This window comes from Bicyclus anynana, chromosome 26, assembly GCF_947172395.1.
Source record: "Bicyclus anynana chromosome 26, ilBicAnyn1.1, whole genome shotgun sequence".
Lineage (NCBI taxonomy): Eukaryota > Metazoa > Arthropoda > Insecta > Lepidoptera > Nymphalidae > Bicyclus > Bicyclus anynana.
The window spans coordinates 858,828-1,147,185 of NC_069108.1; the positions used below are offsets into that span (position 1 = coordinate 858,828).

At 37.1% G+C, this 288,358-nt stretch overlaps 9 protein-coding genes across 12 annotated transcripts in view; 4 read left to right on the forward strand and 5 right to left on the reverse strand.

Annotated features, from left to right (window-relative positions):
* The first annotated feature begins 215 nt into the window (after window positions 1-215).
* LOC112045691 (putative pre-mRNA-splicing factor ATP-dependent RNA helicase PRP1) lies at window positions 216-18,465 on the forward strand. Its single transcript, XM_024081974.2, has 10 exons — window positions 216-383; window positions 3,185-3,300; window positions 3,860-5,012; window positions 6,594-6,730; window positions 8,425-8,562; window positions 9,334-9,456; window positions 9,842-9,941; window positions 10,559-10,649; window positions 11,639-11,801; window positions 12,839-18,465. Exons 1-10 carry the CDS (start codon window positions 334-336, stop codon window positions 12,964-12,966), a joined length of 2,199 nt encoding a protein of 732 aa, XP_023937742.2. The 5' UTR covers window positions 216-333; the 3' UTR covers window positions 12,967-18,465.
* A 6,684-nt stretch (window positions 18,466-25,149) lies between these two features.
* On the reverse strand, window positions 25,150-33,636 carry LOC112045681 (grpE protein homolog, mitochondrial). Of its 2 annotated transcripts, XM_052889567.1 has the most exons (8): window positions 33,494-33,636; window positions 32,470-32,682; window positions 32,288-32,369; window positions 30,371-30,521; window positions 29,679-29,792; window positions 28,724-28,846; window positions 27,503-27,586; window positions 25,150-26,702 (listed from the first exon to the last, which is right to left on the reverse strand). In XM_052889567.1, the coding sequence occupies exons 1-8, from the start codon at window positions 33,528-33,530 to the stop codon at window positions 26,589-26,591; spliced, it is 918 nt and encodes a 305-aa protein (XP_052745527.1). In that variant the 5' UTR covers window positions 33,531-33,636; the 3' UTR covers window positions 25,150-26,588. The 2 variants fall into 2 exon arrangements, with proteins under 2 accessions (XP_052745527.1, XP_023937730.2); XM_024081962.2 differs by lacking the exons at window positions 32,288-32,369; window positions 32,470-32,682; window positions 33,494-33,636 and adding an exon at window positions 31,267-31,461.
* Window positions 33,637-34,275: 639 nt separating this feature from the next.
* On the forward strand, window positions 34,276-44,205 carry LOC112045680 (phosphoethanolamine/phosphocholine phosphatase). The gene is made up of 4 exons (XM_024081961.2): window positions 34,276-34,634; window positions 37,608-37,796; window positions 39,868-40,086; window positions 41,869-44,205. The coding sequence occupies exons 1-4, from the start codon at window positions 34,482-34,484 to the stop codon at window positions 42,016-42,018; spliced, it is 711 nt and encodes a 236-aa protein (XP_023937729.2). The 5' UTR covers window positions 34,276-34,481; the 3' UTR covers window positions 42,019-44,205.
* A 521-nt stretch (window positions 44,206-44,726) lies between these two features.
* LOC112045682 (sorting nexin-7) lies at window positions 44,727-61,620 on the reverse strand. The gene is made up of 10 exons (XM_024081963.2): window positions 61,488-61,620; window positions 56,110-56,284; window positions 55,126-55,245; window positions 53,677-53,818; window positions 53,052-53,134; window positions 52,586-52,677; window positions 51,451-51,579; window positions 49,323-49,522; window positions 48,680-48,725; window positions 44,727-48,191 (listed from the first exon to the last, which is right to left on the reverse strand). The coding sequence occupies exons 2-10, from the start codon at window positions 56,278-56,280 to the stop codon at window positions 47,666-47,668; spliced, it is 1,509 nt and encodes a 502-aa protein (XP_023937731.2). The 5' UTR covers window positions 56,281-56,284; window positions 61,488-61,620; the 3' UTR covers window positions 44,727-47,665.
* A 148-nt stretch (window positions 61,621-61,768) lies between these two features.
* Window positions 61,769-70,329, forward strand: LOC112045686 (cyclin-dependent kinase 9). Of its 2 annotated transcripts, XM_024081968.2 has the most exons (5): window positions 61,772-62,656; window positions 63,263-63,348; window positions 63,706-63,843; window positions 65,312-65,391; window positions 66,256-70,329. In XM_024081968.2, the coding sequence occupies exons 1-5, from the start codon at window positions 61,963-61,965 to the stop codon at window positions 66,473-66,475; spliced, it is 1,218 nt and encodes a 405-aa protein (XP_023937736.1). In that variant the 5' UTR covers window positions 61,772-61,962; the 3' UTR covers window positions 66,476-70,329. The 2 variants fall into 2 exon arrangements, with proteins under 2 accessions (XP_023937737.2, XP_023937736.1); XM_024081969.2 differs by lacking the exon at window positions 65,312-65,391 and having other exon boundaries at window positions 61,769-62,656.
* A 1,775-nt stretch (window positions 70,330-72,104) lies between these two features.
* LOC112045710 (uncharacterized) lies at window positions 72,105-82,209 on the forward strand. Its single transcript, XM_052889838.1, has 8 exons — window positions 72,105-72,301; window positions 74,694-74,778; window positions 75,309-75,480; window positions 76,470-76,681; window positions 77,347-77,618; window positions 79,201-79,381; window positions 79,565-79,708; window positions 80,279-82,209. Exons 2-8 carry the CDS (start codon window positions 74,717-74,719, stop codon window positions 80,964-80,966), a joined length of 1,731 nt encoding a protein of 576 aa, XP_052745798.1. The 5' UTR covers window positions 72,105-72,301; window positions 74,694-74,716; the 3' UTR covers window positions 80,967-82,209.
* An 8,244-nt stretch (window positions 82,210-90,453) lies between these two features.
* Window positions 90,454-113,728, reverse strand: LOC112045707 (GILT-like protein 1). Of its 2 annotated transcripts, none has more exons than XM_052889503.1 (7): window positions 113,654-113,728; window positions 95,552-95,631; window positions 94,772-94,903; window positions 93,218-93,286; window positions 91,845-91,949; window positions 91,183-91,335; window positions 90,454-90,620 (listed from the first exon to the last, which is right to left on the reverse strand). In XM_052889503.1, the coding sequence occupies exons 2-7, from the start codon at window positions 95,624-95,626 to the stop codon at window positions 90,531-90,533; spliced, it is 624 nt and encodes a 207-aa protein (XP_052745463.1). In that variant the 5' UTR covers window positions 95,627-95,631; window positions 113,654-113,728; the 3' UTR covers window positions 90,454-90,530. The 2 variants fall into 2 exon arrangements, with proteins under 2 accessions (XP_052745463.1, XP_023937760.1); XM_024081992.2 differs by lacking the exon at window positions 113,654-113,728 and adding an exon at window positions 104,107-104,172 and having other exon boundaries at window positions 95,552-95,632.
* Window positions 113,729-118,094: 4,366 nt separating this feature from the next.
* LOC112045692 (probable proline--tRNA ligase, mitochondrial) lies at window positions 118,095-134,445 on the reverse strand. The gene is made up of 10 exons (XM_052889504.1): window positions 134,236-134,445; window positions 132,775-132,891; window positions 131,151-131,285; window positions 130,787-130,867; window positions 130,358-130,538; window positions 129,353-129,528; window positions 125,635-125,753; window positions 124,469-124,565; window positions 119,973-120,118; window positions 118,095-118,297 (listed from the first exon to the last, which is right to left on the reverse strand). Exons 1-10 carry the CDS (start codon window positions 134,326-134,328, stop codon window positions 118,108-118,110), a joined length of 1,335 nt encoding a protein of 444 aa, XP_052745464.1. The 5' UTR covers window positions 134,329-134,445; the 3' UTR covers window positions 118,095-118,107.
* A 27,032-nt stretch (window positions 134,446-161,477) lies between these two features.
* LOC112045689 (RNA-binding protein Musashi homolog Rbp6-like) overlaps window positions 161,478-288,358 on the reverse strand; it is a 159,744-nt gene continuing 32,863 nt past the window's right edge. Inside the window, exons 2-4 of the mRNA XM_052889502.1 lie at window positions 189,994-190,142; window positions 186,864-187,048; window positions 161,478-181,701 (exon numbers count right to left, since the gene is read on the reverse strand). Of these exons, the coding sequence (XP_052745462.1) occupies window positions 181,036-181,701; window positions 186,864-187,048; window positions 189,994-190,142 (1,000 nt within the window). The 3' untranslated portion in view covers window positions 161,478-181,035. The remainder of the gene's footprint in view (window positions 181,702-186,863; window positions 187,049-189,993; window positions 190,143-288,358) is intronic.

The following is a 288,358-nucleotide window of genomic DNA, read 5'->3' on the forward strand; positions in this document are numbered from 1 at the left end:
AGGAACCAATATTCGCCATGTCCGTCTGTTTGCGGTTTAGACTAATAATAGTAGAAAGCTGTACATTAGCATGACTGTACATTAAAAATGTAAACAAAGTCACAAAATAAAATCGTATTTCCGTAATAATATTTTGCAATCAAATACCAGATATAAGAACCTGGTTCAATAAATACACACATAATTAATGATCTGTGGCCTACATTCACATCCCTTTGCCTAGCAAAACCGCGGTCGCCATTTTGTAGCCTGCGTTTAGCCTCGTTATTTTACGGAAAAATAACAAAATTGTCTCGCGTGTGATTACATTTTGTTGTATGGTTCCAAATAAGTATGTCTAAAAGAAGGATTGAAGTGATGGACCCGTTCATCAAGAAAAAGAGGTATTTGAAACGTTTTATATGTTTGTTTATCGATTTTCGAATCTTCCATGCCTTTGTTTTCTTCAGAAAATCTTCAATTTATGAAAATTATTGTGAAAATCTATCTCACTGATTAATAACTATAGTAACTATAACTTGGGCTGTAATACATTTTTGTAAACAAATTTCTATTTAAATGACCTGTAGAAATGCATTAAATAATGCATGATTTCGATTAACCATTACGTCCAGATAGTATTGGTACCTCATTGTAATAAACAAATTACTCGAACTCAGCTCATTTATGCAACCATGTATCTATCTATCAATATATTATCTAAATATAATTATTCCTATTTTTGTAGTTAACTTTATGGGTTATGTACGCATGGTACACCCTAAAATTGTAAACTCAGCTAATAATCCACAAATACATTTTTACAAACTTATAATGAGAAAAGAATTTTCAGTTGTGTCTATACTGTATGTGTAGTGCCTACCCTAGTTGTATACCTTATGCACATTGCACGTCACTATTTGGATTAATACAACTGTCCAGTGTTAGCTTGCAAATTAATACACAAAGTTCTCTGAATTTCTATGTTTATTTGTGTATGGCATGTTAATTACATCCCACATTTTCGTTCCTGTGTGGATACCGGGATTAAGTATATCCTATGTTACTAGTTGATAATGCAGTTTTCCTTTATACTACAGCCCAATTCCATATGTACAGTTTATTAAACCCAGGATCTCCGCCTTGTAAATCCACTGTGCACACCACTGTGCTATGGAGGCTGCCAAAATCACTGTCATATGCTGGACCTACACAATAAAGGAAGAGGTTGAACTCAGATCAATGAGCTATAAAAAACGAATTTCATAGATAATAATCTATGAAAACAAACTTGCCCTATTGCTCTCTACTTACTGCCCTCAGTATCCCAATGGATGTTCGAAGGCTAAAGTGCGCTTACATATGGGATTTCCTAAAAAAAAAAATAACAAATTAATGAATAACAAAGTAAATTGGCCAGCATCACTACTCTAGCAATTTGCTTATACCTGATGCAGCTGATTGCACAATACAAATTAAATATATAAAAAAAAAATATGCTGGACTTGGTATCTTTTCTGTGAATCCATGGAATGGTACGATATTTGTCTAAAGTTTCTGCTACATAAGTAAACCCAGGGCAAGCTGTTAGTGTAGATTATTTCAACACTTCTTGAAATTAACTTTTGCACAATATATATTGTTCAACTATTTGCACAATATATCAAAATATTGTTTAAATATTGTGCATTGTTGTGAAAGCTCTAAGCAGTTTGTAGTATTACATGTTGGTTGTTGGTAGTACAACACATAAAAATTGTGTTAAATCTGGTGATGGAAGTGTCACGTCTGTGTCATAGGTGAGGATTTTTATTAATTTTTTTATTTGTTGACTGTTGACATATAAACCTTTTAACATTCTATGGAATGGGACAAATATCTTAGCATTCCATGGATTCTTGTGCAGGTGCCGGGTCAATCGCGTGGTACAGGGAAAAACTCAGAGCAGTCTTGGACTTGTGACCAAAGAACATAGGGTTAAGGAATTCCTTGACAATCGATTAACATACCCCCTGTATAATTGACCATTCGACACTGTGTAACGATTATTTTAAATTTAGTTTAGCAATGTGCCGATAAATGGCAGTGTAAGTATAGTTTTTAACTCTGCATTGCAATATCAAGTGGTTCTTACGAAGGGTAAATATTGTGAAGATTTTTACAATAAACAAGATTCGCATTGGCCTAGTGCCTTGGTTGCTTTATTTCTCTCTGGTGCAGATCCCGAACACTCCCCTTGTGCTGTTCTTCCTGCCTAGCCATTTTAGCATTCTATGGAAGCCGAGTCCATTGCGAGGAAGATATAAAAACTGCCTGCTTCTTATGATCTTAGGTTGCGTAGGCTTAAGGAATTTCTTTAAAACCGGTTAACACTTCTGCTCGTGTTGTTCTCCCTGCCTAGCCAAAGTGGAATGGCCACTGGCCCCTACAACTACAACAAATTAGATTTGGCTAGGCAGGGAGAAAAACATGAGCGAAAAAGGGGAGTGTTAATTGACCCGGCATCTAAACAGTGAATCCATGGATTGCTATGCTAAGATATTTATCTCATATGTTGATCATTGGAAGGGTTAAGGCATAGGCAGGATAAAAATAATTTTTACTTCATTAAAATTCATTCTGATTGTCAAACAATAAGAATCTGATAACATAGGTTACTCAAGTGTCAGGGCTGTTTAATATTTAAGCTCTTTGTGCACAACGAGTATCGAGATCTGTACTAATATTATAAAGGAAATATTTCATTGTTTGTTTGCATTATAACATAACACTGCTTTGAAAGTAGACCTATTTGAAAAATTATTTCACCAATTTTTTTTTCTGAGCCATTCTGTTGTGTATATATTTTTCTTGTGATGTGAGAGCTGGCGGCTCGAGACTGTTGTGCTTGGTAGTCTATTGGCAGCACTGGACGTCTATCGGCTGATAATGATGATTGATGATGATGAGCAGAGCAGTTCCCTCCATTAAGAGAGTAGCTGATCTCTTTTGCTTTCAAATTTAACAGCCAATAATGGGTCACTGTACCTTTTCAGTCTCTCATGGGTGACACTGCCTGTGCTTAATAGTATTAATGCCGGCTCGTTGACGTGATTGGATATTCTCAACTGATACACATTGCTATATCTAGTAGTCTTCCTTTTGGGGGGTAAGGTACCCTTAAAAATGACTACAAAAACTGATGATGATGTTCGCTTGTCCCCAGGGAGGAGAAGGCAGCGGCCGCGGCGCGCGCCGGCGAGTCTTCGGACTCCGTGGCCACGCTGGGGACTGCGCCGCCGCCCACCGCCACCAGCACGCCTGGAGTCAACCCCTACACAGGTTCCCATTCATCTAAACTCCATTTAGCAGACTCCTTGAGCTATGTCGGTGACTTAGGTTCTTTTGCGGATCTCATCATTTCTAATTCGATCATGCAGAGATACTCTTAGCATAGCGCGTTGCATGACTGAGCCTTCTTATGAAACCCATAGTTAATTACCAAGACTCGGAATTATAGGTCACAACTGACACGCACTTTCTTCAGACAATTTTGGCAATGGGACGTTGGGGTCCCAAGGTGCTGGAATGGCGACCCCACAAGAGAAAGCGCAGTGTTGCTTGACCAGGTGGACTGACGACATCAAGCGACATCAGTCGCAGGGCTTCGCTTGATGCAGGCGGCTCTGGATTGTGATGTTTGGAAGTTCCTACAAAAGGCCTGTGTCCTGCAGTGGACGTCTATCAGCTGATATGATGATGATGATGAACCAGCATAATTACCAACGCTCCTTGCTACATCAAAAATGATTGCTTGCATGATAAACTAAGATATAAAATGATTTTATATTGTCAAACTTTTTTCTCTAAAGATAAATAATACAAATAAAAAAATCCGCAGGTCTTCCTCACTCAACGCGTTACCACGACCTCCTGCGACGTCGCCTCGGCCTTCCGGTGTGGGAGTATAAGAACGACTTCATGAGACTCCTCAACACACACCAGTGTGTTGTGTTGGTCGGCGAAACAGGCTCTGGGAAAACAACACAAATACCACAGTGGTGCGTCGAGTTCTCTGCTGTTACAGCGGGGAAGTCCCATGGAGTCGCTTGCACGCAGCCCAGAAGAGTAGCAGCCATGTCAGTGGCACAACGAGTGGCAGAAGAAATGGACGTCGCTTTGGGACAGCAAGTCGGTTACAGCATCCGTTTTGAAGACTGTTCCGGACCACAGACAGTGTTAAAATACATGACAGACGGTATGTTACTCCGTGAAGCCATGTCTGATCCGATGCTAGAACAATACCGAGTGATACTGCTCGACGAGGCTCACGAAAGGACTCTAGCGACAGACATCCTCATGGGAGTGTTGAAAGAGGTTATAAAACAACGCACAGATTTAAAATTAGTCATCATGTCAGCCACATTAGACGCTGGGAAGTTCCAACAGTATTTCGACAATGCTCCGCTAATGAATGTACCTGGTAGAACTCATCCCGTAGAAATTTTTTACACCCCCCAACCAGAAAGGGACTACCTAGAAGCAGCGATACGCACAGTCATACAAATACACATATGCGAAGAAATAACCGGTGATATACTGCTGTTTTTGACGGGGCAAGAGGAAATAGAGGATGCTTGTAAGCGGATAAAACGAGAAATAGACAATTTGGGTCCAGACGTTGGTGAACTGAAATGTATACCTTTATACTCGACATTGCCACCAAATCTTCAGCAACGTATATTTGAGCCGGCACCACCAAATAGAGCAAACGGTGCTATTGGAAGGAAAGTTGTCGTATCAACCAATATAGCAGAAACTTCGTTGACTATAGACGGAGTTGTGTTCGTAATAGATACAGGTTTCTCCAAACAGAAGGTGTATAACCCCAGGATCCGTGTGGAGTCCTTGTTAGTGTCCCCCATAAGCAAAGCATCGGCTCAACAAAGAGCTGGTAGAGCCGGGAGAACGAGACCTGGGAAATGCTTCAGGCTGTACACGGAGAAGGCTTACAAGAATGAAATGCAAGATAACACTTACCCGGAAATTTTGAGGTGACTTTTGTAAAGTATTTTCTTTTAATTATTTCTTTTCTAGAGCATAATTACATTTTCAAAATTAATGGTAATAATTTTTGTAGACATTTAGATTTTACAAGGCTTTAGCAAACAGAGGAATATACTGTTGTAGAAACACCCACTTTTAGGATAGTAAACCACAAATAAATTCGTAATTAAAAAAATATTTGTCCAAAAAATCATAACTGTTTTCTAAATTACGAAAATGGACTGTATGAAAATGGGTCTAAAGTAATATTTTTCAATATTCTCAAATCCAAATAAAATGTGTTCTTTTTTTTTCAGAGAAAATGATTTTTTCGATAAGATAGAACTTAGATTATCAGTGATAAAGTCTATATCGGCGCTTAGCTAAAATACTTACTCCTTGAGTAACATCTAATAGTGTTCATTACAGAATCAAATATCTCTGTAAGCCCACCAACCCACATTAGAGCAGCATGATGGATCGAAACTCCTATAAGAATAAGGCTCTGTACTGTAGTGGGTTAATAAAGTATGACAATGATCCAATATTCATGGTTTAGAAGTTTTAACTTTGTTATATCAACTATTCCGTAGATTTCTCAGTTGGAGATCTTATTTAATTAATATTATAAAGCTGAAGTTTGTTTGTTTTGTTCAATATGCTAATCTTAACAACTACTGGTCTAAACTTTAAAAACATTTTGTCTTGGGTAGTCAATTTTTTGAGGACGGCTAAATATTATGCTACAATCAATAGGGGGTGTAGCATTATTGAAAAAAGTGTCAATAACGTATTTTACGTTATTCACCTTTTAACAAAAAAATTTAACCGACTTCAAAATCACAAAAACAAATTAAAAAGCGTAAAATAACATCGCATGTGCTACCTTCTGATCACTTCGAAAGCGGTGCCAAGCCAGTGACGTATTAATCAGAGACGGCTTTAATTAATACGTCACTGACTTGGCACCACCTTCAAAGTGATCGGTAGCATATACGATGTTATTTTTCGCTTTTTAGTTTATTTTTGTGATTTTGAAGTGGTTTCAATTTTTTTGGTAAAAAGATTTTATTTTCTGTTTTTAATGTGTTAGCATTTAATTTTCATAATATTAAAAAATCGCTTCGAGTTGAGAACCTCCTCCTTTTTTTGAAGTCAGTTAAAAATTACATTTAATTTTCATTATATTTAAAAAAACGCTTCGAGTTGAGAACCTCCTCCTTTATTTGAAGTCAGTTAAAAATTACATTTAATTCTCATTATATTTAAAAAAAAAACGCTTCGAGATGAGAACCTTCTCCTTTTTTTGAAGTCAATTAAAAATTACATTTTATTTTCATTATATTTAAAAAAACACGCTTCGAGATGAGAACCTCCTCCCTTTTTTTGAAGTCGGTTAGAAATGATTCCATTGGAGTGCTTCCTTCACAAGCGCTGCGTAAACAGTTAAAGTTACGCATGAATCATGTATGACGGAGTTGTCCCAAAGAGGTTTCCACGCGGACGAAGTCGCGGGCGTTTGCTAGTTTTGTTTTACATGTGTATAGTGTGAGCTGCGCCCTAATGCCGTGCCGCGTTGCGTTTTGCAGATCAAACTTAGGATCTGTAGTTTTGCAGTTGAAAAAGCTGGGTATCGACGACCTGGTGCACTTTGACTTCATGGACCCGCCCGCGCCCGAGACGCTGATGCGCGCGCTCGAGCTGCTCAACTATCTGGCCGCGCTCGGTGAGTCCCACTGGCTATTTGGTTTGATCAACCAACCAGATCAATTGGCTCATTGCTGAGCTCGAGTCTCCTCTCAGAATGGGAGGGGTTAGGCCAATAGTCCACCACGCTGGCCCAATGCGGATTGGCAGACAGAAACCGTGCCATATCGCATGTGTCGCATTGGTTCACTGTTAACAATTTACTTTTAAATGCAAAGAAAACTAAATGTGTTGAGTTTTCATTACCAAATGTTATTAAATTAGATAAGTCTATAATGATCGATGGTGAAACACTGGAAATGGAGAATTCCACAGTTTTCCTGGGAGTGACCTTGGATTGTAAACTTCAGTGGGGTGCTCATATAGAATTTACTGATGTTGACACAGCTAGACTTGTTTATTTTGCGTACTTTCACAGCGTAATGTCTTACGGTATTTTGTTGTGGGGCAAGGCTGCTGATATACATTCCATATTTATACTTCAGAAAATATATATATATATATAACAGCATAATCTATGTAAGACAAAATATTAATTTGTACAAACGAAAAAGAGATTTAAATCCACGTCTTACTTAACACGGGCATAAATTAGTTATTTCTGCATATTGTCTCTGAAGAGTAAAAAAATCTTTTGTACGTTTGGGTGTGCTCTTTTATAATAAGATCCCCAAGACTATGCTGGAACTGTCAATGCCAAAGAAAAATATAGTCAAGGTTACTACATCATTGATGAGTTCCTTAAAGATAAAGATGCTTGGAGGCCATTGGATCAGCTTCCACCTTCACACAGGAAGTAAAACTAAGAAATTGTAATTTGGTCATTAATTATAATACTGTATGATTTATTTTTAAAAGAGCAACTGTTGAGTTTCTTGCCAGTTTCTTCTCAGCAGAACCTGCCTCCCGAACCGGTAGTAGAATCTTTACAAAATTTTCCTACTTTGAATTTTTTGGCTTTGCTATAATATACCCCCTTCTACGAAAAAAAAATAAATGTGCCACAAAAACGTGTGGAGGAAATCAGCTATAGAAAGAGTGGACTGTATCAATAGGCTAGGAGACTGATTTTAGGAAACAGAACTTACCTTTGTTTTTGCTTTAATTTGCTTTCTGGTTTTAGCTGGATTATTCCGATATAATGCGGTTTTTACAGAGGTTTTGCGCACATGCGATTAGGACAGCGGGTTAGTTCACCCACATATTATTAGTCAGGTATAAAATTCGCATTAGGATGAGTAAATAAATCCCAACACGAGGTAGCTGCTGTAAACCGTCGAGGAGTTCCCTTGTATATCTTCCACCTCCATTATACACTCGATTGCAGTCGTAACCTATAAATATCTATATATATTTGTTGTAAACTTTTAAGGAGTTCCCTTGACTGTCTTCTATCTTCCAGCATTAGATCAGTTTCAGATTGTCTCTCATAGTGTGTTCAAAGACAGTTCTCCTCGATTCATTTCAAACACGTTAAATTCAGATGACATGGACAACTAAGTCTGAATTCTCAAAAATGGTTGACCTGTTATAAATAGTAGCACCCAAAATATCTTTATCAAATAACCTTTTCATTTAGAAGGTCCTTTAAAGTCATTGTAATTTTGGGAAAAAAAAATTATAACCTGTTTGTAATGCAACAAATAAAAATACATTCTTTAAAAGCTTGTTTTAAGAAAAATATTATTGATTGTATATTTTGTGGTTTTCCAGATGACGACGGCAACCTGACTGACCTGGGCGCCGTGATGGCAGAGTTCCCGCTGGACCCGCAGCTCGCCAAGATGCTGATCGCCAGCTGCAACCACAACTGCTCCAACGAGATCCTCTCCATCACTGCCATGTTGTCTGGTCAGTGACTTTGTTGAGCTTGAGATGACAACCTTAAAGGTCTGGGCGCAGTGATGGCGAAGTTCCCGCTAGACCCGCAGCTCCTATATGATGAGCACTAGCAGAAACCACAACTGGTCTAACAAGATCCCCTCCAAAATTTCATAATAATTTTAATCAAAATATAATTATTAACAACCCTGACGAGTTTTGTGTTTCAATAGGTCGTAATACGACAGACGCTGATTGTATAAATGCCGTCATTTTTTTTTTTTGATTTCTCTAAAGCATTTGGTTTTGTCAACCATGAAACATTGTTGTTGAAACTAAATTATCACAGTGCTCTTTATTTTCTTTACCCTAGTAATAAAACTCAATCATCATCATCATCATTATCAACCCATATTCGGCTCACTGTTGAGCTCGAGTCTCCTCTCAGAATGAAAAGGTTTAGGCATTAGTCCACCACGCGGGCCCAATGTGGATTAGCAGACTTCACACACGCAGAGAATTCTCTGGGATGCAGGTTTCCTTACAATGTTTTCCTCCAACATTTGAGACATGTGATATTTAAAAACATGAAAACTCAATGGATGAGCATAATTTCTCAAGTGTTATTAGGTTAGAAGACCTAACCATCAATGAGTAATATCAATGAGTGTCCCACAGGGTTTATTTGTAGGACCCTTTTTATTTTTAGTCTATATCAATGATCTGCGGATTGCGGATATTGATTAATTAAATTTTGTTTTATTTTTGAAAATGTTCCAACTTGTCACACTTTGCTTACAGTCCCGCAATGCTTCGTGCGGCCGAACGAAGCGCGCAAGGCGGCGGACGAAGCGAAGATGCGCTTCGCTCACATAGACGGCGATCACTTGACGCTTCTCAACGTGTATCACGCCTTCAAACAGAGTGAGTTCTCATGAAATGTTCAGTAATATTATGAATCTATATCTGAATCTACTTATTAAAGTGACTTTGTGTTATATTGTAATATAATTGTAGCTCTATCATAGTCTCATTGTTTAAAAAAGATCAACTGACACGAAATAGTGATATATAACATCATACTTAAGTTCTATCTACTGATCAATTTGCAAACAGTGATTTAAGTCTTAATATTTTAAGATTAATAATTTAAGATTTATTAGGCAGTGCTCCTTTAGTTTTATTATATTTTTTGGCACCACCTTCAAATCAATCTGTAGGTAGAAGTCTTCTAGATGACGTATCGGTTGACATATTATATTGGTCGACGTTAGCTTAGGTTGATGTGACGTATCGGTTGATGTTTCAGACATGGAGGACCCGCACTGGTGCTACGACAACTTCATCAACTACCGCTCGCTCAAGTCGGGCGACAACGTGCGCCAGCAGCTCAGTCGCATCATGGACAGGTAGCGTACTCGCACCGCCTTTGGCTAATGAAATCCTAGACCGATAGATTTTACCCCTCTGTCAATAAGATCAACGATCTAACGCGTTTCAATGTCTATTACTATAGAATCAATGTCTCATTGTTACGTTTTCCTCTCATTCAAGTGGAAATAGGGTGATAAAATATAGACTATGTATAGTCCTTTTCATGATAGAAGTTCCCTTAGACGCGGCGCTAATGTCTTAATGGCGCTCATTGTCATTTGATAATGGCGTTCTAATTAGTCCAAAAGCTAGTAACGGTCCTGTAAGGTTAGAAATTTGTACACTTATGAATCATGGGATTTATAGCATGCTAAGGGCAATAGCCACAACCTGGCAGGCAGGTCAGCCCTGCATTGGTCCCTTTATTTTTTTTATTGTAAAATAAATTGAAAAAATAAATCCCATGATTCATATGTGTACAAATTTCTAACCTTACAGGAAGACCGTTACTCGCAAGGTTCACTAGCTTTCCAGCTATATTGTCATTTGTGATAATGTAGCTTTCTATTGGTGAAAAAATTTACAAATCTGTCCAATAGTTTTTGAATATATTCGTCACGTACAAAAATACACATATTTTATACTGTTCCAGGTTTAACCTCAAGCGGACGAGCACGGAGTTCACCAGCAAAGACTATTATATCAATATTAGGAAAGCTCTCGTCAATGGATTCTTTATGCAGGTTAATATCTTCTCTTATATCATTAATCATAAATTATGTATTTAGTAGCAGTATATATATTTGTGCTAATTTCCATCGCCAAGCAGCAATGCTGTGTCCCAGTCCCAATTGCTGGTATTTACAGGCACATGAGGCTTTACACGCACACCAGGTTGATGGACACCCATCAACACTTTGTAGGAAGTGTTCTGTTTATAGGCTATGGTTTATTCTAAAATAAAAGTTTAAGAGAGAAATAATAAAATTATTATGTTGAAATAAGAAAGTCATAAAAATAATAATAGGAACAGCTGTGAAAAAGAAAATAATAGTGTGGTGTGTTTTTGGATGTTCAACAGGCTTCTGACAAGGTCTGGCATGAAGCATTTTAAAACCAAACACACAACTATTTCACGTTACTATGTTATATGAGAATATTTCAAGTGAAAATCTATGACGCGTATTCATTCGAACTTTCATGATATTAAAGCAGGTGTTCCCCAGGGTTCCGTTTTGGGACCAACACTTTATTTATTATACACTGCTGATATTCCCGTCTCAAATAGCATACTACATTTACCGCTACATTCAATGATAATACAGTAGTATTGTAGAATAACAAAGACGCAAACATGGCTTCAAATATTGTATAAGAGCATATGAACAAGTTACATTTATGGATTAGAACATCTATAGATGATACAATAATTAATTATTAAATAGCGTTGCTTATCACACGGAGGAATGTACAAAACTGAGCGCACACATGTACACTTTTGTCTTTATTCCATTATTTATTTATGTATATATATAGTTTTTACACATCCTGAACACAAAACTCGATATTGTGGACGATATTTAGGTATTATTTGCTATATACCTAATTGCTAATATGTTGTTGACCACAACTAACATTGAGATGTGGAAATTTTCTTATTTTAGCGCCTCATTTTTCATAACACATCTAACAGTATTGAACATCATTGGTGACATGAATGTTTTCCTTGCAGGTGGCACACCTGGAGCGCACGGGCCACTACCTGACAGTGAAGGACAACCAGGTGGTGCAGCTGCACCCCTCCACCTGCCTCGACCACAAGCCCGACTGGGTCATCTACAACGAGTTCGTGCTCACCACCAAGAACTACATCCGCACCGTCACCGACATCAAACGTGAGTCATTTTACTTAATTTCTTTTTTAACCGACTTCCAAAAAGGAGGAGGTTCTACGTTCGACTGTATGTATTTTTTTTTTTTTTTATGTATGTCCAGCGATAATTCCGTCATTTATCGACCGACCGATTTTGAAAATTCTTTTTGTGTTTTGAAGAGTTTGATTCCAGGGTGGTCCCATTTTTTAAATGTATGTTATATTGGTGAAATCGTTCATTTTATAATGTACGACTTGCTCATAATTCGATGAACTATTAATTAAACTGAAATTGAAACCAGTCTAAAACTGATATTATTATTTAATTAATCACAGTAAATTGGACATTGTAAAAGTTTATTTAACAAATCTGGCCCAGTAATGTATGAAGTAGTGTGTCTGTCATTCATGTATAGTATGAACAGCGTAGGGCCATGTGTGTTACCTTGCGGAACACCATAGTTGTTCTGTGTGTTGCCTACATCTTAACTTAGGCCGGACAAACAGACCGACAGACGATAATTCTAATGACAGATTGTGTTTTAGTATCGTATAGATAAATGTACGAAAGTGAGAAAAAAATCTACTAAAATCTTTCTTTCTTTCATAAAAATTTATAAATTTTATGGTTCCGTACATTAAACGTAACGTTTTTTAATATTTGAATTATAATCATAAACGCACAAATGACAAAGATATTAGTTACGTCATTATTTCGTTCCATTTTGTATGGGGCGTTTTTCAGGGATCCGCGGCAGCGCCGCAAATCTGACCCTTTAAATCCCTGTAGCTCCGAAAGTAATGATCGCAGATACTCTGTTACTTTTACAAAATTGCTTTACTATTAGCATACTCTTAATTTATATACAATTTAAAAATCTGTCATCCCTATTATAATAATAACCATACTGCTTTTTTACTGACATTTCATATTATTCTGACATTTTACCTATACTATTTCGACTTTTTAATTTTATTTTTGATTTTTTTTTTTATTTGATATGAGTATGTCTGAAATAAATCATTTTTTTTTATAATCATGATTGTTGTATGTTCCAGCGGAGTGGCTGCTTCGGATCGCGCCGCAGTACTACGAGCTGAACAACTTCCCGCAGTGCGAGGCGCGGCGCCAGCTCGAGCTGCTGCAGACGAGGCTCGACTCCAAGGCCTACCAGGAGGGCTTCTAGACGTGCAGCTGGGTTACATCGATGCCACATCGTTAATACAACGTTGTATCACAATCGCACCGTTGGTTCATCGGCAGTACACGTGGATGTCACATCGTTGGTACATCAATGTCACAACATTGGTTCATTGATGTCACATCGTTGGTACATCAATATCACTAGATTGATACATTGATGTCACATCGTTGGTACATCAATATCAATACATTGATACATTGATGTCACATCGTTGGTACATCAATATCAATACATTGGTTCATTGATGTTACATCGCTGGTACATCAATATCACAACATTGGTACATCAATGTCACAACATTGGTTCATTGATGTCACATCGTTGGTACATCAATATCACTAGATTGATACATTGATGTCACATCGTTGGTACATCAATATCAATACATTGATACATTGATGTCACATCGCTGGTAACTCAATATCACAACATTGGTACATTGATGTCACATCGTTGGTACATCAATGTCACAACATTGGTACATTGATGTCACATCGTTCTTGCCTCATTGTTGTCCAGCATAAACATTATCTCACTTCTGAATTTATATATTTATTTAACGATAATATGACTTGATTGAATAACCGTTTAAGGTGATTGAAAAATGTAGTGACTTGTATTTTTAATAAGCTACTTGCCCCTTTTGTAAACAGTGTTTAAACTGAATTATGGAAATATTACAAGATATATTTTATTTTGTCCCGTCAATAATAACCAGTAAAAAATTTAATATAAATAAAAAAATATCTTCATAAAATTTTTGCCGTCGAAAACAACACATTAGCAAGTGACGTCATTCATAGAGATAACAGCATGATTGGCGTTTGCAGTGATGTGATATATCACGTCACCGCAAGCGGCAATCACAAACCGATGCCTTGTAGCGAATGACGTCACAGTTTATAATTGGTAAAAATACAATTTTGTTTTATAAAAATATTACAATTACGATATTATTTTTACAAATAAAAATGTGATTAGAGTTTCTAGGCATCTAAACTGACTGTAGGCAAAAAATCTTCCTAGTTTTGTACAGCAGGCGAGTAGCCTATTGTACACTGAGTTACATAATTACTTTGTTAATGAATTTTGCTGTTAATTTAAATATATCTGCAATTGGTAATAGTCTGGCTCAGAAGTGGGATATATTATGCTATAAAGACTCAGACCAATTATATAATGGACTTGAATCTCACCCAAATTCATCAACAAAGATGACTGTAATTTTTTTAACGGGATGAGGTAAACTCACATCGGAAATATTTAACACTGATAAATATAATTTGTGTCTACACTACACACTATGTCGCAATACACACACGTGTAATTTTTACACAGATTAACAAACACATCGCTTGGACTATCCAAAGGTTATTCGATTACTTGATAATTCCGGCTGAAGAATCAATTATTTTTTTAGATATTGTTTTTATTACAAATTTGATTGACTATAATTAAATTAACTTAAAAATACTTACAAATGAAACGTAACTTCATCTTTTACCAAACTTTGCCGTTTTTATGCTATTTAATTAAACAAATTGGCATTTTTAAGGAGTTATTTATACTAATATATAATATAAAAATACTATATAATTTTAAACAACAAAAAAAATAAACGATTACAACAATGGGTTCATCTAAAACTAGGGGTAAACAGTGGCGTGCACAAGGTTTTTAACTAGGGTATGCACTATAGGTATAAATTGTACAAAATGGGAAATTTCTCCTCCAATACAGGGACGTAATGAACTTTCAGAGCGTGCATTGTGTTTATGCATCTATGAAGTGCACGCCACTGCGTGTAAATGAACCCTTAGATCATTGAATTTTGATCTTTTTTTTTTTATAAAGAATATTATGACCAATATTCCCATTCCCCTCCAACTAGTCGGGAAAGTCTGTGCTAGGAGTGGGTACGACAATAGACTAACGGGGCGGGGATCGAACCACCACCCCTCGGTGATGAGTCCGACCGCTCTTACCGTTGAGCTATTGAGTATCTGAATCTGAGGATCTTTGACAGGGTAACGTCTAGCGAGGCAGGTCCATATATAATTCGTCTGAGTACAAAGACGACAAACGAAGCAAAATAGATAACTCGAATCCTCGACCGCGCACTTTCGTTGCAATAGGACGAAAGAGAGATATGTCATTGTATTCACGTGACATGGTCCATCTATGACATTTATTCTATATACACTCAGAGGCACAATTATCCGCCCACTTTAATATGACGCGAGTATATCAAAGTGGGCGGATAATTGTGCCTCTGAGTATATACGAAAGGTCACACACGAAATTTCGAATACTGCTTTGTACATAGATGACATTTGATTGAAATGTAGTTTGTAGTTAGTAGACGTACGCTGAGAACGTATTTTGCGACAGGGCCGGATTAAGGAGGTCCAAGTCGCGGTCGTCCGCTCAATAAAGGTCACGCCAAGAGAGTATAGCTTGGCAAATTCATTCGTAACACTTGATGGTCCGCGCGGGACGGGAGTTGTTTGCGATGCTTTGCGCAGTCCTTCCCCCCGTCGCCTGCATATCATGGCAGTGTCAACAACGATTTTGCCAAGCAATATAGATGAATTTACTGAAATTCATCGACTAGACTGCGCGGTTGAGGACTCAGTTTTCTTTTAATCCTAGCTCTTTGCCTATAATGGACCAACATCTGGCAGACTTTAGAATGTATACAGAGTGAATGGAAATTTTTAGTTAATTAAAAAAAATCTTCAAAGAAAAACTATTAGATAGAAAATAGTCAGGGATCCGTAGAACATTTTGTACACCTGATAGTAACCTCTTTACATATTGGGAGGAGGGTAGAGTAACAAAGGTTGTTACTAACCAGATGTTTTTTACTGTTGCTTAATTAATAGTTAAAGATATGTAATAGCCCAGTGGATATGACCTCTGCCTCCGATTCTGGAGGGTGTAGGTTCGAATCCGGTCCGGGGCATGCACCACCAACTTTTCAGTTGTGTGCATTTTAAGAAATTAAATATCACGTGTCTCAATCGGTGAAGGAAAACATCGTGAGGAAACCTGCATATCAGAGAATATTCTTAATTCTCTGTGTGTGTGAAGTCTGCCAATCCTCATGGGGCCAGCGTGGTGGACTATTGGCCTAACCCCTCTCATTCTGAGAGGAGACTCGAGCTCAGAAGTGAGCCGAATATGGGTTGATGATGATAATTAATAGTTATACAATTTAACAGCTACTATGTCCTACAAATTGCGTGGTAAATTATGTCGTTGTGACGCTCTGAAATTTTCATTTCATTGTAACTCAGTTAGCTACCAGAATCACCAGAATCGAGAATTTTCGTATCGATATGAAGCTACTCATAAAAAATTAACTTGTTAGTAATCAAAATGTTCTAGGGATCCCTGACTAAAAAGTAAAACCTCTGAAAAAAAATTAAACTACAAAATTTTGCGAACTATAAATTATTTTCCATACGGGGTAAGAGAATTCGCCTCTTTCTGTGTATTTTTAAACTAAAGTGTTTTAAATGTTTAAATTGTCTAGTTATGTTTAAAAAAGTAGAAGTTATTTTTAAAATGAAAAAAAAAAACATTTCTAATGGTATTATGACTTTTTGTTTTAAAAAAAACAGTTGGTTATTTTAGTTAAGTGACTTATATTTTATAAGTTATTTTACTGATACATAATATCTTATGTAAAGTACATATAAAGTTATGTTTGTTTTCCGTTTATTTATAGAATATACCTGTGTCTATAATTCGTAATATAATTAATAATTAAGCGACCAATTTATAATTTTCGTTTAGTTATAATTATTAGCTTGATTAATTTTAAATGTGATATTGCACATGATTTATTCTCTATTGGTTCAATCCTTTGAACCAATCAAAATGGACCAATTCTCGTATGGTTCAAAGTTAATTATGATGATAATGTTTACACTACGAGTCAATTTGTTTATTAATGTTGAAAAATCATCATATTTATATGCTAAATCTCTCGGAATATGAAATCCAGCGTTTTTTTTGATATTTGACAGTTTTTCAAAAAAAATCAAATATTACAATTTTTTTTGCGTCACCCAATAAAGTTGTAACTTATAATGTCAAATCATTTTCGATGACTATATCCTTCACATCAGGTATATTTATACACCAATGGCACACCACGGCATATCTCGTGAAGAGGAAAAGACGTCGACCAATAGCGGTCGAACCGGAAATTTCGCTTACACTTTCGTTGCGATGGGAAGTAAGAGAATCGCTTTCACTTTCGTTGCGTTGGGAAGAAAATGATAGCAATATTTTCGATCCACTGCTATTGGTCGACAATATGTCATTTTGTCTTTACGTGATTTATGTTGTGACGCGCGTGATAGTCTTACAAGTCAGCGAATATAAATAATGTACAGGTTAAATCAATTGGTTTATTCACAGTTGGTCCAATTAGTCAATTCACTAAATTTGACAATAGTAAGCCACTTAATTTAATTAACATGAAAACCATTACGACCCTATTTTTCGTATTCCGTAAATCTCATTGTTATCAAAAACTGTTATTATTAACAATGTCAACTGGGCAGTATCTATTGCTTACTGTGATATCCACGAAAGGTTGTCAGTTGCCAACAGATGATTTTGACAAGTAAGCATAAAATAAATAGTGAAAAAAAAATCATGTGTTTTGAGAATTACTAACAATAGCTAGTTGGTACCTGTTGTATCAACTAAAGTTTCGGTTCAAAATGGACCGATTCTCATTACCGGACGTTTTGAAAGTGAATATTGACTATTATGGTTCAATTGGCCAATCACAGATTAATCAATAATAGGCGGATGGAGCGTAAGGAACACGACTGTGTCGTAGCCGCTCCAAATACAAAATTCAATAACTGATACATTCTCGAGTCAGTACGACACGAACCGTCGCATCAGTAACATTCAATATTATTCAGGAGAAATGGCGTTATGAACAGTTTTTAAATATTTTAAAAACTAATATTATAAAAACTAAAGAAATAAGATGGAGTATTTTTTCATTGGTAATTATTGATTATTATATTAATTTACATAATTGTTGTTAGTGTTAAATTTTGAAAAACAAATTATGAAAAAAATTGTATATGCGGATGTCAAGGAGACGCGTGACGTTTGTTTTTTTATGGGTTTCACCGCCTTCACTACGCTGCTTGTAAAGACTCGCTCTGTATGATCTTTACTCTGTGAGGCTAACTTTAACTTGGATTATTCTCAATTGGTCCGATTCTAAATGGACCAATTCTCACATGGTTCAAAGCTTATTGTGAAGATATTAAAGTTTCATTTTGATTAAATGAATATATTTAAGATGATCTTGTGTTTTAAGTAGTGTTTCAGCGTTTGGGTATTTCTAAGTCTGCCAAAGTGCTGCGATGTTTGTGAAGTGGACTCAAAAGGACTAAGTGATAGTGTGTGTACGTGGAATAAATAGATATATGACGTAAGGTTTATGTTGTGTTTTATTTGATAACTACGTGACGTATCGCGGTTTCACTCGTGTATTTCCCGTTCCCGTTATCTATACTTATAATAAATCTGTAGAGAGGTCAATTCTGTACATGAAATATATTTCCAAAATAACTATCAGGGGGTGATTAGTGATCGATACTGATGCCAAAAATGCAATTAGTAAAACTTTTGTCCGTCTGTCTTTATGTTCGTTATAGAAATATAAACTACTCGACGGATTATAACGAAACTTGGTACAATTGTTCTTCATACTCCTGGGCAGGTTATAGTATACTTTTCATCACGCTACGATCAATAGGAGCAGAGCAGTGAAGGGAAATGTTGAGAAAAAGGGAGAAGTTACTCTATTTTTTAAGCTTCCGTCGCCGTCGCGTGGTAGGGTAGGGTTAGGGTAGCTTAGGGGTAAGGTGGGGGTAGTAGTAGGGTTTCACGCGGACGAAGTCGCGGGCGTCCGCTAGTATGAGAATAAAATAGCCTAGCAAATGACGTGGCTTTAATCATAATAAGATTTTTTTTAAGAGATTACCTTGTCACTTTACATCTTAATATTAGTATCATTAAGAACCCATAATCGGCTCACTGTTGAGCACGAGTCTCCTCTCAGAATGAGAGGGGTTAGGCCAATAATCCACCACGCTGGCCCAATGCGGATTGGCAGACTTCAAACACGCAGAGAATTAAGAAAATTCTCGGTATGCAGGTTTCCTCACGATGTTTTTCCTTCACCGTTTGAGACCCGTCTTCAAATGTACATAGGTAACTGAAAAGTTGGAGTTGGTTGCATGCACCTCCAACTTTTCAGGACCAGACCAGACCAGATTCGAACCTACGCTCTTCGAATCGAAGGCAGAGGTCATATCCACTAGGCTATCGTGTCTCTAATATTAATAACTAAATCAATTTGGTTTACCCACTTTGCTGTTCCCGTAGGCTAATTCACTATCTTTGACGTATGATATCACACAGTAGGTCATCATCATCATCATCATATCAGCCGATGGCCGTCCACTGCAGGACGTAGGCCTTTTGTAAGGACTTCCAAACATCACGATACTGAGCCACCTGCAGCCAGCGAATGTCTGCGACTCGCTTGATGTCGTCAGTCCACCTGGTGGGGGGTCGGCCAACACGGCGCTTACTAGTGCGGGGTCGCCTTTCCAGCACTTTGGGACCCCAACGTCCATCGCCATCACTGGCAACACGCACTGTTCGACACAGTAGGTAAATGACATTTTTTATAGATTTATACTAAAGACCAAAATGGTGATTATAAGGCCAACTGCTGATCTATTCACTATTATTTATATTATATTATATTATATTTTATTATTATATTATATTATTATTCACTACTAGCGGACGCCCGCGACTTCGTCCGCGTGATTTCGTTTTAAACTTTCAACTACCCCTACCCTACCCCGACCCTACCCCATCCCAACCCTAACCCTACCCTACCACTACCCTACCCTACCCCATCCCAACCCTAACCCTACCCTACCACTACCCTACCCTACCCCTGCCCTACCCTTACCCTACCCTACCCTACCCCTACCCTACTCATTAAGGCTGCACTTCTTTATTTATTCCTCCCACCGCGAGTCGCGTCGAGCGCGACAACCGTTACACAAAAATAATCCATATAGCACGAATTGGTATTCACGCGCGATGGCTTAGCGTATTTTTTGTATAACTTTGGTGTTTCTTTACCGATTTTTATGATTCTTTTTTTATTGAATAGGTAATAATATTAACTTTCTTATTAGATGATGAGTGATGAGTATTATTATATTTGTCTACTCTTATAAACATAAGAGTAGACAAATATAATTAGAAAGCTCCGAACTGCTAAGCTATCGGGAGTTACACGTGTTATTGTGAGTCAACCATAAAAGATAGACATATATATGCTGTTGTGTTTTTATAGATAATTTTAAGGATAACATTTCCGTCATACATGATTTCTATGTAGCTTTAACCATTAAGGCTGTACACGCGACGGAAACTTAAAAAATTGAGTAACTTCTCCCGTTTTCTCAACATTTCTCTTCACTGCTCTGCTCCTATTGATCGTAGCGTAATGAAAAGTATACTATAACCTGCCCAGGAGTATGTAGAATAATTGTACCAAGTTTCGTTAAAACCCGTCCAGTAGTTTTTGTTTCTATAAAGAACATACAGACAGACAGACAGACAAAAATTTTACTGATTGCATTTTTGGCATCAGTATCGATCACCCCCTGATAGTTATTTTGGAAATATATTTCATGTACAGAATTGACCTCTCTACAGATTTATTATAAGTATAGATAGTGTCACACATCAAATCAATTGTCAAAATGTCATTAACATACTGTGATATCCACCGAGTAAGCACCGGATGACAATTTTACGTAGAATCTAGTTTCATATATGTCAACTAGCATACGTCAATAATATAGTGAATAAACCTTATCATCAAATGTGTTGATAACTTTGACTATTTAGACTAGTTGATAACGACCGATACCGACTCCTTAACGCCCTCCCCGAGGCACGGAGGAATTGGCGTGTACTTCATACGTGAAAGTTCTGCATACGCTAAGAGATGTTTTTCTTTTCCCCAGCCAGTTTGGTTAATTTTTCTTACCTGATACGCTTATCGACAACCTTATGCACGCCAGTGACTAGCGTTCATCAAATAAACGACAGATCTCGTAAAGAGAAAAACATCGACGAATAGCGGTGGAGTTAAAATATAGCTGTCTGTCGTCCCAACGCGATGTTTTCAATTCCCTGCTATTGTTCGAAATTTGTCTTTCTCACGAGACTGAATTAGCCTGTACATTATACTGATGATATGAGGTTATAAAAATAAAACAAGGCATAAACAATAATTAAGTTTATTCTGTAACAATTACATCATTTCATACTCGCAGACAACTCAAACACACATTTATATTATAAAAGTAACGACTATCACCCATTGATTGTGTACTACGTACTAGAGAAAAGACATCTTTTATCTCTACCGCGTTCCGTTAAATTGCGGCGATATCGCCGCACATCATAGCTATTCTATATGTGATCTAGCGCATATACTCCGTGCTAGTTTCACCGTCTGTAAGCCGCCCCGAAAGTTGTTAGTTCAATACAAGAAACCCTTTAACAATATTAAAAATGACCTCAATCTAATTCACACTCTAGCGAAAAGAAAAAAATAAACATGCTGTTCAATTCTGTTTCTAAAGTTATTGAACTTTGACCTAGTTTAGGCTAAAGAGACCGACAAGCCCCATATCGGCATCGCGGTGTCATAGGTAGGTGTTTGAAAATACAGGATGTTTTAAAATAATCGATTTTTGTGAAGGACATTGACCAACCGAGGATTGGTATCGGTATCAACTTTATTGAGACACAATGGAATAAAGCTTAATTGAGTGTATGATTTGAAGACTTTTAAATATAATTTACCGTCTAATGATAATAGGGATGAACACAGTTTTTTAAATTGTATATAAATTAAGAGTACTCTAATAGTAAAGCAATTTTGTAAAAGTAACAGGTAATCTGCGATCATTACTTTCGGAGCTACAGGGATTTAAAGGATCAGATTTGCGGCGCTGCCGCGGATCCCTGAAAAACGCCCCGTTCAAAATGGTATGAACTTATGACGTCGTAGGCGATTAATGATCGTTAGATTTGTATGGGCGTTTAAACAAAATTACTAATATCTTTGTTATTTCTGCGTTTATGTTTATAGTTCATATATTAAAAAATGTCACATTTAATGTAAGGAAGCTAAAACTGTATGAATTTTCATCTAATTACGATAAAATATTTCTGGTAGATTTTGAAATTTTATAATCTTATTTATTTTGCAAATATCCAGACAATCTTTGCTTTTTATGTATAAATTAGTTAACATTGACCTTATTTACCCGAATGTATCATAAAAATTAATGTATTCAAACCTAGTCATCATCCCCATTCATCGCATTTCGCGGCAATCAGCAAATGTCGAGTTATGCATTTTACAAAACGTAATGTTTAACCGAATGTCGCATGTCATGTGTAGTGTATTGTTAATATAAAGTGTTAAAAATAATGTAAAGGTACGATAATATTGAATATACTCAGTAATTGAAACAACCAGTGGCGTTTCATTAAACTTGTAAGTAAAAATTACTGTGACAACATTCGTTGAAAAAAAAAATGGCGGTCTTATTAAACACAAAGTAGTGTTTTATTTTTATTCGTTTGTGTTGACGGTGTTTTCGTGATATCTTATAAATGAAAGTAACGTTTTTAATTTAAAAAATGAGTTATTTTCATGAAAAGCTTATGTCATAACTTTGATTTACTCGGTTCAGTGATACTGCTTTTACCCATTGTCCTTTGTTACAATCATAACTCCTTGAATATTTGTTTTTTATAATAACACCAACTGATAATAGACATTATGTGATATTAGGTTTCAGACGAAGGTAACTTCACGGTGTATCATTAATATTAATTGACTCGACAAAAGTTTTAGTGCGGCAATACTTCTCTAGTACTTAGTCCATTGCAACTCAATGCTTTCACCAACTAAATTCAACTAACACATTGGAATAACAAAGAAAATATCTACAATAAAAAAAACATGGCCATATTACTTTTGACTGAAGTATATTTTTAAGTTTGATCCATTCAAACGCGGAAGAAAAACTGATATTAAATGCAACGGAATTATTTTATGTGATTTTTAATTTTTATTACGAACAATACTATTCAGTGTGGAGTTTTCAATATTTTCATACTGTTACTATCGCGTTAACGTCAACGCGAATTTATATGGAATCAGTTGTTCACTAGTGTTACTAGATGGCGCTGTTTCAAGTCCTTAGAAATTATAGTTTACGCTAACGCGATCGTCACAGTATCAAACTGCCACTAGGCCCTCTGTACTATTTTTGTTAAAATAAATTTTAGCCCCAGAGCCGTAAAACTAGGTATTAAAAAAAATTCATCTACATTCAATACTTCGATATCAATCATTCGTGGATTGCTCTGTTATTCATTGATAATTTAAGACATTATATACATAATTTGTAATAATGATTTTCATACAAAACTTCATGTGTTATACAGGATGCTCGGGAGATTTTCCCATAACTCTGGGGTTATATTCTTTTACCGAAAATTAATTTAAAATGTTCAAAGAACATGTGGTTTAAATTTCATATTTTCCGAGTAAATAATATTTCTTTTGTAAATAGATCTTAAAATGTGTCACTTATACGCATCCTTATAATTACGACGTAGTAAAACTTTAAACTTTCAAAATGCAAGGATAGATAAAGGCGAGTGTAAATAAAAACATAAAAAGTTTTTATTTATTAGTTATTAAAAATACTAGTTATGCAGTTTGGCTCCTATAAGTGGATTCGTCAACATCTTGAAGTTATGGGAAAGACTCCCCAGCACCCTGTATACAGGAAGAAAATTTTTTTAGTGCGGATATTTTTATATTTTGTACATAAACAAAATTTAATGATCACGTATTTTTTCTTTTTTTTTTTAACTCAAAAATAACAAAATTATCGTTAGCTAAAGTTATTTACTTTTGAACAGAATTTTAGGGTCACCCTATTGTGCGTTTATTTTATTTTCGTTTGATACCTAAAGAACGTCACCAGATCACTTTTAAGCTGAATATATCTTGTTTAGTAATAATATGTACATTATTTTGTTATTTTAGAGACATAAATTAAAAAAAAAATTACATAAAATGTATCGAACTGTTTGTAGATTTATATTCTATTAATGATACAGAACCACGAAAAAAAATATCCGCACTAAAGACCGAATCACCCTGTATAGGCGACTGTTAGAAAAAAAATACCTTTGGTTGTCCTTCCCAATGTAATCAATAATATTTACTTGACTGCTGAGAAAGAGTTGTGATTTTCGAGTATGTATGTCTCATTCCTTACAAACCTTTTGGCAGATTTCAACAATTTGGTAAATGCGTTACGAAAAGTGTAATCGGGCGAGGCTGCTGCCATCTACAGGAATGGTGAGACAGTGTTTGTTATTTTGAACTACCAATAGATGGCGTTTTTATAGAACTTTGAAACAATCCCTTTTTGTACACTTCAAGTACCTGTTGCAATTTAGTTATGCCTCAGGCTCATAGATGGCGCAGTTTTTTTTTTTTTTTGAAAGAAATTTTACTTCAGTTCTGAGGTCTGAAACGTTAATTTTTTATTTATTTTTATATAATTGCAAAACAATGATGAAAGTTAAATCTCGGAAAAAACATCACACGAATGTGGCTTCACAATTTAAGACACTCTTCGATTAATTACTAATCGTGAAAAGTTACGTCACTATTCGAATGGACCAATAGCAGATTAATGTTTCACGATTATTGAATTTCCCTGGGATTAACACTTTAATTTAAACTAGAACTCACAATTTAAATTGAGTAAATTAAAAAAAATTTTGTTGTAAATACATACAAATAAGGAATACAAAAAAATCGGTTGTCTGTAAGGTCGGTTTACTGACGATAGTTGAACGTGACAACGTCATAAGAAAATAATTCCATTCCATCAGGAAATGATTGCATTTTTCAAAAAAAAAGTGTTCGTTTTCTAAAATACTGTTTAATAATCTTCAGAATATACTTTATTTTTTGTAAAAAAAAGTTGGCAACCCTAGACCGAGGGAACGACGCATGACGTCATATTTTTTCGAGTGTGCAGCCGGCTCCATCGAATTATAAGACGTTGTCACGTTAAAAAAAAATAACTGGCCTTCATTCGAATCACATGAATATATCCTTTACATTGTCTCATTTGTTAAAGTCGTATTAGAAATACCATTTTCTGTATTTTCTATTAGTTTTTAGTCGGCTTTTTCATTTATTTTTTCTGTTTACAAAATAAAGTAAAACAAAATCCAACTCATACAATACAAGATATGTTAATTATTACCAACAATAAAATAATGTACAACAGTCAATGCTTAGCAAATAACCAATGTCCCTCTATGTCACTACTCTGCACCGTATCGGAACGTTGACTTGCGTACCAGTACGTTCTCATACAACTCTTTGTGCTAATCTACACTATAATAAGAGACTAGAAACTCTATGGTAGGCCAATAACTTTTATATATTTACTATTTAGTATTTTTTATTTAAAGCTTACCTCATCTGTATCCTTTTCAAGGTTAAACCGCTAACCGAATATGGATGGAAAAAACTACTTTTCTTCCTAAAAATTCTTTGTTTCTCGTGGGATTTCTAAAAACAATGTCTCACAGACGACATCAGTTTCCTAGCATTTGTATATTCGACTAGCAAACGCCCCGCGGTTTTACCTGCGTAGTTCCGTTCTACTGGAAATATCGACAAAATATAGCCCATAACACATATAATATGGCTTTCTAGAAGAAACTTCTTGTGTAGACACATCAGCGATTGATTGTATCACATCTTCAAGGATTTTGACTAATTGGAACGAATCAAATCGTTTTATACTAAATTAATTGTATCAAACTTTGAAGGTTTGATACAATTAATTTAGTATTGTGGAAAGCTTGGGTATTTTTTTGTCAATATAAACAAACTTAACATACTGTGTTTCCATTTCATGTCCTAATTAATACAGAATATTGGGTAAAATGCACCAAACTTCAGTATTTTAAGGAATTTTATATTTCACCACGTGAGTTTCGGTTTCGGTCGAAACTGAAGCCACAGCCGAATATTCGGTTTCGGTTTCAGCCTGAAAACCAGTTTCGGTTGAAATCTAATTATTGACATATCAGGGAGACAGAATCAAGACTGGGAGCCGCAGCATAAAACGCTGAAACCAAAATGGCAGAAGTATGCCTCTCTGACTGAGATTTACCTATTTATTCCTTTTACGTAGAGACCCAAGGAGGAAGGCCAAGGAGTTGCAGAACCAAAATATTAATCCAAAGGATTTCACTATGGCTGTCCAACAAACTCCTCAAGGAGTTTTTGTATCTATGAAGAGGTGCACGTCACTGATTGTACATAAGTTTCTAGTCTCATATTACAGCGCAGACGTATCAGCTGTGCTGCTGCCCCGGGTTGTCGTACCGGTACGTTAGGAGGAGCCCTTGGCGACGCCGACGAGCGCGGGGCGCACGCAGCGCTCGTGCAGCTTGTAGCCCACCTTGCTGACCGCCACCACCGTGCCGGGCTCCGCGCCTTCCACCTCCTGGGGAACACGGTACTGTTACAATGAACCTTATTGCTAAAATAATAAGGTACTGCAGGAAATCGTAGTCTGAGTCGCTCGATCTCGTGTTGCCTCATGCCGACGCTAGGTGGCGCGACTTGTTTCCGTTAAGAGTAGGGAGTTAGAGAGGGGTAGCGATCGGTGGGCGGGACCGACTTGTGACATAAGGCGCTCGCCGTACGGTCGTCCTCGTGGCGTGGCGTTTTGTTGTGTAATCCTTCACGGGTTATTTGGGATAGGCGGGGAAAGTGACTTGAATGGAAAAGGGAAGTGTTGCTGTTAGAAGGTACACATTACTGTTAGAATGAACCTTATTGCTAAATGAATAAGGTACATATTAGGTTGACTACTTATCAAATTATTGATTTTTATCAGTAAAATAAGTTAGTATTTATATGTAGCTAGTTGACCCGGCAAACGTTTTGCCTTATTGTATATACATTTGAAAAAATTGAGGTTGATGTTAGAACAATTTTTAAGCAGACTCAGAAGTGAATTACATAAAATAAGAAAACCAATGTTGAACAAAGGTTATGATTCACAACATTTGTCAGGACAACTTAATTAACAAATCACACTGTAAACAAAATAAGATCCTAGAATGGCAGAGAATGACCTTGAGTGAAGTCACGCACTTGTGAACGTTGTGTGTAGGGTTTACGGCGCCTTTGACTGTTAACAAGCACTCCCCTTTTCCACTCAAGTCACTCTCCCCGCCTATCCCAAGTAACCCACTGCAACACCACGCGGTGAGTGGTCACAACAAGAGATGTACTGACCTGTTGGAACAGCGCCTCGTGCAGGTTGGGGTCGAACTTCTCTCTGAGCGGCGACACCGCCACCAGCCCGTGCCGACTGAACACCTAAAACACCACGCGGTGAGTGATCACAGCACAAATATCTACATCATCGCAAAGCTTTGACAACCTCTTGAAGTACAATGTTGAAATTTGGCATGGAAATAGGGTATTGCTAGTATACATTAATAGTAGAAAATTCGTATTAGAAACGATCTTAACCCATCTGTTGGATGAAGTGTTTTATATAAAATTTAGTATGTATGTTAAAGATATATTAAGAGTAGGTTGTCTACAAACCTGGATGAAAGTTACTCGCAATATATTTTGTAACATAGCAAATTTTATATAAAACACTTTCCATCCATTACACAGATTGGTAAAGGTCTTTACTAATACGAATATTAGGCTATATGAACGGATTTTGAGAAAGGACCGTATTACGGAGGTCTAAGAGCAGACGACGTCGCGGGCGGCCGCTTGTATATAAATAAAAAACTCATATTACATAAAAAAAAACTAGTGTGCTCTATACCACACGACTGAAGTAAAACTTCTTTCGAAACTAAAATAACACATGAAAGAGAAACTTGAAAAACAGTAGCGGTTAGTAGCGCCATCTATTGTATGGGACTTGTGTTACTTCACAAACTCCTACTAGTTAGTTCACAATTACGCCGTTAAAAGACTAAACGAATTCGGCGCTGCGCTCACTTGTGTTGTGACGAAGTTCAGCACCGTTACTACAGATGGCGCTTTGTATGTCATTTCGATTACATTTTTCGTAACGCATTCAGCAACTTACTGCTCAATTCAGGTGTGCATAAAGAAGTTTTACTTCAACAAGTGATACCTGTTGAAGACGATAATGATGATGAAAAATGATGCTGTAACAGCCCAGTGGATATGACCTCTGCTTCCAATTCCGGAGGGCCTAGGTTCGAATCCGTCTGGGGCATGGACCTCCAACGTACGAGTTAAATGCATTTAAGAAATTAAACATCACGTGTCTCAAACGGTGAAGGAACATTGTGAGGAAACCTGCATATCAGAGAATTTTCTTAATTCTCTGCGTGTGTGAAGTCTGCCAATCTGCATTGGGCTATCTATGGTCTATTGGCCTTAACCACTCTCATTCTGAGGAAAGACTCGTGCTCAGGAGTTAGCCGAATATGGGTTGATGATGAGTGATGCCCGGCTCACCTGTGTGAGCTGTGCCCGGGTGAGGCGCAGGCCGTCCCTCAGCGAGCGCAGCGCTGCGGGCGCGTTCTCCCCCTCCACCCCCTCGGGCACGCTCTCTGCCGCTGCTGACAGCGTGTCGGCGACCTGGTACAGACCATGAGCTCAGAGGAATGTGAATGAATATATAGTTGTATATATGATCAACGCTAGCTGACGCTTCGCGGTTTCACCCGCGTGGTTCCCGAATAACAAGGTTTCTCAAAGTTGGGTACGCGAACCCATAGGGGTTCGCCATTCGACGGTAGGGGTTCGCGACAAGATATTTTTTTTATTTATTATTATTTATTCTTTACAAGTTAGCAATTGACTACAATCTCACCTGATGGTAAGTGATGATGCAGTCTAAGATGGAAGCAAGCTAACTTGTTAGGAGGAGGATGAAAATCCACACTCCTTTCGGGTTCTACACGGTATCGTACCAGAACGCTAAATCGCTTGGCAGTACGTCTTTGCCGGTAGGGTGGTAACTAGCCACGGCCAAAGCCTCCCACCAGCCAGATTACGTAATGGTGGCTTGATAACTGACTCATAACATTAATATTACAAAGACATTTGTTTTCGTACTTTATGTGCTATCTTTTATTGAAATAAAAACCTTATTTTCTTCATCAGTCAAATAAATTGTTTTCTTTAGGGGGGGGGGGTCATTAGTTAGTACCCCTTGCTAACTAATGACCCCCCCCCCCCCCCCCCGCTGTCACTTGGAAATTTTTACAGGGGTTTGTGGAGCCTAGCCATGCATATAAAAAACAAAGAAGCAAATTGCTTCGTCCAAGTTCTAAGGATGTCAATGACAAAGGCATGATGATGTCTAGCTAAAAGTATGTACTAGTAATGTAAAAGTACTAAAAACACACAATCAATAGATGACCTCTAAAGCCCTAGTTAATTTAAGACAATAGTCAATCAGGCTCACATCAAGTAAATCCTTGCAGAAGCTCTGTATCGCGAACGACTTTGCATCCTCCACTTGCTTCAGCATCCGTCTCCTTACATTTTCACCTTCGGCCAGGGCTCGCTTGTATTTGTCCTGAAAGTTAACAGTTATAGGGCATGAGATGAATATCTTAGCACTTCATGGATTCACTGTGCAGGTGCCGGGTCCATCGCGTGGTAGAGAAAAAGTCCAAGCAAAGTCCAGGACTTGTGGCTACTGGATGTAGGGTTAAGGAATTCCTTGACGATCGATCAACACTCCCCTTCCATGTGTGGCACTCCCTGCCTAGTATGCCCTGTATAAAAACTAGTTTTAGGCCCTATATGTGTGCCAAATCCCAAAAAAAATCCCCATTATTAGAAATTCAGGCATGTCCATTGTATATTTCAACATTCACACACTCAAACACAAAAAAAATTCATTACATCTTGTGTTGTAACTTTAAAAACAATCATTAAAACAAATATTTTGATACAAATTTTTCATTGTAGTCAAAGAGTTTGATGTTTTGCTAAAAAAATGCATAACTGTAGGATGTCTCTGAGCAACCCAAGGAACAAAAGATTGCTTTTTTCATTTCCGAAGCCTTTTTTTCTGGACAGCACCAGATTAAATGAGATTGTGGTTCACTTTTCTGGGTATGGAACCCTAAAAAGAAAACTAGAACTCACTTCATAATCCTTCAGCTGCTGCTTGAGTGTGCCGAGCTCACTGGTCAAGGACTCTATCTGTTTGTGACACTCCTCCACAGAACCGGGCAACTTGTCTCCGGAGTCAGACTCCGCTGTCTTCTCCTCTGTGCTGTATGAGACTGTTGATGTTCTGAAATTGATAATAAATGTCTTATAATATACACTTCCATACCGCTGGATGCTGGCAGCTTAAGACCATTGTTTGGAAGTCTATGCAAGAGGCATATGTCCAGCAATGGACATCCATCAGCTGATAGTGATGATGATGACTTAGATACTCATTCGGCTGTGCTTACTGTATGATGGAATGAGCAATACTCACAGTATCTTTGTCTCATAAAATCCAAGTGATTCCTAGAACCAAAGTTACTGAGCTAGAAAGACGTTTGACATACAAAGTTGAAATTTAATAGGGAGGTATTTAATAGATATCTGCTAAGAATGAATTTTGAGAGGGTTATATACGGTCGAATTGAGAAACCTTCTCCTTTTTTTGAAGTCGGTTAAAAAGGAGCCTTTAAACTATTCAAGTCTGTGTAATATGTATATAATTCATTTATCTGGGATTATCCAGTTGGAGTCCTTGATTAAATGAATATAAAGTAGCGTAAAGCTAGTACATATTCCGTTACAAACTATGAAAAATAAAAAAATACGTAACAAAATGATGAAATTGACAATTTATTTTTCATTTTCAATAAAAATGTTAACAATCAGAATTGATTAGATAAGTAACTCAAAGTATATTACTGTAAACCCTTTGAGTTTTAATTTAATATTAGAACACATTTTCATTTGTAAAAAAAGGGAAAATCCTCCGGAAAATATAAATTTTTAGGTTGGGATCGCGATAACACAAATTGCGCAACGGTTACCTGTACAAGTTTGCGCGTATGTTCCGTATTGATGATTCTGTTACATATCTGGCTAATCTGCCCACCGAATATACTTTTAATGAAGCCATTTTAAGTAATATTTAGTATTTTTATAGTAATTTTAAATAATCGAAACGACAAGAGGTTATTATCTTTTTTTAAACTGGCTTCTTTCGAGTTTCGGCTTTGGGTTCTTGTTGTTTTAGCACTTATTGAAAAAAAAAAACATAACACAGAGCCCGATTGTGAAAAAACCTAATATAGATAGCAATACTTAGACCATTAATAACTTATTAATGGTCTAAGTAGCAATAACATGGCATCTTAGATACATAAATATAGGTGTCAAAGCATGGCATTACGGAATTAAATAAAAATGATTAAATGTGTTTTTTTCTTTTGATATGAAGCATATTTGACAAATAATATAAAAGATTCGTTGTGACAAAATAAAATCATCCAGCGCCATTTGGCGAACGGAGTTAAATGGAACTAAAGTGCAGTATAGCTGTAAACACCGGGGGAGAAAGATCCCCGCGACACGCCCGGGCAAGGAGGCATGCCTCAAGGCCCGTACTCCCGCCCCGTGTTACACGGGTCGGAGAAGTCCCGACGACTCGGAGTGGGTGTAGGACTAGTGCGTCCAAGGCCCATGCTCGATATCCTCTCGGTTAAGGTTTATGAAAGCGTATATAGTTTATACTAACGGACGCCCGCGACTTCGTCTGCGTGGAATTCAGTTTTTTACAAATCCTGCGGGAACCATGGAATTTCCGGGCTGAAAAGTAGCTTATGTGTTAATCCAGAACAAAATCTATTTCCATTCCAAATTTCAGCCAAATCGCTTCAGTAGCCGCTGCACTGAGGAGGAACAAACACACATACACACAAATACACAAACTTTCGAATTTATTTATTAGCGTGATGTGATAGTGTGATGTGATTAGGTTATACACATCTACCAATATACTTGGGTGATAAGACGGGAATATTATAATCAAATACGAATAATATTACTAACTCAATGAGTAATTCTTCTGATGCAGTAACATTACTGACAGGTAAATTGTGTATTTCTTTGAAATACTTCTGCTCTGCTGAACCTGTAAATAAAAAAATATACACTTTAACTAAATAGAAGAAAAATACATCATTGTGTTAATTATTCAAATACGACCTCTGTGAACAAAACACAAAACTCACATGGCATGTTAATAGTTGGCACAGCTATGTTGCTGAGTCTATTATTTCGGCAATGATACTTTGTTTCAAAATGGATACGACAGACTCTTCGATTCTTATAAATGAATTCATTGCTTAAATTCAAAATTTCCCCGCCAATACTGTTAATCCACTTTACGAATCGATCCAAGTGTTTCGAAGGATTCGGAAATTCATGCAGGAAAAATTCTTTAGCTGAAATGGATACTTAGTGTTACAATCGTTAGAATGCTTACATGTTTTTAACATAAGTCATTGAAGTTTTCACATGAAAAATTTTGGTTATAATATAATAATAAAAAAAAAATTATTTCATACTTTAAAACTTTAACTAACTGATCTATCATCAACACATTGGAAGGATTCAGCTGAAGAGCATACAGATACATAATGGATAATATTCACTATTTTTAAATGTTAGCTTTCTGTATTCTCCGTTAAAAACGAAAAGTACTCGTGAAAGAATTATTTCGATACGTTAATTAATTCCCGAGATATAGAATTTTAAAGTGTGCGCGCGGTGATCAGCTCGCGTTTAACGCCGTGACATCGTCAAACAACATTTGCTCGCCCGTTATAGGCAATTTCGTACTTCTGCATTACCTACTGATGAACTAATGGTTAAAATTGAAAAAATATTTTTGTGTTGAAAAGCCCATTTAAGAAGGCTATAAGCTACATAACATCACGCTACAACCAATAGGAGCAAAGTACCGATCAAAAATGTGACCAAAACGGGGAAAATAATGTTCGGTCGCGACCGTTAAAGGGTGTCGATATTTATGCGAAGTTTGAATGCTTGGAATAACAATAATAATAATTTATTTATTTGCTTTAAACATGTAAAATCATAACTATTTGGTATTTTTAAATAAAACAAAAACTAATGTATCTGTTTAAATACAAGCTCTAATGTAACGAACTTAGAATGGTCTAAGGTAACGAAGTTTCAAATGATTTGGCGTATCTAGTCCATTATAGCTTAAACTAGTCCATTATGCCGTACTTGGGCAACCTGGAACACAGCACTTCTTGTAAGACATGTTCACTACATTAAATAACACTAATCACTATATAAAAAAATCAACTGGAGTATCAATGAACAGTGGAGTGTACGTCTCACTTCTTTGCCCCAATATAATCATGATTTCACTATACTAATAGCATTAACAACTGAGTCTTAGGGCCATAAATCATTTCTCTATATCTATCTCGCTTGCACTTATGGGTCTTATGGAGCCGTCTAGTGAAGGGTGTAACAATGAAAGACATATTATCGATAAGTAAAGTTTATTATCGTATCTTGTTCACCGACCATATTAGAAACCGACCAATCAGAATCGTCCAAATCATTATTGACTCATCATTAGCACGTGCGCAGGTAGCCGTTTATCGATAATTAGGGTGCGCAGGTAGGCGCGCTGCACATTCCTATCTTTTTTGACTTTTATGACCGGACGACTCAGATGATAATGCGCATACTATAGTTTCGAGGAGACTGCATAACTATAAACTACGAACTTATTGTGAAAATCGCTAGAACCAGCAAAACAACACGACCCGACCAGCTGAGCACCACAGATGACAAAATAGAAATAAAAACAACTGTTGACATTTGACAATTGACGCATCCGACCAATCAGACTCAATAGAAGAATCCGACCATAATAACGCCATCTGTTACTGACTGCCAATACTAACTATCTAGCCATTAAAAAAATTGTGATTGGCATCCATATCGCGGTATCAAATCAAAGTCAATGTCAAAATGATATTCCAATTTTCAATCTCAATTCTCACTATGTTTTCCATTTTTTCCAATTTATAATCTGTGTTGTAAAGCAAAACTTGGAATTCGAGTAGTCGATGCGGAAAAAGTTGCAAAAAATTCCAGCGCAGCATGCCAAATCCTGTGCATCATCAATTTCGCGTTCATCGCGTAATTTTGTCGCAGTCCATTCCCATCGGTGGTGTTGTGCGCACGCATCTTGAGAATGGCTGCAGTGCGGTCCTTGGCTGTGTTTGACTTCGACCGGACGATTGTGGAGGATGACTCCGATGCAACGATCATCAATAGGTTGCGTGAGAAGAAACCACCGCCCGAGTGGGAGGCTGGGAGTCATGACTGGACCCCATACATGAGTGATGTAAGTAATTGTTAAGCCTAGATCACAGCTGACACTCTGAAACAAAGCAAATGTCTTCTCCATACATCAAATTTAAATACATAACTTTTAATAGAACAAAAACTTAACAATTTAATAATATAATTTGGAAACACATTTTGTTCAATATATTGCATCAGTCAAGTAATAGACCCCTTGTTGTGGCAAAGAGACAAACTCCAAGCAGAGATACTCATTTACAAGTCTTGTGGTTATGACTTAGTCCCTGGACGTGTCAACATTATTTACTGCTAATGTTGTTCTCCATGTATCTACAGTAAAATTCAGTAGGATCCTAGTAATAGTAGCTTTAATTACATATTCTAATATATATATAATGTTTGTGGACCCAGTCAAGCTTTGCTTTGCATTATATGCACCTACTCCTATCCTACACTAAGCTACCCTGAAATACCCCTACTCCTACTCTAAAAAAATTGTCATACTTCGAGGAATATTCTAAGAAAAGAATTAGCCAAATTGGTTCAGCCCCTTATTAGCGCTTAGCAACATATTTAGCGATCCATTTCTATATCTATACTAATATCATAAAGCTGAAGAGTTTGTTTGTTTTATTGAAGTCACTAATTTTAGGAACTACTGCTCTGATTTAAAAAAATCTCTCAGTGTTAGATAGCCCATTTATTGAGGAAGGCTATAGGCTATATTTTCTCCCTGTATTCCTAGGGAAACAGGAACCATGCGGGTGAAGCCACGCTGCATCTACTAGTTATAGATAAAATAAAGGATTTTTGACATTTATTTCTTTTCTGTACCTTGCTGAGCCCAAAACAGTTGTCTCTCATGCTGATATTCCCTTATTTGGAACCCTCCTAAATTTAATTTTAAGTTTTCGACTAATTCTCATCATTATACAGGGTGATTCGGTCTTTAGTGCGGATATTTTTTTTCGTGGTTCTGTATCATTAATAGAATATAAATCTACAAACAGTTCGATACATTTTATGTAATTTTTTTTTTTAATTTATGTCTCTAAAATAACAAAATAATGTACATATTATTACTAAACAAGATATATTCAGCTTAAAAGTGATCTGGTGACGTCCTTTAGGTATCAAACGAAAATAAAATAAACGCACAATAGGGTGACCCTAAAATTCTGTTCAAAAGTAAATAACTTTAGCTAACGATAATTTTGTTATTTTTGAGTTTAAAAAAAAAAAGAAAAAATACGTGATCATTAAATTCTGTTTATGTACAAAATATAAAAATATCCGCACTAAAAAAAATTTCTTCCTGTATATCTATTAATACCTAACATTTTAAACATGCTTGTAAACTAAGCATAATTGAAATAAATGAATATTGACTATTGGCTATAGTAAGTAACAAGTTAGGTCATTTGTTACATTATAATAATTCCAAACCAAAATACCTAATGAAAATAGAACAACAGTATATATTTCCAATTCCTATGTTTTCGAGTAAACTATATATTATTATCTAAATTCATAAACATCTAGTCAATTAGCTAATAAGTGTAGATCTTGAGATAGTCAAGTAGTTGGCAGAGTGCCAAAAACCTTGCAAGCAACCTTGATTCTATGAGTATTGAGAATGTTACAATATATAACTGATTATAGTACCATATTTCTGAACTTTAATAGGAAAATTAAAAATGGGCAAAGAGAGTAACTACATGGCAAGGACCAGCATTCAAAAGAAAAAGAGGTAGACCAAGAGAGAAATGGGTTGTTGAAGTTACAATAAAGCCTGTGAACATTGGATCACTAAAGCTAAAGATATACAGATATGGGGGGAAATTGAAGAGGCCTTCACCTGTAGAGGGGTTCATAATGATTAAGGAAGAAAGAGATAGAAAAAAAAGAAGAAGTAAATTGTACTTTTCTAAATTCATTTATTGTTTTATGCACATGCATTCTTTATGGAAATAAAAAGGCTATTATTAAGGTTTTTTTCTCTCATTTATTTATTACTTCTTTTTTTTTTAATTTTTAACAATATAAGTATAATAAAATACAAAACATTATTAAAAATTTATAAAAAAAAATTCACCCTCCCGCTGCGGGACATTTGAGTGTCCAAGCAACCGGTGGTCAGGGCTCCAGAGTGAGGAACCTCCTCACAATACGCGCCGTCTCAAGAATCACTGCCTTTTGTATCCGACTCTTGATCCAACAGTTAAGCGAAAGCTTCTTAAGATGTTATTTTAATTAATATGGTTGAACTCTCATCATCATCTCCTTACCCTTATCCCACTTAAGTGGGGTCGGAAAAATATGTCAATCTTTTCCATTCGTTTCTATTACTCGTCAACTCATCATCCACTCCTTTTACACACAATCCAACCATCTCTTCTTTGGCCATCCTCTCCTCTTATGACCTTCCACTTGCACATTCAACATGGTTGAACTCTGTCTGTGTTTATTAAATAATTGTGTTTTCTCAAAGAATATTAATAATTTACACAATACTAAAAAAAATTGTCCGTTTTTCTAGCGTCATCTCTGGAAGAGCTTAACCAATTTTAATGGGGCTTCTAGGGGTAAAAGAATTTTTAAAATTACAGTAGATCCACAGGTTATCCCCTCCCCCCAAACTTTGCCTCTTTAAAATGTCCATTTCCTATGCAAGTTTATATCACAAGGTCCTGGGTTCAAATCCTAGTTATTTTTAGATATTTTCAATACTACCCTAAGTTGGGAAGTTGGTGGTGTCACACAGTGAGTTAAGTCATCATTGTCCCTGTTTAATTTTGTCTATTTGTCTATGCTAACATTTAGTTATCATGCCTCAGCGAGTGAGTAAGTCTACAGTCCCAGTCTAACTTTGTCTACTTGTCTATGCTAATTATTATTTTTTATTTTCTCTTTGTCTTGTTTCTTTGTCTATCGGAGATCAGTCTCTGGACTATAATCCGATCTATGTATGTCTATGCTAATTAATTAAGTTTTAATTTTTCTTGTTCCACAGGTGTTTGAGCACGCATATTCAGCCGGCTTCCATCCCTCGGACATCCTGGAGTCCATAGCATCCATGAGACCCACCCCTGGCATACTGGAGCTACTCCACACCCTGGCAGAGAAGGGCTGGGATGTGCTGGTCCTGACCGATGCCAACAGTGTCTTCGTCAACCATTGGCTCAAGACGCATGGAGTATTGGTAAGATTATTTTTTTTACTGGCAGATGTTTTTTTTTTTTGATGACTAATGGTCCCTTTGACTTGAAATTTAATTGTTCACAAATCCTGTTGTAATCATGAATTTTTTTGGGATAAAAATTTATCATTATCAACCCAAATTCGGCTCACTACTTAGTTTGAGACTCCTCTTAGAATGAGAGGGGTTAGGCCAATAGTCCACCACGCTGGCCCAATGCAGACTTCACACATGCAGAGAATTAAGAAAATTCCTTCTTTTTTCCTTTACAAAATTCAAAAATTGTTTATATGTTAGCCTTTCTACTCCGAGTCTATCTTTGAGTGAGTCCCATTAAAATCGATCCAACCGTTTCAAAGATTAGCTCAGACAATTTTTGACGGCTTCCATGGCGCAGTGAAATGCGCGGTGGATTTACAATGGCAGGATGGAGGTCCTGGGTTCGATCCCCGGCTGGGTCGATTGAGGTGTTCTTAATTGGTACAGCTCTGGCTGGTGGGAGGCTTCGGCCGTGGTTAGTTACCCTACCGGGAATGACGTACCGCCAAGCGATTTAGTGTAACGGTACGATGTCGTGTAGAAACTGAAAGGGGTGTGGATTTTCATCTTACTCCTAACAAGTTAGCCCGCTTCTACCTTAGATTGCATCATCACTTACCATCAGGTGAGATTGTAGTCAAGGGCTAACTTGTAAAGAATAAAAAAAAAGTCTTTATCTTTGTCTATGTCTTTAAAAGTTCTTTATAATTTGAAGGGCAAGGGATTGACAAAGAACGTAGTAATTATAAAGTAAACATATAGAAGTACGTAAGACACGCAATTGGTAGGAAACAATAATAATTTATAACAATTGAGTTAGAGTCGCCAGTTAGCACATCGCGTGACCACGACAGCACTACCTAACTGACTGACTAACTAATGACGTCAGTGTGTATTGTGACCCCATAAAGTGCGACCGCTCAGAGATTTGTTTCTGACACTGATATCTCATTAAGTTATGGATAAAAGTTTCAAATACCCCCGCATACGAACCATGAACCCCATTTTTTGGTCACGCCAACGTGACCAATAAATGACCCCTGTCGTCTCTCGTGGACCCTTGGGGGTCCACTTTGGGAACCAATGATCTAAACGAACATACAGCGGAAGCGACTTCATTAAACGATGTAATAATAATGAAGTATGAATTCAATGATCATTTGCTTTTGATTTGTTTGCCTTTAAAAGAATAATAATTTATTTTATTCAGCCTAGTGTTAGGTGCTATAAGTTGCAATTTAACTACTAATGTGTGGGTTCGAATCCGGTCCGGGGCATGCACCTCCAACTTTTCAGTTGTGTGCATTTTAAGAAATTAAATATCACGTGTCTATCGGTGAAGGAAAACATCGTGAGGATACCTGCATACCAGAGGATTATCTTTATTCTCTGCGTGTGTGAAGTCTGCCAATCCGCATTGGGCCAGCGTGGTGGACTATTGGCCTAACCCCTCTCATTCTGAGAGGAGACTCGAGCTCAGCAGTGAGCCGAATATGGGTTGATGACGAGGTTAGCACTATTATAATCATTATATTATGTTTAATGATGTTTTTATGAACATACATTATATTAATTGAAACTCCAATAGTCTCTGAGATTGCGCTATTAGTCAGTTAGTTAGCGAGAATGTGACGTCATAGTCTTGTGTAACGTCATGACATCATACTGACGTCAATTGATGTAAAGGCAAGCGTCCACAGATCCATATCTTACGTAGAGAGAGAGTTAAGTCTCGTCCTGCTCACACCTTAATTTTAATTACTATTTTTGTATTATTATTATTATGTTTGTTTTACACTGGGTTTTTACCTTCAAATAAACTATTATTATTATTATTATTAATAATAATAATTTCCCAATCGCGCCTTCTTACTCTTGATATTATTATTTTTTTAATAGCCCGTCTACGCATTCTTGTCTATGCAGTATGGTTACCGATCTATGCTTATCCCATGGAGAGAAAAAAAAACAAGCTGTACGGTGGCCAATCTTTGCCACTCTCACGATGACAAAAAAACTGGTCTATGGTTTCCAGGAGGCAGTGACGGATGTGGTGACCAACCGCGCGTTCTGGCGCAACGACCGCTTGTACATCGAGCCGTGCATGCGCCAGAGCGCGTGCGCGCGCTGTCCCAGCAACTTGTGCAAGTCGCTGGCGCTGGCGCGGTGGAGCAGCGCGCGGCGACACGCGACCGTCGCGTACGCCGGCGACGGTCGCAACGACTACTGTCCTGCCACTGCCCTGCCGCCACACGTGAGTGACATGATTTTTTTTTTAATGACAAATTAGGCCTTGACTCTAATTTAATAACTACTAGCGGACGCCCGCGACTACGCTCGCGTGAAATTTACACAAATCACGCGGGAACCATGGATTTTTCCGGGATATAAAGTTTAAAGAAACACATATGCATGTTTATATAATGATTTATTTATTTTGCTATCATCCGCGAAAAGTCGACGAACCCATGCGATGACGTCACCCAGGTCCGACAAAATACTCTCTACGTACGTTTCACCCCGAAACTGGAGCATCCTCAGGAGATGACTCTACAACGTGCAATTGTTCAGGAGATGTTGACTAATCACTGTATTGAACTTCCGTAAAGTAACGCCTGATTCTATCCAATACATATGCATGTGTTAATCCAAACTATAATCTGTCTACTTCAAATTTTAATTGATTCTGTTCAGAAGCCGAGGTGTGAAAGAGTAACAAACATTCATACCATCAAAATCATCGCAGTTTTCGCAAATCTCATTCATGGTTGTTTCGGGATAAAATCTATTTACATTCCAAATTTCGGCCAAATCGCTTCAGTAGTAGCAGCGTTAAAGAGTAACAAACATCCAAACATCCATACGAACTTTTGCGTTTATACCTAATATTAGTAGTATTAGTAAGATTTCATTTAGTAAGATACGGATTCCTCTTAGAATTAAAAGATTAGGCCGATAGTCCACCACGCTGGCCCAATGCGGATTGGCAGACTTCACACGCAGAGAATTAAGAAAATTCACATTTTTAAATCACACATCACATTCTTAAAATGCATTTACGTAACTGAAAAGTTGGAGGTGCATGCCCCGGACCGGATTCGAACCTGCGCCCTTTGAATTAATCAGAGAGCATATCCTCTGGGCTATCATGGCTCAACATTTGTAAACGTATCTTGTACTTTGCGCCAGGTCTTAAACGCCTTAACCTCTTATCCCAACAATATTTTATACTATATATATGTTCTGTTTAGCTACTTCAATGCACAATTACACACATGCACAATTTTGTGTTTACTTAGATTATAATATATTGTTAGGTTAGAGGGTATTCGAAGAAAAAAACCCTCCGTCACCCGTTCGTCTCTTTGTTCTTGTTTTGGATATAACGGCGATCGTGGTGCGAGCTAGAACATTCTTTACCTAGCCGTCGTAGTGTTCAGTGCTATTTCTTGTATTGTAAATTCAGTGTTCCGTATCTTTTGTGATTATTTTAAGGCTTGTTTAATTTTGGTTTCATTTTGATGAGTTTGTTGATAAATTGTCCTGATATTAGTTGTGAATTATAATTTTGTCCTATGGCTGTTGTTATTTTCAAACCCATGACTGAATAATCTAAATATATTATTAAAGGACTCAAAAGGTGATTACAAATATAAGAAAACTAATGTCGAACAAAGGTTATGATTCACAACACTTGCCAGGACAACTTAATTAACAAATCAAACTGTTACCAAAGTCACAGACTACTATTTCCAACACTAAACGGCGATAACAGTATCAATATAGTTTTTACACTACCTCAACACACAATAATACCTAAATATTGTCTACCTAATTGTAGACAATATTTAGGTATTATTTGTTTAAATAAAATAATCGTTGTTTATTATACGACTAATTAAAATTAAGACAATTAGCCACCTTTCCTCGCCCCTCAGTTTCGTAACATATATAAAATCTTTGTCCCAACCCCATCCCCAGTTATTTAATTGCGATTTTAGTTTGTATATAACAGTACCTTCTGTTTATCCCGCAGGCGGTGGTGTTTCCCAGGAGAGGATTCCCCATGCACGACCTGATCAAGAAGACACTCTCGTCTCCCACACCACAGGTGCGCTGTCGCGTGGTGCCCTGGGACACCGCTGTGGACATCGCGCGCGAGCTGTTCCCGGAACAGCATAGCTAGGAGACAACCCTGCACCCCAGCTTACACCTGCGAGTCAGTCATATTACAACGCGACAGTCGCCCGCACTGCATATCATCTGCAACTTTTTCTCCAACACCAATCCACGGAAAATTGCTAGAGGACTAAACCACCCACTTGCTTCTTCCTACCGAGATGTCTGCAATGCATTACAACGCGACTGTCGCACGCACTGCATATCTACTCATTCGCTAACACCAATCCACGGAACTTTGCTAGAGGACTCACCCACACCACTTGCCTCCTCCTTCCGAGATGTCGGCAATGAATTACAACGCGACTGTCGCGCGCACGGATCCATATCATCCGCAAGTCTTTCCCCAACATCAATCCACGGAACATTGCTAAAGGCCTAACCCACACCCTTGTTTCCTCCTTCCAAGCTGTCGGCGATGCGTTACAACGCGACAGTCGCGTGCACGCATGCATATCATCCGGAAATCTTTTTCAATCACCAACCACAACCATCAACCAATAGGGGACTACCACACCCACGTTTGTCGCCCGACAAATTGCGACAGTCGCATACGCCCTTGCAAACCGCCTTACAAATATCACACCAAGGAGCTTAACAGGGGAATTATCACTTCTTCTAAACCAATATTGTCGCGCTATATAACTTGACAGTTTTACAAGTTGGCCCTTGACTACAATCTCACCTGATGGTAAGTGATGATGCATTCTAAGATAAAAGATGGCGAACTTGTTAGGAAGAGGGTGAAAATCCACACCCCTTTAGATTTCTATACGACATCGCACCGGAACGCTAAATCACTTGGCGGTACTTCTTTGCCGGTAGGGTGGTAACTAGCCATGGCGGAAGCCTCCCACCAGCCAATAGTAGCATGTAGATCATGTCCAAATTCTTCCCTTAACACAATATCAAATGTACGAGTAGTTATAACCCTCTTACCCTTTTCCAATATATGAAGTAGAGACTCCATCCATATGTATAAAGTAGAGATTCGTCCGTCCGCGCGTATAACAGTGGAATTCATAGACGTTGTGGGGGCGCCCCTAGGGGATCGTTCACCCGCCGAGCGTCGAATTTAAACTCAATGCGTATGAGAATCTCTATGAATCTCTATGAATTCCACTGTAAGAGAGACAAGCGCAAGGGCGCTGCGACTGTCGCGCAAATAATTGCGACAGTCGCAGATCGCCTGCAAACTCATCACCTCAACAAATTAGTAAATAGTACAAAATGCACAGAAAAGTTACAGTATTTTAGTTGTAAACAGTCCAATAGTTCAAATTTTATTTTATGTAATTTAATGCATATTTTTGTATAATTTACATGATTGTTATATATTTTTATTGATGTAAGATGAATTAATTATTTTATTATATAGATTTTAATGTAGCAAATATTTTAGGTAGTCTTTTATCTTTATGAAATATGGAAATGCCTCTTATGGATAAAAAGTGACGTCATTTTAAATCCAATATGGCGGATCGTATATCTCCCATAATATATGTATCAAAGGTAAGGTTTTGTTAAGAAAGAAATAAAATGTTGTAAAGGAGATGGTCCAAAATTGTATTGTACCCTGGCGGAAATAAAAGAAAATATTTTTTTTAACTATTTTTGATTATACAAATCTACGAATTTACTTTAATTCTTTCGAAATAATATTCATTCTCTTCAAGAAATGCAACACTATTATGGGTATTAGTGGCGGATTGATGACGTTTTCAATGCAGTAGTCGATTTGACGTTTGCTGTCAATTGTCATGTTAAGGGCGCCATCTTGTTATAAGTCAAAAACTTAGGTTTTAATGTTATTTATTTATTTTTATTTAGTTACATTTATTCACTTATTTAGATTTTAATAAAATCCTTGTGTTTTATAAATTTTAATGATACGGGGTGCAATAGTGGATCTGAAATGGACCATCTCCTTTAAAATGTATAAGCTCTGTGATTGAGCTAGTCCAGGGATGTACTACCGAAATAGAACTGTTGTCGTCTGTCGGTGTAAGTCCGACTAATTTTGAACCCATAGTCGCACTGCAAGAATCGTGTTCTTGGATGGGTTCAGTATAAGTCGGGCATACACCGACAAAAGCGAATTGAATCGTATATTTTATTATAACTTACAATTCCTAAAGATTCTAAAAATTATAGATGGGTGTTGAATATTGTGAATTATTTATTTATTTATTTATGTAAAAATAAATTGTGAAGTTCTGTGATGTTAATAAATAGATGTCATTGTAAAGTGTGTTTTATTTACTCTCGTATCATAATTATGTATGTATACTATGAAAATCAAACCCAGGACCATAGAGGTCTCCATAACTCAAAGCCATGTCGGGTACTCGAAACTGGATCTATTTTATGATTCCCGGAATTTTCGATAGTTACAGAAAATTTCCATCGTAAGCAATTAAGTAAATAAAATAAAATTGAATTGAATTGTAGAAACTAAAATGTGAGCACTATAGTCTTATGGGAAACATCCACTTGGGAATGTTTCTTGTTCATTCATTATCAACCTATATCCAGCTCACTGCTGAGCTCGAGTCTCCTCTCAGAATGGAGATTAGAATGTTTGTTTTATTTTTATGGGTTTCATTGGCTTCACACGCTGCTTGTAAAGACTCACTCTGTTTCGATTTTAATATGTGCCTACATATAAGCTAAGTACTGGACTGGCAAATGTTAAACAGGTAATAAAACGTCATATAGATTTGAATACTGGTATAATTTAATAAAATATTACCCAAATATATACAAAATTAGTCCAATAGGATTCACCTTTGACATTGCAATTTAAAACAAAACTGACACTTCTGACAAATGTGTCACAAATAGCAGAAAGTATAATTTTCTGTCACTAATAGTAATAAATAAATACAATTATACATACACTATAGTAGATATATCTATCTCACGATAACTATGTATAGCCCGTGCACATTAACTTGACAACTTCGCCTAACCATGCAATCTTTGAGTGCACCTCACCTCAGATCAATTATAGAAGGACCTGTATCGCACTCATAGTCACGAACAAAATTGTTTGTCATTTTCTGAAGAAAACGAGCTAAGATTTGGTATATATCTTATACTAAACTAGAAGTTTTTGCACGTTTTTTAAACAATTCATTTACACAAAAAGGTATTTTTACGGAGCTCTTTAACCGACGAACACGATAACAATTTAACATCGATTCTATAGAGACAGTTTTTATAATCGAATCAGATCGTTGATCATATACTTTGAAAGAAAAGTAACATCAAGCGAGGCAGGTCCTATACAATAATCGGTCTGAGGGAGTAACGCACGCCAAAGCGTCAAACTCCTGACAAAAGCAAACTTAGTGCCAAATATGTTTTTTATTTTTTTTTCTCGCTGGTGGCTGGTGTCGCGGAAGACTCCGCGGTACCCTCGGGAGGGTGTGTGGGACTCTTCGGTTAGGACCAGAATACTAAAACCCAGCTCAAGAACAAGGGAGCCTGGGCTAAGGGAGCGAAAATGCTACATAATATTATGGGTCGACGCGTTAGAGACGAATGGGGTCGTCAGAAAGCTAATCTCGAAGCGTGATAGACCACCCCCTTCCTGAATCATGTATACTGCAGTACCAGAAAGGCTCGGAGATGAAATGAAAAAAAAAACTTGACAATTGCCTACCAAACACATCCATACAATAAACAAATAAAAAAACCCGACTGCATAAAGTATAAAAAAACTGAAAAGAAAAAAAACAAGCTCAGTCCAAAAGTGTAGAAAGCAATTAGAAAACAGTCGAAAAGCTCTTGAATTTGACACCCATATTGCAATATTAGAAAAAAAAAATGTTTTTCACCTCGAGTCTATAGCGTCTCACAGTCGTCTTGTTATTTTTTTTAGTTTCACCCATCTAAGAACACTTGGGTAATTAGACAAATCTAACGATATCCTAATTACGTTAATCCGTTCAGTGGTTCGGAAGATATGAGGTAATAAAGAATATTACATACATACACACATACAAGATACGCGCAAAAAACATAACCCTTCTTGCAGTCGTGGTAAAAAGTGTATATACATCACTCGAGCCAGGTGTCAATTTGATCTGCACGAGCTGTACTGACTACAGAGTGAGTTTTATCTCTGTTCTTAAGTCGAATTTTATCAACTTTTTTTTAATTCATATAAAACAGTTTAAAAGTGAATAAATATTATGACCTAACGAATGAACTAACTAAAAATGGCTATGTAGTTAGTCTGTACGCCGTAGAAGTAGGTGCGAGAGGATTACCAGCAAAATCTCTATAACTTGCTTAAAGACCTTGGCCTCTCTAGAAGTGCAGCTAGTTCTATATTAGAACGAGTATCCAAAGCTGCTCTAATAGGATCTTACCAAATTTGGATAGGTAGGGAGAACAACACGAGCAGAAAAGGGGAATGTTGATCGATCGTCAAGGAATTCCTTAACCCTACATCCAGTAGTCACAAGTTCAGGACTCTGCTCGGTGTTCTTCTCTCTACCACGCGATGGACCCGGCACCTGCACGGTGAATCCATGGAATGCTAAGATATTCGTCTCATAAGAAAACTGTCAAATGCAGAAATTATCAACCTTTGGTCTACTTTTACATTTTTTATCTCCCGTTGTTGGCTTTACCTAATATCACTCTAATTTCAAATCCAACATTTCTAACTTAAATTTATCAATTATAGACAGTCTAGTCTGCTACTTGTCAGTCAAAAAATTACCCTAAAGTTTATTAAAAGTTCAATTATAATGCAGATTATGTATAATTTCTAATATTTACACATGATTTTAACAAAATATACAGATATATAGCTTTGTAGCTTCACAAAAGTTGGAAATCTCGGTTTAGTCTTGACATCAAGAGGTAGTAGGTTCGGACTATTGTACCCACTCCTAAACAGTTTTACAGACTAATTGTAATGAGACTATTAGTCATATTGAAGGTATATGGCAAATATTCTTGAAAAAAGAAAGGGTTAAGTAGAATCTGGACTCAATGCTTTTTTTTTCTATATTATAAGTTTCCATGTTATTTGATTTTTAAGGATTTTTTTTATTCTTTACAAGTTATCCCTTGACTACAATCTCACCTGATGGTAAGTGATGATGCAATCTAATATGGAAGCGGGCTAACTTGTTAGGAGGCCGATGTAAATCCACACCCCTTTCGGTTTCTACACGAGATCGTACCGGAACGCTAAATCGCTTGGCGGTACGTCTTTGTCGGTAGGTAGGTAACTAGCCACGGCTGAAACCTCCCACCAGCCAAAAGTGTTAAGTGGAATTTGGTCTCAATGCTTTTTTTCTATATTATAAGTTTCCATGTTATTTCATTTTTAAGGATTTATATCTGCATATAAAATTATTAAAACCAACAGTCCCAACTTTTGTTAGACACTACATTACATTCTAATCATCCTGTATATACAAGAAAAAATATAGAAAATAAATAAATAATCATTTATTTTGCTATTTACTGCAAAAAGTATACCATATACAGCAAATCAACTCTAACTTGACCATCAGTATTCGAACAGCAAAAAAAATAATTATTTATAATCAACTTCCACTGCTTCTATTTAGGGAAAAATAATTATTTCAAAAATCCTTCATTATGCTGCAGAAGATTGAATCACAGAATCACGACAAATCCACTTCAGAGAAATTCTTCAGCGGATCCAAGAAACTGTCATCCGACGCATCCAACCTGTCACCGTTCACTTCACTTTTGACGTCACTGTTGTCATTTTTCGCATCACTTTTAACATTATCACTGTTTAAATCACTTTTAACACTTTTCTCAGCGGCATCACTTTTGAAATCATCCTGTATATTCGACATGTCCAATTGCGAAACATCCTGTATATCTGAGTCATTGCTATAGTTTTCCATGTCTATGTCATCAATGTCTCTTTCCGTCTCTGGGGTCAAGTTCCTACATTTGGTGGGAGATAGATTTTGTACGGCCGATTTTGATACAGTTTTGAACATTTCAGATATGTCCTCGGTGGAGAGTTTCAAGGCGTGCTCCCATCCCATCAGGGTCTGTGTATGGATAGCCACTTGTCTGTCAGCCAGTTCTAGGAGCAGAGTGCGGATTTCTGTTCTGGTTTTTGGAATCCAATCAGTTAATTCCGAACGTAGAGCCTCTGATGCTTGTTCTAATCTGGAACATGAAATTGTTCAGTTACAAGACATTTCACATATAAAATAAGAAAATACAAACTAATATTTATTTTCATTTGTGATTAGTAAACAGGTGTGTCATTAGCAAACTGTACAGTCTGACAAATGTCCTCCCTATAATGTGATAGATGAATGATATACTGTAACAATAGAATAGGACCCTAAATTGTGCCCTGTGGGACTCCAGTTAAGTAATTGAATTCTGCGTTTTTTTTTCTTTTATGTATCATTTTCGAGTTCTGTGACTGAGACACAACAAAATGTAGAAAAACATTTTAATTAAGCCAGAGAAGAGAGAAGATGGCTGAACTAAAGTTATAGAAGTTTATGGTCAAAACAATCGAACGCTTTGGACAAATGATAGAAAACAGAAATATTATGTAGACATGATTTCGAGTAACTTTAGTTTTTAGTTAGTTAAGAACAGTAGTTACATTTAAGAAGTGCAAATAATATAAAGTTAAATACCTGTTATGTACGTCGTCTGTAGCGTTGTTTCCCGCCACGTACGCAGCTGAAACATTAATTAATACAACTACTACTACTATACTATACTACTTCAATATTTATACCATCAAAGTTGATTCACAATTTAGAATTTGGGTCATCATTTTCATTAACAAGCCAAGTATTAAAGTGTGGCTACGCCTGAAGACGCGTTTTGTCGCTCTTTTATTCAGCTTCACCTACTCGAATTTCTTGCTTGGGAAGCGTGCGTGGAATCATTACGGCTAGATTTTAAATTCTATAGAATTCTTATGTATTATTTAATTTACCCTAATTTGTGAAATTGTGATAAATCACTGTAACCACCATCATGGCCGGTCACTTATATAGTCATCATCATCATCACCATCATCACCATCGTCATTCATCATCATCGTTATTAGCTGGGCCTCATGTCTCTAAATTTGTGGTCCTTCGAGCCGGATACTTCAACTCAAGTTATCAATTTTGTCGAATGTCCCGAGATGCACACGTTTTTTTGCATGTTATCATTATCATTATCATCATCATCATCATCATCATCATCATCATCATCGTTATTGGCCGGGCCTCATGTCTCTACATTTCTGGTCCTTCGAGCCGGATATACAAACTCAGTACTAACCGTGCAACGCGTCCCTGCTGCGTATCTTGTCGAGGTGCGCGCCCGCGTAGGCCGCCAGCAGCGGCAGCGCGGCGCGGTACCGCAGCGGGGCGCGCGCTCGCGGTGCTGCCGCGGCGGACGCGCCCGCGCCGCAGCCCGCCACTGCCGCCGCGCAGCGCCCGCCCGCCTGCACCGCCCACGCGTCGCACACACGCCGCATACTGACACACAGACGAACAACTCACTATGTGATGTGCCTATATGTATGTTGCCATAGCTGGGCATTAACTCGCTAATTCGTTAAACGTTAATAAACGAAGTTAACATTTTGATTAACGGATTAACTTTTAAAAATGTTAACGGACCCGTTAACTTCCGTTAATCGTTAATCCAATGCCTACTATTTACCGCGCGACGCGATTAACAGGTTTAGACAAGTAAAGAAATGATGAAAGATTTTTTTTTTTCAAAGAAATCAACAAATTACTATATTTATGTCAAAATTATAGATAAAATCAACTAAAAAACAAATTATGGCACTTTTCCCCAGTGCTCACCCTTATTTTTCCAATGGGGATCTCTCACAATGATATAAAAATGCAATATTTACCAGTCATATTAACGGATTAACGATTAACGTTAACTTGCGTTAATTCTTCCGGAATGTAACGCTTTAACGTTTAACGAAGCTAACTTTTTTTGTAGCAGATTAACGATTAACGAAGTTAACTATTTGATTAACGGTGCCCAGCTATGTATGTTGCATTGTATTGTTTGACTATCGCGTCGTTTTGCGATTGTCGCGTGGTGTCATTTCATTTATTGTTAGTAATATCATGAAGGTTACATCTATACTAATATTATAAAGCTGAAGAGTTTGTTTGTTTGTTTGTTTGATTGAACGCGCTAATCTCAGGAACTACTGGTCCGATTTGAAAAATTCTTTTAGTGTTAGATAGCCTATTTATCGAGGAAGGCTATTATCCCCGTATTCCCACTAGAACGGGAACCACGTGGGTGAAATCGCGCGGTGTTAGCTAGATGTATAATATAATACATGTAATACAACACATCTTTTTACACAATGCAAGATATGGATGCCCAGTTTGGGCGTAGCCATATTGACAAATGAGTGGTAGGGAGACCGAATTTATTTTTGTTTCATCATATATTCATTAGCCATCTCGCGCGTTGTAACACGCACCACGTAATGCTACAACAAACACCAGATGACTATGTATCTGTTGTATGTTGCGACTGTCGCGTCGTATCTTGCTACTTTCGCGTATTGTATTGCGATTGACAACACGCGGCATATGCTGCCACACATGGACAAACAACAATACAAGTAGAGTGCGCGCACGATAAGTTTGCGCGTGGCCAAAATTGGAACTAATCAAAAGTGCCGCCATCTTGTCGTCTATCTCTATCTATCTCTTGGCGGGTAAAAGAGATCACTAATGCCACCAGTCGCACGCAGACTTATCTTGCGCGCACTCTACTTGTATTGTTGTTTGTCCATGTGTGGCAGCATATGCCGCCGCGTTGTTTTGCGATTGTCGCAATAGACCGACAGATTTTCTTAATTAGTCCAGGTCTGATTGGTAGAGGCTTCGGCCGTGGTTAGTCACCACCCTACCGACTAAGACGTACCGCCAAGCGATTTAGCGGTCCGGTACGATGTCGTGTTGAAACCGAAAGGAGTGTGGATTTTTACCCTCCTCTTAAAAACTTAGCCCGCTTCCGTCTTGGATTGCATCATCACTTACCATCAGGTGAGATTGTAGTCAAGGGCTAACTTGTAAAAGAAAATCAAATATCAAAAAAAAAGTTACCTCATTTTAAGAGAGCTGAAACTTCGTCAGCTTATAATCTTACTACAGGAAAGGATATATAATAATGGAGATTACTATATTATGACTATGGTTGCAAGGGTCCATACCCTCAACAGTCCAAGTACAAAACATATTTTTTTTATATTTTCCGACAGAATGTGAGAAATCAGTCCCCTGTCTCCAGTCTCTTAACTTTCCGGCAACCCTTCGAAAGACACCGTTAAAGATGGGTCGCCCTCACTCACCCTTAAAGGTAGTCCTCACTCACCCTTAAAGGTAGTCCTCACTCACCCTTAAGGGTCACCCTCACTCACCCGCACAGCTCGGTGCTGAGCGCCACGGAGCCCTTGTACAGCTTGGCAGAGAGCGCGCACAGCCCGCTCAGCTTGCTCTGCAGCGACTGCAGGTACTCCGCCGCCGCGCTGAACTCCGGGTCCTTCACCCTGGAACACAATATCAACCCACATTCGACTCCCTGCTGAGCTCGAGTCTCCTCTCTGTATGAGAGGGATTAGTCCACCACGCTGGCCCAATGCGGATTGGCAGACTTCACACACGCAGAGAATTGAGATAATTCTCAGGTATGCAGGTTTCCTCACGATGTTTTCCTTCACAATATTTTCATGTAATCTCTTCTTGTGAATAATTTTAAAGTCATTTCGTGGTTGTTTATTATGAATTTTATTTAAACGGGTACATAACACGATGAAACGACGAGATTTTTAATGTCGATATTTCGACCCAGTTGCATGGATCGTGGTCACGACGGGACTGAAGTTGCGAGATGCAAAGTTGACAGCTTTTAGGGGCAGAATCGATCTACCCTCTTTCTTGTTCTTTTTCTTTTTTCAACAACCTCGCGTTGGCGGTTTGCCTAAACAGCCAAAACGCGAGGTTGTTTCTGCCCCTAACAGCTGATGAACTTCGTTAAGTTAATTATATCAAACTTGTAATAAAAACAATATTTAAAAAGAATTGATTTTTCAGCTAGCAAATTCTGTGTAAGAATGAATGTGTTTGTAAACCTGTGATACATATATAAAATACATAAATAGCTATTTAACCTCGTCCCTTTCTAAAAACCAAAAAAACCATTACTGATTCGATCACGCAAAGAAACCCCAGCTCGCTTCTTTGCCTGCTGAGTGACTTTGAGCCTTCTAATAAGGCCCACAGTGATCAAGTCTCTCATCACTTAGACACTGAATAAATGTAATGCAATGAATTTCAAAGGGACACAAAATATAATGCCCACAAGTAATTTAACTGATTAGGCAAATATAGATTTCCTTGAAAATTGGCCGAATGAATTCTCCTTAATTGCCCTAATTTATTTTCAGAGTTTGTATGGAGACTGGGTTTCTCCTGAGTGCAATACAAGTCCATAGGGATTTGGTCTGAGGCATACAACTATCTTATCTTGAAACTTGGTCATGTTAGTTGACTCACCGGGCCCCGTTGGCAGGTTTGGCCTCCCCCCCACCGTAGAGGGCGGTGCTCAACCCCCATAGATTCAGTGCACTGTTCTCGCTCTTGAATACCTGAAATTATTTTGAATATATACTTTACTATTACTACTAATACAAATCTTTACTAAAGCTACTACCATAATAATGTCTGGTAATTTTTCATGGCTACAGCCAGCACTGAAGCGATTGTGATGAATTTTGGTGAAATAGAGATACAAAGAAGCAGAAAGAAGACCAGTTTTTGTCACGAAAATCTCTTTTGTATAAGTAAAGGTCGATTATACAAAAGCGTTAAATTTCATACATCACAATTAAATATATCTCTTCCTCTTCTTTATTAGAATAGGGAAGTCATATAAGATTGACATATCTTTTATAACCTTACAACACCATAACCTTTACCTCTTTACCTCTTTATAATGCTAGTATAGATTTAGTGTAAGTACCTTGTCCAGGTCATCGTCAGGCGTGGTCAGGAACAGCCGGAAGTCTTCGCTGTGGGTCAGGATCGGGTGCTTGGCCACGCTCTCTGGACAAATTGAAGATATTTGTGATCATATATGTTCATTTTGAAACACGGCTAAATTCACGTGATATAAGGTCGGAGTATGCCCGACTAGTTTCAGTCACAGTTCAAAATCAATAAATATATATAACATTCACAATAGTTTAAATTCTTAAATATTTATGTTCCTTGTGCAAGTGAACTATGCTCCTTAATGGGACCTCAGCGGCATCACCGGGTATTTTGAGCAGAGGCATCGCCTGATGGGGCTCGAAGGCAGAAGTAGAAAATGTGGGCGAAACGACTCTAAGGGCGTCTCCATTGAGACTCGGACCTCGGCTTAGAGGGCCGTTCGGGAAGAGTGTTTTGGTGTCTCATGTCATATATCGGAAAAACATGTAAGATCCTAAACATACAGTATAACAAAAGTGCGTGGATAGTTTTTACGGAGTGTTTTGTTTTGGGTAGGGGTAGGGTACGGTTAGAGTAGGGTAGGGATTGTGTAGGGGTAGATGTGTGCTGCAGGTATATTGGTCTAGTCACATAGCATAGTCGCGCATGGTTACCGAGGAAGGCGTGCAGCGCGAGGCAGCGCACGGCGACGAAGGCGGGCGAGTAGCGGTCGAGCTGCTGGCGCGCTGAGTGCAGCGGCGGCAGCGGGGGCGCCGCCACCAGCGGGTGCGCCGCCGCCAGCCGCCGGTGCAGCAGCTGCGGAACAGTGTACCTTATTGCTGCGTGCTTACAGTTCACAATGGCTACGCCACACCCATGTTACAACAGCGAATCCACAGCGGACAATGACATTGCAATGAACCTTATTACTATGTGTTAACGCCAAATATGGCCTTATTGGTAGTGCGGTTGAGACCTATATTAGGATCAATCATCAATTTATTATCTGTGACCATTACTTGTTTTGTATAACTTATTTATATTGTCTATGACAAATCTGTACATATAGACTAAAATTAAAATTAACGGACTCCGCTGTAAAAAACCAAAATAGTCGTTTTTCTTCTCACCTTTTGTGATCCTGCAAATATTAAAAGAGATCCTGTAGTCAGGATCTCATTGTGTAGATTTCTATAATTTACACTATGTACTTAGAGTTCACAATGGCTATTGACTGTTTACGACGATTTCTTAAAACTCAGCGCGTACGCCACATCCAGGTTACAAAAGCGTGTCCACAGCTTATAATAATAATAATAGTCCACATAATAACAAAAAGCTTGAGAGGTGTCAAGGGACACCCGGATATCATCGCTAACCTTCGACCATTAATAACAGGACCTGCCTTGCTAACCGTTACCCCTCTGGTAAAGATCAAAAATCAATGATCTAGCGCGTTTATAAAAACTGTTGCTATAGAATCGATGTTTCATTGTTGTTTTCGTCGTGTAAAGAGCTCCCTAAAATGCCGGTTTGTGTAGTTGAATGGCATCAAAAACGGCCATAAACTTGTAGTTTAGTAAAAGATGGAGTAAAGTTTCACTTGTAAGTATTTCTACCTCAATTTTATCAAATTTGTATTAAAAACAATTTCTAAAAAGAATCTATTCTTTTGACGGCACACCAAAAAATCGATCAAGTAACCGAATATTCTATGTATATATTCTGTGTGTGTTCACGATAGTCTAAGCGATGTGTTTGTTAGTCTGTGTAAAAATAACGCGTGTGTGTATTGCGAGTCAAATTTATAGTCGTGTGTAGTGTATGGGCACAGAATATTTTTATTGGTGTTAAATATTTTCGATGTGTGAGTTTACCTCGTCCCTCACAAAAAACATCAGACTTTTGTTGGTGAATTTGGATGCGAAACAAGTCCATAGTCTAAATAGTCAAAGTCGCTAACGCTATCGATATCGCCTCCCATCCCATCCCACCCCTTTGGTCGGGGGATCTTTTGAGGTAGCAGTCCTTTTTGGGGTCGGGGTTCCTTTTAGGGTCGGGGGTCTTTTGTGGCCTCCATGTTAGTAGTCGCCCAGCTAGTGGGAGTGGGCTGTGGGCTGTACCTTGAAGTGGTTGTAGCGGCGGCGCACGTGCGGCGGGGTGGGCCAGCGCGCGCACACGCAGCGCACGCGGTACGTGACGAACGTCTCCAGGGTTGACAGCTGCTTCATGGGCGCGTCCACCTGACCACAGCGAGGAGACATTCATTAACAACCTCAGACTATAGAGCTTGACACGTTTGTTGATGACACACCCGTGATATGCGGGCGGCAAGGGGAAAGGTATGCGTGGGTGAAGTCATGCGCGCGGGTCATCGCTACCCTCCTCCCGGCCCGCGTGGACGATCGGGAGTGTTTCCAACGAATTTGCCAAGTTAAATAGGACCTGTTTCGCTAGACGTCTTCTCTCTGTCAAAAGTATATGATCATGAATATAGTGTGTTGAGGTCTTAGGCCTTGTCAGTTCCGATGGCCCCGCGCGGACTGGGATTATTCGCTATCCTACGCAGGGGGTCATGTCCGGTGGATGCGTCGTCCTCTTCGTCGCCGTTTGGCACTAGTCTCAATGCTTGCTTTAATACTTTTACTTGGGAATAAGACGCCCGTAGGTTATAGCATAATATATATTCCACTAATTAATGAGACTGCCAGTCTTATGTAAAGCAAACTTCTTGGCTCACCACAGCCGTGCAAGGTCGGCCACTTGAAGTCCCGAAGTGATAAGGCCCGTTTGGTGGTCTGTAGTGGTAATAATGAGACATTCATTAACAACCTCAGACCATAGAGCTTGGCAAGTTCGTTGATAACACACCCGTGAGATGCGGGCGACGGGGGGAAAGGACTGCGTGAACTGTCTGACTGGTAAGTCGTGCGCGCGGGGCAAAGGCGTAAAATTTAAATATAAAACTGAAGAGTTTGTTTTTTTGAATCTCAAGAATTACTGGTCTGATTTTAAAAATTCTTTCAGTGTCAGATAGGTCATTTATCGAGGAAGGCTATAGGTTATATAATCTTCCCGCACGGCGTCAGCTAGCAATAGATAATGACCTTGACAGCGATGTCGTATCCGTGCTCCATGATGAGCGGCGTGGTGGCGTGCGCGTCGTCTGCGCCGAGCGCGTCCGCTGCGCTGGGCGCGTCCATCACGCTGGGCGCGTCCGCGTCCGTCGCGTCCGCGTCGTTCAGTTCCAGCACCGCCGAGCTGCTCTCGCTCGCCATCGCGCTGGGAACCACAACGTCATCATTATCAGTCAAGCTACGTCCACTGCTAGACATTTTTTTTAATACAACCAATATTCCCATTCCTCTCCAACTATTCGACAAAGACTGTGCTAGGAGTGGGTACAACAGTAGACCAATGGGGCGGGGATCGAACCACCACCCCACGGTGATGAGTCCAACCGCTCTTCCCATTGAGCTTTTTGTTTTATTTTATTTATTTATTAGGTTTATTTACAATCACTTACACTAACTAAAATAATACAAAATGTAGTAAATTATAAATCAATATAAGTGTAGTGATTATTTACTAATAAACACAGCATAAAATAAAGAAGAACAATAAGTAAAATATAACTTAAATATCACAAATAAAGAACATACACACTAGTATTATTAACTGAAAAGAAGAAAAAGTGAGAGAAAGTAAGAAAATGAAATAAGGCGAGCACGTTTTAGTCCTAAGAGTGCCAAGTAAAGATGTTTTTTTTCCAACAACTGTATAATGATTCAGAGTAAATGTTAACTAATCTAGGAATAGGAAAATTGGCACCAAGTATAGTTCAATAGTTAGTGCCTCAATAGCTATTTGAGCTATTGAGGCACTAACTAACATTTCTTTTTTACTGACTTAGAGATCTGTCTACTGATTTGTCGGTATTTTGACGCATCTGCTGAAGACTGTAATCTCATTTCTTGCCTCTCTTCCATGAGTTTAAGTGTTTGGTCCGAGAACTTTTTGGTTCTTTTCGTACGCTGGGTCTTATAGAACTTAGACCCAACGGAATGGACAGTTTCCACGAACCTGTTGTTCAGATCGTCCACAGTTTCGCAATTTGCTAGGCAATCAAAGCAGTTCTGCAGTTCTAGTTGAAAGGACTCGGGGTTTTGAGTATGGGCACGAGTAGGTCGGAGCGTAGACTTCACCAGTCGATACCGTTCCAGCTGAACGTTGATATTCAACGTGCCTCTAACCATTCGGTGATCGCTACCGGTTTTCACCCTATGGATCACAGAAACATCGTTGAATATTTGCCGTCTGGTAGACAAGATGAAGTCAATCTCATTTTTCGTGGAACCATCGGGGCTTATCCAGGACCATTTCCTGTGTGGTGGCTTCTTGAAGAAGGAGTTCATCATAAAGAGGCCCTCCTTCTCCATGAAGTCAGCCAACATTTGGCCCCTGTCGTTCCGTTGCCCATATCCAAATCGTCGCACTTTCTGAACCGCTACGTTCGCCCAACTTTGCGTTAAAATCCCCCATCACAACATTGTAATAAGAGTTTGAGGCATGTATGGCTTTAGAAATATCCTCATACAATACCTCTACCTCCTCGTCAGGATGTGTCGAGGTCGGTGCGTAAACCTGTATAACCTTCAACGAATACCGTTTGGTAATTCGGAGGACCAGGAACGCTACCCTGCTCGACACACTCTCGACTTTTACAACATTGTTCACGAGGGACTTGTGAACGATAAATCCGACACCACCCTGGGACTGATGGTCGCCCTCCCGGTAGTAGAGCATATTGCCGGATTCAAGGATTATCGAGCCCTCCCCCTCTCTTCGGACTTCAGACAATCCTATGACATCCCAGTGCAACTTGCTCATAACTTCTTCCAGCTCGATGACCTTTTCGTCGGACCTCAAAGTGCGTGCGTTGTGTGTTGCCAGGTCTAGTCGTCGGGGTTGGCAGCGGAATCTCTTCCGGAGATTCTTAACACCCCTTGCCCCGCCGTTACCGTAACCGCTGCCAGAGCCAGGAATAGCGGGGCTGCCGAGGACTAGGGGCTGTGTTTCAGTTTGTTGGTCCATCTACAAAGGTTTGCCCGATACTGACCACGCTGGGCATGCGGGTTGGTCAGCGCAGGACCAGATTTCTCGCACCGGTGTAGTTGCTGCCCGACACCGGCCTGTGCCATTTGAAAATCTAGCCATTGTGAATGGATATACCGCCATTTGTCGGTCGCCAGAGCCTCGTCGGTCCATCTGCAGGGTGCACCACGAGCAGGTGAGGTTGGCAGTTGGGGAGACTGACTGGTACTAGTCTCCCCCTTACACCCCCACACATAGTTCGAAGAGCCGATGGATGTTGGGGTCCCAAAGTGCTGGAATGGCGACCCCGCACTAGTAAGCGCAGTGTTGGCCGACCCCCCACCAGGTGGACTGACGACATCAAGCGAGTCGCAGGGATTCGCTGGATGCAGGCGGCTCAGTATCGTGATGTTTGGAAGTCCCTACAAAAGACCTATGTACTGCAGTGGACGTCCATCGGCTGATATGACGATGATGATGATGATGATTCTTTATAAATTAGCCCCTGACTGCAATCTCACCTGATGGTAAGCGATGATGCAATCTTAGCTGCTATGGGAAGCAGGCTAACGTTTTATGACAATCCAAAACCCCTTTCGGTTCCTACACATTATACCGGAACGCGATGTACATCTTTGCTAGTAGGGTGGTAACTAGCCACGACCAAAGCCTCTCACCAGGCAGACCTGGACCAATTAGGAAAATTTTGGATAAATTTTTGGAATGGCAGAACCAATTACCAATTTTAAATGTCACTGGAAGACAAAAGAGGTTGTTCTATCCCGAAAAAATATATGGTTAATGCGGGATTTGTAAAATACTTAATATCATGTAAACAAAATTGTGGGCATCCTCTATTCCATACTAATATTATAAAGCTGAAGAGTTTGATTGTTTGTTTGATTGAACACGCTAATCTCAGGAACTACTGGTTCAATTTCATAAATTCTTTCTGTGTTAAGGTGGGTACAGATTGGTGCAATGCAACATGTAATGCAACATGCAATGCAAGAATTTGACGTCCACATTGCTGCAATGTATCACGAATGCTCGTGGTTTGGACGCCTCGCGCGCACGAACTGCGCCTGGGTCGCGCACGCTCCGAGCGTTACAACTCGTGCGTGGTTCGATCCGAGATTTGTCGGTTTTTGGTACGAACACAAAGGGGGCGCGCGCGGGGGGGTCACCTGGCAGCAACCAGTATTGGAGGGGAAATCTAGTCAGTGGCGATCACAATAGATCGGTAACGGTCAATGTGATACAGGACCTCAAGAAGACCTGCAGAGCCGCGACATTAAGAAGAAGAAGAAGGGGGCGCGCAGTGTGTGCAGGATTCCTATGGGGATGGGAACCATGCGGGAAAAACCGCGCGGCGTCATGTAGTGTATTGATAAAAATCTATAACAATAATACTGCTGTAGAAACAATGATATCATAGTAGGTAAAATAAAGAATAATATCCATTCATCTGTTATACTACCTGACTCATTGTTTAGTTCTCATGATAATTACTCAGCAATTTTCCTCAGGTGTCTCATAAATAACTTAACTCATGCTAGGCCTAGGCTATACATTCTTTGATATAATTATATAGCTGAAACCTATAATTTAACAATAGAATGATAACTAAGAGTCAAGACTGCTACTAAATGCAGGAATGAACCATAATTTCTTCTTGGATACATTTTTATGTTTTGACATTTTTATTAGTATTAGATATTTTTTGTTTTTATTTATTAATTAAGTATGTTTATGATTGGGCATCATAATGATTGTAATTTATATTTCAATTATTATTATTATTTGACATAAGTACCTGCACCTGCAGAGATTGTAATTCTTTTAACTTTTTATTTAATTTTATATTTTCTCATTTGCTATAGAATTGCACATTTGCTGTGTGTAGGTGAGAGGCAAGAGAAATGTGTTCATCAATTTGTTTCATATTCAACCAATTTGATTGTGGATTGAACCACTGGATTGTGGTTCAAGATGTTTGGAAGTCCCTACAAAAGGCCTATGTCCTGCAGTGGACATCCATCGGCTGATATGATGATGATTCGACTGATTTAATTTATAAAATGCTTGGGTTCAGCTCAAAATATACTTATACTTACAACTGCAACTGCAATTATCAAGTTATGGAAGCTACAAACATTTTTTTTTATTCTCTACAGGTTGGCCCTTGACTACATTCTCACCTGATGGTAAGTGATGATGCAATCTAAGATGGAAGCAGGCTAACTTGTTAGGAGGAGGATGAAGTCCACACTCCTTTCAGTTTCTACAACATCGTACCGGGACACCAAATCGCTCGGCGGTACGTCTTTGTCGGTAGGGTGATAACTGGCCCAAGCCTCCCACCAGCCAGACCTGGGCCAATTCAGAAAACCTCAATCGGCCCTGCCGGGGATCAAATCAAATCAAATCAAATCAAAAATCATTTATTTCAAGTAGGCTCAGTTTACAAGCACTTTTGACACGTCAGTTGAGTATTTGTAAAGATTCTACCACCGGTTCGGAAGGCAGGATCTGCTGAGAAGATACCGGCAAGAAACTCAACAGTTGCTCTTTTAAAAAAGTCATACAGTATTACAATATACATTTGATAACAATTAAATTACAATTTCTTATAGTTTTATTTCCTGTGTGAAGGTGGAAGCTGATCCAATGGCCTCCAAGCACCTTTGTCGTTAAGGAACTCATCAATAGTGTAGTAACCTCGACTAAGTAAATGTTTTTTAACACATTGCTTAAAGTTGTGCATTGGCAAGTCCATCACAGTCTTAGGGATCTTGTTATAGAAGAGTACACCCAAACCCACAAAAGATCGAACCCAGAGCCTGTCTTGTAAATCCACCGCCTATAACACTGCGCCATGGAGGCCGTCAAAAGATTGCATTGATTGATTGTTGTTTGGCGGCAGACATAAGCATGGTGACTACTATTCATAAGGTATATGGACCCTAGTAAAAGTAGTGTTTTTTACTAATTTAAATTTAAAAACATTACCTCTGTCTCTCCTTCTTTTGAAACTAATATCTGCTATATCTTGTTCTTTAACTGTAACACTCTAATCGCGTGATATTTGTAAGTACATATATTTTACTTCACATAGTAACTTTAACATATATTTATCACATACAAATAATTCTCAAAGCGAATATTATTTAAATATAATGTCGAGTGGGCGTTTACTTTATCGCTTTGTTGACTATGTGTAGCTCGTTATCGCAAAATAAAAATAGAGAGGTGAACGAAAGTTTCAAAACGCCTTTCCTTTAGCCCCATTCTCCTAAATAAGGATCGATAATGCATGGATGCAACACATCTAAACTATTTACTTTAAAACGTAAATTAAAACTTATATCTAAAAATTCAATCCGCTTACCTGGTCAATGCAAATAAATGAAAAAGGCTTTTTATGTAGAATTATATTTTCGCGAAATATTCAAAATAAAATTTGCTAAAATTTTGACACCTGTACCACCCCCTGACACCACAAACGTCAAATCACAGATTAAAAGATACCTTCATTTGTCGTCTGTGATAGATACTTTTTAGGGTATGACATTTGACGAAGTTTAGTGATGTTCACATTTTACAATTTCGATTCTTTCGATTTTACACTCTGCTTATTTTTAGTCACTCGTTGAAGATCTGTATTCTGTGGTGTGCGGTTGCCAAGTTTGTTGTTGACGTTTACTTTGAAGAAGAGATTTTTTTTTTTGGGGTATGAATTGTGAAAATAGTGATTTTCTCATAAAATTTTTAGAAAGAAACTGCTAATCGAAGTCTAGTACTAGATCATTTAGATCTAGTAGAAATCGCTTTCATGTTAAAATCTATACAGAAAGCCGTCTAAAATGGCTTCCAAAATCCAGAGCGTAAGCGCTCCTCGGGAGCCAGCTCCGGTCATGAGTACCAGTTCAACCATCCTCAACATGAGGGAAAAAGAGAAGTACATAGAAGATTTCGAATTCCCCTTCTGCGACGAGTCTTCCAAATACGAAAAAGTCGCCAAAATAGGCCAAGGAACCTTCGGAGAAGTGTTCAAAGCGCGAGCGAGGAATAGCAGCAAAAAGTTCGTTGCGATGAAAAAAGTTCTAATGGACAACGAAAAAGAAGGTTTTCCAATCACAGCGTTGCGTGAAATTAAGATATTGCAACTTCTCAAGCACGAAAATGTTGTGAATTTAATCGAAATTTGCAGAACAAAGGCTACTTTACATAATAAGTACCGATCGACTTTCTACTTAGTTTTTGACTTTTGCGAGCACGATTTGGCGGGGCTACTGTCTAATGTTAATGTAAAATTCAGTTTAGGAGAGATTAAAAGGGTGATGCAACAACTTTTGAATGGACTATACTATATACACAGCAATAAAATACTGCACAGGGACATGAAAGCAGCCAATGTGTTGATAACAAAGAACGGAGTGTTGAAGTTGGCTGACTTTGGTTTGGCGAGAGCATTCAGTGTGGCCAAGTCGGGACAAGCTAACAAATACACTAACAGAGTTGTCACTTTATGGTACCGGCCTCCAGAGCTATTGTTAGGTTTGTTGACTTCATAAATATACTGTTTTTGCATATATAACTAGTTTTACCTCTAACATTTATAATATTATCGGGTAATGGACATCAACTGCTAGGCATAGGCCTCTTTCAATGACTTCCAAACAACATGGTGTTAGCTGCCTGCATCCATCTATCTGTAGCCCGCTTGATATCTTCAGTCCACCTAGCTTGCCTTGCCTGTAACATTCTTTGTTAGTTATTGTCATCCAAAAGGTATTAACTACTCCTTAACTTCTAGACCACATTGATGCTTTTCATCAGACCGTTGTAATCAAGCGCAAGCCTGTATTGCATCTATACTTCTATACTAATATTATAAAGCTGAAGAGTTTGTTTGTTAGTTTGATTGAACATGCTTATCTCAGGTACTACTGGTCTGATTTGAAAAATTCTTTCATTGTTAGATAGCCCATTTATCAAGGAAGGCTATATATATTATCCCCGTTTTCCTACGGGAAAGTAAACCACACGGGTAAAACCGGGTGGCATCAACTAGTAATTAAATAAATCTACATGTATGCTGAATTTTAGCTGCTGTTAAATGTGAACTAGTTGAACTTCAGTAAAACAGTCATTTTGTTTTAGGTGATCGCAACTATGGGCCTCCAGTGGACATGTGGGGCGCAGGCTGCATCATGGCCGAGATGTGGACTCGCTCACCTATTATGCAGGTTTAGCGTTTCGTTACAATGACATAGAAACGGAAAGGGGTGTGGATTTTCATCCTCCTCCTAACAAGTTAGCACGCTTCCATCTTAGATTTCATCATCACTTATCATCAGGTGAGATTGTAATCAAGAGCTTACTTGTAAAGAATAAAAAAAACTTATTGTCTAAATATATAATATTACTAGCGGATGCCCGTAAGCTTTATCTTCAGGTGCAGATCTCTGCGATGCCTAGCAGTCCTGTGGTAAAACGTTGAAGGTGGCAAAAGATCAAACAGTTCCTGAGCGCACTCCCCAAAATATATACTATTACTATTATAGTGCTATTAGCTTTGACAAAACTTGGACTGTGATTCCCAGGGTCCCACGGAGCAGCAGCAATTGATCCTCATCTCCCAGCTGTGTGGTTCTTGCACACCGGACGTGTGGCCCGGTGTCGAGAGCTTGGATCTCTACAACAAGATGGAGCTGCCCAAGGGACAGAAGAGGAAGGTCAAGGTTAGCTATAGTCTATTTTTTTAAAGCAGAGACTGAAATGACAATTAGAAACATCAAACATAAAAATAATGTGACCAGCATATAAAGAATATGGTTGTCCTAACAATTCTGATTTGATTAAAATCAATAAAAAATATACAATGATACATAAGAAGTAAAATATTTTTTTTAAATGTGTATTTATGATACCATTCATTCATGCATAAATCATTAATCATTTATTATAATAATATTCTTTTTAAAATTATTAATACTTAGTATTTTGTATTATATTTTGTATTTTATCAACATTATTAAAAATTAAAAAAAGGATAAATAAATAAATAGGAGAAAAGACAAAACCAATGAGATTCAATTCTTCCTTTCTTATAATAATGACAGTTCTGTCACATTATGATAGCTAATGACATGATGCCATTATATGTCTGTTGTCCACATCTGACAAATCGATACTAAGCAATCATTTAATTCCTGAATATCGATTTTGTGACGTCCCTATTTACATCATATAAAAATCAGGCAACACATGAAACATCATTTTTGTCTCTGTAAAGTAAAAACACACTTTAGTCCTCAGGATCCCTCCATAGAGCAGTTTATTCTGATATCCCAGCTGTACTGTGAAAACATCATGTGAAGCTATAATCATGATCATATCAGCCGATAGACGTCTGCTGCAAGAGACATAGGCCTTTTGTAGTCCATCCAAACATCATAAATCTCCTGCATCCAGTTTCCATTCCAGCACTTGGTTGACTTGACTCCAGCGTCCATCGCCTCTTCGAACTGTCTGCCCCTCCCAATATTACAACGCTATAATATTAGTATAAATATAGATAAAGTAAAAAGTAAGTATTATCAACAACAAAATGCATATGTTTATTTAACCATTAAGTATTCTGAAGCAATTTGCTATAGCTAATGTAGCGGATTACAGAATAGAAATGACAACAAAAAAAAAATTCTCAGCTTCGACGCACAAATTGAGTTTATTCTTTTAGAATAAGAAAGAATCAGAGATAAGATATTGACAACCAATAGCACCAACTCAGGGTATCTCAAACTTTCGACTCCATTCCTGTTAAAATCTAACTCCCCCACCCCCAAAGAAAAAAAAAATTTGACTGTTAAAGAAAATAAGGATTTGAATAAAAGGTAGCATAAACTACTAAAAAAAATATCTGTGTAATCAAATCGCAAATGGATTTAACCTTAATTCTCACTTGGTATCAGTTATCAAGCCACCAATAAGTAATTCATGTCTCCCTATTGTTAAAATGCGAACCCCTAGGGGGACTCTTTTGTTCCATCACAATGAATACAATTTATATTTCTGATTGCTATTGGTTGACCTTTGTCTTGTCTCAATATATGTCGTAGTGCATATCTTAGGCCTATTTGGCACAAATCAAAAATAATTGAATTGAATATTTTTTTATTGATATACATTTTGTTTTTGTTATTATAGGAACGTCTGAAGCCCTATGTGAAGGACCCTTACGGTTGTGATTTGTTAGATAAGCTGCTGCAACTAGACCCAGCAAAGAGGTAACATTTTAAACTATTTCTTATTGTAACATCCATTTACTTTTTCATTCACTCTTTAACTCTTAATCTGATTGGACGGAGTGGAATAAAAAGATTTCAGTAGGGTTAATGGGGATGATGACTAGTTTTGAATATATTGATTTTTATGATACATTCGGGTAAATAGGGTCAATGTTAACTTAAGTTAATTTATACATAAAAAGCAGAGATTGACTGGATATTTGCAAAATAAATAAGATTATAAAATTTCAAAATGTATTAATAATCTTTTATCGTAACTAGATGAAAGTTTATACAGTTTTAGCTTCCTTACATTAAATGTGACATTTTTTAATATGTGAACTATAAACATAAACGCACAAATAACAAAGATATTAGTAATTTTGTTTGACCGCCCATACAAATCTAACGATCATTAAGTGCCTACGACGTCATTAGTTCGATTTTTATTATCAAGAGTGTTAATTTACTTTTCGGACATCTCAGAGCTACAGTGAATTTTGACGGCCTCCGTAGCGCAGTGGTATGCGCGGTGGATTTAATGACGGAGGTCCTGGGTTCGATCCCCGGCTGAGGTTTACTTAATTGGTACAGGTCTAGCTGGTGGGAGGCTTCAGCCGTGGCTAGTTACCACCCTACCGACAAAGACGTACCGCCAAGCGATTTAGCGTTCCGGTACGATGTCGTGTAGAAACCGATAGGAGCGTGGATTTCCATCCTCCTCCTAACAAGTTAGCGCGCTTCCATCTTAGATTACATCATCACTTACCATCAGGTGAGATTGTAGCCAAGGGCTAACTCGTAAAGAATAAAAAAAAAAAAAAAAAAGAATGAGTGAGATGATAAGAATTTCTCTGCACACAGGTACGATGCAGACACAGCGTTGAACCACGACTTCTTCTGGACGGACCCCATGCCGTGCGACCTGGCGAGCATGCTCGCCCAGCACACGCAGAGCATGTTCGAGTACCTGGCGCCGCCGCGCCGCCCCGGCCACCTGCGCCACCACCACCACGTGCCAGGGGTGCAGCCCAAGCCAGCTCAGCCCACGCAGGACTCGGGCTACCAGGACCGAGTGTTCTAGGATGTGATGTGACAGTGATAGTGATAGTGATGTGATGTGATAGATTGTGATGGCACTACAGAGCCAGATCCCGTAGCTATTCACATGTCGATTCTCTTTCTACAATCTCAAACGCTTCGAAAACTAGAAAAAATTAATAGGCTACTTGCCTCTTTTGTAAACAGTGTTTAAACTGAATTATGGAAGTACTATAAGATATATTTTATTTTATTCAGTCAATAATAAACAGTAAAAAATTTAATAGAAATGAAAAAATATCTACGTAAAATTTTTGCTGCCGTAACACAACACATTAGCAAGTGACGTCATTCATAGAGATAACAGCGTGATTGGCGTTTGCAGTGATGTGATATATTACGTCACCGCAAGCGCCAATCACAAACCTATGCCTTGTAGCGAATGACGTCACAGTTTATGATTGGCGTTTGCGGTGACTTGATAAAAATACAATTTTGTTTTATAAAAATATTACAATTACGAGATTATTTTCACAAATAAAAATGTTACTAGAGTTTATAGGCATCTAAACTGTCTTCTTAGTTTTGCACAGAAGGCGAGTAGCCTATTGATATGGGAATGACAGATCTTCTTCTTCTTCTATTTCTTTCCTGTGCCTTTTCCGCACTTGGCCATTAGTGGTTGGCCATTGTATGTAGGTCCATTTGGTGCTGGTCTCCGCCGGAGCTCCTCCAACCAACCGACCTCGCTCCAGAAGCTTAGCAGATAGTCCAGGTCACCAAATGCCTCTTGGATTGTTGCTGGGGATCCAATGTGTGCTGCACGTTGTTCAGATCCACCTCTGCATCTAAGCATGAGCGCCATGATAGCCCAGTGGATATGACCTCTGCCTCCAATTCCGAAAGGCGTGGGTTGGAATTCAATCTGGGGCATGCACCACCTATTTTTCAGTTGTGTGCATTTTAAGAAATTAAATATCACGCGTCACAAACGGTGAAGGAAAAACATCGTGAGGAAACCTGCATACCAGAGAATTTTCCTAATTCTCTGCGTGTGTGAAGTCTGCCAATCCGCATTGGGCCAGCATGGCGGACTATTGGCCTCATTCTGAGAGGAGACTCGAGCTCAGCAGTGAGCCGAATATGGTTTGATAATGATCTAAGCATAAGATGTATTGGGGTTTCTTCTTCCTCCGTGCATGCACTGCACAGAGGACTGTCGGTTATACCTAAAAAGGTGTTCATTTATTAACCGACTTCAAAAAGGAGGAGGTTCTCAATTCAGTCGGTATTTTTTTTTTTTTTATGTATGTACACCGATTACTCAAAGACGCCTGGACCGATTTCAAAAATTCTTTTTTTGTTTGAAACGGTATAGTCCCCATTGACCATCCCATAGCCATGAGAATATCTTATAGATTTAGACTTTGCAGACAGTGTTGTTTCATGTGGTCCTGTCAGAAATGGCTTAAATTAATACATCACCGGCTTAGCACCGCCTTCATACTGATCAGCAGGTAGAACATATTATGATGTTATTTTTCACTTTTTAGTTTAGTGGGTACGTTTTTAGGTTTTGAAGTCAGTTGTATTTTTTTTATTAAATTTTTTTTATGACAGATCTTGATCACGTCACCTGTCGTTAAAAATGTCATTCGTAGATATCATAGAAAGGGAATCAAAGTGTTAGTTGGCTGCAGGCCCAGGCTCCTGACGCCCTCTGTATGATCTGGACTTCGGCCTACACCTAGGCCAGTGCCAATACGTTCTTCATGTTGGTCAACAATGAGGCAAATATTGTGGTTGTAACCTCGTGAGTTTGAAATGATTTACTTTATTACTAATTAATTGTACAAGAAATAAAAATATAGTAAAAATATAGAGGAAATATTTGATTGTTTGTTGGGAAGCTTATATATTGTCCCCGTATTCCCATGGGAACGAGAACCACGCGGATGAAACCGCGCGGCGTCTGCTAGAATAAAATAAAAGGATTAAATTCCTTTTATTTAAATTATGTATTAATTATATTAAATATGGGATGTATTTTTATATTCAATTGGGATGTAAGTTCCTCGAACTAAAATGGATCTAATCACTACTGTTCAAAGTTCACTTTACTTCGTAGACAATGGGGATGATGACCAGGTTTGAATGTATTGATTTTTATGATACATTAGTGTAAATAGGGTCTATGTTAACTAATTTATACATAAAAATCCAGATTGTCTGGATATTATTTGCAAAATAAATAGATTAAAAAATTTCAAAATCTATTAAAAATCTTTTATCGTAATTAGATGAAAATTCATTTAGCTTCCTTACATTAAATGTGACATTTTTTAATATGTGAACTATAAAAATAACAAAGACAACAAATAACAAAGATATTAGTAATTTTGTTTGAACGCCCATACAAATCTAACGATCATTATGTACCTACGACGTCATTAATTCGTACCATTTTGTATAGGGCGTTTTTCAGGGATCCGCGGCAGCACCGCAAATCTGACCCTTTAAATCCCTGTAGCTCCGAAAGTAATGATCGCAGATACCCTGTTACTTTTACAAAATTGCTTTACTATTAGCGTACTCTTAATTTATATACAATTTAAAAAACTGTCATCATCCCTTTTGAAGTTTAAATTGTAATCCAATATGAATGTGGGAGATAATGTTTAACTGTATGAAGATCACTGTTATGTATTAAGACCCTGTGAATATTCATTCATTGATTCATTATTGTGAATAACTTTAACTTGATACCTCCACGTGTTCCTGAGATGAAGAATCTTGACTGACAACATGATAGTACAGGAGCCCGAGGTGCTAAATTTGCAGTTACTAAAGCTTAATTAGAATCGATGTGATTTGATAGATTAGATGATAGAAAGAGTAAATGGTTATATACTTTTTTTAATGGGGGTGTAATTTACACGTTTAGTACATCAAGGGTGTTAGTGACGTCACAAAATGAATGACATTTGACATCCATCATCAGAAATCCTTAACTTTTAATAATTGATATCAATATATTATTCGGACCCTTATTCTATGTATTCAATCAATCATCAAAGCCTTTATTACTTCTTAACAATAAATTACATAGTTATTTTAAGTTTATTTATCCTATACTATTTGTGTTAGTGTGTTAGTTTATTAATATTTAACAAAATTGCGTATACATTTATTTTTTTTACAATTGTTTGTTCTTAAATAAGTGTTAGAAGGTTATAATTGTTACGTATGTTAGCATAGTACTTAATAATTATGTTAAGAATCCCTCACTGGGTATTACACGAAGTTAATATTAAATTTGATATGAGTCAACTACCCTATTTTTATTACTTTGGCTCATAAGGGTTTTATTTTGTAACTTTGGAACCCTTCCATTCCATTACGTTACACCCAAATCGTAAGTTTTTCGAAAAACATGCTTAAATGCAACTCACCTTATCTTAATCTAACGTGCTGGTTAAGTATTTCTGAAGTTAGTTTTTTTTTTTTTGGTTGCCTTAAACGTGGCCACCAATATAAAGAGCTCATACTTGGTGGAGGTACTGAACAACATGCAAGGTTATAATTATAGTTATGTTCATCTGCCGCGTTTGAGTAACTGCAAAAATCCTCTCTTCGGCTCTCCAACTATGATGTTTTTGATTGTACTGTGGTTAACAACAGAGGTCCTGGGTTCGATTCCCAGAAAAGCAAACTTTTTCTTCCAATTTAAAGCTGAAATTAAAATTTTCAAAGAGCTGTGATGATTTTATTTATGCGCCATTTTTAAAAAGCACACTGTGACTTAGCGGTAATGGTTATTATGCCATTTTTAACTGTGTAAACATTAGCATTGTTAAAATGTAAAAAATGTTAATAAATAAACTTATATTATAATAATGACTTGTTTAATTTTTTCTTTCCTTTTTTATTTATTTGTTAATTAATAAACCAATTTGAAAACAAATATAACTATTAAAAACAACTTCACCAATGCGGGGATTTCCAAGATATATACTTTTATCTCAAGATATATACCTATAAATTGCTCAATTACCTCTTAATTTTTTTAGTAAAGTCTCATTAAAATTGGTTAAGCCATTCCAGAGATTAGACTGGACAAATAAAAAAAAAATTCTAGTAAATACATAATATTGGGTAAATAACTATAGGCACTTTGTAAACACACAGTTTTTTTTAAATCAAACGACTCTTCAGTTTTATTTACATGTATTGATAGCGCTATCAACCCATATTTGGCTTACTGTTGAGCTCGAGTCTCCTCTCAGAAAGAGAGGGGTTTGTGCCAATGCGGATTGGCAGATTTCACACACATAGAAAATTAAGAAAATTCTCAGATATGCAGGTTTCCTCACAATGTTTTCCTTCACCGCTTGAGACATGTGATACTTAGTTTCTTAGAATACACTTAACTTACCCAGGGCCGGATTCGAACCTATACCCTCCGAATCGAAGGCAGAGGTTATATCCACTGGGCGTCTCATTTATTACCATCGAAGAATATATTACTTTAAGGAGATTACCATAATTAAACTCCTATTTACCCTACTCCTGTCCCATTATACTCTCTATGCCAGGGTTCCTCAAAGTGGGGTACGCGAACCCCTAGGGGTAAGGGTTAGCCAGGGGAGCCGAAAGTTTGAGAAACCCTGCTCTATGCCATACCCACTATCTACCTGACTACCTACTTATTTACTGACTACCGCTCTGGCGCAATATAGTTTTTCTTTTTTTAAAAAAAGAATATTTGCCATATCTTTTAAATATGACCAATATTCCCATTCCACTCCAACTAGTCGGAAAATACTGTGCTAGGAGTGGGTACGACAAAAGACCAACGGGGCCGGGATCGAACCACCACCCCTTGGTGATGAGTCCGACCGCTCTTACCGTTGAGCTATTGAGGCTATATAATTATTGATGTTTAAAGCTAGCTCTGGGATTATTTTTCAACCAAGCTTTTGCATAATTGCTACTACATATTTATAAATTACTAGTTTTTCAGATAGCATGAGTACGGTGACAATCGCCCGTATAATGAATCGCGGCATCAAGGGTGAAACGAACTGTCACCCGCACCATCCTACATGAAACGAACTGTAAGCGGTGGAAAGATGGAAAACAAGGACGACTGATTGGATTGTATGAATGAAGGAATATTAAAATCGCGCGGGAAAAAAAGTATAAAGGCAGACAATAGACATTTTATTTTAATCGATACCATAGATAACATTCGTTTTTAAACTGGATTTGGCTTGGCTGGCGTGTGTTGACGAAGACTAGCCTTTTTTTTAGACTGTATTTGTCTTATAAAATCACTAAACAATTATAGAATAATAAGTTCAATCACTTAATAATAATAATAATAGTAATAGTTTATTTAAAGGTAAAAACCCAGTGTAAAATAAACATAATAATAATAAACTTAAATTGTTAAAAAAAAGTTATGAAATGATTCTAATTGAAAAAAATTCATTTAATTTTTTAGATCTAATAGTTTTCGATAAAAGGAATTGATTTTCAATTAGGGCCATTTAAAAACTTTATTTTTGATTCAATAGAGAAAATCGGTATTTATCGTAAAATTATAACTTGATAGCGTGGCTTAAGCTTTACACTCTGATTTGTCTATATCGGTATTGTAGCAAGGCTTGGCGTTTCGGGCCCAACACTATCAGTTGTCAAAAAAGCAATAATTTATTTTAATATTTAGTAAATAATTCCTGTTCTTATTTTTGGATTATTATTAATTAAAGTGTATCTGGCGGGCTGATTGTATTTTTGGAAAATTCTGCGTGTCTGTTAAATGCATATTTAACGGGTTAAAAGTGCACCGAAGCGATATATCAAGGTGAGTTTGAATTTTTGTTTTCGCAGTTTCTAACCTTGTTTTGGATATATTTGCGCGCGAAATAAGTTTCATTAGGCAAGCTTTAAGTCGAGTTACTGTTTTTAAATTGTTTCAAACCGTATTTTTCGACTAATTTTAAGTTATCATGAATGATTATTGGCGAATCTTACTCTGGAAATTGCTTCGTAAAACTGCGATGTACGTACGCCGCTTGATATCGTATTTTGCACCCTATTACTAAAGGCGTAAGGTCGATAAATTGATTCGATGTAGTTGCGATGTAGGATTACCAGAGTAAGGACGCGGAACAAGTTATAATAGGGAATGTAAAGGTGGTTTCACACTGGTGTTTAATTAACGAATTAATTTATCAGAAATATAATTTAATTAATTAATAAATCATTAATAAATGTAAATAAAAATAAATTAATTACTTAATAATTTATAACATTTTTCTAATTTTGTACAAATGAATTTACATCCATGTATCAAGTAATTTAATTTTGTGTTACTGTTTTATACCTATTTTTTTATCTTTTCATAAACATTTAACCATCATCATAATCAATAACGACTGATGGATCTCCCACTGCTCGACATAGGTATAGTAAGAACATCCAAATACCAGTCTTGAGCCATCTGCATCCGGCGTCTCCCTGATTAAATGTCATCAGTCCTCCAACACAGGTTCAGTAGGGGTCAACCAAACCACATACAATCCAGTGATGTATAAGATACCTTATACAAATAGGTTTAAAAAGGTATCTGAAATACAAGATAGAAAAAAAAAAAAAAAAACATACATACAGCCGAACGTAGAACCTCCTCCTTTTTGGAAGTCGGTTAAAAATACATAACTTTCAAATACTTTTTTTAACTTTTTAACTTAAGTTTATTTGTTTGAAAAAACAATTTTCACCTTCTAAGTTTGATGAAGCAATAGTTAATATTATTATCAACTAAATTTTTAAATGACGCGCTGCATTCAGTTGCATTTGGAAAGAAAATCTGCAAAGTTTTATTTTAGTAAAAGTATCTTGGGGAATAAAGTATCTTCAAATTACTAAGATGCCAGAAAAATGTATCTAAATAACTCCTTTATTTATTTCATACTAATTAGTTATAAAAAATCCCATTGTCTTGGGTATTGGCCTGCTCCAGCAGTTTCCACTTTCCTCTGTCCCGTCCTGACCTCATCCAATCCCTACCAGCCACTTGAGCAATGTCATCTGTCCAGCGCTTCTGAGGTCTGCCAACTCTCCTTTTACCTACTGGACCCTAGGGACATCTAAATATAAGATACAAAATAAAAAATAAAAAGTATTTCAAATACAAGATACATCTTGTCAATTTGTCTATTTACAAATATGTATTTTATATCTTGATAGGGACATCTCTGACAACGATCACTCACATGGCCAAGTGTGGAAACAGCCAAGAAGGAAGAAGGGGGTTGACTAACACTGCTTTCTTTGTTGGGTTTCTATTGCAGCACCTTGCGAGCTATTGTCCATCTGCTCTTCTATGTGTTGCCATTGCTAGTTCAGATCTGTGGCTTGTTGAGCTGTCAGTGACTTTGGTTCTTCTGCGAATCTACTGTTAATCTCTGATAAATCGTGCAGAGACACTCAAAAACGTTTTTATTATTAAACTATTGACGGCCTCTGTAGCACAGTGGTGTGTACAGTAGATTTACAAGAAGTAGTAGGTCCTGGGTTCGATCTTCGACTGGGCTGATTGAGGTTTTCTAAATTGGTCCAGGTCTGGCTTTCGCCATGGCTATTTACCACCCTATCGGCTATGACGTATCGCCAAGTGATTTAGAGTTCCAATATGTGAATTTTTATTCTACCCCTAACAAGTTAGCCCGCTTTAATCTTAGATTGCATCATCACTTAGCATCAGGTGAGATTGTAGTCAAGGGCTAACTTGCAAAGAATAAAAAAACATGATATATTATTTAAAATTGAATAAATAACTATTAGCTCAACGAGTTGCAAAGCTGAAGTGGCAATGGGCGGGGCACATAGTGCGAATAGCCGAAGGACGTTGGGGTCCCAAAGTGCTGGAATGGCGACCCCGCACTAGTAAGCGCAGTGTTGGCCGACCCCCCATCAGGTGGTCTGACTACATCAAGCGAGTCGCAGGGATTCGCTGGATGCAGGTGGCTCAGTATCGTGATGTTTGGAAGTCCCTACAAAAGGCCTATGTCCTGCAGTGGACGTCCATCGGCTGATATGATGATGATGATGAAATAACTATTTACAGGGTTTAGTCTCTCTCCATATAAGTGAGGCACTACAAAGTCAAAGTCCAAATTAATTTATTTCAGTTAGACTTACCAAACGTCAGGTTTAACTTAATATATTTTTATAAGTTATTTTTTTTTCAGTATAAAAGCATGTACACATAAAAATGAGTAACATATGCTGCGTAGATGGCTGCCCACCGCCAAAAGATGATGTGACGTTTTTTAGGTAAAATTTTTATTCCATTTGTTATATATTGTTTTAAATTCTTATATGAACATATTTGTGAATATATCCTAAGTTTGCCAGGTGCAGTAGTAAATTAAAAAGTAATTGCTAAGGCAATAAATCCTACTTCCTACTAATATTATAAACGCGAAAGTATGTATGAATGTTTGGATGTTTGTTACTCTTTAACGCCGCTACTACTGAAGCAATTTGGCTGAAATTTGAAATGGAAATGGATTTTACTCATAGGTTACTTTTTATCCCAGAAAAATCCATGGTTTCCCGACATTTGCGAAATCTGATGATTTTAATGATATGAATGTTTGTTACTCTTTCACGCCTCGACTACTGAACCGAATTAGCTGAAATTTGGTATTGAGATATATTATAGCATGGATTAACACATAGGCTACTTTTTATCCTGGAAAAATCCATGGTTCCCGAGGGATTTGTAAAAATCTAAAAAAATGGAATTTGCTAGTAAATCATAAAATTTACATGTCAGTAAAAACAATAAATCCTGGTTGCAGATTCCCAAACAGCAGAACCCTCAAACGCAAATGGCTGGAAGCTATACCGAGCACGGTGCGAGTGACCGTGGACACCACGGTGTGCAGCAGACACTTCCTGGCCGAACAGTATGAGGTGGTCCGGAGCAAGAGACGGCTGAAGGCCAAGGTGGTGCCCAGTGTCTTCGACACGGTGAGTAATCTATAGACTTATATATAAAATTCTCGTATCTGAGAATCAACTAACATCAATTTTTCAATCCCCTAAACCCTAGAGGCAGGTAGCGGTAGGGTAGGGGTAGGGTAATGGTAGGGTAGGGGTAAGGGTATGGATAGGGTCCCTATCCCTAGATAGGGAAAAAGTGCACATAAGTCAAAGCGAAGCTTGATTGTTTCCGCTAGTTACAATATAAAACTGTAACAGGTCATTACATTCATTACATAGTACATTGAAAATATTTTAAAAATCTTAGTTGGGGGGCAGCCAAAAAATTTCTATTTAATATTTTTGTCTGTCTGTCCGTCTTATGTTGACCAAGCATCACACTGAAACTACTGAATGAAATTAAATGAAACTTGGCACAATTTAAGACCAAAATACGAAGGGTGTTCTAGGATAGGTTTTGTCGCGAAAATTAAATTAGAATGGGGTGAAAGTTTGTATCGATAGTCTTTAATTTTTCATTTAATTTTTCTCTAGGTGTACTACCAGAAAAAAAAAGACATTCAAGTTTTTTCGAAACTGTACCCCTAAAGAGTTAAAAAAGGGTTGAACTTTTTTTTCTATATAAATCGTTCGTGTTTTGTATAAATATATATAATTTTGAGTTATAAATTTATTTATTTTGCTATCCTCCGCGAAAAGGTATTTGAGTTGTAAAATGATTAGTGGACTATTTAATATAAACTCGTATATGAAATATGCGAGTTTATATTAAATAGTTATAAATAGAAGTTAAGTTAGATAATTAGATATAAATAGAAGGGGGTAAAATAGGGGTTGAAAGTTTACAGAGGTTCCCACGTGGACGAAGCACTCGTACATAATAAATCTAAAGGACAAGGACCAAGTACAGCTTGCCTCTCATCTCAAAAATGTCCACCAGCTCTCTAACTATATAAACAGATGTGTTGTAATTAAAACTTTGCTGTTAGATAAAGTGTAATAATTTTATTTTTCAGATTGCCAAACCTACACCCAAAACAGATGATCCTAAGGCTGACATACAGACAGACAGTATTAAAGAAATAGTCAACGATGTTACCATAGACAATAACACAGATGTAGAACAAAAAACAACTTCACCGCAACACAGAATAGAAGATGATGAACCATTAAAAGGCAACAATGAAAGCAGTACGCAAAATGGGCACCAAGAAGACATAGTTAAAAGGTATATTTATTTTGCCATGTAATTTAATTTAATATTAATTTACAATATTTACCATACCATGTGTGAAGTGACGTGTAGTATTGACAGTGATTGTACCATTATTTTGTGGTAGAGGAAACATCTCAAGCAGGTCCCAGGACTTGTGACCTTGGGAGTAGGTTTAAGGGATCCCTTTCCATCAACACTCACCTTCCCTGCCCGACTAGTTCTCCATACCTACACTAAACAATTTATTATAAACAATTAATCACTAACGCAACTGGCAGCGTGACGGTGTCTACGCTGCCTAACAAACAACAAAGCTCAAGTCATCAAATACCCTCTTATTTTTACCAACATTAATACCTCCCCTCTACAATAACATTAATCATGAAAGTTAATATCACCTTTAATCGAGGACCTTGTATCACATGGCCGAAATTATTTTGAATTATATTTTAAAACTAGTTGACGCCGCGTGGTTCCCGTTCCCGTATGAATTCGGGGATTAGCCTTCCTCGATAAATGGGCTATGTAACAGTGAAAGAATTTTTCAAATCGGACCAGTAATTCCTGAGATTAGCGCGTTCAATCAAACAAACTTCAGCTTTATAATATTAGTATAGATATATAAGCAATAGTAATATTATTATTGCCCCATTCAACATGAATTGAATTTTTTACAGAACGGAACCAGATAACGTATCAATCACAGATTCCGAAATCAGCAATAAAGACATAGAGGATATAATAGCAAATTACCAAATCAAACAAACAAGGCCTTTGCACAAAGACACAGAAAGTGACCTGAATGGGGAAACAGAGAGAAACAACGCAAAAACATCAGCAGCGAGCGAACAGTTAAAGACTGTGGAAATAGAAATAGAGGGAACTAGCGAAGTGATCGATGTGGACAATGTAGCGGATCCTGTATTCATTGAAGTGTCTGTAGGGAAAGGTAATAATCCGGCTCGAAGGACCATATTATGGCCAAAGAATTTTTTGCATTAAATTGCGTTAAAACAATTTTATACTATTAGATATGTCACTAGCGCGTCGAAACTGAGGCAGACAAAGGTGACTGATTGTCTTAATTTAATTAAATTAATTAAAACGAAATTTATTTATACTAATAATACCTAAATATCCTACAATGTTGAGTTCCTCGATGTAGACAATGTAGCGGATCCTGTATTCATTGAAGTGTCTGTAGGGAAAGGTAATAATCCGGCTCGAAGGACCATTTTATGGCTTAAGGACTTTTTGCAATTAATTGCATTAATTTTATACTATTAGATATTGTAGTGTTTGCACACACTCTCTGGGTGATCGGTTGGTCACTCGGGTTATCACATCCAGTTGGTTGAACACTGTATCTACTTAGTATCTCGTGGTACGTACTGATGCAGCACCAAAGTGCAACTAACTCCCCCTCTTGTCCGAGGCTTGTATTTATAGACTCATCTATTGACAGTCTAGGCTGTTGACATATACTACAGATATGTCATTAGCGCGTCGAAACTGAGGCGGACAAAGGCGACTGATTGTCTTAATTTAATTTAGTTAATTAAAAAATTTCAACGAAAATTATTTAAAACTCATAATACCTAAATATCCTACAATGTTGAGTTCTTCAATGTAGATAATGTAGCGGATCTTGTGGTCATTGAAGTGTCTGTAGGGACAGGTAATGTCCGGCTCGAAGGACCATTTTATGGCTTAAGGACTTTTTTCATTTAATTGCATTAATTGCGATTTTATACTATTAGATATGTCACTAGCGCGTCGAAACTGAGGCGGACAAAGGTAACTGATAGTCTTAATTTAATTTAGTTAATTAAACAATTCAACGAAATTTATTTAAACTAATAATATCTAAATATTGTCTAAAATGTTGAGTTCTTTGATGTAGACAATGTAGCGGATCCTGTATTCGTCTGTAGGGAAAGGTAATGTCCGGCTCGAAGGACCATTTTATAAGGCTTAAGGACTTTTTTCATTTAATTGCGTTAAAACAAAGATTGTATACTATTATATATGTAGCGCGTCAAAACTGAGATGGACAAAGGTGGCTGATTGTCTTAATTTAATTTAGTTAATTAAACAATTCAATGAAAGTTATTTAAACAAATACCTACATATCGTCTACAATGTCGAGTTATGTGTTCAGGACGTTTAAAAACTATATAAACATAAATATATTATGTAAGTAAACACAATATTGTGCATGTTGAGTAGCCAAATTCGGATCACTTTTCCCTTGGGAACCATGGATTTTTCCGGGATGAAAATTCTTAGTCTTGCCTACGTCACACATCTACCTGCATGCCAAATTTCAGCCCGATCCGTCCAGTGGTTTGTGCGTTGACAGATCATTATGTCAGTCAGTCACTTTTGAGTTATATATACTTAGATTATGAAAAAAGTTTGTATAAGGAAGATAGCAACATTATACGGATGTCAAGGAGACGCGTGACGTTTGGTTTTCTATGGGTTGTAAAGACTCATTTTGTGTCATTCAATTAACTTCAACATTCCAGATGGTGGGGTCCAAGAGGCCAGCAACCAGGACTGCATGCTGCTGCTGGAGAGCGTGCAGTGCGAGGTGGACCCCAGCTGCCTCGTGTTCCCCGACCCCGAGCCCGAGCCGGACTCCGAGGGGGCCGACTCCGACGTCGTCGACCTGGGGGAGAGGTGGGTGCCATTGCCCCTCTGTAGATGGTGAAGTCAAGAGGCCAGCGACCAGGACTGCATGCTGCTGCTGGAGAGCGTGCAGTGCGAGGTGGACCCCAGCTGCCTCGTGTTCCCCGACCCCGAGCCCGAGCCGGACTCCGAGGGGGCCGACTCCGACGTCGTCGACCTGGGGGAGAGGTGGGTGCCATTGCCCCTCTGTAGATGGTGAAGTCAAGAGGCCAGCGACCAGGACTGCATGCTGCTGCTGGAGAGCGTGCAGTGCGAGGTGGACCCCAGCTGCCTCGTGTTCCCCGACCCCGAGCCCGAGCCGGACTCCGAGGGGGCCGACTCCGACGTCGTCGACCTGGGGGAGAGGTGGGCTATTGCCTATTGCAGCATTAGAGTCGTGATAGCCCAGTGGACATGGCCACTGCCTTCAATTCCAGAGGGTGTGGGTTCGAATCCGGTCCGGGGCATGCACCTTCAACTTTTCAGTTGTGTGCATTTTAAGATATAAAATATCACGTGTCTCAAACGGTGAAAGGAGAACATTGTGAGACTGCATACCAGAGAATTTTCTCAATTCTCTGCGTGTGTGAAGTCTGCCAATCCCCATTGGGCCAGCATGGTGGACTATTGGCCTAACCCCTCTTATTCTGAGAAGAGACTCGGTCTCAATTAATTAATTAATGCGTCCTGGTCATTATCATTAAACATCTGAAAATATTCGTTACATGGTCAAACATTATCATACTTAGCCCACCAACCCGCATCGGAGCAGCAAGGCCATATTTTCACTCCTATGAGGATTTATATCGCAAGGCGTTTCCGCCAACCGATCGCTACCCCTCTCTAACTCCCCACTCTTCACGGAAACAAGTCCACGCCACCTGACGTCATATCCGTCTCAGAATACTATTTCTTACAATATATTATTAATTACAGAAAAGAAGACCCGATAAGTCTTCTAACATCCAGCGATGAAGACGAGGTGATCGTCCAAGAGCCGGAGTACGACATGGTGGAGGTCTCCGACGAAACGGACGAGGACGACGTGCCGCTGGTGAAGCTGGTCGCCAAACCGAAGTCAAAGTCCAAAGTCAAAGCCAAGAAAACGAAGGACAAGTCCAATTTCAACAGAGACGCATTAACAAAGATACTATGGGGACAGTTGTATGAATATTTTTGTTTTGAATGCCATTTTAAGACAACGAGTCGGGCTGAGTTCAAAGCGCATTCAAAAGATCATTCAACGGTTATCCAAGTTTGCCAGCTTTGTGATTATACCACATCGAGTAACCAACAATTCATAAGGCATAAAAGAAAACACAGAGAAGAGAAGAAATACAAATGTCATCTATGCAAATATAAAGCAAGACATAACATGAGCTTGATTTATCACATGAAGTCCCACGAGGAAGTGCAAATAATTGAAGACGGTGTTTTTAAGTGTGAAAAGTGTGATTTTAAAACTAGTGTTAAAAGGGCCCTTTTACAACACATCCGGGCATGTCGGGTTAAACGGTTTTCATGTAATTCGTGTAGATACAAAACGAATAGACGGAGTGATATGAAGAGGCACAAGAGCAGGATTCATCGGGACAGTGATGATGATGACGATTATGTGCCATGATTCTGATCTGGATTGTGTTTGGACTATTCGCAGTTTTGGACTGTGACAAAATTTCCTCTATAGTTTATTATTTAAAAAAAAAAAAAAATTTTTGTCTATCAATGATTAGTTGTTTTACTATTTTTTTTTTTAATTTGGGATGTTTTCAAGTGCAGACAAGTGAATATATTTCACTTCCTACTTATAGAAGATGAAAGTTAGTCACTCCATGTTCTTACCATAGTTTAGTTACACGGTGCTCGGGAGTTTTTCATCCTCCTCCTAACAAGTTAGCCCGCTTCCATCTTAGACTGCATCATCATTTACCATCAAGTGAGATTGTAGTCAAGGGCTAACTTGTAAAGAATAAAAAAAAAAAAGTTTTCCCATAATATCAAGGTGTTGACGAGCCAAACTGCATAACTAATATTTTTTTTACTAAAAAAAAATTTTTAGTTTTCATCTGACCATAACTCTGACTCAGTAATTCAAATAATTCCGACTATCCATGTAACACTCTCCTTTATCTATCCTTGCATTTTAAAATACGTAAAACTTGATTACGTCATAGTCAAAAGCCTCAATAGCCTCAATAGCTCAACGGTAAGAAAGGGTTGGATTCATCACCGAGAGGTGGTGGTTCAATCCTCACCCCGTTGGTCTACTCCTGGCACAGTCTTTCCCGACTAGTTGGAGGGGAATGGGAATATTGGTCATATTAAAAAAAAATTTTTTGGCAAATATTCTTTTTAAAAAAAAAATTAAAAAAAAAATATATATAAGGAAAAATATATGATCTATTTACAAAAAAATATAATTTCCCCGAAAATATTAATTTTACAACACGTACCTTGAACATTTTTAATTAATTTTCAGTAAAGAATATTTTATGCTATAACCCCAGAGTCAGTGTTACCAACTCCCAAAAATATTAATCCCTAAAGTTTGTGCCAAAAAATTGTGAGATTGTAGTCAAGGGCTAATTTGTAAAGAATAAAAAAAAACTCTATAGTAGTCTATGGTGGGAGCATGTAAGAAACTATCATCTTTTATTGAATGAGGAAAGTGTGGGCATCACAGGCATTTATTCTACTTGGGTCATTTTGGGTCATTTTTTTCGATAAATTCTTATATTTTATCTTGTGGTAGACTCTGGTTAGTTACCATTACTACAAACAATCAAAACGTTTTGAAAGTATGCATTTGTAAATAAATAATGATTATTTAATAGTAATCTGTAAATATAAAATTGATTAAAAAAATGCTTTTTTTTGTATTATTTACGTTATCAACCCATATTCGGCTCACTGCTGAGCTCGAGAGTTTCTTAAAATGCACGCAACTGAAAAGTTGGAGGTGCATGCCCCGGACCGGATTCGAACCCACACCCTCCGGAATCGGAGGCAGAGGTCGTATCCACTGTGCTATCACGGCTACATAATTATTATTTATTTTTAACTAAACTTGTTATAACGTGAGGTTGTAGGAGGTAATCTCTGGAACTACTGAACCAATTTTAAAAATTCTTTTGCCACTAGTATTAGGGGTGGCGAGAAAAGAAACTCGAGGTTCACAAACACACCACTTTAATAACAACTCTTCGATTATAATCACAAAAACTGAGCCAGCCTCATCCATGAAGCCACGTTTTTATACCTTTCCAACGGAATAAACAACAAGAACCAAATATAGTCAAACATCAATCTTTTATCTATACGGATATTGACATAACTTCATTTATGAATTATGTCAATATACGTTTTTAAATCTATTTATTTATTTTAGTTTCGTTTCGTATATTTTAGTTTAATTTTAAGAACAAAGAATTACTCGTCATTATACGTCATGGTACCTACGTATATTGACAACACTACAGTTATAACCAGATTGTAACATATAATGTAGCATATCCGTTAATACAAATGCCTTCTTATTTAATTTTCTAACATTCGGCCTTCCTGACAATTAGTTTGTCCTCAAACTATTAGCTTTTCTACCAAATTTACACAAACAAACTATCATTTTGTGTTTTGCCTGGAACCTCTTTAGACAATAGCCACACCTATCGTGTACCCTGCCCGATAACATATTCGGTCAATAGGTACCCGTATCTCGTACCCTTCCCGAAACCATCGTCGGTCAATAGGTACCCGTATCTCGTACCCTTCCCGAAACCATCGTCGGTCAATAGGTACCCGTATCTCGTACCCTTCCCGAAACCATCGTCGGTCAATAGGTACCCGTATCTCGTACCCTTCCCGAAACCAATGTCGGTCAATAGGTACCCGTATCTCGTACCCTTCCCGAAACCATCGTCGGTCAATAGGTACCCGTATCTCGTACCCTTCCCGAAACCATCGTCGGTCAATAGGTACCCGTATCTCGTACCCTTCCCGAAACCATCGTCGGTCAATAGGTACCCGTATCTCGTACCCTTCCCGAAACCATCGTCGGTCAATAGGTACCCGTATCTCGTACCCTTCCCGAAACCATCGTCGGTCAATAGGTACCCGTATCTCGTACCCTTCCCGAAACCATCGTCGGTCAATAGGTACCCGTATCTCGTACCCTTCCCGAAACCATCGTCGGTCAATAGGTACCCGTATCTCGTACCCTTCCCGAAACCATCGTCGGTCAATAGGTACCCGTATCTCGTACCCTTCCCGAAACCATCGTCGGTCAATAGGTGCCCGTATCTCGTACCCTTCCCGAAACCATCGTCGGTCAATAGGTACCCGTATCTCGTACCCTTCCCGAAACCATCGTCGGTCAATAGGTACCCGTATCTCGTACCCTTCCCGAAACCATTGTCGGTCAATAGGCACCTCTATCTTTTACCCTGCCCGATAACATCGTCGGTCAATAGGCACCTCTATCTTTTACCCTGCCTGATAAAATCTTCGGTCAATTGGCACTCACATCTCGCAATTACTCAATTCAAAATATTGAAATTATTATTTTATTATTCAATAATAAACAAACAATAAAAAAAATCCAAATAATAATCCAATAATATTAGTCTCAATAATATATGATGATAATTATCCATATAATTAATTATTCACAAGAATATTTATGGCGAATAATCAATAATTTTATCTACTATTACTTTCTAATCACTATTTTCACTAATTTACATTGCAATCCAAACAATAGTACCTACTTTATTCAAACAAATCAACTATTTCTAGTTTTGTCTATTATCATGTTCAGTCAAAGAACAGACCTATTTAGCACCCTGCCCGATAACATCTTCGGTCAATAGGCACTCTTAACATCTGCAGTCAAAAAAACAGACCTATCTAGCACCCTGCCCGATAACATCTTCGGTCAATAGGCACTCTTATCATCTTCAGTCAAAGAACAGACCTATCTAGTACCCTGCCCGGTAACATCGTCGGTCAATAGGCACTCGTATCTCTCAATTGTTATATTCAATTAAAAATATTTAAATTATAATCCATCACATCCACATGTTAATTATCCATATATTAATAATAATTCATCCACAACAATACTACTACTTTTAATTCATTATTTTTACTATCGCCATCATTGATAATGAGTGTACTAATATCCATGGTTTTATCTGATCAACCGTCCATAAATTACAAGACTTCTCAAGCGCTGTGCTGCTTATTTAGCACCGCCTCTTATGCATATAATAAATTTATCTTTTCTGGAAGGTGTGTTTCCAGAAAAGCCTAAGTTGTCAATTGTAAAGCCAGTATACAAAACAATAAAATACAATAAATAAAAATGATAAAAACTACCGGCAATAAAAGTGATAAAAACTACCGTCGTAATTCGTCCTATAACTCTAATACCAGTTCTCTCGTTTTATTTTTAAAATATTGCACAAATGAACTATTCAGTTTTATTTCACACTGAAATATACTAATAGATGATCAATTTGGCTTTAGGAAGAATTGTTGTACTACACTAGCCTGCTATAATCTTAACAAAGTTATTACAGAGAACCTTAATGCAAAATTGTCTGTAGTATGTATCTTTCTTGATACTAGATCATTTGATCTAGTTTCTCATAAAACACTTCTAGATAATTTGAAAAGTATGGAATTAGAAGAAAATGTTTACGGTGAGTTTAGAAAGGCAATTTTCTGTTAACTAAACTCCCTGTTAGCCATAAGAATGCAATGTGTTGAAATTTTAAATTGTAATTGTCGTTGTAATACATATCGATCAAATTTTAAAATTCAAAATCCATATGGTGTCCTTTAAGGTAGCTAGGTCCTTTATTATTTATTTTGTATATAAATGACCTCCCGAATGGAATCAAGCTCAAATGCATTATGTATGCCGATGATACAACTATTTTCATTACTGGCAAGGATAGATCAACTGTTGAGTATGGATGTAACGACGCTTTATCTAAAGTTATCAAGCAGAAATCGAAATTTATTTAATATATGCCATATAACCATGTATTCTCAAATTTCAAAATTCGTTATAAATGGTCTTCTTTAAATGAAGTAGAAACTACAACTTTCTTAGGGATAATAACTGACAAATATTGCAATTGGAAGTCCCACACAGAACAATTATGCGCCAAGTTGGACAGGTTTGTATTTGTTCTTAGATGATTATATCAAACCAACAGTTATAAAACAGTATTGTTGGCATATAATGGATATGTTTCTTCATTACTAAGGTATGGAATCGTCTTATGGGGAAACTTCGTACTTATAAACACTATGTCCGTTAAGCAACAGGCTTATTTGGGGACCTTATGTGGCTTGCATACGCCTGACTCATGTAGACCTTTGTTTAAAAGGTCTAAAGTTCTTCCTCTACCTTTATTAAATTTAGTAGTTAAAAAAATGTTCTAAATATTTTAAAACTTACAATGAGTTAAGTGATGCCAGGCGCAGAAGAAAAGATAAGCTAATAATGCCACCAAAAAGGCTCGATATGTTCGCTAAGAGTGTACATTGTAGTGCAATTTCAATATATAACAAACTACCAGATATCTATAAGATTGACAATATAAATAGTTTTAGAATATGGTTTCTAAAATGCTTATAGATACTTTTGATAATTATTCTTACATATTTAACAGTTGATATGTTCATAATTTGAACGCATTTTAACATATTATTGGTAATGAATATTTGACATTGCACTAAATTTGACTTTAATATTATTTTATTTTATTAGTCACAGTAATTTTAAATTAGATTAGTATTGGTCATAGAATCATAAAATGACAAATTGTATGAGCTATTACGTTTTCTTTTTTTTTTAGTTTGAATAAAAATTAGGATTAGGACGACGACATCAACGACGGAAATAGTATAGACTGCATGGACGTTTTATAAAAATGGTGCACGAAATTTCTTCCCAATGCTTATTTGGGAGGAACCGTTCAATCAAAAAGAATAGGTTGTGTCACAGCGCTTCAAATTAAACAATTGCCGGGTTGTATTTTTTTTTAGTACATGCTGTATTTTATTAATTGTTCATAAATAAATTTCTTAAAATTTCGCTATAAATATCAATTTATTCAAAGAACCAGGGCCGTATTAAGAATATATTTCTATACTGAGTTTTCCTTACATTGTATTTTATTTCATAAAAAAAAACATTTATATAAAACCTCGATGAAAAGGAAATAAACTTAGATGCGTTTTTGATGTGTAAAATATATATTAACAATATGGCATTACAACTTGTAAGGTCAAAATATCCAGCAGTGATTATAATAATATTTAGAGTATTTAATTTCTTCGACTGTCAGTTGCTTTGATATATTTACGACATTTTGCGTATTTCGTATGGTATTGTTTGATACAAGTAGGTAATTAAATTAATGGTTTACAGTTCAATACTTTACAAACATATTCTCATTTTACGATTACCAAATTAAATAATTACAAGAGAAAAGTGGATACGCCTTGTTCAATTAGAATGAAATGTTGCACCGAATGATGCAATAAAAACCCCATAAAAGCTCCAAAGTTTGCTCCGCACACTTTGTCAATGACACATTTAATAACAAAAGGTATATGCTTTTTTTTTTAAAACAAGGATTTTATTTTTGTAAAATATCAAAGACCGGCCCTGGTATCATGTATCACGCCGAGACGAAATCTACCACCCTCGGGTTAAGTCGTATATTTTCGCGTAATCTTCCGTGGATCGAGCGACTGACCATCGAGTCGGGTACAAAGTCTATTTAAAATTTTCATAAGTGGAATCACTATTGGCAGAAAGTATCAGCGTCTTAATTATATCATATGCTATCTTTGTAAACCTACTTTCTGATGAATAAATAAATTATCATTATTATTATATTTGACCTTGGTATACTAGATGAATAAATAAATTATCATTATTATTATATTTGACCTTAGTATACTAGATGAAGATTATCATTTCTCATAATTTAGTTATTTTATCCAGCTGGCATTCGTTTCCTGCTTTTTAGTTTTTTTTTTTTTTTACTAAATTCTCTACAGAGTGATTAGTGGGTAAAATGTTATTTGGTGAAGGTTTCAAAATCTTGGATGTAAAAGTTGTCCCTCTGTATTTACAAATTTAATAATTGCTGTATTTTTTTTTTATTTTATTATTATGTATTTTGGTGTTAGCAAACAAATAACATCAAAAACAACCACTAAATTCTCTTTGAAGTAGTGATTATTACCAACATGAAGGAAAAACACTCGTTTTTTATTTTCTTTTTTTTTTTTAATCGGTACATCTTTGCCCGGTTTATCCAAAACGATTTTATATAAGCTATTTTAGATATTTAGATTTTATATAGCTAAAAATCACCATGTTTTAAAAGGTACGATTTTTCACTTATTCCCGATTATATCCATACTCAGCCATGTTTTTCAACATAATTAAATTTTTAATATCTCGTTGGATAGCTAATAAGCCACACTTGTTTTTAAACTGCTATGCAGATAAAGTTGCTAGGTATTTTTTTTAAATAAACTTGCATTTAGTCATGGGATAAATACGTAAGTTTCATTTTTAAATCCTGTTTGAAGTAGAGTAATTAATTCGGTTAATTTTTGCTCTTGATTTTACGACTTATTTGTTGGATCAAATTCCGTTATAATATTTTGTCATAATGTAATGTAAATATTAACACTTGCCGCGTCGTTCTTCGCTATGGCCGTCTGGCTCGTAGTTGCATTTCTTTTGATTAACCGGCTGCAACTTTGGCTGGGCGCCCGGCTGCGATGCTGTTTGAACACTCGGCTGTGACGCCGGCTGGGATGCCGGCTGCCCGCCCGGCTGTGATGCCAGCTGGGACGCCGGCTGAACGCCCGGCTGTGTCGCCGGCTGCGACGCCGGCTGGGACGCCGGCTGAACTCCCGGCTGCGACGCCGGCTGAACTCCCGGCTGCGACGCCGGCTGAACTCCCGGCTGCGACGCCGGCTGAACGCCCGACTGTGTCGCCAGCTGCGACGCTGGCTGGGACGCCGGCTGAACGCCCGGCTGAACGCCCGGCTTCGACGCCGGCTGAACGTCCGGCTGAACGCACGGCTTCGACGCCGGCTGAACGCCCGGCTTCGACGCCGGCTGAACGCCCGGCTTAGACGCCGGCCGAACGCCTGGCTGTGTCGCCGGCTGGACGTCGGCTGAACACCCGGCTTCGACGCCAGCTGAACGCCCGGCTTCGACGCCAGCTGAACGCCCGGCTTCGACTCCTGGCTTCGACGCCGGCTGAACGCCCGGCTTCGACTCCTGGCTTCGACGCCGGCTGAACGCCCGGCTTTGACGCCGGCTGAATGCATGGCAGCGACGCCGGCTGCGACGCCGGCTAGGCTCCTGTTGAGCTCTCGGCTGCGGCGCCAGCAGAGCGCCCGGCTGGACGGAGCTACATCCTCGCTTGCGCGTTGAGTTGTTAGTCCAACTTTGTTTGGTTTGCCGAGTGCCTCAATTTTTAAAGCTAAAAATAGAAATTGTGGAGGGCAGAAAAAGTATTCATCGAATAAAGAATCATTTCAGATCATACTGTTTTGTTGATTATTGATTACGATTACAAAAATTAATTATCAAGCGTAACAGATTTAATCCAATATTATTAAGTACACATTTATAATAAGATAAGAGACACATTTATAAAAAGGTGTGGGTAAGTATAAAAACCAAATCGTTAAACCAACAACACTTTTGTTGGTAAACCACTCCTAGAAATTGTATTCTAACGTAAATAATAAATAAGTCACGAATTTAAAAAAAAAAATTAAATGAAAGCCATTTCACAAATATACAAATATAAAAACCAGATGTCACCTGCGGTCAATTTACAGCGTTCAGCATACCCCGCTTCTGATATTAGGGGTGGCGAGAAAAGAAACTCGAGGTTCACAAACACACCACTTTAATAACAACTCTTCGATTATAATCACAAAAACTGAGCCAGCCTCATCCATGAAGCCACGTTTTTATACCTTTCCAACGGAATAAACAACAAGAACCAAATATAGTCAAACATCAATCTTTTATCTATACGGATATTGACATAACTTCATTTATGAATTATGTCAATATACGTTTTTAAATCTATTTATTTATTTTAGTTTAGTTTCGTATATTTTAGTTTAATTTTAAGAACAAAGAATTACTCGTCATTATACGTCATGGTACCTACGTATATTGACAACACTACAGTTATAACCAGATTGTAACATATAATGTAGCATATCCGTTAATACAAATGCCTTCTTATTTAATTTTCTAACACTAGACAGCCACGTCTTTCGAAATTTCCATTCCAAAGGAGATTGACGATATCAGGTCCACTCTTGTACCCCGTATCATTAAAATTTAAAATCTACAAGGAATTTATTAAAATCTAAATAAGTGAATAAATCTATCTCAATAAAAAGAAATAAATAAAATTAAAACCCAAGTTTTTGTATTAAAGATGGCGCCCGTAAAGCAACTATGACATGAAATTTTACAGCAATCGTCAAATTGAAAACGTCATCGATCCGCCAATTACCCGTAATAGTGCATTTCTTGGGAGAGAAAGAATATTATTTCGAAAGAATTAAAGTAAATTCGTAGATTTGTATATTCGGAAATAGTGAACATTTTATTTTCTTTTATTTCCGCCAGGGTACATTGACTGATCCTGGGCTCCATACAATTTTGTACCATCTCTTTTATAATTGTGTGTAATCTAAGGACACAGGATATATTTATTTATGTTAAATATTTTCGACTAGCTGACGCCGCGCAGTTTCACCCGCGTGGTTTTCGTTCCCGTAGAAATACGGGGATAAATATACCCTATAGCCTTCCTCGATAAATGGGCTATCTAACACTGAAAGAATTTTTCAAATCGGACCAGCAGTTCCTGAGATTAGCGCGTTCAATCAAACAAACTCTTCAGCTTTATAATATTAGTATAGATGTGTCCCCCTCAATAAATAACAGACAATTTTTTTGATGAATTTAAGCGCGATACGAGTCCATAGTTAATTTCTCTGAGGCTGATGATAATGATGAATAAAACAAGAAGAAATAAGTAAAAATTTAATTACAATTATTTATATCAAGTGTACTTATAAGTTACAAATAATAGGGTAAGTGTTCCAATTAGCAGGTGCTGGGCTTGGTCGGTGATATGCGGCAGATGACGGCCTTCAGGTTGGTCTGAGACTCGTCTTGGAGTGCTTGGTCGAATTTCTGAAACAATTTATTTAATTTACTTTAAAAATCGGTCAAGTGCGAGTTGACTCGAGAACGAAAGGTCTACCATCTAAATCTATACTTATTGTAGTGTTTGTGTATATATACACCGGTAGTGGGGCAAGGCAGGCAGTCTATCGCTGGCATCGAGAGGAGCCGGACGTGTGCCGCTGGCCATTATAGTGTATAACAGTGTAGTGGTGAGACGGTGACTTACTGCTATTACAGTAAGGACAAAGGACCTTACACTTATAACAGAACAACAGGTCAAATTCTATACATATAGAAGATATAATGTAAACTCTATAAAACGACACTTAAGGGACTGGGGTTTTTTTATAGAGAGTCTTTTCTAACGTCACGTTTGAGTCATTGATAAAACTTTTTCGTCAATACATATAATACACAAATATTTTCGTTTACTTACTCCGATACTGAATATTTATTTATTTTTTTTAAAGAAGAACAGAAGAAGATAATTGGTCTGAGATTGTTAAGGATGATGATGCTACTTGACATTGGCTAATCTGTGTAAAACCAAAGACAAGATAAAATATACCTCGTTGATGACAACCGTTGGCACGAAGTTCAACGGGCGCTGGACGGTGTCGGTCTTGTCCCCGTAGGACGCCAGCAGCGAGTCGCCTTGCTCGCCGCCGGCGCAGCGCTTCAGCTTGTCCGACTCGCCTTGCCGCTTCACTTGCTCCAAGCACTGCGAGGGAGCACGTTACATTACAGATACGGTAGATTTTGAAGGCCTCCGTGGCGCAGTGGTGTGCGCGGTGGATTTACAGGTCCTGGGTTCGATCCCCGGCTGGGCCGCTTTGATTCTTAATTGGTCCATGTCTGACTGTTGGACGCTAGTTACCACCCTACTGAAAAAGACGTACCGGCAAGCGATTTAGCGTTCCGGTACGATGTCGTGTAGAAAGCGAAAAAGGTGTGGATTTTCATCCTCCTCCTAACTATTGTTTTGTTAATTGATGGATTCCTTGTGCTGTGAGTAGATCAACAATTAATGTTGGCTGAAATAACTTTTTGCCTTTTTGTCATCCACTCACAACAGACTCTCTCACAACACTCTCGACAGAAGTGTTAACTTAAACCTGCTGCCGTAGGTATGTGCGATAGAAAGGGAAGCCAGACAGGCACTGTAACGTTACGTTATGTTACGTTACGTTACGAAGTTATTATCACTTTAAAATGACGACTTGTAGTTACCGTGTCGAGCGACTTGTCGGGCTGCGCTTGTCCCATGAGGCAGATGACCAGCTCCATCTTCTCCGTGTCCTGGAGGCTGCGGTCCTTCAGGATGCACGACTGGATCTACAACACAGACAACTCTTACATACTATCCTACTAATATTATAAACGCGAAAGTTTGTATGGATGTTTGGATGTTTGTTACTCTTTAACGCCGCTACTACTGAAGCGATTTGGCTAAAATTTGGAATAGAAATGGATTTTACTCTGGATTAACACATAGGCTACTTTTTATCCCAATTAAATCTATGGTTTCCAGAGATTTGCGAAAACTGATGATTTTGATGATATGAATGTTTGTTACTCTTTTACGCCTCGACTACTGAACCGAATTAGCTGAAATTTGGTATCGAGATATATTATAGCATGGGTTCACACATAGGCTACTTTTTCCCGGAAAAATCCATGGTTCCTGAGGGATTTGTGAAAAACTAAATTCCACGTGGACGAAGTCGCGGTAGTACTAAAATAATACATCAAGGAGCCAGTCAGAACACCTGCTCAGGCAAAAAACGTCAGCTCGACCTGATTTTGCAATATTAGGCATTTTCACGTTGCTATGCCTATTAATTTTAATGTAGCACTAGCAATATACGTGGCAAGAGCAAAGAGTAAATTAATTTATAGAGAAAAGAGTCCATTGTAACTTGCCTTACCCCAATAGCCTTCTAAGCAAATATCACAGACTAAAAAAACCATCAAAGACAGTAACAGTGATGGATCCAGAAGTTTTTAATAGGATCCTAGGTCCTAGGTCCTTTTAGGATAAATGTACCTACCTAATAGGTAAATGGTAAAACGCCAAATTAAACGTAATTACAGATGTTGATATTGAAGTGGTGATAGGGTTCAAACTGTTCATGATTAGAGTACAGTATTCAACTATAGTGGTAGAACCACTAAAACTTTTTTTAAATATAAGAAACCTAAGACGCTTGTATTTCCTTATTCTTGATGATATAGGTACCTATGCTATCATAAAACAGACACAACAAGTATTATTATCTTAAAATGTCTGATTTACAAACATCCAAGTTGTGTAAAACTTAAACGTTCATCATTTGGTGCCACTACCCTAGTCTATTAATACTAAGAGTTACTCAAGAGTACCGTCCATTTGGAAATCAGTGTTTCACAAATCCTGCGGGAACCATGGATTTTTGTCATGTTTGTTCAAGGATAATGTGTTGCTTAATTACTTCAGTGAAAGCACAGAAACCTTATGTACAAGTAGAACGTTCCATTATAAACGGTGTGGCCATTTCAAAGATTAAAATTTTCATTATAGAGATTAAAAAAAAGAATAAAGTTATTATTAAAAATACAGTTACCTTATTTCCGTAGCACTCATCGGGTCCGTGGTGACAGGTGAATTGCCATTTGCCGTTCACTTTGTCGTGCTGAAATACGAAACATATAGTGATGTTAGTTTGGAAAGTTTTTATTAAAGGTCCCAAATTGAATTCATTATCACCCTCATCAAACAACATTGTTCCGCACCGATTTCGAAGCACAAAGTGCACTTTTTTGATCTTATGAGAAGGAAATGAAATGCCTCATCGTGCTCTACCCATAAAGCACTAGTTTGACTTGGACGAGACCTTGGAAGGCATTTCGAAGTAAGGGGGCGTTCATAAATTACGTGAGATGTTTTAGGGGGGGAGGGGGTCGAGTTAAATCTCATCTAATCTTACGTTGGAGGGAGGGGGGGTCTCGGTAAATATCACGTATTTTTTTTTCTGAATGAAACAAAAAAAAATACTATTTTGGTCAATTTAATCCAGATTGTACATGTTTAAGATTTAATCTTAAGCGTAATCGTAATACGATTAAGATCATTTCCTAATTCGTTCTAAAAAAAATAATTTCATTTATACCTCGACGTTATACATTTACTGACTGTCCAATCACCATCCCTCATGAAAAAAAATGTAAAAAATATATATTTCGAAGTAATGTATTTTAAATATATTAAAAATCTTTAAAAAAATATATAAAATATGTATAGTAAATATATTTTTAATAACTAATTTTTGGCCGGTTTTCATATATATTTTATAATATGTATAATATATATAAAATATTTTTAATATATTTTAGTTATATTCAAGATATATTTTAAAATACATAAAAAATAAATGGCTAAAAATATATTTACAATACATAATTTATATATTTTTAGTATATTTAAAATATATTTTTTATATATTTCGAATTACATTTTTTTTTCATGGGGGATATTTGTTTTTGTTTTTAACTATACATATAGTTGTAAATAAAAACACGAAGCAAATTTTCTTTTCTTTTTACAATAATAATCTAACACATTTACGTAAGAAACCCATATTTTGAAAAATCTCACGTGAGATTAGGGGATGGGGGAGGGGGTTGAAAAAAATCTCACGACATCTCACCAAGGGGGGGGGGAGGGTCAGAAATTTCGAAAAAACATCTCACGTAATTTATGAACGCCCCCTAAGAGAAGTTGACAGAAAATGGACATTTTCGTGTATCGTTCTTGAGGCACAAAGTAAACTTTTCCGAGCACTTCCCGTAAGGCATCAGTTAGACTTTGTCTTGTCCACGGAAACCATGTGGACTATAAGACTTCGTCAATTTGAGTGGTATTCCATGTCAACAGATAAAGTATAATTTTGCTGACTGATTTTGAGGCACAAAGTGAACTTTTCCGATCTAATGAGAAGGAAATAAAACGCCTCACCATGCTCGTCACGTAGGGCACCAGTTTGACATAGTGTAATCCGCAGAAGTATTCTGAATCTCAAAAACTTGTCAATTTGCATGTCAACAGGTAAAGTAATTTTTTGCGCACCGATTTCAAGGCACAAAGTGAACTTTTTTGAACTAGTGATGAAATGGCTCACCGTGCTTTTCCCGTAGGGCACCAGTTTGACCTTCACCAGTCCCCGGAAGTCCCTCCAGACGGGCGCCAGCTGAGTGGTGATGAGCTTCTTGCTGTCAGGACATAGCGACTCGTAGTATATCGCTATCTTCACCTGCCGATAACACGAGCATTATAAACGCAAACTCAAAAGAGAACCGACTTTTTTTCATACATTGATTAATGAACCTTATTGGTCATTTCTGCCAGTCGAGTAGGTACTTTTAAAAAGTTGGTCATCGGTACACTTAAAAGCGATTAATAATTTTGCTATTCTATTATTTATATTATTCTATTATTTATATATTATTATTATATACTTAAATTTTTATTGTAATTGTGACATTTCTTTTTTTGTTTTTTTTTTTATTTCATTATTTTCTTTTCTTTGTATAAAAGCACTTTGTTAAATAATTTAATTTGAAAATCATTTTTATCAGCCCCATCTACATTTTGTATAATTACTCGTGGATAGAGATGTGGGTTGTGTATGTAAACTATTTGTTTTAAAAATTTACTTTAAGTTTTGTAATATATATTATTGTACACAACTGTTTTCGATCCCAAATAAATAAAATAAAATGGTAAATCTCAGGCTGTATAAACAACGATCTTAGCTTGTCTCTGTTGACGACAAGAGAGACAAATATCTTAGCATTCCATGGATTCACCGTGCGGGTGCCGGGTCCATCGCGTGGTAGAGAGAAGAACTCCGAGCAGAGAGAGAATTTTTTGACGATCTACTAACTAACCGTATACTAACCTTATCGTCTCGCTTACTCTTCGCTATAGCGGTGCAGAGGCAGGCGAATACACACAGCAGTACAAGCGACTTCATTTTGTTCTGCAAATAACAAGTATGCTGTTAATCGATAAGTATACACATATATGAGTATAGGCAATGATATTATTTTTTTTTTTTTTATATATTCTTTACAAGTTAGCCCTTGACTACAATCTTACCTGATGGTAAGTGATGATGCAGTCTAAGATGGAAGCGGGCTAACTTGTGAGGAGGAGGATGAAAACCCACACCCCTTTCGGTTTCTACGCGGCATCATACCGGAACGCTAAATCGCTTAGCGGTACGTCTTTGCTGGTAGGGTACGCGGCCGAAGCCTCCCACCAGCCAGATCTGGACAAATTAAGAAAATCTCAATCTGCCCAGCCGGGGATCGAACCCAGGGGATCAAACCTCCGTTTTGTAAATCCACCGCGCATACCACTGCGCCAAAATATCATTTATTTATCACATTTTTAACAATATTTTGACGCCGGAGGTCGTCAAAATATTGTTAAAAATGTATTACTAGCGCATGAAAAATGAGACGCTTAAAAGAGGAAAGTTATACACAACTCAATGTTAGTTGTGGTCAACAACGAACGTTATTTAAACATAAAATACCTAAATATCGTCTACAATGTCGAGTTGTGTTTAGGAAGAGTAAAAATTTACACATAAATCTATATATATAAAAGAAAGTCGTGTTAGTTACTCCACTTATAACTCAAGAACGGCTGAACCGATTTACCTGAAAAATGGCAGGGAGGTAGTTTAGAGCCAGGAGAAGGACATAGGATACTTTTTTTTTAAATACTTTTTTACGGGTAGGGTAGGGTAGGGTTAGTTTACATCGAGTTTCACGCGGACGAAGTCGCGGGCGTCGGGCGTATATAATGAAATTAAAGATAAGATTGTGCATGTGTGCACTCAGTCTATTATTATTCGGATCACTGTTTGCGGTGATTTTGTAGGAACGTAACCGATAGGAAACAAATCACAGATTACAGAATATACAGATGGAGCGTCCTGGACACGTCGTACCTGCCACAAATACAAATATTATTCAAGAAAAATGGCGTCTGTAAGTCGCGTCTATTTACAGTGTTGTTTTTCGATGACAGTCGCCTGTATGACGTTCATCATATGTAATATCGTGAATCGCGGCAAAACTTTCAAGGGGGAACGAACTGTCACCCGCACCATGCTACATGGAACAAACTGTACTGCCTAAATCTACATACGAAAAAAAGCAGTACGAAATACTTTCTATTCTTTTGTTTGTAAGAAAACTGTTGATGTATGAAGATAGATTTGTCATAGCTTTCTCTAAACAAATCTGATTTCACGTTTGCTTGACACTTTCTTCGTATTAGCAACTGAATACCGTTACCGGTACTTGATTATTTATGAAAACACAATGTTTAGTTACGTATAAATCTATTTACCCGGCATCAAAAAGTAGGTTTTTCAATTAGACGCATTTTTTAATCGATTAAGTTCGAAACATTTATGAGTTTGTAAGAATTCCTACCAATAGCGAATTCATTCAAACGCAAAATTTATAATTTTTTTGTTGTGAAATTCTATAAAATATTAATATTATATTATATACGCCAATCATAAACTGTGACGTCATTCGCTACAAGGCATCGGTTTGTGATTGGCGCTAGCGGTGACGTGATATATCACATCACTGCAAACGCCAATCACGCTTTTATCTCTATGAATGACGTCACTTGCTAATGTGTTGTGTTACGGCGGCAAAAATTTTACGTAGATATTTTTTTACCCGACTGCAAGAAGGGTTATGTTTTTCGCACGTATCTTGTATGTATGTATATATATATGTATGTAATATTCTTTATTACCTCATATTTTCCATACCACTGAACGGATTTACGTAATTAGGATATCGTTAGATTTGCCTTAATAACCCAAGTGTTCTTGGATAGGTGAAACGACTGTTTTCTAATTGCTTTCTACACTTCTGGACTGAGCTTGTTTTTTTTTTCTTTTCAGTTTTTCTATACTTTATGCAGTCGGGCTTTTTTATTTGTTTAATTAATTTATTTATTATTTATATTAAATTTTTTACTGGTTATTATTGACGGGACAAAATAAATATAGCTTATAATATTTGTAATCCATAATTCAGTTTAAACACTGTTTACAAAAGAGGCAAGTAGCCTAATGGGAATACTGCCTGCGTGATGGACACCCTACCAAGGGCGGGAAATTTTGTTAAGTATTTTAAGTATTAGTTTTAATTTATTGAATTTTATAGTTTTAGTCAATTTATATCAATGTATATTATATTATCCTAGATGTCTAGTATATGATATCTACGTAAATCCCTGACTTCAATCACACTATTGTAGGTAAAGAAAATAATTACTAAATTACAGGTTTATGAAGCATATCAAGATCTCTTGTCGGTTAAATTGTCTATGTCTATTGGACTAAGAGCCTGCAACAGTCACAACTACCTCATTTTATGTCACTACCTCAAGTTTGTCAACCCAAGACAAATTGACAAATTGACAGACAAATAGACAAATTGGAGTTGAGAATTATGGACTGTGGTTGCTTTAGAATGTCACAGTATTCAAGGGACTGGACCCTACACCGTCTAAGACCCTCCCTTGTCTAAAAACAAGCGCATTTTTAAAATATTTTCCTCGTCGTAATATTAGAAATAATTTTCCCAACTCCCCAGTCTTAAAAACAAATAATTTATCAAGATATCCCGTAGAAAATATCGAAAAAATTCGATTTATTTAAGTAATTTTACGCTAAGACATTTTTTTAAAAGAATATTTGCCATATCTTTGTTATAGCAAATACCAGTAGTCCTGTTTCCCTTCAACTAGTCGAAAAAGTCGACTGTGTGGACTATTCCTAATAGTATTTTACGACTAGTTATTAAAAAAATTACATACCCATGTACAATCTAGTTATTAAAAAAAAAATATGGCAAACACCCATGTACGAATTACGACAATAGTACAGGCGGGGATCAAATCACGACCCCTCTCCAATGAGTACCCCCTCCCCCCTTTGTATTTATGCTTTTCTGATGACTTGAGGATCTGGAACCTTAAGGTTTTAAGGTTCCAGATCCTCAAGTCATCAGCTACCTCCCAAAACTACCACGGTCCTAACATCATAATTGCGTTGGCACTCCATACAAGCAAAAATGCACTGCCTACCCCGTCGACTCATAACGAAACTGTATTAGAGAAAGAATTTTCCATTTTGATGTACGATTTTTATGTATATTGCATACCCTATTTAAAAACCTTGTGCACATAATTGACTACTGTACTTATCTATAGTAGAAACATTATATGACATTAGCTTTCAGAGGTGTGGCCGCTGCAGGCTATAGTTCTATATGAGTAAGAACTAATTGCTGTCAGGTCTGGCTTAGGTTAATTATAATTAGTAACCTAGACTTGCGATGAGTCGATGTAGGTAGGTATCAGTGGCGAAGAATGGAATTAAGATGAAGGTAAACCGTCCCAAAGAAAAGGAAATTCAAACAGTGTGATACATAATCCGGTTTCTCATATATCTAGATACAATACCAGTGGCGTAGCATGTCTTTGAGGGGCCCTGTAACAAAATTAGTTGGGAGGCCCTTGGTAAAGATTTCTCACAAAATTAATAAAAATGCTTGCTTAAAATAAATATGACAGTGACTTAACCAATGTTGCAATTTTTTTTGGGTAAAATTTTTTATCAGTTCTAAAGGGAAACTGTATAGGCAGATTTTTTTTCCGGGAAGCACCAGATGTGTCGTAGTCGATTACATTTTACCAATTTTTGCTTTCACACGTAAGGGGCCCTTGCAGTCCGGAGGCCCCGTATAATTGATACTGCTGATACGGCGATAGTTACGCCCTTGTTGCAGAGGTACATATTGGCTGGTGGGAGGCTTCGGCCGTGGCTAGTTACCCACGATTTAGCGTTCCGGTACGATGCCGTGTAGAAACCGAAAAGGGGTGTGGATTTTCATCTTCCTCCTAACCAGTTAGCCCGCTTCCATCTTAGACTGCATCATCACTTACCATCATGTGAGATTGTAGTCAAGGGCTAACTTGTAAAGAATAAAAAAAACCTACTACCTATTCCTTTAAAACTCGTAGGTATTTAGTTTGTAAGCGACGACGTGTGGGTCTTTTCTGGCCCGTGTGAACGGGGCAGGGGTACGGGCCTCGTGGCAATGGCTCCTTGCCCGGCCGTGTCGCGGGTTGCCAGGCCATAAAATGCAAAGGCCGGACTTCGCACTATATAAGGCCGGACATTTTGCCCTAAGCGCCGGACATGTTTTTTTATTGCCAAACTTATTGTTTTTACAGCTGGGCTGTGAAAAAAGTATTTATACGTGACTAGCGGACCCGGTCAAGCTTCGTTTTGACATAAGTGCACTTATTCTCTATCCCTACTCTACCCTTCTATACCTCTACCCCTACCCTACCCCTACCGCTTGACTCTTAAACGTTTGTATGGGAAATAGAAAAGGGCAGTTTTTAGGGTTTTCCCGAAAATTATTTGATTTTTTCTCACCTTTTAAACCTTCCCACGAACATTTCAAGACCAAGATGAGATAAATCCCTTCAGCCGTTCTCGAGTTTTAGCGAGACTAACGAACAGCAATTCATTTTTATATATATAGATGGACATAATATTTATAATAAAAAAACTCGTTTACGAATTTGAAATGTTTATTAAGTTAGCGAGAATCGCCACTCTGACAAAAAGCCTGACAAAAGCCGGACAGGCCGAACATGTACATATTTGGCCGGACGCGACCGCAAAAAGCCAAACATGTCCGGCTAAAGCCGGACACCTGGCAAGCCTAGTCGCGGGGGACCTTGCTCCCCCGGTGTTTTCTTCTAACCCCTTCCGGGATTGAGGATTTTCAGCCTAGAGGTTTGGGTTTGGGTCAAATCCGGTTGCCCCGCGCGGACTGCGATTCGATACGACGGGCGATAGTTTGTAAGGGTTGAGGTGTAAACTTAGTTTCAGGTCTGTCAAACTAGATGGCGCTCATGAGCTGAAATCTCAGCGCCATGTAGCTCTGTATCGCGTTAACGTTTCTTGTTTCCGGAACAGTATACGTTTTAGCGAAATAATATCTTGGATGTTAATGTTTAACGACTATTAACTATCATTATATATATCACAAATATATTTTTTTAATGCTATAGTATGATGATTCTTCATACCAAGCATCAGTTACGACTTACGAATTACGATTACGACTATATAATAGTTAATAGAATATATTAATTAAAACTAAGAATTACACAGTATATTAAATTTAAATTTATAATAAATAAAATAATATAGATACTATATACTATATAATATAGTAGGTATATACATAATACATTTATTTAAAAACTTAAATGGACCATTTACCTAAATAAAGGAGATGGTCCATTTAAGGTCCATCTTGTACCTCGTATCATTAAAATTTAATAAATACAAGGATTTTATTAATTTTATAAATAATTCTTAGTTCTACCTTATTTTTTTCATGTTTTCAGATACTTTGCAGAATTTTAATGAAGAAAATTACGAAGAATTTCGAAAATTTAACGACTGTTTTATAGGTATTTGTTATTCGAACACAGCTCAAGGGATTACTAGAAGGAGGTGGTCCATTTCTGGTCCACTTTTGTACCCCATATCATTAAAATTTAAAAAATAAAAGGATTTTATTAAAATCTGAATAAGTGAATAAATTTAACAAAATAAAAAGAAATAAATAAAATTAAAACCCAAGTTATTGAGTTATATCAAGATGGCGCCCATATAGCAACTATGACAAGGCAATTGACAGCAAACGTCAAAACGACTACTGCATTGAAAACGTCATCAATTCGCCATTATTACCCTTAATAGTGTTGCATTTCTTGGGAGATAATAAATATTATTTCGAAAGAATTAAAGTAAATTCGTAGATTTGTATAATCAAAAGTAGTCAAAAAAAATATTTTCTTTTATTTCCGCCGGGGCATCATGACTGATCCTGGGCTCCATACAATTTTGGACCATCTCCTTTCTATAGGTGAAGTTTTGGATAGAAATTTAGCAGGGGTCCACCGGAACTAGTTAAGTTAGAAAGTGGACGAGAAAAAAATGTTTGAGAACCTCTGGTTTGGCGATTTACATAAAACCATGAAAAATTGTATACCTAAACCTTTCATCTATGATACACTCACCACAAACTTACAGTAATGTTAATTACCTTGTCCTTAAGACTACAGACTTGGAGGTAGATAATTTTTAATTTTTTTAAGTTAGCTGTTAGCCCTTGACTACAATCTCACCTTATGGTAAGTGATGTTGCAATCAAAGATGGAAGAGGGCTAACTTGTTAGCAGGAAGATGAAAATGCACGTCTTTGTCAGTAGGGTGGTAACTAGCCACGGCCGAAGCCTCCCACCAGCCAGACCTGGACCAATCAAGAAAACCTCAATCGGCCCAGTCAGGGATCGAACCCAGGACCTCCGTCTCGTAAATCCACTGCGCCACGGAGGCCGTCAAAAAATTATACTTGACCGTGTATGGCTGGCTTAAGCAGCTTGCTTATGAGCTTATGAGCATTAGGGTTGCCAACATTTTTTCAGAAAAATATAGTATTTTTCAGATCTAAGTGCAAAAAATATACTCTTAGTACACATAAAGAAAATATAGTAGTTTTTTATGGAATAAGCAAAAAATAGACGAAGATAAATATAAGTAATTGTTGCTCTTTTTTATAAAAAGTATATTTATTAGCAATTAGCATCTGTTGCATCTTTCAAGAACTTTTATTTTCTTAAATAAGAGTGCCACCATGTTTTTAATTTAATTTTAATATTAATGAAAACCAACATTAATTGTACTGCACACTATTGCGTCAGTCGAAAATTAATGAAAAAATATAGTGTTTTTGCGTACTATATATTTATTCAACAGTAGTATAGTACGCAGACCCAAAATATAGTAAAATCAAAATTAATTTTTTTCAAGTAGGCTCAGTTTACAAGCACTTTTGACACGTCAGTTGACTATTTGTAAAGATTCTACCACCGGTTCGAAAGGCAGGTCTCCTGAGAAGAAACCGACAAGAAACTCAACAGTCGCTCTTTAAAAAAAAAATCATACAATTTACAATTGATGACAACGTTACAATTTCTTATAGTTTTACTTCCTGTGTGAACGTGGAAGCTGATCCAACGGCCTCCAAGCATCTTTTTCATTAATGAACTTATCAATGTTGTAGTACCCTCGACTAAGTAAATGTTTTTAACACATTGCTTAAAGCTATGCATTGGCAGGTCCATCACAGTCTTGGAGATCTTGTTATAGAAGATATGCAGTAAAATCTACACTAATATTATAAAGCTGAAGAATTTGTTTGTTTGTTTCTTTGATTGAACGCGCTAATCTCAGGAACTACTGGTCCGATTTGAAAAATTCTTTCAGTGTTAGATAGCCCATTTATCGAAAAAGGCTATAAGCTATATATTATCCCCGTATTTCTACGGGAACGGGAACCACGCGGGTGAAACCGCGCAGCGTCAGCTAGTAATATATATTAGATTACGGTTGGCAACCCTACATGACGTGCACATTCGGCGGATTGGTACAAACGATCACGTGACACGGGTCATTGCCTCAAATTAGCATGCCGAACGGTGCTCGAGGTCTGACCGACGGTACATAACTGTATTTACGACTAACTAATGCTTCGACTTTGTCCGAATTGTAATAGGGATGATGACAGTTTTTTAAATTGTATTTAAATTAGAAGTATGCTTATAGTAAAGCAATTTTGTAAAAGTAACGGGGTATCTGCGATCATTACTTTCAGAGCTACAAGGATTTAAAGGGTCAGATTTGCGGCGCTGCCGCGTATCCCTGAAAAACGCCCCATACAAAATTGCACGAATTAATGACGTCGTAGGTTATAATGATCGTTTGATTTGTATGGGCGTTCAAACAAAATTATTAATATCTTTGTTATTTGTGCGTTTATGTTTATAGTTCATGTGTATTGAAAAGTTTCATTTGAATTCATTCAGTAGTTTCAGCGTGATGCCCGAATAACAAAAAAACAATGACAGACAGACAAACAGAAAAAAAATCGAAAAAAAAAATATTTTTAGCTTCAGTATCGATTATATTATGCCTCCCAACAAAAATTTTACAGTGGTACTGATGGTACAAAATGTACAGAAGTCGTATTATAAGTATAGATTCTAGATGGCGCTGGCTTCCTTTATGCCACGCTAACGTTTGTTGTTACAAATGGTATAAGTAAAATCTCAAATCGCTAAGAAATGTATAGAAATCGACCAGTTTTAATTTTATTATATGTACCTATAGATTCGATCACTCAGAGATACTCCGAGCATAGCTCGTTCCATCACCCGCTGTGTGACTTTGACTTATGAGGCCCATGTATTTAGCGATCTAGTCTCGGATTCGTAGGCAACATGCATCGAAAACTTTACATTTAACTGAAGTAAACTTACCTTGTAAATAAATCCCAAAACAGAAATTATAAACCTTCTCACAGAAAACATTAATCAATAAAAAATTAAAAAAAAAAAACAATTTAATAAGACATATCAAAAAATAATTTCAATGCATCCAAAAGTAAAATGACACAAGTCAAAATTATATTAAAAATTGTTTTTGTAAAAAATAATTTTAACAATTTTTTTTATTATTATTATTTACAACAGCAATTATAAATAAAGATGACACGCCTTGGGCCATCGAAAGGGTACTGACTGCTTGACCCAAAGCTATTTGTATTCATCTTATCAAAGTATAGTTCTACAGTATAAACATAAACTTTCCTTATCTTTTCAATATGTTACAGTGTATTTTTAACCGACCTCTTGAAAGCGGATGATAACGCGGATGAACGAAAAAATATAAAAATCCTTGAAATCACTGACAGACACATCAATTAAATTTATATGTATTGATGTATTAATTCTCATCCTGGCAAACTGATGGCCAACATTTAATTAATTATAAATTATGTTTTTATGTTTATATTATACCAACTAGCAGTTTATGAGATTTACTTTTAAATTTCTATTGAGTAACAGTTCTACTTATTTTGTCTAATATTTTTCATGATAACGTGATATTTTTCATGACTATGAGCTAGACAGTTCGACTTAGACCAAAGTGAAAATGGACCGGTCTAAGAAAGAAAATTTCGAATGTTAGTTCTGTTCCTGCACTTGGAAAACGCGCACGAACTATTTTATTTTAGACAATCGGACGCCCGCGACTTCGTCCGCGTAAAAATCGATGTCAACTTTCAACCCCTATTTCACATTCTTCTATTTTTGCATGTTTTATAACATATACCTAATAAATAGTCCATTAATAGTAATCTAACTTAACCAACCCTACCCTACTCTACCTCTACCTTACCCCTAACGCTACCCTACCCTTACCTTACCCGTACCCTACCCCTTCCCTACCCTAACCCTATCCTACCCCTACCCTACCCCTAATGTAATGTCATGGCTGGTGACAACTCTTCGTGGATATCATGAGCAGGTACTGCACATTGCCCAGTTACTGTGATTTTCGTTAACAATGGACTTGAACGAATACGGAAAATGCGATTGTTAATTGAATTAGGTTGCTAATCCTACTAATATTATAAACGCGAAAGTTTGTATGGATGTTTGTCACTCTTTAACGCCGCAACTATTGAACCGATTTCACTGAGATTTAAAACGTAGATAGATAATACCCTGGATTGAATATGCCGACTGATGCGTCACAACTGGTCACCTAATTCCGCTGGTCATCGGCCGACCCGAGCCAGATAAACCATCGCTTCGATAATGGATGCATAAAGCAATGTACTAACCCTTGACCTGCGCTGATAAATGATAACGAACATAAATAACTTGCGTGGTCACTAAGTCGGGTATAAACACTATCCTACTAATAATATTATATAAAAATTTATAACTAAAAAAAAACTTTAGCAAATATGTTTTGATTTGATTTGTTTGAAAAATGAGTGTTCTCTAGAAAGTTAAGACCACACGACTGTAGTAAAACTTTTTTAGCTCTCCCTCTCAACGTTTGTTTGCCTGATTACATATTTCGTAACGTTCACCACCTCACTCGCCTATGTGATTGTAGTCAAGGCCTTCGTCGTCATCAACCCATATTCGGCTCACTGCTGAGCTCCGGTCTCCTCTCAGAATGAGAGGGGTAAGGCCAATAGTCCACCACGCTGGCCCAATGCGGATTGGCAGACTTCACACACGCAGAGAATTAAGATGATTCTCTGGTATGCAGGTTTCCTCACGATGTTTTCCTTCACCGTTTGAGACACGTGATATTTAATTTCTTAAAGTGCACACAACTGTAAAGTTGGTTGCATGCCCCGGACCGGATTCGAACCCACACTCTCAGAATCGGAGGCAGAGGTCATATCCACTGGGCTATCACGGCTAGTCAAGGCCTTACTTGTAAAGAATAATAAGAATATTTTTTGTATTGCAAGACTAAAACACGTTGGTGAGAAAAATAATGAGACTTCAAAAAACTGCAAAAGGAAAAAATGGAGTACTCAGTTGTGGCAACATTCCTTACCGGTGACTTGCCATATGTACTCGCATAGTACATACATGGCGAACTGCGTTGTTTAATTATAACTAGCTTACAAACACATAGTCATGGTGTTGGACATGATTTACCACTAGATATTATTAAATACTACGGATGCCCGCGACTCCGTCTGCGTGGAATTAAGTATTTCACAAATCCCGCGGGAAACATGTTATTTAAAGTTTTATTATTATTGTAATTTTTTTTAAGAGCGCGCGATTATTTTTATTGTTCGGAGCTACAGGGATTTAAAGGGTCAGATTTGCGGCGCTGCCGCGGATCCCTGAAAAACGCTCCATACAAAATGGCTCGATTTAGTGACGTCGTTGGTCATGTAATGATCGTTAGATTTGTATGCGCGTTCAAACAAAATTACTAATATCTTTGTTATTTGTGCGTTTATGTTTATGGTTCATTTATTAAAAAATGTCACATTTAATGTAAGGAAGCTAAAACAGTATGAATTTTCATCTAATTACGATAAAAGATTAATTCAATGGATTTTGAAATTTTATAATCTCATTTATTTTGCAAATATCCAGACAATCTTTGTTTTTTATGTATAAATTAGTTAACATTTACCTTATTTACCCGAACGTATCATAAAAATCAATATATTCAAACCTAGTCGTCATCCCCATTATGACCGATGTCAGATAAACGTTTGCCGAGTCAGATAGTGCTGATTTATTTAAAATACATTAAAGAATGATCTTGAAAACTAGATCAAATAACTATGCTTATTATACATTGTATGACATCATGATGAATCATAATTTATATTCCTATCATGTTTTGTGATAAATGACAAATGCTTCAATTGTTTTTACGCATCAGCTACTTATATACGCTCAGTTCCTCTTGGCTGCTACATTATAATGGCAGCGAGTAAAGAATTAAGTTTTTTATTTATATCTATAATATAATCAGTAAAAATAAAAGAATGGAATTCCAGAAATGGTATTTAGAAATTTTGCTTTAATGCCATTTTGTTACGTATTAATTAAAATAACTAATAAGGACTCTTTACATTAATATGTAGGTATGTACCAAGCCAATACCAAACTCTTGTTTGTTCCACGGAAGTTTTACACCATCATGCCGTCACACTTTCACCCCATTGGTTCAGTGATTAGCTTTAATTCTTAACAAGTTAGCCCTTGACTACAATCTGACCTGATGGTAAGTGATGATGCAGTATAAGATGGAAGCGGGCTAACTTGTTAGGAGGAGGATGAAAATCCACACCCCTTTCGGTTTCTACACGGCATCGTACCGGAACGCTAAATCGCTTGGCGGTACGTCTTTGCCGATAGGGTTGTAACTAGCCACGGGCGAAGCCTCCCACCAGCCAGATCTGGACAAATTAAGAAAATCTCAATATGTCCAGCCGGGGATCGAACCCAGGACCTCCGTCTTGTAAATCCACCGCGCATACTACTGCGCCACGGAGGCCGTCAAAGGGTTGTTACGTATTACGTAAAATAACTAACAAGTATATTTTGATATGTATTTTATTCATTATTGTAGGTATTTGTGTAATATTGTTTATGTGTTAGGATGTAAATTATTTGTATGTATGTGTATTACTAATACTATGGTTATTTTTGTTTTACGCCACCTGCTGATGTCCTTAAATTTTCCTAAACCGAAGGTTGCCTGGAAGAAATCACTACTTAGCGGTAAGGCTGCCTTTTGTATGCTGATCTCTTCTTAATATGTTTTTATTTCACTTGTATTTGTCTTTGTGGTGTGCAAATAAAGTATATCTATCTATCTATACCGCAGCCATTGTAGAAACTTTACAAACAACAATTGTGTATTTTATCACAAAAAAAGCATTCACAATACTTTGTATCTAATGTAATTAATCGATTACAACCAGTTGTATCAAGAGAGAGCGTGGATAAACGAAGATTTGTTGAAAGAGACATGACTGGTTGATGTCAATTTATTTTCTAATGGTTAATTATTTGTCTAATCCGGAAGAGTGGGGTGTTTTCGGATTTAAAGATGTATTTGGTTATTTACTTAGATAGAGTCCTTACAATTTGGCGAATTCTATCTGTTTTTCCGCGGTCTAGTTCGGAGACTATCACACTAATATTATAAAACCGAAAGTTTGTGTGTGTGATATTTGTTACCACTTAACGCCAAAACTGATTTTTCTGTTTGCAATCAAAATAGTTTATACTTTTATACGAGTCCTAGTCTATTATAGTCTTAAAATTTGGATATTTCCACCTGTTTGTCCGCGGTTTAACTTGGAGACCAACACACTAATATTATAAACACGAAAGCGTGTAAGTGTGTATATATTTGTTGCTACTTCACGCTACTACAAAACTGATTTGTCTGAAATTTCGAATCAAAATAAAAAAAATATATAGTCTAAACATATATCTACTATAGTCTACTCCTACAAGCTACTTTTTATGCCGAGAAATCCATGATTTCTGCAGATTTTTAAAAAACTAAGTTTTCAAAATACCCAAACGCTATTATTTTTTTTATATTTAATTTTTTTTTCTATTTCGTTCGTGACGAACCTGCCCTTGACTTCGATCACGTCGAAGCGCCAAAGGGAAGTAGTTAAGTAATACACGATGAGGTCTAAGCTTCGTGTTTGCCTTGAAATTGTCTGTTGAGGACGCAGCCTTCCAAAATATTAGGTACTAGCTGACGCCGCGCGATTTCACTCGCGTGGTTCCCGTTCCCGTAAATATGGAGATAATATATAGCCTATAGCCTTCCTCGATAAATGGGCTATCTAACACTGAAAGAATTTTTTAAATCGAACCAGTAGTTCCTGAGATTAGCGCGTTCAATCAAACAAACAAACAAACTCTTCAGCTTTATAATATTAGTATAGATAAGAAATCCTATAATAGTCAGATATACTTTATTTTGTAAAAGTTTGTTAGCCCATGGTTCTAAGTTCGTAAGTTCGGTTAGTAACTAAATGCTCTGGACCGTGGCTTTGCGAGGTTCAGACCCTCGATAATTTAGGTGAAAAGTGTAATTTTTCCATGTTTTCCTAGGCTTAGTATGAAAAATCATGTGTCCAATCACTACAGTAGCTAGCATTCTTCGAAAACCACTGTTTAAATCTCTAGGAGAGCGACAATGACTCTAATCTTGCCAGTTAAACTCCTATAATATATATCTGATATTTGACAGAATCAAGACCGGGAGCCGCAGCAGAAAAAGCTGAAACCGGTAAGTGGCTCAAGTATGCCTCTCTCACAGAGAGTTACATATTTGTACCTTTTGCCGTGGAGACCCTTTGGCCATGGAGTCGCAGTGCCAAAAATATTTACCGCTGCTAGTTGCCTCGACTGGTGACAGAAGGGCTGGCTCATTTTTTAGCGCGGATATTTTTGCCACCATTCCACGTGGACATGATTTGTACAGTTATTAGGATAAGTTAGATTAAATTCCTTATTGTATTCTTTCTGATATTTTATCTGATATTTCCGGTCGTTTTATGAAATTTTACACATTGTGTGCAATTTTGACCAATTTTGAGTTAGGACACTTTTGATTTTACTTTATCAGTATTTTTTTTTTGCGTAATAAAAATTAATAATTTCTGTAAATGTATAAGAAGTTAAAAAATAAATTTTAACCGTCGAACCGGGTCAGTTAGTTGGTTCCCTAATAAATATTGACTTAAATCAAGCGCGTATACATATAATATTGAAGCATCATTGATTTATATTTTTTATTAATTTGTTGTTATTTTATATTATAGGACTCAAAAGTGATTATAAATATAAGAAAACTAATGTCGAACAAATTCACAACACTTGTCAGGACAACTTAATTAACAAATCAAACTGTTACCAAAATAAGACCTCGAGAATGGCAGAGAATGACCTTGAGTGCAGTCACGTACTTGTGAACGATGTGTGTAGGGTTAAAGGATCCTTTGATAGTCGACAACACTCTCCTTTTCCACTCAAGTCACCCCCCGCCTGTCCCAAGTAACCCATAAAGAATTACACAACAAGAGATGTGGACGGCTCGAACGCCACGAGCACACTGAAGCCGTCCGTACCGCAAGTCGTTGCAACGCGGCGATAACATTTACTATTTTTGTGGCAATACTGGTAATTTTTATGTAGGTATAATATTGTACCTAAGTTAAATTAAGTTTTCAGTTACAAGATGCAGATTTTTAGTTATTTTGAATTTTTAACCATTTTAACCATTTTGTTCATTTTCCTATGGTCGTTACATAGCTCTGCGGTTATTCACTACAGCGATAATAGTGGGGAGATACGATCTGTGTTGCGTTAACAATGAAATCTAGCACATCTGATAAGTGGGCCACTCTATCCGACCATTTGTGTAGACCCTTCAGAACTGAGAGATTTATAGTCTCGTAAATGCCCTACATACAGCACTAATGAAACATAGCTTCTATCTTAGATTTTATTTACCGCAGCGCGAGACTTATCCTTAACTAGCTGACGCCGCGCGGTTTTACCCGTGGTTCCCGTTCCCGTAGGACTACGGGGATAAAATATAGCCTATAGCCTTCCTCGATAAATGGGCTATCTAACACTGAAAGAATTTTTCAAATCGGTCTAGTAGTTCCTGAGATTAGCGTGTTCAATAAAACAAACAAACTCTTCAGCTTTATAATATTAGTATAGATAGCTGACGTCGCGCGGTTTTACCCGCGTGGTTCCCGTTCCCGTAGGTATATGGGGATAAAATATAGCCTATAGCCTTCCTCGATAAATGGGCTATCTAACACTGAAAGAATTTTTCAAATCGGACAAGTAGTTTCTGAGATTAGCGCGTTCAATCAAACAAACAAACTCTTCAGCTTTATAATATTAGTATAGATAAGCTTTTGTATATCGCGCCCATACATTTAAACTGTTTCAACTAAAAAGTATAAAGACACTTTTTCTGAGAAATTAAGCTAAAGTGATTTTCATTATCTGTACCAGAAAAACAATTATACAAAAAACTATTTCGGAAAATGTTGTTCTGTAATATATCTTTAATTTTCGAATTGTGACTTCAGAACCGCTTAAATTAGATTTTTTGAGTTATTACAGTTTTGTGGTTATTGAAAAAGATAATATTGATTATTTTGAGTTAATTCAGTTTTATATAATATGTACTTTTTATCACTGACAATTTTCAATTACTATTATAACAGTTATCTTTAAGTTTCCAGCAAAACTGTTAACTTCTTATATCCTTCAACCCATTAAATATACAGGGTGTCCCGTAAATAATAGGACATACTCTATAGGGTGATAGCTGACATCAAGGTCTATAAAAATAACGCAATATATTACGTTAGCCCAAATTTTACGGTTTTTTCGGTACAAAATTCAAAAATCCCTACCTTCAGTGCAGTTTAGTCATACCATGTGCTGAAAAATTACTTAAGCGTTGATTTTATACACGGTAATTATTTTTGAATAGTTGTTTCAAGTACTTAATGAGAGCTAGTCGATACACTCGGACACCACGGTCTTTCTTGCAGTAAGAGCACTGGCCGTATTCCGCGGCACGCTAGCCTGAACGACATCATACGTCGTGCTCTTGTCACCGCCGGCGTGCCAGCCGTTTTGGAACCTAACGGTTTGGCGCGTGACGATGGTAGGAGACCAGACGGCATGTCTTTGATGCCATGGAAGATGGGTAGGCCTTTGGTGTGGGACGCGACTTGCGTAGACACCCTTGCGCCTTCACGTCTTCCTGGCACGATGGGATGTGCGGGCGCTGCTGCTGCATCAGCAGAGACCCTCAAGCGGCGCAAATATAGCAATCTCGTCGGAGATTACATATTTGAGCCGTTTGCGGTCGAAACACTAGGACCGTGGGGTCCGAGTACACGCTTTCTTTACAAAGAAATAGCAAAGCGTTTAATCGACACCTCCCGTGACCAGAAGGCTGGCCTGTATTTAGGCCAAAGAATTAGTATTGCCATACAACGTGGCAATACTGCCAGCCTTCTGGCCACTTTACCTATGATCGTCGATTCGGACGAATTCTACGACGCCTGAGCCTTTAGATATAATTTAAATTTAGTATATTTTCTTTTTAATTTTTATAATATGTAGTTATAGATTTTTAGATACGTAGTTTCTTAATGATAGTTTAATTTTTTCTACTGCAAAGTAAGTTTTTTCCAAAAAATAGGACTAATTATTTTTTTTACGTTTATCGTTTTTTTAGTACATACTTTTAACGGTTACATTGGAAAAAAATCGTACTAGGAAAAATTATACATCTCATATTAGGTTTATTTCACAGGTTAATTTTTGTTCAAGGGCTTGCAGTCTATAAGTATACGTACCTAAGTAGGTAAACGTACGTACCTACGTTGTATTCCAAACGTGATTTCATTACTTTACGCAACACTGTGATTTGTGACGTCCAATTATTGTGGCTTGAACTTACGTAACTCGACATTTTTGGTTAGTACTTACTTTAGTTAGTAGGTATAGTTGTAAGTAAATGGAACCATCAATCAATCAATCAATCAATTTTATTTCGCCAGAATATGGTACATTTACATAGGTCTTATATTATATTTTAACACATATCCTGCCATAGTTGGCAGGATATGTGTTAAAATATAATATAGTTTAACCAAAATTATAGTTTAACCAAAATGACAGTTGTCTGCGCAGGTACAATTGCAAACAAAAGTTTTGACCGTGCGCATTGCAAGAACCAGCTTATGACTAAGGGCTCCGTATGGGTTTAATACTAGTCAGGCATACTCCGACTTATCACGTGAGTTTTAGTTTGTCTTATAATCAATTCATATGTTATTAATTGTCAGTTTCAATTCTAAAGTAAAGTGGATTTATTACTCACAAATAACGTGGCTCTCTAGTGGTAGCATTTTCAACATCGGTTCAGTAGAACCAGACTTTATTCCTTTATTTCCCTCCTCCTCGCCTACTCTGAGGAGTCATTACGAACCGAAAATAGTGCATACCCTAGGTGAACATGTGCACACCACTGAATACTACAAACTTTATATCTTTATAATATTAGTATAGATAAAATATATGCACATATTATGAGCAATTACTAGTAGTAGTCAACAAAAACCGCAGCAAACAAAAAACCGGTTAACGAATGAGAAGGAAAAAAAACTTAAAAATCACACTTACATCAGTTCAACAATGGACAGCCTTGTACAAAAAGAAACATGGGAAACGCAATTCACACATTCGTCCTAACTAAAAGTTCGTTTAATTAAATTTAATGTAATAAAGCATTATTTCGTCTTACCTTCGTTGTATTCAACAAAATAAATCACAAACAAATTACTTAATTAATTAAATGTGATAGAAAACACTTTTTTTTAAAATTATCGCCAGAATACAAAGCGTCTGGTTTTAAACGTTTAAAAAATAACAATTTGAATTTGACACTTACTTTTTTTTAATTAACAGAACGCGGGAGCAACGGTTGCGAGATGGACAGCGACTGGTCGTTTACCGACTTTGCATTGAGTTCTTGGTCAATTGATCATTCGCAATGGACTTTAGATTTAATTTAAATGATATTAAGGTTTAATTTTCTTTAGTTTTATTAATACAAACGCATTGTGAATTGTAATGACCCATTTACATTTTATAGCAAAGATATTTCTTTTTAAACCGTAATGTCTTTAAAACTATTTGTTTAACTACCTGTCTAATTTATTTAAATTATATAGTTTATTTAAGCTGATTGCTTAATTCATTTAAATACAATAAGTACTTACTTATAAACATATTTTAACTTAAGCTGATTGGTGATTAAGACAGACAGGTTAATATTTTACTAGCTCAAGCTACCAATTCTGCAACAAACGAAAACTAGGTACTATTAGATTATGTATAAATATTACACTTTAGGTAATAATAATATTACAAATGCGAAAATCAGATGATTATCTGTTGCGAGTGGTTCCTCTGCAAATGTTTTGGTAAATGGGCTTTTAATTTCCAAGTTACATAATAAGTAATATCGCTCCAAATAATTTAAAAATGTATTTCTTCGGTTTTACCTCGAGTTTGTGCATTAATTGCACTTTAATGAATTACTGACGTTTTTAAATTTGCTTGTAAAGTGCCTTATTCTCAGATAAATTACAGAAATTAACGGGGTTTTTTAATAATTCGTAGACGCTACTATAGTTCGTGCGTTTTAGCATGGTGCGGGTGACAGTTGCCTGTATGACGTTCATAATACGTCCTATTATCGTGAACTGTCACCCGCACCATGCTACAGCGTACGAACGTATAGACTAGTCTATTCATTATTATCAGCCTATCTATCTGTAACGCTTCGAAAACTAGAAAAATGTATGGGAATGGCAAATCTTGATCACGTGATCTGTCGATAGCAAGTGTCATTCACATACATCTTTCTACTTTTCGAAGCGTTAGCGATTGTAGCTGCGCAGGTGCTTTAATTTACCTTACTTCGCGAAGTCTAAATTTTTGCTTAGCATATATCGTCCCGATAAAATGTAAACGGTGTTGAATGTCAGCTATTATGGAGTTCTCTTGTATGTGCGTAGCCTCATTGAGTGATTGTTGAAGTCTCGATGGCGCAGTGGGAGGATACTTACAAAGGACGTCGGTTCGAAGCGATGGGGTAGGTAAAATATAATAAGTTATCGTCTCTTAGGTATATTAGGCGGCGTCGGCCGTGTTGGAATCCCATACCATTCGAATTTAGCTCAGTAGCTCAACAGCCGCTCAAAGGGGCCGGACTCAACAATCCCCGCCCGTTGGACTATTGTCGTACCCACTCCTAACAGACTAGTTGGAGGGGAGTGGAAACATTGTAATATTTCAAAGATGTAGTAAATATTCTTAAAAAAAAACTTTACAGAGCAAACTGTCGTAAATCCCTCCTTTCCCATCTTTCAAAATATGCCGCCAGCTATAGTATACTTAAATATACTTTTTTTTACAATCCGCGTAGTTCAAAACGTTAAATAACCCGTTTATACAAAAATGTTACTTACTGATAACCTAGCATTTCATTGGTGAAAGAATTTCTCAAATCGGTTTAAGTAGTTTTTGAGTTCGTAACAAATAAACGAAAAATCATATATCTGTATAACATGGTCTTAAATTAAATTATTATTTTTTAATTAAAATAATATATAACAGGAAGTAAAAGCTGTAAATTGTTTTTCTTTAATATATATTTTAGGTGAAAGTAGTTTTTTGCATATTTTCGTAATAATTATTTAAATCAGTTTCATTTTATTGCAAAATCCAGCCGCTATAAATCAGCACGTTACACTTAACTACGAGGTGAAGTTCAATGGTTCCAGGTTCGATGCCCGTCCGTTGTACTATTGTACTTAGTAGTCTAGTATAAGTAGGTATTCGTTTCAGAGAACCACAGAACTTTTGAAATTTAAACAGCTTGAATTAAAACATTACTGCGGCTTGGCACCGCCTTGAAACTGATCAGAAGGTAGCACATAGGTAAAATGATATTTTTTGCTTTTTAGTTTAAGTTAATTTTTGAGTTGAAATCGGTTGAATTTTATTAAAAAAAAAAAAATCACTACTCTTGCTCAAAGACACTGTCATATTACTTACTCCACAGCGGGGCTAAACAAGCTTATTATAAAACGGAGGTTTTATTCGAAAATAGAGTCATTATAGGTAAGGCCCTGATTGTTTTGAAAAATAAATAAAAAACTTTAAATTGGAATGAAATGCAGCGTTCTTGTCTGTGAAATGCGTTCATTTATTTATTTAATTTTTATTGAGTTGCGAATAGAGCGAGATTTGAAGACATGGGACATCCTTTACGGTGTTATACCTTTGCCTTTTTCTCATGTGAAAAAAAATAAAATTAAAAAAGCGAGAATTTAAAAAACAATTGGCGTGAATAATACACACTTGATTTTTTTCAGAAAATAATTGTAAATTTGTGACCGTAACTTACATATTTTTCAACATTAATTGTTATTGTTGTCTTCATCTAGTAAGAATAGTGATCCTAATTTGAAGATGGATGAAATTTTCAATCTGTTACCATCAAAGTCCAGACGCATTTACTTAAATACTTACCTACGAAAAATTTAATAAGTGAAGAAAACAACAACGAATGGATTCACTTACGGAAGGAGTTTTTTAAACTATTATCTCCCACGTTTACCTCATATATTCTTTATTCATCTTTACAGTAGTCGGAAATTATGTTACTGGGTAAAAGCATCTTCCATAATACCCAAAACTGTAAACTTTGTACATTTAATTTTCAATTAAAATAAATCATTGAATATTGTACTAAACCATTTTATTTTCTCGCAATCGTAGTGAAAAGCAGAGTGTAACACGTGGGGCTAAGCCCATTATAAACTCGGTTTCTATTTAGACGGCCCTCGCCTTACGTCTCGGGCCCTAAAAATACCTCGTGTATAATGGTTCTTTTTAGCCCCTTGTATAACAATCTACTATTCCTTAACCGTTTGAGACTGCATCACTGCCGTGTTCCGTGCGCTCTATCTGCATATTATTCTTTAATCTGTGCGGTAGATATAATAAATAGAAGTGAAAAATGTAAGCAGCTTTAATTCCCACGGTACTACAACACTATAGCAGTATAGTACAAACACATGGCATTGACCGCTAGCGTAGGAGGGAGTATAGTGAAAGGCGAGTTTTTGCGCGTACGTACTAATGAGTTGCGTAGAATAAGTACTTGTTATATCCACTCAGATCTCGATGTTTATGTGCTAATTCACTGTTAATCAAACAAGTTTTGACTTCTCTGCTGCTGTTGGTAGAACTGATTCTCGAGAGAAAAGTCCTTTAAGTTCGTAGCTCATTACAGCCACCTAAGATCAGATCCACACCGCCTCGTCGCTAGGCGTTCACGTGTAGTCGACAGGTGGACCAAAGATTACAGTGTATTATTGGAAATAGATAGGCTACTCTAATTTTTTTCGGAACGCCTGTGATAGCGCCATCTAGTAACTAGCCACGGTATTTTTAGTACAGTATCCATTATTGTTATAAAAATAATAATGTATATTTTTTTGTAAAGGAGAGAGATTTTTGATTTTGTAATAGTTGAAGAAACCAATAGAGAAAAACAAAAAAAAAGACAAAAAGTTCTCCATTGATATGCTCGAACTCAGGACCATTAGATCGTGCCTTTGTTGTACACCACTAGGCCAAATGACTATGTGAAACGTCGTGGAAATTAATGTACACTTACTGTCTTTCTTAAATAATCCCTTTGCTTTAGAAATACAAACACATTCTTCCTATTACGCGTCATAATTAAAAGGATAAATAATTCTTTTTTTTCGGTTTCCGTACTTACACGGGTTTAATCTCTAAAAACATTCTAGTACGTACACATCTATGTAATTGTATTTACTATCCTGGAATCTTAAATCTAGAATGTAGATGGCGCTGCTTCATAAAGATTTCACGTTCTTCTAAGTTCCCATGGCATGAGGTGGACGCCTCGTTGTCACCAGTGTACCTCGCGTGGTCAGTGATTTTCTGAGTAGTCCACCAGCGATATCCCGCAGCGGATTTTTTTTATAAATTTTTAATAGTGTTTTGTATTTTATACTTATATTGACATTGTTAAAATTAAAAAAAAAAGAACTAACAAATAAATGAGAGATTTAGCAAGTTTTGTTAACTCTTTTATCATTGTCGTAAAAAAAGTATTGTATGCCACTGCACGTAATTAGCCATAGTGACACTCGCGATGTCTATTGTACCTAGTGTTAATTCGCCTTCGCTCTTTGCACAAAAATCACTCGTGCTACATGACAGTGCCATTAATCACTAAAACTGTCTAGTACCATATTGAAATAAAATTGAAATAAAACACAAAATATGAATCAGTTTTTATTCTCCCACTCTCGTCTCACTGTACTCCACATCTATCTCTCTGTTCTCTCTGTCCTGGCGGAGAGTATGCAGCAACTCTCCGACGGTAAGTAGCAGGGGTGCTTCGCCCCCCGCGCGGTGCAGTTCGTAGCGCGGCGGCGACTCCAGGGCACCCCGCCCGCATACTATGATGTAGGGGTAACCCATCCTGTTAAATAATATTTATATTTATTAAAAACTAGCGACTCGCCCTGACTTTGCATAGATGCTATGTAGACATTATACAAGGTGTCTGGTAAAGACCTGACTGATGTTGATACAGCTAGGCTAGACTTGTTTATTTTGCGTACTTTCACAGCGTAATGTCTTACGGTATTTTATTGTGGGGCAAGGTATACGATATACAATCTATATTTGTACTTCAAAAAAGAGCAATTCGAGCAATATATCAATCAAAATCACGCGAGTCCCTTCGTCAAAAGTTCAAAGAAATAGGTATACTAACAGTAGCCTGTCAGTATATATAAACAGTATAGTCTATGTAAGACAAAATATTAATTTGTACAAACGAAAAGGAGATTTAAACCCACGTCTTACTAGACACGGGCATAAGTTAGTTATTTCTGCATATCGTCTCCAAAGAGTAAAAAAATCTTTTGTAGGTTTGGGTGTACTCTTCTATAATAAGATCCCCAAGACTGATGGACCTGCCAATGCATAGCTTTAAGCAATGTGTTAAAAAACATTTACTTAGTCGAGGGTACTACAACATTGATGAGTTCCTTAATGATAAAGTTGCTTGGAGGCCGTTGGATCAGCTTCCACCTTCACACAGGAAATAAATGATTTTTGATTTGATTTTGATTTGATTTGACCCTTTAAAGCCGTCAGCCAGGAGTTATGGAGAAGTAATACATGCCTATAAAAAAATACGAGCTTCCTAGTCAGAATCCTGAGGAAGATATGAGAACTTTAAGAATTTGCTTAAATCCTCGAGGTGTCAACCCTAGGTAAACTTTTGACATTGGACTCTTACATTATGATTGGCAAAACTTACGAATTCTTACAATAGGTACCCAACAAGATACACGGACACTGGACACAGTTCACATTACACCGGATGCCATGAGAAAATCAGATCAGATTAAATCCACCTCAGTTGAATTTGAACCTGTACGCAAATTAAATTAAATGTAAACAACGTAAATTTCCTAATTCTCAACACAATGGACAACTTTCATTCTGACATTGATAATGACAATCCTACAAATAGGTGTTTGTGTGTGACGCCCGCCGATGACGTCATCGCACAGGTGACACTTCACGACACTCAGCTGTCGGCCATCACGAGTCGCTTGCCGATGGTGAGCGCGCGCCTGTCGTCCGCGATGACGTCATCGCACAGGTGACACTTCACGACACTTACCTGTCGGCCATCACGAGTCGCTTGCCGATGGTGAGCGCGCGCCTGTCGTCCACGATGACGTCATCGCACAGGTGACACTTCACGACACTTACCTGTCGGCCATCACGAGTCGCTTGCCGATGGTGAGCGCGCGCCTGTCGTCCACGAGACGTCATCGCACAGGTGACACTTCACGACACTCACCTGTCGGCCATCACGAGTCGCTTGCCGATGGTGAGCGCGCGCCTGTCGTCCACGAGACGTCATCGCACAGGTGACACTTCACGACACTCACCTGTCGGCCATCACGAGTCGCTTGCCGATGGTGAGCGCGCGCCTGTCGTCCACGAGACGTCATCGCACAGGTGACACTTCACGACACTCACCTGTCGGCCATCACGAGTCGCTTGCCGATGGTGAGCGCGCGCCTGTCGGCCACAGTGACGTCATCGCACAGGTGACACTTCACGACACTCACCTGTCGGCCATCACGAGTCGCTTGCCGATGGTGAGCGCGTGCCTGTCGTCCACGATGACATCATCGCGGAACCCATGCTGCTCGAGCTGTCGCGCTATCGCCTGTACTCTGTCGAAGCCGTGCCCGAGCCATTCTTTGGAGCCTTCCTGATAAAAATTCAATGGGGATGATGTCTAGCTTTGAATATACAGTGTGTTTTAAAAATACCGTCCGATACAAAATGTGCGTGTAAGCATTATAATATTACTAGTGGACGCCCGCGACTTCGTCCGCGTAAATTTTGATGTCAACTTTACTACTACCCCTACCCTTCCCTATCCCTACCCTACCACTACCCCAACCCTACCCTACCCAACCCCTACATCTACCCTACCCCAAACCTACCCCTACCCTACCCCTACCTTACCTACACCCTACCCCCATCCTACCCCTACCCTCCCCGTACCCTATCCCTTTCCTACCCCTATCCCACCCGTACCCCTATCTCACGCCTATCCTACCCCTAGCCTACCACTTCCCTATCCTACCCGTACCTCTACCCTACCACTACCCTACCTCTATCCCTACCCTACCACTACCCTAAATCCGGCCCTAAACCTACCCTACCCCTACACTACCCCTACGCTTCCCTACCCGTACCCTACCCTACCCTGTAACTTCTCTATCTTACTCCTACCCTTAGCAAAATCGGTCCAGTCCTTCGAGACCAAGAGAAATAGAGACTTCTATGCTAATAATATAAAGAGGTAAAGTTCGTGTGGTTGTAGGAGGTAATCTCTGGATCTACTGGACCGATTTGGAAAATTGTTTTACCAATAGAAAGCTATGTTATTTGCTATGTTTGATCCCCATATTCACACGGGAACGGGAACTACGTAAATGAAAGCGCCGGGCGTCATATAGTGGAATTTCTGCGTCTTTTAGAAATTTTGTATTATCTCCGAAACTATTTAAGTAATTAACATACTGTAAAGGGCAAATCTTATCTCCATAATATCCTTGTGATTATTAAATAATTTATTTTAATAAGGATTAAAGTATAGTTGTATAAATAATGACGTAAACCTAAATATATAAAATTAATATTTTTTAAAACACAAAAGGTACTATATCTGCTAATATATAGAAGATAGATATATGGTGTCGCGGACTTTTTTGTAGAACTTTTAAAGATACATAAAGTCTCCATATATTAATTTCAATTTTACACAATAGTTAAGGCAGCGCATGCGAATAAGTCTGTTTAAGAGGATTTTCAGTCCGACCTGTATGACAAAAACTGTGATAACTCGGCTAATATATATGATACCAATATAAAATAGCCTATAGCACTGCCCGATAATGTATCATTCTACTGGTGAAAGAATTTTTAAAATCGGACCAGTAGTTCCGAAGATTACCCCATTTAAAAAATGTGACAAACTTACAAACTTTACCTCTTTATAATATTAGTATAGATAAACAGAAAAAATATTTAAAAAAATATTATTCAATAATTAAGCATATATATCGTGATAATAAAGTTTCTAATTTTAAACATAAATTGTCCCAAAACTTGGAAAATTTAAAAAGTGACAACACTGTACTATCAATTATTGTACGTAATCTAGATTATTACCTCCTACCTACACACCTATGGCACAGTAAAGATATTACAAGCAGTATAATAACTCGGCCGTATTTTTGAAATAAATACCTACAGCCGCGCGGTACGTAAACATGTCATAGGGCTGCCCGCATGCAGCAATTTAATTACATTTGCTAACTTTGTGTTTCCACTTAGTTTTGTGATTGTAAATAAACTTTTTTTATATAAACAAATAAAATACTTTGTAAATTGTAGTAAAATGGGAAGTGATAAATAAAAATGCGTGTTTTTTGATTGGTTGATTTAATTAAGGCTGATACTACGTCAATGATCTTGAAGGATTGGTCGTATTCTTAAACATATTTATTTCGGTGATGCCATCTAGGTATTACCTCCACACTACGTGAACAAATAAAAAAAAAGATAAATACCTTCATGAAATTGTAGTGATTTAAAATAGATAATGAAACAATGAACAAACGCACTAATTGTCCCTACGATACGATAGTTCCCCTAGATTTCTCTAGGATGCCATTATCAGATCCTGACATGAAAAAAATGGGACTAACCTGAAAGAATATTCATCCAAACAAAAAAGAAACGGTTTACAAATGACGGAAATATCGCTGTAAATACGATACGATTCTTTTTGGAAGTCGGTTAAAATTCTTGTCACCAATGCCAAGCTGAGCAAAAGTTTTATGAGCTTGCACATTAAAGTGCATAAAATCCGCCATTTTGATTTTTTAAGAACTAAGTTACCCAGTGACACTCGGCCTATCTAGACGAGTCTAATGACATATCATTTATCAGTATGTGTGCTTGGCAAATTTGTTCGTAACACTCCCGAAGGTCGGCGCGGTCCGGGAGGGGGGTAACGATGCCCAGCGCGTACGACTTCACACCCGCGCAGTCCTTTCCTCCCGTCGCCCGCATACAACAACAAATCATAACATTCAAACACATACTCCTCCTTTGGGCTTCGCCGCAGTCGGGTAACAAAACACAAATGATCCGAGCACAGTCACACAATACATTGTACAAGCAGTCGAGGTTTTAATACAAGCTTATCGTACCTACTGTATCGTGATTCATGAACCGCGTATAGCTACATATTTCAATCGTGTCAATCACTTTCCTTTACTCTATTCACTTTATTTACTAATCCAGATACCTACCTTTATTCTGGAGATAAAAGGAAATACCTTATCCATTAAAAAATACAAGATTATGTACCTACCTACTAATAAGTAAATTTATTTTAAAGTTAACCTTTCAGAGTTTCCAGGTAACTTAAAAAAAGTTATCTCTGGATGGGATAATTTTGAATTCATGCATCCAAAAACGGCACAGTATTTCCTACTGGTCATAATTAAAAAAATCTAATACTATTAATACACTTTACTCTGTTAATACACCGTGCGTTCGTTCGTCGCCGCGGCACAGTCGCGACTGTCTTCACCCTACGATCACCCCATGTTCAAGGAGCGTAGGTATAGCTCGCGTTTCGACCTCTAGTATGAAGTCCAACTACTGGTTGTAATATCTTTTCTGTGCCTATGGCACAAAAGTCCGCAAAATAGAAAACCTTTTGACAATGCCGCGCCGCATATCGTAAAGGGTAGGTAGTAGGTAGTAGGTACCATCGTTTTCGGCGCCCACTGTGTTTGAAACACCGCGCCGCCGCCGACACGTGCAATGTCTGTAATGCTGTGTTTAGTTTGCTTGCGCCACTCGCCCAAAATGCAGACTTAAATTAGTAGTAGTAGATCTATTTGCGACAGAGCTATTACTGTGTTCCAGAGTAAAAGGGATAGTTTCTGGTGTAATGTATGTTCAAGGAGTGGAAAATGTGGAAAATGATCCACTAACCATTAATTCATCTGCCATCTGCGTAAATTAACTTTTCGTGTTTACACACATCACAACACGCCAGTTATGCAAGCACGCATGCATGCTTGTACATAGCACAAGATGATAAAGCACCTTGACAAACCCATCACCTTGTTGTGTGTACTTGTGTGTTTACTTGCCCATTCAATACCGCTTTGAATAGAAACGTGTAAACGCAGCACAAAACATAGATGGCGGCGTTTTTATTTTGTAGTAATGCCTACTAATAATTAACCTATCTCAACTTTTGTGTTGCCATGTAAGTTTTTATAATTTTGCATTTTTTTATGTTAATTTCGTGCAGGGAAAAAAATGTATTTCTTTAAAAATAAGGACTGTATAAAAATAATGTATACACGATACCTAAGTACAACCTCAAGGGCCGGACGGTATTTCCTATAACACACTGTATTTTTCAAAAAAATAAACTATCGAGAAAAGTTTTACAAATTGTGTATTTTGTATAGTCATAGCGAAGCTAACACTTTGAAATATCATTTACCCAAATATCAGGCTCCTAACTTTTCCAGAATCTGAGATCCAGAACCATTTGTAACCACCAAATTACATATTGCACACTCTTAGGATATTAAAATAAACATCAAATCAACTGAGAAATGTCATCTATACTTACTGTATGATATCCAAAAAGGGTTTTCAGATCAGTTAATTAAAGGATTTTTCGTTTTTTTGTTTCTGTAGGTTTTTTTTTTCATTCTTTACAAGTTAGCCCTTGACAACAATCTCGCCTGATGGTAAGTGATGATGCAATCAAAAGCGGCTAACTTGTTAGGAGGATGAAAATCCACACCCCTTTCGGTTCCTACATCGTACTGGAACGCTAAATCGCTTGGCGGTACGTCTTTGCCGGTAGGGTGGTAACTAGTCACGGCCGAAGCCAAAAAACAAGGTAAGATGCTGGGATTTTTTTTTTCATTTTTTATAGATACGTACGGAACCCATAGTGTGCGAGTCCGACTCGCACTTGGCGGGTTTTTCTTACAAATAGTCTTACCTTGGGGCCAATGACCAGCGCGGAGTAGGGCGCTATGGCAAGCGGCCATCTTAGCGCCTTCTCACTGGAGAGACATTCGATACTAGCCGACAAGAGCCTGCGAGCAAACTGTTCATATTTAAACTTCATTCTACAACACATATTCAGCTCACTGTTGAGCACGTGTCTCCTCTCAGAGGGGTTAAGCTGGCCCAATGCGGCAGACTTCAAACACGCCTAACCTAACTTAACCTCTCTCATTTTGAGAGCAGACTCGAGCTCAGCAATGAGCCGAATATGGGTTGATAATTACTACAATACGCCTTTCCTATAAGCTTACAACATTATCAACCCATATTCGGCTCACTGCTGAGGTCGAGTCTCCTCTCAGAATGATAGGGGTTAGGACTTAGGCCAATAGTCCACCACGCTGGCCCAACGCATTGGCAGACTTCACACACGCAGAGAATTAAGATAATTCTCTGGTATGTAGGTTTCCTCACGATGTTTTCCTTCACCGTTTGAGACGCGTGATATTTAATATCTTAAAATGCACACAACTGAAAAGTTGGAGGTGCATGCCCCGGACCGGATTCGAACCCACACCCTCCGGAATCAGAGGCAGAGGTCATATCCACTGGGCTATCACGGCTCTTCAATCGGTGAAGGAAAACATCGTGAGGAAACCTGCATACCAGAGAATTACCTTCCTTAAAGATAAAAGCGCTTGGAGGCCATTGGATCAGCTTCCACCTTCACACAGGAAATAAAACTATAAGAAATTGTAATTGTTATCAATTGTAAATTATAATACTGTATGACTTTTTCAAAAGAGCAACTGTTGAGTTTCTTGCCGGTATCTTCTCAGCAGAACCTGCCTTCCGAACCGGTGGTAGAATCTTTACAAATAGTCAACTGACGTGTCAAAAGTGCTTGTAAACTGAGCCTACTTGAAATAAATGATTTTCGATTTGATTTGATTTGATACCTTAATTCTCTGCGTGTGTGAAGTCTGCCAATCCGCATTGGGACAGTGTGGTGGACTATTGGCCTAACACTTCTCATTCTGAGAGGAGACTCGAGCTCAGCAGTGAGCCGAATATGGGTTGATGACGACGATTATTTATGGAATGCAAACTAATAGGCTTTGCCCCTGGGTCCACCATAACCCTGTAAAGGAAAGTTACCTGGTGATCCCTATCCCATAGCACGCCATGTGCACGGAGGCTGTGGCGCCATCTGCAGCTATGTAGTTGGCTTGCAGCGGCTCACTGTACCGTGAACCCAGGACAAATGTATGCCCCACCTGGGAACAAACAAAATCCCCTAAATAATCTAACTAGTATTATTAAACGCGAAAGTTTACATGGATGTTTGTTTGCAATCTTAAAACTGTATCCATAGCAGCGGCGAAGAGTCCAAGCAAACCGATTCCCGCCGAGTTACCTTTTTAAATTCCATACTTATCATCTTATTATACATTGTTGTCGTCATCAACCCATATTCGGCTCACTGCTGAGCTCGAGTCTCCTCTCAGAATGAGAAGTGTTAGGCCAATAGTCCACCACGCTGGCCCAATGCGGATTGGCAGACTTCACACACGCAGAGAATGGGGATGATGACTACGTTTGAATATATTGATTTTTATGATACATTCGGGTAAATAAGGTCAATGTTAAGTAATCTATACTAATATTATAAAGAGGTAAAGTTTGTAAGTTTGTAAGTTTGTCACATTTTTTAAATGGGGTAATCTTCGGAACTACTGGACCGATTTTAAAAATTCTTTCACCAGTAGAATGCTACATTATCGGGGAGTGCTATAGGCTATATTTTATATTGGTATCATATATATTAGCCGAGTTATCACAGTTTTTGTCATACAGGTCGGACCGAAAATCCTCTTAGGCAGACTTATTCGCATGCGCTGCCTTAACCATTGTGTAAAATTGAAATTAATGTATGGAGGCTTTATGTATCTTTAAAAGTTCTACAAAAAAGTCCGCGACACCATATACCTATCTTCTATACATTAGCAGATATAGTACCTTTTGTGTTTTAAAAATTATTAATTTTATATACTTAGGTTTGCATCATTATTTATGCTACTTAACTTAAATCCTTATCAAAATAAATTATTTAATAATCACAAGGATGTTATGGAGATAAGATTTGCCCTTTATAGTATGTTAATTAGTTAAATAGTTTCGGAGAAAATACAAAATTTCTAAAAGGCGGAATGCCGCTTATGTTTAAGCGCCAACCGCCAAATTAAGTTGAACCTTCCTCTATAGGTTTCTACGTATTTTATAGGGATCAGCATTTTTGGTTACTAAACTCTATGTAGGCGTTTTATCCATTTACCAATAGATGGCGTTGAGCAAAAACACCATATTTTTGTACGGCGCTAGGGAGATTTATGCCGACTACATTGGTGTTGGAGGTGAAAAATTTACTTAGATTTTGGCAAGTCGATGTTAATTGTTAATGATTATGTTCTACTTCTAGGCACGTACCACGTAGGTAGTTAAAGTTAGCTAGGTACTGTTTGTCTGACTCTGTCTATTTACGTATTTGCTTTTTAGATTTAGAAATAGAGATTAGAGACATATTTTAAGTTTTAATTTATAGTTTAGATACGTCGTACTTTCTTTGTTTAGGTTCACCGTTCAGGACCAGGTTCAGGTAATCAGGTTTAAACTTTAAATTCAAATAAATAATTTGTAATTTTATTTTATTCGTTTCGTTTCGTTTCGACTTTCGACTTTCGTCATACGTATTTCGTGTAATTAATTATTATTTCGTTTTATGGTATTTTTTCGATTGTTGTGTATATAAAATAATTAAAACTTAGTAAGTGTAATTATAGTGTTTTGTGTTAACTTAATTTTTTAAAGGTATACATACGTAGTCTATACTATCTATACTAATATTATAAAGAGGTAAAGTTTGTAAGTTTGTCACATTTTTTAAATGGGGTAATCTTCGGAACTACTGGTCCGATTTTAAAAATTCTTTCACCAGTAGAATGCTACATTATCGGGGAGTGCTATAGGTTATATTTTATATTGGTATCATATATATTAGCCGAGTTATCACAGTTTTTGTCATACAGGTCGGACTGAAAATCCTCTTATACAGACTTATTCGCATGCGCTGCCTTAACTGTTGTGTAAAATTGAAATTAATATATGGAGACTTTATGTATCTTTAAAAGTTCTACAAAAAAGTCCGCGACACCATATATCTATCTTCTATATATTAGCTGATATATAGAAGAAAAAAGGCCTTTTGTGTTTTAAAAATTATTAATTTTATATACTTAGGTTTACGTCATTATTTATACAACTAAACTTTAATCCTTATTAAAATAAATTATTTAATAATCACAAGGGTATTATGGAGATAAGATTTGCCCTTTACAATATGTTAATTACTTAAATAGTTTCGGAGATAATACAAAATTTCTAAAAGACGCAGAAATTCCACTATATGACGCCCGGCGCTTTCATTTACGTAGTTCCCGTTCCCGTGTGAATATGGGGATCAAACATAGCCTTGGACACTCGCAAATAACGTAGCTTTCTATTGGTAAAACAATTTTCCAAATCGGTCCAGTAGATCCAGAGATTACCTCCTACAACCACACGAACTTTACCTCTTTATATTATTAGCATAGAAGTCTCTATTTCTCTTGGTCATACCACCACTCTCGAAGGACTGGACCGATTTTGCTAAGGGTAGGAGTAAGATAGAGAAGTTACAGGGTAGGTTAGGGTACGGGTAGGGAAGCGTAGGGGTAGTGTAGGGGTAGGGTAGGTTTAGGGTAGTGGTAGGGTCGGGGTAGAGGTAGGGTAGTGGTAGGGTAGAGGTACGGGTAGGATAGGGAAGTGGCAGGGTAGGGGTAGGATAGGCGTGAGATAGGGGTACGGGTGGGATAGGGGTAGGAAAGGGATAGGGTACGGGGAGGGTACGGGTAGGATTGGGGTAGGGTATAGGTAAGGTAGGGGTAGGGTAGGGGTAGGGTTGGGGCAGTGGTAGGGTTGGGGTAGTGATAGGGTAGGGGTATGGTAGGGGTAGGGTAGGTTAGGTTAGGTTAGGGGGTAGTAGTAAAATTGACATCGAATTTTACGCAGACGAAGTCGCGGGCGTCCGCTAGTTTATACATAAAAAGCAAAGATTATCTGGATGTTAGCAAAATAAATGAGATTATAAAATTTCAAAATCTGTTAAAAATATTTTATCGTAATTAGATGAAAATTCATACAGTTTTAGCTTCATTACATTAAATGTGATATTTTTAATATATGAACTATAAACATAAACGTACAACTAACAAAGATATTAGTAATTTTGTTTGAACGCCCATACAAATCTAACGATCATTATGTACCTACGACGTCATTAGTTCGTGCCATTTTGTATGGAGCGCTTTTCAGGGATCCGCGGCAGCGCCGCAAATCTGACCCTTTAAATCCCTGTAGCTCCGAAAGTAATGATCGCAGATACCCTGTTACTTTTACAAAATTGCTTTACTTTAGCATACTAATAATTTATATACAATTTAAAAAACTGTCATCATCCCTATTGACAGCAAACGTCAAATCGACTACTCCATTGAAAACGTCATTATTCCGCCATTTCTTAAGAGAGATTGAATATTATTTCGAAAGAAATAAAGTGACTTCGTAGATTTATATAATCAAAAATACTTAAAAAAATATTTTCGTTCATCAATTTTTTTTTTTCGCTAGCGTGTGGATTCGCTTGAGCTGATTTTTAATATAGCTAAGGGATTCCTTGTATTGGACACATTCATGTCACGGTGGCTTATAGAGGCGGCCACGGACTCGGTGTATACATTTAAGTCTAAGAACTTACAACTGAGTTCCAAAAATATGATACCTCTATACTGTTAACTTCTTTCGTCTCCCTCCCGCACTGCTGGCACGTACTGCTGTCGGTACTGAGCGCGGCGTGCGAGCAGGACGGGCATACGGCGAGGGAGTCCTCGCCGACCTGCGCGGGCAGTTGCCACTCGTGGGAGAGACTCCCGCCCATGTCGCCAGATGGCGCTTGGACTGGAACAGGTATTGTATCATTTAATATTCTTAGCAGACTCGGAAATGGCTTACAAACTATAAGAAAACTAATGTCGAACAAAGGTTATTCACAACATTTGTCAGGACAACTTAATTAACAAATCGAACTGTAATCGAAATAAGACCTTAAGTAGAGTCTCGCACTTGTGAACTTTGTGTGTAGGGTTAAAGGGCCCTTTGACTGTTAACAAACACTCCCCTTTTCCACTCAAGTCACTCCCCCCGCCTATCCAAAGCAACCCATAAAGAACCAAAGAACCACAACAGGTCGATCATAGAACGAGCTTTTTATCGCAAGTCGTTCCCGCCAACCGATCGGTACCCCTCTCTAACTCCCCACACTTTACGGAAACAAGTCGCGCCATCTGACGTCATATCCGTGTCAGACTACTATTTCCTACAATATTACAATCTTTATTTTAAAAATAAATACGAAATATAAATGTGAAAGTGTGTGTCCGTCTTTCACGACAAAACAAGCGACGAATTGACATGTTTTTTTTTAAATGGAGATAGTTGAAGGGTGGATGCATGACATAGTAGCTACTTTTTGTCGCTTTGTAACTTCGTTAAATCATTTTAACGAAGTTCCACGCCCCATTTATATGGGGCGTGGAAGTTCATCATCAATCAATCAAACTTACCTCTATGAACAGGCAAGTGCAACGTGCTGAATATCTTCCTGTACGCCTCAGTGACAGTGTCGTAGGCGCGCGAGGCGCACGTGTGTGTCGCGTGCGCACTGTACGCGTCCATCATACTGCTCTGTATGAATCAATCAATCAATCAATCAATCAATCAAACTTACCTCTATGAACAGGCAAGTGCAACGTGCTGAATATCTTCCTGTACGCCTCAGTGACAGTGTCGTAGGCGCGCGAGGCGCACGTGTGTGTCGCGTGCGCACTGTACGCGTCCATCATACTGAACTCGCGTGCTCGCAGGAGGCCGTGCTTCGGTCGGTGTTCGTCGCGGTATTTGTTGCCTATCTGGAAATTTCAAAAAAAGTTGCCAAGATTGCAAAAATCTCAAATAATCTGTGACTCGCGTCAAAGAGAGCAGACACAGTTACAGGAAAATTTAAATAAAAAGTTGGCAACACTGCGAAAATCTCAAATAATCGAATCTTTTCTCGATCAAAGAAATATTTTAATCTCTAATACAATCAAAAACTTTATATTGACTAAATAATTAGTTAAATTTATGTAACGTGAAATTATTTGTTAACTGAATTTACCTGATACAAAAGAAAAGGCAGTTGCTTGTATGACAGGGGACTGATGTCTGCAAACAAATCTGCTATTGCTTCCTCGTGGGTCTGAAACATAACTATAATTTTTTAAACACATGATGAAAATTTTTCATATGTTTTTTTGGAGTAATTCAGCAGGAACCTACTCCTCAGGAAGGCTAGGATTAGCACCGGCCCGAAGTAAATTTTAAAATGGAGCGAGATCCAATTATGGCGCCTCTTCTGTTTGCTCCTAATAATATATACCTACACCAAATAATGAGTTTATAGTAAGTATGGAATGGGAAGATCTAGACCATAATCTGGAGCGACCAATTGACAATCCAATCCATCATTATAAACTACTCACCGGTGCCAGTAAATACTTCTTGCCGTGCCTGTCTTCAACCTTGATGAGCTCTGGCCCCACGTCATCCAGCCGCCCACTCTTTTCCCATAGGCGGGCCGAGGTCAGGCATGGCAGAGATAGTCTCTGTGCACCAACCTTCAACAATACGAAACCACTGTCTTAGAAACTGTGGTTTCCAAGGTTTTTTCTGCGCTTGACTAAGAATCACACCTGTTGGTAAGTGATGATGCAATCTAAGATGAAAGCAGGCTAGCTTGTTATGAGGAGAATGAAAATCTACATCCCTTTAGGTTTCTACACAACATCGTAATAAAATAATAATAAATAAAATAGCCTTTTATTTTGAACAGCTTTTGGTTACATGAGTGTTGTGTTTGATTTAATTGATTATATTATGTCCCGCTGTTCAAAGTGTCTTCTGACATAGGCCTCCTCCAGCTGCTTCCACTGCACCCTGTCAGCCGCAACTCTGGTCCAGCGTGGCCCCAGGGTTAGGCGGATGTCGTCCTCCCACCTTCTTATTGGACGTCCACGTTGTCTGGTACTGTCCCTTGGGTACCAGAGTGTCACCTGCTTGCTCCATTTATCGGTTGTGCAGCGCAACATGTGTCCCGTCCAACGCCATTTCAAGAGGTCGATTCTAATGAGAACATCAGCGAGTTTTGTCCTATGTTTTATCTCACTTGAGGTGATCCTGTCCTTTAGTCTTATACCCAAAATACTTCGTTCTATTGCCCTCTGACACTTAGCTAACTTTTCTCTATGTTTTTGTGTCAGGGACCAAGTTTCGCTTCCGTATGTTATACAAGGGAGTATAGACGTATTGAAGGTTTTCCTCTTAATGGACATATTTATTTCTTTGCTTTTCATTATTTCCTTTAGTGTTTTCTCCACCAGTATTTTCTCCACCCACTAGCAATTCTCTTATTTACTTCTTTTGACATTTGGTCTATAGGAGCAATTATCTGACCCAAATACACATACTCTTGTACATACTCGAGCTTATTTCCATCCAGAACTATATCAACCTCTTTTGAGTTAGTCATTAGTTTTGTTTTTGCAGTATTCATTAAAAGGCCTACTTCTTTACTTTTACTGGCTAAAGACTGTACCATTATTTGTATTTTATATGGGTCCTCTTCCAACAACATCGTAATGCAATGCTAAATCGTTTGGTGGTATGTCTTTGCCAGCTGGTGGTACACACAGCCAAAGCCCCCTACTTAAGAAATCATTAACTCAGCTGGGCATTGAACCCAGGACCTTTGTCTTGTAAATCCATCGCCCATACCACTGCTCAACGGACTCTGTCAAACGTTAGTTCAAAGCTTGTCCAAATATAATTCTGCACTCTTTGATTTATTTTAATGTCGGAGTCTTATTCTGATTCTCACAGCTGGATTAAATTACATACCAGCAAAGACGTACCACCAAGCGATTTAGCATTCCGGTATGATGTCTTGTAGAAACCGAAAGGGGTGTGGATTTTCAACATTCTCCTAACAAGTTAGCCAGCTTCCATCTAAGACTACATCATCACTTACCATCAGGTAAGATTGTAGTCAAGGGCTAACTTGTAAAGAATAAAAAAAAAACAAAAAGATAATACAACAATACAACATACCTCCTCTAAACAGGTGTGTATGATGTTCTCTAGCTTGGAGATGGCTCGTCTGGCGAGGGGCAGGATTGTGAACAGGCCCGCGCTTGTGGGTCGGACTAGACCACATTCCACCAGTAGCTGGAATTATATCAATAGTTTTTTATTCATCATTATAAATTTTCAGTCACTAAATGTTCTCTGTTCCTTAGGCAGGTCTCAATAGGAAGGAAGTGCTAATGACAGTAATATAGCCTAAAAGGAATACTTCCAAAATAATTTTATTCTGTGTTTTATTAATTTTATTGACAGAACCAAATTCGATGGAAATTGAACTGAACTTTACATTTAGATTTACATAAAATTGGATAGTAAACAATTTTTTAATAGAACCTTTTTTTTAAGAGTAACACATCAGCTCAGAAATATTCTTAAATTACTACATATACTTTTTTAGAATTTAAACTATCGTGAGTGTTATTCATATTAATTGATTATGAAACACGGCTAAAACTCACGTGATATTACATCGGAGTATGTATGTATGTATGAGTATGTATAATCAATTAATACTACATATACAGTAAAAGCTATAGCACGGGTTATATATACCATAAATCAATACAGAAACTGTGTATATAAAATAGTAATTTATATGAAATTATAGAAGATACTTTCGGCAGCAAAACAAAAAACTGAAAATTATGAAAAATATTATTTTTTTAACTTATAATATAATTATTTATTCAGGCCCAAAGAATTTAGTATTTAGACGCTCTTTCAATTCAGACTGGTGCACAGCAGTGATATGCAATATTTTTCCTCTAAATAAACCTTTGTTTCATAGATGGATAAGTTTAAAAAAAAAAAACAAAATTTGGTTCCAAATCTGCGATTAAAGAATGCGTGAATAAAGAGCTTATACTGAATTACAACTTGCAACCAACATTCCCAGTAAAATAAGAGTAAAAGCCTACGGCCTATCGAGAGAGGGTTCAACCAACACTCTAGTAGGTCTAGTAGCTGGTGCAATATACTTTACTATGAGCTCTGTAATTACCGATTATGTCTCCTGCTATGATCATACTAAAATACAGTTAAATGAAACTATAGAGCAGTGATTCCCAAAGTAGTCTATATCAATCCCTAGGGGTCTATGAAAAGTGCATGTCAGCGACTAAAAATTTGGGGGTCTATTAAATGAAAATGGTTTCAACGATAGTGGATCATAACACATACACTGATAGTACCTATTTATTACATCATATTATCTTATAATATCAAAACATATAAATTATTTTAAAGTGACTATGAAGTAAAAAAATTATTATATATGTTTATAAAGTTGTGTAAGTTGAAGGATACAGAAAATCATTATCGAATAAGTAGAGGGTCTACCCAACACGCAAAAACATGGCAAGGGGTCTACGACACAAAAAAGTTTGGGAAACTCTGCTATAGCGCCTCAGTTGATATGTAACTTACTTTTTGGCTTTTGCAAGTAATCTCAATGTTCTTTATCGTGGCGCCCTTGGGTATTGAGACGACCGGCTGAAATATTTGAGACACAAACCTCATTTTACACACAAAATTAATCTTTATTTAATTTTATTCAATATCTATATTTGTTGTTAAAATAATTTTAGGTTAGATTAGAAACTTCTTTCGAATTTCGCAACTCAACAGCTGATCGATACTTTGACTTTGACATTGACTTTGATAGATTGCGTTTTGTTAATGCAATACAAAAGTCAATATTGATGAATGTATTAGTACCTATTCGGAGGAATTCGTGCACCAATGACGATTCACAAAAATCTTTTTAAATCAAAATGAATCCATATATCTTATGGTCACGCCATCACGCGTGAACAGATGGACCGATTTCACCATTTCTTTTTATGTGTTTGTTATTGTCAGGAGAAGAACACACATCTCAACATTGTAGTATGTTGCACCAAAAATATTTTTAATAGCAGACACCCCGCGGTTTCACTTGCGGGCCGCGCAGTTCCCGTTCCTGTGAGAATGTACGGGGATATAACACTCACAAATAACGTGGCTCTCTAGCGGCAAAAGGATTTTCAGATTCGATTCAGTAGATCCAAAGATTACTCCCTACAATACCACAAGCTTTACCTCTTTAAATTTAAAATATTAATAAGTAAGTACTCGTATAGATCCCGGCAAGCAAGTAGCACGAGCAGTGTGCTGTGCGTCGTAGACTTTTTTGGATGGGTGAATTAATTTAGTGCTTTCCTTCACCGTCAAGCTCATAGCTGACGTTTAGTGCTGTGTATCTATGTATATAAAAGAAAGTCGTGTTAGTTTCTCCACTTATAACTCAAGAACGGCTGAACCGAATTAAGCTGAAAATTGGCAGGGAAGTAGTTTAGAGCCAGGAGAAGGACATAGGATACTTTTTATCCCGTTCGACAGCATTCCCGTGTGACTTGACATGAAACGCAAAACGCAAATGAAAGCTATGTAATTGACGTATAATGACAGATATGTAATGACGTATGGATGACAATTTGATATTTTATTATATAGTAGGGTAAGAGTAAGGTAGGAGTAGGATAGGGGTAGGGTGGGGATAGGGTAGGGGTAGGGTAGGGTAGAGTAGGGGTAGGTTAGGGTAGTGGTAGGGTAGGGGTAGTTGAAAGTTTACATCGAGTTTCACGCGGATGAAGTCGCGGGCGTCCGCTAGTTGTATATAATGAGGAGTGTATTGTATATCCCAGAGATGCTAAGAGGAATATAGGAAGGCAGGTGAAATAAGAGGATGATTTTAAAAAGGTCGCCGGTCCTGAATGGATGAGAATGGCGAGGGACAGAGAAAAGTGGAGATCTTTATGGGAGGCCTGCTGCTGTTGGCTGCTAATGAATAAGGAATTATGTATAGGTATACGTACTTAAAAAATTAAATGTAACTAACCTGCAGTAATAAAGTTTTATTTATTGTATAATTGTATACAACTAGCGGACGCCCGCGACTTCGTCCGCGTAAAAATTGATGTAAACTTCTCTACCTCTACCTTACCCTGCTCGTAAACCTACCCAACCCTACCCTACCCTATCCCTACCTTACTCTTACCCTACCGCTAACGCTAACCCTACCCTCCCCCACCTTACCCCTACCCTAACCCTACCCGTAACGTAACCTATCCATATCCTATCCTACCCTACCCCTAATCTACCCCATACCCTACCTCTACCCCTACCTCTACCCCTACCTTACCCCTACCCTAACCCTACCCTACCCTAACCCTACCCTACCCGTACCCTATCCCTACCCTACCACTATCCTACTCCTCCCCTACCCTATACGTTTCATACACTTTCCCTACCTCTACCTTGCCCCTACCCTACACTACCCCTACCTTATCCGTACCCTACCCTACCCTACCCTACACTTTCCCTAAATTACCCCTACCCTACCTCTATCCTACCCCTTCTCTACCCCTATCCTATCCCTACCCTCAGCAAAATTGGTCCAGCCTTTTGTGCGTGGTGCAATAACCAAAAGACTATAATTTCCCAAGCGACTTCTATCCTAATACTATAAAGAGGTAAAGTTTGTGTGGTTGTCGGGGGTAATCTCTGGATCTACTGGACCGATTTGGAAAATTCTTTTACCAATAGAAAGCTACATTATTTGCGAGTGTCATAGGCTATGTTTGGTCCTCATATTCACACGGGAACGGGAACCACGTAATTGAAACCGCGGAGCGTCATATAGCGGCATTTCTGCGACTTTCAGAAATTTTGTATTATCTCCGAAACTATATAACTAATTAACATACTGTAAAGGGCAAATCTTATCTCTATAATATCCTTGTGATTATTAAATAATTTATTTTGATAAGGATTTAAGTTTAGTTGTGTAAATAATGACGTAAACCTTAATTTAAAATTTAAATAATTTATTAAAGTACTAAAGGTACTATATCTGCTAAAATATAAAAGATAGATATATGGTGTCGCGGACTTTTTTGTAGAACTTTTAAAGGTTCAAAAAGCCTCCATACATTTATTTCAGTTATACGCAATGGTTGAGGCAGCGCATGCGAATAAGTAAGTTTTTCGGTTCGACCTGTAAGAGAAAACCCGCGATAACTAAGTAGTTATATATGATAGAAATATAAAATATAGCCTATAGCACTCCCCGATAACGTAGCATTCTACTGGTGAAAGAATTTTTGAAATCGGACCAGTAGTTCCGAAGATTACCGCATTTAAAAAAATTGTTACAAACTTACAAACTTTACCTCTTTATAATATTAGTATAGAATTATAGATAAATAAAACTCTATTACTGCAGGTGCATAAAAGTGAAAACTTAGAACTATATTTATTATATGTATACGGCAATTTCTATAAATGTCATTTTATTTAATTACTTACTAGCCAATCAAATGGTTTTGGGAAATGGTAGAAATTTAGCTTTAGGATTCTACCATTCAGGATTCCACCAGAAACAGTTAAAAGAAAGTGATAGAGAAACAAAAACCGGCCAAGTGCGTGTCGGGCCACGCGCAGTGTAGGGTCCGTAGATTTAGTTAGCACTTTAATTTATTAAGTAATACACTAAAATACCGATAACCATACCCCACACAATGGGATAAAAAATCGTTTCCACTTTCAAGGTTTAATTTTACGACTTTGTTCATATATTTATAATGTACATACTCAAGCTAATTTACAGCTTTTGAGTAGTAATAGTCTGCACTAAAGCTCGGTCAGATGTACAGACGGTCATGGCGAAACTATAAAAGTACCTTGTGGACGGAACCCTAAAAACCTTGGAAACCTCTGGTTTAGAATAAAGAATAATAATAGATCGGTACCTATTAGGTACTCCAAGACGTCTTTAAAAGCTACGATGCCACAAAGAGACACATAGACACGTCAAACAAAAAATAATAATTTTCTTTTTTACGTCAGGGATCTAAAATGACAATATTTTTTTTTAAGTAAGCCGACCTACTATTTGCTGCGAAAATAGTATAGAAAGTATCACTGCGTAATCCGAAACCCCTTTTTAACTGGCCGTTACAAGTACATTCGGCAAGCAAAAGACTATTAACGTTGTTAATTATCCGCTCCTTTGTATCCGGTGTCATCCTCGGGCGCCATTTTGCGCGCCGCGGTGACAAAATGGCCGCGGGAAATGAGCCGTGAACACGATAACAAGGGGCTGTGGACACTGTGACGGGGGAAGCGGATTTGTAAATCATTACCAAAGGTGTACGCGGTCTATAGTTAGTTGAACTATAAGACCTTTTTGGGTGTTAGCGTCGTACGGCGAGTAACCATAATAGCAACCAGTTGAGGTGCATCATTTTAAACCGACTTTAAAAAGGAGGAGGTTCTCAATTCGGTCAGTATTTTTTTTTTATGTATGTACATATTTGTATTAACTTAAACCTCAACGTGTTGCTAATAATATGGTGTTGCCAATTTAATAATTAGGTTGTTCATCTAGGTCCAACTTACATGCCGAGGTATATACCTACCTACTAATATTTTAAAGAGGTAAAGTTTGTTGTGTTGTTGTGTTGTGTTGTAGTGTGGGTTGATCTCTGGATTTACTGAACCAATTTTGTAAATTCTTTTTCACTACTCTTGCTCAAAAACATTGTCATATTACCATTCCACAGCGGGGCTAAACAAGCATTTCAGCCTCTAGGGGTAAGGTAATTTTGTTTTTTTTAATTCTTGTCTGTTACGAGTACTATCCAAGTACTAGCCTACTATAAAACGGAGGAGGTTTTATTCGAAAATAGAATCATTATATGTAAGGCCCTGTTTGTTTTGAAAAATAAAAAACTATAAATTGGAATGAAATGCAGCGTTCTTGTCTGTGGAATGCGTTCATTTTTTTATTTAATTTTTATTGAGTTGCATTGTGGATATAGTGGACATCCTGTACGGTGTTCAGGATGTCCACCTTTGGGCCATAAAATTACCTCGTATATAATAAGTCTTTTTAGTCCCTTGTATAACAATTTACTATTACGACTAGAAAGTCATGTTATTTGTGAGTCATCCATACTTATAAATGTGAAAGTGTGTGTGTCTGTCTGTCTGTTTGTCCGTTTTTCACGGCAGAACGGAGCGACGAATTGACTTGATTTTTTAAGTGGAGATAGTAGAGATAGATAGGGATTTTTCGCAGCTTTCAAGGTAGGAAGCTAAGAATCTGTACACAGACTCTTTGTTACTTTACCCCGAATATACCGCGGGCGAAGCCGCGGGCAAAAGCTAGTTTGCTATAATTTAGCCACGTTTTCTCACGGTAACGGACTGAAACCGCGACGGCTAGTGTTATAATAATCGGACTAAATACATTTATTTCTCAAAAGGAAGGAGGTGTGGGTTCGAATCCGGTCCGGGGCATGGACCTCCAACTTTTCAGTTGTGTGCATTTTAAGCGTTTAAAATGCACACAACTGAAAAGCGCATTGGGCCAGTGTGGTGGACTATTGGCCTAACTCCCTCTTAGAATAATTCTGAGAGGAGACTCGAGCTCAGCAGTGAGCCGTATATGGGTTGATAACGACGAAGCGCGGCGACGCCGGGTGGACGGCAAGGCGATATCATCATCATCATCATATCAGCCGATGGAGTCCACTGCAGGACATACGCTTTTTGTAGGGACTTCCAAACATCACGATACTGAGCCGCCTGCATTTAGCGACTCCCTGCGACTCGCTTGATGTTGTCAGTCCACCTGGTGGGCGGTTGATCAACACTGCGTTTTCTAGTGCGGGATGGCCATTCCAGCACCTTGGGAAAACAATGTCCATCAGCTCTTCCAAGTACCCCGCCCATGCAAGGCGATAACGTAGCCGGTACGTACCCGCGGCGTTAGATGAATTTAGTCCCGCTCGCCGCTCGCCCATGCACAGTGCGGTGGGTCGTCCAAAGAGCGACTCACTGGTTTTCTATTTCACTTATCAGTCTGTTAAATGGCCTGTTTCGTCGCCTGACGATCGACCCACGCGTCATTCTGTGATGATCCGGATCACAGACTTGTTGGTACAGGTCGCTCGATCACTCAGTAATACGAAATCTATATCATTTTATTAGTGTAGCATTTGCGGTATCTAGCTGAATAGAAATCTGTGATGATATTAAAAGTAGTTTTCGCTGACGATCTGTGATTTTTTAAGTAGGACAAAACTAGGCAGCAACTCCTTTTGAGCTACTTAACAAATATAAAAATTGTGTCCAGAAAATAATGAGCACCTTTTTTACCTGGGTGATAATTATGTACTTTTTTCAGTTGTCATTTGTGTAATTATCATTATCATTATCAACCCATATTCGGTTCGCTGCTGAGCTCGAGTCTCCTCTTAGAATGAGAGGGGTTAGGCCAATAATCCACCACGCTGGTCTTATGCAAATTGGCAGACTTCGCGCAGAAAATTAAGGAAATTCTCTGATAAGCAGGTATCCTCATGATGTTTTTCATTCACCATATATATACGAAACTCATATGAAAGTCACTAGACAATTTATTTTTATCTGTTCGCTGAAAAAAACGTGCATCTTGGGACGCTTGACAGAAATGATAACTTAAAACCTGCAGCCGTATGCGTGAGTGGGAAGGAAAGCCAGATAGAGCGGCGTCGTAACGCGTTACGTTACGAAGCGGTTTACTCACCCAAAGTTATAACATTTAAAAAACCCATTATGAGTAGTCTAAGCGATTAGTGAGGTAAAGCATACATATTGTAAATAACAGAGCCGATGACCAAGGTTCTGCGGTTCTGTCAATATTTTTTACCAATGATTTTACTTTTTCTAAGATAAGAATAAATAAATCTGGCAAAGCTGATTTTCAGGTGCTCAGTCTTTAGTCATATTTAGGTATATTCACGAGAGGTACCAGGGCATCATAAATTATCGCAAGTAACGCAGACGGGCTGACGGACGGCGCAGCTGGCTCGGAGGAGTGTAATAAATTGCGTAATATTATGCAAGATTAGGAGTTTACCGACCTTAGATTAGTTGGACGCTTCCTTTCACTCACGTGGACTTTCCCGAGGAATTAAGCTAAGTACGGCTTTATAATATTTATACCAAATATACGACTTTTAAACTTTTATGGAAGCCAAACAAAGCTCGTATTCCTCTACGGTTCTACAGTACAAAAAGGTTGTTGGTAGTACTGTGCTTCTAAACAGAGAAGTCTTGGATTTGTTTCTCAGGTCAGTCAGCTTAGGATTCTTTATTTCCTAAATCGGTTCAGGTTCTGTGATTGCGAAAGGTCAATTTCTATTTTTAGGTATTTTTTTTTAAATAAGTGGTACCAACATGCCGCATACAGCAGCCGCTTGGATTTCTTACTTACGCTGCTAAGATGCCTTAATTGGCTAAAATGCTTTGTGGATATACCAGTGTTACCAACTCTCCAAAATATTTATCCCTAAAGTTTGTGTCAAAAGCCCCTAAAATTGCTTCCCCCTCCCCCTCCCCCTAAAAATATAATTTCATAGTAATTTAAAAATAATATGCTGTAATATGTTTCAAAACTCTATATTTAATACAGACAAAATATTACGTCTTTATCTAAAGATTCAGATTATTTTGGAATCATGACAATGAATAAATTTAACAATTTTTTTTATTCGATGAAAATTGCCGCCAGTTGCCACAGAGTGGTTGTAGAATAACGTATTATATTTCGTGATTAGTCACTAGGTCAAGAAAGAAATATTAAAATTATCATCAATTTAAAATTATTAAATAGTCAAAAAAACCCTAAAAATACCCGTAAAAATTTCAGTCCAGTAAAAACTCCCATTTCACTTATTTGCCCCCTAAATCTGGGGAGAAAACCCCTAAGTTGGGAACCCTGGGATATACTTCGTAAGGAAAACAGTTAACTTTTTTTTATTTTTATCTTACCAAACACACTGACTTGGCTAAAATTTGTTTCGTGGATTTTGTACGCAAACAGAAAAAAATGTTAACCGAAAGATAACTAGGTAACTCTAACTGTATTACTAGTACCTAATTTCCACCCCACAAAATAAATAACCCCACTAATATTGGCGCCAAAATGGAGTCAGCGATTTACGCATTTAGTTAAATGGCCTGTGAACAGATAAGGGCTCATGATGTGCAAATTTATGGGCCAAATCCGGAGGAAACCACGTGATGACCATTCGCGATTTGGCCGCCATGTTTATAATTAAAGGCTTACAAGTTACAACCTTTTATGTTCGTGTTCGGTTCGGAAACTGCTGCAAAAAAAAACAACGTGTAATAGACAATATTTTTTTTTCCATGACTTTTTTTTCGTCTGACTCGGACGAAACATCTTGTTTAATTCTATTTCTATTTAAAAAAAACAACGTGTAATAGACAACATTTTGTTTTCCATGATTTTTTTTCGTCTGACTCGGACGAAACATATTTTTTTAATTCTATTTCTATTGTTTCTTCCCCACTTTCACCATTTAGAACTTTTATACGGCTCAACCGATTTTCATCAAACTAAGTCTAAGAACACTCGCATGTAAATCGCCTTTCATACAAAACAAACTATTATTGAAATCGCTTCATCCCTTCGGGAGCTGTGGTGCTACAAACAGACACGTCATACTTTTACATACCTCTTTTTGCGTTGGGGGTTAATAAGTATTTAATACCTCGCAGATCTAGTAGGTACTTAGCCTTGTTTGACAACAGATCGAGATGTCCTCAGTCTGTCAGTTTGGGTTTTCTTTTTTTAAAGAAATTAACAGAAGTTGACTTTGAATTATTGTTAGCACTTTAAGCCGTCGGTCTGATCATGTTACTAACATTTAAAAGTTGTGTTACTAACAAAAAAAGTCATTGCAGAGCTCGCCAACCGATTTAGATCAGACTGTTGGATCTAAGTTCCATCAATATGGCACTGTGAATATTAGGCTATATTTCTTGTCATTATTAAATAACAGATATCTATCTATATCTATACTTATAATAAATCTGTAGAGAGGTCAATTCTGTACATGAAATATATTTCCAAAATAACTATCAGGGGGTGATTAGTGATTGATACTGTTGCCAAAAATGCAATCAGTAAAATGTATGTTCGTTATAGAAGCAAAAACTACTCGACGGATTTGAACGAAATTTGGTACAATTACTCTTCACACTCCTGGGCAGGTTATAGTATACCACGCTACGATCAATAGGAGTAGAGCAGTGAAGAGGTATGTTGGGAAAACGGGAGAAGTTTTAAATTATTACAGCGATACTACTGTAAGGGCTGGATTAAAGAGGTCTAAGACGAAGTTGCGGGCGTCCGCTAGTGGAGAATAAATTTCTAATGCCGAATCTTAAACGGTAGACCATATTGAGAGAGTTATGTATGATATACCTATCGACCATTTACAAAAATGTAATAAAGTATTCGAAGCGCGTAGTTTTGCGCGCGACACGACATTTCACGGTTGGCATCACTGCGCTGTCGGCGGGAAAAATTGTGCAACTGTCAATGTCAGAGACAAATTGTTTGTTTTTTTGTTTCTGCGGTCGAGTTGCGGAAGCGAGGGGGCCTTGTTGTTAGGATTTATCTTTGCTATTTATCTTTACTGCTGCTTTATAGGGGATCAAGTAGATTATTATAACTTAGTAACCCTTTCAGAAGCATGCGATAGCATACCTACTCGTAAAGAGAGAAAGAAAAAAAAGATCTTTTTCACTACTCTTGCTCAAAAACACTATCATATTACCACTCCACAGCGGGGCTAAACAAGCATCAGCCTCTAGGGCCTAAAGTTATTTTGTTTTTTTTAATTCTTGTCTGTTACGAGTTCTAGCCAAGTACTAGTCTACTATAAAACGGAGGAGGTTTTATTCGAAAATATATATTTTTTATTATAGGTACATTATAGGTCGGGCCCTGATTGTCTTGAAAAATAAATAAAAAACTATAGATTGGAATAAAATGCAGCGTTATTGTCTGTGGAATGCATTAATTTTTTTATTTAATTTTTATTGAGTTGCGAATACAGCGTGATTTGAAGACATGGGACATCCTTTACGGTGTAAAGGATGCCTTTGCCTTTTTCTCTTGTGAAAGAAAAATAAAATTAAAAAGCGAGAATTTAAAAAAACAATTGGCGTGAATAATACACACTTGATTTTTTTATTCAGAAAATACTTGTAAATTTGTGACCGTAACTTACATATTTTTCAACAATAATTGTTATTGTTGTCTTCATCTAGTGAGAATGGTGATCCTAATTTGGAGATGGATGAAATTTTCAATCTGTTACCACCAAAGTCGAGACGCATTTACTTAAAAATACCTATCTAGGTAAAGTGGAGAAAACAACAACGAATGGATTCACTTACTAACATGTGGGGCTAAACCCATTATATACTCGGCTTCTATTATATTCATTATATAGGCGGCCCGAGATGGGTCTTGTATAACAACCTTCTATATTTTCAAGTAATGCCACCTAATACATAATTAAATTCTAAATTATTTTATAATCGTACTACACGTTTAACAAAAAATAACAAAAAGCATAAAAATCGCGTTTGTTGTTTATAAGCCTTTTAAATACCCATTTATTATATTCTGATTTTTAAAGAAATCCAACTTCAGCTGTGACAACTGTCTATCTCAGTTCATGAGATACATACAGCCTGGTGACCCACGGACGGACAGGAGTCTTAGTAGGTAATAAGGGTCCCGTTTACCCTCGGAACGGAACCCTAAAAATACAGCCCTACATTTTAATATTCGAACTTTGCGTATTAAAAAAATAAACACGCTTCGTCTAAAAACAGTGACAGTTTCCCGACGTTTTCCCAACAATTAAGCAAAGCTCGTTCAGAAATAAAACAAAACAATTAAACGAGCGCAACAACTCGCGCGAACCTTTGTTTCATAGATGGATAAGTTTAAAAAAAAAAAACAAAATTTGGTTCCAAATCTGCGATTAAAGAATGCGTGAATAAAGAGCTTATACTGAATTACAACTTGCAACCAACATTCCCAGTAAAATAAGAGTAAAAGCCTACGGCCTATCGAGAGAGGGTTCAACCAACACTCTAGTAGGTCTAGTAGCTGGTGCAATATACTTTACTATGAGCTCTGTAATTACCGATTATGTCTCCTGCTATGATCATACTAAAATACAGTTAAATGAAACTATAGAGCAGTGATTCCCAAAGTAGTCTATATCAATCCCTAGGGGTCTATGAAAAGTGCATGTCAGCGACTAAAAATTTGGGGGTCTATTAAATGAAAATGGTTTCAACGATAGTGGATCATAACACATACACTGATAGTACCTATTTATTACATCATATTATCTTATAATATCAAAACATATAAATTATTTTAAAGTGACTATGAAGTAAAAAAATTATTATATATGTTTATAAAGTTGTGTAAGTTGAAGGATACAGAAAATCATTATCGAATAAGTAGAGGGTCTACCCAACACGCAAAAACATGGCAAGGGGTCTACGACACAAAAAAGTTTGGGAAACTCTGCTATAGCGCCTCAGTTGATATGTAACTTACTTTTTGGCTTTTGCAAGTAATCTCAATGTTCTTTATCGTGGCGCCCTTGGGTATTGAGACGACCGGCTGAAATATTTGAGACACAAACCTCATTTTACACACAAAATTAATCTTTATTTAATTTTATTCAATATCTATATTTGTTGTTAAAATAATTTTAGGTTAGATTAGAAACTTCTTTCGAATTTCGCAACTCAACAGCTGATCGATACTTTGACTTTGACATTGACTTTGATAGATTGCGTTTTGTTAATGCAATACAAAAGTCAATATTGATGAATGTATTAGTACCTATTCGGAGGAATTCGTGCACCAATGACGATTCACAAAAATCTTTTTAAATCAAAATGAATCCATATATCTTATGGTCACGCCATCACGCGTGAACAGATGGACCGATTTCACCATTTCTTTTTATGTGTTTGTTATTGTCAGGAGAAGAACACACATCTCAACCTTGTAGTATGTTGCACCAAAAATATTTTTAATAGCAGACACCCCGCGGTTTCACTTGCGGGCCGCGCAGTTCCCGTTCCTGTGAGAATGTACGGGGATATAACACTCACAAATAACGTGGCTCTCTAGCGGCAAAAGGATTTTCAGATTCGATTCAGTAGATCCAAAGATTACTCCCTACAATACCACAAGCTTTACCTCTTTAAATTTAAAATATTAATAAGTAAGTACTCGTATAGATCCCGGCAAGCAAGTAGCACGAGCAGTGTGCTGTGCGTCGTAGACTTTTTTGGATGGGTGAATTAATTTAGTGCTTTCCTTCACCGTCAAGCTCATAGCTGACGTTTAGTGCTGTGTATCTATGTATATAAAAGAAAGTCGTGTTAGTTTCTCCACTTATAACTCAAGAACGGCTGAACCGAATTAAGCTGAAAATTGGCAGGGAAGTAGTTTAGAGCCAGGAGAAGGACATAGGATACTTTTTATCCCGTTCGACAGCATTCCCGTGTGACTTGACATGAAACGCAAAACGCAAATGAAAGCTATGTAATTGACGTATAATGACAGATATGTAATGACGTATGGATGACAATTTGATATTTTATTATATAGTAGGGTAAGAGTAAGGTAGGAGTAGGATAGGGGTAGGGTGGGGATAGGGTAGGGGTAGGGTAGGGTAGAGTAGGGGTAGGTTAGGGTAGTGGTAGGGTAGGGGTAGTTGAAAGTTTACATCGAGTTTCACGCGGATGAAGTCGCGGGCGTCCGCTAGTTGTATATAATGAGGAGTGTATTGTATATCCCAGAGATGCTAAGAGGAATATAGGAAGGCAGGTGAAATAAGAGGATGATTTTAAAAAGGTCGCCGGTCCTGAATGGATGAGAATGGCGAGGGACAGAGAAAAGTGGAGATCTTTATGGGAGGCCTGCTGCTGTTGGCTGCTAATGAATAAGGAATTATGTATAGGTATACGTACTTAAAAAATTAAATGTAACTAACCTGCAGTAATAAAGTTTTATTTATTGTATAATTGTATACAACTAGCGGACGCCCGCGACTTCGTCCGCGTAAAAATTGATGTAAACTTCTCTACCTCTACCTTACCCTGCTCGTAAACCTACCCAACCCTACCCTACCCTATCCCTACCTTACTCTTACCCTACCGCTAACGCTAACCCTACCCTCCCCCACCTTACCCCTACCCTAACCCTACCCGTAACGTAACCTATCCATATCCTATCCTACCCTACCCCTAATCTACCCCATACCCTACCTCTACCCCTACCTCTACCCCTACCTTACCCCTACCCTAACCCTACCCTACCCTAACCCTACCCTACCCGTACCCTATCCCTACCCTACCACTATCCTACTCCTCCCCTACCCTATACGTTTCATACACTTTCCCTACCTCTACCTTGCCCCTACCCTACACTACCCCTACCTTATCCGTACCCTACCCTACCCTACCCTACACTTTCCCTAAATTACCCCTACCCTACCTCTATCCTACCCCTTCTCTACCCCTATCCTATCCCTACCCTCAGCAAAATTGGTCCAGCCTTTTGTGCGTGGTGCAATAACCAAAAGACTATAATTTCCCAAGCGACTTCTATCCTAATACTATAAAGAGGTAAAGTTTGTGTGGTTGTCGGGGGTAATCTCTGGATCTACTGGACCGATTTGGAAAATTCTTTTACCAATAGAAAGCTACATTATTTGCGAGTGTCATAGGCTATGTTTGGTCCTCATATTCACACGGGAACGGGAACCACGTAATTGAAACCGCGGAGCGTCATATAGCGGCATTTCTGCGACTTTCAGAAATTTTGTATTATCTCCGAAACTATATAACTAATTAACATACTGTAAAGGGCAAATCTTATCTCTATAATATCCTTGTGATTATTAAATAATTTATTTTGATAAGGATTTAAGTTTAGTTGTGTAAATAATGACGTAAACCTTAATTTAAAATTTAAATAATTTATTAAAGTACTAAAGGTACTATATCTGCTAAAATATAAAAGATAGATATATGGTGTCGCGGACTTTTTTGTAGAACTTTTAAAGGTTCAAAAAGCCTCCATACATTTATTTCAGTTATACGCAATGGTTGAGGCAGCGCATGCGAATAAGTAAGTTTTTCGGTTCGACCTGTAAGAGAAAACCCGCGATAACTAAGTAGTTATATATGATAGAAATATAAAATATAGCCTATAGCACTCCCCGATAACGTAGCATTCTACTGGTGAAAGAATTTTTGAAATCGGACCAGTAGTTCCGAAGATTACCGCATTTAAAAAAATTGTTACAAACTTACAAACTTTACCTCTTTATAATATTAGTATAGAATTATAGATAAATAAAACTCTATTACTGCAGGTGCATAAAAGTGAAAACTTAGAACTATATTTATTATATGTATACGGCAATTTCTATAAATGTCATTTTATTTAATTACTTACTAGCCAATCAAATGGTTTTGGGAAATGGTAGAAATTTAGCTTTAGGATTCTACCATTCAGGATTCCACCAGAAACAGTTAAAAGAAAGTGATAGAGAAACAAAAACCGGCCAAGTGCGTGTCGGGCCACGCGCAGTGTAGGGTCCGTAGATTTAGTTAGCACTTTAATTTATTAAGTAATACACTAAAATACCGATAACCATACCCCACACAATGGGATAAAAAATCGTTTCCACTTTCAAGGTTTAATTTTACGACTTTGTTCATATATTTATAATGTACATACTCAAGCTAATTTACAGCTTTTGAGTAGTAATAGTCTGCACTAAAGCTCGGTCAGATGTACAGACGGTCATGGCGAAACTATAAAAGTACCTTGTGGACGGAACCCTAAAAACCTTGGAAACCTCTGGTTTAGAATAAAGAATAATAATAGATCGGTACCTATTAGGTACTCCAAGACGTCTTTAAAAGCTACGATGCCACAAAGAGACACATAGACACGTCAAACAAAAAATAATAATTTTCTTTTTTACGTCAGGGATCTAAAATGACAATATTTTTTTTTAAGTAAGCCGACCTACTATTTGCTGCGAAAATAGTATAGAAAGTATCACTGCGTAATCCGAAACCCCTTTTTAACTGGCCGTTACAAGTACATTCGGCAAGCAAAAGACTATTAACGTTGTTAATTATCCGCTCCTTTGTATCCGGTGTCATCCTCGGGCGCCATTTTGCGCGCCGCGGTGACAAAATGGCCGCGGGAAATGAGCCGTGAACACGATAACAAGGGGCTGTGGACACTGTGACGGGGGAAGCGGATTTGTAAATCATTACCAAAGGTGTACGCGGTCTATAGTTAGTTGAACTATAAGACCTTTTTGGGTGTTAGCGTCGTACGGCGAGTAACCATAATAGCAACCAGTTGAGGTGCATCATTTTAAACCGACTTTAAAAAGGAGGAGGTTCTCAATTCGGTCAGTATTTTTTTTTTATGTATGTACATATTTGTATTAACTTAAACCTCAACGTGTTGCTAATAATATGGTGTTGCCAATTTAATAATTAGGTTGTTCATCTAGGTCCAACTTACATGCCGAGGTATATACCTACCTACTAATATTTTAAAGAGGTAAAGTTTGTTGTGTTGTTGTGTTGTGTTGTAGTGTGGGTTGATCTCTGGATTTACTGAACCAATTTTGTAAATTCTTTTTCACTACTCTTGCTCAAAAACATTGTCATATTACCATTCCACAGCGGGGCTAAACAAGCATTTCAGCCTCTAGGGGTAAGGTAATTTTGTTTTTTTTAATTCTTGTCTGTTACGAGTACTATCCAAGTACTAGCCTACTATAAAACGGAGGAGGTTTTATTCGAAAATAGAATCATTATATGTAAGGCCCTGTTTGTTTTGAAAAATAAAAAACTATAAATTGGAATGAAATGCAGCGTTCTTGTCTGTGGAATGCGTTCATTTTTTTATTTAATTTTTATTGAGTTGCATTGTGGATATAGTGGACATCCTGTACGGTGTTCAGGATGTCCACCTTTGGGCCATAAAATTACCTCGTATATAATAAGTCTTTTTAGTCCCTTGTATAACAATTTACTATTACGACTAGAAAGTCATGTTATTTGTGAGTCATCCATACTTATAAATGTGAAAGTGTGTGTGTCTGTCTGTCTGTTTGTCCGTTTTTCACGGCAGAACGGAGCGACGAATTGACTTGATTTTTTAAGTGGAGATAGTAGAGATAGATAGGGATTTTTCGCAGCTTTCAAGGTAGGAAGCTAAGAATCTGTACACAGACTCTTTGTTACTTTACCCCGAATATACCGCGGGCGAAGCCGCGGGCAAAAGCTAGTTTGCTATAATTTAGCCACGTTTTCTCACGGTAACGGACTGAAACCGCGACGGCTAGTGTTATAATAATCGGACTAAATACATTTATTTCTCAAAAGGAAGGAGGTGTGGGTTCGAATCCGGTCCGGGGCATGGACCTCCAACTTTTCAGTTGTGTGCATTTTAAGCGTTTAAAATGCACACAACTGAAAAGCGCATTGGGCCAGTGTGGTGGACTATTGGCCTAACTCCCTCTTAGAATAATTCTGAGAGGAGACTCGAGCTCAGCAGTGAGCCGTATATGGGTTGATAACGACGAAGCGCGGCGACGCCGGGTGGACGGCAAGGCGATATCATCATCATCATCATATCAGCCGATGGAGTCCACTGCAGGACATACGCTTTTTGTAGGGACTTCCAAACATCACGATACTGAGCCGCCTGCATTTAGCGACTCCCTGCGACTCGCTTGATGTTGTCAGTCCACCTGGTGGGCGGTTGATCAACACTGCGTTTTCTAGTGCGGGATGGCCATTCCAGCACCTTGGGAAAACAATGTCCATCAGCTCTTCCAAGTACCCCGCCCATGCAAGGCGATAACGTAGCCGGTACGTACCCGCGGCGTTAGATGAATTTAGTCCCGCTCGCCGCTCGCCCATGCACAGTGCGGTGGGTCGTCAAAAGAGCGACTCACTGGTTTTCTATTTCACTTATCAGTCTGTTAAATGGCCTGTTTCGTCGCCTGACGATCGACCCACGCGTCATTCTGTGATGATCCGGATCACAGACTTGTTGGTACAGGTCGCTCGATCACTCAGTAATACGAAATCTATATCATTTTATTAGTGTAGCATTTGCGGTATCTAGCTGAATAGAAATCTGTGATGATATTAAAAGTAGTTTTCGCTGACGATCTGTGATTTTTTAAGTAGGACAAAACTAGGCAGCAACTCCTTTTGAGCTACTTAACAAATATAAAAATTGTGTCCAGAAAATAATGAGCACCTTTTTTACCTGGGTGATAATTATGTACTTTTTTCAGTTGTCATTTGTGTAATTATCATTATCATTATCAACCCATATTCGGTTCGCTGCTGAGCTCGAGTCTCCTCTTAGAATGTGAGGGGTTAGGCCAATAATCCACCACGCTGGTTCTATGCGAATTGGCAGACTTCGCGCAGAAAATTAAGGAAATTCTCTGATAAGCAGGTATCCTCACGATGTTTTTCATTCACCGTATATATACGAAACTTATATGAAAGTCACTAGACAATTTATTTATATCTGACAGAAGTGATAACTTAAAACCTGCAGCCGTATGCGTGAGTGGGAAGGGAAGCCAGACAGAGCGGCGTCGTAAAGCGTTACGTTACGAAGCGGTTTACTCACCCAGAGTTATCACATATAAAAACCCATTAAGAGTGTGCAATATGTAATTTGGTGGTTACAAATGGTTCTGGATCTCAGATTCTGGAAAAGTTAGGAGCCTGATATTTGGGTAAATGATATTTCAAAGTGTTAGCTTCGTTATGACTAGGTATACAAAATACACAATTTGTAAAACTTGTATATTCTCGATAGTTTATTTTTTTGAAAAATACATGTTTTGCTCACATTTTGCTTTCAATCTCAGGAAAAGCAAACTTTTTTCTTAAATTTTTGTTTTTTATAGAAAATTAGGTATATATCTTGAACATGGCCATTTTGTTTTTCGTTATGTTGTTTAACTTACTTGCAATTAGGTAAAATTGGTTTTGGCACTCACGTCATAAAATTTGCGTCGCGCGTCAATCGCTCCGTGCTTTTCATTCACGTGTAAGTTATAATTCGGCGTCTCGCTTGCGCTTTGAATTTTATCCATATCGTACCGACGCGCTGCGCGCTCTTAAAAGTAGTCTATTGTGAAAGCGATTAGTTAGGTTAAGCTTAGTTTACCTATTGTAAATAACAGAGCCGATGACTAAGGTTAGGTCAGCGGTTCTGTCAATATGTTTACGATTTTACTTTTTCTAAGATAAGTATAAATAAATCTGGCAAAGCTGATTTTCAGGTGCTCAGTCTTTAGTCATATTTAGGTATATTCACGGGAGGTACCAGGGCATCATAAATTATCGCAAGTAACGCAGACGGGCTGACGGACGGCGCAGCTGGCTCGGAGGAGTGTAATAAATTGCGTAATATTATGCAAGATTAGGAGTTTACCGACCTTAGATTAGTTGGACGCTTCCTTTCACTCACGTGGACTTTCCCGAGGAATTAAGCTAAGTACGGCTTTATAATATTTATACCAAATATACGACTTTTAAAGTTTTATGGAAGCCAAAAAAAGCTCGTATTCAACGGCTCTACATTACAAAAAGATTGTTGGTAGTACTGTGCTTCTAAACAGAGAAGTCTTGGATTTGTTTCTCAGGTCAGTCAGCTTAGGATTCTTTATTTCCTAAATCGGTTCAGGTTCTGTGGTTGCGAAAGGTCAATATCTATTTTTAGGCATTTTTTTTTAAATAAGTGGTACCAACATGCCGCATACAGCAGCCGCTTGGATTTCTTACTTACGCTGCTAAGATGCCTTAATTGGCTAAAATGCTTTGTGGATATACCAGTGTTACCAACTCTCCAAAATATTTATCCCTAAAGTTTGTGTCAAAAGCCCCTAAAATTGCTTCCCCCTCCCCCTCCCCCTAAAAATATAATTTCATAGTAATTTAAAAATAATATGCTGTAATATGTTTCAAAACTCTATATTTAATACAGACAAAATATTACGTCTTTATCTAAAGATTCAGATTATTTTGGAATCATGACAATGAATAAATTTAACAATTTTTTTTATTCGATGAAAATTGCCGCCAGTTGCCACAGAGTGGTTGTAGAATAACGTATTATATTTCGTGATTAGTCACTAGGTCAAGAAAGAAATATTAAAATTATCATCAATTTAAAATTATTAAATAGTCAAAAAATCCCTGAAAATACCCGTCAAAATTTCAAACCAGTAAAAAATCTCATTTTACTTATTTGCCCCCTAAATCTGGGGGGAAAACCCCTAAGTTGGGAACCCTGGGATATACTTCGTAAGGAAAACAGTTAACTTTTTTTTTTTTTTATCTTACCAAACACACTGACTTGGTTTCGTGGATTTTGTACGCAAATAGAGAAAATGAATGTTAACCGAAAGATAACTAGGTAACTCTAACTGTATTACTAGTACCTAATTTCCACCCCACAAAATAAATAACCCCACTAATATTGGCGCCAAAATGGAGTCAGCGATTTACGCATTTAGTTAAATGGCCTGTGAACAGATAAGGGCTCATGATGTGCAAATTTATGGGCCAAATCCGGAGGAAACCGCGTGATGACCATTCGCGATTTGGCCGCCATGTTTATAATTAAAGGCACAGATCACTATTTAAAGGCTTACAACCTTTTATGTTCGTGTTCTGTTCGGAAACTGCTGCAAAAAAAAACAACGTGTAATAGACAACATTTTTTTTTCCATGATTTTTTTTCGTCTGACTCGGACGAAACATCTTTTTTAATTCTATTTCTATTTAAAAAAAAAACAACGTGTAATAGACAACATTTTTTTCCATGATTATTTTTGTCTGACTCGGACGAAACATATGTTTTAAATTCTATTTCTATTCTTTCTTCCCCACTTTCACCATCCAGAACTTTTACACGGCTCAACCGATTTTCATCAAACTAAGTCTAAGAACTCTCGCATGTAAATCGCCTTTGATACAAAACAAGCTAAATTGAGATCGCTTCATCCGTTCGGGAGCTGCAAACAGACACGTCATACTTTTACATACCTCTTTTTGCGTTGGGAGTTAATAAGTATTTAATGCTTCGCAGATCCAGTAGGTACTTAGCCTTGTTTGACTGCAGATGTCATCAGTCAGTCAGTTTCGGTTTTCTTTTTTTTAAAGAAATTAACAGAAGTTGACTTTAAATTAATTATTCTTAGCACTTTAAGCCGTCGGTCTGGTCATGTTACTAACATTTAAAAGTGATCATTGCAGAGCCATTGCAGAGAGTTGGCGGTAGTTAAATAACAGATATCTATCTATATCTATACTTATAATACATTTGTAGAGAGGTCAATTCTGTGCATGAAATATATTTCGAAAATAACTATCAGGGGTGATCGAAACAGTAACAATCAGTAAAATGTATGTTCGTTATAGAAACAAAACCTACTCGACGGATTTTAACGAAATTTGGTACAATTACTCTCGACAATCCTGGGCAGGTTATAGTATACCATGCTACGATCAATAGGAGCAGTGAAGAGATATGTTGGGAACACGGAAGAAGTTTTAAATTATTACAGCGATACTACTGTAAGGGCTGGATTAAAGAGGTCTAAGACGAAGTTGCGGGCGTCCGCTAGTGGAGAATAAATTTCTCATGCCGAATCTTAGACGGTAGACCATATCGAGAGAGTTATGTATGATATACCTATCGACCATTTACAAAAATGTAATAAAGTATTCGAAGCGCGTAGTTTTGCGCGCGACACGACATTTCACGGTTGGCATCACTGCGCTGTCGGCGGGAAAAATTGTGCAACTGTCAATGTCAGAGACAAATTGTTTGTTTTTTTGTTTCTGCGGTCGAGTTGCAGAAGCGAGGGGGCCTTGTTGTTAGGATTTATCTTTGCTATTTATCTTTACTGCTGCTTTATAGGGGATCAAGTAGATTATTATAACTTAGTAACCCTTTCAGAAGCATGCGATAGCATACTCGTAAAGAGAGAAAGAAAAAAAAGATCTTTATTTTCAAGTAATGCCACCTAATACATAATTAAATTCTAAATTATTTTATAAACGTACTACACGTTTAACAAAAAATAACAAAAAGCATAAAAATCGTGTTTGTTGTTTATAAGCCTTTTATATACCCATTTATTATATTCTGATTTTTAAAGAAATCCAACTTCAGCTGTGACAATTGTCTATCTCAGTTCATGAGATACATACAGCCTGGTGACCCACGGACGGACAGCGGAGTCTTAGTAGGTAATAAGGGTCCCGCTTAACCTCGGAACGGAACCCTAAAAATACAGCCCTACATTTTAATATTCGAACTTTGCGTATTAAAAAATAAACACGCTTCGTCTAAAAACAGTGACAGTTTCCCGACGTTTTCCCAACAATTAAGCAAAGCTCGTTCAGAAATAAAACAAAACAATTAAACGAGCGCAACAACTCGCGCGATGCAGGTGTCGTCCCGTTCCTGAACGTAACCGCCGTAATGGCGGCGCGCGGTTTTTAATATTTTTAAAATGTCGTGTGCGGCATGCGGGCGGCGCGTTCGCATTGTACAAACTCAGATATTATATATACGACAAAGCATTGATAGTAGATTATTGAAACGGTTGATTTTCCGATTGACGGATTGAAGTGAGTGTGAGATAGTTTAACCGGATGCTTTACTTACATAATTTAAATTTTGATCAGTTGGCATTAACTAAATAGTGGAAACGAAATCAATATTTTTTTTTTAAATGGACTTAAATTGTTCGTTAACGTTCTACTACATTGAAATTTTTTTTTTTTTTTTGAATTCATGAAAATTTTAGTTTTTAAATATGTTTTTGACAATACAAGCCAAAACGCCTGTCGGCCATGACGGTCTATATTTTGTTAACAATTAGTTTCAAGTTTATCAATTAGCGATAAGACCGCCTTTTGTATCCACTTCTGTGCTGTACTTTTTTTATTTTTTTTTATTCATAATAGACTTGCGCTTGACTATAATCATGCCTGGTGGAAAGCAATGATGAGGTCTAGGTTGGAGCGCGCTTGCCTAGAAAATGCCTATTCACTCTTTCTTTCTGTCTTATCATTTGTTTTTTCTTATGTTGTGGTGTACAAATAAAGTATAAATAAATAAATTTAGTACATCAAGTGTGTTAGTGACGTCACAAAATGGACGACAGCGTTTTTGACGTTTGGAAAATTAAAAAAAAATACGTGATGAGTAAAATAAGTTTTATAAAAAATCCCTAACTTTTATTGATTGATATTGATATATATCGGAGCCTTATTCCATGTGCCTAGTACACGAAATTAATATTGTTTATATTAAATTGGATATGAGTTAACCACCTTAATGCGAACAATAGCTAACATTGTAGCTGATACGAGTATGTCGTTCCGTCATCTAATCAACCCGAGGACAATGGAGCCGCGCTCCCACAAAATTCTTCTTATTTCGTGCGGCGTGTCTGTACGAAGCGATTTGCATTGTTCCCACGTACCGGTACGCAAATGTCCTTTGATTTTTTCCCTACCTCAGAGCAATTAAGGCCACGGGTTATAATTCCGGCAATTTATGGAACATACCGTCGCTTTGAAAAGCATTTTTTTGTTTTCTAACAAAATCGTATGTATTTCGTACCACGGTTATTGGATTTTTGTGGAAAGTCTTTCGTAACTAGCAAACGCCCGCGACTCCTTCCGCGTGACATTCTGTTTTTCACAAATCCCGCAAGAACCATGGTTTTTTTCAAGATAAAAAAATAGCTTATGTTCTGCTCCAAGGTCCAATATTTTATTCTTGTACAAAAATTCATCTACAAGTAAATTGGTTGAGTGGTTCAATCAATGTTAAATACTGTCAGGTGTTACCAGGTCATGAAAAATGAGGCGCTCAAAAGAGGAGATTTATACACATAAGATGTTAGTTGTGTGTTATAGAAGTGTAAAATCTATATACTTATACATAAATAATTAAAAGACAAAATTGTGCTTGTGTGCGCTCAGTCTATTATTATTCGGATCACTGTTTGCGGTGATTTTGTAGGGACGTAACTGATCTATAGTATAAAATATCATTGGGTTCAACCGATTTATTTTATTTAAAGATCCGTAAAATAGTGACAGACAAACAGAAAGACTATTGTATTTTAATATTTATAATTTAATCTATACTAATAATATAAAGAGGTAAACTGATGAAATGATTTTAAACTTATTTCGTGGTTGTTCATTATGAATGATATTTAAACGGGTACATACCACGACAAAACGACGAGATTTTTATTGTCGATATTTCGACCCAGTTGCATGGATCGTGGTCACGACGGGACTGAAGTTGCGAGATGAGAAGTGAAGTCAGCTGTTAGGGGCAAAATCGATCTACCCTCTTTCTTGTTCTTATATACGATACGCATAATAACAAAAGCGATGTCGTGAGTGTGGTTTGCCTAAACAGCCAAAAACGCGAGGTCGTTGAAAAAAGAAAAAGAACAAGAAAGAGGGTAGATCGATTCTGCCCCTAACAGCTGATTCCACTTCGCAATTCGCAACTTCAGTCCCGTCGTGACCACGATCCATGCAACTGGGTCGAAATATCGACAATAAAAATCTCGTCGTTTTATCGTGGTATGTACCCGTTTAAATATCATTCATAAAGAGGTAAAGTTTGTGATGTTGTAGTTTGTTGTAACAAATGTTGTAGTAGGTAATCTCTGGATCTGCTGAAAATTCTTTTACCACTAGAAAGACGTTATTTGTGTGTCATAGGCTATATTTTATGCTCATATTCTCCCGGGAACGGGAACTACGCGGGTGAAACCTGTTTGGCTAGTATTTTGTATCACGTAACATATCTATAGTAGAATATCTTTGGTTAACATGTTCTCCGAGGCACGGAGATATTTGTTGTATTTGTCGACAATAAACATAGAACAGAAAAGCGTTAGAGCATAAATAAAGTTTGGAAATAAAATAGCAATTACGATATGGTGAAATATCGCGGCACTTTTTATATGGCGCAGTAATAAATATTGACACAAATCCACGAATTTTTCAATAGATTTTGTGTAACAAATATCTCGTTGGTCCAGTAGATACGTTGCTACGGATTGATAAGATTCCGCGGTTAGATTTATTAGTCCAAATTACAGTCATCATCATCATCATTATTAACTCAAATTCGGCTCTCTGTTGAGCACGAGTCTCCTCTCAGAATGAGAGGGGTAAGGCTAATAGTCCACCAATCTCTCTCTCCGATTAAAATCTCCGATGTAAAAGTGTTGGAGCCGAAGTCGGAACCGAAGGTGTAATAATAATCGCAAGTTCCGACTTAACGAAGCCGGAGTCGAAGCTCCTTAACATCCCTGGTTATTCTTGCAGACCGCCACGTCAAAACCATGTTTGCGTGTTCAGCGCCAAAATTATAAAAATCATTTCTTGTCAGAGCAACTGTTGGAAATATTGTCTAAGCATTTACATCATTGTTAAATGTAGGTAAACGCTATCTATACTCCGCGCCACGCGCCACGAAACAAGTCCCGTAGACGGGACGCTAATGTCTTAATGGCGTACATTTCAAATATTCAACCAATATTCGGCTCACTGCTGAGCACGAGTCTTCTCTCAGAAAGGAGGGGTAAGGCTAATATTTCTACCACGCTGGCCCAATGCGAATTGTCAGACTTCATTCACGCAGAGAATTAAGAAAACTCTCTGGTATGTAGGTTTCCTTCACCATATGAGACACGTGATATTTAATTTCTTAAAATGGACACAACTGAAAAGTTGGAGGTGCATGATCAGACCGGATTCGAACCTACGCCCTCCGAATCGAAGGCAGAGGTCATATCCACTGAGCAAACATGTCTTTCATTGTCATAGGTCTTATTGTCATTTGTTTGTGGCGCTTAAGGTTTTAGCCGCGGGACTTGTTTTGTGACGCGGAGTCTATGTGTCATCGATGAAGATCTGTGACCTATGCCCTTCCGGTATCTCCCTCTAGAGTCTAGATTCTAAGACGCCATATTGTGAAAATTGTAAAGCTATTATTGTATTAAAACAAGTTAATCATGAACTAATGTGTTTTTCTAGCATCACCCGCAAATACCCTTGCCGACCTAATGACCTGTAGCCATATGACACATCGTTTCTCTTTCTGCCAACGCTAATGCTTCGAAATTTTATAGGACTGACATATGACAGGTCACGTGATCAAGTTTTCAATCGGATCTGTCACTCCCATACATTTTGTTAGTTTCCGAAGCGTTAACTTTGTAAAATGTAATAAGATTAAATTGTAATATTGTTTATATATTTTGTTTATTAATATATGTTATTTGTGTTGTTTTAGGTTAAGAACTAACAAAAATACTTAATATCATTTAATATTAACTATTTAGTAGATCCTCAAAATTAAACTTGTCAGCCTTCACCGAACAATCTCCATCGTGCCTCCTCCATCTACTCGACACTGGCGAGATAAACCGTGCCCAGTTGGCACAAATGAAAGCCATAAAGAAGAATTGAATTGAACTTTTGTAGAAATAGAATCCACGTGCCACATTACACCACTTAAGCCACACTAATTCTGTAACAATGTTTTGTACAACTTTCAAGTGCGAGTTTCCAATTCACCTCTATCTTTCTCTTTCTGTATATGGTGTTAGACAGAGACAGATAGAGGTCGAGATAAACAAAACCTCGTTACAGAATAGCCCTGCTGCACTTCGTAGTGTGCGCAAGGAACACATAAAATAATACAACTCGCAAGTGCGAGTTTCGAATTTACCTCTATCTTTCTCTTTCTGTATATGGTGTTAGACAGAGACAGATAGAGGTCGAGATAAACAAAACCTCGTTACAGAATAGCCCTGCTACACTTCCTAGTGTGCGCAAGGAACACATAAAATAAGCAGACTTCGAATCGTAAACGCTTATAAAAATTGGCAACTTGGCTGCCTATTAGCGATCAGCGATCTATATTTGTACTAGGAACTAATAGATATCGTGGTAAATATGGTTAAGACTTTTCTATTCGTTCCGTCGATCACGAACGATATCAAAGTTTGACTCCTATACATTTTTAAGTTTTCGGAGCGTTTTCAATCGTAGAAAGTCAATATGGCTAGGCCGGCTGATATTATAAGTAAAGACAACCGCCGTGGCGCAGTTATGCGCGGTGGATTTACAAAACACAGGTCCTGGGTTCGAGCCGATTGAGGGTTTCACAGTTGGTCCAGATCTGGCTGGTCGGAGGTTTCGGCTGTGGCTAGTTACCACTCTAACGACAAAGACGTACCGTCAAGCAAGTTAGCGTTCCGGTACGGTGTCGAAAGGGGTGTGAATTTTCATCCTCTTCCTAACAAGTTAGCCAGCTTCCATCTCAGATTGCATCATTCAGATAGCGTGGTTACGGTGACATTTGCCTGTATGACGTTCATAATGCGTACTATTATCGTAAATCGCGGCTAATTTTCAACATTGGAATGAACTGTCACCCGCACTATCCTAATAGCCAAGGGCTAACTTGTAAGGAATAAAAACAGCCCTCTAGCCAAGTGGCGATTTTCTTTCTACGATCGCTAACGCTTCGAAAACTTGAAAATGTATGTGAATGACATTTGCTACCGACAGGTCGCGTGATCAAGATCTGTCATTCCCATACATTTTTCTAGTTTTCGAAGGCGTTAGCGATCGTAGAAAGAGAATCGACGTGCCACTTGGCTAGGGGGGCTGATTTGCTTGTTAGCTTTTCGCTTAGATGTTGAAGATTTTGCCCGGAACCGAAAAAGCGACTTCAGCGCAAAATTTCATGGAAGAAAGAAAAACTCAATAGAAGCATCATTGCCTCACTCAGAAATCGAACTCAAGACCTCATGACCGAGAATATGTATATGATGCCGTGGTAGTCCAGTGGATAGAACCTCCTCTGCCTCCGATTCCGGAGGGTGTGGGTTCGAATCCGGTCCGGGTCATGCACCTCCAACTTTTCAGTTGTGTGCATTTTAAGAAATTAAATATCACGTGTCTCAATCGGTGAAGGAAAACATCGTGAGGAAACCTGCATACCAGAGATTTTTCTTAATTCTCTGCGTGTGTGAAGTCTGCCACATTGGGCCAGCGTGGTGGACTATTGTTCTAACCCCTCTCATTCTGAGAGGAGACTCGAGCTCAGCAGTGAGCCGAATATGGGTTGAGAACATAGATTTACGATTCGGTACAAGTACCTAATTCTATGGTTGAGAATGATGATGAGAATATGGGGATAAAATACAGTGGCTTTCTAGTGGTAAAATTTTGAAAATCGGTTTCAGTAGATCCAGAGATTATTCCCTAGGCCCATACATAAGCCTTCGCCGTCGGTCCGGGTTATTATCATTACTGTGTGTGCATGCGATAGTGATCGGAAAAAAGTTCGTTTTTCTCATTATCATCCAAACCACGCCAACCCACCCATAATTATGACAGGTGATTTTTCCCCGTCTATATAGTTCTCTGTCTACGTCTATCACGTGATAGTGGAATATTTTTTCCTTACCCTCTACCTTCCATAGACTTTGCAGTCTATGGTTTGCTTTGCGTCTATGTTATACCTACTTAGTTTGTGCATTAAGGAATCACCTGAAAAGTGTAAATAAAACACAACATGAAATCGAAACCATTTATTTAAAACCGTTTAGTTTTTAGTTCGTCCGCACCGAACAGCGCGGCGCTGGTGTCGCGTCGTAGATAAATAATATTATCAAGGCTAAGTAACTCTCAATAAGTACATTCAATATCTTTTTGTCACAATAAAAAACTACCGTCGACTAGATTTAAAGGATATCATGTGAAAGGACCATTTTAAAATATACAAGATACGAGAAATATAATAAAAATGCGGGTAGGTCAAAGACTATATAAGGTTTTTAATGGTCATCGAAAAAGAAGACTGATAGGTTCATTTTTAGCGACAAATGCACTGTCACAAACTGCGTTGGAAGAAGCATTTTATTTGTTATCTAATTCAAAACTTTTATAAATCTTTTGAATAATTGATTTTACTTTCAAGTAACAATTCGAAACGACTTCATCATACCTTAGTTTTATTAATAAAAAGTAAAAATATGATTTAAAAAGTTCAATTATATTATAAAACTTGAACTTTTTAGATTGTTTTGTTCAAATAAAGCCCTCATTTAGGTACAATAATCAGAGATTTAGTGTTTTTATAAATGCTGCTAAACATAATTATAAACTTCTTAATTAGGTATTTTGATAAGTAATGAATTAGTAGGCCTGTTTCTATTCAATAGTTATAGGTTATAAACTATAATTTGCAATGTTGCCATGAAAAATTTAAAATAAATTGAATATTTTTTTCTATTCATCACTTCGTGTTTCCTAATTTCATTCTTTTTAGATGACCACCTGTGTAGACTTCAAGCGTTTTTTTATAATGATAACTTTCTCGAAAGAGGGTAGAAGTTAAAAATGTAACTATAGTGTAGCATACGCGTTAGTTAAAAGTTATTACTATTAAAGTTAACTGTATCACCCAATTATTAATTAATTAGTGAGAAAGAGACTTAGGCACCTAATAATTATTTCGTAAGACATGAATATCTAAATATTGACCTAGACACGTAATGGATCTCTACTCCGGATTATTTACAACGTTAGGCCATATCCCTGTATAGTTTATTGTAGAGTTGCAAGTACCAAAAACTGCTGGCAAATGGTCTTCACACACGATTCCCGGGTGTGGCAACACAGTTTTTAAAATACCGCTTCGATTTATCCAATTTCATACTTAACTTTGTATAAAAAAGTTTTACAAGAAATATTTCGAAGATTTCTTTTTTTTCGATCACTTAATTTTATTAAATAGCTATAATTAAGTATTTTTTTGTTTTTTTTTTTAAATATTTAAACGTTTTTTATACTGTGTTGCCAGTAAATACCATATATTATTATGTCATGTCGTAAAAAATCTATACATTCCAGGGTAATTGTATGAAATACAAATTCAAACTACTACTAAAAACTGGTGCTACGTCACAGCGCGCGAAGCATTGCTCAATATGTGACAATAATGACGTCATTGGCACCAGAGTCTGTCAAAGACCAACAATTTAAGATTGACAAAAAATTTTGCTTGCAGATGTCGATTGAGTATGTAGGTATGTTTTATTTGGTTTGTTTTTAGAAACTTTTAATTGTAAAGTTGATCTACAGCCTTTTAAATCCAAATAGTAGGTTTATTAATAAAAAAAAAACAATTTTAAATGACGTCATTGGCACTATTGTTTGACCATAGTTCGCGTACTGTAATGTAATCCCAGCGTAAGATGTAAATAAGTACGTCGATTTTGATTATAAGGAGCTTACTTATGTTATACAAATTCGTAGAGAACTTTCTGTTCACCATTCAATTTTCAAAATGGCGTCCGTAAACTTTAAAATATTTTAATTGATTATGAAAATTTTATCATAAATGATATAAATTTTAATATTCATAAATTACAATAATTATATATCATGATTTGATGTTTTAAATTATGTATTATGTTTGTTGAAATAAATTGGAAAAAATATCATTTTATTGTTTTCTTTAACAGACGCAATTTTGATAATTGAAAAGTCTACTAATAGAAATCACTATTTTAAAATTTCACGACGAAATAAGTCAAAGATTTTAATCTAAAACCCTACGAAGAAGGTACGTTAAAATACACACAATATTTTAAATAACAATCTTAATCTATTTATTTACAGTCAAATCTAACTAAAGAGAACTCTGTAAGTATATTTACGCGAAACCGATAAAAAAAATTGTTTATGGTCATGATTCAATAATGGAATCGCGCAAATGGTTCAAATGTATAATATAATAAGTCTAAGTAAAAATTACAAACTAAACTATGTTTTTACAACAAAATAATAAAAAAAAACAAAATATTATCAATAACAATTCATTTGTTGACTAGACTATTTAACAAGCGATTAAAATAAGTTCCTCACACAATATATTTCGACTTATTGCAAATACCCAAAAATAATACTGGATCATATGATTTATAAATGCATTGGAAAATTAAGTGTGATATTAAGATATTGTCACACGTTGAGGCACTCGGCTTACTTTCAATGTAAAGTTAGATACAGGGTTTAAATACTACTGAACACATTTTAAATACTACATCAGAAAAACATACACAATACTTTTTTTAAAATATGAAAAAGCACTTTTTTAGACCTAACATTGTAAAATCACATATGATCAAAAATGGTGGGAAATTTGACAGATCTCATTAACCATAGACAACGAATGGCGGCAGGTTTTTGTCAGTTCTAAACAAGTGCCTTCACAGGATGTGTTAAACGAAATCTAGTGCATCCCAGCCAGACGGGATATTTCGAAAACAAAGCTATAAGAAAGTACATCAGGTGGCTAAATATCAGTCTATCATTTGTCAAGGAAGACATGTCAACGACATTACAAATGTTATAAAACACTTATTTCATACTTTGTACTTCTACAGAAGGGGTTTTCTATATTTTTGTTTTATTTATACGAGTTCACTAACATACACTACGAATGAGATCTAATTCGTTAGCAGGTTCAATGACCTCGATCACATTTTCAAATTCAACGGGATAAATAAAATTGTACAAAAAATATTGTCTCCATTTCCCAAACTAATATTGGTCCGTATTCTACGTTCTAAAGTTCTAGCATTTTCATAGACAAAACAACTTTTTTTTTTAATTTTCAACGAAAAACAAAAACCTAATGTTTAAGGCACAAATGCGTTTGTGTCTGTAGGGTCGTCCGCGGATGATATGCTCGAGATATTTTCCAATCTAAACTACTTTTCTAAATTTGTCTACATGATTTGAAAAATAAATTCTTTACAAGCATCTCCGATTACTTTATTAAATATCATCACATTTTTTTCATTATTTTATTAAATTATGGTAATTAAGAAAAAACTGACTAGGTAAAAAACCATTCAACTACATTACGTTTTTAAAAAGTTCAAAAAACCCAGCACCCAAAACCACTTTTGTCTATGATCTACTGACTATATACTGGGATGCACTTTACTAGATAGGGTACTAGAAATAAAAACTAAGCAAATAACAGCAGTGGATTATGACAGACAATACTGAAATTCTACGTAGGAAATACCTGTCGTCGGTGGCTCAGTATTGTCTCTCACTACAGACTATAAATCCTCGGCTCTTCTGGAGGCGGCGGTCCCCACAGCGACTCATGCATCGCCATTCTGCTTCGTTACCTCGTCTCATGCATCTAGGTCCGTAGAGGGTTGAAAAATCCAAACTATCCATTGAAAAATCTAATGTCTACCATAAACTGGGGTTCATAGAACTAACTAATAAAGAAATTTATATAATATATATTGTAAGAAAAATAAATACTGGCGCCCAAATCGGGGCCGAGGCCCCTTGCTAATCTACATTCGAACAGTAAAAATATTCGTACAATAAATATGTAGGGAAAAAGCGATAAATGAAAGAACGGCTGTGTTTTTTTTACCATTTATTTCTAATTTTCGTCTAAGTGAAGATGAACCATAGATATTAAAGGCGTTGAAGGAGGCGCGCGGCCGGCGCAAACGCAATCTACTGCGTCCACTAGCTAAAGTACCCGGTCTTTTACGACCGGATTGTCTATACTCTATACATTCTCGTACGTATTTGTTAATGAGAGCGCAATGTACATCTGGATTCTCTATGACATTCAAATAATAAATGTGCTCAAGTGACGTCAAATTTGACACATCCCCAAATGGGAATTTTCAAGTTTCCCGCCACAAGTCGCAGCGTCATCATTTGAATGCCACAGGGAATACCCTGATAACTACCAAAAAATACGCAATACCAAGAAATACAAAACTACTTATATGGATTATATTGGATATTTATACATAACATTCAGTGTTATTTATTTACTCTGCAAAATAAGCAAAGTCAGAACTAACATTCCGTGTGCATAGACATTTGCTATATTATTTCATTCAGAAAGTTCAAACTTTTTTAATATATAAAGTGAGTGTGTTTAATGTCATACAAAAACAAATATAGTTAATTGTCTATGCTCGAGGAATCGGTTCTCATATTATGAAAAAAAAAATTTAAGTACTACTACTCTTAACTACGAAATATAAAATACCCCACAAATCCCAAACTACAGGGCATCTTTTTAAGGAATCACACAAAAAAATTGCTTATAAAAAATCATTACATATTGCACAAAGTTCCTCTATTAGCAGTCAGTGATTAAATTATACGGCTCATTCCGTGACAATCCCTCTCCAAACTCCCATTTAGAATATAAAAAAAAACCATAACAGTTCTCATGTTTTAAGACATGAAGAACTATCACAGTTTTCTTTAGTCTTACAGGAGCAAACAAATGGGATTATAATCGAATGAGTCAAAAAAACAGCCCGTATCTACGTTGTCTATAGGTTATCTATTTATAAATACGTACTACCGTCAAATGCAATCAACCATAGACATTTCTGATTACGTCACGCGCATCTTACCACTGTGCCGTGGGACCTAAAAACAACAAACTCATGTCTTCATACATTAGTACAATGAAGGCTTTATATAAACATTTATTTTATATATCTATGTAGATACATCTTTGTAACTTTAATGTAATAAAAATGACGTCACAAAACTTGCAAACTACAAAGATTGCACTGTATTATTCTGGGGTGTCAGATGAATAATGTGGCGTAATTCGTGTGACGTAACCAATGAATAGTCCCAAATAATAATTTACATAAAAGGAATGTCAATACAGCTTCTATTTAAAAGGGTAACAGGGTTTTACGATAGTTGTTCTAATATATCTCATTTACATAAAGCGAGTTACTTATCACCATCCCAATAATATACCCAAACAATGATTTTGGACTATTGGAGTTCTATAAAATTTACTTTTACACTTTTTTTTGTTAGCAATAATATCATTTGGCGCTGCTTTCAGTGTAATTGTTACACTGAAAGCAAGCACCGCGCGCCGTCGCTTACTACATTAATGACGTCATTCAGTATGTCAGCGTAAGCAAAAATGCACTTGGAGGTCTTATAAGACATCAATATAAAAAAGGACTTTCTTCTTTTCTTGACATTATTCTCTCTTCAATCAAAATGAAACCAATCAATTGATCACAACGTACGTTTGAGATAAAAAGAAACGGTGTATTCCATTCACCATACAAAGTAAAGTAAAAACTCTTACATTTTCATTGCAGAACATTTTATGTATATTCAAACAAGTCTGCCTGTATGCAGTGACTACCAATGGTTGTGTAGACAATCTCTACTAATAACTAACTAAATAAAGACACACAGTTTTTCAGCGATTGCTCATAAGATGCATCTTGATTGTATAAGAATATTATACATATCTGAAGATCTTTGAAAATATATATCTCGGCGTAAAATGGTCGAGAAACTCTCTCCATGTAAATGAGACTATTTTTCTTCACACCCACACGGCCAGAGATAATGCAGATTTGACACGTTTTTCACTCGTCCGCGCCTACTTTCCACAGTCTTGACTTTAAAACAGCCACTTCAAAACTGCACTTCATTTTTATGTGACCGGGTGTGCTGCTTTATTTCATTAACATAAAAACATATACCTACCCACAAAAAGATAATTTAACTTTAATTTTGACCCTAAACAAAAAAAAAATCAAAACGAGTCATCAATATCAAGTCAAAATAACATACACGATGAAAATACTTTTGTATCGCGCAAAATATCGAATAAAAAATTGTTATCTGCTGTTCGAACTATCGTAAAACTCTCGTAAGACGTATTTTTCGCGATAAAAACACAATATGTAGCATTTTATCGATTTCTATGCACGCGCAATGTACCAACAGACAGCATAATTTTTAAAAACATTGTCACCTCAATATTTTCGAGGCATCATTATTTTTATAGTATGTTATATTTGTTTGGGAGTTTTATTACTTAAGTAAAATATGAGTTAGCAAAAAAATTCCGAAGCAAAAATGATTTTTTCTTAATTTCAAACAAATAAAACAACTATTACCTTGGAGTAATACTCCATGTACTATACTTTTAGGATTTGTCTGTGCTACCACAGTGCGCGTGGCTTGCGTCTATAGTCTATGGTAAAAATAAAATATGGCCGCACGCCCCAAGCGGCGTTCTCCCACGCACTACGTGTTAAACATTAAATCACGTCACTTATCAACAAGTGTGTAGTTTATCGAATAATTATCACGATTATTTAACCTTTTAAAAATACAAATACCAACTACTGAATACACCAATCCTATTTATACAAAAATATTGTAATATTTTGTATGCAGAGTGTATAATAATAATCTAACATGTAATAGCGCGCGCTGCCGTGTCGCCATCTTGAAGATTTGACCAAGCCCATAATAACATCGCAAAGATTTTAATTAGCCATTTCATGTTCAATGTCAGAGTAAACACATGGAATATGGCTCTGTTCCGTAAAACTACGTGTCGAAGCATATTACCTGTAAGATACCTGAATTTCTTTTATCAAATTGTCATTAATCAATATTTCGTACATCAATAAACCGCATAATCACCAGTTTTTGCCAGTGCATTGCACAGGATACGAGGCAATGAATAATGACATAGAGAAGCGAGTGAGCATGTAGCAAGCACACTTCTCATTCATTCATTGACAGGCGTGCGTGATACCGCCCGCCCCCGTCTCAGTCCCCTGTGGTTTGAATATAGACAAACCAAACCAATATGATACAAAGGCGGTAATAGAATTGATACAGAGAGGCAACAATGACATAATTGTGCGAGATCAGGTCATACCATCGATAGCTGCAAAATGTTTGCGCACACCGCGTTTGGGTTTGATCAAAGCTTCAGCATCAGCGTAGTGCAATGCCACTGTGTAGTTACACATACTTAGTCCAAGAGCCACGGCTTCCAGCCATGCGAGAAGCGGCGGTCATGGTTCAACATGTCTGTCGCCTGTCGCATCGCCTCGCATAAGTGGCTCTAGGTGACGTATTGTATTATATACTTGGTTATCTCATACGTGTCGTGTCTTAGCCACAGCGCGCGCGTGCTGTATTAATATATTAATAATAATAATATTAATGTTATTGCTTTTCGGTTAGTTCACTTATGTATTAATAATATTATATTATATATGTAATATGTAAATTTTCAAAATCACTACACTACATCACTACTCTAGCTTCTGCCGTACATTTTAAAACACACAACATATTTTTTTTTTTCATAACATACTTTATATTATACCAATCCAAAAGTTGTATATTTAATCCATGTATATATTATTAACCTTATTAATTAATTAAGAATATAAGTACTTTTATTTTTCACTTCTGTGAGTACATTTGGTCCAGTGAGCCTGGAATCGCGAAGCATGTGGGCGTGTCACTAGTGTGACGTCATCGCTGTGCTATGGCATGTACGGTGTATGGCACATCACTACTGCTTAAGCTTTTCGTAGAATAGAAGATTACAACTATGGACCAAGAGCCAGTGTTCGTCATACTTACACTATAGTAACAAGGCATTAGACCCTACTCTATAATCACAAACTAATGTCACACCATATTGGGTTGTTCCTTAACCATTTTTTGCCAGTTTCTAAAGACGAAACTTACAAATATTGAAAGTTCAATGAACTATTGATATTTGTTTATATTCCTAAGTTGCGACCCAATTATTTCTCTCAAGTGTCAAACCAATTGGGTTAAATCCCTGAAATATTGTCTATGGTTATCGTACCTGGTATAATAACCGTAGACAATTATAACATTGTTACTACAGCGAAGGACCGGCGACCGTGGGCTCTCGGCCTACTAGGCGAGAAGTTGAGCAAGATTAGAGTTTTGTAGATTTTTTCCCTCCATACAACTTTAGAATCTTAAACATATTAAAATGACTAGAGAGGAATGTATTGTTTTCGTCTATGGCGAATTGCGTAATATCCATCGAGAGCTAAGCTAAAGCTATGCTTTGGAATGTTTGTCAAAAAAAAAAATAACTTTGTACATAATTTACAAAGTCTAGGCTGACCATAGAGTTATTATGTAGTAGAGCAGTAGTGTACTACGTACTAGAGAAGACATCACTCGACTGTGGCGATATCGCCGCACTTCAGAGTTTCTTGTTAGATTACTATGTTGAAGGCAGTAATAGAATTGATACAGAGAGGCAACAATGTCATAATTGTGCGAGATCAGGCCATACCATCGATTGCTGCAAAATTTTTGCACACACCGCGTTTGGGTTTGATCAAAGCCACTTTGTAGTTACACATACTTAGTCCAAGAGCCACTGCTTCCAGCCATGCGAAAAGCGGCGGTCATGTTTCAACATGTTTGTCGCCTGCCCTTGAGCGAAAAGCTTGAGCACCGCGTAATTCTTACGTAATATAGCGCTTACGACGTTTTGGCCGCAGAAAAAAAAATTCTATTAACAATTTAGCGCTGCATATTTTAATAGGATGAATAGGCTGAACTAATGTCTTAGTGTGGCAGAAATAACTACAATCAGCCAGCTCTGCGCTAATCCCCGCTGTTTTATGTCGCGACATGATTTTCATTTGGAACAGCTCTAATACGTAGTACATAACAAATCCAGGCTGTCAAGACTTTCCGTAATCTGAAAAAGTTGTGTATCGACGCTTTGACGTTTCATCTGACGAATTCAGCATACGCGATACACTGTGACTACTAGCACACAAGCCTAGACTTTATAGTAAAAAAAAAGCGACAATATAAATCCGTTTGAAATTCTAAGTATTAAGTTACGTTACTACACAATACATACGTACATTATGGAATCATATATGAAATACCGTTAGTGAGAAGACATGCGTTATGGTAGATATCGATTAGTTAAATAAATACTTACTCTAGTTGATTGTTTTTTATACTATAAAGTAGCAATTCGTCCAAATTCTATTACTTTTCCGATGCACACTCGTAAACTATATAAACTAACCGAAATCAGTTTTAAACGAGCACAGCTATAAACTACCTTAGCTTCGCTGGCGGTGGATATTGCGCGCGTAAAATTAGTATTAATAGCGTCTTAGTTGGCAACGTCTCCCTTTATTATTGTCTTATCCTTATACTACTCTGGTCTACTGCAGGCTTTTGTTAGCAAACACTTCTCGAGAAGCCTAAAAACTGGTTAAAAATTTAGGAGGGTATTTGTGAAAACTTTACCATTAATTATATTTGTCACCTTACATGTACAAGTTCTAAATAGAACCAATTTGAATTTAACTATTACACAAAAATTTATATTCTATATTTAAATCTTTAGAATTTATAAAGCCCCCTCACAAATGTTCTACTAGTTTTTAGGCCACAACCACTACCACGACGCGGCCGGCCACCATTTTGACTTCACCACAAAATGGCCGCGATCGTATACAGTCGTACATTTTTTTTATAATCTCTCATCTAAGGCAGCGGGCCTTACTTTACAAATCAGATTTGTTAATTTGAGCAAAAAATGCAAACTTTTGGCCTATTTTTGGCAAATTAGAGTCAAACCAGGAAGACTGTAGGTCTCAAGCGAAGCGACACTACAAGGTCTACACTACGTGTCTAGGTCGTCGGCCCTCACCCAATGTGGCGCTGGCGTCGTAAGCCACCCCGAGCTGCATCTTTGCCGCGTCGCCACAATTGTTTTCGTCGCCACAATTGTTTTCACCCCGCGGGTAGTCACAACACAAACGGCACACCGAATCGGGGCCCCGATGTTTCTCTCGACGCCGAAGTAGTCTCGACGTCGGGACAAACATAATAGCACGTTTCACAACCAACGTGTGGCAAGAATTGACAGTGAATTTGGAAGATACGAGTATATTGTTTGTATTTACGTATGATTACATGCCAACCATGCCATCGAAGTACGGGGGTTCAGGTTTACTGTTAGTCAAGTCGCGGGCTACCGGTAACTGGGAACTGCATACGCATGCCTGGAGTGTAACTATCACTACGTCGACTCACCGCTCGCCCCGCTCAGCAAGGCGCCATTCTACGTTCAATAATGTAGGCAACCAACGTGCACTCAAAGCTAGAAGGACTCCGTGTAAAGAAAAACCCAGCAAGACTCTCTCCCATAGAACACATGGTACTAAGAAATAAAACACACATTTTATTGTTCTAATATTATCCATGTAATGACACATCGGGTAGCTAGGTGCTCCATTACATACAGTTATGTACGGGCAAAATACTAAGACCACTAAATACAAAACTACTACTAAAAGCCGGTACGCGACATTTCCGGCCGTCCGTTCGCCGTCACATTTGAACACAAAACAGAATTTTGCGGGTAGTTGGCAAAGTGACAGCGAACAGGACGGACGTGTTGGTCGCTAGCCGGCCCGGTTACCAAACTAATACAGTGTTTTATAAAAAGAAAAAATATAAATATACTTTTGTTAGCATTCAAAGACCCACCGTCCCGTGGGATGGTGAGACTGATATACACGAGGGTATATATAAAAAAAATTAAGTACATACTAAACTAGAGGCGTGGCCGCCGCGTCAGTCATTTGGCAAGACGCGGAGGCGCGGAGGGGTTACTAAGTTACTAAGTGAGACATCACAATAATTAATATTAAATTCAACCATCTAATACTGAGAATTTTAGGAAAAAAATGCTAATATACAAAAGGTGTTATCCGACGGGCGATGCGATTGCCGCGTCTGCGCCGAACCAAAGCCAAAATACAATAAGTCTAAAAAAAACAACAGAAAAAATCAACTTTCAAATGTCATGAGTAATAAAAAATAGATAAGTTACTTACATTTATATTACACTTCACGTCGTACGTGCGAAAGAGATGGCAAGCTTTTTGCAGAGATCTTATTTCTTGCTTTTTATACAACAAAAAAAGAAAATACATCACCATTTCGGACTTGGAACAGTCAAGGCATGTCAGACGCGGCAATACGCGGGCAATCTCAGAAGGTTCTAACCTACTTAAATATAAAGAATACTGCTATTATAATAGTATAGGGATGTGTATACAATGTGATATAGCATTCGGGCTCCCCGGCTTGTAGATATCAGATCTACCCGCAATTATAATTAACACAGCAAAATTGACACTCACAAAACTTAGAATTTATAGGCAAGCCACAACTCAGTCCTCGTCTGCGCGGGACAGAGAACTATCCCCACACTACTCTTTATCCCCCCTACACTTATACCATGCTACCCCGCACCGCGCTGTAGTATCCAGGCTGAATACAAAACATTCTAAGCTCTACAAAATTGACACTCACAAAACCTAGAATGTATACGCAAACCACAACTCAATCCTCGTCTGCGCGGGACAGAGAACGCACTAACCCCCCCTAAAACTTTCGCTCCCCTCTTCTAGAGCATTCTAAACACTACAAGCCGGGGTAGAAGTGTGCCGACCGGCAAGGAATGTGGCCGGCAAAGCTGCCGCATGCATTTAGCTCTACACTGCCGCTTGTCTTTGCGTGGTACACGAAATAAAATGGCAAGTAATATACATGTCCAAGTACTATAAACACCATCACTAACTCCGCTAAGTTACAAGATATAACTCATCGGATAGCAGGTACAGCAATGCCAATCATTGCGTACCTACCCTCAGTTTTTTTAAGTACTCAGATCATTACAATGGAGGACCAAGTCCTCGGGAGGAAAATTTCGACTTAAAAACTAGGAATTGCACAAACACAACCATCAATCGTCTTTTATTATAATAATAATCATTAATAGTTATTAATACTTTTCTAATCACAGAGAATATTAAGTTTCGAGTATTGCTTTTAGAGATTCCTAAACCTACGCTAATTTCAAATTAAGTATCTTCTTGCCCGACTCACATTATTCCAGTGGTCGAAACCAGCATTGTATATCTATAGAATAAAACTGATAAATAATCGACTATTTCCACTCCAGTGTTAAATTCCAAAAATAAAATAAAAAAATAACCTTTTAATTGAAATCAATGTCACATAGGGTTATTGTTTCAACAGTTTACGAATACCTAACAAAGACCATTGATTTAGTCATTAAGGGATATGAAACATTCCAGAATTAGACTGTAGTGACTCGCTTACAGACTGGAATGATGTGAACCGGACATTATTTATGGAAAACTAAATTTAAAGCCTTTTTGGGACAAGCATATAGGGATAAAAATAGCTTGTTGAGCGAACATATGCAAAGCTTCCCCTTTCTTCGCGTTACATTACAAACTTTCTGTTTCTAATACTGTTCTCGCGTCTCCTTTAATTACGTAAATCTATTTTAAGCCACCGAATGGTTATTCCGTTGGCCGACTGATTTCTCAGAGCTATATTAAAAATACTTATGCAATATAATCAGATCATATCCGCTCCGAGCTTTTTAGATAATAATTAATTGAAATTAATGAATCATATTTATCTTTTAAAACAATTTTAATCTTGTATTATAATTTATGATGCCAAATCAAATGCCATTGCACGCAATAATTACTTACATATAATTTTAATACTTCAGGTTCGCATTGAACATTTATTGATCGTAAAATTATTATCTTTATTCAGTAAGTGATACCATTAAAACCTCTACTAAAAATACACTGGGTATCATAAAAATTTGAAAATATGAATAATCTGCACAAATAAACATTCGTTTACAGTGTGACCCTATTGCACTATTTACACAATACACACTCGTATGACCAAGTGAGCAGCAGTTACAACAAAAAAAAAAAAACGATGCACTCAAGTGTGCATCTCTAACATCTCCAAAGAAAAACATGTTCCTAGCGACGCAAAATGTGACGTATTAGGAATAAAAAAAGCGCATAAAAGCCGTTGTGTCAATGTAGGTCACTCTTCCTGAGCCAGCTACTTTCCAAACAAAGAAAGATGTACAAGTAATATTCTACCTATCCACTGCAGCGCGCATTCAAAGAAACTCCCATTCAGCAGACGTTGCATTTTAATGGCATGCCAGTCGGAAACCTGCCAGCTTTAATATACGGAATAATGACAATTATATGCCAAACTACAATGGCCGGACGAAATAAAACCGAGAGCCTATGACAGGCAGACATACCCCATTTTAGGAAGGCTGAAAGTTCGCCAATCATGGACAGTTATCAGGTTTAATCATTGGATTAAGGTTATTTGCCCTTGACAATCTTACCCTGTTGTCCCCCCAAGTATTGTCAGTTAGGAGTAAATAAAAAAAAAATACCTACGTGTGGTAGGTACAATATGTATGTTTTATTCCTCCGGTACTTATCTCATGCTTGATGCGTTATTGAACTTTTGGTTTACAACCTTTTTGTCTCGATCGTCTCTGGTGTTCTAGATGAGATGCCCAAAGCGATTGCTTAAATAGCTTAAAATCTAATACAGGTCTGGATTTAATTTTAGTTAGGTTGACAGTTGCACAATCAAGATATTGGCAGCTATTTCTAAAATAACCCACATTAAAAAAAAAACCGAGAACTACGCGTCTGCTAGTATGAAAATAAAATAAGGGATTTTCGACATTTTTATTAGTGTAACATGCTGGACCCAATATGGTCGGTCTGCTTTGTGATCTTGATCGCCTACCGTAAGTATAGTTACTATATACGTGAATATCGTCTTCAAATCGATTAACGTGTCGGTCTGCTATATTGCTTCGTAGGTGCTAAGTTTTCCTACATTTCTTTGGTCACGGCGGAGATTAGTTTGCATCGTGAAATCGGTGATATTGTATTTTGTTTTTGCTATTCAGATCATGTCCAAACAAACCTATAGCAAGAGCAGGAGCTGACAAACCTCAAGCCTTTCTAAAATGCAGTGCATCTAGCCATTGCTGGCACGCGGTCCATAACATCTCTTACTGGATAATATTTTAGTTCTATAAAAATATAAAACACGCTCTAAGTTAGTATACTAATAAAGTAAACTGTTAATTATGTTGGCAAAATAGTAATAAGTACCTTTTTAGCGCTCCGTATTTGTCGTCATTAATAAACATTGTTGTCTGTTAGTCTGTATGTCACAGGACACGATTCCTCTGAAACGCGTGAAGGCATCAAGTTATTATTAAATTCGCCTGTCTGCAGGCATAGAGCTGTGAAAAAATATAAAATTTTTAGTTTACTTCATGCGCTATTCAAATTTTCACTATTAGTACAGACTAGTATGTCTTTAAACAAATGACCTACACGTTTGAATGAAATATGTTAAAACATACCCTTTTGTTGCATCGGAGTAAAAATCATTTTTGTATTTTCAAATAGAATTGCGCCTGACTACCATAAAGCATTGATGAGTCTATAAATTATTAATTTATTTAATCACTTCAAGCATAGTGGCATTATATTCAGTTCCCCAAAAAAATAAAGAAGGCTCATCACAACTTTACAGGCGTCACTTATAAATAGGGGGTAAAACGATAATTTTCATTTTCAAATGGCGCCCAACCAGGGGCTATGGGTCCAGGCATAGACAAGCGGCAACTACAGCTACCTTATACTTAGCTTATTGTCATATACACTCCGTGTTAGTGTCGCATTCCCTTACAACTGCTAACTAAACTAAAATACGCACTAAAGGACCACCATGGGCGACAACCATCGCAAAAACCATCAAAACCGCGTTTTTGTGGCTTAAAATTATTTTTTAGAATGGAACTGCTTGCTTCTACTAGGCCTCAATAGAGAAATGGAATTAGGATATTAAAATTAGGAAATTATGGCTACGTTACAAAAGTATAGTTCTCAAAAGCGAGTTTCCAGCTAGACAATTCTTGCCAAGTGTAAACGGGTTAAGTTACAGAAGGAGAGTCCTCGAATGCCAGCGATTCTCTAGCTAGGCAATTATTGCCAAGTATAATCAGGCTACGTTACAAAATAAGCGAGTTTCTACTATACTAATGATGCCAAGTGTAAATAGGCTACGTCACAAAAGGAGAGTCCTTGAATGCCAGTGAGTTTCTAACTGGACAATTATTGCCAAGTGAATACAGGCCACAAAAGTAGAAACCTCAAATGCCAGCGAGTTTTGGCAATCATCGCGTAGTAATGATGGAAGTTTCGCTGTTTGAAAATACGAGTGATTTGTTAAAATATCTCGAATGAGATTCTCGGCAGACCATTGTTTACGCAAATCGAGACACGAATGCGTGTATTGATTTAAGAGTTCTTGCCAGTACTGTAAACATTTTAGATGAGTATCATTGCTACTAGAATTCTTTCGAGTTTTTAATCGTGTGTGAATAATTGCGGTTATTTTTCGAAAAAGTGTCTTGTCTTTAAAATAATATAATACTTAAAAACACATTAGTTTCGACATGAAACTTTATAAAACAGCCTCCTATAAAACAGTAATATGCGAGATATCACTTTATTGCAGCAAAGAGGCCATTTTGTAAGTTTGGTTCACCTATCTATCTGTTCCAGTGAATCCGGGTCAAACAAGCGAAAAATCATTCCCCGAGCTTTTATATCTGCCACAGAGTTCCAGAAATTTTTGCAATAAAAGGAATTAATGGGGCCGTAAAATTCGGAGGAGTTCTAATCTGAAATGCTCAAAACGATCGGTTTTGATGGTTTACTCTCACAGTGTGTCGAGGCGAGCGACTTTCGACCACACTGCAATACGTTTAAGATATATTATCGCTTGCATTCGACGGACACGTGTGTGATATGGCGGGGCATCGCAGTGATTGCAGCGTTTTTCGAGGTTTATTCAGTCGAGCCTCTTTGTTTGACGCTTTGTTTAAAAAAGATATATACATATATACGATATATACCATACAATATAATCTTGTATATGCGTAGAGTTGAAGAATCACTGGGTACGGTACCTGATACTGGGAATATCCATATAAGGAATAATCCTTATATGGTCATATGTAATTTATTTTTCATTGTGATATTGTAGATGATCAAAATATAGAAGATGTAATTTTCCATTTGCAAGAGTATTTCAGTGAAATGTCATGTCTTTTCTCTTTATAGACAACAAAACAGTATACATATATATAATATGTAAGTATGTAATCTATAGTTTTTAACAGTCCAAAGCAAGATAAACTATCATATATACTCGTAGTATATACAAATATTGTTTGCATGTTAAATAAATATAGGAAACATTATTTTTAAATAGTAAATTAAGTATAAATTTTAAATTTCTAATATGTAGTAAATATAAATAAAGAAAACCTCAAAACACACCGCAATCCATGGGGTCCATACGTCATACAAATACATACTACAACTCCATACATAAAAAATACATTCATACAATGCAGTAATAATGATTGCTTTCGAGTTAGATATGTATGAGTGAGCCGCGACGCCGCGTGACGTGCGCGTCATATGTCTGACGCTGACGTGACGCTGTTTGAGTCACATTCTGACGTGACACTAATTGCGTCACGACCGTGTGACGTTGCTTTGACAGATATATACGTTTTACATATATTACGGTTGACATACACATTAATTGTTAGCGTATTTTAGTTTGTTCATCTATAAATATTATCTTGATGTTTGTTTTTGTTAACATAAACATATATACACCAAAAAACAATGTTTATTTGGCGTATATATATGTTGATTGATGTATATGTTGTTGATATCGTACGTATATCTTAGTTATACATAGGTATAATTGATTGACGTCACATTATATTATTTAGTATGTAGTATTAAGTCGGTTTTAGTATACGTATATCCAACTTATGGTTTATGGTATTTTGAAAAAAGTCTGCTATATGCAAACCAAAACAGGTCTGATGTTGATATTAATGTTCATTTGTAAATATTTAGAGGTGGCTTTTTACTTTTCATTATACAGGTATTTTAGTTTCAATATCGTGTGTGCCTACTTACTTTTACGTATATTTATGAATTATATATATACCGAAGAATGTATGTATTGACTTGAAAATTCAGGGAAATATAAGTTTTTCCCGGAATTTTTAGGTGTGGGTTTATACTTTCCCATTCCATAAGTGACAGTGGTTAGGTATTATTATTATTTATGACAGTAAAACGAATAATGACCTTTTGTTTTTGAAAACAATAATAATGTATATGACTTTGTATTCAAAGTCAACTAGCACAGTTAACAAAAAAAGTTGTCAGAAGATTTGGCACAATTTGAATATATTTTTTTTTCATATAAATGGCACGAAATTTTAATACTGATTCGAGTACGTATATATTCGTTATTTAGTATATATAGTAGTTATAAAATATGTAATATATTATAGACGTCACGTCACGCGGCGTAATAATGTACGCAATTTTAATAAATTATTTATAAAAAATACAATACAGAGCTGCATGAGATTCTCCTCACAACTATACGCTACAAATAATTAAGAATAATAATAATAATATCGCCTGCGAGCGTGCATTAACTATATTAAAAACTACATTACAAAACCAAGACACAAACATAAGTACGCACTAGTAAGACAAAAAAAAAACTTTTTTTTTTTCGTTTCTCTAAGTATATATATCGAGGACAAACTAAATTATCTGAGATCTTCGCCTTAATTAGTTATTTAGTAAAAAAAAAAAATGCGTATCTTTGCTTCGGGCCGCCGGGGACCAAAAAATATTGCTTCGAGAAAATTGACCTTAAACCTACGACGATGAGCCTTGGAGTTTGACGAGCCGGACCCTCAGGGTCATCTTGTACCTCAGTGTACCACTCAAATATTAAGTCACTACACTGTTTTTCATCGTATTTTCATTTTTGCAATCATCTAACATTGTGTTTTCAACGAAATTACTTAATTATCGTCATTTTACGTAAAATGGCATTAGTAAATAGTTAGTTTAGTTGCAAATAGTGACGTTTTTTCAACTAAAAAACGTTATTTCGTTGGAATAATCGTACAACAAAATATCACAGCCACTTGATGTAAAATGGTGTAATCAAGATCCTTTGTTTTTTTTTACAAAAAATATTTACCATATCTTTTTAAATATGACCAATATTCCCCTCCAAATAGTCGAAAAAGACTGTGTTATTAGGAGGTACGACAATATACCGACGATCGAGGATCGAACGATCACCTCTCGGTGATGAATCTGACTCCTTTACAACTGAGCTATTGAGGCCATTTCGTTTAAATAACTATATTATGTTGCAACAAGTGACTGTGATACTTTGATGTACAAATATTTCAACGAAATTAAGTAAATAATGATTTTTAGTTAAAATAACGCCACTATTTGCTACTACCACTATGGTCGCCATTTTACGTAAAATGGCGATAATTAAGTAATTTCGTTGAAAACACAATGTTAGATGATTGCAAAAACGAAAATACGATGACAAACGATGTAGTGAGTCATTATGTGAGTGGTACACTGAGATACAACAACACTGCAGGCCGAAAACAATCGTATAGGAACTGTTTGGAGAGAAAACAAACGGGCTGCGAGCGGGTCGCGGGTGGTCGTGGGCGCCCCGACGCGTCGAGTAGGGTTTGGCTACTTAGTGAAACTAAAATCACCCGACAAATTAAAAAAAAAAACCATTTAACCCTTCAAGTGACACTAATTTTTTTAGTCTGTGCAAAGTATATCGCTCGACGAGACACTGTAGGTCTATTCTGTAATGATATTTTTATAACACGCTACTTAGGAATTCACATATATCTCTCTCTGTCTAACACGATGCTAAAGAATGAGAAAGATATTAGGTGATTTATAAAAATACCAAACATTGTTACAGAATAGCGCTACTGAAGAGGCGGAAGTCAAGTAATATTTATTGACGACCCGCCCGTGGAGTTTCGACAGTTGACGGGTTTAAAATATAAAAAAAAATTAAATTGCAAGTATCAAACTGAGTTGTTCCAATATTTGCACTATAATTTTGGGAACGCCCTCCAAAATTGAAGTAAAACTTCTTTACGCACGCTCGACTTCAGGAGTATAAGGTGAATACGTTACGAAATTAGTAATCGGATGCGTGCTGCCCATGCATTATGAAACCGAACACAATTAGTCGGAATCTTTAATCTTTTTGTAAAAGAAGTTTCACTTCAACCGTTTTTTTTAATTTGCCGGGCATTTATAGCCTGTACAATCAGCCAAACACTAGTCGCGGTGGGCGACACGCACACGCGCAGAGCGTGGTCGTGGGCGCTTAGATGTACATGGGCACGCCGTACATGGCGCCCCAGTCGACGCCCTGGAACGACGACATATCAACCCCCGCTAGGGAGTACGCCGCACCGAACTGCGGCACAGCGGGCGCTGGTGCCGGCGCGGGCGGCGCGACCAGCGTCGGCGCGGCAGTCGGGAGAGCGTACGGCGCGTACCGGTACGCGTGAGCCGTCGGCACCGCTCCAACCCCCCCGTAAACCAACCCACGCCCCGGTCGCAACACCAGCCTTTTACCCAACGCCAACGGAGCCGCCGCGACCGCCTCCTTCGGCTGAGCGCGCTTACACTCGACCTTCTTATTCTTCACCGTGTGGAAGTGTATGTCACACACGCGCTCCACAGCCTCCTCAGAGTGGAAGGTCACAAACCCAAAGCCGCGGTGGCGTTTGGTCTGCTGATCCATCAGCATCACAGCGTCTTCGACGGGGCCGAACTGGGCGAAGTACGCGCGCACTTCGTCAGCCGAGGTGTCCTGTCCAACACCGCCCACGAAGATCTTCTTGGTCTTGGCGGGTTTGGGCGCGCTCTTGGGCGTGGCGTGCTTGGGGTCGATGCGCTTGCCGTCCAGCGTGTGCACGGGGACGGCCAGCACCTTGTCGACGGAGGCCGCCTCCTGGAACGTGATGAAGCCGAAGCCGCGCGAGCGCTGCGCGCGGCAACACTCAGTCAGCCGCTCGGGGAGGGCACGCATGCAAACATTTCTGCGGGTACTTCGATATTATTTTTTTGCGGGTACTTTGACAAAACTTCACGACAGATACGAGGAAACTAACTGAAACTATTAGTGTTTAAATCGAAAAGAAATAGAATAAAACCCCTTCTGAGTATTCATCATCATCATTATCAACCCATATTCGGCTCACTGTTGAGCTCGAGACTCCTCAGAATGAGAAGGATTAGGCCAAAAGTCCACCACGCTGGCCCAATGCGATGGGCAGACTTCATACAAATAGAGAATTAAGAAAATTCTCTAGTATGCAGGTTTCCATTGGGCTATCACCGCTTCTTAATATTACATTACTATTTTGTTTTTACTTTAAAGTTACTAGATGGAGCTACTTGTGAAGTGACTATAGACAATACACTAGTCTATTGATACAAACTTATCTATTAACATCAAATGTCTTCGAACTTTGCCTTGCGTTTGCATCATCTCCTTTACCTTATTCCACTAAAATGGTGTCGGCAAAATAGGTCAATCCCCTCCATTTGCCGCTATCACTCGTCAACTGATCCACTCCCTTTACACACATGTCCTCTTTCACACACTCCAAACATCTCTTCTTTGGCATTCCTCTCCGCAATACATGTCTATACTAAGCTAACCTTCTACTCCTCAATTTTTCTGTCACTGGCATCACTTTCAGACTTCCTCTTATACATTTATTCCTTATTTTATCAATTCTTGTCACGCAAATCCAACTCAACATACGCCTTTAGTTCCCTTTCATACCACTAATTATTACTTATTTAAAAAAAGCAATTATTAATTACATTCTTTAAAAAAGATCAAATAAATATACAAAACTAACAGACCTAAGCCAATATCAAAAATACGTATATTTTATGATCCCACCCTAACAGTTTCAGTTGTTTCCTCATTGGCTGTTCCAAAAAACCTTCCCCTCTATTAAAATGCAGACTATTGATACGACAATAGTCCATGTTCCAACCCCTTTTAAATCACACGAAAAACTATTGGACTATTGCGTTTAAAGTGCAAAAATATTTGCATGTCGATAGGATACAAATGTTAATACAAAACTAATAAATATATCCAGAATTTACCAACAAAAACCTATATTACTTGGTTATTACAAAATTCACAAATTCAGGGATTCTTACGGGATGTAAAAATATATGATATAGTATATTACTTTTCATGCTCAATTATTTTTAGTAACTAGAACTCTTACTATAAGGACATGTAAAAATACGGTTATTTTCATTATAAAACTATATAACAAATGTTTACTTTGTTATGTATAACTTTTGTAACAAAAAAACGGGTGACTACCATACAGATGGTAATTTTTATATATATGACAACCCAAAACAATATATGTTAATACATAATCGACGTAAGAACTATTTAAATAACTAGCAAAATTGTCTAAAATCCTACCAAGCAATATCACCGTTATTGTAAAATTTCTACCAATTTGGAAGTATTTAGAAAAAAATTCACCCCCGTGTTGCTATGCTAAAAAATACTTTTTATTACTATTTTTTTTGTATATTAAATTAACAACCTGCTTAATATAATTAGCTATATTTCTAATGAGTGAAATGTACACCATGTTAAATTGGAAATTTTGGAGTTAGTGTTGCTACATGCAAATTAATTAAGTAGAGAATGAGTATAGTATTTTCGTCCTCAATCTATAATTATGAATTGTAAAATAGCGAAAAAAAACACAAAGAATTTACTGATTTTTAGACATCTACATTTGAAAAACAATACGTTTTTATTACAAACTGAAAGAAAACAAGCTACCCTAACGATTTTCCAATATGGCAACACTAACTTACAAAAACGGGAATCTACCATAGACTTCAAATCGTAATATATAACATAGAGACAGGTCAAGAGATTATAGAAAGGTTTAGTCTATTACCTAACAATTTTCTAGAATGTTAGTGAGACTAGCATGCCATTATTAGACTATTTATGTATATTTTAGTGTACCTAAATACGTAATTCCAACCATAGCCCAACTATTGCTTACTTCTTCTACTGTACCATAAACAAAATTTGAAAATAAAAAAAAATACTCGTCTAAATAGATCTTTTTTGTTTCCTTACCAAACAGTAGAACAGGTCAAAAATATGAAACACTGAATTGTGAAAAATACACTATTCCTTTCAAAAGACTTTCCTTTAGGAAAGAATCGGTGTCGAAACTAAAAAAATAATCCAAATAAATTTAAGGAGTTGTTTTCAAGATGACGGATAATTTAATAGATAGGGAGCCGATAGATACAGGGTGAGAGATATAATCGAACGCGTTAGTTAGGAGACCTATAAGGTTGTTGAGTACCTCCACCAACTAATAGCCTTCAATATTGGAGAGTACGCTTAGGAAAATAAAAAAAATAATACCAAACCACGTTTGGATTGGTTTAAAGCTAAAAAGATTGCATTTCCAAAATCCGAGAATATCAGGGGATTTTTAGGTACAGAGTTGCAAAATAAAACCCTTGTTTTTCAAAGAAAATCTTAAAATAATAAAATAAGTATTTTGAGACGATTTCAACAAGCCGAAATAATTGTATTTACTTACAGTCTGTTGTGAATTTTTGATTCCGCTAAATGCGGAAATTGTATAGCCATTTATTCGTTCCATCATCTACATATTAAACCCCCGCGATGCTCGAGTATGTACACTTTTAGCATCATGGTCTCCCATAAGCGTGCCTGACCAGATTTTATTTTATGTATATAGAATAATGTTATTATAATTATTATTAATAATGCAATAAAAAAAAACATTTAAAAAAAAAGTTAAAAAAAAATCATTTTGTTTATGGTACCCAAACCACTCTCCAGTCCCTACATCTACCTAACCTATCCGATACTCGTAAAATAGCACTGACCCAATTTCGCTCCGGCTTCGTTTAGTCTATGGCTGTCTTTGGACAAACAACACTTTATTATCTGTGCTTTGTAGGTCGCCTATAACTTAAGAAACCAGGCTCATAGGGCTGCAACCCAGAGCCGTAAAACCAGTTAATAAAAAAAACTACAACTTAATCATATTTTAATTTTAATTCATATCTTTATCGAGAGTAATTTTTAATTCTACATACTTTATTAACCAAAACCAAAATAAAAATATCATCAATTAAAAATTACTCAAAATTTCAAAAACCAAAAAAAGAAGAAGTTTTCACAACATCAATAGTAAGAATATTATCATTTGGCATATTATTCAAAAAGCATATTATTCAAAGTTTTTGTGAAAAAAAAACCGAATAAATAACATCCTGTATATTTAAAGTACGAGTTTGACTAAATGCAGTGACACACAAAAATGTATTTAATCAAAAAGGCCTTCTCTTCTTTGGCACAATATTTGAAACCACCACACTGCTCCAATGCAGTGTAGTGGTCTCACCCTGAAAATCATTATTCGACCTTAATAATAATGCCAACAGCTTATCGTGCTCTCCGAAGCATGGGACTGAACATCACCAACTTACGCCTTACGACTTACTCCAGGCTGCTTGCTTGCTACAGATATTTTTTTTGGAAATTCAAAATTCAAAATATGTCCATGAATTCATGATCCACAAAGGTCAACCAACAAGGCAAATGAAAATATACAGGATGTATTTATTTTTAAATTAAAAATTAAAAATAATGCTTGAAGATAAGTTTTAGTTTCGTATTTGCATTTTTGTATAACCGATTTCAAAATAAATAAATACGAGCTTTAGCATTTTTTTTCCTGATTGTGTAAGTGCCGTAGGCTCCTTATGGGACCTCATCGGCGTCACCGGGGGGTTTGAGCGAGCGCAGAAGCATCGCCTGATGGAGTCCGAAGGCAGAAGCAGAGTAAATGGGCGAAACGACTCTCTAAGGGCGTCTTCTCTGAGACTCGGACCTCGGCTTAGAGGGCTGTTCGGAAAGGGTGTTTTGGCCTGAGTGTATCAGTCTAGGCGCCTTGAGATCGTGAGTTAAAAAGACCACGTCTGGGTGACGTCAGATATCGGGGAGCTCGTCTTCGCCGGCGAAGACGCTGTGTAGCTTGTGTTTGTGTTGCCTGGGAAGCATTGTGTGCTAATTCAAATGGTCACGTAGCATTATGCTGAGCTGGGGCCATTTTCTGGGGTATGCCACACATCGCAGGGTATTGTCTTGTTGTCCTGGTGTACTGGAGATATTGTGATGTGTGGCATAATTTTGAAATAAACGCATTTTTCTTTCTTTCTTTCTTTTCATTGTTGTTCGTTATGTCAGGATCGTAAAGGACGTTTTTTGGGCATCTGGATCTACAATCAGCGTTGGTATCGGGGATGTAGCTGCAAGCCTCTACCACTAGTAGGTTGGGGTGGGTGGCGGTTCTCTCAAAATGAGTTTTCGAGAGCTGTTTCATATATTGGGCTATTGTGGGGAGATCTAGGTCTCTATGTAGGTCGTTGTTGCGCACAAACCACGGAGCGCCCGTGACCTGACGCATGAATCGGTTTTGAAGGACCTGAAGGGCGCCTTGGGGCGATGGGCAAACACTACACTAGCGTGGTCATTATTGGACGGATGCAGGTCTTGTAGAGAGTGACCTTGGAGTGGAGGGATTTGCTTTTGGCACGTATAATAGGGTAGAGACAACCCATCATATAAGCAGCTCTTTTTCTGGCTTTCTGTGTGTGAGTTGCGAAGCTCAGGCTTTACTACTAAAATCTACAATTTTCAATTTTTTGGAATCTACAATTTTTTGGAAATTGTAGATTTAAATCAGATTAATCCTTGAAATCAATTTACCTCAGCTCGTTATTTTGAAATCCGTTATATTTTGTAAAACTTTAAACTTTTTTTTAGACCTCATGAAACGATTCCATTTCAGAATTACTTTATAATAAACACGTAATTTTGATACACTTCTATGCGTACTTCTAGTCATTACAATTAAGATTAATACATTAAGTAAATAACAATTTCAACGATTTACGATAAAATTCTTAACCATCCCATCCAATAATATTTTAAGATTCTTTTACATAATACCGGTAACTCTAGAAGTACGCACAGAAGGGTTGACCACCACCGCCGCGGTACCTCCAGACTCCTGACTCCAGTCAGCTCACCTGCGTGACAGGGTCCTTCATGATGAGCACGTCGGTGACCGCACCGAACATGGCGAAGTACTCCCGGAGCTTCTCCGAGCTGGTCTGCCAGCTGAGGCCGCCCACGAAGAGTTTGGAGGGCGAGGGGGATGCGCTGCCCGCGGCGCCCGTCACTGGGGTCGACCGCCCCGAGGAGGGGGATGTTTCTGGGGGAGGGACAAGAGTTATCATCCTCATCATCGTCATCATCATCATCATGTTTTTATTTATTCTTTACAAGTTAGCCCTTGACTACAATCTCACCTGATGGTAAGTGATGATGCAGTCTACTATGGAAGCGGGCTAACTTGTTAGGAGGATGAAAATCCACACCCCATTCGGTTTCTACACGGCATCTTACCGGAACGCTCAATCGCTTGGCGGTACGTCTTTGCCGGTAGGGTGGTAACTAGCCACGGCCGAAGCCTCCACCAGCCAGACCTGGACAAATTAAGAAAATCTCAATCTGCCCAAACGGGGATCGAACCCAGGACCTCCGTTTTGTAAATCCACCCGCGCATACCACTGCGCCACGGAGGCCTAAAAATCATCATCATCATCGTACCGGAATGCTAAATTGCTTGGCGGTATGCTTTTGCCCATAATTAGGGTGCATAAGGTAAGTAGTAAAAGTTGAAAGTTATCTGCCTATACTGATCAGTGCTGGGACTCAAACCCAGGACCACAGCATTACCAACTGAGCTAGAAAAGTTGTCAATATGTCGCAGTTATCATTTTAATTATGCTTTTTATGTATGGTTATGGTTCAAAAATTAAAAAAAAATTCAAGTAGAGATTTAAATTCCTTAATAAAAAGATTCTAATTAGACTACTCTCATTCTGAGAGGAGACTCGAGCTCAGTGAGCCAAATATGGGTTGATGATAATAATAATATAATAATAATTAGACTACAACCTGTTGCTAATGCGTAACTGGTTGAGTTTATTACAAAGAGACATCTACTGATGATGACATAAAATTAATATGGTATGGTTACTTTTCCCAGACACCAATAGATGGCACTCATCATTACAACCCATATTCGGCTCACTGCAAAGCCCGAGTCTCCTCTCAGAATGAAAGGGGTTAGGCCAATAGTCCACCACGCTGGCCCAATGCGGATTGGCAGACTTCACACATGCAGAGAATTAAGGAAATTCTCTGGTATGCAGGTTTCCTCACAATGTTTTTCCTTCACCGTTTGAGACACATGATATTTCATTTTTTAAAATGCAAACCACTGAAAACTTGGATGCCCCGGACTGGATTCAAACCCACACCCTCCGGAATCTGAAGCAGAGGTCATATCCATTGGGCTATCACAGCTCTGTTTGACTTTATATCACTTCACCAATTAGTTATTGGCCATTCTATAGTCTGAAGCAAAATTGCAAAGCAAAAAAAATCAATTCAAAATCAGAATTAAAAAAGTTCTTTTTTTACAGGTTTATAATCTTTACTTTACTTTGTGTGAGTGAGTGTTTGTCTATTTAACTAAATCATAGATACAAAGTGTATATTATGTTTGGTCAACAGATGGTGCTAGTAGCAAAACAACTTAATTAAAAGTCTATCCACAGTATTTATTCTAATATTTGATCTATGTTATTGATCTCCTATTAAAAAGTGGATGCACAATCAGCAACCAAAAAACGTCCCCACTCAATGAATGCCAAACACAACTTTTTGACACTCAATTCAAGTAGTCGCATTTGCAAATTCAACCTTAACCCCAATCTTTAAGATTGAATTTGCTCTGAATTTAGGATTTTATTGAGTATTGGACTAAGGCCTTTAGGTATAATTTTCTTTACCAATAATTCTAAAACTGTCAAAGCAAAATTGGCCAGTTTATAAGTGACGAGCTTCTCCAATGCTTTTGTAAATGCAATTTAATCCTCAACAGCTATCTTGCTTGCTTGTTAAACTGTAGGTCCCAGTCAATATCATTATCTGATAGTTATTGTTTAGGAGTTAAACTTGTGCTCTAAATAAAGCTCCATTAAAGATCAAACTGAAGACTAAAAGAAGAAGGCTTGGCACTGTAGGCCAGGGTTTCTCAAAGTGGGATACGCCTAGGGGTTCGCCATTTGACGGCAGGGGGTTTGCGAAAAGATTTACGTAATGGTGGCTTGATAACTGATCCCAAATCAGGATTATGGTTAAAATTGTCAAAAATGACTCCTAACATTGAATCCATTTGAGACAAAAAAACAAGGACACCCATCACATTATTGTTACAAAGATATACATGGGGGGGGGGGGGGGGTGCAGGGGGTTCATGGAGCCAAAAGTTTGAGAAACCTCATCAACATTACAATCATCATTTATAATGATTTCTGTCATGATATGTCAATGTACCAGCGTTTAACACTGGTACATTGACGTATCAACAACACATTACTATAATCACTATAAGTAAGGATAATATCCACCAGTCCACAGGGTGAGGAACTTGAGGACCCAAGCAACCAGCAGCCAAGACTCCAGCAGAGTGAACTCATAAAAAATGCTACCACAAGGATTAGATGACATTGATTTACAATTAAAAAGGCAGATTACTTTTAATTACAATTATTGCACAAAACACAGGCCAAGCAACAAGCACAATGTCAGGTGTGGCTAACATATACCTGTAAGGAGAATAATGCATTTGCAAGAACTGATACTATGTCATACCTACAGTAAGGCAACTCAAACATAGACTTTAATCTCTAGAAGTTCCAATCCAATTGGAATGATTTTTTGTATAAAATGATACCCATATTTACATATTTACATACAAGAAAGCAGGTTTACAGGATTTGTTGCTTATATACCCTTAAACTTTTTACCTTGACAGGTGTATAAAATATATTAAAAATGATAAATACTAATTGCTACTTTCAATAATTAAATATTGGGTACATCGTCAAACATGGTGTAAGCTCCAAATTTGTTCTCATTTAAGGAAGCTTGGCTCTGTAGACATTGAAAACAGATGGAGGTTTTATTTCTCTGCCACCACAGTTTTAGAGAGGGCCATTGACAATAGATTGATGTATCTGCCAATAAGATGTGTGGTATGTTTATTATTTGTTATTATTAGAAAGGAATGGTCAAATTACTCACTGATTTGCTGCACAGCTATCTGTTGTTGTTGCTGTTGATGGGCGGCAGCTGTGGCCGCGGCGTGGGCGGCAGCTTGGGCGCTCAGCACGTGCGCCAGCTCCCCGCCCACGAGACCACCTTCCACCACCTCCAGACCACCCAGGGCGCCGCTGGAATATACCATCATCTTAACACAGCACCACCAAACTTACTGCGCACTTATCAAATCTAAAACACCACTAAACACTGTAAAACCACGAAGAGAATTGACAATTTTTACGTAATTTTTCTCAATTGTGTTTTTACGGACGAGTTGGCGTCAATTACAATTTGCAATTGACGCTTTCATAAAAGTTGAATATCGAACGTTTCGCGCGGCTTGTTTACTTTTTTTTTTCTTATCGGCCAGTACTTTTGTAATGCAAACTACTTTGATCATCAGATCAAAAATCAAATCTTCTAGGTATTGAAAATAGATAGAATAAAAATTATATTTACACATATATAACAGTAACCATTCTAGTAGTAATGAAATAAGAAGTAGTAAACTGTCTTGAAATCATAACATTAATTCCAGTTTGAATTTCAAAAATAGCTCCTGCTTTTTGTTAACTGTTGACGAAAATTTAAAATATTGTTTATGGTCGCGTCGCGCGGCACTTGTTGACTTGTCAACTCAGACGAATTAGCTTGTCCTGTGCGGTCAAGTGTCATAGACAGGTGTCGCAAAGAACGAAAGTCACAAACTTTTTGCTATACGGCAACTGAGAATACTTTATTACATTTAAATTTTTTTTTTCTTTAAAAATTTCGAGTAAGGTAACTAAGTATGGGTAAGTAATATGTATATAATTTTATTTATTATATTTTTATTAGGTGCCTAATTAATCTGAGAATTAGTTTAAATAACTGCGGGCGGTAAATACAAAAATCGTTCATACTCGACTAAAATACCAAAGTAGTATAAAATATCGTCATCTCCGACATCTAAGAAATTATTGGCAATTCTATCCACCGTCAAGATAATGGGATAGCCCATTGTTCTGGCATAGCCATGTTGTCATGAAATGTCATAGAAAACTAGTAAAAGTTGATTTATTTCAAGCGTCCCCGTGCATAAGTCCAAAGTTGCGATAGCTGCCATTGAAGATGGTTTGAACTGATGGATCACCCACTGTATTCACCGGACCTCGCGCCTAGTGATTTTTATATCTAATATGATGTTGATCAGTGATCGCTGCTGTGCTTACACGATTTTTTCGAAAAGGAATTTTATAGTTACAAAAAAGATATGCCAAGTATACTCCTTATAGCATAAATATAAAAGATAACTGCAGAAAATAAAAATAAAAAATGTGTTATTGTAATTTTCCGGGATAAAGTAGCCTTTTTGTTGCTCAATAACCTATCTAGAAGTCAAATTTAAATCGGTTCAGCCGATTCAGATTAGCCCAGGCAAACAAACAAATAACCAAAAAATTTAAAAAGCTTGATTATGTTTCAGTTTCGTGTAAATATATATAATATAATAAGCACTTGACAAAACATCAACAACTCATATTCGGCTCACTGTTGAGCACGAATCTCCTCTCAGAATTACAGAGGCTTTAGTCCACCACCCTGACTAAATGCGGATTGGCAGACTTCGCACACGCAGAGAATTAAGAAAATTCTCCGGTGTGCAGGTTTCCTCACGATGTTGAAAGAAGGACGAAATGGTGAAAGAAATTCACCATTTGAGATACGTGATATTTAATTTCTTAAAATACACAAAGCCCCGGACCGGATTCGGAATCTACACCCTCCGAATCGAACGCAGAGGTCATATTCACGGCTCTCAAAATACAGTTATTTGTAAAAATGTCAGACTTACACACCAATTTATTTATATGTGAGTAGTAAGTATTGTCAAGTAGGTATTGTTTATTGTAAATAACGTTCATATTCAAAGAACAAGTAGACTTCAAAGTTTCCATGTATGTATGTATGAGAAAATAATTTCCTGCTCAACAGTCCGTGTAATAGAAACAGCGCCGCCGGGAAACGCTATTATTTTATTGAAATAAACTTATTCCCATGAAATCCAGATGCTCTACTAAACCCGAGGGCTTACACCAGTTGTTATTGAATAGCGCATATGCATTTATTTCCGTATAACTAATATTATAAAATATGCGAAAGCAACTTTGTATGTCTGTCTATTACATTTTCGCTAAACCACTGAACTAATTTCGATGAAATTTGTTATAGAACAGAAATTAATTCGAACAGAATCGCAGGCGTCTGCTAGTTAATAATGTTATCAAAAAGTATTGTTACGTTACGTGTATCCGAACGAAATCACAGATTTTTAAAGTTCGAACAACCCTAGTGCTACCATAGAGATTTCATCTTCACCGGGGGCCATTTTCCATCTCTATCTTACAAGCGTATTTCGTGAAATTAGATCTATTGTTATCTTTGTCTTTACGTTTTGTGGGATGTATTTTCCTGTAGTTTGTATGTAGGTTGAGAGAACCTTTTAATCTTTTTATACTTTTCCGTAGATATTTCTCGAACAGTACAGTCTTTATACCTACCTCTTAATTTTGTGAAATAAAATCTAGATATTATTTTGTTAACATGTAGGTATAACTTAGCTATTGAATTTGGATGGAATTCAAGACAAAATTATAGTCAAGAGTAGCATTTAGGATTCTTTCTGTCACGATATTAACACGGAAAGGGGATGTAAAATATATAAGGAAGAAACCGCGGAACAAAATAAATAATTGTATATTTGAAACAAATTAATAATTTAGATTAGATTAGGTTTACATTTAAATTTAAACAAGGGTTCCGTTTTTTAACACGCTTCATTAGCTTCACATGTAACTATCAGATAATCAAACCTTGGAATCTTAATTTGACCCGCTTCCCGGTCTTCGATTACAATGAAATTTTACACACGCTCTGAGTTTTGATGACAATACATGACTAGCTATGAAACATCATTACAAATCCAATATGGCGGCCTCCCCAAGATGGCGGACTGGCTGTTTGAGGTCCACCCCCATGATGGATATCAAATGAAAGGGTTTGCTGTCAGGAATACGAAAAAAATAGTCAGGTGACTTAAATTAGTGTGTGCTAAAAGCGCGTTTAGTTTTTTAAACTATTTAAAGTTATTGATTTCAGAACCCTGAATAATGTACATTCGTATTTTAGCTACCTACATATCTAATTACAGATCACACCTCTGTTTAAAAGGCATCCTTATGCTACTTAGCATCATTGCAAAGTCACCCTTAATTCGCTGTCACAAACTTGCTTGATATATGTCCGGCGAAAGACCTTTTCTTTGAGAAGCTCCGACTATAAATCAGAGCGAGGAACAGCAATTTATCTTTTTTTAAAGGAATGTGGGGAGAATATATCATCTTTTTTTTTTAATTCAACCGCTTTGAATATGATGTGACCTATAGATTAGCGTATTTTTTTTTTGTAATATACACAGAGTAACCCTTAAAAAAACAAAACTCACGCGTCTCCTTGACATCCGCTTATACAAACTTTTTCATAATTGGTATTTTAAAATTTAACACTAACAAAAATTACGTAAATTAATATAAAACTCAATGATAACCAACAAAAAATACTTCATTTTATTTCATTAGTTTTTAGGAACAGTTTTTAAAACATTTAAAAACGTATGACGCCATTTTTCTTAAATAATATTGAAGATTACTGATGCGACGGTTCGTATCGTACTGACAAGAGAACGTATTCGTATTTGAATTTTATATTTGTGGCGGGTACGACACCGTCATGTTCCGTACGCTCTATCTGCATATGATTGATTAATCTGTGGTATCTCAGTGTATCATTCAGATAATAATCAATCACTACGTTTTCATCGTATTTTCGTTTTTCAAATACCGATTTAACAGTTTTTCAACGAAATTACATAATTATCGTCATTTTACATAAGTCAATCCGTATAGTAGTAGAAGTAGCAAGTAATTATTAACAAAAAAAAATTACGTAATATTTGTGAAATGTTCATGTTATATGATTTTTTTTTATTCTTTACAAGTTAGCCCTTGCCCTTGACTACAATCTCACCTGATGGTAAGCGATGATGCAATCTAAGATGGAAGCGGGCTAACTTGTTAGGAGGAGGATTAACATTCACACCCCTTTCGGTTTCTACACGACGTAGTACCGGAACGCTAAATCGCTTGGCGGTACGTCATGTCGGTAGGGTGGTAACTAGCCACGGCCAAAGCCTCCTACCAGTCAATTGTTGATTGTTAAGACATCATTGCCACTTGATGTAAAATGGTGTAGTCAATGTTATTTCGTTGAAATAATTAAGTTAAATGATCACAAAACCGAAAATACGACGAAAATCTATGTAGTGACTCATTGCTTGAATGGTATACTAAAATACCTAAGTTAACTAATAAAGCCGCACTGGTATTGCTTTATTGCAGTCGAGCTTTGTTACAAAATGCCAAAAGTCTGACCATAGACGTAGACTATAATCGATGACGTCACAAATTGACTATAATTTAGAACGCAACGAACGACTTCGACGTTATCGGTCAAAGGTTCTTCTTCTTCTTCTTGGTTCTATGGCTCCGCGCGTCGAGCGATTGAGCCAGTATCAAGTGCTTTTTTTTTTTTTTTTTTTTTTTTTTTCCGTTATTTAAAACGAGGAAACTTGTTTAATTATAAAACTCGAAATTTTGAAGGTACGGAAATTTTAGAAAGGATCAGAAAAGGAAAGGAAATATAAAATAGAATACTTATACTGAATATTTACAATTAAATACTAATCATTCATTTTCAATACTATATATAATATATTTACATAAAAAATTGTACATCTAAAAGTATTTACAACTTAATATCATTAATTAGGATAAAAGAGGAAAAAAGTTTATATATACAAGGTTTATCATAGGACAAGAGGATGTCAACGGAAGTAGGAAGTGGGATGTGGAAAAGAATAAGGTCCTTGTAAAATGATTCTCGATTAAATTTTGGACATGATAAAAATATGTGATTAAGGTCACCCACTTCACCACACTCGCACAAATCACTGCTCACAATTCCAAATTTCGCAAGTTGAACAGGAGAGCAAACGTGGCCCAAACGCATACGCGTCAAGATACATGTTACCCTCCTGCTCAATTTTATCCTTGAGAACCATGGCTTTGTCGGAATAAAGTTTTGTATCCTAGCAAAGGCTTTGCCCTTTGATTGGCTGGAAATTGACCAAGCCACTTTCCAGGACTCCTGAAGTGAACGTTTTGTCAGTGTACACAAATCATAGGCGTAGTTACAATAGTCTGCCATATCTCCGCATGAAATAGCCTCATTGGCAAGCTGATCAGCACGTTCATTTCCAGGAATGCCTGAGTGACCTGGTACCCAGGAAAACACCACTGAATAGCCTTTTTCATTACATGTAAGTAGAAGTGTTCTAATTTTTAAAATAATATGATGAATTTGAGCAGACTTAAAAGGACATCTAGATAGAGCTTGCAGAGCACTCATAGAGTCCGTAAATATAATGGATTTCTTAAGTTTAGCAAGAAGAATATATTCAACAGATTTAAACAAACCAAGGCATTCTCCAGTAAATACAGATGATTCAGGTGGAAGTTTTATTTTCTGAACAATATCATATTGAAAATGAAAAACTCCAACTCCTACTATACCATCTGATGCATGCTTAGAAGCGTCACTATATATATAATGATAATCATTAAATTCATTTTCTTTTAATATGTTTACAAACAGAGGAGCTTCAAATTGATTTCTTGGAATATCTGGATTGATTCTAACATCCGGAGAGGTTATTAATGCATTATATTTAATACCGAAAGTAGGGTAACAATATGTACTATACATCGGCGCTTGTATGGAGCAAAATATTCGATAGCTTTTGATAAGACACGGGGGAGATTTATGGGACCAATACGAACAAGTGTCTGTAAATTCCAGAAGGAGTTGGAGTTTATTACGTAAAGGATGATATGAAAATTGCATAGCTTTAAATATATACCTATCAGATAGAAATTGTCGTCTTAAACATAAAGGTGGTTCAACACACTCTATTTGCATAGCATTGATAGGGCTAGATTTCATAGCTCCAAGGATGATCCTTAAAGCTTTGACTTGTACGCAATCTAATTTACTAAGAGCTACGGCACTACATGGCTGTAGAACAAAAGTGGCGTAATCTAGCAAGCTACGAATTAAGGCATTATAAATAAGACGTAAGGACGCAGAATGAGCACCCCACCAGACACCAGTTAGACACCTGATCATATTTAGGTTTCTTTCACATTTAGTTACAATATAGTTACAGTGAGGAACTCCGGTAAGTTTGGAGTCTAAAATAACTCCCAAGAATTTTACCTCAGATTTTACAGGGATAGGATTATCCATATAAAGTACGTTAAACTCAGGAATGATTCTCTTTCTAGAAAATAAAACCACAGTACTTTTAGTAACCGATAATTCCAGACCATTGAGATTTAACCATTTATTTAATTTAAAAAGGGAAGACGATAAATATTTACTTGCATTTTGTATACACTTGTCCGAGATATATAGTAAGAGATCATCTGCGTATTGCAAGACGTTTACGTTTGTGTTTAAAAATATCTCTAAGTCACAAGTATATACATTATACAGCAATGGACTAAGGACCGACCCCTGCGGTAGGCCTCTCCATACCAGCCTTGAAAGTTGAGTACCGTTGTGTAGGTCTAATTTAATACATCTCTCAGAAAGCATATTGATGATAAATTTGATTAATATTTGGGGAACATGGAGGTCATGTAATTTATTGTGTAAGACGGAGATCAACACATTATCGTACGCTGAGCTAATGTCAAGAAAAGCCGCAAGAACTGCCTCATTCTTCGAGAATCCTAACCTAATATCCGAAACAAGTATACTAATATTGTCTATGGTGCTACGACCTTTTCTAAATCCCAGCTGATTGGCTGTCAAAATATTGTTATGTTCAATGAAAAATTCTAACCTATTTTTAACAAGATGCTCAACTAATTTGGCAAGAACAGAAGAGAGGGCAATTGGACGAAAAGAAGAAACATCAGAGGCTGGTTTATTAGGTTTTAATATGGGAACTATGATTTGTGTTTTCCAAGAAGAAGGAATGTTACCAGACAACATAATTGCATTAATAACACACAAATAATAGTTCAAAGAAGCGTCATTGCAGTTAATCAAGAATGAGTATGTAATACCGTCTTCGCCTGGAGATGAGTCTTTAACATAAGACAACACCCCTTTCAGTTCGGATAAACTAAAGGGGGCATTAAGGTCTGTATGACTACATGGTACAGAGTAAGGAATACAGCACTGGGCATTATTAAAGTTTGGAACATATGGAGGAGCCAACTTGTCTATAAATTGATCGGCTAGCTCAATTGGTAAGGTACCTGATGAAGATGAATAGAAAGCCGACTTAAATCTTCTAATATTTCTCCAAACTAACGATGGGCAAATATCTGGACTTATGGATTCGCAAAATCGTCTCCAACCCTCAAATTTCTTCTTTTTGAGAAGCTTGCTAGTTGAACGAGCTATTTGGGTATATATTTCAAAGTTCTCTGCAGTCATCACAGAACAATATTTTTTTTCAGCCTCTTTCCGTTGCTTGATGGCTATAGTGCACTCATGATCCCACCAAGGAGGAAATGGAATTTTACCCTGTCTATTACATTTTAATGGAAATAAAGTGTTAGCAGCATCAATTAAAATTTTAGTAAACTCATTTGAACATATTGTTTCATTACCACCATTAACAATAGGAAGACTAGATATCTTTTGATCAACATAATGTTTAAATGTATTCCAGTTATCTGGCAGTTTATGCTTTAGTTTAGAACTATATTGTAGATTAGAATAAGGGCTAGAGATAGGTAAAGTAAGTACAATAGGTGCATGATCACTGCCATAAGTGTGGTCAAGTACACTCCAGGATATCAGAGAGGCTAAACTTGGAGAGCAAAGTGACAAGTCTGGAGCACTAGGGCCTTCACCAGGACGAGTGCGTCGAGTTGGAGTCCCATCATTCAATATACATACATTTTGAGAATCTAAAATATCTGTCATCAATTCACCATAATAGTTAGTGTTAAAACTTCCCCATGATTGATTTTGACAGTTGAAATCCCCAAGTACTAAGTATGGGCAAGGCAAAGTAGATAATAATTGACTAAACTCATTATATAAGGAAGTGGAAGGGTGAGGTATGTACACAGAAATAATACAAATTTTATTTACAATCACAGCAATGGCATTAATGCCATCACTGAGAGGAGGGAGAGAAAAAATCTTATATGAAAAAGTGTTCTTAATGAGAATGGCCACTCCACCAAACCCATCAAATCTATCACTTCTTACAGTAACAAAACCAGAGATCCTAAAGGGAAACTCTGATTTTAACCATGTCTCAGAGAGACATATAGCCATAGGCTTATATTTATTTAATAAGTAAATAATATCTGTTTTTTTGCTAACAGCACTCCTACAGTTCCACTGAAGGATTTTGTGGTCCATTATTATTAAAGTTTTGGTTTAAAGCTGTCAGTAAAGAATTGGCGACGTTGGACGGTAAAAAGTTAGTATTTGAAAATGAACAACTAGAATTTGAAAGTAATTTGATAAGTTCCAAAATTATTTCAGCAATAGATTGCTGAGGGATTGTATTTGATCTCTGTTTTAAAACATAACCATCAGGCATTTGAGAATTGTGATTATTATATTCATTGTTAATTGTTTCATGCATGGAGTGGTCATACCCTCTGGTTTGTTTAGGAGGGGCACGACGTTGAGTGAAAACAGTTTTTTTATGAGAACTGTTAGATGCCATAGGTTCATATGATCCAAAGCTAGAGGCAGGGTGTTTTTCATCGGACTTGGGAGGAGAGGAAGCTGCTACATCAGCATACAATTTTGATGTTGGAGGGTGGATCTTGGCTGCTTCTGCATATGATAAACAGCTCTGGGCCATTGAAATTTTAATCTTTTGCTGTCTTGAGAACTCCGGACACACTTTACTAGTGGCAAAGTGGCGACCAGAGCAATGGAGACAGCAAGAGTTTTCATATATAACTGAACATGTTTCTGAGGTATGATCATCACCACATTTAAAACAACGTGGTTTTGATCTACAGAGGACTTTAGTGTGGCCAAATTTGCAGCAGTTATAGCACTGTATTGTGGGAAAAATATATAGTTCTACCGGGAGAGCTGTGTAACACATGTACACCCTTTTAGGTAGCACTTGTCCATCAAAAGTCAGTACTACCATGTTGGTGTTGGAGAATGAAATTTTGCCATCAGTTATATTTTTCTTTTTGATTCTCCTAACCTTGATAATTTGGCCACATCCTATAGGAACAGTGATATTTTCCTGAATTTCTTCCTCCGACCATTCCTGGGGCACACCTTTTACAATACCAACTCTTGTAATAGTGAAGCTAGGAATAAAAACTTTATAAGAAAGAGCAATTACAGAATTTTCAGTGAATAAATTTGCATCTTTATAATTTGTAAAAGCCATGGAAACTCTATTTCTGCCAATACGCTTTAAACTACCATTGACAATGTTCTTAATGTTAATTTTTTTCAAATCTTTACCAAATTGGATTGGGTGTAAAGTAACAGGGTCCGTTGGGGATGATGTTATTTTTTGGACGTGAACAGTGAAAGGGCCTGAGTCTGATTCCACATATTTTCTGTTTAGTGGTTTTGTACTTTGTGGAGGGAAGGAGGTCGGTAAGTCAGTTTTTTCACTATTTTCGTTATTTATTTCAGTAGGAACTGATTTATCATCGGAGTCATCAGAACATTTACACTGATCATATACTTTTCCGTCTTTACTTTTACGTTTTTTAGAGTTGCAATGTCTGCACCTTTTACGGGGTTTACTACGTTTCCGTTCAGATTTAGGGAGAAGACCATCCTCCGTGTCCATTGAAGAGTCCTCAATGGTAATATTATATGCTACAGAAGGTGTTTTAGTAAACGTTAAAGGAGGTCCAGGGCCGGTTCCCGGACCGCCGGGATCGTCTGGGGGATCGACCCCCATAGTATAGAAAAAACACTTACCAAATAATCAAATATGTATAATATTTACACAATTTTATATATAAATAAGTAATAATAATATACTAACAACTATTTTACACTCTACTGATCCACTTATTTACAATTATTTATAAACGAAAGCCAAAAACACGTCCGCCAAATCAAAAGTTTCCCGCGCTTTTTCCGGTCAAAGGTTACACCGCGGGTAATTTGACGTTGATCGATCTGTGAATGAACTGTTAAATTGTTTTGCCTTTCAATTTCTTGTTTCATTCATTCCATGTGCGAGTTCTTTTAATCAATGACTGTCCGACGCACCGCAGTTTTACCCGCGTAGTTCTCGTTCCCGTGAGAATAGTGGGCATGAAATATAGCTTGTGACATTCATAAATAACGCGGCATTCTAGTGGTAAAAAAAATTTGCAATATCGGTTCAGTAGATCCAGAGACTACCCCCTACAATACAAAGATTTTAAAATAGAGAAATTAGCGCGCCAAAACTGACGTGAAGAAAAGTGGCCAATTGTCTTAATTTCAATACAATGTAGTTTTGTGTTCAGGAACTGTTGAAACTGTACATACATAAATTGTGTAATAGTCCAGCCTAGTGTTAGGTTTTATCTGAGGAAAAATTCCTAGTTACCTGAATTTTTGTATACTTACACCTTTATTACGGTGTTGTAAGTAAGAAGAGTAAATGGAATATAAAATAAAGATATGAAAAATCGACATCGATATCGTGCCGGCTAAATAAGTTACAGAGGTCAAAAAGTCACGAAAATTAGTTTTTCCCAAATATCATCATTTTAAAAATTGTTCCTCGTAAAATTGTATACAATAATGTCTTTTGCAGTTTTTATGTAAAACTAACAGTTTTCGAATTAAAACGCTGAGAAAGCGACTAGAATGCACTCACATATGGTAGGTAATCTCAGATTGTTTCCCCAGATTGGGGTTTAAAATTACCTACTTAAATTACTGGACTATAATGGAATTAAACACAAAAACTTGCATGTGTGCGCTCAGTGGAGTAGCTAATTCCGGATAATTTTTTGTTGTGATTTTTAACAATACCTTTACATTTCTACATAACATACATATAGAAGTATAGATTACGTACGTATGCCTACAGCTAAAATTATAACTCGGGTTTCTAATTTCACCGTAGACCAGTAAAAACTGTGCATACCGAAAATTAAAAAAAAAAATGTACCCACACGTATTTTTCAACCGTTAGTGGAATATAGAAGTGGGTTCATTTTTTTTTAATCCTATCCATGTTTACGTGAGCTAGGAGCACGTTTTAATTAGAGGCGGAATTATGTCAACATTCGGTCTCGAATAAGGACATATTTAAAAACGGAGTTCGGTGATATTTTTAGACCTAGACAGTTTAAAAAAAAATCTGCTCTAATTAATAGGAGATGGGATTTTTAGATCCTTGTAACTTACGGATTTTTTTTTTCAGATTGACGTAGAACCTCATCAATGGGACCTCGTCGGCATCACCACATTTAACAATAGTGTTTTCTGTATTCTGAGTCTTAACCACAGATTATTCAATAATATACAGATTGAGCGTACGGAACAAGACGGTGTCGTAGCCGCTCCAAATATAAAATTCAAATAATTTTAATAAAAAAAATACAACCGACTTCAAAACCTAAAAGCGTATCCACTAAACTAAAAAGTGAAAAATAACATCATAATATGTTCTACCTGCTGATCAGTATGAAGGCGGTGCTAAGCCGGTGTTGTCTTAATTTAAGCCAAACCGTTAAGGAGTTCCCTTAATTGTCCTTGGTCTTCATCACCAAACCCCTAAATGACAGTCACAACCTATCTATGTGGAAAGTTCTCATTAATACAAATTAATCAAGCCCAAACACAAGGTAACTGCTGTAAATCGTCGAGGAGTTTCCTCGTCTGTTTTATGGCTCCATCATCAGATCGATTTTAAACCTTCATGAAATTGTAGTGCTTAAAAGTACTAAATTAAAAAGTATACGAACACACTAGACACTCATATAATTTTCAAAAGTTCCCTTCAATTTCTCCAGGATTCCATCATCAGATCTTGACATGATGACAATGGGACCAAATGGGGACTACACCGTTTGAAACAAAAAAAGAATTTTTGAAATCGGTCCAGGCGTCTTTGAGTAATCGGTGTACATACATAAAAAAAAATACCGACCGAATTGAGAACCTCCTCCTTTTTGAAGTCGGTTAAAAACGAATACATTCTCGACACGAAGCGTCGCATCAGTAACTTTCAATATTATTCACGAAAAATGGCGTCTTATGTTTTTAAATATTTTAAAAACTGTTCCCAATAACTATAGAAATAAGATGGAGTATTATTGGTAATTATTGATTAATTTAACATCATTGTTATTTTATGTATTAACTAGCGGACCCGCTCAAGCTTTGCTGTGACTTATTAATTTATTTATTTGCACTTCTTCCCTATCCCTATCTTACACTACCCTACTCCTACCCCTACCCCTATCCTACCCCTACCCTACCTCTACTCTACCCCTACCCTATCCCTATACCATAAACCTACCCTACCACTACCCTACCCTACCTCACTTAATTATAAAAACTATCCTTTGTAAAAAATCTTTAGCCTTTATGCTTTATGCCCCTCCAAGGCACGCTACGCCGTTGGCCCTATTAAAAGGTCACAGTACTTGTTCACGGTAAAAAAATTAACAATTAAATTAATTAACAATAGTTTTAATTTATTAAAAACTTTAATCAGAGCGGACGCTATCAAAAGCTGCGTCGGAAGGAACGGCGGCGATATTAATTGTACAACATTTCCGTGCTTTTGTGCGCTGTAACTGTTGAAACGGTCTATTTAGTGATAGAACGAGGGCCTGCGACAGCCAGAACTACCTCATTTTATGAAGTTTTGGCCCAGTGGTATGCGCGGTGGATTTACAAGATGGAGGTTCGGGGTTCGATCCCTGGCTGGGCCGATTGAGATTTTCTTAATTGGTCCAGGTCTGGCTGGTGGGAGGCTTCCGCCGTGGCTAGTTACCACCCTACCGGTAAAGACGTACCGCCAAGTGATTTAGCGTTCCGATACGATGTCGTGTAGAAACCGAAAGGGGTGTGGATTTTCTTCCTCCTCTTAACAAGTTAGCCCGCTTCCATCTTAGATTGCATCGTCACTTACCATCAGGTGAGATTGTAGTCAAGGGCTTACTTGTAAAGAATAAAAAAAAAGGTTTATAAAAGGTAATAGGGTAGTTGACTCCTATCAAATTTAATTTAAACAATATAAAGGAGATTATTCTTGGGTTCTTTTTGAAAGTGCCGGCCAGCAATAAATAATGGCATGACTCGTTAGAATTAGCCATTTAGAGCAGTAGCTAATATGGCATAAAAGTTGTCGGGTGGCTCTGAACCAAGTTATACAGATTCGACGGTACGTTATTTCTATACATTTTGTCAATTTTCAAAAATGCCCGCAAAGAAAAAAAACCGACACGTATCGTTAGAACTAACCATTTGAATTGTATATGGAATAAGGGTCCGAAAAATATCGATATTAATTATGTCTTATAAATTTAAAATTCATGGATTTTTTCAAATTGTCCACACGTCAAAAACGCTGGAATGTGGAAAACGTTAATAAAGACTAAATTAGTGAATATCACTATTTTGGTTTTTAATATCAACCTATTAAAATAAACATCAAATAATTGACAAAATCTCATTTACCTACTCTGTGATATCCACAAGTAAGCACATTTTTACATAGAATCTCAATTTCAGATATCTTAGCAATCCATGGATTCACCCTGCAGGTGCCGGGTCCATCGCGTGGTAGAGAGAAAACTCCGAGCAGAATCCTGGACTTGTGACTACAGGATGTAGGGTTAAGGAATTCTTTGACGATCGATCAACACTCCCCGTTCTCTGCCTAGCCTAGTAAGATCCTATTAGAGCAGCTTTGGATACCGATTCTAATAATATGTCATATATCAGCATATGTCAAAGATGATAAGCCTGCTGATTTGGCCCGTTTGGATAGCAACGACAATTTTCAAAACTCTCGGAAAACTTTGAAACTTTTTTAAAAACTAAGTGAATAAATGCTCAAGAACATTTTAATAATGTCGGATAATGTGGTTGCAATTCAACACAATTGTTGTTTCAATTCAACAAAAAGTATGCCTAGTTGTGGTATTTCAGAGTGGTAAAAGCTGAGTGGCATTCGCAGTCGAGCACTAGTGTGAATTACAGTCCTCAATTACAGTCCACTCCAAACGGAATACTGAAGCATAGGTTCTCAAAGTAATTGAACACCCACGGGTGGGCGTTGAGACTTTCAAGGAGAAAAACTCGGATATCTTTATTTATTTACTAGCGGACGCCCGCGACTTCATCCGCGTGAAACTCTATGTAAACTTTCAACTACCCCTACCCCCCCCTTTTTTATGGTTAAAAGGGCTATTTTTATGGTTTTTCTGGCAATTATTCGAATTTTTCTCCGTAAAAACCATCCTAAAACTTCAACGAACATTTTAATAAAAGAGTTGGCCAAATTGGTCCAGGCGTTGTTGAATTATGTGCTTACCAACGCATTTTGCGATTCATTTTTATATTATAGATTTTATTGAGGGCTCACAAACAACGTTTGATTTACGTTCTGTCGTATCCACTTTAGCTTATTTGAAGGAGAATGGTATACCTATTGGTATATTTCGAGGTAAGTTAATTATTATGAAATAAAAACATAGATTTGACAATTCCAGATTTTTTCCGGTTCACTTTTCAATTAAGTAAATATTAAAATTTAGTATAGCCAAAATAATGTTGAGAACCTATGCTCTAGAGGTATCCACTCAGCGAGTCGCCCGTACATTCCGTGCAGAATCGACAGGTCAATGACCTATAACCTAATTCGCGAACCATAGACAATCGACATCTCGCGATCGGATGCGAGGTAACTTTGTAATGACGTGTGAAAAAATGCACAAAATAATAATGAATTAACATTTTTTTAGTTGTAGAAAATCGATAGTTGATCGAGGGTGGTGTTCATTGAGGGGATGAGGGGTGCAGGGTGCGGGGCGCGCGTGCGCGAGGCGGCGGGCGCGGCGGTCACGCTGCCTCGAGTCACACGCTGCCTGACGCCCGCCGCGCGAGTCGCGCGTCCCCGCCATATTGTCCTGTCACAGCAGTACGTGCATCCTACTGCTGCGCCGGGACAAGCCGGCGGTGGCGTTGCACCCATCGCAACCATCGCAACAATCGCAGCCGTCGCAACCATCGCAACCAGAAAACCCCGGATATTATACATCAAATTTCCGTGATGTGTTCTCTCCGCAGGTTCTGTTGTTTTAGGGTGCGGACTCCAGGCTTTCCAATCGATCTACAGTTACAGTGCATGAGTGTTTTACACCAGATTTTGTAATTCAAATGTATTCCAATTTCCGTGCTTGTGTGATTTTTTTTCACAGATTCGAATGGTTGGGGTCCAGGCTTCCTCCGATCCCCCAGTGTAACAGTGTTTAAACATGACATTCTACATTCCAGCAGATTTTACACCACCAGAATTTGAATGTATGCATATTCTGTGTTCATATTTTTTTTACAGGTCCGAAGTTGTGGAGTTTTGGAGTCCAGGCTATTCAAATAGTGTAACAGTGCATGATTAAAGTGTTAGTGCTCGCTTCCATGTGCCAGTGTTTCAACTAATGCATGATTAGTTCTAATATACATAGACATAGAGTAATACAGTATTTAAATAGTTAGCTTCTAAATTTAAATAGTATTCTAAAATGTTATTGACCTTTTAATTTTTTTTTTAAATATCTGTATACTTTAATGAATGTAATTCATGCTTTGATATAGTAGATGAGTAGTCTATGGTGGTTTTAATGGTTTATAGGGTTTATGACTGCCAGAGGGTGCAACGTATCGAGCGGGGTGGGACGCATGCGCGGCGCCATCTTTGGCTGCATTCGACGCCGCCGTGGGGCCATTTTCCTGCCTTTGGGGTGGATGTGCGAATTAATGGCCCTCCCCCACTTTTTCGTCTTGTTGCTATGGTAACCCGCGTAGTGTAAGATCTTATTGTGCTTCTTTTTCAATATCTGGCTTTACTTGTTACTTTACTGGATGCCTTTTTGAAATCCATCTTTTGTGCTTTAGTTTTTTTTACTGCAATAAGAGATTAATTATGATAGATAGATATACATAGATTGAAAATGGGGTTTAATTAATTATTATTATCAATTACTGGCTTTACTTGTACTGAATTCTAGCCTTTTTGAGACTTTGTGTTTTAATTTTATTCATCATTAATAGAAATTTATTATAATATTTAGATATACATATAAATTAAAGGGTGTAAGTAAATGTTAGTAATATATTTTCTACTAGCTGACGCCGCGCGGTTTCACCCGCGTGGTTCCCGTTCCCGTAAGAATACAGGTATAATATATAGCCTATAGCCTTCCTCGATAAATGGGCTATCTAACACTGAAAGAATTTTTCAAATCGGACCAGTAGTTCCAGAGATTAGCGCGTTCAATCAAACAAACAAACAAACTCTTCAGCTTTATTATATTAGTATAGATTATTTATTTTATTTTCCTTTCGATAACTTGAGCACAATTTTCCATTTCTACGTATTTCCGTAAAAGTAATATTTTACATAGAATTAAACATAGAATATCTTAGATATACGGCTAAAAATTAAGTATCATGACTGTATAGCCTGGTGCTTTAGTTATTAGTGTCACTATATACTAAGGCTAACAACCACATTTATTAAGGCATTTAGTAGCTCTAAGGCACATAATAGTAGCTCTTTGTTAGTAGATAGTAGATTTTTGATAATTCAGTGATAAATGGGGATGAAAATTCCTATTCAAAGTGTTTAGTGTAAAGTATGTATAGTACTAATCTACTTTTATTTAAACGATAGGTACACAACCAAAATATAATTACAATAACTAATTAATTAATTAATGTAGTTGATAAATTTAGACCAACTTAGTCTTAGGTCAAATTGAATACTGAACTTATTCTATAATTTTCATGACAACATCAAAATAAACTTCACCAAAAGATAGAACTAGAATTTAGCAAATAATAATTGAACTTTATTTTATTTAGCTCAATACTAGACAACACTGATAGATCTTAGAAAAAATGTAACGGTTACATTAGAATAACATCCTAATAATATTACAAAGGCAAAAGTTTGTGTGTAAGTATGTATGTTTTCTACGCCTTTACGATGAAAACACTGAATCTATTTCGTTGATGTTTGGAATGGCAATAGATTATACCCTGGATTAAAACATACGCTATTTTAATAACGAAAAAACCCATAGTTTCTGCGGGATTTGTGAAAAACAAGCGTTTGCTAAATAAAAAACTGTACTCATGACATACTTGTAGCTTATATAGGTCAAATATAAGACTGTAATTATAACATTTATAGACACTAATGAAACCATGGTACAGTGAAGTGAGTGAAGCAATAAAGAGCCATATTGTAACACAAAGCTCGCAGCTTGGCTGAGAGAGAACACGCCCTTCTAGCAAATATTTGCTTGTTCCATAAATTTTCCGCCCGGGAATCGATCCGAGGTACTTAGCAGAGCCAAGTTCTGAGCAAACTATACATTTTAGTATATTATTTAACTTCATCTTATTATAATCTATACTTATACTTAATATTATAAAGACGCGATAGCACAGTGGATATTATAGTCAAATCCGGTCCGGGGCATGCACCTCCAACTTTGCAGTTATGTGCATTTTAAGAAATGAAATGTCACGTGTTTCAAACGGTGAAGGAAAGACATCGTGAGGAAACCTATATACCTGAGAATTTTCTAAATTCTCTAGGTGTCTGAAGTCTGCCAATCCGCATTGGGCCATTGGTGGATTGAGGCCTTTAGGTCCTCTCTTCCTGAGAGGAGACTCGTGCTCAACAGTGAGCCGAATATGGTTTGATGATGATGATGATATTATAAAGAAGTAAAGTTTGTTGTGTTGTAGGGGTAAACATTGGTTTCACTGAACCGATTTTAAAAATTCTTTTGTCACTAGAAGACCACGTTATTTATGAGTTTCATAGGCTATATTTTATCACCGTATTCTCACGGGAACGGGAACTACGAGGGTGTAACCATGGGTGTCGACTAGCTTTACTATAATGTAATAGATAACAGTGCACCATACACTGTACATACAGAATTACGAAATATTTACACCATATATTTAGTTCGTCTACTTGCTCCAATGTTTAAGCTAATGACTTGTAGCTAGGTCCTGGGTTTTAGTACTGAAAACTTACTCAAACCCGAAAATCGTGGCAAGCGGCCCACGCTAAAGACGTGGACCAATATAAGGTTTGAGAACCACTGTTTTACTATAGTTGTAGTCTAAAACTCGATTAGTAGAAACTGTGTCCTAAATTTAAATTCAAAATTCATTTATTTCAATTAGGCTTAGTTTGCAACTTTTGAAACGTCAGGATTATGTCATAATTTAATTTAATCTAATGGTGGTAATAATAGTCGAAAACTTAAAATTAATTTACTTAAGTTTAATAAACACTTTGAACTTTTTGAAAGACATTCCAGTGGCTTCATGTTCTATTTATATCCATATACTTAATATTAGAAAGCCGTGATAGCCCAGTGGACATGACTTCTGCCCTCGATTTCGGAGGATGTGGGTTCGAATCCAGTTCGGGGCATGCACCTCCAACTTTTCAGTTGTGTGCATTTTAAGAAATTAAATATCACGTGTCTCAAACGGTGAAGGAAAAAATCTGCATACCAGATAATTTTCTTAATTCTCTGCGTGTGTGAAGTCTGCCAATCCGCATTTTGCCAGCGTGGTGGAGTATTGGCCTAACCCTTCTCATTCTGAGAGGAGACTCGAGCTCAGCAGTGAGCCGAATATGAGTTGATAATGATGATGATGTTACTTATTACCAGTGGCGTTCACTTCATAGATGCTAAAAGGCTCTGCCTACCCTGAAGATTCATTACGAATGGATGGATTGGAAATTTCAAATTTGTTTGTAGTGCTTTCTCTGGTTAAAAACCTACTTCATGCCACTGCTCATTACGTGCATATACGTAAATTTAGATCACTTTTTACGGTGATTTTGACACGTAACATATGTATAATATATAAAATAATCATTGAATATCTCACCTATCCGGCTTTACACACGAGCTAAACCGCGGGTGTATGCAAGTAGTTTATAAAACTATAATAAATGAAAATTAAATATTTCGAAAAACCCTTCTTCTGACGCTTTGGGTCATGAAATTAACAAGTTTATTCTATCATAACATTAAATTAAATAATAAATAAATATACTTAAACAATACACATAACTAATCTAGCCCCAAAGTAAGCATACAGAGTAGCTTGTATTATGGGTGCTAAGATAGTTGATATTATAATATTCATATACAATTATATACTACATATAAATACTTATATAATATACAAATAACAGGAAAGTTTAAAAAAATTAGTTATCTTTTATTTCAATGTAAAAAAATACTATTTTGGAAAATAGCTGATACTCTCACACCACTGGACTATTGTACCAAACATAGCTATGAGCCACCGCAAACTGGCTTTCAAATGAAAAAGACCGCATCGAAATCGGTCCATCCGTTTGAGAGGTACGATGCCACTAACAAACAAACACAGACATCGTCAAACTCATAACTCCCCTATTTTTGCGTCGGCGGTCAAAAAGAATCCTAATAGAAATAAAAGTGCTGTGTCAATCAGCCAATAGGCGTAGTCCGATGACGTCATCAGGCGTAATGAACCCTCCCCGTGCGGAAAAACTGAGGAAAACAACGGAAAACTATGGAGTAATAAAACTTAACATGGAAACTGTGGAGTCATCTGTAGGACACTTTTTTACTATCAATCAATTGGCTGTGATGTTTTTTATCTTCGTCATCAATCTTGGTTTTTGAGATTGAAACTTTTTATGGTTAACGTGAAGAAATTCACGAGAGTAGAATATGTAATGAAATTACAAGGAAAACTATAACTGCTAAGTAGCAATTCAACTTAAAAAACGTAGTTTTGGCTGGTAGAAGGCTTCGGTTGTGGCTAGTTACCCTACCGGCAAAGACGTACCGCCAAGCGATTTAGCGTTCCGGTGCGATGTCGTGTAGAATCCAAAAGGGGTGTGGATTTCATCCTACTCCTAACAAGTTAGTCCGCTTCCATCTTAGATTGCATCATCACTTACCATCAGGTGAGATTGTAGTCAAGGGCTAACTTGTAGAGAATAAAAAAAAAGTTGGAAATCGAAAATTGCATACTAATATAATTCCGTTGTTAATTATAGAGATAAAGTTGTTAGTAAGATAACTAAGTATCTGCTAAAACTAAGTAAACGAAACTTTACTAACTACTAAGTAAAGTTTCGTCTATAAAATAGAAAAAAAAAGTTGGAAAAAAAAACATTTGTTGGGTTCCTTCCTTACATACAAAGTGAGGATGAATTTTCCGTCTATCCCATGGTGTGGGGTATGGTTATTGGTATTTTTGTGCATTAAATAGGGGATTAAAGTGCTAACCTAATCCACGGAACCCTACATTACGCGTGGCCCGACACGCACTTGGCCGGTTTTTTTTTAAATATTAATATTTTGTCTTACATTATGTACTAATAGACATTTTGTTATATTATGTACTAGCAGACGCCACGCGGTTTCACCGGGGTAGTTCCCGTTCCCGAAGGAATACAGGGATATAATATGGCCTATACCACCGGGGTTCGTGTAGCTTCCTAACAGTGTAAGAATTATTCTAATCGGTTCAGTTTCAGAGCATATTTCAATGCAAACAAACAAACAATCAAATTTTTATATAATGATTTATTTATTTTGCTATCATCCGCGAAAATTCGGCGAACCCATGCGACAACGTCACCGTGCAATTGCACGTTGTAGAGTCAACATCTCCTGAGGATGCTCCGGTTTCGGGGTGAAACGTACGTAGAGAGTATTTTGTCGGACCTGGGTGACGTTGTCGCATGGGCTCGCCGAATTTTCGCGGATGATAGCAAAATAAATAAATCATTATATAATCATGATGAACTTCCGCAAGGTAACGCCTGCTTCTATCCAATAATCAAATTTTTCTTCTTTACAATATTAGTATAGATAAGTTAAAATTCTCAGCATGTGTAAAGTCTGTCAATCCGGGCTAAACTTGGTTGAATATATAGTATAGCCTGGCCCCTCTCATTATGAGAGGAGACTTGTGCTCAACAGTGAGCACAAGGGCTGTATCTGGCTGGTGGGAAGCTTCGGCCTTGGCTAGTTACCCTACCGACAAAGACGTATCGCCAAGCGATTTAGCGTTCCGGTACGATGTCGAGTAGAAACAGAATGGGGTGTGGATTTGGTGAGATTGTAGTCAAGTCAAGGTCTATACTAATATTATAAAGAGGAAAACTTTGTTTGTATGTTTGTTTGATTGTAATGAATAGGCTCAAAAACTACTGGACCGATTTTAAAAATTCTTTCACCATTCGAAAGCTACATTATCCACAAGTAACATAGGCTAAATTTTATTTTGAAAATAAATAGGGTTCCGTAAGATATTTGGGTTTTTCGGACACAAGGTGTAAAAAATCAACCAGAAAAGTATGGTAGCGGTAGGTAGGAGTAGGGTAGCGGTAGGGGTAGGCTAGGGGTAGGGTAGGGGTAGGATAGGGGTAGTTGAAAGTTTACATCGAGTTTCACGCGGACGAAGTCGCGGGCGTCAGCTAGTGAAGAATAAAAAAAAAACAAAAGAAAAAGTGAGCCGAATATGAGGAGAGGTATGTACTGGACAAGTTTCAGTTTACCCCAAACACTTTTAAAAGTCGACTATTCAGCCACAATGTAAGTAGGTAGTTAGTGTATTATCTCCCGGTGGGTGGTCACTAGGGAGGAAAAGTCTTTTTTCATTAACTACGGATGATGTCAGCATTACAGGACACTCGCAAACGACAGAGAATGAGCAATTGGCGACATCAAATAGCGACACCTAATGACACTTTCAATTTGCGTAATGGTATATATTAATGTAATTGTAAGCGATAGACGTTTTTGAAGACATTTTTGAATTTTTTTTTTCGTGATGATGAGATATTTACGTAATGATATTTTTAAGATTGTGTTGTGGTTGAATTGATTGTAATTTCTTACGTTTTCGATATTGAAAATGGGGTAAGATAAATGAGATGGTCTGTAAGGACCAGGCTTATTAAAAACACAGATATTTCTTTGTAAAACGGCTTATTTTTCGGAATGTATGGTGACGGTTAGGCGCTTGGTGTAAGCCGTTGGTTTTTAACCGACTTCAAAAAGGAGGAGGTTCTCAATTCGGCCGGTATTTTTTTTTATGTTATTTAAAAGGCTGTCAAAGTCTCATTATCTATGACACCACAGACGTTCAGTTTTCGGCCCTTTATTATAAGGCACAGATTACATAATTGCATCGCTAACATGGTCCATTTTTAAAACAAACAGGTTTTAAGGGTCCAACTGGCCTATTCACAAATTTAACCTTATTACCTATTATTAAAAACATCAAATCAAATAACCACAGCATTTTTCGAATTCCGTAAAATAAACAAAAATCACATTGTCAACTGAGAAATGTCATCTTTTGACGGCCTCCGTGGCGCAGTGGTATGCGCAGTGGACTTACAAAACGGAGGTCCTGGGTTCGATCCCCGGCTGGACTCATTGAGGTTTTCTTAATTTGTCCAGGTCTGGCTGGTGGGAATTTTTTAAATTCAAACTCTAAAGTAGTGAAATAGAGCTTGAAAGTCTACATTGATTTCCACGCGGACGAAGTCGCGGGCGTCCGCTAGTTTCTAATATAGCACGACTGCCAGTCATTCATCAAGATTGTCAAGAAAATATGTAACTTTTTCCTAATATTTATGAGATGACGTCAAACGGGGAATTTCCCTGTTTCCACCCACTCGACAGTTTTTCTGTGGAGTTTTAATGATACAAATCTAAATATTATAATTTTTATCGTAAATAATTACGCGCAGAAAGACAAATTATAGTCAGTACGTGTTGATGAGCCGTGATATCCCAGTGGATATGACCTCTGCCTCCGATTACGGAGGGTGTGGGTTCGAATCCGGTCCGGGGCATGCACCTCCAACTTTTCAGTTGTGTGTATTTCAAGAAATTAAATATCACGTGTCTCAATCGGTGAAGGAAAACATCGTGAGGAAACCTGCATACCTGAGAATTTTCTTAATTCTCTGCGAGTGTGAAGTCTGCCAATCCGCATTGGGCCAGCGTGGTGGACTATTGGCCTGACCCCTCTCATTCTGAGAGGAGACTCGAGCTCAGCAGTGAGCCGAATATGGGTTGATAACGAACGATGATGATTATCATAGAGAGATAACTCTCTCCTATTGCCAACTCTGGAATTTTAACTGAACTTAGAAGAAAGAAAAACTCAGTACCTCACAATCCGATCCAGGATTCGAATCCAGAACCTCATGATCGGAAACTATATTGTACACTACATAACCACTAGACTAACGAGACACTTGTCTTCATCATTAACAGCTAATGGACGTCCACATAGTAGCTGCGTTAGTGTAGGGTAGGGCCATTAAATAAAAAAAAAAAATAAAAAAAATATGATATGCCATAAAAAGTGAATAAACTTATTTTCTTTCTTTCTTTCTTTCTTTCCATTGGCTGGTGGGAGGCTTTGGCCGTGGCTAGCTACCACCCTACCGGCAAAGACGTAACCGCCAAGCGATTTAGCGTTTTGGTACGATGTCGTGTAGAAATCGAAAGTATGGATTTTCATCCTCCTCCGCTTCCATCTTAGATTGCATTATCACTTACTATCAGGTGAGACTGTAGTCAAGGGTAACATGTAAATAATAAAAAAAAAAATATAAAGGGCGTGACAAGGGCGCCAGGCAGGGTAGGGGTTGCTGCAGGCGACAAATTCAAAATTCCAAAATTTCATTTTAATTATAGGCCCTTTTGAAACGTCAAGTTATGATTTCATGGTGGTAAGTAAAATCGAAAACTTAAAATTAAAGTTACTACGTCAACTTTTAAAAAAGATAGCTGTACATTAATAAGTAAGCTACACAATGATAAATTCAATGATAATTTTATACTATAAATCACGTGCCTACAAAAACACCGTAAAAAGTGATCGGAATTTAGGGACTCCACTGAGCGCACACATGTACAATTTTGTCTTTAATTCCATTTTTTTTTTATTCTTTACAAGTTAGCCCTCGACTACAATCTCACCTGATGGTAAGTGTTAATGCAATCTAAGATAGAAGCGAGCTAACTTGTGAGACGGAGGATGAAAATCCACACCTCTTTCGGTTTCTACACGACATCGTACCGGATCGCTAAATCGCTTGGCGGTACGTCTTTGTCGGTAGGGTGGTAACTAGCCACGGCTAAAGCCTCCCACCAGCCAGACCTGGCCCAATTAAGAAAACCTCAATCGGCCCAGCCGGGGATCGAACCCAGGACCTCCGTCTTGTAAGTCCACTGCGCATACCACTGCGCCACGGACGCCGTTAAAAATTGTATATTTTTTAAATTTAATGAACACACAACTAGACATTGTTGACGATATTTAGATATTATTTATTGAAATAACGATAAATAATAATAAACAATAATAATAAATAATAATTCGTTGCTTATTAAGCGAGCGAAAGATATTTCTAATTTAGTTTAAACGACCATACAAATCTTAACGATCAACGACGTCATTAGTTCGCAAATCTGTCCCTTTAAATCCCTGTAGCTCCGAAAGTAATGATCGCAGATACCCTGTTACTTTTACAAAATTGCTTTACTATTAGCATACTCTTAATTTATATACAATTTAAAATACTGTCATCATCTTTGTCCGCCTCAGTTTTGATACAATGCCCTATCTCTAGTATTAAATATCATTGACATTAGGTACCTTAACATTCTGGGCGTGTCTGTCGCCTTCAAAAGCCATTCGCAGATTACTTCCACACCATTAAACTGAATATCAAACGCAGACCATAATATTATGGCGTGTCCATGATATATTCCGATATTCCAACGTTAGTCATAAAATGCAGTCAGCGTTTGAATGGAGAGGTTATGGAAAATCTATTAAAACTAAAGGAAATGACAAGATTTATTCAAGATCATCATCATCTCCTTTCCCTTATCCCACTTAAGTAGGGTCGGACATTTTGACATATTTTAATGTTTTAAAATAGTGATTTTATAACCGGTTGCCTGCCTGACGTCAACCCTTCTTGGGAATTCTCAGAGGTGGGTGGGATTTTCTAAGCACCACCTTTTGGTTCATTGGGCACCTCACTGGTAGTGGGATTTTTATTAGGTAATTTCAATAAATACGCTCAGTGGATATGACCTCTGCCTTCGATTCGGAGAGTGTGGGTTCGAATCCGGTCAGGGGCATGCACCTCCAACTTTTCAGTTGTGTGCATTTTAAGAAATTAAATCACGTGTCCCAATGATGAAGGAAAAACATCGTAAGGAAACCCGCATTGGGCCAGCGTGGTGGACCAAAGCCAAACCCCTCTCATTCTGAGAGGAGACTCGTACTCAACAGTGAGCCAAATATGTTAATAATGATGATGATGATGAATTTCAGTAACGTCGCGTCTTATATTAAAAGCGTATTCAGGCCTGTATACATCTCCTTGTATCTATGCGAGTTCTAAATAGCCTAACACCAAGCCAAGCCAAATAAAACCTTTTAAAAAAAACCTATCGATATCGATGTAAGAGACATTTCGCCATCCCTAGCTATCTAATATGATGTACTCCAACCTGTCATCAACTTGCAATGGTCATAAAACGCAGGCTTGCACTAAAACAGGGGGTCCAACAAAAACTGGCGGCACAATGTCCTTTGTGTTTGACACTGGGCGGGGCTGCATGACAAAGTGTAGCACATTCGCACGAGAGTTTTTTTAACGAACGTTAAAAAAGAAAGAACGGCCTCCGTGGCGCAGTGGTATGCGCGGTGGATTTACAAAACGGAGGTCCTGGGTTCGATCCCCGGCTGGGCAGATTGAGATTTTCTTAATTTGTCCAGGTCTGGCTGGTGGGAGGCTTCAGCCGTGGCTAGTTACCACCCTACCGGCAAAGACGTACCGCCAAGCGATTTAGCGTTCCGGTACGATGCCGTGTAGAAACCGAAAGGGATGTGGATTTTCATCCTCCTCCTAACAAGTTAGCCCGCTTCCATCTTAGACTGCATCATCACTTACCATCAGGTGAGATTGTAGTCAAGGGCTAACTTGTAAAGAATCAAAAAAAAAAAAAAAGGGGAACGCCCTGCAATATGTGACATAACCTAGAAAAAGTCCCTAACTCAGCATTTTCTACATACTCCCTATCCAAAAAAAAAAGTATGCAGCACTGATTTTCAGTTAGGACCCAGTTCAGGTGCCGCCACGCATACAGTTCAACATCCTATGTAAACCAACGACCTTTTAAAAGCGTTCAAATATAGTATGAAGTTAAATGAAGATTTCTTTCCAACGGCAAAAATTGAAAATGCAACACTGCTCGAAAAAAAAGTGTTTTAAAAACGCTGTAGTGTGAAACAATGATATTAAATACTGTTAGATGTGTTACTAACGCATGAAGAATGAAGCGCTCAAAAGAGGAAATTCATACACAACTCAATGTTTGTTGTGGTCAACAACGAACGTTATTTAAACATAAAATACCTAAATATCGTCTACAATGTCGAGTTGGGTGTTCAGGAAATGTAAAAACTATCTAAACATAAATATATTATGGAAAAAGACAAAATTGTGCATGTAGAAGACACTTGACTCTAACAAAAATTAGCTTTAAAAGCTTAATATTTTACAAACGGATCCCTAAATCAAAATATCCTATCCAACGATACACTATGAAATAAAAAAAAAACAAAAAAAAATCATAACATATAATGGAAAAAGACAAAATTGTGCATGTGTGCGCTTAGTGTTGTTGAATGTGTGATTTCGTAGGGACGTAACCGATTATAAAATTATCGTTGGTGTCAACATATACTTGGGAATGTATTGGTTGTATTTGATCGCTTTTTTAACGTCCGTTAAAAAAACTCTCGTGCGAATGAGGGCTTACTAATGTTCATTTTGAGGCCCAAATATTGAGAAACTCTGCTGCTACAAAGGACAATGCCAGATAATGTATAGAAGTTTAACCCACTAAAAAAAATAATTTGCAACAATATATTATATATCATTTTATTGGATTGTTTGTACTATTAAACAAATATTACCTTTTACCCCCTCAAAACTACAAAAAGTTGAAGTTTGATTTTAAGGTTAAGTATGTGCAGTTTATTATGAAATAGATAATTAATAATATTAATATTTGTGCATTTACAAAAAACCAATCACGACGATTGTTCTTTTGTAAATACACAGGCATAGGCATAGGCATTAAAACAAGCGTGATTTTGTTATTTTCAAATTAATTTGAGGTGACTATTACGTGTTCTGACAGTTGGGCAGTGTTATGACAGTTTATTTTTACATTTTGATCAGACTTCCAGCACTGGAGTCTAGCCGTTTCGAACCTAAAGTGACTAAAATGGAATAAAAACGCTTTAAAAGGCTCGAACCCAAAGTCGAAATAAGGTTTTTAAAAAATAAGTAAACAATGTCTGCTAAGAGGAAATAACGAAATGGATTTAATAACTTTTTTTGGCAGATTTTTATTCCGGAGTTTAACAGTAAAAATGGTTTATTAAAAAACAATTATTTAAAAATTGGATATTTTTAGTACATTTACATTTTCCGCAAATTTCTAAGTTAGAACTGGGTCAGGATCTGGCATTCTCCTTTCAACCTTCACAAAATTAAGAATGTCTGACTACACAGTTCGTTTCTGACACTAGGCGGAGTTACGAGTAAATGACAAAGTACTGAGCACTTTTATTCGCCAGCTAATTAATTATACCACGAAACTCCCCGGAGTGTATCTCGTAGTTTGCGGCGCAGTTTATTGGCTCATGGCCGCTGTATTAATAACTTGCGTGGTTTATTACCTATTGACATTGGATAATTTAATTCTGTAGCGAATATCTAGTGGCCAAATTGTTGTAACTTGCGGGTTTATTTGCGTAGTTCCCGGAGACGAAATTTATTGTACAGTATTCACGCTTTCACTATTCGCGGATTAATAAATTGCGTCCCAATTCCTGTATTCGCGGCTAAATATTATCGCGTCGCGGATCTGACTGACGAAACTGACGTAAAATCTGCAAAGGAGATGGCCCATATCAGATCCACTCTTGTACCCCGTATCATTAAAATTTTAAAAATACAAGGATCTTATTAAAATTTATTAAAGTGAATAAATGCAACTAAATAAAAAGAAATAAATAAAATTAAAACCCAAGTTTTTGAGTTATATCAAGATGGCGTCCATAAAGCAACTATGACATGACAATTGACAGCAAACGTCAAATCGAAATCGTCTGCATTGAAAACGTCATCAATCCGCCATTATTACCCTTAATAGTGTTGCATTTCTTGGGAGAGAATGAATATTATTTCGAAAGAATTACAGTAAATTCGTAGATTTGTATAATCAAAAGTAGTTAAAAAAAATATTTTCTTTTATTTCCGCCAGGATATAATGACTGGACCTGGGCTCCATACAATTTTGGACCATCTCCTTTAATCTTTAACTTGCAAATACCTATTGCCGAAATTGCGAATGGTTGGTTTAAGAATGCCACTGCTTAAAATCACTCTGAATAGATACTTTTAAAAAATATCAAGCAAGAAAAAATTTCAAAATTCTTCAAACCATTGTCTAAGACTGAAGATAATAGTTAATCAATAACTTCAATTAATAATTTTTTCTTTATGTATTTGTTATTTATTTTGTCACCCAAGAACATATCTCTTATAATTCCATATAAAACACCATTCCATATTCACGATTTCTGTATTCGCGACACATTTAGAGAACGTCCCTGTTTCATCCCCCGCGAATAATGAGCTTTTACTGTAATCTATGTTACTCCATAATAATGTAACTTTCTATTGGTGAAATAATTTTTACAATTGATTGAAAGCGTTAGAAACAAAATCACATTCGCAATTACCTAGACAAGGTATTTATTATATTATTAGCGGATGTAAGAATAGGAATTAGATTAACTGCGCGACAGACTTCAATCTGTTAAAAATCCGTGATTTGTATAGATTATTATTATATTATTCTGTATTTGTATTGGATGGATTAGCAAACTTCACACACACAGAGAATTGAGAAAACTCTTTGGTATGCAGGTTTCCTCACGAAGTTTTTCCTGCACCGTTTGAGACACGTGATATTTAATTTCTTTTATGCACACAACTGAAAAGTTGGAGGTGCAAGCACCGCACCGGATTCAAACCTACGCCCACTAAATCAAAGGCAGAGGTCATATCCACTGGGCTATTTCGGCTCTATGCAAATGCACCTCCTTGAATATAATCCTGGCAACTTACGTCGGCCATTATAAGTCAAAATAGAAGCCACGCAGTGAAAACTAGTGAAAACCCTCCACATTTCCCTCACGTATACATCTCGAGGACGCCCGAAGGCTGTGCTCCAGAATCTAAAAGGACACGCGACTTTAGTGCCTTTTTCTTTAGGAAAAGTGAAATATCAGCTGAAAAAAAAGAAGGAATCGAAAGAAAAAACATTTATTTAAAAACTAGCTGACGCCGCGCGGTTTCACCCGCGTGGTTCCCGTTCCCGTAAAAATACGGGGATAATATATACCCAATAGCCATCCTCGATAAATAGGCTATCTAACACTGAAAGAATTTTTCAAATCGGACCAGTAGTTTCTGAGATTAGCGCGTTCAAACAAACAAACTCTTCAGCTTTATAATATTAGTATAGATTGTGCCCCACATAACACCTTAACATTGTTATCCTGTCTGATAATTCGACCACTTGGCCAAGTTAAGACCAAAAATAGTCCAAGCATCTGCAGGCCTATTATGTAATTCCGTGTACCATTGAGATATTGAGTCACTACATCGTTTTTCGTCGTATTTTCGTTTTTGTGAGCATCTGAAATAGTCATTTCAACGAAACAACATTAATTGCACCATTTTACATTAAGCGGTAACGTATTTTTGTTTCTACGATCATCTAACATGATTATTTCAACTTAATTATGTAAATACCAGGTTTTCGTTAAAATTACGTTTCTACCTACTACTGCCACTATTAAACTAATGTTAATTTACGTAAAATTACGATAATTGTGTCATTTCATTGAAAATACAAAGTCAGATGATCACAAAAACGAAAATACGATGAAAATCGATGTAGTAACTGATTTTTTTTTAATTTATTTTACGGCCTTGGAATGGTAACTGATTGTTTGAATGGTACACAGAGTTACATAATAACCCTGCAAACCTAGACCAGACAATGCCATGTCTTAGACTAATTACCTAAGGACTAATATCGCACCCAAATTCACAAACAAAATTGTCTCAAGGGAACGAGCCTACGCGAGTTTTTAAAACGCTAGGCTATTTTGAACTAGGTATATCGCTTTCCATGTCCGCTTACATCTTTAAAACTACGCAACGGATTGTGATGCGGTTTTTTTTAATAAATAGAGTGATTAAAGAGGAAGGTTTATATGTACAACTAGCGACCCGCCCCGGCTTCGCACAGATGCAATGCTGTTAAATACACTACAGAAAAACTGTGAACGTTGTATATAAAAACACAGCGGCTTCGCACGGGTATCACACTAATATTTGTATAGGCGAAAGTTTGTGTGTTTGTTCCTCCTCTACGCTGCGGCTACTGAAGCGATTTGACTGAAATTTGATATGGAAGTAGATTTCACTCTGGATTAACACATGGGCTACTTTTCATCCCGGTTCCCGCGGGATTTGTGAAAAACTGAATTCCACGCGGACGAAGTCGCAGGCGTTCGCTAGTATAGTTTATACCTCATCTGCCGTTATTTGATTTTGAGCTTTGCACCTCATTTCGGATTTATGAATGGAAACGCTGGCGCCTGGCGGTTCCGTCTGACCCAGATCTGCAGCCCGGGAACTTTATTATTCTAATCTAGTTGTCACAAGCTACGGGGTTTATTTCAGATAGCCGCCATTTTGACCGGTCGTGCTGTATTTTTTTTTTAAATAATAATTTTAATTATTGTAAGTTTCGTTGTGCGACTATATATTTTTTTAATAAATACTTAATTAAGGTACCTATATATCTTATTTTTTTTGCAATCTATTAAAGTAAATAAAAATGAATCCATATTTTCCTTGGTCAAGCCATCATATGTGAACGGCTGGACTGATTTCACTATTTTTTTTTTTGTATTTGTTATTGTCAGGTTCTTATGGCAGAAAAAAATAAAAAGTGGTAGGGTAGGGGTAGGGTAGTCGGATATTTTAAATAAACTAATATTATATAGATGTAAGATTATATGTATTTTTTCAAGTAAAACTTCTTTAAGCACGCTTGCCTTGGGGAATACGATGGTAAATACGTTACGAAATATGTAATCGGGCGAGGTGAACGAACTTTGTGAACTAAAGCACACTCGTTTTTGTTTGCTTGTTACGAATAGGCTACGATGCTAATGGACATTATTTCAGTAATGGAAAGTTACGTTATCAGGGAGTAACATCACACTATTATTATAAAGGCTATATTTGTTTGTGTGTGTGTGTGTAAGTGTGTATATTTGTTCCTCCTTAGCGCTGCGGCTACTGAAGCGATTTGGCTGAAATTTGGAATGGAAATAAATTTTACTCTGGATTAACACATATACTTTTCATCCCGGAAAATACGCAGATGAAATCGCGGTGGTCTGCTTTTATTATTATAGTAGGTAAATCTCAAAAGCAGTTGAAGGTTTTTATATAGGCTTCTTTTCTGTCAGAACCTAAAATGACTATGACATTGTAGTTATCATGATTGTGTAGGTATCATAAAACTAGTATACAAATAAAATATACCAGACCTGGTGGTTCACAGACCTGTCTGTGTACTACTTTGAAAAAATAAGGGCTGAAAGGGCTAGAACCCACAGCCCACCATCACAAAGAAAAAAAAATTGACCTCCACATTTTAATTTTCAATGATTAGTTTACAATTGATTAAATACCTACCTAGATGAGACGTTTTTTACAAGTAGGTATTCAGATGAATTTAAACTGCAAAATCTGCCACATACCTGAAACAACAAAGATAAATTATTAAAATACACAACGCCATCTATTGATAAATTATAGTACACCATGGAACCAGCGTCTTAGTACCGCCACATACCGCTAGGTAGCGTTCAAGTTTATTACCAAAGAAACCCATGGTCGTGAAATATTGGCGCACAGCGTATAATAGACTCTGTGTCTCAATAAATAAGGTTTTAATTAAATAAATTAGCGAGGGAACGACATTTATTGATTTTCTTCGGGACTTCAGACACTAAATAGAATTTATAGAAAACAATTTGCTGGAAGTTTGTTTAATGTAAAAAGTTTAAGCAAAGCTTATTAGGTAGTTACTGAGTAGTTTAATTGTGAACTCGTAATATATTCTTGAACTATTAACAACCTACGTCAAATTAACTCTTGACTGTGATTTTAGCTATGAATTTCAACCTACCTACCTATTTTCATAAATTTCTAGACTTCATTTCTATGCACTTTTTTTCACTTTGAAACGTCATGTTAGGTTAGGGTTGTCAATCGTACTATAATACAAAACATTTTACTATATTTCGGGTCTGCGTACTATATACTGTTGAAAAAATATATATTACGCAAATATTCTATATTTTCAACACTTTAACTAACAAAATTTTCATTTAAAATATTTATGAATAGTTTTCGACGATGTAAATAGCGTCTAGTCTATCCGAACTTGTACATCTCACTGAGTTCGAAACATTAAACAAATAAATTAAAAGTGTCAATGGTCAAATATAATAATTATTATTATATTATAATCCATCGTCCGTCGTTAGCGTCAGTAAGTCCTAATCAAGGCATCAATCAATCCAATCTTACCAAAACTTCTGTCCATCGAGAATATAGAATTCTTAGAACACTCTTGTTCAAGAAAATGTATATTAAATAAAATACATTCTACTTTAATAAAACACGACAATGCAGAAAATTAATGAAAATAAAATGAGAGTTTTTTTTTATTGTTTACAAGTTAGCTCTTGACTACAATCTCACTTGATGGTAAGTGATGATGCAGTTTAAGATGGAAGCTGGCTAACTTGTTAGGAGGAGGATGAAAATCCACACTCCTTTCGGTTTCTACACGGCATCGTAACGGAACGCTAAATCGCTTGGCGGTACGTCTTTGCCGGTAGGGTGGTAACTAGCCACGGCCGAAGCTTCCCATCAGCCAGACCTTGATCAATTAAGAAAATCTCAATTGGCCCAGCCGGGGATCGAACCCAGGACCTCCGTTTTCTAAATCCACCGCGCATACCAATGCGCTACGGAGGCCGTCAAACCTATCGATAATTTTAATTTTCATCATCCACTTGGGTATATCATGGCTCCCATGTTAGGCAATATATCACAACACAAATCTAGATCCCTAGTCTCAAACAGTCGTAACTCGGTGCCGGCGCGGCAGTAAACTGCGGACAAACACACAGACAAACAAACAGATAGACGGACATGTCCGCAACCTCTCATTATGCGACGCGGCGACTCTTTGAGTTGTTGCATATGGACTCATATTTACATCTGTGTTAACATCGGACTAATTAGATATGGACTCGACTAGACGTTTGTTGCATATACCTTCGTCATCAACCCGTATTCGGCTTACTGCTGAGCTCGAGTCTCCTCTCAGAATGAGAAGGGTTAGGCCAATAGTCCACCAGACTGACCCAATGCGGATTGCCAGACTTCACACACGCAGAGAATTAAGATAATTCTCTGGTATGCAGGTTTCCTCACGATGTTTTCCTTCACCGTTTGAGACACGTGATATTTAATACCTTAAAGACTAATAATGGGTTCGATTCCCACAACTGGAAAGTATTTGTGTGATGAGCATGGGTGTTTTCCAGTGTCTGTGTGTATTTATACATTATATAAGTATTTATATGTAGTATATAATTGTATATGAATATTATAATATCAACTATCTTAGCACCCATAACACAAGCTCTGTATGCTTACTTTGGGGCTAGACAGTGATGTGTATTGTTTAAGTATATTTATTTATTTATTTACTTAATATATACATTATATATCAGTGTTAACCTCGGACTAATTAGATATGGACTCAACTAGACGTTTGTTGCATATACCATATAGACTAACATGTATATTATACATCTGTGTTAACCTCGGACTAATAAGATATGGACTCAACTAGACGTTTGTTGCATATACCATATAGACTAATATATACATTATATATCTGTGTTAACCTCGGACTAATTAGATATGGACTCAACTAGACGTTTGTTGCATATACCATATAGACTAATATATACATTATACATCTGTGTTAACCTCAGACTAATTAGATATGGAATCGACTAGACGTTATCCCTCAGATAAAGTTTATGAACGATCTAACGCGTTTATAAAAACTGTTTCTTTATAATTGATGGTTCATTTTTGTAATCGTTTTCGTCGTGTAAAGAGCTCCCTAATAATGCTTAATTGTGTTGAATGGTGTAAAAAATTGTCAACAATTTTTAATTAGCTATAAATTTTACTTGTAACTATTTCTAAACTTCTTTTCATCAAATAAATGTAGCCCAGCGGACCCGCGGTTTCACCCGCGTAGTTCCCGTTCCCGTGGAAAAACGGGGTTAAAATAATGCCTTTGACACTCACAACAAACATGGTTTTCAATTGGTAAAAGAATTTTCAAAATTGCAAATCAAAATTCTAAATCAGTAGATCCAGACATAACCTAATATAAACCCACAAATCTCTCTTTATAATATTAGTAGGTATAGTATATATTTATTAGCCAATCCGTCGCTATTAGACTGATTTTTAGTGGACAAAGAAGCGGGCGTCTCATATAGTATTTAATAGGTATGCGTAACCCATCAAACCAATTAAGCACAGCTTTTTGAGTCAAAGCTTTATCAGTATACCATAAAACGTCGAGGTTTCGCACACAAATTACCGAATTATGGGTAATTTTTAACCTCATATGAAGGGCAGAGCTTGCATGCGTCCACCAGCGTGCCATCTACCTACGTCCATCTACGACCACTTGCGTACGGAGCAGGGCTGCCAACATTCAAAGACAAAGTAAAATTTATTTGTTTCAATAGGGTAGTTGACTCGTGTCAAATTTAATTTAAACAATGTTAATTTCGTGTAGTATCAATTAATAAAAGTTAAGGATTTCTTATAAAATTTAATTTAAATAAAACGATTTTTTTTTTAATTTTCTAAACGTCAAAAACGCTGTCGTCCATTTTGTGACGTCACTAACACCCTTGATCTGCTAAACGACGAACTAATTGTTGACTTATATTTTTTTCAAACGTTCCTTTTTTATGGGATTTATTACAGTGACGACACGAAACTATCGAAATATAGACTGTCATGGCCAACAGGCGTTTTTGACAATACGAGCCAAATTATTAAACTAAAATTTTCATGTAATCACGTCTCGAATAAATATGAAATGAAAATAAATATGAATATGAAAAAAAATCATTCTAGTAGAACGATAATGACCTATTTAAGACCATTTAAAAAAAAGTGTCAACTAGCCTATAGGCTTAGTCTACAAGCACTTTTTGAAACGTCAAGTTATGCAATGTATGGTGGTGAAGTGAAGTTTAAAATTACGTGGGTTTCAAAGGTTAGTGTTGGTTAGTGGCGTGCATAAGCTATTTAATTTGGGTAAGCAATATACATATAAACAAGTTCGGAATGAGTTCTCAGTGTAGGCATAGCGTAATGCATTTTTTCATCTATGTATTCACGCTACAAGCAACATTAAAAAAAAATGTAATGTAGTATTTTTCAGAACTTAAACTAATATTATAAAGAGGTAAGACTTGATTTTTTGTTTTGTTTGTAGCGAATAGGCTCCTAAACGATTTTAACAAGTCTTTCACTAATGGAAAGCTATATTATCAGCGAGTAATAACGGCTATATTTTATAAGTACCATGGGATCGGGAACTATAGTATAATTTGCTTTACTATACAATTTATTCAGATACACATAATTATTATTTACGGGTGACAACCCTAGTCCAAAGGGTCGGACCGAAGGGTGATTAATGCGCACATTAGAATATTTCTCCCATCAACGACATCTGGTTGTGATTTTTGACAAATTGCTGGATTTTTTTTTACCTTTTTAGCGGCAATTTTAACCCTGCTGGTTAAGAGCCCTGAAATCCGACAATTTATCATTCCATTACATTATCGTCATAGCGTTTACAATTCTTTATTTGACTGCAAACTCACCTTATAGTAAGTGACGACCATAGACAATTTTTTTATTCACCTTACATGTCTTTGTTGCAGACCTTTCAGCAATTAAAATAATCCGAATCCACAACGGTCTAACTTCATTGTAGTCTATGGTACTATGATAGGTTCCAAATAACCGTATTTTTAGGGTTCCGAACGTCCGAGTACAAAACCATTAAGATCACTCACGTGTCCGTCTAGTCAAGTTTCTTCGAATCTACTTGTTTGGTACACATATTAACTTCTTTGACTCAAACCCAAAGGTGTGGAGTAAATAGATAAAATACACTTTTAGGGGCAAGATGAAAAATTAAATAAAAATTCGCATATTTTGAAATAAAATAAAATGTGTGTGAAAGAGCTAGATGATCTATATATTTTGTAATCTTAAAATAAATGGTTTCCAAGTTATTTAATAAAATGGATTAAAGATTGTTTCTTATCTCCGAAAGTACTGAAATTAAAACAGAACTGTTTATTTATAGATTACGAGACAAACTATAAGAAGTCCATGATCTTGGAAACCATGGAAAATCAAATAGTAACTGGCTCAAATTTGTGCTTACGTACCAAAAAAAACTACTCTGGTGTTATTAGATGAGCCCAAAATTAAGTTACAGGTCAGATTCCTGAAATCATCATATGAAATATGACATTCGGAACCCTTTTCACGCGAGTTCAACTCACACTTGTCCGTTTTTCTTTTTCTAAGTATTTCTAACTTAACACCAATCAATCTTTAGAATATGATTCAAACATCCCAAATACAAATACATTATGACAGAGATGCGTGGCTCAATCAATACTACACCAGACTCCGCGGCGCCTTGTATTATCTTCCCCTCGACCCTCTTACAAATGTAGGCTTTTTAGGGTTCCGTCATTCATAAGGAAAACCCGGAACCCTTATAAAATCACTCTGTTTTCCGTTCATCTGTCTGTCTTGTCTCATGACATTTTAACTGCACGTTATGATAAGTTATGTGTAGGTAAATGGCGACAACTGGGTTCAAACTGAAAATCTGTGCTGCATACTTTTTTTATGAAGTAGGTATGTGGTAAAATGCTGAGTTAGGGCCTTTTTTCTAGATTATGCCATATATCGCAGGGCATTTTTTTATTGCTCCACTGTTTGCGTGGACAGTTAAGCCATAATATAATTTGGAATATATTTATTATTGACAAGTGGCATTATTAAAAAATAAAGAGCTTTCTTTCTGTTTTATCTCGGGAACGCGCGTGTAGGTATCGAGGAAATTAAAAACATATTTATTATTATATTCAATAGGTGTAAAATGCGACCAAACGACGTGTTTTGTGAAGAATAAAATTACCTAACAACGACAAATGTGACACAACTATCTGTTTTATTGCGTTGGGCCGAGAGAGATACTACTTCGCTGTCATTGGTCGACATTTTGTCTATTTCTCTTTACGAGATGTGTCGTTGGTCGCATGATAGACGTGCAGTCCCTTGATGGGAAAAGATCAAACTTCCAAATCTTAACGTTATATGTACGGCCGTTTATACCGCAAAAATGTACCTATATTAGGTCAGTCGCAAAATGGCGTCTTATTGAATTAAAAAAGTATAGAACAAGGAAACCAAAGTAAAAACGTTCGCTTGACAAACAAATTTTCCACACCAGAGAATTTTCATAACACTCTGCGTGTGTGAAGTCTGCCAATCCGCATCGGTGGTCTATTGGCCAAACCACTCTCATTCTGAGTTGAGACTCGAGCTCAGCAATGAGCCGAATATGGGTTGATAATGACGATGATGATGATCATGACATACAAATTTGAAAGGCAGGGAGGCAGTTTACAGTTAGTAGATATCCGCAAAGAACGCGCTTCGCGACAGGGTCCGATTAAAGAGATCTAAGGATCAAATGTTTAACTAGCGGAGGCCCTTCGCTAAGTCCCATAAAATTTAGACTTTAATCTATACTAATATTATAAAGCTGAAGAGTTTGTTTGTTTGATTGAACGCGCTAATCTCAGGAACTACTGGTCCGATTTGAAAAATTATTTCAGTGTTAGATAGGCATTTATCAAGGAAGGCTATGTGCCATATTTTATCTCCGTATTCTTACGGGAACGAGAACCACGCAGTTGAAACCGCGCGACGTCAGCCAGACGTCAGTCAGACGTCGTAATAATTAATCGACTTACTTAAGTTTGTACGGAACCCTCGGCGGGCAAGTCAAAATCGCACTTGTGCGATTTTTATTATCCTATATACCTACCTACATCCATGTATCTATCTCATATATCACTAGCGGAATCTCGCGGTTTCACCCGCATAGATAACGTTACCAATTAAGTGGCGTGCATAAGGTTGTCGATCAGGGTATGCACTACTAAGAAAATTTAACCAAACTGGGAAAATCTTCATTTAATAAGCTATGAGAAAACAAATTTTAGGGTATGCAATACTTTAATGCATGTATGAAGTGCATGTCACTGGTTCCCATGAGAACCCGGGTATAAATTAAAACCTATGTTCATTAAGAATAATGTAGGATTATAATGGTGAATCAAATTGAAATCATTATCAAAACAGGGCGAGAATGGACGTCTCTCGCAAAAGATAGAGATTACTGGAAGAAGAAAGAGGAGGCCTTCACCCAAACGGGATCCACATCACAAGAAGATAACTAACCATACTAACATTAGAATTAATATATAGATATAATTATAATTTAAACTAACACACCTAACAAACGTTTGAAATGTAAATTGATGTGGAAATAAAAGGCTTTATTATTATTATTATTATAATGGTGAAAGAATTTTTGAAATCGGTGCAATAAATTCAGACTATATAAAATGCAAGAGACGTGATAGCCCAGAGGATATGACCTCTGCCTTCGATTCCGGAGGAAGTAGGTTCGAATCCGGTCCGGGGCATGCACCTCTAACTTTACAGTTATGTGCGAGTGTATTAATTTTTGCAGTCTGTTAATAACCCTGCTGATAAAAAATCGATCCGTTGCGTCGACGCAACGCAGAACACCAACGAGGCATAGCCCTTAGCAGAGAATGCCGCATAGAGTCAAAAGCGCTATTTATTTCAGATGCGACTCGCTTGCGTGTTTCGACTGTCAAAACTGTAAACTTGTACCTTCATTATTAATTGAATCGATAATCGTGATTATGCCTTACCTACTAACTATACTAGATACATATAGTCCAAGAGCTGGTGTATAATATTTAACGACCCGATCATATTGCAAGATTTTCTTTGTTAAGTCGGGATTTCGGAACTATTTGAGTGAAATAAGCGAGGTTATTTCGTCGAAAGCGGGACTTCGTAAAAAATCGTGTATAATTAAAATTTTTTGATTTTTTTTCGTCGGAGATCTCGTGTTTTTTGAGCCATTTGCGGTCGAAACACTAGGTCATTGAGGTACCAAGTAAAAAAATATACAAATTGCTGTTGAGAAAATAATCTTCAGAATTTTTGGAACCCGCATTAGTTAGATAAATATTTTTTTGTTTCGCTCCCTTGTCTACAAATTGAACATAGACAACACAGTAAAAGTATTCAAAACAGCCAATAAACACCTGGCATTGAATTCATATCCGGTGTAAGTTGTCAATGTCATGTAATATTGTCAAATGTCAACAGGACACAAGTTAAAAAGAACCATTAAATCGTAGACAGAGAAGCATTAAACAAAAAAATTCTTTAATTGCTTTAAAAACGCCATAAACGAACGCTACTACGCGAAGATCAATTTGTCAGGGTGTGATTTACAAGCATGTTGGCATGATAAAAATTCTTAATTAATGTTGTCAGCTAATGAAAAAAATACATTTTATTTAATTAAGTAAAAAAAAATGCGTGTTACTAATTTTTTTTTTGGGTACCTATGTTATTTTAAGATAAAAATATTTTGTTCTGCTGACAATCGGAATAAAGGCCCAGCCTCCACACAATACGCTACTGTTGATATAGGTCAGCAGGTAACATTGCAGTCAAGAAAGGGCTAACTTATCATAAAAATGAAATGATCGTTTCAGCCGCTGTCTCCTGGTGTACGCGGCGACGTCGGCGCCTGCCGTGCTAAGCGAGGAGCTCGTGGAAAAAATCGCTTTACAATGTTATTGCGGGTTGGCACAGCGGTGCTGGAATTATGTTAACAGAACTTTTTGTTGTTGTTTCTGTTTCCTGTTTCATATTTCGTTAATTTGTATTCGATTTCCAAAAATGAGCTTCGGTTTTAGAGCTTCCATTCTTAATGGGGATGATGACTAGGTTTGAATATATTGATTTTTATGATACATTCGGGTAAATAATGTCAATGTTAACTAATTTATACATAAAAAGCAAAGTTTGTCTGGATATTTGCAAAATAAATGAGATTATAAAATTTCAAAATCTATTAAAAATCTTGATGAAAATTTATACAGTTTTTTAGCTTCCTTACATTAAATGTGACATTTTTAATAAATGAAGTATAAACATAAACGCACTAAAAACCTCTTTATGTACCTACGACGTCATTAGTTCGTACCATTTTGTATAAGGCATTTCTTAGGGGTCCGCGGCAGCGCCGCAAATCTGACACTTTAAATCCCTGTAGCTCCGAAAGTAATGATCGCAGATACCCTGTTCCTACAAAATTGCTTTACTATTAGCATACTCTTAATTTATATACAATTTAAAAAACTGTCATCATCCCTATTTTCAACTCATCAGCTTATTCTTGAAAAAGGATTTGAAACAGTGGAATTCATAGACGTTGTAGGGGCACCCCCAGAGGACCATTCACCTGCTGAGTGTCGAATTCTCAAACGCATAGAGTTTAAATTCGACACTCATATGAACGATCCCCTGGGGGCACCCTTACAACGTCTATGAATTCCACTGTAAGACCTACCATGCTTTTTTATTCTTTTACAAGTTAGCCCTTGATTACAATCTCACCTGATGGTAAGTGATGATGCAATCTAAGATGGAAGCGGACTAACATAGGAGGAGGATGAAAATCCCCTTTCGGTTTCTACTCGATTGTACCGAAATGCTAAATCGTTTGGCGGTACGTCTATGTCGATAGGGTGGTAAATAGCTATGGCCGAAGCCTCCCATCAGCAATGCTGCTCCAATGTGAGTTGGCGGGTTGTTAGGATCACTGTCAGATGATAATTATACGTCAGTATATAATATAATTTTAAACTGACGTCATAACGTGCTAATCGAGAGTGTGAAACAAAAATATACGTCAGTAGGTAGTTCCTTACAAAACTTTATTCCATCTTTCTTTAATTACAAATTAAATTATAATATATCTAGTATTCCACTATTTCTGAATACAACATTGATGAGTTCCTTAATGATAAAGTTGCTTGGAGGCCGTTGGATCAGCTTCCACCTTCACACAGGAAGTAAAACTATAAGAAATGTAAACAGTAATTGTTATCAATTGTAAATTATAATACTGTATGACTTTTTCAAAAGAGCAACTGTTGAGTTTCTTGCCGGTATCTTCTCAGCAGAACCTGCCTTCCGAACCGGTGGTAGAATCTTCACAAATAGTCAACTGACGTGTCAAAAGTGCTTGTAAACTGAGCCTACTTGAAATAAATGATTTTTGATTTTGATTTTGATTTTGAAGACCACGTTTTTTCGCCACACTCCAAAGTATGATCTATTGTTTTCCCCTTCTTTCACCATTCATTTCACCAAAACCCTCCATTTTTCCGTTTGGCCGCCAAACGTTCCTATTGGTATTACAATAAATGGCGCCTTTTGCAATATCCAATCCTATCAGACCTGTCATTCTCATTTCACAGACTACAGATTTTATCCACAGAATATAAAATAGAAATCCTGTCATGATTTTTATATTTTTTTATAAAAATCATGACAGGAGTATAACCGATTTTCCCACTCCAGAGTAAGTTTTTACTTACAATTTCACGGAAGAAAAAAACGCTTAATAATACAAAACCCAACCCAGGAATCGAATCCAAAACTTAGTGACGAAGCAACAAGGCACGTACATTAATCATTAAATTGTAATTTGCAAGATTTCTCCATCGTTTTTTGTTGAAAAGTTATCAAATCTTAATCTAAAATGTTCTGGTGTTTTTTGTGGTCGACAGTTAAGTTGAGTTTAAGGAAGTGCTATTAATTTCTAATCGCTACCAACTTAAGCGACAGATGCCTTTACTGAATATTTTGAACAAGCCGATGCCTCGCGGTTTCACTTGTTAATTCCCATGGGAATATGGGGATAAAATACAACCTGTCACAAACAACATGGCAATCTATTGGTGAAAGAAGTTATAAAATTGGTTCTGTATATCGAGAAATTTCCTCCTACAACCTCACATACGATATGACAGATATATACACTAAGCCCTCATTCGCACGTGAGTTTTTTCAACGGACGTTAAAAAAGCGTGCAAATATAGTATCAAGTTAAATGAAGGTCAATTTCCAACGACCAAAATTGAAAATGCAACACTGCTCGAAAAAAGCGTTATATTTTATTTAAAAACGCTGTCGTGTATGCATTTGTTGTATTTGAGCGCTTGTTTAACGTCCGTTAAAAAAACTCTTGTGCGAATGAGAACTATATATATAAAAGCGAAAGTTTGTGTGTGTGTGTTTGTGCCTACACACACAAATTTTCGCATTTATATTATGGGAATCGATTTTACTCTGGATTAACACATAGATACTTTTCATCCCGAAAAAATCCATGGTTCCCGCGGGATTTGTGAAAAACTGAATTCCACGTGGACGCCTGTGAGTTCGTCCGTCCGTTTTCAATATTTTTAAATATGACTAATATTCCCCATCTAACTAGTTGGGAAATATTGTATTAGGAATGGATACGACAATATCGGCGGGGATATAAAGGGCGGGGATCAAACCCCGACCACTCGGCGATGAGTCCGGACCCTTCGCCGTTGAGTTATTGAGGCTTAGTAGGAAATAAGCGTACATCGTATACTTTCTTGTTTATGAATATACCATGAGCAGGAATATTCATAAACAAGGATGTATACGAAATATCGAACAGAAAACACGGCTCAAGGATTCAAAATGCATAAAACTTCCATGTATTTTCGTGTAAAATTCGGTATTTTCCCCATTTTCGGGGACTATTTATTGTCACGTTCACCCCTTTAAGTACCAGGAGCGCATATATCAGACGGAGTTCTATAAACATAAAGAAGGCGACTTGATGTGAACGTAACACCACTGTCGCGCGCCAAATGGAAAGATTGGTTGCATGTGTTTTACTCGTTACGACTACGACACGGTGACGACACGACGTTATTTTTTATTTATTTATTTATTTTAAACTTACACTAACATTACAGGTTATCCCCAATTCACTAGAGGTGCCATATACAAATTAACAAGCAACAAAAAATAAAATCAATAACTTATTTTACATACTATATCAATCGGTGAAGGAAAACATCGTGAGGAAACCTGCATACCAGAGAATTTTCTTAATTCTCTGAGTGTGTGAAGTCTGCCAATCCGCATTGGGCCAGCGTGGTGGACTATTGGCTTACCCTTCTCATTCTGAGAAGAGACTCGTGCTCAGCATTGAGCCGAATATGGGTTGATGACGACGACTCGTACATACATAAGTGTGTCAAATATATCCATATCTATACTAATATTATAAAAGGCAAAGAAAATCTGTCTGCCTGTTACCTTTTCAAGTTTTCACGGCTTTAACTAACTGAACCGATTTGTATACAATTTGTATATACATAAATAGGACATTGGAGTAGAACATACGAGTAGGCTAGTTTTCCCGCAAGATTTGTGAATTATTAAATTTTATGCGAACGAAGTCGCGACGATCCCCTAGTATAACTAATAATACTTAATTGTATAAAAGAATCGTCGTTATCAACCCATATACGGCTCACTGCTGAGCTCGAGTCTCCTCTCAGAATGAGAAGGGTTAGGCCATTAGTCCACCACGCTGGCCCAATGCGGATTGGCAGACTTCACACACGCAGAGAATTAAGAAATTATCTGGTATGCAGGTTCCTCACGATGTTTTCCGTCACCGATTGAGACACGTGATATAAATTTTTCTTAAAATGCACACAACTGAAAAGTTGGAGGTGCACGCCCCGGACCGGATTCGAACCCACACCCTCCGAAATCGGAGGCAGAGGTCATATCCACTGGGCTATCACGGCTCAATAAAAGAATATCGTATACAAGAATATCGTAGATGTAATAAATTGCATAAATATTTATACTTCAAGTAATTGTTCATTAAATTTAATGTGAATAGGTACGAATATATGATTAATTCATAATGTGTCGTAACTATTAATAATAAAAAATAACAAATATTATCTCTTAACAACAAGTATTAATAATAATTAGCTTGCTCGAGAGCCTTGAAAATATCGAAGCAATTTATTTTTTACGATTTAGATTTTTTCTTTATTTTAAGTTTAATAGAAAGTCTATTAAATAATTTATGAAGTTTTAATAATATTTGTATTTATCATACGTTTAAATCTATACTTTTTATATCTATACTAATAAAGAAGAGGCAAAGTTTGTGGTATTGTAGGGATTAATCTCTGGATCTACTGAACCGATTTTGAAAATTCTTATACCACTTTTTTATATGTAAGTCATAGGATATATTTTATTCCCGTATTCTTACGGGAACGGGAACGACGCTGGTGAAACTGTGAGCGTTGTCTCACTCATCACAAAATATCGGAAACCACTTGATGTAAAAAGATGAAATTTGGCAGGGAGGTAGTTTATAGTTAGTAAACGTTCGCTAAAAACGGATTTTATGAGTGGGAAGGATTAAGGAGGTCTAAGGCCGGACGGTAATAATATCATTAAACTGAGTTTATTGGATTGAAGGCACTAATCTGAGAAACCACTAGTTTGAATTGATAAATTCTTTCAACTCATAAATTGAAGAAAATATACGCTGATAATTTTATGAATTAAACCGCGGTCCGCAAATCTTAATATACTAATACGAAAGGTCATTCGTCACGAAATCTTGAAAACCGCTTGACGGACAAAGATGAAATTTGGCAGGGAGGTAGTTTATAGTTAATAGACGTCCGCTGAGAACGTATTTTGCGATAAGGCTGGATTAAAAAAGTCTAAGGGCGGACAAAATCGCGGGCGTCCGCTATTAGTATATAATACAGAGCTAGTTGAGAAATTAAGCTTTAATAACAAATACAGAATGAATACAGCACACGATTTATTATATCACACGACATATCGTGTCTTATAAAACTCTTTATTGGCACGTGTAAGAAAATCCGCCGTATGTTAGCAACAAATACTCTATAGAAAGGATACTTGAATGTCGCGGCGTAAAGCTACCTGTGGCTTCTGCGCTCCTGGTATTAGTGAGTCGATATTAAATAACATAATATGTAAAATCTCACCTAATGGTAAGTGATGATGCAATCTGAGATGGAAGCGGACACTTGTTAGGAGGAGGATAATCCACACACCTTTCGGTTTCTACACGACATCGTACCGGAACGCTAAATCGCTTGGCGGTACGTCTTTGTCGATAGGGTAGTAACTAGCCACGGTCGAAGCCTCTCACCAGCCAATCCTAGACCAATTAAGAAAACCTCAATCGGCCCAGCCGGGGATCGAACCCAGGACCTCTGTCTTGTAAATCCACCGCGCATACCACTTCTATTGCAACCTGACTTAAATCATGGCAACTAAAATAGACCTTTTAATTTTTTATTTCGTTTTGTTACTCAATAACTATCATTAAGCAATCATTGCAATTTATTTCGTTACTGTCACAGATTAATCAATAATATACAGATGGAGCGTACGGAACACGACGGTGTCTTAGCCGCTCCAAATACGAAAATCAAAAAAGTAATACATTCTCGAGTCAGTACGCCACGAACCGTCGCATCAGTAATTTTTAATATTATTAAAAAAAAAATGGCGTCTTGTGTTTTTAAAAAAAATTTAAATCTGTTCCCAAAAGCTAAAGAAATAAGATGGAGTATTTTTTTATTTGTAATTATTGACCATTATATTTTACGTAATTGTTGTTAGTGTTAAATTACAAATTATGGAAAAAGTTTGTTTAGGTGTCAAGGAGACGCGTGACATTTGGTTTTTTTATGGGTTTTACCGGCTTCACGACGCTTGTAAAGACTCACTCTGTATAATCTTAACTCTGTGTCTCTAGTATAAAATATCATTGTAGTAATAGGATATTATTCAACCCATGGTGCCTGATAGTGACATATGAAATACCATTAATATGAACTCTGACCGAGCAATGATGGGTTCAGTGACTTTGTTACATTTGTTGGGGGGAGGGGGAGGGTTTAGGCTCAACTTGCTGCTTTTGATGGACCGGGTGATGTGGGGTTGGTTTAGTTGACCGCATTATACAGGGTGATTTGGAATTATTTCAAAAATGTATGTTCTGCAAGCTATAATTCACTATCATTGACGTATGCTAGTTGACTTAAACGAAATTGAGATTCTGTGTAACAAATGTCATCCGGTGCTTACAGGTGGAATGTAACTGTATGTAAATGACATTTTGTCAATTGATTTGATGTTTATTTTAATAGGCTGATAATAAAGACCAAACTAGTGAATAGGTCAGCTGGTTCATCATAATTAGCATTTTCTACAGGACATTAATCTATACTAATATTATAAAGAGGTAAAGTTTGTGACGTTATAGAAGGTAATCTCAGAATCTATTGAACCGATTTTTTGAAAATTATTTTGGCCCTTAAGACACGGGCTTACCTAGTTTAAAGTCCAGGACGTCATTGCAATTTATGTACTGAGTTTTTTCAAATAAACAATTCTTATTTTTAATTCTTATTCTTAAAATATACTTTATCCCCGTATTACCACGGGAACGGGAACCACGAAATGAAATCGTGTTGCGTCGGCTAGTCGTAAACAAGTACCATTATAACCTCTAAATAAGACACCTGTTCGTCTCTTACACACACACACACACGCCATTGTCGGCGACACTCGAGCCGTGCAACGTGCCGGCAAGTGGTAACCGGACACGGAGCGCGAGGCCGACTCTACAGTCCTACAATGTGACCTAAATGCTCAGTTGTTTTCTGTTTGTTTATGGACGCCTGTGTAGCTAGAGGCCTTAGCCATGGTACACGTCGATTCTCATTCTACAAGCGCTAAACTTTGGAAACTAACAAATTGTCTTGGAATTTATTTATTTATTATTATAGGACTCAAAAAGTGATTACAAATATAAGAAAACTAATGTCGAACAAAGGTTATGTTCACAACGCTTGTCAGGAAAACTTAATTAACAAATCAAACTGTAACTAAAATAAGACCCTAGAATGGCAGAGAATGACCTTGAGTGAAGTCACGTACTTGTGAACGATGTGTGTAGGGATAAAGGTACCTTTGATAGTCGACTAACACTGCCCTTTTCCACTCAAGTCACTCTCCCCGCCAATCCCAAGTGACCCATAAAGAATTACACAACAAGAGATGTGGACGGCTCGAACGCCACGAGCACACTGAAGCCAACACAAGATCGGACGACGTCATATCCGTCACAGACTACTATTTCCTATACTATTTATTAAAAACATGTTAATTTTAAAGCGGCGATAACATTATACATACCAACAATGACAACAAGAAACATTAATAATCTATTCATAGGTGAACTTAAAAAGTTCTAGTGCTAAACGTAGCCATCTTTTAAAGGTATATACAGCATTGTTGTTTGTTGTCCGGTTAAATTTAAAAATTACATTTACGTCAAGTGTTAAATAATTACAATGAAAAATAATAATCTATACTAATAAATTATAAAATTAAACAAATAACTTATACAAAAAATGAAATTACTACAGAAATAAGTCAAAAGCAACAAATTCAAACAATACGACAGATCCGATCGACTACTTGATCACGTGACGTATCGATAGTGAATGTAATTCCCACACATTTATAAATTTTCGAAGCGATCGTAGAAAGAAAATCGATGTGCCCCATGGCTAAGGCCCCTGATTTCTTGTTATAAAGACTATAGATATAGGCTGTAGCCGTTGAGCAGCGGCCGGGAATAGTAGTATGAAAATCCATATCTGTTGTGTTAAGCGGCCAAACAAATTACTATGTAAAATCATATTTGTCGTGTAATTTAAAAATAGAACGTTCTTCTACTCCGAAACATGGCGACCACAGAGGTAACTTATCAAAGGTTTAATTTAAATTTCGAACTGGTTTGCACATAAAGAGCAGTTTAGGAAAAAAAAAATACTTTGGTGCCTATTTTTGGCGCGTTTAAGACATTATGCGTCTCAAACGGTGAAGGAATTTAATTTCTTAAAATGAATCTGAAAAGTGAGGCTTCTGTTTTTAATTGATAAATATTTAGTTCCTAGGCCCAAAGATTATATATATTAGGAATATAATCCTCCAAAGAAAGTGACAAGTAGCCTTTCCTCAAGCACAGAAACACTTCCCGCAGCCCCACACTTCACTTCACTTCAAACAAAAGGTGAGACGCATCCCAAGTGTCCCATAATCACTTGTAAGAGTCCGCCCGCGTATTATCACTGCATCTTAAGTACAACGCCATCTATCGACAAGATCTCGAACTTTAAAGCGCACTTCAATTTAAATACCATTTCAAAGGATTTCAGTTCTTATTTTGAACATTTTAAGGGTTGTATTTGTATGGAACATGTTGGCGGTAAACAGGAAGCGGTCGAGTGTACTTATTTATGCATATAACCCTTGTGTGAAATTGTGTTCGAAATTTGTAATTCATGAATTTTAATGCGCGCCATCTATTGGCGATGCTGCGTCAGCTTTAAATTTTGCAGAAATCTTTAAATTTTAGAAATCCAATGAGCTGTGTTAGAGTAACAAATAACTACAAAATAGTTGTTAATTTTTCCGAAATTCTGCGTAATTTTCTTAATTAAAAATTGTGCTAAGTAAGTAGGTATCTGAAAACATGGAAAAAATAAGATAGTACTAAGAATTGTGTCGGCACAAAAAAGGATTTAATTAAAAATTTTCGTATCTCAACGGAGAACCGAATTATGGTAAGAAAACTGAATTCAATCCTTTTTTACAAGATGTCGAAAAATACACTTAGAAAATCATGGTCGATAATTTGAAGTTAAGTTTATTTAGGCTACGTCATATCCAAAATTCAGCTTTCTAGGTTAATTTGCATTTCTAAGCCGATATTTTCGATCTATCGAATGTAGTAATAAGCTGGCGTTTAATAAAAAGTTTTAAATTATTGAAATACATACACGAGGTTTCATGACAAACAGAATATTTACTTGAATACTGTAAACATTATTTTAGGATTTAAAGACAGTTCTTTCCCGTGCTTCTTTCAGAAACGGCGTTAATGAATACGTCACTGGCTTGGCACCGCCTTCAACGTGATCAGAAGGTAGCACATGCGATGGTATTTTTCGCTTTTTTTAGTTTATTTTTGTGATTTTGAAGTCGGTACAAATTTTTTGTTAAAAAGATTTTATTTAATTACTTTTTGGTGTCTCCTGTGCGTCAATTGAACTAATTTTTCTTTCTTTCTTTCAATTCTATTATTATGAAAGTTTATTTTTACATACAAAAATAGATGCAGCATTTATTATAAAAATAAAATATAAGGAAAAATCACTACAACTTTACAACTATAAAATTAAAATAAATTAAAATTAATTATGAAAGCATATATTCCTTTGATATTCTATCTATGTGTTACGTGTATGAAACATAATAAACGACACGTGTGTAGGTGTGAGTACGTAGCAAAGACGGCGTAGCGGCTGCGTAGACACGCTACGAGTAAGCTAGACGTAGAGGTGTAGGTGTCAAACGCCACGTGCTGTGGCCTGTGTGTAGTCGTTTGTTATGGTTGGGCCATGAAACAAGCGACTTTAATCTATACTAATTGTTACAAATAGTCCCTGCTTCCCGCCTATTCCGTATAGATAAGTGTCGCCGCCTAGCGTATAGTAGCGTCATTCCATTTCATACTTTTATGACTTCCGGTTATTATAGTTAAATTTAATTAAGTAACAATGATTATCAATCCGAACAGTGGAGAGGTTATTATTAATTATTGATATAAATATAATTATTTATTTTACATGATATAAATTCATCATTTGTTATTTTACTCTTAACAACTATGACGTCACGTTATGATTTAGTTTGTATTTAATTTCTCAATTGTGTTTCGATATTTTAATATTATTTTACGATCGTTATAAATATCTTTTAATTATTATTAATGTGTTTTAGATAGAATTATAACGTTTGGTTTGTATAATAATACTCCGGAACTATTATTAAAACGTACTTGTATTGTTAACATATTCGTGCTACCAACAGTAGACACTAACTTTGCAAATATTATAAAATAGAGGGTTGTTTAGCAGATTCATTGATATACTACCATCAGCGTGTAATATTAACATTATAGCGGAAGCTATGCTGAAATTGTTATCGAATAAATTTGTGTACAGTGAAAATATTATTTTACTTCTCCCACCTTCTGTTACATAATATTATAAAACTGAAGAGTTTGTTTGTTTGTTTGATTGAGCGCGCTAATCTCAGGAACTACTGGTCCGATTTGTGTTTGTGTTTACTATATCTTTGTTATTTTGTGCGCTTATGTTTATAGTTCATTTATTAAAAAATGTCACATTTAATGTAAGGAAGCTAAAACTGTAAGAATTTTCATCTAACTACGATAAAAGATTTTAAATAGATTTTGAAATTTTATAATCTCATTTATTTTGCAAATATCCAGACAATCTATGCTTTTTATGTAGGTATAAATTAGTTAACATTGACCTTATTTACCTGAATGTATCATAAAAATCAATATAATCAAATCTAGTCATCATCCCCATTGACTACGTGTTCCAATCTGCATTGGGTGCACTAAATTAGCCTAACCCCTCTCATTCATAGTGTGAATGTTTGTTACTCCTTCACGTTGTTACTACTTAACCGAATTAGCTGAAAGAATTGAGATAGATTATAGCCTTTTATTATTACACTAGCTGACGCCGCGTGGTTTCACCCGCGTGGTTCCCGTTCCCGTAACAATATGAGAATAATATAGCCTAAAGCCTTCCTCGATAAATGGGCTATCTAACACTGAAAGAATTTTTCAAATCGGACCAGTGGTTCCTGAGATTAGCGCGTTAAACAAACAAACAACTCTTCAGCTTTATAATATTAGTATACATAGGCAACTTTTTATCCCGGTAAAATTATTTATATTTCGCGAGCAACACCTCAGTTATAGTCACATAAATGGAGTTTGCTAGTTATTCTTTATTTACCTAAAACACTGACCCAGAAACGCGGAAGTAATTACCCATAGGATAGGTAAGGCCTGGGGTATGGCTTCCATCAGTTGCGAGGTTTCCGACAGCGCTACTACACTATCGATCGATGGCGCACGTGTTATGTGGGACATGGCTTATTTTGAAATACAATAAGATCAGGGGCGTAGCCATCGCAGTATCAATGATTAGTGGACGCCCGCGACTTCGTCCGCGTGGAATTCAGTTTTTCACAAATCCCACAGCAACCATGGATTTTCCGGGATGAAAAGTAGCCTATGTGTTAATCTAGAGTGAAATCTATTTCCATTACAAATTTCAGTCAAATCGCTTCAGTAGCCGAAGCGTAAAGGACCAATACACACACGCGAACTTTTGCCTTATAAGTGTGATTGTAAATGCTAAAGTTTGTGTGGTTGTAGGGGGTAATCTCAGTATAAAGTGCAAAATATACTATATCTGCTAAAATATAAAAGATAGATATATGCTGCTGCGACATTTTTTGTAGAAAATAATGTGTACTGCAAAGTTGTAGTACATTATTTTATTCTAACATCAATAGTTTTTGCAGCGCACGCCATGTAAACAAAGCTTTTGTACACCTTGGGTTACATTATTGTAAATGTAATATAGTAGTTTTTTTGAAAATGTAATATAGCCTATAGCCTTCCTCGACAAATGGGCTATCCATCACTGAAAGTATTTTTCAAATCGGACCAGTAGTTCCTGAGATTAGCGCGTCCAATCAATCAAACAAACAAACAAACTCTTCAGCTTTATACGTTAGTATAGATATAGACTATAGAATGAGAGTCGTGATAGCCCAGTGGATATGACCTCTGCCTCCGATTCCGGAGGGTGTGGATTCGAATCCGGTCCGGGGCATGCACCTCCAACTTTTCAGTTGTGTGCATTTTAAGAAGTTAAATATCACGTGTCTCAAACGGTGACGGAAAACATCGTGAGGAAACCTGCATACCAGAGAATTTCTTAATTCTCTGCCTGTGTGAAGTCTGCCAATCCGCATTGGGCCAGCAGGGTGGACTATTGACCTAACTGCTCTCATTCTGAGAGTAGACTCAAGCTCAGCAGTGAGCCGTATATGGGTCAATAACGTAGACTATAGAATATAGATATAGATACAGGGTCTATAGAATGAAGGTAGCCCTCACCTGTGAAAGCAAAAATTAGTAAGATGATCACAATCTCAACTAATCTGGTGTTTAAAACAAAAAAAAAAAACAAAAATACTGCAAAACTTTTTTGTCTTTTTTTTCACTTTAGAGATGACAAAAAAAACTGCAATTTTTTTGTTTTTTTTTCAATTCAGAGTTGACAAAAAGTACCGCCAAGCAATTTAGCGTTCCGGTACGATGTCGTGTAGACACCAAATGGGGTGTGGATTTTCATCCTCCTAACAAGTTAGCCCACTTCCATCTTAGATTGCATCATCACTTACTATTAGGTGAGATTGTGGTCAAGGGCTAACTTGTAAAGAACAAAAAAACCCTAACCCTAGTTAAACACCCTCTGCACGCCACTGCATGTAGGTACTCTGCGCCGTGAAGTGAAATACTATCGAGTGTGAAACGAGATTTCGTAGTAATGTCTCCTCATATGTAAATTCCAAAGAGCAGGTGATAACATATAAAGAAAGACGAATAAAGTTTACAGTAACAACCCAGCCAAAGCAATTCAAACCTTATTGCTAATAACATAAGGTTTATTATAACTCGATAGGAGCGCATCTAATATGAGATCGTAGTAGTGGCGTAAGTTCGTTAGTCGACAGTTTAGGACCAATTTCGTTTGTAATTTATTTGTACGATTACATGTAATTAAAATTTTTCGTGTTTCAGACGCGTTGAATATCAGTAGGTGCATAATTTTGTCGGTTTTATAGTTCATATGTGACATTTATTCGCGATAATTCTGATTCTGGCCTTAGAGATCTTTTTAATATTAAATCTGCCTTAGTGATCTTTTTGATTTTTTTTGAGAGCCCAGTGGATATGACCTCTGCCTCCGATTCCGGAGGGTGTGGGTTCGAATCCGGTCCGGGGCATGCACCTCCAACTTTACAGTTGGGTGCATTTTAAGAAATTAAATATCACGTGTCTCAAACGGTGAAGGAAAACATCGTGAGGAAACCTGCATACCAGAGAATTATCTTAATTCTCTGCGTGTGTGAAGTCTGCTAATCCGCATTGGGCCAGCGTGGTGGACTATTGGCCTAACCCCTCTCATTCTGAGAGGAGACTCGAGCTCAGCAGTGAGCCGAATATGGGTTGATGACGACGACGACGACTAGCTGACGTCTCGGTTTCACCCGCGTGGTTCCCGTTCCCGTAGGAATACGGGGATAATATATAGCCTATAGCCTTCCTCGATAAATGGGCTATCTAACATTGAAAAAATTTTTCAAATCGAACCAGTAGTTCCTGAGATTATTGCGTTTAAACAAACAAACATTCTTGAACTTTATAATATTATTAGTATAGATACCTATATGCTTTAAAGTTGCAAGCTCGATCTGCGATCTAAATTTAAAATAATATAAATTATCTATGACCTACATTTCGGTTTTAAAATCGATGGAGTAATGTGACAATTTCCGGTGTGTATCGTAAAGTGACAGCCAGAGACAAATATAAATATAGACGAGGCGCTAGGTGGGGTTTATTTACATTATATTTAAATTTTGTTTTATAGTAAACTATTATTTAACTTGAAAAATTAAGGACTTTTAAGCTATCATCTACCTATCACCTATTTTACCAATTTTTATATTTATTTAGTTAAAAATCATACTATGAACTTATCTATTTATTTATTTATTAAGTTTGCTAGCGATTTTTACATAGTTTGTCATCGATTATCTTCTTGTCTTTAATCATAAAATTTGTTATTTTTCAACAAATCATTTCTTCAGTTCTCACTAACGAAGGGATGGATTGTAAATAAATACTCATTTTTTCACGCGCTAGTAACACATCTAACAGTATTTAGTATCATTGCGTGATATTGAATCTCTGCCCGTTTAGTAGTCAATTCGCCGGTATTTTTGTAATCGAGATAGTCTTACGATATTCATTTAATTTTCAAAATCCTCTAGTTTTTGATTTTGTTTAAAGTTTATTATACAGTACAAAGTAAATAAATGATTTGTAATTCTTTATTTTTAATTAAATTTCCCTTCTGGATTCTAAGATAATAAATTCCTCATGTTTTTCATAGTTGAAAATTCTGACAAAATGCAGTTTTCATATTATGTAGATTCAACTCCCTATAGCGCCTGCACTAATACGGCTAGAGAGCGTGCCAAGACGTCAGTCGGGGGTCGAATCCGTGACCGACTGGTGGATATCATGTTGTGTATTTTATTACACTTTGAAATTAAACTTCAAATAATTCAGGAAGTCTATAAATATCTATCGACCCGGTTTAGCTGCGCTTGGGTTTCTGTTGGACTAGCGGACTAAATTTTCCTTCATCTTCATCCGCCTTTAGACCTCCTTAATCCGGCCCTGTCGCAAAATCCGTTCTTAGCGGATGTCTATTATCAATAAACTACCTCCCTGCCAAATTTCATCTTTGTACGTCAAGTTGTTTTCGAGATATCGTGATGAATGACCTTTCGCAGACTTCGGAGACTCGTGCTCAACAGTGAGCCGAATATGGGTGAGCTAATGATGATTGATCTTAATGATATCGACCAAAACCAATGGCCAACTAGCACAGCAGTGTGACTCACAGCCCGACCCAGGATTCAAATCCAGGACTTACCAGCGGTCATAAGTACCCACGCAGGATTACGAAGTTCATAACAAAGTCGGCCCAACAGTGGGCATGGCATCGTGGAGGTACGTACTGGATTAGTATTAGTAGATATTACCTGGAACAAAAAAATTATAAGGATTACTAAATTACCCGGCAAACGGTGTCCTGCCATATTTTCTTTCATACTAAAATGGTAATAATTATTTATGTCACGTAATGGAGCCTATTGTAGCACGAGTGCTGCAATCGCTAATTACGTGCAGTGGCAATACTTTTTCTACGACCATGATAAAACAAATCACACATTTTAAGATCTATTTACAAAAGAAATATTATTTACTACGAAAATATTAACTTCAGAAATATGTTCCTTATTATCAACCCATATTCGGGTTACTGCTGAGCTCGAGTCTCCTCTCAGAATGAGAGGGGTTGAGCCAATACCCACCACGCTGGCCCAATTGGCAGACTTCACACACGCAGAGAATTAAGAAAATTCTCCGGTATGCAAATTTCCTCACGATGTTTTTCCTTCACCGTTCGAGACACGTGATATTTAATTTATTAAATTGCACACAACTGAAACGTTGGAGGTGCATGCCCCGGACCGGATTCGAACCCACACCCTCCGGAATCGGAGGCAGAAGTCCACTGGACTATCACTGCTCCTTACATGTTCCTTAGACATTTTTAATTAATTTTCCTTAAAGAACCCTAGAGATATGGGAATACTCTCGAGCAGCCTGTTTATTTTAATTCGATTTTTCGGATTCGAATCTACACCCTCTGAATCGAAGGCAGATATTATATCCACTGGGCTATCACGGCTCTTCGTTTGCAGAGCATTCAGACATTTATTACAGTGCATACATTCCGAATGATACCTTCGAGTGAGCGTATCGGAATGGAAGCGATAAGCCGAACCAACCCGTTCATTCATTCGTTCACATCGGCTGTATGCCATACATCGTATGTAATTACATTATGTACTAGCCGTCGCCCTGTGGTTTCACCCGCGTAGTTCCCGTTCCCGTGTGAATACGAGAATAACTTTGCTTTAATTCTATTCTTTATAATTCCAGTCCTTCGACCAATAATAAAAGGACCTGCCTCCCTAATCGTTACCCCTCTGGCAAAGATCAAAAATCAGTGATCTAATGCGTTTATAAAAACTGTTGCTATAGAATCGATGTTTCATTGTTGTAATCGTTTTCGTCGTGTAAAGAGCTCCCTAAAAATGCCGGTTTGTGTAGTCGAATGGCTTAGAAAACGGCCAAAAACTTGTAGTTTAGTAAAAGATGGAGTAACGTTTCATTTCTAAGTATTTCTACCTTAATTTTATCAAATTTGTAATAAAAACGATTTCTAAAAAAGAATACATTATTTTGACGGAACATCAAAAATCGATCAGAGTCGATATTTTATGTATATATTCTGTGGATTCTGTGGATGTGTTGGTTAGTCTATGTTAAAATTATGCGTGTGTGTATTACGAGTCAAACTTATAGTTGTGTTTAGTGTATGGACACAGTTAATGGCGTTAAATATTTTCGATGTGTGAGTTTACCTCGTCCCCCTCAAAAAACGACAGACTTTTTTGTTGGTGAATCTAGGTGCCAAACAGGTCCATAGTCTAAATAGTCAAAGTTCTAGTCACAAAGTAAAGAACATACAGAATGAGTCTTTAATGAGAAGTTACTCCATTTTTACAGCGATACTACTGTAAGGGCTGGATTAAAGAGGTCGAAGGGCGGACAAAATCGCGGGCGTCCGCTAATAATATATATAAGTACATTATTTTTTTATTTATTTTTTACTTTGTATAATCAAGCGCTTAGCTGCAATCATGCCTGATGGTAAGCGATGATGCAGCCTATGGTGGAACGAACTCGCCTAGAAGACGCCTATTCACTCTTGACTTGTAGATACCCATATTGTAGGTGCTGGGGAAAACTGAAGCTGGGAAGCTCCACATCTTTGCAGTGCGTATAAGGAAAGAGGAACTAAACCCATTAGTACGCGTCCGAGGAATATTGATGACGTAGCGGTGCAGATCTCTGCGATGCCTAGCAGTTCTGTAGAACGGCGAAGGTGGCACAAGATCGAACAGTTCCTGAGCGCACTCCCAGAAATATATCTTGTAGAACACCGATATACAGGCGACCTTTCGGCGATGTTCTCTTTGAAGTTTAGAGTTTGTTATTGCCTCATTGAGCCTTCTAGCACGTACATGCATACGTAGACGTCAGTTACCGAGATACGATTGTGAAGACAGACAGACAGCGCGACACGCGGCGCTCGCTGAGAGTAATTAAACAAGGGGTAATTAGGCCGCGTCCGACAACTGCACAATAACTGTACAATGGCTGTACACTGTACAGTATACAGTTGTTGTATAACGCGCTATTAGGTTATTGTTGTATTTGCGTTAGAACTGCATTCATTAGCGAGATACATACGACTACAAGAAAATTCTTTAACTCCCGACGCAAAAAGTGGGGTGTTATAAGTAAAGGTCAGTTTATATCTACAGTAAGGCGGCCAACTTCCTGAAAATTTAATGCGGGACTTTTTGTGAATAGATATGGTTGGGGGGGCGGGGGGGAGTTATTTATTAATATATGGGAAATTTAGTCGTCTACCAAAAATTACATAAAACTTAGATACAAAAGTCAAATGCCTTTGTATATCACACTAATTTTAAAAATCAAAACAATCGTGCGCTTCTCTCGCTCTTACGCCTCAAGTATTCTGTAGAGAGAAAGAGAGAACGAAATTACGCGCAATACGCTATTGTTCGTGCGCATGTGGGTGTGTAGTGTGGTAGAAAATGCGGGACACGCGGGACGCATCCAACTTTTAACGGGACTATTTTACTAATCATTTCAAAGCGGTATTACATCTAACATTACGGGACGGCCCCGCAGAATACGGGACGATTGGCGGCCTTAATCTACAAACACGGTACGTCACAGACAAGTAGCGTGGCAGACACCTACAGACACCGTCTATCAACATTGCCCAGCAGGTAGCTAGAGATACGCAAACTCCTTTTCATTAAAGAAGTCCCCCAGACGCGGCGTTATTGTCTTAACAGCGCTCATTATCAATTGGAAATGGCGGTCTTAATTTCATTTGTGTAAGGCGCTGTCAAACATTAGTTCAGGTTTTAGCCGCGAGACTTTTTTCATGAAAAGGACTCTACAGACATGAACCGCACAGACAAAATATTCATTCCGCGATTCGCGGACGCGGCCCGTGTCTGTCAACGTCTGCGCGGCCGCGTTACGATAGATATAAATACGTTAATAATCACTGTATAGAAGAATATTATTTTGTAGTTCCTGGGCTTAGTGTATCAATTGTTAATACATACTAATATTATTTGAAAAATGGCGGACTTTCATAAAAAAAAGTTCAACCTCATAAGGGTGAAATTTTCCAAGTGTTTTTTATGTTAAACCTACCGTTTGTGAACCATTTTTCATAAATATAACTTGTAAAATTGTTGATTTTAATTTTTTCGTCAAATCTTAAACCCTTTCTACTCTTTGGAGTTGAGTTTTAAATATTCTTAAATCACATTAAACAGATATAAAAATATTTTTGGCTTCAGTATAAATTTTAGGCCCCAAATAAAATTTTCAAAATATCTATTTTTTGACCTTTTACAGTATAGAGTAATTAAAACTAACTATACTAGTACTATATAAGTATAGATAAAATTAGATAAATAGAGATAAACATAGATAGTTTTACAAATTATCAGCTTTTATAAAATACCGAAGGTCTGGTGTCCACAGGCTCTCGCACATAAAGGTTAAATAAGATACATATCTGTGTGACGGACGGACATTAATTGCCTGTATATTTAGTGTACACCATTAGTTAGTGCACCTGTCTTTATACGTCTCGAGTTGGCGGCGGTACTGGGCTCAATTATATATCTAGACCAGAGTTTCCCAAACTTGTTTGTGTCGTGGACCCCTTGCCACGTTTTTCCCTGTTGGGTAGACCCCCTACTTACCTGATATTGATTTCCTATAAATTTGTAACTGTAGCGAAATTTAGTGTTAAAAACTTATAATTAAAATACATGTTATTTTTACGTTATATATTTATACATTTATTAATTAAATTTAAATTAAAACTACTCAAAATTAAATTTTGTAGCTGTTATGTAAAATATACGTAACATTAAATAAACATAAAATAAACTATAAATAAAATAACATAAGCAATAAGTCAATTTTTTTAGTGAGAAGGATGAAACTAATGCTTTAATAATAAAGATATAAGATAGTATGATGTAAGTAAATATTTACTATCAGTGTATGTGTTAAGATCCACTATCGTGGGCCCCCATTTTCATTTCATGGACCCCCAAATTTCTTTTCGCTGACGTAGACTCATTGCAGGTTGTCATAGACCCCTAGGGGTCGATATAGACCACTTTGGGAATCACTGATCTAGAGTTTAACTGTCCGTGTGTTTTAACATATATTATTAACGCCATGTTCTTCTCAGTCGAAACCCTTGAATGTACTTTATTTAGTTAATATATTTTGTACTTACATACATTGTTTTAAGTTGTTTTTGTTTGTTTTTTTAATAATTAAACAGCAAATTATTAAAAAAAATGGCGATGTCACCCTTTTAAAGGCTGCCACTGAAAACCAGCGGACCTTTATTTGGTCACTGCGCTTTTTTTAACTGACTTCAAAAAAAGGAGGGGGTTCTCGATTCGAAGAGTATGTTTTTTTTTCATTCTTTTTTATTTTTTTTCTATTTTTGATACCGCATAGCTTCGTCATTTCTTAACCAATTTTGAAAATTATATTTTTGGTTGAAAAAGTATAGTTTCAGATGCGTCACATTTTCATGAAAATCAGTGCAGTATTTTTTTGTGATGTTACTGCGTCACTGTGTTGGCACCGCCTTCAAAGTGATCAGAAGGTAGCACATACGATGTTATTTTTCGCTTTTTAGTTTATTTTTGCGATTTTGAAGTCGGTTCAATATTTTTGTTAAAAATATTTTATTTACTGTATGTAATTTCTTTTTTTTATAGCTTATCTTTATCCTATTTTTTTCGGTTTTGCTGGCCGAATAAAATATTTTTTCTTAAAGTATGGCCTAATATTGTAGATTCTATTATTAATTTTTTAAAATGTAAAAATCTACGGGTAATTTCTGAATCTACTAAACCGATTTTAAACGTTAATTTACCAGCATATTTACAGACTAACATGGACTATTTTATTTCCGTATTTTCAAGATAATTACGCGGGCGAAACCGCGGTGCGACTGATTCATCATTAACATCATTCGACTCACTGTTAAGCACGAGTCTCCTCTAAGGATGAGAGGGGTTAGGCTAATAGTCCACCACGCTGGCCCAATGCGGGTTGGCGGACTTCACACGCGCAAAGAATTAAGAAAATTCACAGCTACGCAGGTTTCCTCAGGATGTTTTCCTTAACCGTTTGAGCCACGTGCTATTTAATTTCTTAATTTGCACACAACTGTAAAGTTGTAGGTGCATGCCCCGGGCCGGATTCGAACCTACAGCCTCTGAAGCCAGATGTCATATCCACTGGGATATCACGTTAAGTTTAGATGTAAGAACGCTCCACCCTATATTAACACCTAGATAATAAAGGTGGGGGTAGAATTGATATTCTTTTGTGAACGGGGGAATTCAAATTAGAGATCCGTGAATGTTCACATAAATCCCGCGCCATTGTGCGTCGCGCGGAACCCGCGTAATGAGGCGTGAATAAATCTGTCTGTGTCTTTGTGTTCCCTCTGATATACGATATCTGACGACCTCTAGCGCAACTGCGTCTAATACTGAGGTTTGTAATAAAGAGGTCCTAGGTTCGATTTCAGCTCGGATAATTTAAGGTTTCAAGTAAATTGGCTCTGCAGTGCTATTCTGCCTCTATCACCTCTATCTTTCTCAGTCTAACAGCCAGTTTCAAGTCTTTACTTTTCAGTGAATAAGACTGTCACTTTTGATTTATGACGTTACTTTGACTGTTACTTGCGATGAAGAAACTGGCCGTAAGTTAAAATTTCCAAATGACAGCGAACCCCTTACTAACTAATACCCCCCCCCCCCCCCAAAGAACAAAATAAATTTGAATGTTGAAGTAAATAAGGTTGTAAATGGTTACGTAAACAGTTACGTAAATCTTGTCGCGAATCCCCTGCCTACTCCTAGGGGTTCGCGAACCCCAGTTTGAGGAACCTTGGTCTATAGTAACGTGTTAGACAGAGAGTTAGAGGTGAATTCGTTACTCGTACTTGCGAGTTTGATCTAGAGCAGTGTTGTCAGATTTTCTTGTCAAGTCGGGATTTAGGAACTTTTTGAGTGAAAGAAGCGGGATTTTCCCTTCGAAAGCGGGACATCGTTTATAAACGTATAAAATTACTGAATTTTTTTGAATATTTATATTTTTGTTAGAGTTCAAATTACGTTTACGTGACAATAGATTTTAAAAATATCTATAATAAATGTATTTTAATAAAAATATGATATTGTTAGATCAGATTTACTCCATTGTTAAATAATAATTGAATCTTAATCGTCTTCTGAATAAAAGTAAAAAACAGAAATCAAAATTAAAAACAGTTTTATTCATTAAAAAAATATGGCGTTTCAAACAATAATTCTGAGAAGTCAGTCAGTTACAGTCGGGACATTCGATTTTGTTATAAAAATCGGGACGTGTTGTCAAAATCGGGACGTACCTCTCTACGGGCAAAAACGTTTCGCCAAACGATTTTGCGTAGAAACTGTCAGTGAAAATAAACTATCGTACTAACTTCAACTGTTTCTTTGGCCCAGCTATGTTGTATATGTGCATAAGGCTAATAAATAGGGTACGCATTATAGGTACAAATTGTAAAATCAATATTTTTTAAATTGTATAAACATGTGCATATGTGTTTGTGTTCTTGTGCACTATAACACAATTTTCCCGCACAAGTGGTGGGAGGCTTCGGCCGTGGCTAGTTACCACCCTACCGGCAAAGACGTACCGCCAAGCGATTTAGCGTTCCGGTACGATGCCGTGTAGAAACCGAAAGGGGTGTGGATTTTCATCCTCCTCCTACCAAGTTAGCCCGCTTCCATCTTAGACTGCAACATCACTTACCGTCAGGTGAGATTGTAGTCAAGGGCTAACTTGTAAAGAATAAAAAAAAAGAAAAAAAAAAGTGTCGGTAGACGGTGGAAGTAAACAACTGATTCCGTTAAAAACATTATTACACTTTTCCAATTTTCCACTTCGCCTGTTGCGAAACCGCGGCGCCGAGAGACGGTGGACTATTCGTTTGAACTGTTTGTGCAATATTTTTTCTGGTAGTACACTTACTAACCCGCCAAAGTATTTTTTTTCAATAAACAGCTTTCTATGTGCAAGCCAGTTCGAAATTTAAATGAAACCTTTAACAAGTAACCTCTTTGGTCGCCATGTTTCGGAGTAGAAGAACGTTCCATTTTTAAATTACACGACAAATATGATTTTGCATAGTAATTTATTTGGCCGCTACAACAAGTTCGATTTATCTGAAGAAGGTTCTCAAAATAATGCTCAAATTTCCAAGCATATTTGAGAAAACTATTATATACAAATATAACTTGAGTAATGAGGTACTTTCTATACAAAATTTCAACTTTTGTTTTAATTTTGGTTTGACAGTTGCATAATCAAGATATGGCCAAGTATCTACTTTACAAAATGCACGATTTTGAACAAAAACTCAATCGAATTGTTCTTTTTTTTCCGGCTACAGCGGCCAATCTGATTTTGAGATTAACCTTCTCATCCTTATCAACCATTCGGCTCACTGCTGAGCTCGAGTCTCCTCTTAAAATGAGAGGGGTTAGGCCTTAGTCCACCACGCTGGCCCAATGCGGATTGACAGACTTCACACACGCATAGAATTAAGAAAATTCACCGTTTGAGACACGTGATATTTAAACTCTTAAAATGCTACAACTGAAAAGTTGGAAATGCATGCGTCGGACCAGATTCGAACCCACACCTTCCAATTGGAGGCAGAAGTCATATCCACTGGGCTATCACTGCTCAATTGAGAAATGTACCTACATCTACCTACTGTAATTTTTTTGTTGGCCTGACCCGGGGTTTGAACCCTGAACCTCATTGTCCATAGTTTAACCAGCTAACTAATGTACCATGAAGCAGTCCAACCTTACCAATGTCACATTTGCTCAAATCGACTGTAACTTTAGGCGGCGGGCTCTCGCACTGCCTTCGCTAATAAAACCACGTTTAGTTATGAAACAACGGGGACATTGCCCCTCACCCCCCGTACCCCGCGCCGCCACACTCACTAACTAACTAACTAACGATACGTTTGAAATTCATTATTTTGATACTAAATCAATATTTGAGAAATTATAGTCCCAAAAATCTTAATTATCAGCTAACTACAGAGTCATGATACCCCAGTGGATATGACCTCTGCCTCCGATTCCGGAGGGTGTGGGTTCCAATCCGGTCCGGGGCATGCACCTCCATCTTTACAGTTGTGTGCATTTTACGAAATTAAATATCGTGTCTGAAACGGTGAAGGAAAAACATCGTGAGGAAACCTGCATACCTGAGAATTTTCTTATTTTCTGCGTGTGTGAAGTCTGCCAAACTGTTTTGGTCCAGCGTGGTGGACTATTGGCCTAACCCTTCTCACTCTGAGAGGAGACTCGAGCTCAGCAGTAAGCCGAATATGGGTTGATAATGTTGATGACACAATTATTAAATGACAGTACCTTAACTTATGTAGGTTGCTTCAAACTTTTGGAGGCACCCATAACCCAAAAAAAGAGATGTTTATTCAAAACTTTTTAAGTGAAAACTCTGCAATTTATTTAGCCGGGAAGTACCAGATTTTATGAGATTGTACAATTAACTAATTTTTGTTTTTACATAAAAATAATAATATGTCTGTATTTCAGGCTATAGCCTGAAATTTAAAATATACAAATACAAATAAATTATAGTAATTAATTAAATAAGTAATAAGTCTACAGTAAAGAGCCATACGGGGTCCATACGGGGCCCTATATTAATAATGCAATGAATTTGAAGGGTATCCCTTTGACATGAAATTCATTGCATTATCAGTGTCCAACTGATAGGAGGCAGTTGTAATAATGATTTGGCACTAACTTGACAAATCTAATCAAATTAAGATATTAAAAAGAAGAAGAAATATACTTTAATGTACATTAAAACAAAAATAAACAATAACTTATAATAACACTTAGAAACTAATGTACAAATGGCAGCCTTATCGCTAAAGAGCGATCTCTTCCAGACAACCACTGTGGAAGAGAAACAACATAAGCACCGATTCGGGTATACGCACACAAAAAATAAGACAAAGTTAAGTAATTTAAATCCATAAATAATATGCAATAATACATAATAATAATACAAACAGACTATACTTGACTACATACATACATACATACATACAAATAAATACATATATACATACACACACTCATACATAAAAACAAGACGGCATCATCATCTAATATTAATGATATTTGAAAATGTCATCTCATTAATTGATTGAATTTGACATTGACAGCTCGCGTTTACAAAGACAACCGTTAGTAAAATACGCATCAAATGAAATATTATAATCCATATATAATATATCATAATTCCAGCTAATTCGGTTCAGTAGTTGAGGCGTGAAAATGTAACAAACATTCATATCATCAAAATCATCAGTTTTCTCAAATCTCGGGAAACCATGGATTTTTTCGGGATAAAAAGTAGCCTATGTGTTAATCCAGAGTAAAATCTATTTCCATTCCAAATTTCAGCCAAATCGCTTCAGTAGTAGCGGCGTTATAGAGTAACAAACATCCAAACATACATACAAATTTTCGCGTTTATAATATTAGTAGGATAATTACGATTGGTGTCAAAATAATCAGTTTATTTCGTCTGTTGGCGAATATTATTTCTGCAATGATTCTAATGGAATAATCTAGTAAAATTATCAAGATTTTTAGTACATTTTGTATCGTTCTGAAAAGTGGGCCCAATTTCGGACACCTTTCACGCGGACATAGTCGCGAGCGTCCGCTAGTATGTACATATGAATGTAGTTGCTATAACTCGTAGTACGGAGTACATCGGCAGTTAGCGTTGCAGGCTGTGCCGCTGGCTCGACGCCAGCCCGTAAAGCCTGCGCGTAAGGCGCCGCGAGAACTGAATTATGGTGTGCTGTAGAAATTAAAGCCTACAAGACGGAAATATTGAGGTATTAAAAGTTACTGGTGATTAATTTCAATTAAGTGGAGTAATAACATAAAATTGAAAATTTTGAAAAACCCCCGAATGTCATGAAATAATTAATTACTCTCTCGATCAAGTCATCAATATCCTCTTTCTGTGCGCTTATCAAATCAAATCAAAATTCATTTATTTCAAGTAGGCTCAATTTACAAGCGCTTTTGACACGTCAGTTGACTATTTGTAAAGATTCTACCACCGGTTCGGAAGGCAGGTTCTGCTAAGAAGATACCGGCAAGAAACTCAACAGTTGCTCTTTTGAAATGAAAAAGTCATACAGTATTATAATTTACAATTGATAACAATTACAATTTCTTATAGTTTTACTTCCTGTGTGAAGGTGGAAGCTGATCCAATGGCCTCCAAGCACCTTTATCGTTAAGGGACTCTTTCATTTGAGACCCCACTCGAGTATATTTGCTGACAGAATTTTATCTAATTTTTAACCGACTTCCAAAAAGGAGGAGGTTCTACGTTCGGCTGTATGTATGTTTTTTTTTTTTTTTTTTTTTTTTTATGTATGTCCAGCGATAATTCCGTCATTTGTGGGCCGATTTTGAAAATTCTTTTTTTGTTTTGAAGGGTTTGATTCCAGGGTGGTCCCATTTTTTTCATGTCAGGATCTGATGATGGCATCCTGGAGAAATCGAGGGGAACTTTCGAAAATCGTATAGACGGCTAGTGCGTTTGTTAGTGTTTCCATAAGGTAATTTAAACCACTACAATTTTATGAAGGTCTGGAGTTGGTCTGATGATGGAGCCGATACACAGACGATGGAACTCGTTAACGATTTACAGCAGGTACCTTTTGTTTGGGCTTGATTTATTTGTATTGATGAGAACTTTCCACCTAGATGGGTTGTGACTGTATTAAGGGTCTGATGATGAAGACGAAGGAGAGTTAAGAGAACTACTCAACGGTTCACAGTAGCTACCTTGTGTTTGGACTTGATAAATTTTATATTGATGAGAACTTTCCACCCATATGGATTGTGACTGCACAGGGGGTCTAGTGATGAAGACGGAGGACAGTCACCTTTCACGTTTTTCTGAATATTCATATTACGTGAAGGGGGAGTGAAATTTTGTATATGAATTAAGGTAGTATTTTTAAAATTGGAATTGTAGGACTTAGATACTTATCATAAGAAAATAACGTTTCAACTAATTACTCATTAATTTTTGTTCACACTCAGTAGGTGTGCTAACACTAAAAATTAAAAAATAAAAATTTTAATAAAAAAAATTCAACCGACTTCCAACTAAAAAGCAAAAAATAACATCTTACCTACGTGCTACCTTCTGATCAGTTTGAAGGCGGTGCCAATCCAGTGACATGTTTTAATTAAAGCCGTTTCTGAAAGAACCACAGAAATTGTGTAATTTATACGCTTGAATTAAAACATCACTGGCTTGGCACCGCCTTCAAACTGATCAGAAGGTAGCACGTAGGTAAGATGTTATTTTTTGCTTTTTAGTTGGAAGTCGGTTGAATTTTTTTTATTAAAATTTTTTCGTTTTTCCAGTTCAATTATTATGTTTTAGAACTGAAATTATCGTGAGTGTTATTCATATTAATATATTATGAAACACGGCTAAAACTCACGTGATATAAGGTCGGAGTATGCCCGACTAGTATCGAACCCATACAGGGCCCTTAGTCATGAGTTATTGCAACGCGGCACTATCCAAACAGCGAAGCGGCGGCGCGACGCGCAGCTGTTCGCATCGCGCGCTGGGTTAGTATGGTTTGCTTACAAGAAGACGAGGCTAATGAAGATGACATTAATGAACCGTCGGAGAGTAACGGAACCTTCACTCCCCACCACTCAACCCCTCTCCCAGCGCGCGATGCGAGCAGCTCAGGTAGATCGACAAACTTAAGCCTTCATCATTAACATATCAGCCGATGGACGTCCACTGCAGGACATATTTGGCAGGCCTTTTGTAGGCACTTCCAAACATCACGATACTGAGCTACCTGCATCCAGCGAATCCCTGCGACTCGCTTGATGTCGTCAGTCCACCTGGTGGGGGGTCGGCCGACACTGCGCTTACTAGTGCGGGGTCGCCATTCCAGCACCTTGGGAACCCAACGTCCATAGGCTCTTCGCACTATGTGCCCCGCCCATTGCCACTTCAGCTTCGCGACTCGTTGAGCTATGTCAGTGACTTTGGTTCTTCTGCGAATCTCCTCATTTCTGATTCGATCATATCTTTTATATATATTAATGTTTTATATATGGATCAAAATGTCCACTAACATTAGGTAGATTTTTTTTTAATGTAGTCATCACTTAAAATATGGTTACAAAGTACAGGTGCAATACAATTGTCGTAAAAGCTCGCTTTGTACGCTAAAAGTGTGAAAAGTGATCTATCCGTGAAGTGTCCCAGTTTTCACTTTTCCGCTGAATGTGCGGAGTGAAGTGAAGTGAAGTGAATCCGTACAATGGACGCTGTAGGCTTTGTTTCATTTGTTTAGGGAGGCTCGATAGTGACACGATTTCACCTGAATAGAAGTTATTTATGTATTCAAACTACCTTTAACTCATGATATATATGCGACATACCAATTCATCATCATCATCATTATCAACCCATATTCGGCTCACTGCTGAGCACGAGTCTCCTCTCAGAATGAGAGTGGTTACGCCAATAGTCCACCAATGCGAATTAAGAAAATTCTCAGGTATGCAGGTTTCCTCACGATGTTCTTCCTTCACCGTTTGAGACACGTGATACCTATTTAATTTCTTAAAATGCACACAACTGAAAAGTTGGAAATGCATGCCCCGGACTAGATTCGAATCCACACACTCCAGAATAGGAGGCAGAGGTCACATCCACTGGGTTATCACTGCTCATAACACAAAATTACTGAACCAATATTTATGAACATTAAATGTGACCGATCTGGAAGTAAACTATTTAAAAATAGTAGATTGTTATACAAGGGGCTAAAAAGCGCCCGAGACGTAAAGCGAGGGCCGCCTAAATAGAAACCGAGTTTATAATGGGTTTAGCCCCACGTGTTACACTCTGCTTATCACTACGATTGCGAGAAAATAAAATAATTTAGTACAATATTCAATGACTAGCGGACGCCCGCGACTTCGTCCGCGTAAAAATTGATGTAAACTTCTCTACCTCTACCTTACCCTGCTCGTAAACCTACCCAACCCTACCCTACCCTACCCCTACCTTACTCCTACCCTACCGCTAATGCTTACCCTTCCTTCCCCCACCTTACCCTACTCTAACCCTACCCGTATCCTATCCATACCCTATCCTACCCTACCCCTAATCTACCCCTACCCTACCCCTACCTTACTCCGACCCTACCGCTAACCCTAACCCTTCCCTACCCCTGCCTTATCACTACCCTAACCCTACCCTACCCGTATCCTACCCCTATCCTACTCCTCCCCTACCCTATACGTTCCATATCCTTCCCCTACCTCTACCTTGCCCCTACCCTACACTACCCCTACCTTATCCGTACCCTACCCTACCCTACACTTTCCCTAAATTACCCCTACCTTATCCGTACCCTACCCTACCCTACACTTTCCCTAAATTACCCCTACCCTACCTCTATCCTACCCCTTCCCTCAGCAAAATTGGTCGAGCCTTTTGTGCGTGGTGCAATGGACTATAATTTCCCAAGCGACTTCTATGCTAATACTATAAAGAGGTAAAATTTGTGTGGTTGTCGGGGGTAATCTCTGGATCTACTGGACCGATTTGGAAAATTCTTTTACCAATAGAAAGCTACATTATTTGCGAGTGTCATAGGCTATGTTTGGTCCTCATATTCATACGGGAACGGGAACCACGTAATTGAAACCGCGGGGCGTCATATAGCGGCATTTCTGCGACTTTCAGAAATTTTGTATTATCTCCGAAACTATATAACTAATTAACATACTGTAAAGGGCAAATCTTATCTCTATAATATCCTTGTGATTATTAAATCATTTATTTTGATAAGGATTTAAGTTTAGTTGTGTAAATAATGACGTAAACCTTAGTTTAAAATTTAAATAATTTATTAAAGTACTAAAGGTACTATATCTGCTAAAATATAAAAGATAGATATATGGTGTCGCGGACTTTTTTGTAGAACTTTTAAAGGTTCAAAAAGCCTCCATACATTTATTTCAGTTATGCGCAATGGTTGAGGCAGCGCATGCGAATAAGTAAGTATTTCGGTCTGACCTGTAAGAGAAAACCCGCGATATCTCAGTAGTTATATATGATAGAAATATAAAATATAGCCTATAGCACTCCCCGATAACGTAGCATTCTACTGGTGAAAGAATTTTTAAAATCGGTCCAGTAGTTCCGAAGATTACCCCATTTCAAAAAAATGTTACAAACTTACAAACTTACAAACTTACAAACTTACAAACTTTACCTTTTTATAATATTAGTATAGATTATTTTAATTGAAAATTAAATGTACAAAGTCTCAAATTTTGGATATTAAGGGAGATGCTTTTACCCGGTAACATAATTTCCGACTACTGTAAGTACGTGAGGTAAACGTGGGAGATAATAGTTTAAAAAACTCCTTTCGTAAGTGAATCCATTCGTTATTGTTTTCTTCACTTATTAAATTTTTCGTAGGTATTCGTAGGTATCGTAGGTAAGTATTTAAGTAAATGCGTCTCGACTTTGATGGTAACAGATTGAAAAATTCATCCATTTCCAAAATAGGATCACCATTCTCACTAGATGAAGACAACAATAACAATTATTGTTGAAAAATATGTAAGTTACGGTCACAAATTTACAATGAATTTCTGAAAAAAATCAAGTGTGTATTATTCACGCCAATTTTTTTTTAAATTCTCTTTTAAATTTTATTTTTTTCACATGAGAAAATGGCAAAGGTATTACACCGTAAAGGAGGTCCCATGTCTTCAAGTCTCGCTCTATTCGCAACTCAATAAAAATTAAATGAAGAAATAAACGCATTCCACAGACAAGAATGCTGCATTTCATTCTAATTTAAAGTTTTTTATTTATTTTTCAAAACAATTAGTGCCTTACCTATAATGATTCTATTTTCGAATAAAACCTCCTCCGTTTTATAGTAGGCTAGTACTTGGCTAGTACTCGTAACAGACGAGAATTAAAAAAACAAAATTACTTTAGCCCCTAGAGGCCCCCTTGTTTAGCCCCGCTGTGGAGTGGTAATATGAGCGTGTTTTTGAGCAAGAGTAGTAAAAAAAAAAGAATTTTCAAAATTGGTTAAGACATGACGAAGTTATACGGTAACAAACATTAAAGAAATTTTTGAAATATTATTTTTATTTCTGTGTGTTATAACAATTTTTATTCTTAGTTTCTTTTCTTTTTCTGTTATGTTTTTCTTGGTTTTGTTTTTTTTTTAATTTGTTAAATTAATAATAGTTAAAATAAGCATGTTGTGACTACCTATAAGTAGATTTACTATTTTACCTCTATCATTTTAGTTCTTGTATTTGTATTTAATTGTAATCTGTTGGTGTCCAAATAAAATAAATAAAAAGAAAAAAATAAACATACTTAATTTTTTATTTATTCTTTACAAGTTAGCCCTTGACTACAATCACACCTGTTGGTAAGTGATGATGCAGTCTAAGATGGGAGCGGGCTAACTTGTTAGGAAGAGGATGAAAATCCACACCCCTTTTCGGTTTCTACACGAAATCGTACCGGAACGCTAAATCACTTGGCGGTACGTTTTTGTCGGTAGGGTGGTAGCCTCCCACCAGCCAGACCAATTAAGAAAATCTCAATCTACCCAGCTGGGGATCGAACCCAGGACCTCCGTTATACCCATCGAATTGAGAACCTCCTCCTTTATTTGAAATCGTTTAAAAAAGAAATGAAAATACAAACGCAGACGAAGTCGCGAGCGTCGTTATACTAAGTATAATTAATATCGTATAACAATTAAACCCATATCTAAATCAAAGCCTCCAATTGTCTGTCCGTCCGTCCCACCGTTCTCATAACAAAGACAAAAGCTATAGACACCATGAGTTATGGTGGCCCATACAATGAAGGGGTTGTGATTTACAGTTCCAAGTTATTTGTATAGGAATGCGATCATTTATTAAATTATGGGGTTTGTGGACTTATTTGTGGTTTACACCTCTATGGCGTTTGGGGATGTTTTGTATTATTATTAGGTTGTCCTAGGTTCTATGTTTTGATGGTATTTTGAAATTTATGTCACTACTAGCGGACGCGTGGAGTATACTTTTTCACAAAAGCGCCTCACACAAAATGGTACGAATTAATGACGTCGTAGGTTATAATGATCGTTAGATTTGTATGGGCGTTCAAACAAAATTACTAATATCTTTGTTATTTGTGCGTTTATGTTTATAGTTCATGTATTAAAAAATGTCACATTTAATGTAAGGAAGCTAAATGTGTATGAATTTTCATCTAATTACGATAAACGATTTTTAATAGATTTTGAAATTTTATAATCTTATTTATTTTGCAAATGTCCAGACAATCTTTGCTTTTTATGTATAAATTAGTTAACATTGACCTTATTTACCCGAATGTATCATATAAATCAATATATTCCAACCTAGTCATCATCCGCGTTTAAAATATTGTTGCTACAACTGAAATATATTTTTATGAACATGAGTGTTTTCCCACATGGAGTCGGGTGTGTCCACTAGTTAACAGTGATCATGTAAACACCATACGCGTATCGTTTAATATCCATTTAATGTCCACATCTAGCTAATTGACGGCGTCCGTCGGCAGCTGTGCGTGATGGATCGCGGCGCGTGACGGACGGTGTCACGTGACGGACGCAACGGACGCGACGGACGCGACGGACGGGACGGACGGAACGGACGCGCTGCATACACTGCGCTGCGTAAGATTGCGTCTACACATCACATCATTACTTTAGAAGTGATAACTTGGGGTAAACCTCCCAAGGGTTTGACGGCCTCCGTGGCGCAGTGGTTTTACAAGACGGTGGTCCTGGGTTCAGGCCGATTGAGGTTTTCTTAATTGGTCCAGGTCTGACTGAAAGGCTTCGGCCGTGGCTAGTTACCACCCTACCGACAAAGACGTACCGCCAAGTGATTTAGCGTTCTGGTATGATGTCGTGTAGAAAGGATTTTAATTAAAAAGGATTTTTTTTTTAAATGCATAACTGAAACGCGGTTTTTTTATTTTATTCTTTACAAGTTAGCCCTTGACTACAATCTTACCTGATAGTAAGTGATGATGCAGTCTAAGATGGAAGCGGGCTAACTTGTTAGGAGGAGGATGAAAATCCACACACCTTTCGGTTTCTACACGACATCGTACCGGAATAAAATCGCTTGGCGGTACGTCTTTTTTGGTAGGGTGGTAACTAGCCACGACCGAAGCCTCCCACCAGCCAGACCTGGACCAACTAAGAAAATCTCAATCAGCCCAGCCGGAGATCGCACCCAGGACCTCCGTTTTGTAAATCCACCGCGCAAAAAAATCAGTCATAAAATAAACAAACAAACCTATGTCCTCATTGAACTAAAACCTAATCTAACCACTGCACCAATAGGCCATCATCAAACTAACAGTGACAAATGCTAACACTAATACAACGCACACACGCGGCGCCACTAATCAGCAATGCTGTGTCCACCGCACCCGGCGCTGAGTAATGAAGCCAGGCTGCGTACGATACCTAACTACCACATAACGATGCCTATGATGATTGTCATTAAGGCTTCTACTGATGTTAAGAGTGTGCAATATGTAATTTGGTGGTTACAAATGGTTCTGGATCTCAGATTCTGGAAAAGTTAGGAGCCTGATATTTGGGTAAATGATATTTCAAAGTGTTAGCTTCGTTATGACTATACAAAATACACAATTTGTAGAACTTTTCTCGATAGTTTATTTTTTTGAAAAATACATGTTTTGCTCACATTTTGCTTTAAATCTCAGGAAAAGCAAACTTATTTTCTTGAAGTTTTGTTTTGTATAGAAAATTAGGTATATATCTTGAACATGGCCATTTTGATTGTCGTTATGTTGTTTAATTTACTTGCAATTAGGTAAAAATGGATTTGGCGCTCACGTCTCACTCACTTAAAAGTCATAATTCGGCGTCTCGAATTTGCGCTTCGAATTTTACCCATATCGTACCGACGCGCTGCGCGCTCTTAATGACCTTGGACAATAATCACTAGGTACATCGATATAAATCGTTAGATGGGCCCCTCCATACTAAAGAACGCACAACTTTATGTCATTACCCAAAGACGCGCATGCACATTTTATCTTAGTACGTAACAAGCGCATTTTTTTTTATTCTTTACTAGTTAGCTCTTGACTACAATCCTACAATCTCACCTGATGGTAAGTGATGGTGTAATCTAAGATGGAAGCGGGCTAACTTGTTAGGAGGAGGATGAAAAACCGCGCTCCTTTCGGTTTCCACACCGGAACGCTGAATCGCTTGGCGATACGTTTTTGTCGGTAGGGTGGTAACTAGCCACGGCCGAAGCCTCCCACCAGCTAAATAGCGAATGCATGCATGGACGTGAACTTAAAAAAAATATTTACTGATTTTTATGCCTTCGTGTTCATTTTGGAAGTGTAAAAACACAAGCCACAACATGAATAAAGAGAAATGTGTTAGAGTGATGACGTACTCAATGTGCCAAACCAATGACAATCCCGCGACGCTTTGAGGCCCATCTAACGATCTACGATCGATGACTAGGTACATGTAAGTGTAAGTAAGTAAAATTGAAGTGTTTGTCTTTGAATGAATAACTGTATTCTCAATTAAACGTTCAAACGTTAGATTACCTACCTACTAGTTAGTTTACACGATACTAAAAAACTTTTTAACTACTTGCTAAAAACATTACAACATTGATGAGTTCCTTAAAGATAAAAGCGCTTGGAGGCCATTGGATCAGCTTCCACCTTCACACAGGAAATAAAACTTTAAGAAATTGTAATTGTTATCAATTGTAAATTATAATACTGTATGACTTTTTCAAAAGAGCAACTGTTCAGTTTCTTGCCGGTATCTTCTCAGCAGAACCTGCCTTCCGAACCGGTGGTAGAATCTTTACAAATAGTCAACTGACGTGTCAAAGGTGCTTGTAAACTGAGCCTACTTGAAATAAATGATTTTTGATTTGATTTGATTTGAACACTGTCATATCACCACTCCACAGCGGGGCTAAACAGGCATTTCAGCCTGGGGCTAAAGTAATTTTGTTTTTAATTTTTGTCTGTTACAAGTACTATCCAAGTACTTACTAGCCAACTTTATAACGAAGAAGGTTTTATTCGTAAACAGAATCATATATATAGTAAGGCCCTGATAGTTTGATAAAAATATTAACTTGAAATTGGAATGAAATGCAGCGTTCTTGTCTGTGGAATGCTCAGACCATTTGTAGAAGGACCTGTATCGCACTCATAGTCACGAACAAAATTGTCTGTCATTTTCTGAGGAAAACGAGCTTAGATTTGGACGACTAAACTAGAAGTTTGTGCCTGTTTTTTACACTATTCAATTACATAAAAAGGTAGAAAAAGGTAAAGGCTCTTTAACCGACGAACACGATTACAACTATGAAACAACGATTATATAGATATAGTTTTTATAATCGCATCGTTGATCATATACTTTGACAGAAAAGTAACGTCTAACGAGGCAGGTCCTATATAATAATTGGTCTGAGGTGGAATGCGTTCATTTTTTATATATTTTTTTAATTTTCATTGAGTTGCGAATTTAAAGAATGAGATTTGAAGACATGGCTGTACAATGTAATACCTTTGCCTTTTGCTCATGTGAAAGAAAAAGAAAGTATAAATAAATCGAGAAAAAATATTAAGAAAAGGACCTATTAAATCTATTGAAAGTTTCTAGAAGTTTTAAAGACTTTCAGCTTTTATTAAATGTTCTATAGAGCCTTCATACAAGTATCATGGTATCGGCTGAGTGCAGGTCGAGCCGATACTCTCTGCTCAATGCTCAATGCTCGGCTCAAGATGCTGAGTGCACTCTCTCAGCTGAGAACGGCTTTGTTACACGACAACCTGCTATAGTGTTGCAGATTTATATTTAGCTGGAACATTTTTTCAACCCCTGACTCAAAAAGAGGTGTGTTACAAGTTTTACGTGTCTGTCTGTCTGTCTGTCTGTGGCACCATCAATGATAATTTTATACTATAGATAGGTTACGGTGCACACAAAATCACCGCACCGTTCGTTTAAATGAAATTAAAACTTTGCATTAATGAAAATCGGTTGAGCCGTTTATAAGTTGTGGGGGGTGAAAGTGGGGATGAATAACCGAATAACTGGGTCGAAATATCGACAATAAAAATCTCGTCGTTTTATCGTGGTATGTACCCGTTTAAATAACATTCATAATGAATAACCGAATGTTTGCAAATATACTCGAGTGGGGTCTCAAATGAAAGCGCACTGAAAGAGAATATTGATCGAGAGTGTAATTAATTATTTCATGACATTCGGCTTTTTTCAAAATTTTATTTAAAACCACAATACCAACCTAACCAAAATAATTACAAAAGCGAGAAATTATCGAGAAGATAAGAGATTAGCGAGAAATTATGTATACTGTGTAATTCTTACTTTTAATTTATATACTTTATTCATCTTCGGAATATAAGATCACATTTATATTGAAATATAAGTATAAGTACATGAACAGTTCACTAAATATTTCCACTCCACGCTACAGCAATCAATCTCTCATAAAATAAATCCGATCTACGGGAAGCTCTTCAAAATTCCTGAGCGTCATAAAAATATAAACATTCGGTATATTTATATGTATTACACACAAACAGATATCGTATAAACAAACCGCAGTATATTGCTGGCAGATCAATGGGCTATTTACAGCCCAACTAGGGTTGGCAGCATATCTTCAACGATGTTTTAGTTCCAGTTCCCGTGAGAATAGGTACGGGGATAAAATATAGCCTATAATAATCATGGTCACCTTGCATGTTGGGAAGGAACCCCAAAAAACGTTTTTTTTTTTCAAATTATTTTTTACACTTTACCTCTAAAACTTCAAACATGAATATCTTGAATTCCAGACTTGACATAATACTAAACATGAAGGATAAGTTTTTAAGAAAATAATTATCTATCATTTTATATTTTTTTCATTCATAGACGCTAAAAAAAAGTCAACAAAAATTTGTTTGGCAATAGACCAGTGTCCTTTCAGCTTTCTAGTGTTAACAGAATCTTGAGTAATTTTATTAACAAACCCAAAAATATCTCTTAATATTTTACAAACGAATCCCTAAGTTGAAAAATATTGGTAGAAGACCCCTCAAACGATACCCCACTATGAAATAAGTGAGTAAAAAAAAACCTACTTTACACATAGGGACTTCCCTAAAAAAATATTATTCAAAATTTTAGTTTTTAGCGCGCGCTAATGAAAGGTGAAAAATTCTCACAAAATAAACTAAAATGCGTGCGGTTAAGTCAGTGAATTGACCTGGGAAAAAAGTCACGGCTTTTTTGACTTTTGTCATTTCTGAAGTGAATAAATGTATAGGCAGATTAATTTATGTTATTATCGGAAAGCTCCAGATTAAGTGAGAATGAGGATTACAATTTATTAATTTTTGCTGTCACACGTAAGGGGCCCCTGTAGCCGGAAGACCCCGTATCATTGCGGCTAATACGACGGTAGCTGTTGAGTATTATTATAGTAAAGTTGGCAACCCTAGCTCCACCCCCGCGTCCCGCGGAGTACGTGCTGTGACGTCATAAATGCCAAGCGTGGGCCTAATAAAGAATCTAGAATTGTAGATTAATACTGGGTACTATATAGTATACGTGACTTGTATCAAAGCCAGATGCTTTTGTATGCCATAAGTTTTCATACTTACGATTCAGTATTTTTTCCGTTTAATTTTTCTTCTTAACCGACTTCAAAAAAAGTAGGAGGTTCTCAATTTGACGCATGTTTTTTTTCATGTTTGTTACCGCATAACTTCGTCATTTCTTTACCAATTTTAAATATTATTTTTTGCTTGATAATATAATACTTCCAGAATGGTCCCTTTTAATGGACGAAATAACCAAATAGTACGGAAGATTTCGTTTTTTTAATATTAACACAAAATTACGGAACCGATTTTCATGCAAATTAAATGGGACCAATCTGGAAGTATACTAGATCTAGAACACACTAAAAACGGAAAAATAAAATCTTTTAACAAAAAAAATGATCCAACTTCAAAATCACAAAAATAAAACTAAAAAGCGAAAAATAACATCGTATTTGAAGGCGTTGCCAACACAGTGATGCATTAACTAACGCCTATTAAATCATTAACTTTTAGAATTTAAAGACAGTTCTATCCCGTGGTTCTTTCAGACACGGCTTTAAATACATAATACATGTACATTACTTTAAAACATCGCTTAGTTTCCCAACTTAACGAAATATTGTTAAAAACTACAGTTGAAGTAGACCGGAAGTGAGGCATCCCTCTCGGCCCGCACAAGATGTCCGCTTCCGGCCGCCATGTTGCGACGCCATGTCAAATTGCAGCGGGAATTTATCGCCAGCACTTGTTCTATTAATAAATGTGTATAAAAACCTCCAAAAAAAATTCGTTATATTATGATATAGTAGTAACTACAGATGTAAATTAGTTTTAACATCGCTTAGTTGTCTAACTTCAGTAAATATTGTTAAAAACTGCAGTTGAAGTGGGCCGGAAGTGCAAGATGGCCGACAAGATGTCCGCTTCCGGCCGCCATGTTGCGCCGCTGTCAAATTGCAGCGGGAATTTATCGCCTGCACTTGTTCTAATATTAAATTTGTGAACTATTTTTGGAGTGTGCTTGGGAAATAGTTCAGTAAACTTGTAAGTTTTATCGATCTGCCGGCGCGACGGTGTATATCACTCTCTGTTCTTGTTTATACTCTTTTCGTATTGTAGGTATTCCAATGATATTTAATTAGATGTGTTACTAGCGCATGAAAAATGTGTCGCTCAAAAGAGGAATTTTATAGTCAGTTAGTTAAGGTCTAACAACGAACGTTATTTAAACAAATAATACCTAAATATTGTCTAAAATGTCGAGTTGTGTGTTCAGGAAGTAAAATCTATGTATACATAAAAATATAACAGACTTAAAGACAAAATTGTGCATGTGTTTTATTCGGACTATTTTTTGCGGTAATTTTGTAGGGACTTATGTCTCTAGGTTTATTCCGATAAAGAGTCACTACATTTTTTTTTTATTCTATACAAGTTAGCCGTTAACCACAATCTCACCTGATGGCAAGTGATGATGCAGTCTAAGATGGAAGCGGGCTAACTTGTTAGGAGGAGGATGAAAATCCACACCCCTCTCGGTTTCTACACGGCATCGCACCGGAACGCTAAATCGCTTGGCGGTACGTCTTTGCCGGTAGGGTGGTAACTATCCACGGCCGGAGCCTCCCACCAGCCAGAGAAAATCTCAACCTGCCCAGCCGGGGATCGAACCCAGGACCTCCGTTTTGTAAATCCACCGCGCATACCACTGCGCCACGGAGGCCGCCATAAAAATTCATCGTATTTTCGTTTTTGTGATCTTCTAAATTAGTTATTTCAACGAAATGACCTTGACATTTTACAAAATTAGCGATGTTTTGTTGTTATGATCATCAATATGATCATATAATAACAAAAATAAGTACTCGTATATATGTATATATTACCGTAAAATTGTAAAATACTTTAGTTTATAATCTCACTCGTCATATTATAATCTACCGTCATATTGTGCACTGAAAATACTGATTACAATTTAACGTGTTATTTTTCGGTATATTACAATCTATCGGTTGTGAAACCGATAAGTTGTCAATCAGAATAAATTTACCATAGAGTTACAAAAATGTTACAGCGGGCATAATAAAAATAGTAAAAAATTACAATAACAAACGTACTGACACGTATTGATCAACAGAAATGGAGATGGACTGGACATATGCTCCGCTGCACAAAAGAAAAATGGAGAAAACAGGTGACAGTTTGGTATCCAAGGGATGGTGCTAGGAGCCGAGGTCGGAAAACAAAAAGATGGGAGGATGACCTAAAAATGACTTTAGGACCCCTTTGGATGAGGATAGCGGCAGACAGAAAACAGTGGAAGGAGTTGGAGGAGGCCTTTGCCGTAAGGCACACTGAAATAAGAGACATTCTATAGTTATAGTGTAGTTTGAATTTTAATGTGTACCTACTTTTATTTTTTAAATTATTGTAATGTATTTGTTAATAACTGTATATATTTCGGAAATAAAAGGCTTTATTATTATTTATTATATTATATTATTAAAAAATTACAATTGACAAAACAAAGACATCTGTACTACTCATAGTACGTAAGAACAAAAGAATATACTAAACAAAAAATATCTCTGGTAGGCAAGAGGTTAATGATAATTTAATAAAAAACTCTACCAGCAGTTAAACTTAACGTTTCAAAATTACTTGTGTTAGATTTTTAATTATTTAATAATTATAAATACATAAGTTAACATATCGAGATAAATATTGTAATCTGTTTTGTTTATTAATGATTATGGCTTTGTTCTGAGGCTTGGTGGAGTTGGTTGTTGTCTAGGTAAAAGAATGGGGATGATGACTAGGATTTAATATATTGATTTTTATGATGCATTTGGGTAAATAAGGTCAATGTCAACTAATTTATATATAAAAAGTAACGATTGTCTGGATATTTGCAAAATAAATGAGATAATAATAAAATTTCAAATCTATTAAAAATCTTTTATCGTAATTAGATGAAAATTCATGCCGTTTTAGCTTCCTTACATTAAATGTGACATTTTTCAATAAATGAACTATAAACATAAACGCACAAATAACAAAGATATTAGTAATTTTGTTTGAACGCCCATACAAACCTAACGATCAGCGAGCCAACGACGTCACTAAATCGTGTCATTTTGTATGGGGCGTTTTTCAGGGATCCGCGGCAGCGCCGCAAATCTGACCCGTTAAATCCCTGTAGCTCCGAAAGTAATGATCGCGGGTACCCTTTTACTTTTACAAAATTGCTTTGCTATTATAATACTCTTAATTTATAAACAATTTAAAAAACTGTCATCATCCCTATTGACATGTTGTGGGGTTATATCAAAAATTAATGTATGATCCATCTAATAAAGTAACGATTTGTTTAAAAATGAGTATTAAGATATTTGGAATACAGTTTAATCAATTCAGGTTGTGTTTTTTCATTTCAATTTTTACACTTGCAAACTTGCTACTTTTCGAATTTGAAAAAAGAAAATGCAACAGTACGAAGTCGTACAATACAAAACTAGCATTTTTCAACTCGCAAGCTCCGAACTCTGTTCATTACTTTCAATGGCAAGTAATCACACAAGACAAGACACACATACCTTTGTCGTACGACCTACTTGCAACTTTCAGTTACTGTTGTATAGCCTGCAGAGGCCGGACCTACCTGATTTCATGAATACTGAAAGTTGACAGCCTATGCTTCTAACTAAGTACCTTTTGTCATGATTTTTATAAAAAAAAAGTACTCTTTGTTCTCTGTTTTATATTCTGTGGATAAAATCTGTAGTCTGTGAAATGAGAATGACAGGTCATATGTGATTGGATATTGCAAAAGGCGCCATTTATTGTATGACCAATAGGAACGTTTGGCGGTCAAACGGAAAAATGAAGTTTTTGATGACGTGAGTGGTGGGTCAAAAATGAATCTTTCTTTGAGGTATTTTTTATTTTATTTTATTGTTTACAAGTTAGCCCTTGACTACAATCTCACCTGATGGTAAGTGATGATGTAGTCTTAGATGGAAGTGGGCTAACTTGTAAGGAGGAGGATGAAAATCCACACCCCTTTTCGGTTTCTACACGACATCGTACCGGAATGCTAAATCGCTTGGCGGTACGTCTTTGCCAGTAGGGTGGTAACTAGCCACGGCCGAAGCCTTCCACCAGCCAGACCTGGACCAATTAAGAAAATCTCAATCTGCCCAGCCGGGGATCGAACCCAGGACCTCCGTTTTGTAAATCCACCGCGCATACCACTGCGCCACGGAGGTCGTCAAAGGTGTGGCGAAGAAACGTGGTTTGAGATATAGTGTAACACTAGATGAACCGGTGGTAGAATCTTTACAAATAGTCAACTGACGTGTCAAAAGTGCTTGTAAACTGAGCCTACTTGAAATAAATGATTTTCGATTTTGATTCTGATTTTTTGAAAAGATATATTATTATTTAATTTGTAATAATTTGTATTTGAAGAAAGGTCGAATAAAGTTTTATAGCGAACTACAGAAGTATAGTATATTCCACACTTTAGTAAGAAAAAAGAATGAATAACCTTTTTAACATAAATAGAATCGACATAGTAGTTAGTTAGTCGATTCTATTTATGTTAAATTTATGTTAAGATAGTTTGATACAGGGTTTGTTAACGTGACGTCATATCTTAGTTGAAAATGTATAGACCGACGTTTTGGCTCGTATTGTCAAAAAAAAATATATTTTTTTTAATTTTTCGTTTCACAAAATATGTTCTTTTTCAATGCAGTAGAACGATAATGAAAATGACTATTTTAAAAAAGAAGTGTCAACTAGCCTATAGATATTTTATGTCTTTCTTTCTTATCTTTGAGCTTTCATCAAATCTATACTTCTATACTTTATACTTATATTATAAAGCTGAAGAGTTTGTTTGATTGAACGCGCTAATCTCAGGAACTACTGGTCCGATTTTAAAAATTCTTTCAGTGTTAGATAGCCCATTTATCGAGGAAGGCTATATATTATCCCCGTATTCCTACGAGAACGGGATCCACGCGGGTGAAACCGCGCGGTGTCAGCTAGTGTAGTGTATCTGACCGTTGCAGGCTGTACTATTAGTTGGGAGTAGGCACCCAATCTTGCCTTTGTTTACCTTCCCCGGCCTTCGACAGCCTTTTGTGTTAGTTCCGAGGTTTCGAAGTTGAAACAACTTTTGTTTCGACAACAGTGAAGTACAGACATGCATTTTCGTTATGTAGCAACTCTATCTACTATTTGGTATCATTAACAGGCTATTTTACCCGATAACAGCGATGCCAAAAAGAAGGGTAATGACTTAGAAGTCTATGTATGTATGTAAACTAATGAACCGATTTTAATGAACGAGATGTCAAAAGATTCGTAATACTATAAATTGAGACATAGGCTATATAAATTTTATAAAATATATTTTAGAATTTAAATCTCAAATTGTAACCTCAAAAAAAAAACTGAGAGAATCGTCACTTGTTTAGTATCAAAAGAAAGGTCTTAGTTTTTTTTTATTCTTTACAAGTTAGCCCTTGACTACAATCTCACCTGATGGTAAGTGATGATGCATTCTAAGATGAAAGCGGGCTAACTTGTTAGGAGGATGAAAATCCACACCCCTTTCGGTTTCTACACGGCATCGTACCGGAACGCCAAATCGCTTGGCGGTACGCCTTTGCCGGTAGGTGGTAACTAGCCACGGGCGAAGCCTCCCACCAGCCAGACCTGGACGAATTAAGAAAATCTCAATCTGCCCAGCCGGGGCTCGAACCCAGGACCTCCGTCTTGTAAATCCACCGCGCACACCACTGCGCCATAGAGGCCGTCAAAAGTACATTATAAATATGTATATATATATATATACAAAATATCTAACATATTGTCTAAGCATTGTAAGTAAGTATTGTAGTCAAGCGCAAGTCTATTATGAATTAAAAAAAAAATAGTACCGTGCTGCGTCTAGAATGGTCAGTATGTGTCTTCCGATTAATCCAGACTTTCGTGTAAAAAAAAATCTTTTTCAAAATGGTTCCCCAAAATGTCTAAGTATTACCAGTCGGGTACTGATTAAAGGTCGCCCGGGTGGTGTAGCAGCTAATCAATTAACCCCTCGACCCGGTAGGGGCGGGACAACCCTCTGAAGATTGCTGAGAGGGCGCGAACTGATTGCCACTTGTAGGGGATGGACTTTACAGCAGGACAATCCACTAACTTAAACGTATGTAAGAGCTGTGAAAGCCCAGTGGATATGACCTCTGCCTCCGATTCAGGAGGGCGTAGGTTCAAATCCGATCCAGGGCATGCACTTCCAACTTTTTAGTTATGTGCATTTTATAACATCGTGAGGAAACTTGAAAATTTTCTTAAGTCTGCCAAGCCGCATTGGGCCAGCGTGGTGGGCTATTGGCCTAACCCCTCTCATTCAGAAAGGAGACTCGAGCTCAGCAATGAGTTAAATATGGGTTCATAACGAACGTATGTTAGTGGACATTTAGCTAGCTAGCTATTTTAAGATCTAGACCAGACATTTTCCTTTTGTCCAGTAGAGTGGGAGATCAAAATTCTGAAGGACTACAGTATAAAAGTGAATAAATATTCTTACTTACAAATGAACTAACTAAAAATGTCTATGTAGTTAGTCTGTACGCGGTAGAAGTAGGTGCGAGAGGATTACCAGCAAAATATCTCTAAAACTTGCTTAAAGACCTTGGCCTCTCTAGAAGTGCAGCTAGTTCTATATTAGAACGAGTATCCAAAGCTGCTCTAATAGGATCTTACCAAATTTGGCGGCAGGGAGAACAACACGAGCAGAGAAGGGGAGTGTTGATCGATCGTCAAGGAATTCCTTAACCCTACAACCAGTAGTTACAAGTCCTGGACTTTGCTTGGTGTTTTTCTCTCTACCACGCGATGGACCCGGCACCTGCACGGTGAATCCATGGAATGCTAAGATATTCGTCTCTAGTAATTTTCAAGTCACATGAGTACTCACTGATACCAGTAAATGGCACAAGCATGTCTGTCTGACTGAGAGTTACCTACATATTGTATTATTATTATATTACTAACAGTTATACATATTGTATAATTATTATATTACTAACAATAGCTAGTTAGTAAATTCCGTTAAATGTGCCATACATTTACGGAATTTGCTGACTATCAATTGTTAGTAACTCTAAACGAACGGAACGAGATTAAAATGGTAAGTAAATCGTAAGTAATAAACACCATAATTAAGTCTTCAATTTTGAGTACCGAATGACAACTGTATGACAAATTTACGGAATTTACTGACTAGCTATTGTTAGTAATTCTCAAGTCACATGAGTACTCACTGAAACCGGTAAATGGCACAATGGTTCTCTGACTGAGAGTTACAATTTGTACTTTTTGCCTCTCATTCTCAGAGGAGACTCGAGCTTAGCAGTGAGCTGAATATGGGTTGAAGTGAAGTAAAACTAGTGGACGTCCGCGACTTCGCACACGATAACTAATTGTTAACAACCTCCCTGCCATTAAAAATGAATAACTTTCTTTCAAACTTGCGAAAGTCTTTAGACCTCTTTAATCCGGCTCGTAGAAATACGGGGTTAATATATAGCCTTCCTCGATAAATAGGCTATCTAACACTTAAAGAATTTTTCAAATCGGACCAGTAGTTCCTGAGAAAAGTGCGTTTAAACAAACAAACGGATAAGGTATTTTTTGACTGTCTGTAACTTTTAGATATGAATAAATTTATTTTCTTTCTTTCTTTCTTTCTTTCAAACAAACTCTTTAGTTATATTAATATTCCATTAACATAACCCTTGCTTCGTTATCCGGGTAAAACTAAAAATCAATAGACCGTTCCGGCTATGCCCCGGACCGTCCCGGCGGAGCGAAGCGCAAACTAATGTAAACTAAACTAAAAAACTTGTATTGTTGTGCTAATCCTTTGTGTGGCACAGAGTAACCGACGCACAGAGCTCTACACACGATTTAACCGACTTGCTGAAACGAGAGGTTGTGAGTTGCGCATTGTTTGCGAATCAATTGGATTGTTATTGTTTTGTTCCTATTTATATATTATTAAATAACTAGCGGACGCCCGCGACCGCCCGGAATTTAGTTTTTGACAAATCCCTCTTCAAACCAATCGGAAATCATGGATTTTTCCGGGATAAAAAGTAGTCTATGTGTTAATCCAGTCTATAATATATCTTAATACCAAATTTCAGCTAATTCGGTTAAGTAGTCGAGGAGTGAAAGAGTAACAAACATTCATATCATCTTTTTTTTTTATTTGTGAAAAACTAAATTCCAAGTGTTTGTTTGTTTGATTGAACGCGCTAATCTCAGGAACTACTGGTCCGATTTAAAAAAATCTTTCAGTGTTAGATAGCCCATTTATCGAGGAAGGCTATAAGCTATATATTATCCCTGTATTCCTACGGGAACGGGAACCACGCAGGTAAAACAGCGCGGCGTCAGCTATTTCTAGTATAAATATAAACAGAATTCGTTACAAGGCGACTGATAAGAGATTATACTACGATTAAGTTCCCAGCTTGCCAAAACAGATACAATCAGTGCTATATATAGATCATTTAGTTGTTACACACGGACAGATATTATCATTAAAATAGCGGACATAATTTATGTGGTCCATAAACCCGACGTGATGTGACAATTTGGAGTGGCGGGTGATCTAGTTTGACGTATGGATGGACAGGTGGGCTATACATTCGTCTTGTTGGTGGAACAAAATGTAAATTATTATTTAATTGTGCATTTGTCAACTAAAGCGGTTTTATAACGTTGGGGATTGCAGGTATTATGTATGTAAATGTTTTCTATTTTGAACTAGAGCAAGGCCACGTCATTCATCCATTTTCTGATGAAAAATGTATGAAATCAAGCTAGTATGTCAGAGCAATTATGTATCTCCATTCTCCGTACGATTTAAAACATGACAAATGCATCATAAATTGGCATGTTTGGTTTTTGCGATTATCAAGTAGTATTAAAAATCGTTTATAATATCATTTTATGTAACTTAATATTAGTACAGTACTTCATAATATATATTGACTTGCAGTTATATATATTTCCTGGTTTAAGATCTTTATTTTCTCAAAAGAATTACATAAAATTCGCTTATATGAGAAATACAATTAACTCACTAAGGTAATTCACGTGTGTACATACTAATTAGACTTAAATCCCACATACAATAAATCAAAATAAATAATTGCTAAAAAAAAGAAAAAAAAGAATGCGGGTAGATTTTAAATTACATGTTTGTAACCGGCTTCTTACGTAGTATACTTGACTAGTTTTAATAAAACAAAGATTATAGCTTACTGGATGCGGCATGTGTTACAATGACATGTTATTCAATAAATAAAATTTTAATTTCTTTTTGTATATTTTTTACAATATTTTCTACAACTCGACATTGTAGAAAATATTTAGGTATGGTTTTTTATATATCTTTCGTAATTTTTTATGCGACTAAATGAAATTAGGCAAGATAATCAAATAGCATAAAATCGGTAAAAGTAGAAAAAGGCAATGATAATAAATACTGTTAGATGTGTGAAAAATGAAAAATTAAGCGCTCAAAAGAGGAAATTTATGAGAACTCATTGTTCAATACCTAAATATCGCCTACAATGTCGAGTTGTGTGTTTAGGAAGTGTAAAAACTATATATACATTAATATATATTAGAATTAAAGACGCTGTGCGCTCAGTTTTGTAGCCGTATATACGGATCACTTTCTGCGGTGATTTTGTAGGGACGTAAACAATTTAGAGTATAAAGTTATCATTGGCAAAAGTTACCAACGGTCAACGAGGCAGTAATGTGTATAATAAACAAACAAATCCTATCTATACTTATAATAAAACTGGTCGATTTCTATACATTTATTCGCAATTTGAGATTTTACTTAAACCATTTGTACATCAACACGAAAAGTTAGCGTGACATAAAGGAAGCTAGCGCCATCTAGAATCTATACTTATTATACATTTTGTACATTCTGTACATTGAAGGTATTTTGAGTTTTTTTATTGGAGGGCATTATATAATCGATACTGAACTTAAAAATATTTTTTTTTCGATTTTTTGTCTGTCTGTCTGTCCGTGTTTTTTTTGTTATTCGGGCATCACGCTGAAACTACTGAAGAAATACTAACGACACTTGGCATGGCTTAAGACCATAATACGGAGAAGGTTATAGGATACTTTTCATTGTTAAAACAAAATGTGAAGGGGGTGAAATAGGGGTTGAAAGTTTGTATGGAAAGTTGTTCATAAATCATAAAAAAACTCGAAATATAATGGGATTCAAAAATTTAAAAAAATCAACCCATAAATTGGTGTAATAGGGCTTGAAAGTTTACATTCCACGCGGATGAAGTCGCGGGCGTCAGCTAGTTCTATTATATTGTAACAACAATAGCTGTAGTGTGAAGGTACTGCAGGCTCTGCGCGCGGCTACTCTGTGCGGTAATGACCCCCCGGGCGACGACCCCGCTCAGGGCCACCTCTCACCGATACCGGCGGTAGATCTGTTACTGACGGATTGTTTCTCACGAGCGTACCAACTGACGAAAGCTATACGCTACTGATCGCGTTCTACCAGCGGTAGATTCGTTCCGGTACGACGTCGTGTTGAAACTGTGTGTGTGGATTTCATCCTCCTCCTAACAAGTTAGCTCGATTTCATCTTAGACTGCATCATCACTTGCTATCAGGTGAGATTGTAGTCAAGGGCTAACTTGTAAAAAATAAAAAAAAATTGTAAAAGTAACAGGGTGTCTGCGATCATTACTTTCGGAGCTACAGGGATTTAAAGGGTCAGATTTGCGTCACTGCGGATCCCTAAAAAACGCCCCATACAAAATGGTACGAACTTATGACGTCGTAGGCAATTAATGATCGTTAGATTTGTATGTGCGTTCAAACAAAATTACTAATATCTTTGTTATTTTGCAAGCCTTTTAGTTTGTGCCGGTTTTTGTGAAACGATTTGGATGAAATTTCTAGTGCGTCACCAGCCAAACATACAGCTTGTAGACCAGAATCTCAAATGTTACCACCGAGATTCTGGCTTTCGGATCTATACCCGTAGGAGGATGCGGGGTTAAGTAAACAAAAAAAAACACTTTTACAGTAATCACCGGTATTTGGCTTCTATATTTTTAGATGAACCTTTTTTTTACAATATAAAAGTAATGCTAAACCCTTGAGAAACCCTAAAAGGACAAAATATTAATGGGTTAAATTACATAAAAAAACCAGGTTTCCTAAATGTTAAGTTACTTTGTACATACTTTGTAAATAAACAGTGGTTATCTCAAATATTTGTTTTATTATACCAATCCTTGGGGATTAGATGGTGTCGATATAGCGTTTGGATTTTTGTTGACCAAACCACTGCCACGGCTAGGTATTTAAAGTGGGTCCGTCGAACAACGCACTAGAAGTTATGAATTCACATCGCTACCAGCCAAATCCACAAGGATGATTCCATTTAAGTTCGCTTAGCAATTACACACGGTTATACTAAAGGGACAACAAACACGTTGCATTTTAAACACTCACGAAAGAGGTCTAGTTATCTCTAAATCTTATTGTAATCTGAACGGTATATCCGAATCACCACCAACAATTAATGTAACGCATCCTTTTAAAAAAAACAATATATAAAAATAGAAGTTTTAGCATGACTCCATTTAACAAAAGAAAGAATAGGTACGACCTGACGTTTATGATGGAAGCTGACACCACGCGGTCGCTGACCTTGCTGTTGCATTCATCCGTCCGTCATTTTGTCTGGCGGCCAGCGAACCTCCAAGATTTACGCCGCTAACAGCATGCTACTCGACGCGTGCAAATGATTAAATGTAATAGTCAACTCAGGTTCCATAAAAATGTTCCAAGAATGACCAAAGGTTTCAGAACCGGCGTTTCAAATGTCTACAACCAATCTACGTTTCTACATAATAACGTGGTTGTATTAAGAAGAAGTGTGATTACATTAGGTCACGTATATAGGTTAGGTTAAGTTCAGAATATATTACATTCCCATCCTGTAACAAAATACGGAGGTTAGCACATGTCACTAAAGTTTGACCTACGCCGGACAAAGAAAAAAACAATTTCAACCGAGTACCTTAAAAGGATATCCCGCCCTAGTTCCCAGTAGGTAGCCATCTTAACATCTCACGGGAAATTTTTATGGTTGACCGGAACTGCAAGAATTTGTCTCTTTAGCACAACAAAATTCGATAATCACGAATGCTAACCAAATATAAATTCGAGTCTTACCAAGTATCTTACATCACTGCCTCTAAGTAAATTTAATGTTTTGGAAAGTCAACTACATGTCTCCAAATTTCAGCCAGCCAAAAGAAAAAACTCGAACGTGCCCGAGTATATAACGAGAAGATAACGGGACTTTCTTCATAAAAAACCTCACCAATAGCAAAGCTATAAAGTTACCGATTCATCTTTCTTACAGAGTACAATCAACAAATTGCACAGATAATATGTGACATTTGTTTTTAAAGTCGGTTTCGGATTCCATACCTTTCGTTACTTGTGGAATACCTCTAACCATATATTAAGTCTATATACAGATTATAAAGCTCCAACTACTTGTCCATATTTATTTGTCTGAGCACTTTAATATAAGCGCCATCTAGCAGCGAACCTCGTAATCTCTACGACATTCATCGATGTCGCTGCCTTTCGAAACAAACCTAGAGATTCCAAATTTGACCACCCAAAATTAAAATCCACGACGTTACAATACCCCCCAAAATAGTAGAAGTTTTTTGCTACCAAAAAACTTTCGCTGCCCTCAGCGCTCTAAGAAGCAATCATCTGTAACGACGTTATAAAAAAAAAAAAAACACTCTATGCTAACACTGATAATGGAATAAAACACTCATCTAAACTACATAAAGAAAATATAAGTAAAAGAAAAAAAAAATATATATACCTAAATACCGATGATACCTAAAATTAAACTATAACTAACGTTGATGTAGATACTTGTTCCGGTTTCCCTTTGCTGTAACAAAAATGCCTGGTTCTATTTTACATCTTGAATTTATACTCTCATAAAATAATAGCAAACATAATAACTCTATCTATTTTTGCTCGTCGGCAACTAATAACAATAATTTCCGGCTACCTATTATAATGTTAGGTTCAATCACCTAAATTATTCACTATCTTCTTTAAACTACGCCCACCTAACTCTATAAGAAATTCTAAAACTAAACAACACTACTGGAGAATAACTTATGAAAATATCATAAACGATCTTGTTGCTTCATGCAGCTTGATCTAACACAGCCTATTTCAAACTGTAATACATGTTATCACTATACCATATACCAACATGGGACTGAGTCTCCATGTGAAATGAGTTCATATGACTCCATAATAAATGCCCAGAGTCTGGGAATAATTCCTAGCACAACGATTGCTAACAGATCTCTGGGAACAAAGCGTCTCTGTGTTAAACACAGCACAGTAAATATCTCACGAACTATATTTTGTTCATAGCGTGATAATAATATTTCTCTAATCACCTTTCAGGAATTTCCGACTAACCCAATCCAACTTGATCCATCCATTTCTAATACACACCTACCTCATCATTTATACTGACCTTTCATTCATCACTCTATCAAACTGTAGTAACCTATTTGTATTTATAAGTGTACTTTACCATTCTTCTTGTGTGTTTAAGTACCTAACTTAGTATTTATACACTTTATGGACGAATATATGAGTTAGTCTACCGTTTTAGGTCTTTAATATGCCAAGAGCCTATTTTTGTACCGTCTTTCCTCTCTAGTTCGTATACTAGTGGTGACAATACTTTGACTATTTTACACTTTTCGTATTTAGGAGCAAGCTTTGCCATTTTGAATTTTTGCGCGTCACTTTGTGTATATGTGGTTTTCCATACCCAATCCCCTACTGCGAATCTAGCATTTCTTCGCCTACGGTTATAATTTTGTGCGTTCCTAGCGTGTGCCTCTAGAAGTTTCTTGCGAACACTATCATAAATCTCCTCCATGCATCCAAACTTCCCAGCATATTCATCACGTGGCATAGCTACCTTGTACTCACTCTGCGTATCTAAGTAGAAATCTCCGTTTATCACTGGCTCACGGGCGTGTACTAAGAAAAACGGTGAAAACCCAGTCGATTCATTTATCGCGCTATTTATTGCGAACTGGATCTTTCTTAGATTTAGGTCCCAGGTTCGATGATCCTCTTCTACATACGACGCTACAGCGGTCATAATTGTTTTGTTGTAGCGTTCTACCAGGTTTACTTGCGGAGTGTAACGAGGAGTATAGTGAAGCCTTGGCACGTTGTAGCGCTTTATGACATTCCTGAACTCGGAACCGGTCATTTGTGTTCCGTTGTCCAGGATTACCGTCTCCGGCGCTCCATGTACCAGGACCAACCCGTCTTCGAAGTTTTTAGCCACCAACGCTGATGTTGCGCGGCGTAACGGAAATAGTAGAGTGTATTTAGAGAAAACGCACGTTATTACTAGCAGGTATGTGTATCCAGACCTACTTCGTGGAAGTGGACCCGCTAAGTCCAAACTCACTACTTGGAAGGGACGTGAACATACCTTTGGTTTCCCCATCAAACCAGGGACTGCTTGTGTAGAATGTTTATATGCTTTACATACGTCACATGATTTTACGAAATTTTCTATGTCTTTGTACATACCCGGCCAGAAATATCTTAAACATAAGCGTCTATGTGTTTTAAAAACACCTAGGTGTGCAGCTGTTGGTTCACAATGGTTCTCACTTATAATTTTGTTTCTCAAACCTTTTGGAATGACCTCTTTCCAATCAAACTCGCTTATTAGATCATACTTGCTTTTACTTAAGCGAAATAAAATATTATCTTTAACCATATAATTTGGAAAGTGTGTAGGTTTAGAAACACAATTATTTTTTATCCTCTCATACCATTCATCTTTCATACCTGAGGTAGGTGTATCAGACGTTGCATGGATTGCCTCAACTTTCATGAGTCGCGATAGAGCATCAGGAACTACATTGTCTGTGCCTTTTCTATGTTCTATCTCAAAATCGAATTGAGACAGTCGGCAACCCCATCGAGCTAACCTACCAGAAGGATTTTCCAAATTCAAAAACCACTTTAAAGACGAATGGTCTGTAACTATCGTGAACTTCCTACTTCCTAAGTACGCTTGGAACTTTTCGACTGCAAATATGACTGCTAGGGCCTCCCGTTCCGTAGCACTGTAGTTCCTTTCATTCTTATTTAAAGATCTACTAACATAAGCTATCGGATGATCGTGACCCTCGATCATCTGTGACAACATTCCCCCCAAACCGTACGACGAAGCATCACAATGGACAGTAAAAGGCTTACTAAAATCAGGAACTGCTAATACTGGAGCTGACACCAATGCATTTTTTAGCAACGAGAAGGCCTTGTCAGCTGCCTCGTTCCACTGGAACCTCGGCGCGTTCCTCCCTTTGCTGGTCAGCTTGTTCAGCGGTGCTGCAATTGTTGAAAAGTTACGAATAAATCGCCTGTACCAAGAGCAAGTTCCTAAAAATACTTTTACTTCCCGGGCTGTGGTTGGGGTCGGAAAATTTAAAATTGAAGAGATCTTATCAGGATCCGTATGTAACCCAAACTCATCAACTACATAACCTAAATACTTGATTGACTCCCTAAAGAATTTGCATTTGTCAAAAGACACTGTCAAGTTAGCTGACTTTAATTTATCCAGGACTCTATTTAGCAACAACAAGTGAGTAGAGAAATCCGATGAACATATCACAATGTCATCTATATAACAAAAAACATAACCATTGTCTACGTCACTACAAAAGTTTTGATTTATTAATTTATCCATTAATCTTTGTTGCCGCGCCGGAGCATTACAAAGTCCAAAGGCCACAACTTTGAATTTAAATAATCCTGCCCCTTCAATTTGGAAACTCACTTTTTCCTGTGAACGTTCTGATAGAGGTATCTGCCAAAATGAAGATGACAGATCTATAGTCGACAGGAATTTGGCCTCCTTCAAACTATCAAGTATTTGAGGAATGTATGGTATAGCATACGAGTCCTTCTTTGTCACTGCATTTAGCTTCCTGCAGTCCAAGCAGAACCTCCAATCACCATTTGCCTTTTTGACTAAAATAACTGGGTTGTTCCACGGACTTTCACTGGGAGTAACGACGTCTAATGCCAACATCTTTTTTAACTCTTCCTGCAACGCCACCTTCTTTTCCGGCGATAGCGGATATTGTTTTACCCTAATGGGTAGAGCATCACCCGTGTCGATGTCGTGCTCTATTAAGGACGTCCTACCAAGACCTTTTAATTCAAAAGAGATGTCATGGAATTTCCCTATAATGGCATTTGCTAGTTCTTTCTGCTCGGTTGACAGATTTTCCAAAGACTGAATAGTGTTTACCCTATTCGTACTCAAAGTCTCGCAGAAGCTCGCTGGTTGATACTTATAGTCAATGCAGTCTAGTATCTCTGGGGCGATATTGAATGCCCTCCAAAAATCTATACCTAATATTATATCCGATATTATTGTAGGTATAACAAAAAATTTAATGGCACAGGTAGTGTCATGACATGTTATTGGTAGGTACATGTAACCTATACTTTCCAGCTTAACACCATTTGCCACGGTGCAGGAGATATTACTAAATTTTTCTAGCTTGAAACCCATTTTGATGAAGTTTTCGTGAGAGTTGTTACCTAGTATTGAGATGCATGCTCCTGAATCAAGTAGACCACAAATTTCAAGGTTGACTACTTTAAATTTAAGATAAGGCCTGATATCATTCTTTTTTGGTTGAAATCGAACAGATGCCAAAGTGCCGAAACTTTTTAATTTTTTAATTTTTTTATTTATGCTGGCATCGTTCGAGCAGACTAGTTTTTTGGACTAGTAGCCGCTTTGTTACATTTTGGACACGTAAACTTCGTGTACCCAGGGGTTTTACAACCGTAACAGTGTACGTTATGCCTCACTAACCGCTGGTTTCTATATTTGTTACCAGTGTGTGACGGCCCTGCCCTGGTTTGGTCATTATCATTAACCCGTCCTTTGTTGTGAGGGTTACCATGTTCATATTTACCCTGGCTGTTATAAAACCGATTTTGATGCAACTTGCTATGTTGTTTATAACGACCCTGGTCATTGTGAACCTGATTTGAATGAAAATTTTGTTCGTTGTCCAAATATGCCACATTTTTATTTTTATTTTTATAAGTAAATTCAGGAGTTAAAATAGAATTCGAACGGCCGGGCTCAGCAAATTGTGTGGCCCTTTGACTGGCCGCTTCGAGTTTCCTGCATGCATCTTTCAGCTGCGATATGGTTGAAATGGTTGTCAACGCGAGCTGCTGCGAAAACTTTGGGCGTACATTGTGTAATAGAATTTCTAATTTTTCGACCTCGGACATCGAAGTCCTCAGCCGAGCAAACAAGCAAGCCATTATAGAAAAATATATATGCACGGGCTCTTCAGCCCCCTGCGTCCTAGATCTTATCTCTCCTCGCAACCTATAGTCATAATCGACGGGGTCAAATTCCTCTAATAAAAGATTTTTAAGGTCAGACCAAGAGCGTACCTGATCTCTGATACCTCTGTACCAGAGTAGTGCCTGATCTTCAAACAGCTGAACCGCCGACCTGAAGAGTTTAGCCTCAGAGACACCGTAGCAAAGCTGAAGCTCCTCCACTCGTTCGACGAAGGAGCGCGGATCGGTGGAGCCATTAAATTTTAGGTTCCACTTCGCCAGGTTTTTGTCCCCGGAGCACTCTATTTCCGAAGCCTCCGCTGAAGGTGACGGCTTAGAAGATGTAGACAATTGTTCTGAAACATTTTTTCCAGGCGCTTCAATGATTGCAATAAATTTTCCTAATCTCAGTCTGGCCTCCCCGACCTTGGCTGAAACCTTAGCTGATTCGTCGACCTTCAATCTGTTTACTCTATGAAACAGGTGATAGGCTAGGGCCTCTGCCCTTGCTATAGATCCCCTATCACCTGATTTTCCCCATCCTTCAATAATTGTGGCTAGTTCATTTAACTTATCATTAATTATTACTAATTCGGTGTTGCTGTCTATATTTGTTTCTAATATGGCAGTCGAGGGGCACTCAATCATGAGGCCTCGCATCTGCCTCCTAAGCTCATCTACAGTACTACCCGGAGTCTCGGATCTGATCGAGACCTCGTATACCAGCTCATCCTTCCTCAAAGAGTGAAACTGTATTTCCTTATGACCTGACATTATTTATTGGTGATGGTACAACTATTTTTTAAAACATTAAATTAATATTGAGTTACTTAAAATAACAATAATAACTAAAAATTCAGTAATTAAATTTCTCTATAAACATAACTAACTATGCCAAATACACCATCACAAAAAAAATGATCATGGGTTATTTTATATTAAGCTTATGCTGAAACAAAATCTTATAGTAATAGAAATTGGAACAGAAAACAAAAAAAAATATTGTTAGAGTGGTGTTCGGATGATTCTATTATTCCCTTTTCTCTCCCACGTTGTACAGATCCTTTAGGATTAATAAAAAAATCCCCAGGCGCCACTGCAAGCCTTTTAGTTTGTGCCGGTTTTTGTGAAACGATTTGGATGAAATTTCTAGTGCGTCACCAGCCAAACATACAGCTTGTAGACCAGAATCTCAAATGTTACCACCGAGATTCTGGCTTTCGGATCTATACCCGTAGGAGGATGCGGGGTTAAGTAAACAAAAAAAAACACTTTTACAGTAATCACCGGTATTTGGCTTCTATATTTTTAGATGAACCTTTTTTTTACAATATAAAAGTAATGCTAAACCCTTGAGAAACCCTAAAAGGACAAAATATTAATGGGTTAAATTACATAAAAAAACCAGGTTTCCTAAATGTTAAGTTACTTTGTACATACTTTGTAAATAAACAGTGGTTATCTCAAATATTTGTTTTATTATACCAATCCTTGGGGATTAGATGGTGTCGATATAGCGTTTGGATTTTTGTTGACCAAACCACTGCCACGGCTAGGTATTTAAAGTGGGTCCGTCGAACAACGCACTAGAAGTTATGAATTCACATCGCTACCAGCCAAATCCACAAGGATGATTCCATTTAAGTTCGCTTAGCAATTACACACGGTTATACTAAAGGGACAACAAACACGTTGCATTTTAAACACTCACGAAAGAGGTCTAGTTATCTCTAAATCTTATTGTAATCTGAACGGTATATCCGAATCACCACCAACAATTAATGTAACGCATCCTTTTAAAAAAAACAATATATAAAAATAGAAGTTTTAGCATGACTCCATTTAACAAAAGAAAGAATAGGTACGACCTGACGTTTATGATGGAAGCTGACACCACGCGGTCGCTGACCTTGCTGTTGCATTCATCCGTCCGTCATTTTGTCTGGCGGCCAGCGAACCTCCAAGATTTACGCCGCTAACAGCATGCTACTCGACGCGTGCAAATGATTAAATGTAATAGTCAACTCAGGTTCCATAAAAATGTTCCAAGAATGACCAAAGGTTTCAGAACCGGCGTTTCAAATGTCTACAACCAATCTACGTTTCTACATAATAACGTGGTTGTATTAAGAAGAAGTGTGATTACATTAGGTCACGTATATAGGTTAGGTTAAGTTCAGAATATATTACATTCCCATCCTGTAACAAAATACGGAGGTTAGCACATGTCACTAAAGTTTGACCTACGCCGGACAAAGAAAAAAACAATTTCAACCGAGTACCTTAAAAGGATATCCCGCCCTAGTTCCCAGTAGGTAGCCATCTTAACATCTCACGGGAAATTTTTATGGTTGACCGGAACTGCAAGAATTTGTCTCTTTAGCACAACAAAATTCGATAATCACGAATGCTAACCAAATATAAATTCGAGTCTTACCAAGTATCTTACATCACTGCCTCTAAGTAAATTTAATGTTTTGGAAAGTCAACTACATGTCTCCAAATTTCAGCCAGCCAAAAGAAAAAACTCGAACGTGCCCGAGTATATAACGAGAAGATAACGGGACTTTCTTCATAAAAAACCTCACCAATAGCAAAGCTATAAAGTTACCGATTCATCTTTCTTACAGAGTACAATCAACAAATTGCACAGATAATATGTGACATTTGTTTTTAAAGTCGGTTTCGGATTCCATACCTTTCGTTACTTGTGGAATACCTCTAACCATATATTAAGTCTATATACAGATTATAAAGCTCCAACTACTTGTCCATATTTA

Excerpts from the sequence above, each read along its gene's own strand:
- LOC112045691 (XM_024081974.2), top strand. The coding sequence starts at position 334 with ATGTCTAAAAGAAGGATTGAAGTGATGGACCCGTTCATCAAGAAAAAG. Across the intron at positions 8,563-9,333 it reads CATCACTGCCATGTTGTCTG|TCCCGCAATGCTTCGTGCGG; the intron begins GTCAGTGACTTT and ends CTTTGCTTACAG. Across the intron at positions 9,942-10,558 it reads CTCAGTCGCATCATGGACAG|GTTTAACCTCAAGCGGACGA; the intron begins GTAGCGTACTCG and ends ATACTGTTCCAG.
- LOC112045681 (XM_052889567.1), bottom strand. The coding sequence starts at position 33,530 with ATGTCTTACAAGAAGTGCTGTGTTCCAGGTTGCCCAA. Across the intron at positions 32,683-33,493 it reads CTGTGTTCCAGGTTGCCCAA|CTAAAGAATTTTTCCTGCAT; the intron begins GTACGGCATAAT and ends TATCCATTTCAG. Across the intron at positions 28,847-29,678 it reads TCTGCAAGGATTTACTTGAT|GTCGCCGACACGCTGTCAGC; the intron begins GTGAGCCTGATT and ends GGTCTGTACCAG.
- LOC112045680 (XM_024081961.2), top strand. The coding sequence starts at position 34,482 with ATGGCTGCAGTGCGGTCCTTGGCTGTGTTTGACTTCGACCGGACGATT. Across the intron at positions 37,797-39,867 it reads TCAAGACGCATGGAGTATTG|GAGGCAGTGACGGATGTGGT; the intron begins GTAAGATTATTT and ends TATGGTTTCCAG. Across the intron at positions 40,087-41,868 it reads CCACTGCCCTGCCGCCACAC|GCGGTGGTGTTTCCCAGGAG; the intron begins GTGAGTGACATG and ends TTTATCCCGCAG.
- LOC112045682 (XM_024081963.2), bottom strand. The coding sequence starts at position 56,280 with ATGGCGAGCGAGAGCAGCTCGGCGGTGCTGGAACTGAACGACGCGGAC. Across the intron at positions 53,135-53,676 it reads CGCGCTGCACGCCTTCCTCG|AGAGCGTGGCCAAGCACCCG; the intron begins GTAACCATGCGC and ends CAATTTGTCCAG. Across the intron at positions 48,726-49,322 it reads CAGCAGGGACGCGTTGCACG|CTGCGTACGTGGCGGGAAAC; the intron begins GTTAGTACTGAG and ends TTAATGTTTCAG.
- LOC112045686 (XM_024081968.2), top strand. The coding sequence starts at position 61,963 with ATGGCTTCCAAAATCCAGAGCGTAAGCGCTCCTCGGGAGCCAGCTCCG. Across the intron at positions 62,657-63,262 it reads GCCTCCAGAGCTATTGTTAG|GTGATCGCAACTATGGGCCT; the intron begins GTTTGTTGACTT and ends ATTTTGTTTTAG. Across the intron at positions 65,392-66,255 it reads CAACTAGACCCAGCAAAGAG|GTACGATGCAGACACAGCGT; the intron begins GTAACATTTTAA and ends CTCTGCACACAG.
- LOC112045710 (XM_052889838.1), top strand. The coding sequence starts at position 74,717 with ATGAGTAACATATGCTGCGTAGATGGCTGCCCACCGCCAAAAGATGAT. Across the intron at positions 77,619-79,200 it reads TGAAGTGTCTGTAGGGAAAG|ATGGTGGGGTCCAAGAGGCC; the intron begins GTAATAATCCGG and ends TCAACATTCCAG. Across the intron at positions 79,382-79,564 it reads CCATTGCCCCTCTGTAGATG|TCAAGAGGCCAGCGACCAGG; the intron begins GTGAAGTCAAGA and ends TAGATGGTGAAG.
- LOC112045707 (XM_024081992.2), bottom strand. The coding sequence starts at position 104,157 with ATGTTTTCTGTGAGAAGGTTTATAATTTCTGTTTTGGGATTTATTTAC. Across the intron at positions 93,287-94,771 it reads TGCCCTACGGGAAAAGCACG|CACGACAAAGTGAACGGCAA; the intron begins GTGAGCCATTTC and ends TTCGTATTTCAG. Across the intron at positions 90,621-91,182 it reads CAACGGTTGTCATCAACGAG|AAATTCGACCAAGCACTCCA; the intron begins GTATATTTTATC and ends AAATTGTTTCAG.
- LOC112045692 (XM_052889504.1), bottom strand. The coding sequence starts at position 134,328 with ATGAGGTTTGTGTCTCAAATATTTCAGCCGGTCGTCTCAATACCCAAG. Across the intron at positions 120,119-124,468 it reads CGCTGGTCATTGGCCCCAAG|GAAGGCTCCAAAGAATGGCT; the intron begins GTAAGACTATTT and ends AATTTTTATCAG. Across the intron at positions 118,298-119,972 it reads CGACTCGTGATGGCCGACAG|GATGGGTTACCCCTACATCA; the intron begins GTGAGTGTCGTG and ends ATTATTTAACAG.